Source organism: Mastacembelus armatus, chromosome 12, assembly GCF_900324485.2.
Source record: "Mastacembelus armatus chromosome 12, fMasArm1.2, whole genome shotgun sequence".
NCBI classification, from domain to species: domain Eukaryota; kingdom Metazoa; phylum Chordata; class Actinopteri; order Synbranchiformes; family Mastacembelidae; genus Mastacembelus; species Mastacembelus armatus.
The window spans coordinates 1,612,563-1,838,639 of NC_046644.1; the positions used below are offsets into that span (position 1 = coordinate 1,612,563).

Consider the following 226,077-nt stretch of genomic DNA (forward strand, 5'->3'; position numbering starts at 1 on the left):
ATTCACAGAGTGTTGGATAGAGGCAGTGTTTTTAAGTGGTTGTTAGTGTTTATTAAAAACTACATGTGAACTTCAGTATTTTGCTCAAGCTATTCTAATCATTCCCCAAACCTTCTGCGATAGGGGAAGGAAACGTATAGTTCAGGTCAAAAAAGCTGAGCTATTTGGGGTTCAAACACATGTGAACACTTTGTACATCAGGTCAATCAAAAACAAGGAGTATTGGATAGAGTGCTAACTTTACAGGACCACACATTACTTTAACTTACAAGAATCTGTCCATTTGCCATCACTACAACCAGTCCCATGAATGTTAAACGTTATGATCTAATGAAAATGGAAAACCATGCACAATGAAATAAGACATGAGATGAAATAAACTTAATTCATGCCGTAAATTCAGGTAGCCCTGTAGTTTATTAGTCAGTCAGTAGTGAGAGTAGTCAGTAGTCAGTCATCATCTTCCATCTCCTGTATCATTCAGTCCTGCAGCTCAGTGAGGTGAGTTGTCCACTGCAGCTGCTTCTCTGGTCCATCAGTATGTTGTGAAGGGGATGGTCAGTGTATTCCAGGATGGCCTCTACCTTTGTCTATGTACATCTCTCCACCACAACCTCCAGTGAGTCCAGCCTCAATCCAGTCACTGAACCAGCTTTTTGCACCAGATTATCCAGCCTCCTTACATCCTTGTGGTTTCTGCTGCCTCCCCAGCAGACTGCAGCATAAAACAGTATACTTGCTGCCATAGTTTGGTAAATCATGTGCAGCATCTTCCTGCAGACGTCTAAGGACCTAAGGAGGAAAAGTTGTCTCTGCTCTTTTTTATATGCAATTGCAACCAAAATTATTCAACCCCCACTGTATTTCAGTTTATTGTTAATTTTAATTTATTTGTATAGCGGCAAATCACAATACAAATCATCTCAAGGCACTTTTAAAAAAAAACCCAACAAATCTCTTACGAGCAAGCACTTGGCGACAGTGGAGAGGAAAAACTCCTTTAATGGCAGAACCGGGCTCAGTTTGGGCGACCATCTGCCTCGACCAGTTAGGGTGAGTGGATAGAGGAGAGAGAAAAGAACAGCAACAATAAACAACAAATAGACACTGCAGGTTGGTGGGGCCAGTAACTGCACATCAGCAATATACAGCTCCAGGACCGGGGACACCTGCAGAAGGTACAGAGAGAACAGAGAGAGAGGGAGAGAGCACAAACTAGGGGAGAGAGAGAGCACAAGGTTAGTGACATTCAATGGTGGAATATACATGTAAGGGGGTAGGAGAAGAGGAGAGGGGAAGGGAAGGGAGGGGAGGGTTAGGGTAGGGGAGCTCAGTGCACCGATGGTCCTCGGGCAGTCTAGGCCTATAGCAGCATAACTAAGGGATGGTTCAGGGTTGCCTGAAGCTAGCCCTAACTATACGCTTTGTCAAAAAGGAAGGTTTAAAGTCTAGCCTTAAAAGTATAGAGAGTGTCTGCCTCCTGAACTCAGACTGGGAGATGGTTCCACAGGAGAGAAGCTTGCTAGCTAAAGGCAATTGAACTGTTGCTGAGCTGTTTCCGGGTAAGTGAATCACTTCCTATTGCAAGCGTGTCGTGTTGTATAGTTCGTCTGCAGATTAGCAAAAGACTAGCTATTGTCTAACACACCTAAAAACCAACTAAATTCTCTAAGTAATTCATTAACTGCTACATTCTGGTACTAGTCAAGTACCTTTCTCTTTTGACCGGCATTTATTGCTATTTCCTGACTTAGCATTCGTTAGCCTACCAGTTAGCTTAGCTAGCTAGTAACATGGCTTCTCCCTCTCTCTCTCTTTCCTGCTCAGTATGCCACAAGTTTAGTTATTCCTCTGCCTCCTTTACCGATAATGATACCTGTAATAAGTGTAAGGTTCTGATAGCTTTGGAGGCGAGGATCACTGATTTGGAAGCGCGGCTCCGCACCTTCGAACAAAAGCCAGCTAGCCCAGCCCCGTTAGCTGGTGTGGAGCCACCGAGCTCAGGGTCTGTTAGCGGTCCAAGGGCAGCTCCGGAGCAGCCCGGAGAATTAGCCTGCCTAAGCAGAAGCCCACGGCTCATCACCTGCCTGTTCAAGTTTCTGATAGATTTTCCTCGCTCAGCGACACACCGGCTGAGAAACCGACTCTAATAATTGGCGATTCCATAGCCAGAAACATGAAGCTAGAGACACCAGGAACTATAGTCAAATGATAAATGATTTGATAACTGATCACCACATTGACTTACTCTGTCTTACTGAAACCTGGCTACAGCAGGATGAATATGTCAGTCTGAATGAATCAACCCCCCTCAGTCATAAAAATTATCATGTTCCTCGAAGCACAGGTCGAAGTCGAGGAGTAGCTGCAATCTTCCACTCAAACTTATTATTAAACTTTCATCCTCAGAACAGTTATAACTCATTTGAGAGCCTCACTCTTAGTCTCTCACATCCAAACTGGAAAACACAAAAACCAGTTCTACTTGTCACTGTGTACCGTCCACCTGTCCCTTACTCAGAGTTTTTAACTGAATTCCCTGACTTCCTGTCTGATCCAGTGCTTAGATCAGATAAAGTTATTATAGTGGGAGATTTTAACATTCATGTAGATGTTGAAAATAACGGCCTCAGCATTGCATTTAATTCTATATTAGATTCAATTGGTTTCATTCAAAATGTTAATAAACCCACCCACTGTTTCAATCACACCCTTGATCTTGTTCTGACCTATGGCATCGAAATTGAACATCTAATAGTTTTTCCCCCAAATCCTGTTTTGTCAGATCATTCTTTAATAACTTTTGAATTTAAAATGATGGATCATGCAGCGTTGGGAAGAAAATTCCACTACAGCAGATGTTTATCCGACAACGCTGTTAATAAATTTAAGAAAATGATTCCATCTTTATTTACGTCTATGCCAAGTATAAACATAGTGGAGAGCAGCTGCTTCAATCCCACTCCCTACCAAATTGATCATGTTGTTGACAGCGCTGTAACCTCACTGCGTGAAATGCTTGATTCTGTAGCCCCTCTGAAAAAGAAGTTAGTGAATCAGAGAAGACTAGCCCCATGGTATAATTTACATATTCGTACCTTAAAGCAGGCATCATGAAGGCTGGAAAGGAAGTGGCGTTCCACAAACTTAGAGGACATTTTTCTAGCCTGGAAAAACAGTCTACTAACATATAAAAAAGCTCTCCATAAAGCCAGAACTGTATGCTATTCATCACTAATAGAGGAAAATAAGAACAATCCCAGGTTTCTTTTCAGCACTGTAGCCAGGCTGACAAAAAGTCACAGCTCTGTTGAGCCCAGTGTTCCCTTAGCTCTCAGCAGTGATGACTTTATGAGTTTCTTTACAAATAAAATCACAACTATTAGAGCTAAAATTCAGCAGATGCTTCCTATACCTGCAATAAATGAATCTTCCACTACAGTAGCTCTTGACTCATCTGTAAGACCTCATTTATGTTTAGACTGCTTCTCTCCCATAGATCTCTTTGAATTTACATCAGTAGTTGCTTCATCAAAATCATCAACATGTCTCTTAGACCCCATCCCGACTAGACTGCTTAAAGATACCCTGCCATTAATGAACTCATCTTTATTAGACTTAGTAAATTTACAGTGGGTACGGAAAGTATTCAGACCCCTTTAAATTTTTCACTCTTTGTGTCATTGCAGCCATTTGCCAAAATCCAAAAAGTTCATTTTATTTCTCATTAATGTACACTCAGCACCCCATCTTGACAGAAAAAAACAGAAATGTAGAAATTTTTGCAAATTTATTAAAAAAGAAAAACTGAAATATCACATGGTCATAAGTATTCAGACCCTGTGCTCAGTATTGAGTAGAAGCACCCTTTTGAGCTAGTACAGCCATGAGTCTTCTTGGGAATGATGCAACAAGTTTTTCACACCTGGATTTGGGGATCCTCTGCCATTCTTCCTTGCAGATCCTCTCCAGTTCTGTCAGGCTGGATGGTGAACGTTGGTGGACAGCCATTTTCAGGTCTCTCCAGAGATGCTCAGTTGGGTTTAGGTCAGGGCTCTGGCTGGACCAGTCAAGAATGGTCACAGAGTTGTTCCAAAGCCACTCCTTTGTTATTTTAGCTGTGTGCTTAGGGTCATTGTCCTGTTGAAAGGTGAACCTTCGGCCCAGTCTGAGGTCCTGAGCACTCTGGAAGAGGTTTTCTTCCAGGATATCTCTGTACTTGGCCGCATTCATCTTTCCTTCAATTGCAACCAGTCGTCCTGTCCCTGCAGCTGAAAAACACCCCCACAACATGATGCTCCCACCACCATGTTTCACTGTAGGGATTGTATTGGGCAGGTGATGAGCAGTGCCTGGTTTTCTCCACACATACCGCTTAGAATTAACGCCAAAAAGTTCAATCTTGGTCTCATCAGACCAGAGAATCTTATTTCTCATAGTCTGGGAGTCCTTCATGTGTTTTTTGGCAAACTCTATGCAGGCTTTCATGTGTCTTGCACTGAGGAGAGGCTTCCGTCGGGCCCTTCTGCCATAAAGCCCCGACTGGTGGAGGGCTGCAGTGATAGTTGACTTTGTGGAACTTTCTCCCATCTCCTTACTGCATCGCTGGGGCTCAGCCACAGTGATCTTTGGGTTCTTCTTTACCTCTCTCACCAAGGCTCTTCCCCCACGATTGCTCAGTTTGGCTGGACGGCCAGGTCTAGGAAGAGTTCTGGTCATCCCAAACTTTTTCCATTTGAGGATTATGGAGGCCACTGCGCTCTTAGGAACCTTGAGTGCTGCAGAAATTCTTTTGTAACCTTGGCCAGATCTGTGCCTTGCCACAATTCTGTCTCTGAGCTCCTTGGGCAGTTCCTTCGACCTCATGATTCTCATTTGCTCTGACATGCACTGTGAGCTGTAAGGTCTTATATAGACAGGTGTGTGCCTTTCCTAATCAAGTCCAATCAGTTTAATTAAACACAGCTGGACTCCAATGAAGGAGCAGAACCATCTCAAGGAGGATCAGAACAATTGGACAGCATGTGAGTTAAATATGAGTGTCACTGCAAAGGGTCTGAATACTTATGACCATGTGATATTTCAGTTTTTCTTTTTTAATAAATTTGCAAAAATTTCTACATTTCTGTTTTTTTCTGTCAAGATGGGGTGCTGAGTGTACATTAATGAGAAATAAAATGAACTTTTTTGATTTTGGCAAATGGCTGCAATGACACAAAGAGTGAAAAATTTAAAGGGGTCTGAATACTTTCCGTACCCACTGTATCTCTAGTATCAGGCTATGTACCACAGGCCTTTAAGACTGCAGTAATTAAACCCTTACTCAAAAAGCCTAGTCTTGATCCAGAATTCTTGGCTAAATATAGACCAATATCCAACCTGCCATTTATTTCTAAAATCCTTGAAAAAGCTGTTGCTAAGCAGCTATCAGACCACTTACACAGGAATGAACTATTTGAAGATTTTCAATCAGGATTTAGAGCACATCATAGTACAGAAACAGCACTGTTAAAAGTCACCAACGATCTTCTCTTAGCCTCAGATAATGGACTTGTTTCTATACTTGTCCTCCTAGACCTTAGTCTAGGCAGATTTTTGACCTAAAAAACAGCAGATTTTTAGGTCTGTTTTGTTATACTCTTCTCCTCTTCCTGTCCATTCCTGATACATGCAACAATAGCAGTATCATCAGAATACTTCTGAATGTGGCAACACTCAGTATTGTCCATGACGTCTGCTGTGTAGTTTAGCAATCTAATGTAAAGTCCCTCACACAGAAGGAGAATAGATTTCAAATTGTACTCCAACTTTAGCACAGCTGTATCATGTGGACTTGGAGTCAGTGGATCTGGGATTGAGATTAGGAACAAAAACATGATCTGTTCATCATTCACAGGACCCCTTGACCTCTTTAGCCACAGGGGCTGTGTGTCAGGATCCATTTCTCTGGACTTCCTGTTATTTTATTTTGAAGGATCCTGACAGGAACTGGTTTTTGATTATTTCTGTTTCCTTTATGTTAATCTAATTTGGTTGATTGTTTTCACCTGTTTCTTGTTTTGTGCCTGGTCCTTTTATACCTTGGTTGCTCTTTGTTTAGTTGCCGGGTTGTCTGTTCTGTTACGCTTTTTCTAGAGTTCCTGTCAAGATATCTATTGACCCTATTTGATTCACTTGTTTTCTTTTGGAGTTTTGGATTCCGGGTTACTTAGGTACCCTCAGCTTTAAGTTAAGTATTCTGCCTTCTTTATTTTGTTCCCTGTCCTCTCCCCCATGTCTCCTGTTCTTGTGTCACTGTCTCGTGTCTTGTTCTGTGTTCTTTTGCCCTGTTGTCCTTGTCTACGATCCTGTTCTCTGTGTAGGCTGGTGCGTCTCCCTCTTTGTACGTGTGTGTGACCCAGTCTACCTCATGCCCTGACTCTCCTCGTTCATGTTTCCTTGTAGTCTGGTGCGTCTCCCCAGTGGTGTGTGACCCAGACTACCTCATGTTATAACTCCCTAGTTGTGTTTTGTTCTCTTGTGGTCTGGTGCGTCTCCCAAGGTGTGTGTGTGACGCAGACCTTCATGCCCTGACTCCTCGTTTTCTTGTTCAAGTGTCTGTGTGATCTGTTGCGTCTCCCCAGTGGTGTGTGACCCAGACTACCTCATGTTATAACTCCCTAGTTGTGTTTTGTTCTCTTGTGGTCTGGTGCGTCTCCCAAGGTGTGTGTGTGTGACCCAGACCTTCATGCCCTGACTCCTCGTTCTCATGTTTAAGTGTCTGTGTGGTCTGGTGCGTCTCCCAAGGTGTGTGTGTGACCCAGACCTTCATGCCCTGACTCCTTGTTTTCTTGTTCAAGTGTCTGTGTGATCTGGTGCGTCTCCCCGAGTGTGTGTGACCCAGATTCCTCCGACCTTGTCCTATGTTCATGTTTTCATGTAGACCCCCTTGCCTTGATTCCTGATATCCTGTTTATATTTCATGTCCGTGTGTTACCCTGCCTAGACCTGCCCCTTCTTAGTCTGTTTTGGTTCCTGTTTCTCCTACCCTGTAAATAAAGTCTTGAGTTCAACCTTTAACCTGTTAGCTGCCCCGCCCCGTTTTCGGCACACAGCTGAAAAACACATACCCAAATTAAACTAGCTGTTGTTCTTACATTTTAAGAGTTATATTGATGACCTTGGTGTCGTTTGAAGCAAAAGCTTTCCAGTTTACTATCGGCGCGCTGTAAAATGTGAAATATGACTCCCCTCCTCCTCTTGCTTCGAGTGCTGCTTGCCCAGTGTTGTCAAAGGCAACATTTACAGTAGCGGAGAGGGCTATTTAAAGCCCACTGATGCATCATCAAACATAACGTATCATATGCTGTTGGAAAGGCCTCATCATTGGCTACAAGATGCGTCAGTCATCATTGACGAACAATGCGACTGGCTGATTCTACTGTCAATCGAAGTTAGTCGATGCCCCTGACTGGGATTTGCTCTGAGGGTGCGAATTCTATTGGTTTTAGGGTTAGTTACGCTGTGAAACGTAACAAACAAGTTTGAGGCCTCGTGATTCACAGAAGCTTGCTAAGTCAAACTTTATTGAATAAACGGCGAAATCAACCGTAAAACGAACCGGATTACAGCTTTTCATGAGGAGGACGATGGTTTTATGGATTTACTATATAATATTATGTCTTTTGGACTAAATGGGTGCACTTTGTTCTATGGATTCTAACAAACAAAACGATATGCGACACTTGATATTTGTATGAAGTAACACGACAGAAAGGTAAGAACCAGCATACTATACTGTATTTGTACTGTTGTTAAATATTAAGAAACAGTAGTCGCTGTGATTATTCAATCTTAAATTGTTAGACTGTATTCAAATTTATCCAACGATCTTTGGTGATATATCTGGACATACAACTTTCGGATCGGGTCCGCTCCGGGGCCACCCTTCTTTACATGAAAACCAAATATTAAGTAATAAAATAAAAGTACATCTTCTAAACAACTAAGATACCTATGAAACAATCTGCCACTGCGAATTGTGCACATCGAAGTGAATGGGCAGGCTGATAAGCAGGGGTTATCCGATCATTTCAGAAACACTCTCTCCAGTCAGAGCCTCAGATGAAAAATTCCACTTCCAAGACCAGTCAGAGAAAATCAGCTGTTTTGATCCTGATATTTCCTGATTCTGAAAGCCAGGAAGAAAAGAAAATGTGTGTGGCTCCTAACACTTTTCCCAAAGATGTAGGGACAGACTTAGAGCCATTACACAGGAAAGGGATAAGTGTGTGTTTTTTTTTTAACTTGGATGATGTGCTTGCACCTGAATGTTTCAGGGAAGAAGCTGTGCATCAAAGTGTAGAGCCAGGGGCACCAGTGTCCACACATCTGTCAAGGGGGATGCACTTAACTTAGCTTCTTAGCATTGCCAGGGGGTTGAGGGCACTGGAGGAGCTCAGTGTGAAAACCAAACTTCTATTGTCCATGGAGTTAAAAGAGTAACAATTCTGTATGTCATATATGTACAGCCCTGTAGAAAAATAAGGGCTGACCTGCTACAAGACAGAGTAAAAAGTAAAAGATTAAGGGTGGAGCTGAGAAACTAAAAAGGGAAAACATGTTGGACCAGGATGCTGCCAAGTGCATTAAAATAACATGTTTTTATTGTAGATGCAGTTTTCAGAAATAAAACGACTTCTTTCATACACTGTCACCTCTGTACACTTTAATTTTATTTCTGTTCCTTTGTGTTTTTATTTATTTTTTTTTTTTTTGCAGCTACAGAGCGGTAAGCCCATTGAGCACAACCCAAGAAAGCATTTACCTGCCTGACACTGTACATATAATTTGATCAGAAACTCAGGTTGGAAAAATAAATCTTTTCTTTTGCGCTTCACAATGTCCTTTATCATACTTCACTCATCATTTCTACATTTTCTGTGCCTCTGCAAAAAACAAGTTGTCCAGACCCTTTACATGTGCTCTCAACTATCCTCTGGTCTCTAACATGAAAGAGGACATTAAAATGGATCATTAAAGTTGTAGTGGTGAAAGACGCTTTATTTTATAACACTAATTTATTTGCGCATTGTAACATACACAAACATGCAGTGCACCCTAGAGTTTTGACAGCTCCAGTGTGTGTGTCCTTTGATTGATGAGCCCTGTTCCAAATGTGTTTTCATTCCAATCAGTGGGAGTTTAAGTGCCTTATGCATGCTAATATGAAACAAAACATTAGCACGTGTCCCATTGCTGACTCCCTCTCCCTCTGATGTCATCACTCATCTCTCTGTGGCTCCACATGACTCCAGGACCCAGAGGGATAGAGATGGAGGGGGAAATGGAAGGCAGACCCCATTAGAGGCTGGTAAATTTACACACACACTGCTAGGACATTTCCTGAGTCCTAATGTGTCTCATAGCCTTTGGCTTGGATTTTGTTGCATGGCTGAAATTATTACCTACAAAACATGTGTTGGATTAATATGAGACACTTGTCACTGTTAGCATGGAGTCCAGTCTACAGTGTGCTCCATACACTTCACTGATGAACCAGAAAATTACACACTACACTGCAAATTACCAAATAAATGTTACACACTTTATTGTTCTCCTATCTCTCATTTGTCCTTATGTCAGGAATTTTGGTAAATTCTGCATGACAAAGACACTGACCCACAGCCAACTCTGGTTGGGAGGAGGGTCTGAAGGGCTCTACCCACTGAGACAGACCTGTACCAGGTTTTCTTCCTTTTCTTTTAAGAGAATTTCCAGAAAACTGGCTAAAGGAAACATGATTTAATTCATCCGAAATTATGACATAATTTAAAACAATACAACTCAACTCTCATGATGGAAACCTGACATTTCTGTTTGTGTATTAATGTGAAGATGGTGACAGTCTGGTGTTTTCATCTGCTGCTAGTTTTCCTTGCTCCAGTGAAGCTGTAGCCTCTATGAATGTTTAGGACCTTTCACAAAGTAGTCTCCATTTGTTGCATTTTATTTTTATTGCTATATTGACTTTTCCACCTCAAAAAAGCATAAACAATTTTTGTGATATTTGAATCTTTTTGAATTTCTGGCATTTACACTAATATTTTTGTGTGCAGATTGATATTGTGCATAAGACAGTGTGGAAATGCACTTATTTCACCTTGAATATGATAAGAATGATGGTATCACCAAAGCCCTATAATATTTAATTTTTAGTTTTTAATGTAGTTTCAACAGAGCTCACAAACTCAAACTATTATTGCTTTGAAGAGAGCTCAGGTCACCCTTGGGGGAGCTGAGACCCCCTGGCTCCAGAGTCCAAGGTTTGGTAGCAACATATCACTGGTACAATTCTTGAATCTGAGCTAGGTTTGGTGTGAAATTCTTCACAACTCTACTTTAAAATCTGTCTCTTGTCCTCCACAGAAAAACATCCAGGAAACATACAGCCATTAACTCCCCATAGCCCCGTGAGCCTCTGCTGAAAATCTGCCTGTGAAATCTGCCTCAGGACTGAAGCAGAGGGCTGGAGTGCTACTAATGGCTTGATGTCGCCCCTGACTGTGTTCATTTCAGATCAACCCAAGCTCATCCTCTCCCTACTGGGCAGCTAATGCAATTACACCCACAGATCTGCAGGGGGCTCCCTCTGTCTCCATATCCACCTCAGCCCACTGATGGGGAGGAAGGTGTGTGTGTGTGTGTGTGTGTGTGTGTGTGCGCGCGCGCGCGCTTGCGTGTGTGTGTGCGTGTGTGTGTGTGTGTGTGTGTGTGAAGGGAGAGGTAGAAGCTGGGACTGGTAGGTCTCATGCTACAATTTACGGTTAATCAATCATTATGCCGTCTTAATGACATCCTGCTGCTTCCCTAATGTCTTCTGGCAGAGGCCACCCGCCACTGGCACAGAACTCCTGCAGGCGCACATATGGTCGCTTGGAATGAGTGACAGGACCCCTTTCATGTGTGCTGCCCTGCACACCGGATACCATCAGCCACATCCAGCCGCCGCTGGCAAGCAAGAAATGAGAAAAGAAAGAAGGAAAAACGTGAGATAGAGTTCTCATGCATGATAGGCTTGGCCTTCTTCTATCCCAAAAGTAATCTGTCAAGTACAATGCAACCTGGATAAGTGAAGAATGTGTGGCTGGTAAGACTTACAATAGCAAGACTGCAAAACAATAAATCAAGTAACAAAGCAACAAAGAGGAGTACACTGAATTACATTTGGTGGAGTTCAGAAGGAAAGTAAATAAAAGTTGAGAATGACCCATTGTTTAAAATGATGCCATTGTTTAAAAAAAGACCCAGTCAGGCCTCAAACAGCACAACCAAGTGGAAACCACGATGAAAACCTGACATTTCTGCTTCATGTATTAATGTGAGGACGGTTGACAGCCTCCTCACAATTCTACAGCTGTATGTCATCCTTTCAGCAAAGCTTCAGTGGACACTTAGGTCACATAGTTTATTTACTCACTTTCCACTGCCGTCCATTTGTTTGACTGACTGGGGTTATTTGTTACATTTCAGATGCATATGCATCAAACACAATGCATTGTTAAAGATTATAGTGGAATGCCATAGACTGTATAGAATATAAGAAAATACCAGGCACTGGGTTCTTCCACTTCTATACTTTAAATTTAAATCTTGGTGCTAAAACTTCCAATACTTAATTTCATTTAGTTTTTGAATGCAGGACTTTTACTGTAGTATTTTTATTTTGCAGAATTGGTACTTTTACTTAAAGGTGCAATGTGTTACATATAAAAGATTTAGCAGCATCTAGTGGTGAGTTTTCAGAATGCAGGCTTCTTACCACCCCTCAGAACACATCCCACATTTCCAGGCTAGAGGGAGGGTTTGGTGGCTATCACTTTTTTTTTTTTTTTTTTTTTATGGGCAGTTTTTTTTTGCCTTTATTTGACAGGACAGTGGAGAGAGACATGAAACTAGGGCAGAGAGGAAGGGAAGACATGCAGGCATGCATGACAGCCGGCTTGGGAGTCGAATCGGTGTCTCCTGCATATATGGACGGGCACAGTACCGCTACGCCACCTGTGGCCCCCGTGGCTGTCACTGTTAAAACAAATCACGACCCCCCTGTCTAGAGCCAGTGTTTGGTTTGTTCATTCTGGGCTACTGTAGAAACATGTCGGTGCAACATGGCTGCCTCTGTGAAAGGAGACCTGCTCCCTGTGTTTATTTAAAGACTCATTCTAGGATTAATAAAATTCTGGTGATTAAACACTAATGAGAACATATGAACACTATATTCCATTTCCGCTAATAGATTGATCTAAATATTACACATTAATATTACCATAATAAATAAAAGAATAAAATAATACTAATAAAGTTGATCTCATCTCATCAAATCTCACATTGCACCTATAAGAATCTGAGTATACCTTCAAACACTGAGGGTCATGTTATGGAGCTGTATATTGCTGATGTGCAGTCACTGGCCCCACCAACCTGCAGTGTCTATTTGTTGTTTATTGTTGCTGTTCTTTTCTCTCTGCTCTATCCACTCACCCCAACCGGTTGAGGCAGATGGCCGCCCAAACTGAGCCCGGTTCTGCTGGAGGTTTTTTCTTCCGTTAAAGGGAGTTTTTCCTCTCCACTGTCGCCAAGTGCTTGCTTCTAAGGGAATTGTTGGGTTTTTAGTTTTAGTTTTTGTAAAGTGCCTTGAGATGATTTGTATTGTGATTTGGCACTATACAAATAAATTGAATTGAATTGAATTGAATTGAATTGTCAGGAGTAGAAGAGTCAGGGGACAGAGTAAGGAGAGATAATGGTAAAAAGGAAAAGAAGCCAGGAAAAGGAGTAACCACAGGAGCTGTCAGTCTCACATGGTGCTGCTTATAACAGTCTATCATGAACTCCATTACAATCCTGGCTAGAATTAGAGCCAAACATGACTGCGTTTTTTCTTACAGACGCAGCAGTCCCAACTCTCCACCTGCACAAATGCACCCAGACATGAAACAGCCATGCTAACGTAGTGGGTGAAACCTAAAATCACTCGATGCAATTGGAATTGAAATAGATCACAGGTTTTATGTCCATGTGTAAAGGACAGGTACTTTTCTTGGGGTGGGTGTTTGCTTACCATTCCTCTGAAGATTTACCACGTAGACTGCAGGAATGCAGAGAACCTCTCAGGATGTTCAGATTAAATTACTTCCATAGAGCAGCTCCTCACCAAATATAGCAGTGATGCTAAACCCCTGTGAATCTGAAATGACATTTATCCCAATCTGACATGGCATTCACCCCAAACAGACCCTGAAGCTGAATGTCATCACATCAGTCACAAAGAACACCACAGTGAGCCCTTTGGAGCCACTTCACAGCTTGCCCTACTGTGGACCAACCCTGGCACACCTCAGAGTGTTATTTTGCACCCTGGCCTCTCAGCCACACAGATATCAACTACTGTTTCTGTGGCAAAGAGTTGACACTCCATTGGCATGCAGACTGCTGCATTCAGCAGCCCATCTGGCCATTGGAGCACTGTCTAATGTTAGTTGTTGTTGTGTCATCATTGCAACACACACACACACACCCTTCTCTTCAACAGAAGTGACAGAGGAGGAGCTCTGGAACTAAAAGAGTAATCCATCATCTGACTACAGCTCCAGTTTGACACCACATGCCACTGTTACACTGAGAATGAAACCCCAATTAATAAAAGCCTTTGCAAAACATTTTCAAATTATTATATTATTTATTTAATTTTCCATTGCATACATAACATGAAGAATAAAAGTTCCATGTAGAACATTTAAAAGAACATTTTTCCACTGACATTTTCTGGAAAAGTGTGTTTGTGTTATTCTGCACAAATCCCATACAAAGATTGACAGTAAAAATGAATGTGGTGGATTCAGTGTATTGTGGCTGAAACCAGAACTTGGTCTATATGTTCATTGTTCTAAAAAAATTAAAAACAGCAGTTTGCCACACCACTGCACTGGCTCATGTTGCTTTATAATGATCTTATATTGCAACTTTTCTGTATATTTAACAATCCGTAACATTTTACTGATTTGAACTGATTTGCCTGTATGTATTAACATGAGCCATAATAGATGTCATTTTTTTCTACTAGCTCAAAATGGTTTAGCAGTGTTTTTAAGAGCAGATTCCCGATATTTGGTATCCCATGCAGCAGAAAGCACTTGTGGCCTCATTATCGAGCGTATGGGAGACAGTCCTGGAAAGTCAAATTAAAAAGCTCAGTGCAGCAGCTGTGCACTGCATTTTTACTGAGGTGAAAAAGTACATCTGCAAAACCAAGCAGATACTCTTCATTCATGAAGAGTTTACACTGTAAAATCAAAAGCATTAATAATCCATTTCACACTTAAAAACTTTAACAAGTAAAACATAGAAATCTGTATTGAAAATGACTCTTAGCTCCAAGTTCTTGCAGACAAAAAAGAAAAGATAAATGCAGATATAAAACCAACAGAAGGTTCTGGATGAAACCACAAATGAGGATTCTGCATAACAATGTTCAGGGGTAAACTTGAATCCTCTACATACAGTGCTTCTATGGAAACAAGCTGCAAAACCTAAAAGTGTTCAACTTATGCATTTTTCTGTTGCTGTAATGGCAAGTTTTAAATCACTGTTATATGATAGTGCCACCTACAGGAGGCAGATGGTTAAGCTTTTAGACACTTGGCTACAGTCTGTTGTCAGTATGGTTGTAATGGAGTAGCACTAAAAGGTTTGGTAGTAACTGCACTTACACTAAGAAAAGTAGAGCATGAACAGACATATAGGATCTCCATCTCAGTGATGTAAGGTTGGGAAAATAACTTTATTTTCAGTATGACACTTTGGTCATATGTTCATGTGACTGCTGTCCTTGCAGAATGCATCAATTAAACTTTCATGCTCCCTTAAAATAAATAACTTTACAACACTACAAGGCTTGTAAATGCAGACCTGTATTTTTCATACAAAAATAATTATAAAAACAAGTGACGAGAAACATAACATGCCAGACTCACTCACAAACTTGGCATCAAAATCAAACTACAACAGGGGCCTTGTTTAGTAAAGGTGAACAAACCTAGACATTTTCAGTTAAACATCTCTCTTCATTTCCTGAAAAAAAAAAAAAAAAGTGTCAAGTCAGAACACTTGGCTTGCAAAACACTTGGGTAACTGAACATTATAGTCCTCTCCATGGTCAACCCAACTGCCATAAACTGAGACAACAGTGATCATACAAAAAACTGTAAACATCTCCAGCTAATGTCCAGTAAACCTCAAACACAAACCAATGTGGGGCTTTGCTCCCTGTTTGGTTATTTGTTAGCTAACTAAAAGTCCAACTAGGAAAACTCATCCATAACCTTCTTCAACCACTAAAACACTCGATCAAACTCAGTCTGACTGGTGGTGGCCGGGTTTCGGTTCTGATTGGGCTGCTGCTGCGGCATGTGGCCTCTCCGCCTGGGTGGGGCAAGATACTCAAACATGGAGGTGTTGTGGGTGGAGAGCATGTTCTTCAGATCTGATGGCATGGGGTCGGACCAGAAGAAGTCATGGTTAAGTGCATCGTCACTGTCAATGCGCTGTGCTGGATCGAGGACCAGGAGCTTATCAATCAGGTCCAGAGCATACGGGTCTTTGACATAAGCTTTGAGACGATCTTTCACTTTTCTCTTTTGGCCTTTAGGCAACTCCATTTTCTGGTATAGCTCATATTTCTTATCCACGCCAGGCCACACCTGATGAAGAGAAAACTGTTCAAAATCCAGTTGATGGAAAGTACACTACCATGCAGTGCAACTGGATTCTAATGTGTACCTCTGCAGTGATGGATCCACACAGCTGGCTGATAAGTGTGAGCTGATGCTGCTCCGTGTTGCCCTGCATGATTGGACTTCTGGTCCACATCTCTGCCATGATGCAGCCAGCTCCCCACAGGTCAATGGGAGGGCCGTAGTCTCGCTCACCTAACAAATTAATAAATGGATAAATAGATAAGCAGGTTTTCTTATCGTTTTATGCAAGGTAAAGGTAACCTGGAGAGTTTGACATACAGATCAGTGAATTGCTCTGAGACAAGACAGAGCATATGCATATTTCTGCCTTTGTGCATACAGAGTTTTATGGTTGTCTCTTACCTAGCAGCAGCTCTGGAGGCCTGTACCACAGGGTGACCACACGGTTGGTATAGCGGTTCCCCTGGCTATTTTTAGCCAGGCTGAAGGCTCGAGCCAAACCAAAGTCAGCCAGCTTCAGAACACCATCTCTGGTGATGAGCACGTTGGCTGCCTTCATGTCTCTGTGCAGGATCTGATCCAACAGAAGTCCATGTCACAACCAAGACCAAGAGACAAGGTAACAGGGACGTGAATAAATAACAAGTAGTGTTTCTTGGGTTTAAGCTGGGTTTATTTATTTGGCCATACCAACATGACCTTCACTACATGATACAGTACCACTGTGATTGAAGCCTAGCTACTGGTACCAGGAACACCTCTGCCAGTTCCATTTGAGTTCTCCAAATTCCTATTTTTGAGCTCTTCAAATACAGCTACTTTACATATATCGTGTTTTAGATCCTAAAGCTCAGGGTCAAAAGAGGCAGTGAGTGGTCTTTTTTCACAATGCACAAAGCAACACACTCAACCTGGTTTGCGTAACTGGATGTTGAACCCTCCAAGACAAAAATCATGGTTTCACACTGTTTGAAACGTATCAAGAGGCAGTGCAGTGATGCCCTGTTTTTGTGTTTTTATTATTTATTATTATTTGTGTCTCACCTTGTTTCTGTGGATGTAGTAGAGCCCATTAAGCAGCATCTGCATGACCTTCTTGATCTCTGCCAAGGTGAACTTTACATTGGCATTACTCAGTAGCCCAGCCAGGTCGTGCTCACAAAAGTCAAACACCAGGTAGATGCTGCCTTTGTATCTGTTGAACTGAGTAGCTGTGAGGACAAAGAAAGATTAAAAAATATTAACTCATTTATAATGCATTTTCTAAAATCAATAAGGTGCTGCCAAAAATATTCACAGATGTAAGTACAACATGTGCTTCCTGTGCCTGTCGCTGCAGCAAGACACATTTTGGTGTTTATACATAATAGGGCAAATGAGTGACTAACACTAGACAAGCCTAGATGAAGACAGGAACTCATCGTCTATACAAAGCCCGCACTTAGCCTGGAGACTCGTGCCACAAACCTTTGGTTCTGCAGATTTCAATCAGATTGACCACATTCTCGTGTTTGAGCAGCTGCAGGATTTTGATCTCTCTCAGAGCTGTGATTGGGAACTGAAACAAACAGGCAGAAGAAACTTCTAAACTGTGCACAACCACTGCTGCACCAACAGAAACTCAACATTTTGTCATAGCTTCCATTTAGCCAGAGCATAACAAAGAGAAGCAGCACTATGAATAGCGGTTTGAATACATTAGCAGTGCTTTTTTAATCATCTAAATCCCATTCAGACAAACACAGTGATGCTGGTGAAACTCACATCAGGGGCCTAGGTGATGACGGTGAGAAAGGGACAGCAGACTCATGAATTGATACCAAGTGGGTTGAACATGCATTGAGCTAACCTGCAGCACACATGGTCTGCAGCCTGAAAGTGGCTTTTGTGGATGGACTATTCCATTTTGAAGTAAAAAATAAAATACAGAGGAAACTACGCTGAAGTGGACAGAGGAGCAGGCCCAGCGACAGCCAGCTATTACAGAGTGGACAAACTTTCAAACACACCAAACATGGCCTGTAAACTGTGATGGATGTATGCAGCCAACAATTTAGGTAAAAGTTTGACCTTCTGGTTTTCATTTCTCTTTCAAGCTTGACTAATAAAATATGGCAAATGATAGTTACACATCCTATATATAATAATAATAATAATAATAATAATACATTTTATTTCATGGCGCCTTTCACACACTCAAGGTCACCTTAAAGAGAGAAAAAGGAAGCATACAGCATGAAATACATAGAGTGCATTAAAACAACAATAAAATCAACAATGCATTAACAGAGGGCCAGAATGTAAAGGCAAAAGTGCGTAGCATCCAGGAAGTGGGTGATGTACAGCAAGAGCAAATTGAAACACAGAAACCCAGATGACAGAACAACAAATATGAAACAATATGAGACAATATGAAATAGGCGGAGGGTGGTAGAACATCACGGGCTGCTTAGAGAAGTTTAGGCAGATAGGTGGAAAACGCTATACGGAACAGATACGTTTTGAGTGATGATTTAAAAGTTGATAAGTCCGGAGACGACCGGATGTGATGAGGGAGAATGTTCCAAAGGCGGGGTGCAGTGTGGCTGAAGGATCTAGCGCCCATGGTGGCCAGGCGCACTGTAGGGGTGCAGAGGAGAGTGGAACTGGAGGAACGGAGAGTACGAAGCGAAGAATAGATGTGAAGTAGATCAGTGATGTATGGTGGGGCAATAGAGTGGAGGGCTTTGTAGGTGAGAAGGAGGATTTTATAGTTCATACGGAAGGACACAGGGAGCCAGTGAAGTTGTTTAAGGACAGGGGTAATATGATGTGAGAATGGAGTTCTGGTGATGATGCGGGCAGCAGAGTTCTGGACAAGTTGAAGTTTATGAAGTGATTTGAGAGGTAGACCAGTGAGGAGTGAGTTACAGTAATCCAAACGAGAGGTGACAAAGGCATTAATGAGTATGGCCGTGCTATCGATGGTGAGTGAAGAACGGATGCGGTTTATGTTACGGAGATGGGAGTAGGCCGACCAGGTAGTGGTATTGATATGCTGAGTGAAGGAGAGAGTACCGTCTAGGATGACACCCAGGCTTTTAACTTGGGGGGAGGGGAGGACAGTATTGTTGTCAGTTAAAATGGAGAAGGTGCTGGTTTTAGAAAGGGTGGATTTGGTGCCCACGAGGAGAATTTCAGTTTTGTCGGGGTTGAGTTTCAAAAAGTTATGGGTGAACCAGGATTTGATATTATGTAAGCAGGTAAGGAGGGAGGGAGGGGGGAGGGTAGAAGATGGAGCAGCAGAGAGGTAGAGCTGGGTGTCGTCTGCGTAACAGTGGAAATTGATGTTATGTTGCCTAAAGATATGTCCGAGAGGAAGGAGATAAATAATGAAGAGGAGGGGCCCCAGGACAGAGCCCTGGGGCACGCCACAACTGACAGTAGAGGGCTGGGAGTGGAAGTTCTGGAGATGGACGGACTGGGTGCGGTCAGAGAGGTAGGAGGTGAACCATGAGAGGACCGAGCCGGCTATGCCGATGGAAGCAAGGCGATGGAGGAGAATATTGTGCGAGATGGTGTCAAAAGCTGCAGTTAGGTCAAGGAGGATGAGGATGGAGACAAGGCCAGAGTCTGCGGCTACTAGGAGGTCGTTGGTGATTTTGACCAGGGCAGTTTCAGTGCTGTGAAGATGGCGGAAACCAGATTGAAAGTGTTCGTATAAGCTATTGGCGGCAAGGTGGGTATGGACCTGGTGGTGGACAACTTTTTCAAGAATTTTAGAGAGGAACGGGAGATTGGAGATAGGGCGGAAGTTGTTAAGGTTCGCAGGATCGAGGCCAGGTTTTTTTAGGATTGGTGTGATGATGGCTGTCTTGAGTGATGGGGGTACGATACCAGAACTGAGGGAAGTGTGAATAATGTGGGTAAGATGAGGAAGGAGAGAGGGGAGACAGAGCTTGACGAGGTTGGTTGGTAGGGGGTCAAGTTTGCAGGTTGAGGGTTTGGATTTGAGGATCAGTGAAGAGATAACCGTGGTGGGTGGAATGATAAAACTCGAAAGCGGGGAGGATACTGATAGACAGGGTAGGGTACAGTGGAGGCAGTTCGCAGTGTCACAGATATATGATCATCTTGTTAGTTTTTACCAATACTCCTTTGTTCCCTGACCTATGCAGTTAATGTGGTATGACCAGTGTAATGACTACTAATAGAAATGAAGGCCAAACTACAGAACACAACCCTATTTGTAGAAATCACAGTTGTCTGATCATATGCCTTTTCTGTCATAGCTCTATGAAATGAATGATTAGGTTCAGAGTGGTCTCTTACCCCTTCTTTCTCATTTTCCATCAAAACCTTCTTGAGTGCAACCTTTTTCCCAGTCTGTCTGTGTTTTGCTTTAAACACTTCCCTGTGAAAGGCAGAAGAGAAAACTACAACATAAAAGACATCTGAACAGAAAACACAAATCTGGTTTTAAGTATAAACTGCTTTTGTAAATCAGTTCTAGCTAAACCTATTTTTCAGTTTAACCACTGACAGAGCAGACCAGTGAAATGCCAGCACGGACAACTTAGCAGGGGGGAATACTTTGGTTGTCATTCAGATCCCACAAAATGAACAAAAGGATGTCACACAGCCTATATTCAAGTCTAAACCCTGATCATCTCATCTGCTTGTGCTGCACTTTCTAAAAGATGTGCTCCAAACAGGGATGGGAGTTGGTAGGATTTTCTCAAATCTGAATTCAGATCCAAATTTGCTTATATCAAGGAGAGGAGCATGGCAAGCTCCGGGGTGATGGATGTCCCAGTAAATATACTTAATGGAACATTTACTATGACTTAAAGAAAACAAAACAGCTAAAGTTATATGAATAAATGTTTTCAAATGTAAGGTTTTGAAAAATTCTATTTAATACCCCAGTGGGTCTTTGAGTGCTTGGTGCATACTGACAATGCCATGATATCCCCATCAAATATTATTAGCTTATTCTTTGTTGTATCAATCCACAGTACTAACTGTTCTGATCATGGTGTGCAGAGCAAAGTCCTGGAGACATGTCTTGTTTTCTGCGTTTCTTGTTTGTTTGTCTCTTGTGATTATTTGAGTAGTGAAATTAAACAGTTTAAATTTAAATCCAGTGTACACTCACTAATGCAGCTATATTTATATATTGGACTGGTTATGCAAAGCCACAAGAATGGTCCTTTAATTATAATTCTCCAGACCTAACCAAATAGCTGTTCTTATTAAACCTAACCACGTAGCTGTAATTAACCCTAACCAGATTATTTTCAATATATAGTGATCAAAACATTTTGAGTTTAGGTCGGCGGACAGACGAGAGAAAAAGTATAACGGCACAACACAGTCCCATTATGGCTTCAGGTTCCATCTCTGTAGAAGAGCTTGAGTCACAACACTAAAAAACGCAGGATTTTCGCATCAGAACACAGACAGACTGCAAGCACGGTGCTTGAAATAAAGACCAGTGCCATGTCCTCCACCCAGGACAAAAATTACCTGCCAGCTCTCAGGTGAATGCGGTAGAGAGCACCTAATGTTGTTTCAATAGGCCGGACCGGAGGCAACATTTACAAAGGACCCTGAACGTTGCAAAACAAATGGCGTCTTACTCTTGGTGACTGGCGATGTTAGCATAGCACAGCTAACAACGTCAAATAAGCAAATGCAATAAAATAAGCACCCACCCAAAGGTACCCTGTCCTATTTTGGCCATCTTCTCATACTTGGAGAACTCGTCACAGAAAGGAAATTCAACTCCGTCGTAGTATTTCGACATTATGGCGGCCTCCCGGTCGGGCCTGAGGAGAAAAGGCCGACACTAAGATGTTTCTGTCCAAACACGGGCTACACAAAGGACATCTCAAGCAATCACTGAGAACACAAATGTATGACAAGTGAAACTGTGAAAGTAATTATTCTCACTTTTCCGCCCCTGCGGCGTTGCTGGTCTTGTCTCGCTGCATGTCTGCTGCTTCAACTATGCTGATGCGTTCAGGCACGACTAGGGTTCCTAATTTCAACACTATAAAAAAAAAAAAAGGTAAATAAAACACCAGAAATAAACATATCACCATATACAACGCTACAACGCCCATACAATAAATCAAACATTATGTGGAGTTTTGACAGCTTCTATATTGTCCCTTTTTTTTAGAACATAAAATTTGGTCTTTTTCATAATTATACCCCGTGATTGTAATATTTCTTTTCTGTATTTGCTATGGTGCTGGGTGTATGTAATGCAATGGCAGATTTTCTTTTTTCATTTAACCAAGGATGACATCCAACGTTGAGGCGCAAACACGAAACTTTTTTAAACCAATATTCAAAAAGATAAAGAGCTGATGGTTAGGACAGATCCTGAAGGCAGCGGTGGAATGAAGTGGGAGCGCCAACTGGCGCTTCGGAGGAGTAACAACCACCTGCCGTAATCACGGATAGACCTTAAAAAGTTAAATTGATAATTATTTCCTAACGGCCTGACAGTTGTGTTTTTGTCTTACCTGTTCAATAGGCTGTGCATTTTGTAAAATCGTAGGAGCATTTATGATCAAATTCAAAATTCCTATTTGTAATATAGAAGATAATATTCATAAGGAACCAAAATACAAATTGAGCCCGAGTTATACAATCAGTCAGGGGTCTGTCGCGACGTCATTACGTCCGCGCACGGAACCTCCCAAATTTGGCGGCCGCTTCCTGTGACGTCTGTTGGTCCCATCATGGTGTGCATGTGGCGCGTGTTGCAGCGCGGCTCCATTTGTACCGCGTGGCTCCGAAAGCGGGACTGGTTGTGCGGGTTGGCGGGTCTTTCAGCCACACACTATAGCACCAAGACAGCCCCGCAGATCCCACGCATGGAGTACCAGGTGAGCTGCTGTACCGGCTCTTCTGCCTTTGCATTGACTAGCAAGTGAGCAGCGACACACGGTGTAAACAAATAGAGACAGGTGTGTAACGCAGGTACACGTGCAGAGTTAAGATCGATAGGAACATGGCTGACCGGAACACGAGACTCCACTGCCTCTAGCTGGCGCGTCCACAGTGGCCAAATCCGCCGGAACATTAGCTGCAAGTTGCGGACGGACTGCGATCCGAAGAGGGGCTGGAGCCGGATGTCCCAGCCCGCTGTCAGTCGCGTTGGCTCCGCGTCCAGGTGGCAACAGAAACACGTGGTGCTCTGATGCAATCTTTGACACTGGACGACGACGTTTTGTTACTCAGTGGAAAGTTTGCATTTACCGAAGTGACGCTGCTCTGACCCGAGAGTCCTTAATGCAGTCTGACAGCTCAGTGCCACCGCACTTTGTCACATAAACACGTCCATTGTTTTGACGTGTTTTAAGAGGAGGTGTAATTGATTAAGCAGATATGAAGAAGTTGTGAACAGTCGTTTCATGCAGTGGATGTGTTTGTTGGCAAGAATTGACCTTAAGTTTCTTCTATCCCCTGACAGCTTAAAGGAAACAGTCAGTTTAAAACTAACTACAGATGAAAGCATAACAAAAGTTTTGGATCCAAAAATGCAAGAAATCTGTTGTATTGGTGTCACAGTTTGGAAATTAAGTCTAATCTTTTCTATGCTTATTTGCCAATTTCGCAATATCCCTTAAACGACACACAACTGTCTGTGCAGATGTGTGATTGTTTTACATGGCACACAAGAGTGACATAACTAGGTGAAACAAGTGAGGGGCCTGCTGGGAGCTGGGACTGTGGTGTCCCCAAATGTTTGAAACTAAGGGGGTGAGGTTGTTTGATGAAAAACTGGATTCTACAACCATCTGGAGCAGGACAGTCCGCACTGTCACTGGGAGGGGTCAGAGCAGACATACCTGCCGTAAAAGGTGATGCAGCACTGTGACAGTTTAGAGCAGGAAGCCTGAAAGGAATGGTAAGACCCGTTTTTATCCATTATCTTAGGTTGTCCATCCACATGGTTTGTGTTTGAATAAACACAGATTTGAGTGAAGTCACCATGGCTTCTGTCTTAGTGTTAGATTCATTAAAATAATAACTAAAGTGGCAGTTATTTATTCAACATTACTGAAACAGACATTGTATGTAGGGCTCAGACAAAATGTTCAATAATGAATGTGTTTATGGTAGTGAAGGGTATGTTGCTCAGAGCGATAGTGCAAATCAGTGTTTTGCTTTTCGTAGCTTTTAAGTGTAACACAGATGAACAAGATACTTCCTGTTTTCATAAAAAACATTAAAATGCCTGCTATAAACTACCAGAGCAGCATGACCTGAGTATCATGCCTTGGTTTTAATATAAACATGCTGTGTAAAGTGTGTGTGTGTGTGTGTGTGTGTGTGTGTGTGTGTGTGTGTGTGTCTTTGTGTCTTTGTGTCTTTAACTGCTTATTCAGTTCTGGACACATTTCAAGGAGAATAAAATCAAGCAGGATGCTCTTGGACAGTCTTGTACATGTGAAATTTAGCTATAAATTTACAAAAGAAACATGTTTTCACTTTGTCATTGTGAATTTTGAGTGCAGATTGATGGGTGGAAATGGTGTCTTCACTATTTAAAATTAAGCTACAACACAAAGTATGCCATAAGGGAGGAGCTTGGACTACTTTTTGAAGCCCTTGTATCTGCCTGCTAATCCCACCATCCAGATGTTCTTGAGATCGCTGTGCAAAATAGATGGTCTGGCCACAGGGAGTGTTGTTTCAGTTCGCTTTGAAAGCACTGATGGGAATATATTTAAAGAATCACATTCCTATCTGAGACTGCATGGTACCATATCTATAAAATCCAACCACAAACTTGGGTGATGATGCCTTCTTTCTAAACTCCAAACCTAATGGGATAAATGCTGAACAGGCAATGAAGGTCATCCCTGCCTCAGATCAGCAGGTTCTGCATGTGTCTGTGTGAGAAACTCAATTAAACAGCTGCCGGTCAGATTCATTCTATGGCTGTTTTGCATGTTGTGCTGTTATAGCAATAAGTCTAAGCTTGTTACATCTAACTTGTCCAGGGTTCTGTGCTGTGCTGTTCAGCAGGAGATTATGGTGGTTCGTTTTTCGAGCGTAATGTGGTCTCAACACTATGTTGCAGGATGCCATCTGCACTCTGAACACCCTGCAGACCAATGCCAGCGCTCTGGAGCAGGTACGACGAGAGCGAGGCCACCCTCAGCTGCAGCTCCAGGCCATGAGAGGCTACTTGGAGCGAGCCGGTCTCACAGTGAGTCAGTTTTACCCGCACACAGAGTTCACAGGGCAAGTTTGTCACATAACTGTGATGTCCGCAAGTGGCCCACATCTGATCTGAAAACATCCAATTTAGTTTAGTGCACACATCTTGCAGAGAAAATAACAGATCTGGGAACTCCAGCAGGTAATGTGAATATAGCCTTTCATTGATTACTGACTTGACTTGCATCAAGCCAGTTCTGGTTCAATTGTCTGAAGTGATAGTTTTTGTTTGTTTGTTTTTTTTTTTTTCTTCAGTCTTATCTGGTCTGTGTTTGTGTGTGTTTCAAAGGTGGAGGAGTTGGATCATCTCAATATCATTCACGTGACAGGTACAAAGGGCAAGGTGAGCAGACAAGACCCATGGTAAACTGTAAGCTCACATTATGTAAGTTCTGACAAAAGGTCATGCAAACATGTTCTCAAACATGCATTCATTTACTGAGGGGGGGGGCGGCACACCAACTGTTGTAACAGCTGTAAAAGGGTGTGTATGTTTGTCTTTCAGGGGTCAACATGTGCATTCACTGAACAGATTTTGAGAAGTTACGGTTTCCGCACTGGATTTTACAGGTAAATGTTTGTTTATACTTTTACAGAAACAGTTGAGGTTAAACGTTAAAGAAAAGTGATTCTCTTGCCAAATCAGACTTAACTTTTTTTTTTTTTCTTTTTTCTTTTTTCTTTTTTTTTTACACACACACATCTAAAAGGGATAGTTGGAGAACCTGGAAAAAATAAAAAGAGGAAGGCTAACTTGGAAAGAAATCCCACCCTTTGGTTCAGCCTTCTGTCCAAATATACCATGGTGTAATTTTTCTATCAGTTGTCACCATCACTGAAAAGCCCAACCAGTATTATTTCCACATTTAGTTCCTGCAGCCTCCAACTTCTTTTTAGTTGTAGCTTTCTCAAGTGCAGTCTTCTGTTTCTGAACAAAAGCTGCTGTGGGACCTTCTCTGCCACAGCTCAGTTGTAGCTATGCAAGCAGAGCAAAGGTTTTGTTTGGGCCGAGTACAATGATTGGTCAGACTTATTTCAGCCCTACTGCTGCCATAGATGATGGGATGGTTTTTTTTTTTTTTTTATGCCAGGGGTCTCAAACTCCAGTCCTCGAGGAGTACTGTCCTGCTTGTTATCCCTGCCCATGCATTTTGTGATTGGCTGACAACACCTTATCCAGGTAATCAGCAGTGGGGATAGTTGGAAAACAAGCAGGACAGTGGCCGTCGAGGACTAGAGGTTGAGACTTCTGATTTATGCTGTCAGTGCATTTAACTTATTCATTGCCATCAGAATGAAAAGGCAAATTCAAGAAATGTAACAAAGGATTCATCTACCGTACCTTTAATGTGTAAATTAACATGTAATCATTGGCATTGGTTTAAATGCATTCATTTTCATTTTGCTATTACCTTGTAAGTTTTGTCAGATACATAGACAGGATTTTTCTGTTAATTCAGCCACAGCTAGAATCTGTGTCTGTGTGCATTGTCTACAGTGCTGCTGGTTTCTTGCAGCACAGAGTTGTCGGTTTAAGTCAGCATGAGCTTGATGTGTCGATTAGTGTGCTAAATTATCTCCATGCAAAGCTTCACACAAATTACCCAAATTCACTTTAATATTAAGAAATGTGATGCAAATGTACATTTTGTGCTTTAGAAATCATTTTTAAATGCATGTGTTTTCACCCACTGAATGGTTCCCTGTTTGTACTTTCTCTACTAGATCATAAGGTCAATTTATATGCAAGAATGCAACGTTTTAATGATGTGCCACTATGAACAGTACGTTGGATTGATGTGGCCTCAGTGGTTTTGATGTATGACATCCTTTGTAGCACACAGCTCTGTGTGTAAATTACAGGTTAAATGAGGCAAATGACAGGATTAACATTTTTATTTTCAACATTTAGATTTCCATCCATTATCTATACCCACTCATTCCTAACCAGGGTCATATGGATCTGCTGGAACCTATGACAGCTCTCTTTGGGTGAAAGGCAGGGGTACACCCTGGACAGGTCATCAGTCCATCACAGGGCCACATAGAGAAAAACAACCTCACACACTCACACTCACTCCTATGGGCAATTTAGAGTCACCAATCAACCTGACATACATGTTTTTGGACTGTGGAAGGAAACCAGAGTACCTGGAGAAAACCCACGCAAGCACAGGGAGAACATGCCAACTCCACACATAAAGGTCCCTGATGGGTTTCAAACCAGGAACCTTCTTGCTGTGAGGCAACAGTGCTAACCACTAATCCACAATGCTGCCCACATTTGGATTTATGCATGGTAAATTATCCCAAAAGCAGATGAAAAATGGCTATAGCCACTTGTTTTGATGTTTCTTTCTTGGTTGCAGTTCCCCACACTTGGTCCAAGTCAGGGAGAGGATTCGAATCAATGGGCAGCCAATTGGAAAAGAACTCTTTACTAAATACTTTTGGCAGGTTTATGGGCGGCTGGAAGAAACTAAGGTAGGTTATGAAATGAGCACATCCCCTCCTCAGTTTAAACATAACTGGTGTTGGACTGTTCTGTTCATTCACTTACTAAATGAAATGATTCAGTGGATTAAATTTTAATCCTTTAACGTTAAGATTAGACATGCCAGGCAGTAATTTCTGTGGCATGTTAATGTTATTGTGCCTCCTGTTTGTATTCCCAGTCTTGAGTAGAACCTCAGCTGTGTACTATCAGTGTCACTGTTTGTAACTGAGTCCAGGGCAGAATGAGACCCCTCATGTCAGGATGAGCATGACCCTCATGTGATACTGTCCTTTGGTCACATTACTCCCATTCTCTGTGCTCTTTGACTCCTTAAACTCTTGGATACATTGTTCGTTTTTAATGAAAATGTAGTGTTGCCAAGGAGAATTTTGATAAATTACTGTTTGACAGGACAAAATAGGGAAGTTCAGAGTGAAGTCAAGTCATTTTTTTTTTCCCCCTGCTCTTTGATCTCTTCAGGATGCCCACAGAGGAACGATGCCCGCATACTTTCGTTTCCTCACCATCCTGGCCTTCCATGTGTTTCTTCAGGAGAAGGTACACTAGCAGCTTCCATTCTTATTTTAGTTGAAAGGGCATTGGAGGGAAGATGTATACACCTGGCATGTAGTTGGATTGGAAGTAGGAGACAGGGGTATGACTGGGTCCATCCATATATGATCATACCAAAGGTTCTGCACTTTCATAGTGTGAAACCTGATAAATGTAAATGGTCTTACACTTGTACACTTTTATACACTCAAGCGTACTCAAAGCACTTTTACATTTTGTCTATTCACACACCCTGATGGAACAGCCACCTGGGACAACTTGGGGTTAAGTGTCTTTTGCACTGGGGTCACTTCGACATATGGACCAGAGAAGTGTAATAATTATTGTTCTGTCCCTGTCAAATAAATAAGTATACCACCTCAGCCACAGCCACCCCCAATGTGGACTATCGGATGTTTCTTGATCCAATCTGTTTCCTTATGTGCAAGACCATAACGGCTGCTAGATTGTCTATAATTGGAAAGGTTCACTCCCCTGGGGAGGACATGGATGTGCTCATGGCAGTCTGGCCTGTAGTTGAGATGTCATTATCTGAGTGTGTTGGACTGATCTGTGTCACCATCTTCAGGTCCAGGACTGAAGGTTTTCTGAGGCTACATTCATATTACAGGCTGTAATGCTCAGTTCCATATAATTTTTTTTCTTCACATTCATGTTTGTGACACTGCTGAGGTCCTAAACTGCTACACGTTGGACTGAAATTTGAGTCGCATTCATACAAGAACAGCATCGTGTGTGACAGTCCAACCTCCAAAGCTGCTCGGTTTCAGTATGTTCCTCCCAGTTTGGCTTGATCAGAAGCTTCTCCATAAATGTCCAACAAATTTGAAGCTGGTCTCTCCACTGACTCGTCACTGTTGTTGCTCTCCTCCATGTCTATTTTTATCAGTCAGTGAGGCCGACACTGAATGATGGTGACAGGCGATATGTGCAGCAGAGCGAGACATTTAAAAAAAAAAAAAAAAAAAAAAAAGCCCATGAATTCTGATCTGTCTGTGGTCACAGTCAGAGATAAGACACGAATCAGATCTAGGACTAAATATACAAGTGTTCCTAATCTGATCTGAGAACATCCAGTTTGGTTTGTTCACTGTGAAGAGATCAGATCATAGCCACTGATCTGGGAAACCTGAGCAGCAAATCTGAATGTAGCCTTCCTTTGATTACTGACTTGAGTCAAACCAGTTCTGTTCTTCCTTTAGGTGGATTTAGCTGTAATTGAAGTTGGAATAGGTGGAGCATACGACTGCACCAATATTATAAGGTAAGGCTCCTTCTTTAAAGCCCTTGTCTGACAGCAGAATCCCTTGGCTTAAAAGAAGAGATGTGAAGAATAACTGAACAGAATATAAGACCCTACCAATGTCATCTCCCCTGTCAACAGGAGGCCATGGGTGTGTGGTATCTCCTCTCTGGGTATAGACCACACTCAGATTCTTGGAGACACCATTGAAAAGATTGCCTGGCAGAAAGGAGGTATCTTCAAGGTGTGTTGGCCACTCATCGCAGTAATGTGGTATTGTGATTAGAAATAACATGACTTGATGTCTATATGTTATATAGACTCAAAGGCTACTGTAGCTTAACTCATTGGTGTTTTCAGCTTCATCAACAGATGTTTTACACCATTGTCACAGAAATGTAGTTTGGAGGTTTTTGAGTTGATTTTGGTTTATCTGAGGTTTTAAATAAAGCCAAACTGCCAAAATGGAACATCTCTAAGAAAACTGAAAAAAACACCTTCTGCTGAAGACTGATATGTGGTTGAAGGAGCAGAAAGAGTCAGTAACCACAACTGGTCTGTGTGCACAAATACTGGAAAAGCTGGAAGACGTTTTTTGTTTCTACTTAAAGGCATTAAAGTGCTGTAAAAATACAGTAGTCAGTGTTATTTTCTTCGTTTGTACTGCCCTGTCATCTCACTGGCTGTTAATCATATGTTTTAAGCCGAGGGTACCTGCCTTCACAGTCAGACAACCAGAAAATGCTATGGATGTGCTCAAGGATAGGGCCAAAGAGATGAGCGTAAGTTACCATTCAGACTAACAAGGAGTTTCCCCATCACTCTGTTGAAATGTGTGCTCCAGTTTTATGCAACATGGTCTGTTGTTGCAGTGTCCTCTGTGGGTGTGTCCAGACTTGGAGGACTACCAGGCAGACTGTGGTCCATTGCATCTGGGCCTGGCAGGGCAACATCAGCGTGCAAACGCCTCCCTGGCACTCCAGCTGAGTCATACTTGGCTACAGAGAAGATGCTTACCAGGTGGGTCAGGATGTCCAGATGTTTGAACTGTATGTCAGTCACATAAGGAAAATAACATTTAGAGTAAGTAACACTTCATACAGCACAGGCCTGAACTAAATGCTAATGATGGGAAGACTACAGCAACCAGCACTTAAATACACAAAGAGATAAAGACAGTATTTTCTCTTCCTTGTCTAAAAGTCTTAGTTTTGAAAGCAACTTGTCCTCTGTCGACAGATAAAAGCTTTCCTGCCAGTGTTGAGCATATAGGTGTACTCAAGCCCACTCCCATCATGGTGAAAGGTGAGTCCTGAAAGGCACTCGTCAGGAAAAAATGAATCTGACTCAGCCATTTCAACACATTGGCGTGTTCACACTACAGAATGTCACATGTTGTGGCTGAATGACTGAACGGTGACCTGTTGATGTTTGGCCTTCAGTAGACATGGTTGTTTCTACAACACTAGCAATTGTGAAAGTAAACAAGCAAAAATAGTTTGACTTGAAATATATGTAAATCCTCAGAAGGTAATGGGTATCGAAAAAAAACAACAAAAAAAAACTCAGTATGTAGAAATGCCATGTACTCTTTCTGTTTCCAAGTAGACAAAGACAGTAAAGTGCTTCAAATTTCAGTGAACCCTGCTGTATATTTGTGAAGCAGAACATACAGAAAAATGAGAGCATCATGCCGTTTGGTTTTAGGGCTGGCAGACACGGAGTGGCCTGGAAGGAACCAAACTCTGAAACACGGAGCAGTCACCTACTTCTTGGATGGAGCTCACACTATGCGCAGTATGCAGGCGTGTGTCCACTGGTTCAGAGAGACTGCAGCCCAGCATGAAAGGATGGCAAGGTGAACATCACTCCAACAACAGGACGCCCATCACATCATTAGTTTAGCACGCTGAGTACTGTTCACTAACAGGAGGAGAAGCACTTTCCACACAGTTATGCTTATAGTACTAAGTCTGGCTTGTTAGGGTCAGTTTATTAGGTACACCATCATAAAACGAATGCAGTATTAAAAGTATTATTAGAAGGTTTTATTTACCAGAGTAATCACTTATGCTACAGTCTAGCTTAACAGCTAGTCTTTGCTCTTCCTGAGTGATATGAAACCATGTGATGCTTGTGTTGTAGTGGGACTGTGGCCAGAGTTTTATTGTTCAATGCCACAGGGGAGAGAGATTCAGCAGCCATGCTGAAACTGCTTCTGGTGAGTGCAACAGAGAATGATGCCTCTTGACTATTACATTACTAGCTATGAACCCAAAATGCTGCCGTGGCTGTTACATTATGCTGTTTTTTTTTGTTTGTTTGTTTGTTTTTTTAAGATGACTTGTTTATTGATCCCAGTTTACAGTAAATAAAGAAAAACATTAGGCAAATATTGCTATGAGCGTATTATTAAGGGATCACTTAAGAGTCGTTCTTCAGTGTTGTTCTTACACTTTTCTGTAACTGTAAGCAGGAGTGAACTCCTTGTGAAGTTCATTTGCCTTCTTTTCCATATTATTTGTGTTCAGCCGTGCCATTTTGACTTTGCTGTGTTCTGCCCAAACATCACTGAAGCCATCGCTTCCTGTAATGCAGGTGAGATCTCCGAGCCTGATTGTTTTAGCTGTTAACACTGAAAACTGTCTGTGTTCCTAGTGGTATCAGTCTGAATTTGTAAGGACCTGGAGTATTTTAACAGTACTTACATAAGCCAGTGAGTCTAATGAGTCACCATCATTTCTCAGACCAGCAGAACTTTAACGTCTCAGTGGAGAACATGTTGACCCGCTGCTTGGACAACGAGAGGAGCTGGCGTCTTCACCATGGCCAGGGTGATAACAGTACTGAGCTGCTCATTGACAACGGCCTGTCCCTGGTCCCCAAAAAGAAAGCAGACACCCTGGTCTTCCCCTGCATCCTCAGTGCCCTGCAGTGGATTACCCAGGGCAGGGACCCGGTGCTGGCAGACTCATCCAAGAGTGTCTTAGAAGTTAAACCCAGCATCATGGCCAAAGCTGCTCTGCTCTGCAATGCAACTGAGATCCACATCCTCATCACTGGGAGCCTCCACCTGGTGGGGGGAGTACTCAAACACATTGACCCTGCTTCCTCCAAGTAAATGGGACTGTTTTGAAATGAGTGAAATCAGACAGTAAAAAAAAAAATAAATGGCTGCTTTGGTCATATAAATCCAGCTTGATGGAAGAAAGATCATTTCATGTCTTAACAGATGTGGTTCTGTGTGCTTTTTTTTTTTTTTTTTTTTTTTTTTTTTTTTTTTTTGTTCAGTGAAAGCGGGTGGCTGCATGCAGGTATTTTTGTTGTCTTGGTAGCTGTAGTCTACAGCAGCTGGTGCTAAGCGTCAGCTAGTTTGGACTAGGGCAATTCCAGGCCTCACAGTGGCCCCAGCCTCACCAAGAGCCTTACAGGCAACCACACACACACACACACATGTGAAGGGCCTGTCTTTAGTCTTAAAGCCAAATGTGTTTACATGAACTGCTAAGCCTTCATTCACGTACACTGCAATGTGAGTTGACCTGACTAAAATGGAACTGTGTGCAGGTTTCAGTGATCGCTGATGCCACCTGAATGAACAATTACCTTTCTACAAACCTGCAGTTGAAAAGCTGCCTAAAAGTGCTGCATTGACTACTTGGGGGGGGGGATGTTTTTGGTTTTTACGTATCTATTTGTAACATGTGACTATTACTACTATTATTATCTACATATTTGACAATGTTCTTCATGCACATGGCTTCCTCCGCTGTTATAGATGTGTAAATATTCTAATACTAGTGTAAGCATCAGAATTAATTTAGCTGACAATCAAATTCCTTGTAATCTACAATAGAATTCTAGTCCTATTTAAGTGGTCCTTAATCTGACACATGCAGTTACTGACTGCATGTGTTTCATGGTGAAAGATACTTGAAGTGTATAAAATGCACTTATGATGTGGGTCTTAATGTTATCATGCTGACTGAGGCTAATAGAATGGTGCCACATCCTCTCATCCTGCAACCTCATAAATTTCCACTTCAGTTTTAGTAGAAAGTCATTTACATTTTTTTATAATCTTCATCTGTATCCATCAGGCTATAAAATGCACTCTGACACTTGTTACTAATGTAGAAAAACTATTTTAAATACAAGTCAATTAAAGTATAGATGTTAATTCATGTATTGTCTTTTGTGTATCTTGACTTGTCGAGAAGTCCCTGTGCTAACCACAGGTAAGATGACTAACAGAATATTTACAATGCAGGCAAGGTCACTGATTTTTAGATTGGTATTTTTTGAGATTTAAAGAATAGATTAGATTAGATTAGATTCAACTTTGTCATTTAGCAGAGTACAGGTACAGAGCCAATGAAATGCAGTGGACATCCAACCAGAAGTGCAAAGAAGCATTAAGTACCAAGTGCAGGTAGAGTATGGTTGTGTAGACAATAGAGATGAATAATGTACAGTGTATAGATGAATAAATACAGGTTTTCCATATAACTAATATATGCATGTAATATATATGTACAATATATTGCCCAGGTATATGGGCAGGCTATGGAATATAAAAAAAATAAATATATTTATATACATATATATAATGTATAGTATGGGGTGTTAGCAGTGCAAGTCCTGGGTGAAACAGTGTAGGAGTAATGTAAACTGATAAACAGTGCAATACAGTGTAAACAGGTACCAGTGCGAATAGTAAAAACTACACAGGTAACTAGTAATAGCTTAAAGTGCAAATGCTAGACAGGAGGTGAAGTTTTGTTCAGCAGTACTACAGCCTCTGGAAAGAACCTGTACCTGAGCCTGCTGGTGCGGGAGCGCAGGCTCCTGTATCGCCTGCCAGATGGGAGTAGGCTGAAAAGACCATGATTTGGGTGGGTGGCGTCCTTGACAATGGATTTGGCTTTGTTTGTACAGCGTTTATATGTGTCGTGGATGGAGGGGAGTTGGGAGCCAATAATCCTTTGAGCAGATTTCACTACTCTTTGCAATGCCTTGCGATCAGCAGCATTGCAGTTGCCGTACCAAACAGAGATGCAGTTAGTGAGTATGCTCTCAGTGGTACAATGGTAGAAGTCTGTTAGAATCCTAGAGCATAGGTGAGCTTTCTTCAGGGTACGTAGGAAATGAAGGTGTTGATGCGCCTTCTTCATCAGACTGGAGGAGTTGAGGGACCAAGAAAGATTTTCAGTGATGTGTACTCCAAGGAACTTAAAGCTAGACTTAAAGCTAGACACACGTTCCACCTCAGCATCGCTGAGAAGCAGTAATAAACACCAGTCTGGGGCTTTTGACCCCAAGCAGCCCACCAAAGTCTACCTAGAATCACACCACCAATTCAGACCATGACATACAGTGGGTACGGAAAATATTCAGACCCCTTTAAATTTTTCACTCTTTGTGTCATTGCAGCCATTTGCCAAAAGTAAAAAAGTTCATCTTATGGCTCATTAATGTACACTCAGCACCCCATCTTGACAGAAAAAAACAGAAATGTAGAAATTTTTGCAAATTTATTAAAAAAGAAAAACTGAAATATCACATGGTCATAAGTATTCAGACCCTTTGCAGTGACACTCATATTTAACTCACATGCTGTCCATTTCTTCTGATCCTCCTTGAGATGGTTCTGCTCCTTCATTGGAGTCCAGCTGTGTTTAATTAAACTGATTGGACTTGATTAGGAAAGGCACTCACCTGTCTATATAAGACCTTACAGCTCACAGTGCATGTCAGAGCAAATGAGAATCATGGGGTCGAAGGAACCTGCCCCAGGAGCTCAGAGACAGAATTGTGGCAAGGCACAGATCTGGCCAAGGTTACAAAAGAATTTCTGAAGCACTCAAGGTTCCTAAGAGCACAGTGGCCTCCATAATCCTCAAATGGAAAAAGTTTGGGACGACCAGAACTCTATCTAGACCTGGCCGTCCAGCCAACCTGAGCAATCGTGGGAGAAGAGCCTTGGTGAGAGAGGTAAAGAAGAACCCAAAGATCACTGTGGCTGAGCTCCAGAGATGCAGTAGGGACATGGGAGAAAGTTCCACAAAGTCAACTATCACTGCAGCCCTCCACCAGTCGGGGCTTTATGGCAGAGTGGCCTGACGGAAGCCTCTCCTCAGTGCAAGACACATGAAAGCCGCATAGAGTTTGCCAAAAAACACATGAAGGACTCCCAGACTATGAGAAATAAGATTCTCTGGTCTGATGAGACCAAGATTGAACTTTTTGGCGTTAATTCTAAGCGGTATGTGTGGAGAAAACCAGGCACTGCTCATCACCTGCCCAATACAATCCCTACAGTGAAACATGGTGGTGGGAGCATCATGTTGTGGGGGTGTTTTTCAGCTGCAAGGGACAGGACGACTGGTTGCAATTGAAGGAAAGATGAATGCGGCCAAGTACAGAGATATCCTGGAAGAAAACCTCTTCCAGAGTACTCAGGACCTCAGACTGGGCCGAAGGTTCACCTTTCAACAGGACAATGACCCTAAGCACACAGCTAAAATAACAAAGGAGTGGCTTCGGAACAACTCTGTGACCGTTCTTGACTGGCCCAGCCAGAGCCCTGACCTAAACCCAATTGAGCATCTCTGGAGAGACCTGAAAATGTCTGTCCACCAACGTTCACCATCCAACCTGACAGAACTGGAGAGGATCTGCAAGGAAGAATGGCAGAGGATCCCCAAATCCAGGTGCGAAAAACTTGTTGCATCATTCCCAAGAAGACTCATGGCTGTACTAGCTCAAAAGGGTGCTTCTACTCAATACTGAGCACAGGGTCTGAATACTTATGACCATGTGATATTTCAGTTTTTCTTTTTTATTAAATTTGCAAAAATTTCTACATTTCTGGTTTTTTCTGTCAAGATGGGGTGCTGAGTGTACATTAATGAGAAATAAAATGAACTTTTTGGATTTTGGCAAATGGCTGCAATGACACAAAGAGTGAAAAATTTAAAGGGGTCTGAATACTTTCCATACCCACTGTATATCCCGTAACTGTCGCACAACCAGAAGAAGGAATCCACAGGAGACAAATGCAAGAGAGATCTTGGCCACATGCTCCGCCCCAGGGACTTGCTGTGCATTCACCAGGGTTCCAGGCTCCTCAAGCATATAAAACAGGTGAGGCAGGTCAGAGCATCGCACAACACAGAGACACACATACAGATCTACATCCATGCACTTATAAGCCCGTTGTTACATACCATGAATATGTACAACTCACACCACACTCCAAAACACCACCTAGATTAACTCTTAAAATACAAGGGATAAATGTAACATTCTTAGTAGATTCAGGGGCAGAGGTTTCTGTCATTCAATCTAAATTGCTCCCGAATGCACAGAAAACAAAATACCTTAGGACAACAGGACCATCAGGCATTCCTGGCTTTGAGGAGCTATCAGAGAGACAGTGTGTTTTGGAGATTACAGAGGTGACAATGTGTTCCTTTTGTCAGATGTATGTCCTGGGAATTTAATGGGCCGAGACCTCAGTTGTGCACTAAGTGTTGACATTCAATGTGAGCCCACAGACATAAACATTACATGTGTAACAACTGGTCTATGTCCCTTTTCCTTGTCACAAAATTACTATTATTACAATAGTACCACAGAGAAACACAGGTACCTGCAATTCTGCAATGTATTTCTCATGTTTTGGCTGAAAAAAAAAAAAAAAAAATCACATATGAAGAAACTTGGACTACAACTGACAAAAACACAATGGAAATATCCTCAGTATTAAAAGGGGCCCAACTGTGCAGAAACTGTAGTAAACCTCTCTAAGTCACAGTCAGCTTTGTTTACAGAAAGAGGCTTTATCCCTCACATTGCATTAACAAAGCAACCATATCAGTCCTGGGAAGATATACTGTAGGTTCTTGGGTTAAAAAAGCCCTAAAGGTTAAAGAGTGGCAACCTCAGTGTGATGGTAGATTATATTGCAAATCATTAAACACTACATTCTGCTCATTACAAATACAAGTAGCAGTCATGCGATCCATTCAGAGGTTACATTCACAACATAAAGAAAATGTACTCCTTACGCCTCTGACGGCTGGAGAGGAAGCACTTGAAGTACTTTCAACAGTGTCTAGCAAGTTGTGGGCTACAAGTAAATTTTATTTTGGGGAAATAAAGGTGCATCTCCTGTTGTTGTACAGCCAAAGTCTGATTTTAGGTCCTGAAGCTGTTGAAGGTATTGCTCCTGTCACTCAGTCACTAATAGATAAAGGTGCTATTGCGGCATGTTCTCAGGCCCCCCGCAATACCCCAATCTTGCCTGTAAAAAAACCAAATGGTAGTTGGAGGCCAGTTCAGGACCTCAGAGTCGTGAATGCAGCTGTTCACCAAGTGGCTCCTACAGTACCAAATGTAATAACACTAGTGTCTCAAATTACAGGGGGTGTCAGGTGTCAGGGTTAACGAAGCTCAGACCAATGATACACCCACTCTGGTACTCAGGTGAAACAAAAGACTTTATTAAACGTGAATCACTAAGGGAAACCAAGGTAACAAGAAACTAGAACAAAGCAGGAAAGCAGAAAACAGGAACACCAGGACACAGGAATCTAAACAAAGCACATGAACTACAGGGACAGGACATAAACATGAACACAGGGAAGGCAGGACATGAACTCAGGGGACAAGTCAGGAAGGTCTGGGTCACACACACTCAAGGAGACGCACCAGACTCACAGGGAAACATGAACATGTACACAGGGCATGAGGGTCTGGGTCACACACACTAGGGACTCACCAGACCACACAGGGATCATGAACAGGACTACAGGAGACATGAAACAAAACAGGACAGCGCTCTCATTACCGGACACAGACAGAACAGGAACAAAGCGGGACTACTTAAATTAAAATAAGGTATCCATGAACATAAATCCAAACGGGAAAAAGCAAGGCAGGCGTGGCAAACAAAAACCTCTCTAATCAGGCTTTGGCAGTTCAGGGCAGTTCAGGGCAGTTCAGGGCAGTTCAGGGCAGTTCAGGGCAGTTCAGGGCAGTTGTGGGCAGTCGTGGGCAGTCGTGGGCAGTTGTGAGTAGTTGTCGGCAGTTCGGCAGACAACCCGGCAAAGAATTGTGGCTAAACAAAGGTATATAAACCAAAGGAACAAAACAAGACACAGGTGAAAACAATAACTAATTGGGGCAAAGTAAAGAGAACGGAATAAAACAAAAACCAGTTCCTGTCATGATCCTTCAAAACAAGAATCAGAAATGCCGATCATGACAGGATGCTTGTTGGTATTCTGTTATTGACTTGACTAAATGCATATATTAGCAATCCTGTTCATCCTGACTCACAGTTCTGGTTTGCATTCACTTTCAATGTTAAATGCTACACATGGACTCGCATGCCACAAGGATTTTCTTCAAGTCCTACTCTATTCACAGTGGCTGAAAACCTCTCACATTGGGAGCCTCCATGTGGTAGCACACTAGTTCAGTATGTCGATGACTTATTAATATGTTCCCCAACAAAGCTAGCATGTCAAACAGACACAGTGTCTCTACTAAGTTTTCTGGCAGAAAACATCCACAAGGTTTCAAAAGACAAATTACTTGTCTCACAATCTGTGTGCTATCTTGGCCATATTCTACCTCCGGAGGGTTGCAAATTGGGTTCTGAACGATCCAAGCAATCCTGGATGTACCAAAACTGCAAAATAAAAAACAAATTATGTCATTTTTAGGATTAGCAGGCTATTGCCGTCCATGGATTCGTAACTATGCGGAGATCTCCCAACCCTTTAATGACATCACACATGGGGGAAAACATATGGCCATGACTGACGATTTGACTTGGACTTCAACTGCAGAGACTGCTTTCACTGACCTAAAACATGCTTTGTCAAGCACACCCTGTTTAGGACTTCCAGAACACACAAAAACCCATTTAATTTATTTGTATCTGAATGAAATGGATTCATGTCTGCTGTCCTTACCCAACAACATGGTGATAATCAACGACCCATAGGTTATTATTCAAAATATCTTTCTATAACAGAGAGAGGTATGGTGCCATGTCTGAGAGCAGTAGCAGCTACTACTGAAGCTATCTTAGCTACAACTGATATTGTTGCCTTGAGTCCTCTTACAGTACATGTCCCCCATGCAGTCCACTCTCTCATTCTGCAAGCAAAAACAGCTCATCTTACACCAGCTAGACAGATGCACTATCAAAATGTTTTATTAACAATGTCACATGTTACTCTCAAACGCTGCACTGGTCTTAACTCTTCAACCTTGCTCCCTACAGCTGAAGATGGAGCTTGTAGAGTAGAGTGTCTGTCTAGAGCTCGTAGAAGCTACAGCAAATCCACGTGATAATTTATTTGACACACCTTTGATAAATGCTGAAGCTGTATTTTTTGTAGATGGGTCTTCAATGAGGAACCCAACAAATGGGTCACCATGTGTTGCTTATGCAGTTTGTACTGAATACAATGTAATTGAAAGTGCTAGGTTGCCTTCTCACTTATCGGCTCAGGCAGCAGAGTTGTTTGCAATAACCCGAGCTTTCATTTTAGGTACCGGAAAAAACATCACAGTGTACACTGACTCTCGATATGCATTTAATGTTTGTCACAACCTCCATGCTTTGTGGAAAAACCGAAGTTTCCTCACCTCAACAGGCAAACCTATTGCCCACAGAATTCTTATCATTAATCTTCTTTATGCATTGTTGCTCCCTCCTTCAGTAGCAGTGTGCAAATGCCAGGCTCACACTGGTGCTACTGATCAAATTTCGCAGGGAAATGCAAATGCAGATGGGGCAGTTAGGCAGCGGCAAACTCACCTGTCTCCCCAATTCTACAAATGCCCCTGTCTATTTAGAAAAATGTTTTCTCCCTTGATGATGTCTTCTTATTACAAATGGGAGGTGATGTGGGTGAGCAAACTGCCTGGATAAAAAAAAGGGGCAAAAGACATCCGTCAGGTATCTGGGTAAATCCAAATGGGCGCCCAGTACACCCCAAATCCATATTTACCTTCCTGACAAAATTGACTCATGGCCCTGACCATGTTTCAAAAGGGGGATGCTGGATATTGTAAATAGATTTTGGTATGCACCAGAGGTTTCAGTATGTGCTGAAATTTTTTGTAAAAAATGTGTGATTTATGCTACTAACAATATAGGCAAAAATTCAGAAATGACTATGTCAGCACATCCAAAATCAGGAGGTCCATTCAAACATTTAATGATGGACTTTATTGAACTCACTCCATGTAATGGCTACAAATATTGCCTACTAATATTGGATATGTTTTCAAAATGGATTTTGTGTTTTCCATGCAAAAATGCTTCTGCTGTTTCAGTGGCACAGGCATTACTAAAAGAAATCATTCCACTAAGTAGCAAAAGTGGATTGGAAAATGAATCACATTTTGTAAATAACATGATACAAAGTCTATCAGAAAGTCTTCATGTCTTCAGTCTTTTTTAAACTAAAAACACATTGTGCATACCATCCAGCTAGTGGTGGTGCAGTTGAAAGAGCTAATTGGACACTGAAAACAAAACTTACAAAATTAATGGCAGAAACACAACTGTCATGGGTCAAAGTCTTACCTTTAGCGCTGATGTTTATGAGAGGCCACCCACATAAAACAACTGGACTCTCTCCTTATGAGATACTCACTGGACCACCCATGCGAATGACAAATACACCTTTTCCCCAGAATAAGTTAAGCTGCCCTTCCTGAGCCTGCGGCAAGACAACTCCATACCATCCAGCCTGGAGACTGGATACTGGTTAAGGACCTTAGGAGAAAGCACTGGCACCAGCCCGATTGGACAGGACCATACGAGCTGCTACTAACGACCCCAACGGCCGTCCAGATTGCAGGGAAGGATATGTGGATTCATGCATGCATCCCACTGTAAACCTTTCCCACATGATGCCACCGATGAGACGACAATGAGGAGCTGAGAAGATGCACAGACTTTGTGTGCCATTAGCAGTTTTTTTCATTGGAATAATCACCACTGCAGTCATCATTCAGACTGCATTAAGAACAGACAAAACCACAAAAGGAAGGATAAGCAAAGACATGTCACTCAGACAACATCATCATGAGCCCCCAGAAGATGATATCTTAGAGGCAAACAAAGAACTATTAATAAGATGCAAGACATCTTATCACAGAGACTGGAGCATGTGACTGCTATCAGAGGAACAGCATTAAAATGATTCCAATCCTATTTATCGGACAGATTCCAGTTTGTTCATGTCCATGATGAACCTTCCACATGCACAAAAGTTACTTATGGAGTTCCACAAGGCTCTGTGCTAGGACCGATGCTATTCACCCTGTATATGCTTCCTTTAGGTAATGTTATTAGGAAGCACTCTATTAATTACCACTGCTATGCAGATGACACTCAGTTGTATCTATTTATGAAATCTGTTAACACAAACCAGTTAACCAGACTTCAAGTGTGTCTAACTGACATAAAGGCCTGGATGACCAGTAACCTTCTACTTTTAAATTAAGAGAAAACAGAAGTTATTGTATTTGGGCCTAAAAACCTCAGAAATAACTTTTCTAAAATTATAGCTACCTTAGATGGCATAGACCTGGCCTCCAGCACTACTGTGAAAAATGTTGGAGTTATTTTTGACCAGGACATGCCCTTTAACTCACACATAAAACAAATCTTTAGAACTGCCTTCTTTCACCTGCACAACATTGCCAAAATTAGGAACATCCTGTCTCAAATGATGCAGAAAAATGATTTGCTCAAGGCAATATGTAAATACTGGATGTCCAGTATTCCATAAAAGCTCCATTTAATACAAATGCTCAGCGAGTCTGACAGGACTGCAAGAGAGATAACTCCATACTTAGCTTGTCTTCACTGGAGTACAAATATATTAAAACAATACCAATCATACAATCCCTTCATATATAAAGCCTATCCAGATTATCCCAATAGAGCAATCGCTCGCTGCAGCCCAGAGTCCCAGAATGGGAGGCAGAGCCTTTAGCTGTCAAGAACTAGCAAGAGAGATCATATTTCTCCTATATTAGCTTGTCTTCATTGGCTCACTGTAAAATACAGAATATAATTTAAAATACAATACAAATACATACAATCACATACAAATCCCTTCATGATCATAAAGACCTCATAGTACCATATTATCCCAATAGAGCACTTCGCTCTCAGAGTGCAGGTCTACTTGTGTTTCCCAGAGTTTCCAAAAGCAGAATGGGAGGCAGAGCCTTTAGCTGTCAAGCTCCTCTCCTGTGGAACCAGCTCCCAGTCTGGGTTCAGGAGGCAGACACTCTCTGTACTTTTAAGGCTAGACTTAAAACCTTCCTCTTTGACAAAGCTTACAGTTAGGGCTGGCTTCAGGTAACCCCGAACCATCCATTAGTTATACTGCTATAGGCCTAGACTGCCCGAGGACCATCGGTGAATTGAGCTCCCCTACCCTAACCCTCCCTTCCCTTCCCCTCTCTTCCTCACTAACCTTGTGCTCTCTCTCACCTAGTTTGTGCTCTCTCCCTCTCTCTCTGTTCTCTCTCTCTGTACCTTCTGTAAGAGTGTCATAATGTCTCAGTCACACTGATCTTTCCATCTCATCGTATGGTCAGATCTTATCACACAAACACTGACTTTGGATAACTTTCTTCAGCCAGGTAGTTTGTATGACACTTTCGTTCCGAGCAACGTACCGTTATTGTATACATGTTGTGCACACAGGACACTGAAGAAGTCACCACAAAGCTTATAAAATTATCACCTCATTCAATTCATTAGTCGATGAGTCACTCAATTCATTATGTGTTATACACTTTACTATTATTAAGCTACTATTGTTATACTATTGTATTATGCTGCTTTATTTTATAGTTATTGTCTGTATTCTGCAATTGATATCCCAGGTTCTATGACCTGTGAGTCTCTACAGATAAAACCACTTTGAAAGTAGTGTAAATTTAGTTGAAGTGAAGTGAAAGTGAAGTGAAGTGAAAGTGACTTGTGTAGCCAAGTATGGTGACCCATACTCGGAATTTAACCCATCCCAAAGTGCACACACACAGCAGTGAACACACACCGTGAACACACACCCGGAGCAGTGGGCAGCCATTGCTGTGACGCCCGGGGAGCAACTGGGGGTCCGGTGCCTTGCTCAAGGGTCATGGTATTGACGGTGGACAGAGCGCTGGCTATTCACTCTGCCTCACTGTCAATTCCTGCCGGTCCTGAGACTCAAACCCGCAATTTTCGGGTTACAAGTCCGACTCCCTATCCTATCCATTAGGCACGACTGCCACCTAGTTGAAATCACAGTTTAAATTGAGATTGTATCATCTAAAACTGATTAATGAAAGTTCATGGGACTTTTCTTCTGCTATTGTCATGAGGCGGCAGTACCAGCCGCCTGTTAGGAGGTGCGCTGTGTCCATCCCCGGTCTCGTTTCTCCTCCTCATGTGTTTTCATTCCCTCTCCTTCCGTGTCTGTCTGTCAATTGTCCAGAGGTGCAGCCGCCCCATAAGGCTCCCGGCTTCTCTCGGCCAGTTGCTAGATCGTTTAGTCTACTTACCTGGTAGTGTCTAGTCCCTAGCTCTTTTCAAACTTAAATCATCAGTGTAACGAACCAGTGTCTCTTCGCAGGTGGTGCATGTCTGGTCTTCTTCCGACCCGCTCCTTCTTCACCTGCGATCCCCGAGTCCGTATTGGTCCAGCGCTTCTTGGAGACAACCCGAGTCACTCCAAGGATTCTGCTCCGTCGATGGCCCGTTTCCCTTGAAGCATCCAGGACGGGTCCAGCAGTGAGGCTGGCCCCGGACTCCTCCCTGCACCTGTTGTTGATTGTTATTAACAATAAAAGACTAACTGACTCAGATCTGCGTTTGGGCCTTTCAGTCCCCAACACATAACAGCTATCAACGTTTGGTGATCATAACAACACAACAGTTCTAACACCATCGACCTTACCTGTAAATGGGACTGGCTCGTTGTCAGACACAAGGCTGCTCAGCATCTCCAGTAGGCTCTGCTTCTCTTCTATGGACAACACTGCTTCAAAATATAAAATACGTAAAATATTTCAAATTTGCCCCTAATCCTTTCAGAGCTATAGAGGCTTCTGATAAAGCTATGGGTTGTCTGTGTCTGTCCACAAATCACTGCCTGCTTTAAGCTTCCAGATGAGACATAAGGAGCAACTCAGTTCTCATTCCCACAGCATCATGTACTAATTAGCTAACCACTGCTAAATTACATTAAGACATAAGAGAAAATCTTTTTAACGTATTTATCAGCTGAAATTAAGGCATTGCATTAAATACTTATTAGCTTGTTTTCATACAGCAAGGAGAAAAAGTCCTGGTTTCTTTTCAAATGTGTCACCTGAGCTGACATTACTGGAACCATCTTGATAAATGTCAATACACCGCAAGAAACATTCAGAAATAAAATTCAGAAGTCTATGCTTTCAGTTCATCATTTTTAAAATGATTTGTTTTTTCTCAGAGCAAGCAACATACAGAGCAGTGTGGCAGCATGAGATTTCTCTCACACAATTCAGCTTGGAAATGGTGCCACAGTAATGGTTTATTATTTTTCTCACGTCTTTTAAGGTGTCGTGTTTTAGAAAAGGTAGTACTTCAAAAACTAAATTTTTTAAGTGGAATGTCTTCTCTCTTTATCAGTGTCCTGTTTTGTATACAAACATACTCGGTATGGGAACATGAAGTCCTATGTGGCTGATGTGGACATTTTTTACAGTGTGGAGCAAAAAGGCTTGGCTTGTGCTGAAGTGAAAGTAAAAGTAAAAAGAAAAACACCCTGAAAAGCGCTGACACACACAGGCTGACAAGGCTTTTGTTGAAGGTTTTTAATTTCAGAAGCAGCTCTTGGCTTCACCTTCATCTCTTCTGTTTTCACATTGAAGATGCTCCACAGTTTGAAGCCCTGGGAGCTGCAGACTGGAGGTTTTAGCTTTGAAAACAGCCGCAGGTAAGGAAACACTGCCTCTGCTGTCACTGAGGCTAAAGTGGTACTTAGGCCATAGCGAGGCAGATACAACTCTTTCCACCCTTAAACCCTTCTTTTAGATAATAATATAACCTCAAATTCAAAGATACTAAGGAGATCCTAGGAAGATCAACAGCTAGGTAATTCCTCTGTCAGGATACTTGAACATAGACACAACTTTAAGCTGTGGATACTGAAGAGTTCTTATTATGTGCAACCTTTAACAGCAGAGGAACATACTGTCCCATTTACTTAACTGCATTTTCCAGAGTAAATGATTTTCCACACAAAATCTACAATAATCAGGTAATACAAATGCATTCATGTTGACTGAAGGCCAGTAATAGTTTGAGTACCTATGTTTGACCGTATTATGTTGTTTCACTGTGTATACCTTCAACATTTCAGTATAGTTTGAGGATGTGATTGGTAGGATAGCTGGATAGCTGGAGGCAGGAGGGTTAGAGTGAACCAACACTGGCATCTTTCCAGGAATGCTGTGTTGGAGTCCAGTTTTTCAGAGCTCGGCTACAAAGCTCCCAGTGCCAGGAAGACAGGAACCACCATCGCTGGGATAGTTTACAAGGTGAGTCTTTTCATTGACACTGAAACTTACAGAAACACTCTTAACTGATGCTGTCCTTTTCTGTCAGGATGGAGTGATCCTGGGTGCAGACACAAGGGCTACAGATGACATGGTGGTGGCTGACAAAAACTGTATGAAGATTCATTACATTGCTCCGAGGATCTAGTAAGTTAAAGCAGAGTTTATTTATCAGTTCCACTGCAGGTCATGTCTGGTTGTACCCCCAATGTAGTATGACCTGCGTTATTTAGACTGAGGTGTTTGCAGATGGTGACTGCATTCATTGAAAGGTGGCATTATGATTCTAAAAGCTGTGGAGTAAATGTTTGCCTATTTTATCAGATTCACCATATAACGGAGACATTCCCCACGTTACCCTGTGTGATTCTCATGTCTACCTGCCATCTTTCATCCACAGACATTTTCCTCTCATTCCTCAGCTTCCCTTCTCAGTTTCCCCTTTATCTCCTCTATAGTGCCCCTGGCTTTTTTGTTTTGTTTTCGACTATTTTCACTCTCAAGCTACCATAATATTTGGTGTATATTGTTTGTCCTCACCCTGATGTTACTGTTTAGATGTTATGCTGCTAAAACAGAGCCATGTTTATGAAGCTCTTAAACTGGGTCCTGCATGTTCTGTAGCTGCTGTGGGGCTGGCGTGGCTGCAGACGCAGTCATTACCACACAAATTATGGCGTCCAATGTGGAACTGCACACGCTCAACACTGGGCGACCACCCCTTGTCACCATGGTAACCCGACAGCTTAAACAGATGCTGTTCAGGTGAGGGTAACAGAAATGTTCTATAAAAGAAGCAGAATTGCTAATGAGCAGGTGCTAAGCTTGCCTAATTTCAGTCTAATTTATCCTAATGATCTGTCACCACTGTTTTTATGTGTCTATTAATTTGGCTTAAACCAATATTCCATTACAGCACAAAGGCACTTCTTTATTGCCTGGATATTGCTGTGTTACACCAAATGTGGAACATGAAATAAATCTAATTCCAGTAATACAGTGCAATTATACACTCACTCAACATCTTGTAGCTAGTTAACACTGTGCTCTGGCATTGGCCACAAGTTCGTATTTATCCAATCGATCTCTCTGGTTTTTCAGGTACCAGGGTCATGTCGGTTCATCTCTAATCGTTGGAGGAGTGGATGTGATGGGAGCTCAGCTGTACAGTGTCTACCCACATGGCTCCTATGACAAACTGCCTTTCCTTACCATGGGTATACTTAAATGTGTGATGACCCTGTGTGTTGTGTAGGTTTTTATAAGTGGTTGACAGATGTCTGACCTCTGAGTTAAATCTGCTCAAGTTGCTAGTTTTTTTTTTGTTATTTTCACCATAAAACCTCAGCTACATGAGACTAGTTTTACTGGAGTCCAGTGATTAAAAAAACCAACCACACAGAATGATGATATAAAAAAAAAAGATTTCTGATGTTTAAATGTGATTTCAGGTTCTGGAGCTGCTGCTGCCGTCTCCGTATTTGAGGACAGATTCAGACCAAACATGGAGGTAAAGTGGTTTGCTTTCCTTTCATGCCAAGTTTAATACAATGACAAATGTAGGATGTGTTAACATAAAGAACTGAATTAATACTAGAAGTCCTGTCCACTGCAAATGAAATCATTACAGAGATATACAGGAAATGTCTGCTGTGTAAATATCTTCCATTCATCAGTGAAAACACCAACCCAAATCAGGCTGATGTCATTATTCTCAGATAACAGTTTTGCCCACCCAACCACAGTAAAACACACATGAGAAAAAAATGTCTTGCAAAAAAAGATAAAATATAGCTATAACACATTCATCAGAATTTTTGGTAGTGTATAATGAAAGTGAAAAGTGACTGCTATTGTCAAGTACGGTGACCCATACTCGAAATTCCCCTCTGCATTTAACCCACCTGAAGTGCACATACACAGCAGTGAATACACACACCCGGCGCTGCAGCCATTGCCCGGAGAGCAGTTTGGGGTTCAGTGCCTTGCTCAAGGGTCTCACCTCAGTCATGGTATTGAAGTGGAGTGGAGCACTGGCTATTCACTCCCCCACAAGACAATTCCTGCCGGTCCTGAGACTCGGACCTGCAACTTCCAGGTTACAAGTCCAACTGTCTATCCTTTAGGCCACGACCGTCCCCATAATATGGACATTATATGGACATTATATGGACATGTGCCTTTGCTGTTATGTATTCACCCTGAAAATGAATCTATACAAGAAGAATGACCCATTTGACCCTATCTCCTTTTTTAGCTGGAGGAGGCAAAGCAGCTTGTACGAGATGCCATTGCAGCAGGGATTTTCTGTGACCTGGGCTCAGGCAGCAATGTGGACTTGTGTGTTATCACCGAGGGTAGAGTGGATTACCTGCGAGGTTATGACAAGCCCACAGAGAAAGGCAAAAGGTGAGTCATTATAGATCAGAGGAGAACCAGTCATGTGTCTTGGAGTTCCTTTTCCCCCTAATATTCTGATGTACTAAAAATAATCATAAAAAATGACTAATAGTAACAATAATGAAAGTCTATTTGAATGTGGCTTAAGGTGCAGGTGAGGTAAATGAGGAAACAGGTAATAAGATGCATCCTGGGACATCTAACTGTTTGACATTAGAATAGTTGGGCAAGATATCATTGGAGTGTTTTATACCTTTACACTTTCCTGTTATATTATTTTTACTCTGATAGTGTATTTCACCCTAAAAAAGAGTCTCAGCTGAAGGCAATGAGTGTCATATGCGCATATAGCCAGCAGGATAAAAAGGCTCAGGGACCATTTATTTGTTGCTGTGGTTGAAATAAAATTCTGTGTTAAAATTCTAGTTACAGTGCTAGACCTCACACAATATAGTACACATTACCAAACACACCCCAGTGCACTCTAAGTAAGAAACTATTTATTACACTTTAATACACAGATGAATGTGACTTGTTATTTTTTCTCTGTGTTTCCTCAGAGAGGGACAGTATAGATATAAGCCTGGCACCACGGCCATCCTGACCAAAACTGTGACCCCGCTCTCCCTGGATGTGGTTGACCAATCTGTTCAGCTCATGGACAACGAATAAATTAGAATGATTGCACTGATAAAAGAAAGATGTGTGGTGAACAAAAGGGTTGCTTAATAACTGCAATAAAAGTTTTCATTTCTAAAATTATGAAAGGCTGCATGTGATTTTGTGACTACAGCTAAATGGCTAGAAGAGTGTTTACTGTGTGCATTTATCCTTTGCTTTTTCTTTAAGTGAAACTCATCTTCTCATGAACCAGGGCTCACACTTTTGCCCAGAATGTAGAGCAGCACTACAGGTAAATAAAGTGGATGAATAATAACATACTAAAGGACAACAGAGGGCACCAAAACACTTGACAGCAGTGATCTAGGCTTACTGAAGGACTGAACAGGCCGCATTTAGGTCCTGCGGTTCTATCACAAAATGATCAGAGACATTATGAAGGAGCAGTCATGGTAACTATTGCCTTTTCGTCTCATTAATGGCTGTAATATTAACTTCTTAGCACTATCATGAAAGTACGTCTGCCTGCTTTTTAAACAGACCAATCGCCGTCCTCTTGTTTACAGCCGACTTTATGGTGTATTTCATGCTGACATGAGCAGAGCACTGTAGAGCCACGCACCTTCACAGAACCCAGTTGTAGTTTGTCTCCGCCCATTTGGAAAGTGAAGTGTTTGTCACCGAGCGCTCCCAGTAACTTAGTCCCGCCCACTTGCTCCTTGCTGATTGGTCAAGCCGGTGAACTACGTGTTTGAATTTGTGCTGGATGCTGTTTAGTGTGTGGCGAGTTTTGTTCACTTTCTTCGGTTTCCAGTATCCAACGAAACATTGAAGTCAGGAAAGGTGCTGAATTCTACAGGTATGTCTATACTTAAAAAACCTAAACGTTACTAACTCCAACCGTGAAAGCGATGAAGGATGTGGGGTTTGTTATGTAGCTAGATACCGTTACCGTTTTCCCCTCGATGGTCCGCCTGTTAATCTTATATTGACATTAGCATTATATTGACATATTAACATTACAGTAACCTTATATTAACATTATATTGACCTTACATTAACATAATATGAACCTTATATTGACGTTACATTAACATTATATTCGGTCATGTCATCGACGTGTGAGCTAATACACAGTTAAAGTTCTCTCTCTAGCTTCATCCTTCTGTAGGTTAAATCGGTTCCCACCCTAAATTATGTTACGTTACACTACTTCATCATCAGCATCCAGTCTGAAACGAGTTGTCCAGCAATTAAACGCTACAGCCATTACTGTTTACAGTGTGACGTCACATTTGAATAATTTCTGATAATTAGATTTGATTAATATTTCCATGGCTAGCTACCTCTTAGCACCGTTTAACGTTCTTCCTCCAAAAGCCGAGACTGACTAGACTCAACATTCATAGCTTTAGCCAGCTAGAAAAAGGTGATTTTTTTTTTTTTTCTAGCAAATGTATTTTAAAATATATTAAATATGCACATTTTATTTTTATATGAAAATAAACATATTTTTAAAACTGTTAATGCCAATATGTCAATCTGCCATACTCGTTAAGAGATTACAGGCCTACTCCTCTCTCTCTCCTTCTCTCTCTATATATACATTCTTTTTTCAGGATTTTTGCATCACGTAAAAATACATTTTAACAGTTACATAGTTCCCTGTCTAGAGCAAGTGTTTGGTTTGTAAATTCTGTGCTAAAGTAATTGAATTCAGTTTTATTTGTATAGCACCAAATCACAATACAAATCATCTCAAGGCACTTTACAAAAAAGAAAAAACCCAACAAATCCCTTATGAGCAAGCAGTTGGACATTGGAGAGGAAAAACTCCCTTTAACGGAAGAAAAAACCTCCAGCAGAACCAGGCTCAGTTCGGGCGGCCACCTGCCTCGACCGGTTGGGGTGAGTGGATAGAGCAGAGAGGAAAGAACAGCAACAATAAACAACAAATAGACACTGCAGGTTGGTGGGGCCAGTAATCAGCGATATACAGCTCCAGCACCAGGGACACCTGCAGAAGGTACAGAGAGAGAGAGAGAGAGAGAGAAAAAAAGAGAGAGAAAAGTTAGTGACATTCAATGGTGGAATATATCCGTGTTTTCTGGACCATAAGTCACACTTTTTTTTTTTTACTTCTCTGGCTTGTCCTGCGACTTATACAGCAAAGAGACGTATGTGTTTTTCCAGTAATTTTGTCGAGTAGTTACTAGCGTATAATGGCACTCTTGACTCTATTCTACACACACAGACAAAATTCCATTAAAAAAAGAAAACTCCACAATGGTCACCAAAATAACTTGAAACTGACAAAAGTAATAATAAATAATAATAATAATAATAATTTTACTGAAAATAACTAATAAAAATCTGATATTTTTTTAAAATTGCGGTTCAACAAAAACATTTAAAAAAACAAACTAATGAAACTGTCTTGGACAAAAATGATGGTAACTCTAGAAACGATTGAAAAGAATTCGATCATAGGGACATGTTAATCTAAAGCGTGTCCTGTAATTAGCATCACAGGTGTTTTCAAACTTGTCATCAGTCAGTCTGCCTTTTTAAGGGCTAAAAAGTAGTCACTGTACTGTTTGGTATCATGGTGTGTACCACACTGAACATGGACCACAGAAAGTTAAGGAGAGAGTTGTTTCAGGAGATTAGCAAGACAATTATAGACAAGCATGTTAAAGGTAAAGGCTATAAGACCATCTCCAAGCAGCTTGATGTTCCTGTGACTACAGCTGCACGTTATTCAGAAGTTTAAGGTCCTGGGATTGTTCTTATTTTCCTCTATTAGTGATGAATAGTATGCAGTTCAGGCTTTACGGAGCTTTTCTTATAGGTTAATAGACTGTTTTTCCAGGCTAGAAAAAATTCCTCTAAATTTGTGGAACGCCACTTCCTTTCCAGCCTTCGTGATGCCTGCTTTAAGGTACGAATATGTAAACTGTACCATGGGGCTAATCTCCTCTGATTCACTGATTCAACTTCTTTTTCAGAGGGGCCACAGTATCAAGCGTTTCACGCAGTGAGGCTACAGCACTGTCAACAACATGATCAATTTGGTAGGGAGTAGGATTGAGGCAGCTGCCCTCCACTGTGTTGGCACATGGCATAGATGTAAATAAAGATGGAATCATTTCCTTAAATTTGTTAACAGCGTTGTCAGATAAACATCTACTGTAAAAAAAAAAAAAAAAAGTTATTGAAGAATGATCTGACAAAAGGGGATCTAGACTGACACATTCATCCTGCTGCAGCCAGGCCTCAGTAAGACAGAGCAAGTCAGTTTACTAACAGAGATTTAAATTCAAATTTTTATTTGTCTCATACACAGTATGATATGCAGTGAAATGCTTGCACAACTGCCCATAACCTCAGTTGTGGATAAAAAACTATTTACAGTGTGCTGTATGTACAGTATTGGTAAGAATGGGAATGATGGGTGCAATGTCCAGTGCTCCCCTGTTGTAGTGTGCGAATGTACCATGAGTCCAGTATTATGTGCTTGAGTGTGCAAAAGTGCAATGTGCAATGTCCAGTCTCATGTGCAAATGTGCAGGTGTTGTGGTGTGTGACTGGGGAGAGTGTTGTACGAGAGACTAGGTAGGTCTAAGTGGTGTTCTCGTTCAGAGACCGAATAGCCTGCGGGAAGAAGCTTCTCCCCAGTCTCTCTGTGTTGGTCTTCAGACAGCGAAAGCGCTTCCCTGACCGCAATAGAGAGAACATTCCATTGTTGGGATGGCTGAGGTCTTTCATGATCTTCTTGGCCTTGGTTCAGCACCGCTTGCTGTAGATTGAGTGCAGGTCAGGGAGGATGATGCGCTCAGCTGATCGCACCACCCTCTGTAGAGCTCGTCTGTCCTGCATGGTGCTGTTCCCGAACCAGGTTGTGATGTTTCCCGTCAGGATGCTCTCTATGGTGCAAGAGTAAAAGTTCCTGAGCACCTTGGAGGGCAATCTAAAGTCTCTCAGACGCCTGAGGTGGTAGAGACGCTGCCGGGCTTTCTTCACCACGGTGTTGGTGTGACAGGTCCCAAGACAGGTCCTGCACGATATTGACACTGAGGTACTTGAAAATGTCCAGTTTCTCTACTGGGCTCTTGTTGATGAGTGGAGTCCGGTAGTTTCTCTCCTGCTTTGTACTAAAATCCACTATCAGCTCCTTTGTCTTGCTGACGTTGAGGAGGAGGTTGTTCCTCTGGCACCAGTTTTCCAGACGTCTAACCTCGTCCAGGTAGGCCGTCTCATCATTGTCAGAGATCAGGCCCACCACAACAGTGTTGTCAGCAAACTTTATGATGAAACTTTAGACGAAAGAGACCTAATATTTAGTAATCCCATTTGACTGTTCTGTTTTTCTGTTCAGTAAGAGGAGTAGTCTTAATACTCTGTGAAAGGAGACCTACATTCTATGTAGATTTGAAAGGCTAATTTTAAGATTATGAAAATGCAATGGTTGGTTTTTTCTGGCGATTACACACATTACACATATTTATGAGTACTATATTCCATTTTGTAATAAATTCCATTTCTAATAAATACTGAATATTGAACGTTTAAATCATCTTTGGTGTCCATATATTTTATGAATTTTCAGCATATGAGAAGAATTAATTTAATAAAAAGTATCTCTCCTGTTTTTTGATTGGTAAAGCCTGTAATGTAATGTCCTCAGTCAGACTTTGGCTGCAGTATTTTTTCTTCTAGTGGTCCCGACCTGTGTTTTTGGAGGCAATGCGTCATGATTCATCTGGCAGCCGCCGGAAGGGCAAAACTCCTCAACGTCGCCATCCAACGCCTGCCCCACGGACCCCTGTTTCGACACCCAGATCGCCAAAGCGAAGCAGAGTTTCAGGTGAGACTGATTGTTGACATTTGTTCTCATGATAATGTTCGTCACAGCATTTGTCAAAGTTAATAAGTAAAAACAAAGACAGGTCATTTAACAAAACATGTTCATACTTTGCAAGCTCAAACCTCTTTATCCTCCCTGCAGTCACACACACACTAGCAGTCAAAAGTTTTAGAACACGCCAATTGGAAATGTAAACAGTTTCAGTCCAGTGAATAACCTAAAATCGTAAGAGGTAAGCAGTACTCTGCCAGAAGGGAAAAAAAATCAAAGTTTAGGTTCCCAAAAACTGAAAAATAATATACATTTCAGAGTTATGCAAAAAGTGGTTTGTTGTAATGGGTTAACAACTTATAGCTGTTCTGCAGCAATGGAAGTAAATTAAACCTTGAAAGTTGACACTAACAATTCCTACAGCTGTGCCCGACCTCTGTATAAAAGCGGAATGGAGGGTACTGACTGGACTGGCAGATCCTAAGCCATAACAGCACAGTCTCCAGACTTAAACCACATCAAGCTGGTTTGGGATGAACTGGACAGAGGTTCCATTCAATTTTATTTGTATAGTGCCAAATCACAATAGAAATCATCTCAAAGCACTTTATAAAAACAAAAAACCCAACAAATCCCTTATGAGCAAGCACTTGGCGACAGTGGAGAGGAAAAACTCCCTTTAACAGAAGAAAAAACCTCCAGCAGAACCAGGCTCAGTTAGGGCGGGCATCTGCCTCGACCGGTTGGGGTAAGTGGATAGAGCAGAGAGAAAAGAACAGCAACAATAAACAACAACTAGACACTGCCGGTTGGTGGGGCCAGTAATCAGCGATATACAGCTCCAGGACCGGGGACACCTGCAGAAGGTACAGAGAGAGAGGGAGAGAGCACAAACTAAGGGAGAGAGAGAGCACAAGGTTGGTGACATTCAATGGAGGCATATACATGCGAGGGGGGAGGAAAGGAAGAGAAGGGAAGGGAGGGTTAGGGTAAGGGTAGGGAAGCTCAGTGCACTGATGGTCCTCGGGCAGGCTAGGCCTATAGCAGCATAACTAAGGGATGGTTCAGGGTTGCCTGAACCACTTCGCTAACTAGACGCTTTGTCAAAGAGGAAGGTTTTAAGTCTCTAAGCCTTAAAAGTACAGAGAGTGTCTGCCTCCTGAACCCAGATTGGGAGCTGGTTCCACAGGAGAGGAGCTTGATAGCTAAAGGCTCTGCCTCCCATTCTGCTTTTGGAAACTCTGGGAACCACAAGTAGACCTGCGCTCTGAGAGCAAAGTGGTCTATTGGGATAATATGGTACTATGAGGTCTTTAAGGTATGAAGGAGCTTGATTATGAAGGGATTTGTATGTGAGAAGAAGGATTTTAAATTCTATTCTGTATTTTACAGGGAGCCAATGAAGAAAAGCTAATATAGGAGAAATATGATCTGTCTTGCTAGTTCCTGTCAGGAACAGGCAGGTTGAAAGCAAAGGAACCTATAAGTGCAACACATTTGTGAGAACCTTTGCAAGTGTTGGGAAGAACCTTCCAGTCTGTTTTTGACATCTTTTGTAGAGATAATGCCACAAGAGTCTTGGCCTGTTATATAGTTATGCTCATAAATTGAAATACCCCTGCAAGGACATTTTTTGCAAAATATAACTGAACATGCAGTTGCCTTTTAAAAATCATAATGACAACTGCAATTACTAAAGATACTATCTGACCACTTTCCCTACAAAAGGAAGTTTTGTGTGATCATTTAAAATGGCCAGTATTTCTCAAATTGTGCCATGGGTATTTACACTTATATATCTGCGAAAGGTGGCTACTTGACATGTCTTTTTGATTGTTGTTTTTTTTTGTAAAGTGCCTTGGGATGATTGTATTGTAATTTGGCGCTATGCAAATTGAATTGAATTGAATTGAGATAATTAGATAAAATTTTGTTAACACGATTCAATGAGTTCCTTTTTTTTTATGTCTAATTGATTATTTGTTCTATGCCTTCATTTCAGAGTAGGCCTACATTGAAACTGTGTAAATGTCAATTAAAATTGGAGAAATGGAGATGGTCTACTTTTGACCAGTAGTGTATCTATCACAGAATGGCAGTCACCTGTGTCTATCTATCACAGAATGGCAGTCACCTGTGTCTCCCAAGAAAAGACGATTTCGACCAGGGACCAAGGCCTTAATGGAGATCCGCAAGTACCAGAAGAGCACTGACCTTCTGCTGAGGAAGGGACCCTTCTCTCGCCTGGTGAGTCAGACAGCAGCATATGTTTGTTTCCAATGATTAATTTGACATTTTATGATTTGTGTGAGTGAAGGACTTGTTTGCTCAATAAGGTATATGCATTAATTTGTTGATTTGAATTTATTTGGATTATTCTTTGGTCCTGATAAGAAATGAATGAAGCTAGGTAGTCTTCTATTAACTTGTGTAGCAATCTGTCCAATTTTACATCTAATTTTAACCTATTATTTTTTGGTTAATTAAAATCTCAAATTGCAGTTAGTTATTTTTGAGATTGATATTTTGTGGTAGTTGTGTAAACTGTGTAAGGCTTATTAATACCTACACTTTTGAATAATGACATTTACATCTATACTTTAAAAAGCCATTATTCCACTGATCTGTTATTTCAAAACAAAATCTGAAGTGCACTTTAAGATCAGAAACTGAATCACAAATGAACACAGATTGGATTTAAGGTTTTAATAGCAACTATTTAACAGTGTTTACACAGTGCAAATGGAATTAATTTTGTAATCTCCATTCATACAGCTGCTACTTGTTGCTGTTCTTTTCTCTCACCTGCATGTTTTTTCTCTCACATGTTCTTGGTTGATTAAAAATTGTGGTTCTCAATTTTGTTGCAGGTTCGTGAGGTATGCCAGAGTTTTTCTACAGAGAATTTACGGTGGCAGGTCTACGCTCTCATGGCCCTGCAGGAGGTAAGCCTGGCTCTACCACCAAGCTGCCATGCTGTCATCCTTAGCAACACAAATGATTGGGTGGACAAATTTGGCATAATCAGAACGCCTCACACACAATTCAGAGATAAAATTATGACTAAGGTGCCCTGTGTTGAACATTATGTGTCCTTTGATGTCAGCTATCTGGTTTAATGACACTAATAAAAATCACTAGACATATATAACAAAACCATTTAACCATCATACAACCATGTTTGATTTTGAACCATGTATGAGTTTAAGTGCAGTAACATTCAAGCAATTGCACTTAAAACAATGTTATATTGTATGAAAATTGTAAATGAGCTACAAATAGACAAGTTATGAAAGCTGCACTTATTTTTTTTCTCCCTCACTGGGAGGCACTTGTGCTTTTATTCTCAGTGTTAATTTCGTTTATATTATTATATTATTTTTTGTTAGAATTTTCGTCAACGACAAGTTTTCATTGACGAAAACGAGACGTTAACTAAATAAAAATTAAGTGATGACGACGAAAACTAAATAAAAATATATTGACATTTTCATTGACTAATAAAAACGAGACGAAAATGTGAGTGAGGGACGTTTTTAGAAAAGATCCAATCAGAATTAATTTTAGACGCACACACACATTTGAAAAGTAACTGATCCACCTAGTGACGCGGGATGTGCGAGTACACGACATCATCATAGCCTACACTGGGTTTCTGTCTGACTTAAACTATAATGAAATGGAAACAGCTGGAGAAAACAAAGAGAAAACAAGTCAGTTTCACGTTTGATGCAATGGCATTACTGCTAAATACAGGTTTTCTTTTAAATATTTTGAAGTTGCACTTTTGCTTTAAATAATGAAGAATGGCATATGCAAATTATAAACGATGCATATCTCATTTTTGGTCTTTTATGGAAAGGCCATATTCCATATATATTTAATGAAACTTGTTTTTCATTTAATTTTAATTTAGAATATTTTGTATATTACAATAGTTTTACTAAATTACACTTAAATTAAACCCAATATATTGGGTATATATTAAATCTACAGTAGATTTAGTCGACTAAAATCTTATGCTATTTAGTCGACTAAAACAAAGCAGATGACTAAAATATGACTAAAACTAAAAATGCATTTTAGTCAAAAGACTATGACTAAAACTAAATTAAAATCTGCTGTCAAAATTAACACTGCTTGTATCGTAACATTTTCAGTCTAGATAAGATCCTGGGAAATAGTTTATTTTTTCAGACATTTTCATAAAAATGTCTACATTTAGACCTGCATATGACTGACTCCCAAAATGTTTGAGAGTCTGTTCGTCTATTTTTTCTAATAAAAATGATTTAAAATGAAGTGTCTCATTTCTTTCTCATCTTCCCAGGCAGCAGAGGCATTTCTCGTCATGTTATTCTCAGATGCCAACCTGTGTGCCATCCATGCTAAGCGGGTCACCTTATTTCCACGTGACATTCAGCTGGCCAGGAGGATCCGTGGGGTGGATAACATGTAAACAGCAACAAGAAGGACGTTTTGATATTCTTTTCACATGAATCTGTTCTCATACATTGATACTGCATTTAACTGTTCAAATGGCTCTAGACTTGTTTTAAATTTTCTGATGGTTTCATTTTCACAGAGTGAGTTTTTAATTTCTGTACCTAATTTGTCAATTCATCATTAAGTTAACAAGTTCGTATTTAGGTCCTTTTGAGTTTGCATTGTCGCATTTAATATGGACATTACCAAAGAAAGAAAGATTTTTTTTATTTTACATTGTATAATCATTTTACTTTACAGAATTGATTTTTTTTTTTTGCAATGCTGTGATCACTGCTCTGGGTTTTATTGATGTGTACATATTATTCCCCAATGAAGTGAACTTATTTTGTTAATAAACATTTACAGTGTTTTTTGTAATATATAGCTGTCTATATTGGTCTGGGTGCAAGAAAATATTTGATCCCATTATATCTCTTCAGATTGGCTCCAGCCCATCGTGACCCTGAACTGGACTAGAAAAGAGAATGGATGGATATCTCTTTTTCAGTGCAACACAAGTTAAATGGATGGATCCAGTTTGGTTGGAAGTATGATACTTCCTTGCATTCTCCCCACATGTGGACTGCTATGCCCATTAAAAGGTGAAACAGCACTATAGTTTCACTAACCTAAGATAAATGTTAGATAAATGTAATTTCAAGTCCATTTACTCTCTGGACTCCATTCACTGTAGGAGTGTGTGCTGTTTTGCTGTATTTCATCCAGCAGATCCTCTAGGATCTCTTCAGATGCTGTTCATTGACAGTAGTCCAACACACACAGAGAGAAGTGAAACTGGAGAGAAAATTATATTTCGTATTCCTGTTAAACAACATGTGCCTGTATTCATGTATGAAAAGGCACAGTCTAAAATTGCCCTAAGATTACAAAACAAAGCTTAGATTTTATACATTTTGAATTAGACCTTTAAGGTAAAAAAAAAAGGTTGGAATTTCCTGTATCATGGGATTTTATATGATGTAATATTTGCCAATAATTTGGCTGTTTATTAATTCTAATGGGATGTAAACACAATTTTCTAAGTTGCCCATAAACCTTTCACAGTTCTCTCAAGCTGCTTCGTTGCCATGGAAATTGTATGTTAACAATAAGCAATAATAAATCTGTGTGTTACATTATGAATAAGCTCCAAAATACAAAAGTGCATTACAAACTTTATACAGTAACTGTAACAGCTTAATCAAAAGTTGGTTTGGTACCACACACGTTCAATATTTAAAGAGGCATAAAACAAGGAGCTCCTGAAGCTCCACTTTCATTTCTCCTAATCATGTAATTAATGTCTTTATCCCACATGTGGATTCCTTTAAAGGCCTTAATCTTTCTGGTAAATAAATCAAATAAAGTCAGGGTCAGCACAGTGACTTGGTGTTTAGCACTGTTGCCACACAGCAAGAAGGTTCCTGGCTTGAAACCCATCAGGGACCTTGTGTGGAGTTTGCATGTTCTCCCTGTGCTTGTGGGGGTTTTCTCCAGGTACTCTGGTTTCCTCCCACAGTCCAAAAACATGTATGTCAGGTTGATTGGTGACTCTAAATTGCCCATAGGAGTGAGGGTGAGTGTGTGAGGTTGTTTGTCTCTATGTGGCCCTGTGATGGACTGGTGACCTGTCCAGGGTGTACCCATGCCATTCACCCAAAAAGAGCTGGGATAGGCTCCAGCAGATCCCTGTGACCCTGGTTAGGAATAAGTGGGTATAGATAATGGATGGGTGGATGGATCAAATAATGTCAGTTAGCTTATGATACATCTGTTTTTAAGGGATGAAATAAATTCTGAAGGCTATTAATTGTATTAAAGTATTTTCTGAAATTTCAGGACTAATCTTAAATGTTAAAAAATGTACTTTTTCCCACTTTTAGAGTATTCATGTCACAGCAACTGTTCAGTTAAAGTCACACAATAGGAATCAGGAAACAAGAGCTCAAACCAATGTCCGTCCTCTTACTGCACAAATGACATGCAAAACCTACATTTAATATGTGGCTCATGAGAGATTTATCAGAGATTTATCAAAAGCATAATATTAGTTATGGTTAATATATTCAGCCAAAGTCAGGTGTGTGAACTTTTTTTGACTAAACAGACAGATTGTCATTTATGGTACTTAACTGGATCAACGAGGATGAAAGATGTTTGCTTTTCACTCAACATAACTGTCCAGCTGAAATTTCTCAACCACTATCAAAAATGAAATTGATGGCGGTATGGAGCTCCTTCTTAACCAGGACCTGTGCGCATTCAAAAAATGTCACGCCCTTAATTGATAGACAGAAAAACGAACCAATGGTGTTTCATCTCAACTCGAACCTAATCTAAGAGCTGTGATTGGACAGTTGACTTCCTGGTGCTACAATATGTACGGCTGACACATAACACACAGAAAAAAACCCTCACATCAGCCAAACTGGGCCGTTTGGTGAACTCACGTGTATGTTGGTCCTCCCCATCCAGCGTATTGTCCGCACATCACCGCGCTCCCCGTCTCCACCGTGCCGAGTCATGTGACGTGACATAGCCGAGAAGAAGAGGAAGAGGAGGAGGAGGAAGAAGAGGAAGAGGAAGAGCCGATCATGAGTGAGAGCTGGACCTCTCACTGACTGTAAAAGTGTGTTTCTGCAGTATTCAGACACTGTACGAGCTCTAGATGGTCCCGTAAGCGGAGACGTGCGAGTGTAGCTGCTGTTCTTCAGTGTTTGTGCCCTCATGCTCCGACAGACAGAGACCGTCGAGATGTTTTTAGCCAATGTGGAAACAAAGCGAGTGGAGATCCCCTCTGATGTATTGGACGACCTCTGCAGGTAACTTACTGTTTGCTCATCCTCGATGCATTGATTTCACAAACACCAGCAGTACTGTTTATTGTTGTTGTTAGTTCAGCAGCAGTACTGTTTATTGTTGTTGTTGTTAGTTCAGCAGCAGTACTGTTTATTGTTGTTGTTAGTTCAGCAGCAGTACTGTTTATTGTTGTTGTTAGTTCAGCAGCAGTACTGTTTATTGTTGTTGTTAGTTCAGCAGCAGTACTGTTTATTGTTGTTGTTAGTTCAGCAGCAGTACTGTTTATTGTTGTTGTTAGTTCAGCAGCAGTACTGTTTATTGTTGTTGTTGTTAGTTCAGCTGTGGTACTGTTTATTGTTGTTAGTTCAGCAGCAGTACTGTTTATTGTTGTTGTTAGTTCAGCAGCAGTACTGTTTATTGTTGTTGTTAGTTCAGCAGCAGTACTGTTTATTGTTGTTGTTAGTTCAGCAGCAGTACTGTTTATTGTTGTTGTTAGTTCAGCAGCAGTACTGTTTATTGTTGTTAGTTCAGCAGCAGTACTGTTTATTGTTGTTGTTGTTAGTTCAGCAGCAGTACTGTTTATTGTTGTTGTTAGTTCAGCAGCAGTACTGTTTATTGTTGTTGTTGTTAGTTCAGCAGCAGTACTGTTTATTGTTGTTAGTTCAGCAGCGGTACTGTTTATTGTTGCTAGTTCAGCAGCGGTACTGTTTATTGTTGTTAGTTCAGCAGCAGTACTGTTTATTGTTGTTAGTTCAGCAGCGGTACTGTTTATTGTTGCTAGTTCAGCAGCGGTACTGTTTATTGTTGTTAGTTCTGCAGCAGTACTGTTTATTGTTGTTGTTGTTAGTTCAGCAGCAGTACTGTTTATTGTTGTTAGTTCAGCAGCGGTACTGTTTATTGTTGCTAGTTCAGCAGCGGTACTGTTTATTGTTGCTAGTTCAGCAGCAGTACTGTTTATTGTTGTTAGTTCAGCAGCAGTACTGTTTATTGTTGTTAGTTCAGCAGCAGTACTGTTTATTGTTGTTGTTGTTAGTTCAGCAGCAGTACTGTTTATTGTTGTTAGTTCAGCAGCGGTACTGTTTATTGTTGTTAGTTCAGCAGCGGTACTGTTTATTGTTGTTGTTAGTTCAGCAGCAGTACTGTTTATTGTTGTTGTTAGTTCAGCAGCAGTACTGTTTATTGTTGTTGGTAGTTCAGAAGCAGTACTGTTTGTTGTTGCTGTTAGTTCAGCAGCAGTACTGTTTATTGTTGTTGTTAGTTCAGCAGGTAAAACAGCAGTACTGTTTATTGTTGTTGTTAGTTCAGCAGCAGTACTGTTTATTGTTGTTGTTAGTTCAGCAGCAGTACTGTTTATTGTTGTTAGTTCAGCAGCAGTACTGTTTATTGTTGTTGTTGTTAGTTCAGCAGCAGTACTGTTTATTGTTGTTAGTTCAGCAGCGGTACTGTTTATTGTTGTTGTTAGTTCAGCAGCAGTACTGTTTATTGTTGTTAGTTCAGCAGCAGTACTGTTTATTGTTGTTGTTGTTAGTTCAGCAGCAGTACTGTTTATTGTTGTTAGTTCAGCAGCGGTACTGTTTATTGTTGTTGTTAGTTCAGCAGCGGTACTGTTTATTGTTGTTGTTAGTTCAGCAGCAGTACTGTTTATTGTTGTTGTTAGTTCAGCAGCGGTACTGTTTATTGTTGTTGTTAGTTCAGCAGCAGTACTGTTTATTGTTGTTGTTAGTTCAGAAGCAGTACTGTTTGTTGTTGCTGTTAGTTCAGCAGCAGTACTGTTTATTGTTGTTGTTAGTTCAGAAGCAGTACTGTTTATTGTTGCTGTTAGTTCAGCAGCAGTACTGTTTATTGTTGTTGTTAGTTCAGCAGCGGTACTGTTTATTGTTGTTGTTAGTTCAGCAGCAGTACTGTTTATTGTTGTTGTTAGTTCAGCAGCGGTACTGTTTATTGTTGTTGTTAGTTCAGCAGCAGTACTGTTTATTGTTGTTGTTAGTTCAGCAGCAGTACTGTTTATTGTTGTTGTTAGTTCAGAAGCAGTACTGTTTGTTGTTGCTGTTAGTTCAGCAGCAGTACTGTTTATTGTTGTTGTTAGTTCAGAAGCAGTACTGTTTATTGTTGTTGTTAGTTCAGCAGCGGTACTGTTTATTGTTGTTAGTTCAGCAGCAGTACTGTTTATTGTTGTTAGTTCAGCAGCGGTACTGTTTATTGTTGTTAGTTCAGCAGCGGTACTGTTTATTGTTGTTGTTAGTTCAGCAGCAGTACTGTTTATTGTTGTTAGTTCAGCAGAAGTACTGTTTATTGTTGTTGTTAGTTCAGCAGCAGTACTGTTTATTGTTGTTAGTTCAGCAGCAGTACTGTTTATTGTTGTTGTTAGTTCAGAAGCAGTACTGTTTGTTGTTGTTGTTAGTTCAGCAGCAGTACTGTTTATTGTTGTTGTTAGTTCAGAAGCAGTGCTGTTTATTGTTGTTGTTAGTTCAGAAGCAGTACTGTTTATTGTTGTTGTTAGTTCAGCAGCGGTACTGTTTATTGTTGTTGGTAGTTCAGCAGCGGTACTGATTGTTGTTGGTAGTTCAGCAGCGGTACTGTTTGTTGTTGGTAGTTCAGCAGCGGCACTGTTTGTTGTTGGTAGTTCAGCAGCGGTACTGATTGTTGTTGTTAGTTCAGCAGCGGTACTGATTGTTGTTGTTAGTTCAGCAGCGGTACTGATTGTTGTTGGTAGTTCAGCAGCAGAACTGATTGCTGTTGTTAGTTGAGCAGCGATATTGTTTATTGTTGTTAATAACTCAGCTGCTGTTGATCTGTGTCTGTGGCATCTGGGGCACAACTGCATGTAAATTCACAGACTCCTTTCATAATTCATTAATCAATCAATTTGCTGAGAGGAATTTTGTGTAAGTGATATTATATTCCTGACTCTAAAAAGCCATATTGGTGGATAAAGTAACTCTGATTACCCTTCCCACATAATTCATAATTGAGCAATTCAGAATCTGAAAATTAAACAGTTTGAAAAACCAAAATTTAGTTTGAAATGCTTTTACTTCCAGCTGAATGGAATAGAAATGCATCAGAGGATATTTCAAATGAATGTGACAACTTCTGAATGTCTCTGTAGTGGCAGGCAGTGCTAGGATGTCTTTTTAGGTTCAGTTCACAATGAAGGGTATCCTGTTGCATATCTGCTGATTGACACTGTATGCATGAAGAGGGCGCAGCATACATGTGGGGCCCACAGCTTATTTTCTCCTAAAGACCCTTCCTCAGCGTGGGAACTCATCCTTTATCTCCATTCTCCTGTGTTTCTCTAGCCGGTTCATCCTGCACATCCCCAGCGAGGAGAGGGACAATGCAATCCGGGTGTGTTTCCAGATCGAGCTAGCCCACTGGTTCTACCTGGACTTCTGTGTGCAGAACACTCCTGGAGCTCCTCACTGTGGAATAAGAGACTTTGCCAAAGCTGATATCTTTCAGTGTGAATGATACATATGATGTTATATGATCTACCACACACATTCAAAAGCATATTATGTTGTAATAATAGCCAGCCAAGCGATGTATTTAATGACAATCTACAACTTTTTTGGCCCCTATTCAGGCTGATACAGCCAGACATGGTGCTCGGGTTGATATAGATTAGATGTTCTTTTCCTTGACAACTGCAAACTCTTCCATCACTGTCCATTTCTATTGCCTCATGGAGAGGATGTGCAGAAAGTCCTCGAACAGTGGAAGGAGTACAAGATGGGTGTCCCTACTTATGGAGCAATCATTCTGGATGAATTGCTAGAAAATGTGAGTTGGTTGTTCACACTCATACACTGCAACAATATCGCAGACATATTTTTTATAGTTATTTAAATGATTTACAGTTTTTTGAAGGACTTGATTTACAGTTTTTTGAAGGACTTGGTGAATTCACTAAAAAGATGTCTTCATGCTTTTGATCAGCTTGTCTTGTTCCCTAATAACAGCTAATGGTTTGGTGGGTACAGTGTTATTGTAAGAACAATAAATCTGTGTGTTACATCTTGATGATGGCAAGATGTAACACACGGTGGTCTCTGATCATGGAAACATCTCAGCTAATTTACTTTTGTGTACATACAGTATATAAGCTGCAGTGTTGCATATGTATTGTCATTAAATACATAATTAAATATTACATATACGTTCATTCGTTGGGCTAGGTGAGGAATTTGGTCACTGTACAATAAATATTGGATCTGGAGGTTGAGTCATGGCAACTGGACTCCCAGGTGTTAGGACGAAACGTTTCACCACCCATCGAAGTGATAGTTTCTTTTGTGTCTTTTCTCTGTAGGTACTGCTTGTTCAGGGCTACCTTGCAAAGTCAGGCTGGGGCTTTCCAAAGGGGAAGGTTAATGAAGATGAAGCTCCCCATGACTGTGCAGTGCGTGAAGTAAGTCACATTATTTTGCTTTTGCTGAAAGGATTAAGAGCCATGTATAACTAATACTTTAATTCATAGGACCCTGATAACCGAGTGGCTCCATGTGCATGGGGCATGGTGACCTATGTGAGCTATGTGAACTATGCCTGCAGAACGAGTTTGTGTCCCCCCCCACATCTATCTCCCCTTGTTTTTAGTGGGCTTTTCCGCAACTGACTATACTGTGAAAAAATGTGAAAAATGTACTGTGTTTTCCAGGTGTTGGAGGAGACTGGGTTCGACATCAAGAATCGAATCTGCAAAGATATGTACATAGAGCAGAAAATCACTGATCAGCTGGTACGGCTCTACATCATACCGGGAGTGTCAAAGGACACAAAGTTCAACCCCAAAACAAGGAAGGAGATCAGGGTAGAAAGTCCTTTTTCATTTAGACGTCATTTCCAGCTTGTTGTAGCCAATACAAAGATTTCATGATTTTTTTCTACTCTTGTAGAACATTGAATGGTTTCCCATTGAGAAGCTGCCGAGTCACAGAAATGACATGACTCCGAAATCAAAACTTGGACTTGCCCCCAACAGGTTTTTCATGGCCATTCCATTCATCAGGTGTGTGTGTAGAAGGCTGCCATTGCTTAATTTCATCAATGAATAATCTACAAAAGAAATATTTCAATTTATGCTTTCTTTCTGAGTATGAGATGAGCAGAGTTGGTCTCATTTCTGTATTCAGTACAAAGTCAGGACATGGTTAGATCAGCTTAGCATAAAGAGCAGAATTGAGGATAAACAGCTAGTCTGGCTTTGTCTAAACTTCTAATGCTCACTAAATAACATTTTATGTCCTGTTTTATCTGTACTAACAGAAAAATAACTGGTGGTTGCCTCAGTGTTGTTCAGCTTTATATGATTTTGTTTGATTATACTATCTGACTGATATTGATGGCACACTTCCTGCTCCATCTGTGCAGACCACTACGAGAATGGATCAGCAGGCTGAAAGGCGAGTCAACAGACAGCGATGAGGACTTTGGAAGCAACAGTAACACTTCATGCAAATCTTTGGACAACACTCGGTAAAAAGTCTTTCATCAGTCCTCAGTAGTGGTACTAAAATGAAAAGAAGACTATGACCACACAACCAGAATCGAAAAATGTTAAAAATGAATACGTGGGTCAATTGTTGTATATGACCTTTATATTTTTATTTATCTATTTCTTGTCTGACGATAAACAAAGAGAGGAAGAAAATTAGTACACATCTGGTTAGGTCTATGTAGCTAAATGTTTGATCTCTAACACTCTGTAGATGCTTTTTCTTACAGAAGACAACAGCAGCTTAGATCAGCAGCTGTCTTCAACCCTAATTCCAAAAAAGTTGGGACGCTGTGTACAATCTACATAAAAACAGAATATAAATCTCTTTTATTCATAATAGAACATAGAAAACATTTCAAATGTTTAGACTGAGAAAATGTACCATTTTAAGAAAAAAAATATGGTAATTTTGAGATGAATGGCAGCAATACATCTTAAAAAAGTTGGGAGAGGCCCAGAGAAAACCAGTTGCTGTAGTTTTGGGAAAGGAATGTTGTTTCATTGATATAGGATTCTAACTTTTCAACAGATTTCCACTGTGCCATAGACCATTTTACAGAGACAGTGTTCTGACCCAGAGAAGACAGCAGTGTTTCAGGATCATGTTCATATATGGCTTCTTCTTTGCATGATAGAGCCTTAACTTCCACTGCAGTGATTTTTAGAAGTATTCCTGAGCACAGAGATTGCCCCATTTTCTCAGTTTAAATATTGAATATGTTTTCAATGTTCGATTGTGAATAAAATACGGGTTTATGAGATTTGCAAATTATTGCATTCTGTTTTTATGTAAATTTTACACAGCTTCCCAACTTTTATGGAATTGGGGTTGTATTATTATCGCAAAATCTCATCATGTTGTTTAAAGCAGCAGTGTCAGTAATCATATTGAGAATCAAAGAAATTGTGTATTTGCCTTTGAGCTACACTTAGTACTATACAAGAATACCTACTGTGTAGACAGGGCACGAGAGCTGCTGTCGCTGTTGGTACAAGAAAGTTTGTGTGGGAGTTGGAGCTTTTAAAGTATTTCAAGATTCTTTATTGTCATTGTACAAACATACATTGAAATTTACTTGCACCGTCCTCAATAATAAATAGAGAAATAGAAGAAGGAAAAGGTTAAAATACTATTAAAAGTAGATATATGTTAACAGTACACTCTTACAACACGGTTGACACGTAGAACACGTGGAGCACAGTAATTCGACTGACCTATAAAATATATCTATAAAATATTATTTTTGACTTAATTTGAAACTCCAAATCAATACCAGGATCCTGGCAAAAGTGGGGACTCAGCTTTCCAGTGATTTGATAGGTCATTGTCTGAGCTTCTAAAGTCAAGGTGCTCTGGAGCATGTTATCTTTGCTACAGCATTTAGGTTACCATGGTGATCTACACTGTTTTAACATATAAATCCATCTCTTAAAAGTGAGCTGGTTTGTTGATAATAGAAAACCTAGGATAAGCCCAACAATAGTATACAGTAGGTGTGAAGAGCTGAGTAAAGTGATTTTTCCTGAAGGCAGTAGTAACGGATGTGTGTCACAGTAATCTTTTCTCAGACGTTTTAGGTATTCCCTTCTGGGCCACCAACAGTTGAACATCTATTTTATTCTGTGCAAACTTTTCTTCCATCTCTTAGGTCAAAATCCCGCCGCCTCACAGGCACTGATGCCTTTCTCGGAGACAGTTGGACAAAACACAAGCAGCCGAAGGCTGTGGGCCCGCTGAGCCAGTATGAGGTTGGAACAAATACCATTACTCTGCTACATGTTACAGCAAAATCTTCCAGCTCCATGTTGCCAGCAGTTAATAGTTACATGTTTGGTTCAGTGAGAACAGGAGAGACTTAGGTCTGGAGTTCATACATGTTGGCTGTGTTGTGGTATATCTTGGATTGAGTTGATCCTTACTGTGATGTTCTGGTACCGCGGAAGAAAACCGCCCTGTGTTTGAAAATGGCCTTTGTTGTGGCCATTCCATGACTAGCACTCTCACAAAGCACCACACAGATTCAGATGAGGTCGGCCATTCCTCCCAGTTACCCCCCCCTTCAGTTTTCTCCAGTGGCATTGTCCATATGGATGTTGAAGTCCCTCCACCAGAACTGTGGCATCCCTAAACAGTACCCTTTATAGGACCCTACCGACAGTCTCCAAGAAGGTCAGCTGCTCTGAACTTTTGTTTAGTGCATAAGCTCAGATAACAGCCACAGCCTTTCTTTCAGCAACTTGCAATAATACTTGGATGTCATTCTCCAGGGAGAACTCCCAACACAGTGCTGCTTGGCTAGGGGCCTCATTAGCATCCCCACCCCTGCTGGTGACTCTCACCCTAAGCAGTTCTAGGAAAGTATTCAGTGTCTGTGTGGCTTTCATTGCACCCAACCCTGATGTTTATCTCTCCTGGCGCTGGGCTGGAAAAGTCTCAGCTTCATGTAATTTCTTTGTGCTGTGCTCAAACACACCCTATGGATCAAGACCTACCTGTCTACTTGTGGCCTGATTTGTCTGTTTCTTGCTTTTCCTGTGCAACATGTCTGGTTTGTCTCACCACATTTCCAATTGTATGATACAATGAAGAGATGCAAACTTAGGTATTGTGAAATTTGCTAAAGCTTTCCAGAGCTATTTACGCCTTACTACTTCCTGCTGGTAAATTTAGAAGTTTGAAAGTTGTGATTGTTGAAGATTATCATAACACTCAAGTCTCATTTCGAATTAAGTACAATTTCACTCTGCTTTACAAAAATGAGACAGAGAATCTATTTTGGCCATTCCATAGTGGTGTCTGCGAAATTACATAATACGCCCTGTGTGGTAAGTTGAGGTTGAAGAGTGGTCTTGTCATGGGGCCCTGAAGACTTATGATGACACGGCCTTACAACAACCCCTCTTGGGGCCTCATGACATGGCAAGAATCTAGATAACACGATCTATAGGAATGCTAATCCATTTGATGGCACAATCCAGTGTGTATATTTTTATCTGTAAGTGGCTTGAGACAGTACTACTACTGTTCTTTGTTCTGTAGAACTTAAACCTGAAGAGCAATGGAAAAAAATGTCAGGACTCGCCTTTTGTGAAGAAAGGAGTCAGTGATAACGGAACAAACAACCAGCAGGTGAAAAACATATTGGTAAGTGCAAAAGCATATTTGTTTTAGACTCAGAGAGGTAATGTGATTCTAGTGTTAAGTTGAATAGTTTCAACCTTAACGCCAGTGAAAAGAACATTGCTGAACTATATTCCAATGGAGCTTAGACCAGGTTTAAAGCAACTGTATGTGCAAGTAGAAGATGACTGCCTTTGGCATGGTGCTGTAGTGAATATTTGATACAAGCAGTGCACTCTACTATTTCTACAGAAAGAGGATAAAAGACTTCAGCCCAGAAGACTACAGGACAGTTTTGAGAAAGGTATGTTTTGCACAGTTGCCATGTCTATCTTTGAGACTAAGCTAAATTAAGTAAATAAAATGCTTTTACTGCCACACTGTGCCTGCTAATGCATGCTGTCATGCAGTTCACACTTGAACTATTGAGGAAACGATGTTGGCAGATTAACCAGTAGCAATGTATCTGCAATGTGTGCCTCAGAGACTTCTGAGTGCATAATCCATTTAATGGTGGGACAAAAAAGCTTATTTTGCTGTAGATTCAGAGAGCTTTCTAAGGTTAAAGGCTAAGTGAACATTCTCCACGAATGGGACATGTAAACAAGCTTTTCTTTTCACAGATGTGACTCCATGCAGCTCTGATGGTAACTTGACAACTCCCAGCAGAGACTATGAGCATGTGCTGTCCTCCAATGCTTTCCTCAATTTCAGATTTGATAGAGACGCCATCATGAAATGTTTCGACTACTGACATGGCTGATGAAGCACTGTCTCTCCTGCAACAACTTCAAACTACGGCCTCTAAGAAGTTTATGTTAGAGGCTAAGCAAAGATGTTGCTGATTATGGCCTTTTCCTTCTTGCCTTGCTTTTCATCAACACACGTTTGCAAGTAGGAGTTGCCTGTTAAAACAGGTGGGTAACCTAACAGCACTACCTGTAATCAGTCAGAGGTGTAAACAGAACTTCATCTTTGAAGGCTCAATTCATGATTTAGCCTGCAGAGGACAACACATAAACCATCAGGAGAGGACTGCTTACAGTTAAACCTAAGTCTTTTAAAGGCAAGAGATCAAAGGTTTTCAGAGCATAACTGATTTTAGGCACATCTGTAGCAACTGTGAAAAGTCTCAAATTCAGCTGTGATACAGAATCTTAGTGAATTTGGCCAGTGAATCAATGTTAGATTTATCATGGTATATATTGATTTTAAGTCATAATAATTAAGCAACGATCATTTCCTCCATTCAACCAGCAGAAGCCCAAAACAGTTTTGAATAGCCTACTAAAAAAAGGTTGGTATTGACAGGGTTATATTAACAGGGTAACAGACTTTATTACCAGAGTTACTCTAGATTTTATCCAGAAGTGTAATATGTAGTGAAGTATTGACTTAGGTACATAAGAACAAGTGGTCCTCATGTGTTTGTCTTCAAAAGCTGAATGCCATTAAATCATTTGTTCCTCTGTAGTATGCAGGTCTGTGGCTGCCAATTAAAATGAATTCAAGTTGATGTTTGAAAAACTACAAATTCACAGGAAAACTCTACTGGCATACAGTTTCAGTGTTCTTCACAGTACATCACTGCACATTAATAATATTAATAATGGACATAAATTTATATTTAGCATATATGATGTTATGTCATCTAACAGAAATCAAAGTTTCCATAATGGCAGAAATCAACAGGCCAAAATCAATCATTATGTGAATGATCTTTATAAGAAATGACCATGCAAAAGTTTTTTCATTTTCATCAGAAATTAGTCTGGTTTGCAATTTTGTTTTCAAATTGAGGATGTACGGTGTTGCCAGTATGAAAATGAGTTTCATGTTGAGTGTAGTTGACAATGTAGTGCTCAGTAGCAAATGAACTGGTGAGCAGTAGAGTTGTCATTTGCTTTTTGGCAGTTATTGAGCATTTCCTACCAAATATATAAAAACTGAATTTTAACGTTTTAAACTTTGTCAAATATCATGCACATACAAATGGAAAGCGGCGTTTCAGATTGAGTCATTATATTTTAATATTTTCATTCACAGACCTCTGTATGGACAGTTGTTATTTGCCTTAAAGTGACTCACACCCCAAGTAGGTTCAGTTTTAGCAGTCCGGTAATTCTTGAGTTTTCTGTCCTGCAGACTACCTGGTGTGCAGGTTTAAAGTTCCTCTCTACATCAGACCAAAAGTTCTGTTACCTTATTCATCACCCACTATTTGCTCTAGTGTTTTGGTTGGTATGAAATCTTGCAGACTCTGGAGCTATTGGCCATAACAGAGAACCACTAATGTACTGCTGTAAACAGATTTTTTCTCAACATTACAGATGACTCTGTTAAAAACAACATCATTAAAAGATTTCTCACATCTACAGCTGAAAACATAAATAAAAGCAGTTTTATTGAGTCAGTAAGTGTTTTGTAACTCTTTAAATTTCAAACTGCAGCCTAAAAATGTAGATTTTCTAAAGGGACTTGCATAAGCAAGATGACATAAGCCTGGATGTGAGATCTGTCTTTGTGGTGTTTGTCTCTTCGTTGTTAACTGTACAAATGGTGTTCTCATTGGGCTTTGGTTGTGTTTTGACTTTAACTGTGAATGTTAATAAAGTCTGTTTTTTCACTTTTGGTCACTAACTTGTTATACCTATGACATAAGTTACAACATTTGATATGTACTGTATATATTTTTTGGTTTGTTTTACAGAAAACTCATATTTTGGGGACTAATTATACATTGATTATATATTTAGTCAATCCATCAGACGTTACACTCAAGTCATGTTTCCAAGACCATGACATACTTGTGACCTGAGAAACAAATATAGTCCAGGCGATTCTTAATGTTTTTATTTTCACCTGGACATGCATCATGTTCCTATGGATGCCCAACTGCAGCTGGCTGTGCTTTTATTTTGAAGGCTGAATGCGTAGCCGGAAGTCGAATTTCCTGCTGGTGTTTCCCGTCAGTGTGCGTAGAAGGGTCCAGTCGGTGTTGTCCTGGGCTGAGAAGTTATTGCAGCTGAAATATTACAATCACGAACGTCTTTGCCTTGGTGGGCTCGGTCATGATCCCCTGATTGTGAAGGAGTCGGAGCGGATGTGGTTGGGTTGTGGCGGCACCATCATTGCCGCAGAACAAGGAGAAACACCGGGACCATTAGACTGGAGAGCGTCCCGCTGCCGTGACTGGTGTGATTGGGAGCCGTGTCGGAAGCCAGAGCTCTGCACTGATGAAGGCACAGTATCTGAGTCCATTACGTTCCGATGACAGTGACACTGAGCTAACTTGGCTAACACCAGCTCCAGGCTACGTTTCGATATCGGTGAAATGAAACGTTAGTAACCTTACTTTCGATACTAGCGATAATTGAGGTTTGTAACGAGCTGACACGATTTGTGACACGTTTATCGACCTGTCGATGTTTTGCATGTTAGCAGTTAACCCAAGCTGCTTTAACTTTCCCTCAGCTACTGAGGACAGCCCCAGTGAGCTGCCATTCACCGGCCACTGAAAAGGCGCCACCGTAAAAAACCATAAAACCATACTGATACCACTACTAATATTACAACTACTGATACTATTACTACTAATACTACATACTGTTGATACTACTACTACTACTGATACTAATTCTCATACTACTAATATTATTACTACTACTGATACTACTACCAAAACTCCTGTTAATACTACTACTACTAATACTACATGTACATTTTCTTTCTTATTGTGTGTTCAATTTTGTTCCCGCATCACCTGCAGACAGCAGGTACAGTGGCACCTGGTGGCCAGTCAAACTAATAAAACCAATGAAACTAATCAAACTCACATCTTGACCAAAGACAGACTTAGTCTCATGTGTCAGCAATAAAACGGTGTTGTTGTTATATCCACAATAAGACTGCTGTAGAAGGAGATAGATAGATACTTAAGTGCTGCATTACAGAGGAATGTTATTGTGTAATATGTGACGGTGGAGTGATCAATAGATAGGTTGTCCTAAGAACCTAGGTACAACCATTTCTGGTGGTCCTAGATATTGAAAAAAAAGGACAAGGATCAAATACTGACTTAACTCTTCTTTATTCCAATGACATGTAACTAAAAGCCCTTTTGGCTTCATCCAAAAAAGAACAGCTAAATATTAAAATGCTTGTTGTGTTTAAGGCCCACTGTCACTGTGGACTTGTGTGTTTGAACTTAATGGGTCCTAATGTGATGTGAATGGAGAGAAGTATTCAATAATTGTGCCGATACCTTGATAACATTATTACTTGGTACTACATGTAAATCTTCTCTCTTTCTAGCATGTCGTTATAGTTCTCTGTGAATTTCTCTTCTTTTTCCCAAAATGTTTCTTCAGAAGTGACCTCATGTGACTCAAGCTCCCATGCAAAGTGTCTTAACATTGAGTGGAGTGAACCAAGCTTTGGAGCTTCAGTGTCATTCTGCCTGTCTCTTAATGTTTCAAAATCCATAAGTTTCTTTTCCCTTTCTGTTTCACACTGCAGCCGTTTTTGCTGTCTGGCCCATTACACTTTGATCCGTGATATTTCACACTACCTGGTAAGATAAATAAATGTTATTACAGTAAATAGTAGTAATAGTAGTAATAGTAAATTCTAACTTTCAGTACTGTTTTAAATATTTACTTGATGTTAAGAATAGATTTTGTCCTTTGTTTTATAAATATTGAGGTTGGATTTTATTATAATGTTAGTGTTTGTTTTTTTTTAATTAAAATAAAAAAATACCAGAAACCTGTTATATTGTTAGTTGTCTCTAAGGTGTCAAAAGTGAACACGTTTACTGACACATTTTCTAGTTGCTGATTTTATATCTGTTCCTTATACTGACAGAAGAAGAACATATTAGAAATAGAAATAAAGGGTGAGATCAGTGTGCTGACTGTCCATCATAGCATCCATCCCCACATCCTCTCTCTGACAAACCTTGAACTGTTTCCTCTAATAACATATGGCACTTTCACTTGACACACAATAATGTTTTTTTGTGTGTGTGTGTTCCCACTGCTGTTTTTACATTCTGGACAGGAATTATAAAAAAATTCAGCAGATAAACTGTTTCCCATATTTGGTGATCTTTGCTAAGACAAAAATTGCTTGTTTTGCAGTGCATCATGTTGAATGTTGGTACAGTTTCACAAAAATCAGCCAAGTGCCAGAAGACACCAACCCGTGGTTCTGTCTCTAAAGGCCTCAAAGAGATTCACATTGATGAAGAAGTCAAGATAGCAGTGAACCTCTCTCTGGAGAGGTTTCGCTACAGTGACCAGAGAGGTACAGACTGTTAATATAAGAAAATGAGCCATAGTAAAATATTAGATTTTGTTAAATCACATTACAGCATTATGCCGGTGATTGGCTCTAATTGCTCCTGTGTGAGCAGAAATATCTGATAGTGGAGTGATAGTGATAGAATGTCGTAAGATTTGCACTTTCCTTTTCCTGACTGAACAGAGATGGAGTTTCCCTCTTCCTTGTCCAGTACTGAGAGAGCTTTCATTCATCGAATGGCACAGTCACTGGGTTACATTTCTAAGAGCAAAGGGTAAGTTCCTCTACCAGGCCAAATCCAGTATCCAAATGTTAGTCAGAGCATTTGTGCTGAACTCCTCACGCAGGTAGACGTATGTTGTTTCATGATTTGTTGAGACAAAGAAATATAACATGGTAATTCGAGTTGGAGGAATAGATGTATATGTCTGTAAGGAATATTAGACACCAAAACAAAGCACAGTGGTTTGTAAAAGTCAGATAGGATTGTACAACTTAGAAAAGTTATCACAGCAGCAACGGTTTCGGCTTTGGTCTCAAAGAGCCTGTAAACAGGAGAAATACAGCGTTCCTGTTAGAATGTAATCTACCAGGGCTATATGCTTGCATATAGGTGAGTTACACAGCATGTCCCTCTAGGACAGAGAGTTTCCAGTGTGAAACTCATGAATCCATCCATGTCAGTTTCAATGTGTCTTTTAATGGAAGATGTTAATCTCTTCTCTTTCAGGAAAGGACCAAATCGCTTCCTCACCATCAGGAAGAAGGATGGTTCAGACAAACCTCGGCCTACCATGGCCCTCACGCTCTCCCACAATTCCTTATATTTCATCCGCAGCCTCCTCCAGAGGTTTCCCGTCAGCAATAAGGATCGCACAGACATGCAGCCTAACAACAAAAGTAGCATGTCAGTGGCTCCAGAGCATGGTGAGAATCATAACTGTATTTAGATGTATTTAAGTAACCAGGTGTTGTGGTTTCTGGAAGCAGTGTCCTGTATCATTATGCAGTTAAAATCAGTGAACCATGCAGTGCCAGCCAAAAAATTGATAACTGACCTTTGTATACACAGATGTACAGTAGCCAGGTTACTGAAGTGCATGTAAATACACCAAGCGTCTGTGCAGTGAGTTGTTCTGATGTGTGACTGGTCATATCCTTTCCATATGAGAAAATATGACAAACTGATGTAATAGTGCTAACTTCCAGCAGATAACTGGCCCAGAGAGCCACATGAGTGGAACAGTATTAGTTTTACACAGGTTACATTTTTAGAAATGGTGGTTTGATTATGCTTACATATTTTCACTGGTCAAACTTAACACACACTTTTCATTTGTTCCACCCTTTGACTGTAACTTGATGGGGAAATGTAGCACTCCAAAGGATAGAAGTAATTGCCTTCTACACTCCTCCAATTCTGTTTTGTCTGTTGGGTTACTGGAAAAACATCAGTGCCTTTGAGTCAGCCAGCGTGTTGAACTGGGTCATGTAATCATCTTCAGCTCTTCTCTCAGACAACAGCTGTGATAGGAACAAGGCAAGTGGGCGCTTAAACAACGGCATCCCCATGGTGCCCCAAAGGAGGAGTCCATCAGAGCTGGACAGTTTCAGACGCTCCCTGCCCGTCCATGAACTCCAGAGGGAGATCATCCAGCTCATCAGAGAGAATAGGGTGGTGCTGGTGGTGGGAGAGACCGGCTCTGGAAAAACTACACAGGTAGGTCTGTCTGGCAGACAGTTCAACAAATGTCAGCTAATGGACAAATGAATCATGGTGCCCAGATGATGAAGCTTGAGTCCTCTGACGGTTACACTAGTGCCACCATCAGTGAAATATCTGAGCATTTGGATGAAGTTTGAATTGTAATATCTCAGGTCATCTTCTGACATTTCCTCTTGTACCATCATCATTTGTCCAATGCTCTTGTTTATGACCAAATATGTGCCAAACTTATGACATTCCTGTTAGCCATCAGTGCAGTTTGAGTTTACCAGTGATTAGCTAATGCTAGCATGCTAATATACTTTGCTTTTTGGGAGGTCATGTTAATAGCAGGACAGGAAATAGGGAGAGAAAGAGGGGGTATGACATGGTGAATCACCCCAGAGATGTTAACTGGTCATGTCCAGTAAAATTACTAGGTAAATTTGGAATTATTTTATCTTATGTTTAGACATATTGTTACACTCAAACAAAATAGTAAGATCCTGGAACTGTGACGTAAGTTATTTAATTTGCATTTATTTCTGAGTTCAGACATGTTTGGGAGTTAAATCCACTGAGATTAGATAACTATTGTGTGGTACAGACAGAGCCTTAGAGTAAAGTGTGTGAAAGTCATGCAGTGTCACTGTACTTTGCCTAGATCCCACAGTTCCTCCTGGATGAGTGCAGCAGGAACAGAGAACCCTGCAGGATCTTCTGCACTCAGCCCAGACGCCTGGCTGCCATTGCTGTAGCTGAGAGAGTGGCAGCAGAAAGAGGGGAGAGTGTGGGCCAGACTGTCGGCTACCACATCAGACTGGAGAGCAGGTACACAAGATCAGTCATTTGTGCAGGATAGTGTGCTTTTTATGTGGATAACCTACACCCACTGCAAATTGTTTGATTCAGATGGATCCACCCATTTTTGATCGTTTTCCAAGTTGGTAAAGTATTTGGATTCACTAAGCTGAAAAGAATCTCTTTGCAAAACTTTCATTTACCTTCTCTCTTTAGTATCTATTTTCCATCTTATCCATCTTTCTCTGAAACTGCAGACATCCACAAGACTGATGATAGAAAGAGCTAACAGATACTGGGACATCCAGATAGTAATGAGTTACAGTACTCTAGGCTTGAAGTAACAAAGTTTTTCAGCATAATTTTGAGACAGGATGTTCCTAATTTTGGGTTTTTCACAGTAGTGCTAGAGGCCAGGGCTATGCCATCTAAAGTAGCTATATTGTTAGAAAAGCTGTTTCTGAGGATTTTAGTCGCAAATTCAGTAACTTCTATATTCTCTGAATTTAAAAGTAGAAAGTTACTGGTCATCCAGGCCTTTATGTCAGTTAGACATAAAGCCTGAAGTCTGGCTAACTGGTTTGTGTTAACAGGTTTCATAGATAGATAAAGCTGAGTGTCATCTGAATAGCAGTGGTAATTAATAGAGTGCTTCCTAATAACACTGCCTAAAGCAGTGGTTCTCAAACTTTTCCTGCCATTCCCCACTTAAGGCCGAGCATAAAGTTTCAAGCCCCACTTCACCCCTAAAAATGACAATGAAACTTATTTCAAACTTAAAATTTCCAAATTTATTCAAAATAACTTCTAAATAAATAATACAGAGTTCAAAATAAATATAATTTAAGTGCAATTGTGTAATTACTTAGGTATGTTGCATTCTGTGCAAAAACAAAAGATTAAACATAATTGAAAAAACAACGAACAAGTCAAGGTGTCATTCGGTGAGAATGAGCTGCTCAGCAATCGTGTGTGGGTTTTGCACTGGGCTATTTTGTATGCAACTTTGAAGGAAGCCATTTGTGCTTTGCTGTTTACTGATGCGGATTTTACCATTCGATTTTTCTGCTGACGGTATTCTGCCAATTTCCTTTTAAAGAAGTCGAGTGGTTTATTGACGAGATTGGGGTGCGTTGTTTCTAAGTGTCTTTTTAATTTGTTGGGTCTCATGCTGTCTGCTGCCAGCGGTTTAAGACACACAACACACATGGGTCTCTCCTCTGCCCCCACCAGCCCCACTGTGAATCCAAGACCCAGGTAGGCTTCATCGTATTTTCTTTTTGGCTGGCTTTTTGCGTGATTTACCTGTCGTGTTTTTGTCTGCTGGCGTGGAGTCGCCTGCTCTTTTAGGTGTCCGTGTAACAAATTTATCCATTGTTATGCCCACTAATCATTGCGTCGCTGCGTGAAGGTTTGCTTATTGTTCCCGCTACAATTAAGTACCGATGTTAAACATTTATTTCCCACACCATGGGTCCTCTTTTTTTCCCTCTATTTGCGTTTTTTAATGACACGTTTCTTTGTATGTGGTTGTTTTATTTTGCGTGTATGGTGTTTGTCAGTAAAGAAAATTATATTATATTATTAATTAGGATATACAAAAAATTAGACTAATTTACTCCCGTTCGCTGCGCCCCACCGGGTCACGGCGTCGCGCCCCCACAGTTTGAGAATCACTGGCCTAAAGGAAGCATGTATAAGGTGAACAGAATTGGTCCTATCACAGAACCTTGTGGAACTCCATAACTAACTTTTGTGCATGTGGAAAGTTCATCATGGACATGAATAAACTGGAATCTGTCCTATAATTAGGATTGAAACCATTTTAATGCTGTTCCTCTGATATCAATCACATGCTCCAGTCTCTCTAATAAGATGCTGTGGTCAATAGTGTTAAATGCAGCACTAAGGTCTAGCAGACAAGTATAGAAACGGGTCCATTATCTGAGGCTAAGAGAAGATCATTGGTGACTTTTAACAGTGCTGTTTCTGTACTATGATGTACTCTAAATCCTGATTGAAAATCTTCTAATAGTTCATTTCTGTTGTTGTAGAAATTTCTTTTAGGTTAGCAGAGTTGCTAATTCTCAAAAACAAACACAAGTGTGATGAATCATCTCTGTTTTAATTCGTGCACACGGAGAGAAGACCTCTATAGCGTTCTCTGTTTCTCCACTACAATTTGAGGAATATATAGCTGAGGGTGGACTCAGCTTCAAAAGACCCCAAAGGTTTTCACAGCTGTTATCTAAGTTCAGGATTTAATGGCACTACACAAATGTTGGCAGTTATTTACAGGCATCTAAAACACTAAAACCCTCATACCATGCATTCTTTAGCCCAACACATTTGAGTTACCCTTTGACCACCTGTTAAAATTCTATTATGAAACCAACTATGAAGTAAGCAAATGGTAGGTTGGGTATTAGTCTATAATTAGCCAAGACTCCTGGATCAAGACTAGGTTTTTTGAGTAAGGGTATATATATGTGGTATATAGCCTGATACTACAGATACATTTAAAGTCCAATAAAGATGAGCCATGGTGCCTTTAAGTAGTCTAGTCAGGATGGGATCTAAGAGACATGTTGATGATTTAGATGAAGCAACTACTGATGTAAATTCAGAGAGATCTATGGGAGAGAAGCAGTCTAAACATAACAGGTCTTGCAGATGATTCAAGAGCTACTGTAGTAGAAGATTCATTTATTGCAGGTATAGGATGCATCTGATTAATTTTATCTCTAATAGTTGTGATTTTATTTGTAAAGAAACTCATAAAGTCATCACTGCTGAGAGCTACGGGAACACTGGGCTCAACAGAGCTGTGACTTTTTGTCAGCCTGGCTACAGTGCTGAAAAGAAACCTGGGATTGTTCTTATTTTCCTCTATTAGTGATGAATAGTATGCAGTTCTGACTGTTTTTCCAGGCTAGATAAAATTCCTCTGAATTTGTGGAACGCCACTTCCTTTCCAGCCTTTGTGATGTTGCTTTACGGTACAAATATATAAATTATATCATGGAGCTAATCTCCTCTGATTCACTAACTTCTTTTTCAGAGGGGCCGCAATATCAAGAGTATCACACAGTGAGGCTACTGCACTGTCAACAACATGATCAATTTGGTAGGGAGTAGGATTGAGGCAGCTTCCATTTTGAACAATAACACAAAAGACAGTCAGTGTTGGAACTGTCAATAGCCATTGATTTTACATGAAAAGGACTCCTGAGAGGTTTATGAGAGGTGTGGTTCTAATATCAAACCTAAGATAATTAGTAAGCTTCTTTTAGCTATTTGCACCAGCTTTCCAATCCAACATTTGTAAGCTTGTGGAAAACACTTAGATTGCTGATTATGGAAGTGTCTTTTTTAACTGTTGACTTTCACACCCCAGGGTCTCTCCCAAGACACTGCTGACCTTTTGTACCGTTGGAGTGTTTCTTAGAACATTAATGGCTGGAGATGCCAGCCTGACAACCGTCACACATCTCATTGTGGTGAGTATCAAGACTGCACATACACATGACACACAGACTCAGGAAACTGTAATCCTGCTTTATGAAATGCACCTTTTTGAAGATTTTCTTGAAAGATTAACTAACCAACAGACTAAGAGGCAATGTTTTAGTGCTGCTCTCTGGTTGGAATACACTTGTATATCACTGCAGCAAAACTGGAGGTTGGCAGCGGCAAGATATCCAGCAGTGGAGTTAACTGACTTTTCAAAACTCATGTCAGCTCCTAGATTGGCTTTTGTTTTAAACTCACTGAGCAAACCCAAGTAACCTGCTGTGTTTCAATAGGACGAGGTGCATGAGCGTGATGGGCTGACTGACTTTCTGCTAACTAAGATGCGGGATGTACTTCAGAAAATCCCCACACTGAAACTGATCCTGTCCAGTGCAGCTCTGGACATAGACCTGTTTCTTCAGTACTTTGGCTCCTGCCCTGTTGTACACCGTAAGTCCTACTGACTCATTAAATGAACAAATCCTCATACCAGCTGTCAATTGATTTAGCCTGTGTTTGTGAAATGGAAAGTTAATCATTTTATAATGAAATTATTTTCTAGTCAAAGGAAGGCAGTTTGAAGTGCAGGAGTTCTTTCTGGAGGACATTCTGAGGCTGATCGGCTTTAAAAAAAAGGACATGAAGAAATACAAGGAAGAAACACAGAGAAGTATGAAGCTTTTAGTCATTATTCCACTGAGTTGGACAGAATGAAGCAATGTCTTCATCCCTTGTGTCTGTCTGACATGTCAGAAGAGAAGAAGCAGAAACATTTGACAGAGTGGTGTAAGGCAGTGGAGAACAATTGTGTTGAGGAGAAGCAGGGGAGCACTGTGTCTGTCCCTGGCTTCCCCCAGGAGAGCAGCTCCTGGGACAGCACCTACAACAAGCTGGTAATCCAACACACACATAGAGAGTACACAGTATTTGCTATATCTCAGTTTATTTGACAACATGAATTCTCTTGTGTCACAGAATGAGAACGGCTCAGAACAGCTGGAACCGTGGCTGCAGAAGGAGATGGACTCCTGCATTTCTAACATATTCCTTGGTGAAGACCAAGATGCGTTCATTCAGCTCTTCAACCTCATCCTCTATGAAAGTGTCAGTGGTATGACACTCATGGCTAATCTTTTATTTACAAAAGAGACAAATGTACTAACAAATGTTTTTAAGCACTACGAGGAAGTGAATAGTTTCAGTCAGGGTTCCAATTTCATGTTAACTGTACAGACATAGCATGGTATTGATCTTCTCGTCTAACTCCCTGTAACAAATGTTGACATCTTTTTATAACTGTTACTTTAGTAATGACCCTGGAACATAAAAATCTGGCATAGAAAAGTAATGGACGTATAAAAAATATGAAGGCTCTAGTGGCTTTTGACACTTGTATTCTTGTACTTAGTGGACTATATGCACAGTGAGACGGGGGCCACGCCTCTGATGGTGGCAGCAGGCCGAGGCTTCCTCACACAGATGGAGCAGCTGCTCAACATGGGGGCTGACATCAACATGAAGGCATCTAATGGATGGTAGGACAGCCATCATATCACAGCTTCATTAGATGCTTTATATTACAGTGCATTCAGAAAGTATTTTAAAGCTTCTTCACTTTTTTCAATTTTGTTATGTTGCAGCCTGATACTACAGTTGTTTAAATTATTTTTTAGTTTTGTTTTACATAAGTATTCAGACCCTTTACTCAGTACTTAGTTGAAACACCTTTGGCAGCAATTACAGCCTTGAGTCTTTTGGGTATGACACAACAAGCTTTGCACACCTGGATTGGGGGATTTTCTGCCATTCTTCTTTGCAAATCATCTCAAGCTCAGTCAGGTTGGATGGGGACCGTTGGTGGACAGCCATTTACAGGTCTCTCCAGAGATGTTCAACAGGATTCAAGTCGGGGGTCTGGCTGGGCCACTCTAGGACATTCACATAGTTGCCCCTAAGCTACTCCTGCGTTGTCTTGGCTGTGTGCTTAGGGTTGTTGTCATGTTGGAAGGTGAACCTTTGGCCCAGTCTGAGGTCCTGAGAGCTGGGGAACAGGTTTACATTGAGCTGTACTTTGTTCCATTCAGCTTTCCCTCAACCCTGACCAGTCTCCCAGTTCCTGCTGCTAATCTCCCCCCCCCCCTATTCCATTCCATGGAGACCACTGTGCTCCTGGGAACCTTCAGTGCAGCAGAAATATTTTTGTAGCCTTCTCCAGCTCTGTGCCTATCAACAATCTTGTTTCTGAGCTCTGCAGCCAGTTCCTTTGACCTCATGGTTTGGTTTTTGCTCTGATATGTGTTGCATGGACTCCAGTCACGGTGTAGAAACATCTCAACAAAGTTCAAGAGAAATGGGAGGCGCCTGACCTAATTTTCATGTGCTGTTGCAAAGGGTCTGAATACTTATGTAAATGTGATATATCGGTTGTTCCTTTTTAATAAATATACAAACAATTAGATACAAAAAATTCAGTTTTCACTTTGTCATTATGTGGTACTGAGAAAAAAAATGAATTTAAACTGTAGTATCAGGCTGCAACATAACAAAATTGAAAAAAGTGAAGGGGGTCTGAATGCTTTCTGAATGCACTGTATATGTAGAAATAGAGGAAGCATGTGTATTTTTAAAGGGTGTGTCAAATTGAAGCCCAACCTTCAGTGAGTTTGGGTTTAATCCCCAGGCTTTTTCACAATATGACCAGTTATGTAGTTGTATGAACGGAAGGCATTACACTTTAGGCAATATATTTTCCACTTCTTACCCATACTGAGCCACTTACATGAGCCACTTTGTTATATATGCCTGGAAATGCATGTGAATGCTTTAAATGCATCGAGCCACCGTGTGTTCATCTCATTTCAGGACTGCTTTAGACTTTGCCAAATGCTTCCAACAGACAGATGCTGTGGATCTGCTCAAAACCATTATGTAAGTAGAACTGGCTGGTCTTCTGCCATGAAAATAATTGTGCCATTAAAACAATTTTATTGAGATGCAGCATTTTAAATTCTGTTTTAACTCTTTGTTATTGCTGAAATAAGTAATGTTCTGTCATTGTCCCCAGCTAACCAATATTTGTACAATCTGTAAATGAAGTATAAGTGAATTAAAGGTGTGCCCTGATGGAAGCATGATTATAAGAACTGAGTTTTACCTCTCTGTTTCTGTCCCTGTGCAGTCCTTTGAGAGAGGTGAGCAACCTGGATGAGTCCACCCTGGTGCAGAGTGGCAGTGCAGAAGTGAGAACTGAGGAGCAGGAGTTGCTCAAACTGTACCACCACAGCTTTGATGATGAGTGGGTAGATCTGGACCTCATCATGGATCTGCTGCACAACATCTTCTCCACCACCAGTGACGGTGAGCCTCAGCACTCAACTGGATTTTAATTATATAGCTATTCATTGAGCAGTGTAACCGCTTTTATCTCATTCTTTAGGGGCCATCCTTATTTTTCTCCCTGGGTACGATGAGATAGTTGCACTCAGGGACCGCATTCTGTATGATGATAAGAGATTCTCCACACGCTCTGAGAGGTAAAATGTAAACTGTATGTAGGAGGAATGAAGGACAGTTTAACATCATAAATATCTTTAATACTGTATGTTCTTACTTTGATCAGTTGATCAAGAGTAGGTTATGCTCATAAAGTAATTGAGACATTATTTAGTGGCCTTTTAAATATATAAATATTTCAGGCAATAGCTCATCATTCAGTCAGTGTGGAACAGTTCTGTGTGTCTGACAGAGGTGTGTTGTCTCTCAGGTACCAGGTGTTCACTCTACATTCAGACATGCAGACTCTGGACCAGAAGAAAGCCATGAAACCTTCTGCATCTGGTGTCAGGAAAATAGTGAGTGTCTGTTGAGTGAGATGAGTGAGCAGCTGCTGCATCAGTGAGTTTGAAAGACACAGAACTGGGAAGTCAAAGACCACAACAGTCTTGAGTCAGTCTCCTTCGTTTAAACTGAAGGAGACCAAGCAGCTGTCACTGACCTGCTCTTTTGAATCCATCTGAATGTGTCATTATTACTGTTTTATCACAAAGTCCAAAAACAAGGAGAGTCCAGGCACAGGTTTGGAAATTCATACACTCAGAAACGTAAAGAACACTAGCGAGAAAAGCTGGGCCACTAAGGCATATCGGATGATCTGGATAGAACGAGGTAGCTAGACAGATGAAAATACAGTACATGGACTCTAGAGTTGATGAAGGAATCGGAGACCGATATAGTGGCCAAGACCAGGCAATAAAGGAAGGGTAAACAGGTGTGCAGGTGAGCAGAATCATAATACCGGGGGCAGATGGGAAGGGAAGGAGTCTGGAGACATCTGAATCAGGGAATAAAGAGCCAATTTACAAAGGGCAGAGATGAGCACTGTGTCAGGCACTGTGACAGTAAAAGTAAAGTATGTCTCCTCTGAAAAATCAGTGATATCTTAAATTGCAATTCTGTTATTTGTCTGCTCTGAAATAAGTGATTACAGTATGGCAAAATCCAGAGCTTGAAATTTTGACATTAAATTATGTCATTACATTTTGCTAATGCTGAGATCTTCTGCTTTGTACCAATCATCTCTAGTGAGGTTGTCCTTTTGAACAGAATTTTACAGGAAATTTTAAAGACGAATGGCACACTTTGAAACTGGTATCTGACTGGTCAGTTTTTCTTTTCAGATTCTTTCTACTAACATTGCAGAAACGAGCATCACCATCAATGATGTGGTCTTCGTCATTGATTCTGGGAAAGTCAAAGAGGTACAGTGACCATTGAAGAGTTGCATTTATAATAGACGAGTAACAGGAAGTCTGACAATAGAGAGAATAAACTTATAAAAGTTCTTTCCATTTGTAGAAGTCCTTTGATACCCTCAGTCATGTATCCATGTTGAAGACTGTTTGGGTCTCGAAAGCCAGCGCTCTGCAAAGAAAGGGAAGGTAACATCAACAATGTCCATAACCCATTTTTAAAAATCTCCTCAACAGTTACATCAACTGATGATTGTCAATAAATGTGGAAGCTTAAGTTATTGTCAAATAGTAGTTTAAACGTCAAGAATCTTCTCAGAGCATGATGTGTCCACAGAGCTGGACGATGCAGACCAGGGATTTGCTACCACCTCTTCAGTCGACTCAGGTTCAGCAATATGCTTGATTTTCAGGTTCCACAACTGCTGCGGATGCCACTGCAGGTAGACACACACAATATTTTATTTTTACCATAATTTTACAGGTTCACACAGAAAAAAATCATGTCTATATTTTCAATCTACTGCTATTACCAATAGGTCCATAATTTTCCAACAGCATTTTAAACACTCTACTTTGTTTGCAGTCAGATTTGTTTTATATATATTTACAAATTCTTCTTTCCCATTTTCCCCACTGAGTGCACATCTACACTTCTCCCTAACTAAGCGCCAATGACACAATTATGATTTAAGTAGGTTTATGATTTACATAGGTATTTCTAAATACATGTAACATGATCAGGACATTATGCTAAAGCTTTATTTAAATTACTAGGCTCACTGATCTGATTAATTTTATGCAATAATTACCATAGAGAGAGAAGTCTTTAGTTATTAAATGTGATGACCAGAACAACCACAGCTCATTTGAATGTATGGTAGTTTCTAGACCCTGAAATTCTCTGCTTATTCCTAATCAGTGTCACGGGGATCTGCTGGAGCCTATCCCAGCTCTCTTTGGGTGAAAGGCAGGGGTACACCCTGGACAGGTCACCAGTCCATCACAGGGCCACATAGAGACAAACAACCACACACACTCACACTCACTTCAATGGGCAATTTAGAGTCACCAATCAACCTGACATACATGTTTTTAGACTGTGGGAGGAAACCAGAGTACCTGGAGAAAACCCACGCAAGCACAGAGAGAACATGCAAATTCCACACAGAAAAAGTCCCTGATGGGTTTCAAACCAGGAACCTTCTTGCTGTGAGGCAACAGCAGTAACCACCATTGTACCCCAAACAGGAGGAATGTTCGTTCAAATGAAGTAGTGCAAAGAGAGTAGGTGTTTTGGTGAAAAATATAGTATTACATGGACTTTTGTGTTGAGGACAGACATCTCACAAACCTCTTCGTTTCTGTAGCAATATAACTTGGCTGGTGATTTTATCAACAAGAACAAGCTGAATACTTGCATAAAATGTTCAGCAGAATCAGAATAATGCTCAAAACTACTCTCCATCAGCATCCAAAATGAACAGTAACTGGGATAAAGCATTGCATTTTTTTAGAGTTGCAGAAGAAAAGAAGAATCCTGATGGACACCAAGTGCTAATTACAGGTGCAGCACACCTACTAAAGCCCTGTAATAGTTATTATATGTCATGTTGTGTATTTAAGGAACTGTGTCTGCAAACCAAACTGCTGGCTCCCTCATCCTGCCCAGTCACTGAGTTTTTGTCCAAAGCTCCACAGCCTCCTGCTGCACATGCTGTCAGGAATGCTGTGCACATGCTTAAGGTAGCAAGTACTAACAAGTCCTATTATATACCCAACTTTATTCAGATTTATATACATCTGCATACAGTATTCCAACAATAGGTCATCTTTCTCTTCAGACAATAGATGCTATGGACCAGTATGAAGACCTGACTGATCTTGGCTACCATCTGGCTGATCTGCCTGTAGAGCCACACCTGGGCAAGATGGTGCTGTGTGCTGTAGTGCTCAAGTGCCTGGACCCAATTCTAACCATTGCCTGTACTCTGGCGTATCGTGACCCCTTCGTCCTTCCTGCTCAGGGCTCCCAAAAACAAGCTGCTCTACACTGCCGCAAACGTTTCACATCCAACACCTTCAGTGACCATATGGCCTTGCTTAGAGCCTTCCAGGTAGGTGAATATAGGAAGTCATTGATTTTAGGAGTGTGTAAAGAGAAATTACCAACTTGAAAAAATGTTTGCCATGTGTAACGGCAGGCATGGCAGAAGGCCCGCATCGACGGCTGGGAGAGAGCCTTCTGTGAGAAGAACTTCCTGTCACAGGCCACCATGGACATGATACTTGGCATGAGAACACAGCTGCTCGGACAGCTTCGTGCTATTGGTCAGATCCACTTTCATTTTCTTTTTTTACACTCCACCAAGTGTGCGGGATATGACTGGACATCACCAAATTACCTATTATCTCTCATTGTGTCATTATGAAATTAAATATTAAGCTACAGCAAAGCCCAACCGTTCCTTGCAATAATGATCAAAGGTCTGTATTATAAAACACTTAAATACAACTGTGGCAGTCTGTATTGGTTAGTCGGATTTGAAAGAGCTGGGTTGGGATTTGACGTTTTTAATTGTAATAGTTTGTGTTGAATGAATGAATAAATGAATGAAGACCAATAGTTAGAATAACCTGTTTGTCATCAAGGTTTTGTGCGAGCCCGTGGAGGCAGTGACATCCGTGATGTGAATCTGAATTCTGAGAACTGGGCCGTGGTGAAGGCAGCCCTGGTGGCTGGTATGTATCCAAACCTGGTCCATGTCAAGCGGGAGGCCTCCCTGCTCTCTAGTAACAGGGAGAAGAAGGTCCATTTTCATCCCACTTCTGTCCTGAGCCAGTTCCAGCTGAAGGAGGTAGGAAAACAAATCATGTCATGAATGTGTAACTCCGCCTTCACTCTGCCTTTCATCATTTTTGTTGGTCAAATAACTATTCTGTAGCCTGGATCTGTGTTTTGGCTCGATGTCTGGAAGGCTGCACTCACCCGCACAAAGGACACGTCTTCCATTGGAGTTGCTGGATCTTATAATTACATTTTGAATGTGTCCATCATGTTTTTGGCCCTATCCATCATTTAATAACCTGTGGTTGTAAACACGTGAGAGACATGAATGTCTCCAGGAGAATATCTCTGCTGTTATTTTTAAAATATTTTGTGTCAGCGTCACCATCATTTTGTCAGTGTCATCAGTAGTGTCATCAGTAGTGTCTTATCCCCTCTCAGACAATCAATATTTCTCTTCACTGTTATGCTATATTTCTAAAATAGAAATATGGCCAGACATAAATTTAAGGTGGATTAAAAAATGTGGGCTACTTCTAGTGTTACTACTATAAATAGGCTCTCTTCTTTTATCAGCCATTGTTTACTAATAACTAACGGGCACAGTGCAAATTAAAGAATTGTACTGTGTAATTTGTAGTGTGGTGTGACTGTGTTTTTTGGTATCTGTATAGAACAGTCCAGCCAAATCAGTCCAGGCCCTTCCCACAGACTGGTTGATCTATGATGAAATGAGCCGTGGCAACAGGATGGCCAGTGTCCGCTGCTGTTCCATGGTGACTCCCATCACTGTGGCCATATTCGGAGGTTGTGCCCAGCTGCCCTGCTCTGCCCTGCAGGAACCTGCTGTCCAGAAAGTGATGGGTAATTAAGTAGAAAATGAAGAAAAAAACAACTAAATTACATTTGTTTGTCAAAATCCATCCATCAATTATCTATACTGCTTATCGTGTGGAGGGTCTTGTAGAGGGGGCTGTGGCTGATGCTGCCTAAGATACTGTAGGTGAGAGGCCAGGGTTATCTGTGTGGCATTAGTACTGTATAAACACATGATCCACTGAATAGTGCCAACCATTTATTCATGATCTCAGCATATGGATGGGGATAGGTGAATGATTTTGTCTACAAAAGAACAAAATATCAACTTATTACAATTCAGTATTTCAATAAATAAGAACCTCAGTAAAGAATAAATCCACCTTCTCAATTGCACGACTTGTCTTCAGTACACTTCAGGTTATCAAAATATTTGGTACATTTGGCTAAATAAACATTAAAATAATATATTATGCAACACAAACAGTCATTGGTAGAGACATGTCAAATAAATGCAGTCAGAATCACAGGTAAGGAAACTCAATTTAATATAGTGAGTAAGGAAGGGTAGTTTAAAACACATTTAATTATAAAGACTTGAGATTTAACACATACCTCATGTTTTCCAAAGGTAACATGCTAGTTTATAAGTGTACAGAACCACTATGAAGTTTGTGTTACTTGAAATGAGGCAAGTTTTCACATGCATCCCTTCTACCACCTTCCTAATTGTACTGTCATCCCCAAAATATTGATCAAAGCACTGAGCAGCCACAACATTATAACGACCTGCGTAGTGTTGAATAGGTCCCTCTGCTGCCAAAACAGCTGTGAGCCCTCTATGTGACCAAGTACGTCCAAACTTTTCGATCTATGGAGGCCCATCACCCATCCTGTTTAATCCTGAGTCTTTTCTAGCACACTGGACTAAGGTTTCCCAGGGAAGCTGTGAACATAATAAATTAGGTGTTAACCACATCATTCCACCACTATTCAGATACTTTCGCATTCTGCCTTAGTCTTGCACTAACTACGTGTTACTTTCACCAACCTACAGGTTTGGTGTGCTAGAACCTCTCTGGGGAAGGAAACAAAACCTTCCCAATTTTTTTTTGTATTTATTATTTAATCCCATGCTCTTGAATTTACAAGTGGTTCACAAAGCACTGTCTCCTAATGATTGTTTTATGTCAGGGGTTTGATGCTTCTGCAGATTCAGTCTGTGTCTTTATGTTCTTCAGACAGACCACTGAATGATGACAGTGACAGTGAGACAGAGGACTTAGCAGAAGTGAGGATAGATGACTGGCTCATCTTCCAATTGGACAGAGAGGTGAGGAACATTGCTGTCTCCAAGGATTTTTCATTCAAATCCAATAAACTTTTTCAAGAAGTTCACAGGACTCCTTTACATGTTCCGCCACTTTTCTTAGCTGACACTATTGTTTTTTTGTTCCAGGTCATTTATCTTCTGGTAAATCTGCTCTGCTCTGGACTTTATATTTTGTGTTAAATCTTATCTTACATGCAGGTTAATCTGACTTTTTCTTGTTGTCAGGCTGAAGGACTGGTGTTTGAACTGAGGAAGAAGTGGCAGAACTTGTTTATCAAGAGGATTCGTTGTCCTTCAAAGCCCTGGTCTCAACAAGACGAGGCCATTATCCGGACACTGGTTTCTGTAAGTCAGAGTCTCTTTTCTTTCCTCATCTTCACAGAAAATAACCACAGCATCATAACAACGTAAACAACACCAGAATAAGATGTCAAAATTAGGGTGAGCAGCTGTAGGAACGTTGTCATCCATCTTCACAGACACAGATTAAAAAGGGGTCTAACTTTAAAATTCATTTATTCTCAGTGCTGGGTGTTGTAATATTGTTTGTGTGCCACACCTTGTCCATGTGCTTAACATTCATATATCGTTGATGCCACGTTGAAATATTGGCTTAGTTAATGTATAAAGCTGCATTCATGAGCATCCTGCTCAGTGGATAGATATAAAGTGTCTGACTGGTGTTTCCATCATGGACGCGAGGAGACAGTTTAATCAGTTTAATGACTGGAGGTTAATCTGTCGCACTTCAGGTGCTTTCAGCAGAGGAGCAAGAAGCAGGCTTGCAGCAGCCCACAGGAATTGGCCAGCGGCCGCGGCCCATGTCATCGGAGGAGGGGTCCCAGTCCTCTGTGAAGAACTCCAAGAACAGCCCCCAACTACCCAGCAACACCACCCATGACAAGTATCAAGTTGTGTCAAAAACTTGCAGTGTGATGTATTGTGGTGTAACAGATCCATGCTTCCTGACTGGCCTGCTTGGATGTGCAGTTAACACAGAGCCAAGCCTGATCAGGCTGGTGGTGTCACTGTCTTGTAAAAGATCTGCAACAGTTTGCTGCACAGAGCAAAGGACCAGAGCATTCTAAAGACGTAGAGGCTACTCTAGGTAGCCTCTGTGTTGTCTGTCAGGTGGTCAGTAATCCAGTAGACTCTGGAGCTGTCTGCCTGCAGCCTCTCAGCAACAAGAGTTGAATTTTAGTGGAAGGCTTGACAGTGCTGCCTGCTGCAGTGTGCTCACTTCTGCAGTTGAATGATGGCAGTATCTGCTCTAATTTGAGAATGACAGGGGAAAGTCTAGTGTTCAGAGAGGTGATCATGTGAGGTTTGAGGTGGACCTGTAACAGTGTCATGTTGCCTGATGGAAAGTAAACAAGGAGGATGTGTAGTTTGCATCAAACAGATTAAAATAGGAGCAGTTAACAAAAAACAAAAACATTGTGCTGCAATATGATGAAATACACTGATCAGCCATAACATTATGACCACTGACAGATAAAGTGAGTAACACTGATAAACTTGTTACTGTGGCACCAACCAGCATGTTGGGTATACTAAGCAGCAGGTGAACATTAAATCCTCAAAGTTAGTGTGTTGGAAACAGGAACAGCCAAGTGTAAGGATGTGAGTGGCTCTGAGAGGGGCCAAATGTGGTGGCTAGATGACTGGGTCAGAGCATCTCCCAAACTACACATCTTGTTGGGTGTTCCCAGTCTGCAGTGGTTAGTACCAACCAACCATTTATACTTTTAAAAAATCCCACCGTGTCTGAATCTTTGTTGCAATGCTTGAAATTATGTACAATGGTCTCTATGAAGAGGAACATCCAGTGGCTGTAGAGGTGATATCACAAATAGAGAGGGGAGGATGTTCAGTTTGTTTAAAAAATGTCTAACTTGTCCTCATGATCAATTTTCACTCCTTTTGATGTTTGTCACTGAATGGTGGACAAATGTGTGTTTCTCTTCCTGAAAGTAGAGCTATGGAAACAAACTGATTCACAGAATATGCACAGTGAGTTGCAGAGTGACATGCGCCAACCTACGGCTGCATCGACTCATGTGTACACAGTGTTAGGCAGGTGGTCATAATGTGATGGCTAATCGGTGTACAGTTAATATATTAAATGAGAAATAAGATCAACTTTATTTTTTCCTGAAGGGAAAAAAAGGAAAAAGTGGTGAAGGGAAAATAAATACCTTCTCTCTTGTATTTCATCTCTGCATTTACAAATACAGGCTCAGGTTGCAGTTTGGGAATTGAGTATAATTAGTCATGTTGTACTTTCTTGTTCCATTTCCTACTTTCACTGTCACATTTTACAAATTCCCGTCAGGTCTTGTAAGACGCCAGCAGCCTCAGGCATTCTTCAGATGAAAGCCTACAGCAAAAATGATTCCTTACTTCCCATTAGCCAGCTCTGTGATCCACACTCCTCCGGTAATGCTTCCTGCTCTGTGACCTCAGGCAGTCCCTCTGACAGCCCCTCTCCTTCATCCTCCGAAAAGGTATTCACTGCCTGCAAAGACCTACTGCTTTGCACTTGACATTCTGCTTGCATGTTTTAAAAAGGGCCCTGTGTAGTTCTCTGTCCATCTATCCATCCATCCACCCATCCATCCATTCATCCATCCATTATCTATACCCACTTATTCCTAACCAGGATCACAGGGATCTGCTGGAGCCTATCCCAGCTCTCTTTGGGTGAAAGGCAGGGGTACACCCTGGACAGGTCACCAGTCCATCACAGGGTCACATAGAGACAAACAACCACACACACTCACTCCTATGGGCAATTTAGAGTCACCAATCAACCTGACATACATGTTTTTGGACTGTGGAAGGAAACCAGAGTACCTGGAGAAAACCCACGCAAGCACAGGGAGAACATGCAAACTCCACACAGAAAGGTCCCTGATGGGTTTCAAATTTGAGTCCAGTTATGTTATGGAAACAGCCAGGTACACCTGTAACATTTCAGTAATAATTTGGTCAAATGTGACTGAATGTCTTATAAATATCTTTAACAGTGACTTTTTTCATTTTATCATTTATGTTAGAAACAGTTAATTGCATACACCTGTCCTTTTTGTGAGAAGCGTTACTGCAGTGCCATAGTAGTATTAAAATACTGCAACTGTGCTGATGCTCTACTGTTGCTGGGCATCTCAGGCTTTTTTAAATAGCTAAGCATCAGATAGTACTTAATGCAGCCCATGGAGCCTCCTCCTAAACTTCAACATATAGCCGCTTGTTGTAGGGTCAGTAAACAACCCGCACTGTGTTTGTGCCATATAAGTTAGCGCATTCATGGACCATTTCTGAGGTTATCATTAAGGGCTTTGTCAGCTGTTTGTGAAGAGCTCTCCAATGGCCACTTCTGATTTCATGAACAGAGGAGAACAGCAGTATGTGTCTGTGAGGCTGAGGTGATGGTTCTTTGGTGAATCCCTGTAGAGCATCTTATTTGGGCAGAAGGAGCAGGTCATCCTGGGAGTGTCTGCATTAATATATTTCATTTTAATAGTTACTGTTTTATCAACACATACTACAGCTAAAGAGATTGTCAGTGTCTATTAACTGTTGTTTTGCTTCACTTGTTTCCAGCAGGTTTCAAAACCAGTGCCCAACCAACTGGCCTTTTTGTCAGCACGGTACTTTATTATGAAGAGTAGCAACATCAGGAACATAGAAATTTCTCAGCAGAAAGGTATCTGGTCCACCACACTAAACAATGAGGCCAAACTCACTAAAGCCTTTCTGGAGAACAACCTCATCATCCTCATTTTCTCCGTTCAGGGCTCTGGACACTTCCAGGTAACACTTTTGAAAATGTATAATAGCTCACTTACTCTGTGATTATAATGTAATCCATGTTCCAGATTCTTCAAACCCCTTTGAATGCGAAAATAAATAAGGACCTTTAAAATGGATATATTTTGCCTTTTTGACAGGGCTATGCCCACATGGCATCGGCCATCAGCAAGGAGAGCTGTCAGGACTGGGGCTTCATGGGACTAGGGGGTGTTTTCGGTGTGGAGTGGATCCATAAGGAGAGTGTTCCTTTCCAGTGCACCCAACACATCCACAACCCCTGGAATGACAACAAGAAGGTCCAAATCAGCAGGGATGGTCAGGTGAGAGGATGCTCACACAGGGTGCTCCTCTCCTGTTTAGTACATCACAAGTACACTCACAATTCAGGCAATTTCAGCTTTGTTTGTTGAAGAACTAAGCTTTTACTTCCATAAAGTACATTTATACCTCCACAAAATACTGACCTTGGAGGAAAATATAAGTGAACCCTCTGGAGTTAATAGCTTATCAAACCTCCTTTGGCAACAATGACATCAAGCAAATGCTTTCAGGAGCTCTGGATCAGACCTGCACAATGTTCAGGAGTAATTTTGGATCATTCCTCTTTACAGAACTGCTTTAGCTCTGACATGTTGTAGGATGTCATTCCACAGCATCTCTGTGGATTTAAGGTCTGGCATCTGACTGGGCCAATCTAAAAGGTGCATTTGCTTTTTCTGAAGCCATTTTGTGGTGGATTTACTTTGATGCTTTGGGTCATTGTCCTGTTGCATCAGCATCATCATCTTTAGCTGTTACTTGTGGGTTCTTCTTTATCTCACTGAGGACTCTGTGTTGTGCATTTGTAGCCATCTTGGCTGGGCACACACTTCTAGGAAGAGTAGCTACTGTACCAAACTGTCTCCATTTATAGACAGTTTGTCTAACTGTTGACTGATGGATGTCTAAAGGCTGTAAGATGACTGTAAGATCCTTTTCCAGCCTTACGTAGGTCAACTACTTTTAATCGTACATCTTCGGATATCAGCTTTGTGTGAGGCATGGTTCACATCACCAGATGTTTCTTATGAAGAGCAAACTTAAAATGCTTGAGTGTCTTTTATGTCATACAGGTAGTATTCAAAGTAGTACTTTCAAGATAATCACTGTAATCACCTCTGTTTTTTTGTTTCATGTAGGAGTTAGAGCCTCATGCAGGCAGCCAGCTGCTGTTATTGTGGGAGAGAAACTCTGGGAGTCAGGTTCAATAAGAGGTATCAGCAGCAAATCACTCTGCTCCATCCTCACCAAATGATTCATGCATTGTAGATTTATAGAAATATGTATCTATCAGTCAGGGGTAGATATTTTTGGTTTTACATGTGTTTTCTGTTTAGCCAGCAAGGTCCAGAGACTGCATTACCAGTGAGGATAAGACAGCAGGTCAGTCAGGCTCATCCATCTGAAAAGAAAACTCTTCTGCTCTGCCCTTTCTCTGTTGTTGCTTCCTTTTGTTTTATCTTCTTAAGAAGTTCTCATTCACTTTGTTTTCTTTGTATTTCAAATGGTACTCATGTTCTTATCAAATAGTATGTTCGCCGTAACATTGAGTAACATGTTGATGTGATACATAGACACACACTGACAGTTCATTCAGATGGTTGTACAGTTAGTTGTTATCTTTATGTTTGAGTGTGTACTCTGTTTACAGCAAATAAATAGTCTTCCTCTCCACATCCACTAACAACTCAGAGACAGTGTGTAAATGTTATATGTGCTGAAGTGCTGCTGTGATGATGCTGCAGTGCACCAGGCTCTACCGGTCATCAGCAGACACTATTTATGGGACTTATTTGAATACAGTTTTTGTTTGATGACCAGAAAAAATGTAGAGGAGAAAAGGGAGTTTTGAACTATGGAGTTATGGCATTGCCAGGGCAGCATTAATGGAATGTTGAAAATAAACTGTGATTTCATCTTAAAAGTCTGATATCAGTGTGATGTCTTTAGTTTTCTTTAACAGTGTCATCTTACTGTCCAGTTGTCACAGTCCACATGAAAAAAGCCACTTTCAATTATTAGCATGCAGTAATATGCAACCACTTTATGGACTCTTCCCAGGGTTTTGCCTCTGACTGTCACAAAGACAAAGGGTTGAATAAAAACTATTGCAGTGCAATATTTTAACCACTGTTTACATTTGACAGCTGACAATGTATGCTGAAGTATCTATCGGCTATTTCAACAAGAATAAGGTCACACGCAGACAGTTTCTTCCTCTATGCTATCATTCATATATAGTCCACAGTAAAATAACTACATTTGGAAATATTGTAAAAACACTTATCTGAAGCTCTTCCTCTGTACAGTTTTTTTCCCTTTCAGGTTAAGTGTCACCACAGTGGATCAGTTGAACCACATGATTTGTTTGGCACAATTTTTACACCTGATGCCCTTCCTGACACAACCTATTCCTGTGGGGAAATTAGGAACCACCAATCAACCTGATATAGATGGAGAAGCACAGGGAGAACATGCCAACTCTACACAGAAAGGGCCCTGCTGGGTTTCCAACAAGGAACCTTCTTGCTGTGAGGCAACAGTGCTAACCACCAACCCACAGTGCAACCCTCTGTCTCCATACAGTCATATTTAAATATTTTATTATTGCTTGTTTTTCTCTTTTTGACTTTGAAGTGCATTGAGCTCCACCTTGAGCAGCTACAACAGTAAAGTGTTGCTGGCTTATAATAGGATTATTAGGATAAAATGCCTCCCCCTTCTCATGTACAATCCTTACACTGAAAGAAACAAAATGACATTTGTCATCTGTGTGATTTTTGTCTTTGTGACCATTTTGTCTCTTTCCATGTCAGTGATATTTTTTTTTTATACTCTGTTCAGTTCTTTTGTTTCTCTGTGGTGTCTTTATAGTTAATGCTAAATGATAATTTTGTGGCTGTTATGTGTGTCTGTGGTTGTTCTACCAGTCATCTCTGTAGAATGTCTTTAACTGAACACATTTAGATGATTGCTTTTACTTCAGTTGTGTTTGATGGAAAACTTTTACTTATCTGTTGACAGTGCTCTCTTGTACTTTGAGTACAAGTACTGCGAGTACCCGTTGCCATGGCCACGCTTCTCTGTACCGCTGTTATGTTTACCGCGCCAGGAATTAATTTCGCCCTCTGATTGGCTGCCTTTCTCTCACCAGACATCGTACATCTCGCCTCATTGGACCGCCGATACGGCTCTGGCGCGTGGTTGTTATTCCTAAAATCCGATTGGCTGGAATCCCGCAGGCCTCGTAGCGCCGCATGCTGTGTGTGCGCTGTGATTGGCCAGAGGTCAGGTGCTTAGTGCAGGCTGCACACTGCTCTGTCATCGTCGCACATAAATACACTTGTGCCGGCCTGGACGCTGACACCGGAGTAGGAGCAGCCCATATCGGTTCACGTTAGCCACAGGTGAGAGGCTTGATGTACGTAGTGCGCTGTTTCTCACCCTGACATACATAATCACCGTCTTTGACTCGTTTGCTGCCAATAGACATTTCAATAGGACACTGGTCAGCTCGCTGTCTGTGTTTCTATTCAACTGTGGTGCCCATATTGATTGAATCAGGGGTTTCGCACATGCGCAACACTGGGCACTAGGTTTATTAATATAAGAGGTCGGCTGCGTGTAACTGCGCCTACATGGAGTCTGGCGGTAAACTTAGCTCTGTGACTGGGATAGGAAGCGGGTCCGTCAGCTGTTTGGTCCGGGTTGCACTCTCACTGGCAGAAATTGTGTTGTTACTTCGTTTTATGACATTAATGTTTTTGACCCATCGTTTTTCTGAGTGTATGAAGTTTACCTGTCGTTATGCTTTTAGGCAGCGACATAGCCCCGTTAACATTACCGCCCATCGACAGTGACAGTCTCGTTGGTTAACGATGTTGGGTAGCGGCAATTAGTGACTTACGGTACAGGAAATCCCGTTGCCCTTTGACCCAGTTTCATGGTCCTCTGTCTCTGGAGTCCTCAAGCTGTATGTAAACTGTGGTGTGTAGTTTTGTTGTAGTTTACTGTGTAGTCTCTGTAGTTTTACTGTGGTGTGTAGTTTTGCTGTAGTTTACTGTGTAATCTCTGTAGTTTTACTGTGGTGTGTAGTTAAACTGCAGTTTACTGTGTGAACTAAGTAGTTTAGCTGTGTGCGTCGTTAATTAAACTATGTGTAGTTAATTATTAGCTGTGGGGGAACATGTCACAGCTAACAGCAACTAATAGTTAGCGTTAGCAGCTAGCTGTTAGTTGTTGGCTAGCTGCCTGTCGACCTGTCTAACAGTTAGCTAGCGTTAAGGTGCCCCTTTAATTAGCTAACGTTGGTGTGTTTGCTGATTTTTTTATTTTTTATTATTATTTTATTTTTTTTTCCTTCTAAATGAGGCGCTGGGACGTGTTTAGTCAGTCGGGTCACTCTCCTTCCAGCGGCGTTAGCTGCCAACGAGCTCATTGCTAGTTAGCATGCTAGTTCATCAGTGTTCTTGATAGTTGGCTCTGACGAAAAGCAGGATTTGTTGATCCGCTCGCTGGAAGAAAGTGTTGGCCTGCGCGGTGTTGTTTTGGTTGCTGTGAAATGGTCTTGCTTTAGCTGCCTGGGTGGACGCACCGACTGGCTGGTATTCTCTCAGCACTATAGTTTCTGTCTTTCCGTTTAGCAAGCTGCTGGCTGTGCCTCAGTGTTGTCTTCGTTTCCACCATACTGCCCAGTCTGATACTGGGGGTTGAGGGGCATTGCAGTCACTCAACAAATTACTGTGGACATTTCAAAGCTGTAGTAGTCAAACAACATCTTTGTCATGTGACTTGACCCATTCAGGATGCCTGGATCAGCCCCACTCAGCTGCTTGGGACCGTGGCCCAAAGATGTGGGCATCATTGCAATGGAACTATATTTCCCAGCCCAGTATGTGGACCAGGCTGAGTTGGAGCAGTTTGATGGCGTACCAGCAGGTAAATACACAGTTGGCCTGGGACAGGCACGCATGGGCTTCTGCTCCGATCGGGAGGACATCAACTCTCTGTGCCTGACGGTAGTCCAGAGGCTGATGGAAAGGAACGGCCTGTCTTATGACAGTGTGGGTCGGCTGGAGGTCGGCACTGAAACCATTATCGATAAGTCCAAGTCTGTTAAGACAGTAATTATGCAGCTGTTCGAGGACTCTGGCAATACAGATGTGGAGGGGATTGACACCACAAATGCCTGTTACGGTGGAACAGCTGCACTCTTCAATGCTGTCAACTGGGTTGAGTCCAGCTCATGGGATGGTGAGTCAACAAACTTGTTTTAATAAGTGTTAAGTCCTGCAGCAAAATATTATTTACATTATCAATTAATCTGCTGGTTATTTTCCTGATTAGTCTATTGTTTTATCTATGAAATGTTAAATACTCATACCTGTTATGATTTCTAACAGCAATAACTGTCTTCTTTTATCTAAACAACTGCCCAAACCCCAAAAATGCCATCATGTACAAGATAGAAATGCCTCAGATCAGAAATCAGCTAAATACTGTTGACAAATGAACATTGTCTTTTTAATTAGGAAGTTTTTATCAGACTTTTCAAGGTTTTTATATTGATTACTGCGAAAGCTTGACTGGTTAGATCATAACTTTTGACAGATGCATTTAATCAGTGCAACAAAGGATATGCTACACTTCTATAGTACACTGTGCTGTGTGAGGTTAATGCCCCTGTGCTGATGATTTTAGAGAAGATTTGTGTATATATATATATATTTTAACAACTAATTTTGCTGTTTCCCATCACTGGATGTTTCCTCTCTGCAGGGCGTTATGCTTTGGTTGTAGCAGGGGACATCGCTGTTTATGCCACAGGAAGTGCCCGGCCTACTGGGGGTGCTGGTGCAGTGGCCATGCTGGTGGGGCCTAATGCTCCTCTGGCCTTTGAACGAGGTCTGTTAACTCATAACTGTTTGTTTGTTGTGCTCTTTGTCAGCCAGCACTTTTCAATGACCCACATATAGGTCCCACAATAACGCTGTCATCCATGTTTGCTTAACTTTTGTACAGTGTCATTGAAATCTAATCAACTGTTCAGTGCTGCCATTAATGTTGCCACACATTTGAAAGCAACCTGTCAATCAGGCTCTTGTTTTGATTTATTTATTTATTTTTTTTAAATGGACAATTGGGTCATTACAGTTACACAAGCTTTTGTGTATATTAGCATTAAAGTGTACATCAGTATATGAATACTAGCACAGTTGTTGCATGAACGTTTATTACAGGAATATGTGTAAATTCAAACTGATTTTGTAAAGAAGTTTTGATATTCAACCAGCTTAGTGCGTGCGTGCGTGCGTGCGTGCGTGCGTGCGCTTAATGCTGTATGAGTGTGTTGCTGATACCTGCTGTGGCTGTGGTGCAGGTCTGCGAGGCACGCACATGCAGCATGCATACGACTTTTACAAGCCAGACCTGATGTCAGAGTACCCTGTGGTGGACGGCAAGCTTTCGATAGAGTGCTACCTGAGTGCCTTGGACCGCTGCTACTCTGTGTATCGCAACAAGATCCACACACAGTGGCAGAGAGGTGTGTTTAAATTGATCCTCCAGCATTTTACACTCTTCCATGTAGGTCTTTTATATGAATTCTGGAAGCCATGCATGTGGAGGGACTGGAAGGATAATACTAATTAGTTAAGAGGCTTCAGGATGGTGTCTGCTTACTATGCTAAGACGTTTACTTAAGTTCAGTGGCCATAAAATAGTTGAGTGGCCTAATGTCAGCATGTACATTATCTGAGAACACAGGGGTAATACAAACACATTATAAACCATTCATAAGCAGTACTTCATTTGTGGCTCTACTTTTTTGCCTGTCTCTCTCTGAGAGAAATAAAACACGTAAGCTCTTTCACATATTGGTGCACTGTTGAGTTTGAAATCAGCTCTGTTATTTTGGTGTTTTTGTAGGTAGTGCTGTGTATATATTGTGAGTTGTATCTAGACAAAGCAGTGAAAGGCTAATCATTTTTCTTGTTGACAGAGGGATTGGAGCAGCGCTTTAGTCTGGAGGACTTTGGTTATCTAGTCTTTCACTCCCCGTACTGCAAGTTGGTGCAGAAGTCATTGGCCCGATTGATGCTGAATGACTTTCTGAGCCACCCCAACCCCAACACAGAGACAGGACCCTTCACAGGCCTCGATGCCTTCAGGTACACTCTCAATAAAGTAGCTAGATAGCACATAGAGTTATGGTCCTTTGCATAATTAAGGCTCACGATTAAGGTTCTGCTTGAAATAGTTAACCCTCTGGGGTCTAAGGGTGTTTTGGGGCCCTGGACAAGTTTTGATATGCCCTGACATTTGTGCCTTTTTTGAGTTGCTTTTAAATATATTTTTGGCTGAAGTCTGATAACACTGTAATCAGCACAAACTGGGATACAATAATATGTGAGCAGCAAGTTTATGCATGATTGTGTTTTTTAGAAAACAGCGTTTACACATGATTATTGAAAAACTACAATTTTTAAGTCACTGAAATAATACCATAAAACACATACAGAACATTGGTTCACAAAACTTTTAAGAACGGCATCTTGTAGGTGTGTTTACTTCACAATGATGTGAAAGACCCACATAATGAGCTGTATAATGAGCCTTTCAGTCAGGAATGTGACAGAGAGAATTAGTGCAATACAATGCAGATGCAAACGTTCATCATCTGAGTCGTGTTTTTCCTCTGAGGACAAACTAAACTAGTTGTCTCTGTGTGGAATATAAGAAGCGCTTCACCTGTGTAATGTGCCATCATCCAAACGCACAGAAAAAGTCGGTAAATTCTATGATGAAGCTTGACGTTTTATGCCATTTCTCAGGGGCATGCACAGAACTACCTGGCTCACCTCAGGTTATTTCCATATGAACAGTGCGCTCAATGCGAGGCAGGATCACATTAGCTATAATGAGGTGAGACAGGAGAAATCGTACCGCTCCTTACGTTCATACGGATTAAATAAAAAGTGATGATTTGTTTTCGACTTGAATTGTTTCATTTAAAAGAAGACATTTCAAGCTTTCTAGCCATATGAGGCAAGTATTCGTTGAGATTCAGGTTGTTTTATTTACGTGTCTGTGAAGAGAGATGACCAAGACAGAGAGCGCACCCTGTCTGCTTTCTTTATTTTACTGAAGCACAGTGTTTTGTGTATTATGACTGTATAGAAATAAAACTAGACCCTTTACAGATTCGAATGATATATTGCTCTTATGTGTACGATCAAAACTGACAGTAATTTAACTTCGTTTCGGCGTTATCAGGAGGAGATGCCACAAAACGTGCCAGCGTTATCATCGACCCCTGAGGATTAATAAAGACTCTCATTAAAGGACCACATGTACATTTTGGAAAGTTGATATGATGATGTTGTCTTAAGATAATCACATGATTTGACTGGTTTATTGATTTGAAAGCTTCTTCTGAGGTTCATCTTCATTTAGAAGCCAATCAACATCCCCACAAACTATGGCCTTAACTGTGTAGTTGTAAATGGGCCATGCCATTTAACCTTTTGCTTATTGCTGAATTTCTCCATCTTTTACTTTCCACACCACCACCTTCCTTTTTGACTCTTACTTTGGAACCCAATCATTTCAAATATGCTGCACTGTATTTTGGTTTGTTCTGCATATGGAAAATATTTTAACGACTAAGCCTACAAAAGTTCTAACACTGTCTCATCCCCAGTCCCAGCACCCCACAATCACCCATCACATCACTGAGGATATTCGCTGTATTTCACTCAGAAATGTTTAACTGTTTCTTTTTTTTTTTTTTTTTAATCTTGACTGAGTTAGCCTAAAGCCACTGTGTAACGGAAGCATATTTATGAACAAATGTGGCCAACAATAATCAAAAATGATCTAAGTGTCTGCTCTATCATAACTTGCCACAATTCTCATGTTCACTGTGTGTGTCTGGGGGCAGAGATGTACGGCCAGAGGACACCTATTTTGACCGGGATGTGGAGAAAGCCTTCATGAAGGCCAGTGCAGATCTGTTTGAGAGGAAGACCAAGCCCTCCCTGCTGATATCCAACCAGAATGGAAACATGTATACTCCTTCTGTCTACGGCTGCCTGGGATCACTCATTGCACAGTATGACTGTGTATCTGTTTTCTCTGACATTCCTCTTTATTGTATTTAATTACTTGCTGCACTGAATGTCATTCCTTATATGCAGTGTGACTCAACTAAAGATTAATCAGAGCACAGGGTAATCAGGGTAATAAAAGCCACCGAACAGAGCTGACTAGAACAACATATTTTTTAAGTTTACTTTATTTGACCTAATGAGAGGGAGGACCCCAGGTCACACTACATACCTGCAAATATTTGCTTGTGGTCCTTAATAGACTTCTCCAAAGACTCCAGTTTCTCACAGTTACCCAATACCCTGTATTATATCAAGAAGTGAAAGTAACCTAAGTTTAATGATAATTTTTTGCTAATGAAATTGCATCTCAAATTATCAGCATAATCACTGCATGCTAATTGCTTTTGGGTGGCAGAATATGCCTTTTAGTCTGAGATGCTGACATGATTGATAAGAATATAATGAAACAATAGGGTCTTAGTGTTGCAGTATGCAAGGAGAATCATTGTCTTTGTGTTGCAGGCACACACCCTCACAGATAAGTGGACAGAGGATTGGGGTTTTCTCCTATGGTTCAGGCTTTGCTGCTACTCTGTATTCTCTCCGAGTCACACAGGACCACACGCCTGGTAAGTCAGTCACTCACTTTCGCTGCCTAATTCTTAAAATTATAAAAAGTTACAACAGAAGTTAGATATAAAGAGCACTGAAGTGTCTTCTTTAATAACCTTTCAGGATCTGGTCTGGACAAACTTGTGTCTAGCCTTAGTGACCTGAAGGTCAGACTAGACTCACGGAAGAAGGTGTCACCTGCCGTCTTCTCTGAAAACATGAAGCTAAGAGAGGAAACTCACCACTTAGGTACGACCCCACGGTCACTGCTCCTCATGTCTAATTCTGAAGCAGCTGCTGTTGACTGTCAAACACAAGCCTATCACACAAAACAGCAGCCGTTTCTTCTATCTGAGGTCTCATTTTTTTTTTCCCACATGCCTGTACATTTGCGTTACGGTTGATAGTAACAGAAAGGTAACTATTAGTCTGATTTACTTTACTGTTCCCTATCCAGACTGTTGGTTGTTTAATGCATTTAATGTTCTTCCAATTAATAATATTAAAAGTAATTATATTTCTAGTGATGTCTTTCTAATTAAACAGTTCAGTCCATTTAAAATACCATTACCCAGGTGGTACTTCCAGGCAATTTGATTTCAAGACCTTTCAAATTCAAAGCCTACCAGAAAGAGGAGGGGTTGTGGAGCTCCCAGTAACCTTTTATGTTAAACTGCTAACATTCTAACCCAAAAGAGCCCAGACCCAATAGAGAACACTGTGTACAAATGATGTCAGCATTCACTGAGTCCTGAATGTGATTGTGTTATCACTGTGCTAATGTGTTGTTTTTTTTTTTTTGTTTTTTTTTTGGTTTTGTTTTGTTGTTTTTTTTTTTGTTTTTGTTTTTTTTTTTAAATCTCTTCCTGCAGCCAGCTACATCCCTCGAGGCTCAGTGGATGATCTCTTTCCAGGAACGTGGTACCTGACAAGAGTGGATGACAAACACCGCAGGGAATATGCCCGCAGACCTATGGACCATGACCTGCCAGCAGAGCCAGAACTTGTTCGCTCCAGCACTGCTCTGGAGGTACAGGACTAATAAACCTGTTTAATAGAGCCGTTTCCTTATTTTGGCATTCAGTCTAATATAGTTCAGGATTACCTACACATTGTTAAAGCTAAATGCAGAGGATCCCCAGCAGGCAGAGGGAGCTGATCGTGATGTCGGTTCCATCTGACCTCAGGTGGCAGTTCAAGTTATAGTTCAATTTTTTTCAGCTGTACTCAATTTATCACAGCATCTCTAACATTGTCTGACTTGTAATTGACACTTCTTCTAAAAGAGCCACAAACCTGATGCCTTCATTAGCCACAGTGCAGCCAGTCAGATACTTGGCTCTATTATTCAGGCAGAAGCCATGACAGGTCAGAATATACAGCAGAATTAATGAAATAAAAATTTCAGTCAGTCTGCAGAACCTGTGGTCTTCTGGGACGTCATGTTAATTTGGACTGTGGGGACAGTAAGCAGACCTGTCACAGATCATCTGAGAGGGCTGCACAGCAGATCAGAAATTAACCATTCTGAACATTTTAAACCAGCAGCTCAGTCCTGATGTTTACACTCTTTCCCTCCTCAGCACATCCCCAGTCCAGCCAAGAAGATGCCTCGCATCCCTGCAGCCACCGCTGGCCCTGAGGCTGCTGTCAGCAACTGAGAGTGCTCAGCTTACCTCTGAGAGGTATCACGCTCCAGTAACCACACAACAACAGAGGCCACCCATTGTCTGTTCAAGTGAATTAGGTTGGAACAATGTGTCATTACGTGTTGAGTGGAGGTGTGGGGACAGCTGGAGATGGTTCTGTGTCCACATGCTACATTGTTGGACAGTAAGCTTCGTATTGGACTGTGGAGCCTTTTTCCATCACAATAATCATCAGTTTTAGCAATCCTTTATTTCAAAGTTGATGTTTTTAAATGTTTTCCTTTTGCATTTGTGCAAAACGGATAGTTATATATTTGGGAGAAGCTCAGGCAGAGTAAAGCAAGCAGACTTCCTCCTGGCAGCCAGTGACAGGAAGAGGAAATGGCTGTAATTAAGTTGGTTTTAGGCCTGCTGCTGATTAAAAGAAAGGGAAGTGGGCCTCAACAGTGTTTATATGTGAAGATAGTGCTGCTGCCACCACCAAGCTCAGACCCTCACTCTGTTCTTTGTGTTCAGTATCTCAGTCTTCTATGAAGAAATGGGACTCTGCAGGTTCACAGAGTGAGCCTTTGACCAACAGCTGGTAGCTCACATGATCTAATGTCATCCACAGCATAGAAGGCGCTCATCCACACACAAGATGTGTTTCTAGTAATAATCCCCAAACCGACGAGCAGTACATGTTCAGGTGTCTGTTTTCTTTTCCTCTTTTGTCCCATATTGCCATGAAATGTCTAAACCCACTGAGTTGCTGCTGCTGTTCTGTCAGGGTTTCTTTCAAAGTGTTTGATATCTTCAAACAGGCCAAACATTCTTGGGTTTCAGCTTGTCACTGACAAAACCAGATTTTTTTTTTAATACAATTTAAAAAAAACTTTGTATGTCAAAACAAGCTATCTGAAGACAAAACCATGAACTTGGATATTTTATACAATTGTTTTTATAGTAATTATCAGATGTAGTCCTGATCCTTTCCAGACCACTTTAAAAATCCACAGGTAATGTCTATGCCTTGTCATTGCCTCCACATCTGCAGTAACCTGTAGAATAATGGTTCCTAATCATGGAGAGAGGGAAAACCACTATATGAATTATATGAAAAACATTGCTGTGCAGCATTATGTTTGTTAGCACCTCCTTTTCTTATCCTTTGCCATCAGCAAAGAAATTTCAGTTTTTTTAAAATGTTTGGGCTTTACCCCCACATCTTAAAAGTCACCACCCTCCGGAAAAATAAAACTCCTTCACATTGGAGACATCCACATGTGCTCTGAGTCCAGGTTTATCCAACAGTCATTTCAGTCAGCCTCAAATCCATTTTAGTGCTGTTGTGTGGGGCTATTGACTTGTAGTATTGTACTACAGGTGTCATTTCTCATTTCTTTAAATGAGCTGCATTAAAACCAGTTTTTACTTTGGTTTTGCAGAGACCAAAGCAGTGCATGAGAGATGGTGGACAGGAGCAGGGAGCCTGGAGCTGCTCTGCCTGTCAGAGCTTCAGAGCAGCCACTGAAGCAGCAGCAGCAGCAGCAGTGTTCTGATGTTTACTGCAAAGAGTCAGTAAAATAGTAAGCATTGCACCATTAAGCTTGGTTGTCATTTCACCAAACTCTCACGTTCACATCCAAGATTCACAGCTGCTGTGAATGTGAACTGCACTGTGTTCCCGTGTTGCAGGCCTTTCTTGTACTTTTTGTTCAAATGGCTAAAGTGCAACATAAGAATTTTTACTAAAGCCTTAACACCAAAGGGCTTTGTTGCATCAAATTATAGCTCAGCAGATTAAAGTGAAACAGACACCACTGAACAGTGATGCCAGCAGTTTTTTGTTTTGTCTGTCTGGTTGTTTTTCCTGTTTAAGATGAACTTATTTGGTTGGATGGTAAAAAAGCAGATGCTGAAACAGATAGAGCGCAGGCAGAAAACACCAGTCACAAAGTTGGTGTGTTCCTGTTCTGTTGTTGGGCAGGCCAGCTCATAGACGTGCACACACACAACCAGAGGGGTTGGGACAGCTGATGTCAAGATGACTACATTCTTCAGAAGCCTTACAACGAACCAAGCTTTTCCTCTAATTATGTACAAATGTTCTTTTTAATTGTACAGTCTTCGTTCCTCTGGACTCAGGCCCTGCTCACACCAGCATCGCAAACACACTGGGTGAATGTAATATGTGTGTAGGGCCTGTCACAGATGTCACATGATCTTAACCTATGTTAATGCTAATGTACAGTACAAACTGTAAAATTATTTATGCTGTGCAGATATAAATGAATGGATGTATCAGCACTTGAATTTTATCCAGGCACTTATTGTAAACATGTACATTCAGGATAAATGGACATTCAACATGTGGTGTGGGTTTTTTTTTTCATGACAATGACGCAGGGGCACGAAAAAGTGAACCCTTTGGAGAGTTCATCATTTACACACATGGACAAAATTTTTGGTACCCTTCCATTAAAGAAGTAAAAGCCCACAATGGCCATTGAAATAACTTGAAACTGACAGAAGTAAATAAAAATTTACTGAAAGTGAACTAATGAAAATCAGACATTGCTTTTAAATTGTGGTTCAACAGAAGAATTTGATCATAGGGACATTTTAAACTAAAGCGTGTCCTGTAATTAGCATCACATATGTCTTCAAACTTGTCATCAGTCAGTCTGCCTTTTATAGGTATGGTGTGTACATCTGACAATTTGGCTGTATGTACACTGAACATGGACTACAGAAAGCTAAGGAGAGAGTTGTGTCAGGAGATTAGAAAGACAATTATAGACAAGTATGTTAAAGTTTAAGGCTATAAGACCATCTCCAAGCAGCTTAGTGTTCCTGTGATTACAGCTGCACATATTCAGAAGCCAACCTCCCTGGACGTGGCTGCAAAAGGAAAACTGAAGACAAATTGAAGAGATGGATAAAATGAAAGGTAACCTAAGAGTCCAGAAAGAGATTAGAGGTGAACTCCAAGGTCAAGGCACATCAGGGTCAGATTGCACTATCTGTCCGTTTAAGCCACTGTGGACTTAATGGAAGACGACCGAGGAGGACTCCACTGTTCAAAGCAAATCATAAAAAAGAGACTTTGCCAAAATGTGTGTTGACAAGCCACAAAGCTTCTGGGAGAGTGTCCAATGGACAGATGAGACAAAACTGGAGCTTTTTGCCAGTCACATCAGCTCTATGTTCACAGATGCAAAAGTGAACCATATAAAGAAAAGATTACTGTACCTACTGTGAAACATGGAGGAGGCTCGGTTATGTTCTGGGGCTGCTTTGCTGCATCTGGCACAGGGTGTCTTGAATCTGTGCAAGGTACAATGAAATCTCAAGACTATCAAGGTATTCTGGCCTTCCCATCATGTACCATTCTCCTCTCCTTTCCTCTCCTCTCCTCGTTAGGAATAAGTGGGTAGTGATAGATGGATGGCTGATTTAAATTAATTGAATTTAATTGTATTGAAATGAATTAAATGAATTGAACTGAATGAATTGAATTGAATTGCCTCTCCCTCTCAGGCCCAGGTGAGCACTTAAAATCTGTGAAGGTTCAGTGTTTAGTGTTTAGTTCAGATGGAGAATGAAGTCTCAAGTTTTGTCCGAAAGGTAATGTTTCTGGCTGGACTCCACCACATGGTGGCAGAATTTCTGCAGTTCAAAACATCCCTTTGACCTACTAGCATTCGACAGGAACACAAAACTGCTTCTTTCCAAGCAATTTGTTTGGCCAAAGTTAGGGGTGCTTTATCAATATCATGAGTGGTGGTTGTACTTAAGGCATACATAAGAAAGTGTTTATACATTGCGTTGTTTGTTGTTAGTGTTTTGCCTTTATTTGATGGCAGCGGCAGAGACAGACAGGAAATACAGGGAGAGAGTGTGTGGAGAGTTGTCAACATGTAGGAACCAAAACTTCCTGGCCATAGGCAAGGCTTCATTTTTCAACATCTTGGTGAAATAAAGCCTGATAGCAGCATGACATTTTCATCCTGCAGCACATTCACTGCTCAGCTACTAAAGCATGTTTTAAAAAGAGATTTGTTTCTGTGCACTAGCCGTCTGGCTTCAGTAAATATGAAAATGATGCAGGCTGATTTGGCTGTTGACAAACAGGCGCTAACTGCGTTGGGGCAGAACTCTGTCACAGAATAAACAAATTTAAGGTTATTTATTTATAAACATCATAGATAGATATTGCAATTGTCATAGAAGTGTCATAAACACAGATCAGGCTGTAAAAAGGCATTAGTGATCCTACACACAACAAATGGCCAAAGATGAAGATAAAGTTTTAAAGGTTCAACAGCATTGACTTTTAGACTTGAGGGTGTGGCTGTGCTAGCTCTACTGTAAATACTGTTCCTATAAACGTCAGCCAAGCAGGCTCTGTTGGGGCAGAGGGTTTTGGACCTACCCATACACCAAAGGCCTTCAGGAGCACAGTACCACACAAGCCTGGATGTTACTCTTCATAACATGAGCCCTGGCTAAAACAGCAGTCACATCTTCATCCTATGTGGTCATGTCTCCAGCAGCCTCAGCAGCTGCTGCTTATGGGCTATAACACAGTGGGTAACCTCATAACATCCATCATCTGCTGCTTATCCATGAACAACCAGAGCTGTGAAAGGCTGGGTCATATTCACCCACCCTCAAACTGCATGTGTTTGGACTGTGGGAGGAAACACAGGAAGAACAAGCAAACTCTACAGAGACAAACCCCGGGGTCGAACAGGACCCAGAACCCTCTTGCTTCATACAATATATCATCATACAACTCTGTAGAATTCAGGAATTAGCGTGAAGTAACAACAAAGGTATTGAGGGGAGTCACTGTGGCCCTCTCTGGGCCCTTAGGAACATGCCATCACTAACAACCATTCACTAACTGGAGGAAACATGCAGCCCAGTGTAGTGCAACAGATGGGTCTCTGTTTTTGAGGAGACTGAGAAACTAAAAGTAAAACACAACCCTTTGGTTCTCCCAGCAGAAGTCCTGTTGACCAGGCTGATGTGGCGAAGAGCTGGAACAGATGCTGAGAGTGAACTGAGAGCGTTATCTATTCATCCCATCATTTCCTGGACAAAGATGCTGCTGAGAGAACAGCTCCTGTGGGTTCTGGCTGAGTACAGCGTGGTTGTGAGGACCACACTCACTAAAGGTCCTGAGCCGCAGAGCCGCCTGGTGATAGACAGGGCGAACGGATATAGTTGGCTAACAAAGGCCAAGACCTGTTCATTCACATTACATTGTGTGAATGTAAGAGGCCTGTAATGGCGAGAATAGTCCTCTCACAGCTGCACAGCGGCGGGACACCGCCCCGCTGACGGCGACGCGCTGCCAGGGTGGAGTTTAAGCTGAAAGCGGACTGGGAGGGGAACCGAGAGAAGTCTGGCCTTTCCCCTGGCGAACAAACTGCCTTTGCATCGGGGACTACGTGACATATTTCTGGTTTTCAGAGGTCGAGGGGCCGCCGGCGAGAGTGGATCGACACGCTCAGGTGAGATGGGTCTTTGTAGTGGACTTTGAAAAGTTTCCGCCATTGTAGCGACAAGTCCTGACGTCAGCAGAGACTCGGTGTGGAACTCAGAAAACTTGGTGGAGTACAGAGACCGACAGAAAGACCGACTCACGGCACAGTGAGAAAAGTCTCCCGGTAGTCATCGCTCTACATCACTGTTCCGCCGACAGGCGTCCTCAAGTTTCCGCAGAAGTTAGTGCGTCTGGCATTTTGATAAAGTGACGGGTGTGTGTGTGTATGTAGCGTGTGTGTGCGCGCGCGCGCACTCGCGCCTTCTCCACTCGTCAACTGTTGTTGTTTGGCTCAGTTCCGTGTTTTGTGGTCCCCCCTCCCGAGCAGCAGCCTGAAGACTGTGGACACAGCGTTGGACCCGCAGTCTCTCTGCTCCGTCCAGTCTAACACAGCTGCCTGTGGGCGTGTTAGGCAGCTACCAGGCGAGCAGGAAAAATGTAGCCTGCGGGGGTAAATTCTTGCGCCGTGCCGTGCCGTGCCGCACCGTGCCGTAAGTGGAGGAATTTGCAGGGAGACCAGTTTACAGGCTATGAGTTATATTCGCACATTTCATAGCATTTTACTTGGCTTTTTCCCTCAGCCATGTATCTGGTACTTGACCCCCCTGTGAAGTTAATGCTTGACGAAGTTCGGTTCCTGAAACTCTGCACGTCTGAAAAACCAGTGACTGGACTGACACTCAGGTGTGATCTCACCTGTGTGCTCCTGTTGCAGTGCTGCAGAAAACATAAATTATCACTATTACCCTCTTTCTGCATATTCGTGCATACTGAGCCTGCCCTTGCCAAATACACCACCCGTGTTGTTCCCTCCACAAAGGCCTTGGTGTACATGTGTACATGTACAAGTCCCCAGAGCCTACATCAAGGGGCTGTGTGTTTGGGCGCTTACTAGTCATATCTGTTTCTTGCATAATTGTCAAAGCCATGGACATGTGTTGGAATTGTTACAGTGAGAGTAGTGCATTTATCTTTCACCTTCATGTGATTACTTCAGTCCAGCTGTTGAAACATCATGCAGATGTAACACTCTCAGCTTTGGGAATCAGCTATTTTTCATTTTCAGGTAGTTATGAACTGATTTGATTGGGAAAATCATTGTTTATGATGTTTATATATCGATCCATTTTTCTTTGTTGCTGTTCTGACATTAGTAGGCCACATGCCCAGCCCATCGCTGTTTCTACAGTTTAGGGTGATAATCATAGTAATAATAACAAATTACTGGTTTTAGTTATTCTTCACTTGCTGAGGCTTTCCTCTCTGTATTGGTGTTGGCAGTACCCCTGCAGGTGTGCATCTTCTCCAGGTCACATGGAGTAAGCTGCTTGATGATATAGTCAGGCTTTTTCTTTGATTTCCAATCCTAGTCTTTTAATATTAAGTATCTCCCAGTATAGAGTTCCAAATCCGATACTTGTATTTCCCAGATAATACATTTGCACAATGCACACTTCAAGTACATTAAAGTTGTTCAACTCAATCCAGTGTATAGGCTGGACAATTAAATATCTATATATTTCTATATATATATATATATCATTAATAAAAAACTGCCTCCATCTAAACTGTTCCCTGAGTTTTTTTTTTTTGCTTTTTGAAAACAAATGTAAACTAAAATATTTTTATATGGCTCTAATGACGACTCCACCGGGCGGCATGGTGGCTGAGTGGTTAGCACTGTTGCCTCACAGCAAGAAGGTCATGGGTTCGCATCCCGGCCTTTCTGTGTGGAGTTTGCATGTTCTCCCTGTGCTTGTGTGGGTTTACTCCGGGTACTCCGGTTTCCTCCCACAGTCCAAAAACATGCATGTTAGGTTCATTGGTGACTCTAAAAAAAATTGCCCGTGAGTGTGTGAGGTTGTCTGTTTTTGTGTGTCTATATGTGGCCCTGTGATGGACTGGTGACCTGTCCAGGGTGTACCCCTGCCTTCCACCCGAGAGAGAGCTGGGATAGGCTCCAGCAGATCCCCGTCACCCTGAGCCAGGAAAAGCGGGTATAGAAGATGGATGGATGGACAACTCCACTTAGTGCAGCATTGGTTTTATTTGAGTTTTTCCCATTTTCTGCCTTCACTGACTCTAAAAACACAAGTGAACCGCCTGTTTACTCTTCGGGTGCTAATGAAGGAGATGGGGCTTGTTTACATGACCTGCTGATTTTCTTTTTACCTCCAAGTGACTCAGATCAGATGTTGTCAAAATATAAACAAACCAAACCAGATGTTTAAAAGTCATACTCCCCTATGACCATCATTAAAAATAAAAATGGAGGAGAGGAATGACATCGATTGGGGTCAATGGAGAGACCAGGGCATTTCACACTTGTTGGACATTTATGGAGAAGTTTCTGATCGAGACAAAACTGGAGCAACACATCCGTTATTGAGGAAATGACATCATTTGATTGTTGCACAGATGATGATGTTATTCTTATGTGGCTGCAACTCGCATTTCAGTTAAATCTGTCCATGTGTGGCAGTTTAGGAGCTCAACAGTCCTCAACATTCATTTAACATGAATGTGAAGCATCAACACTAGATGATCTGGTTTGATTTAAGTTCTGGAATTGATGATTAAGTCCTGTCCTGTGAATGTAGCCTGCGTTTTGTTGGTTTTCCTTAGTGAGAGTCTTCTTGTCCAATGCAGAGCAATGTCTGAGTCAAACTTTACTAAGAGCACGGTGTCTCATCAGCATCAGTGACATTAGAGTCACTCACTGTCACCTGGAGCCAGTGTAGTTTTAGTATCCTGACGACCTGCCCACCTGTCACAAACACCCAGTCTGCTGGATAGGTGTCAGTGTGTTGTGTCATGGCCCACTCCCACACCAGTTAAGGAAACCTGTTTTTCATTCGACTGAGCTGTGGAGGTTGGACTGCAGTGTTTTCACTCAGCCATATTTGGTCAAGACAACATGTGCCGCCACTCCTCCCGCATCAGAAATCATTTGTTTAAGACATGAGCCAGTTCCCCAGCCTGTGTCAAATGCCTGGGAAGTTCAGTCAGACCAGTGAGGGCTCTCCACACAGCTTTAAAGTTTGGTTCAAGCAGTGAGGTTGTTTCTAGAAAATAAATGCCCTTATGAAAGGTCTGGTATTGATGTTTGCACTCATTCCTCTGCTCACCTCCAAGTTAAAGTGTGAGGTGAGACTTGTTGAAGTTGTGACAGTACCTCTCGACAGTATGTAGATCCTGGTGGTTCATTTTGAGCTGTCATAACTTGCCTTAAAGTGGTTCCAGAGACAGTTCCAGCAGTGACCCCTTTGCTGTCTTTTTTTAGAACACAGAGCACTTCAAAGTGGTGTTATCTCTTAAAGTCTGCGTTTTATGACTTCTGTGTGAGTAGTTTTTTTATTGCTTTAATAATATGCAGGATATAATTGTAGCTTGTTACACATTGCAGAATACTGAACACCAAACCAATTGCATTCCCATTTTTTAATTTGTCTGTGTAAATAAATGTAAATATAGGCAGGAAATGGCATAACCACCCTTGTTTTTAGTTGAGTTGAAAACAGTAGATGAGATATTATCGTCCCACTGCCAGAAAATCTTCACATTCCTTTATTCCACAGGGAACGCCAGTGTTTAATTCTTGTGCTGGCTGCGAGTGACACTGTGAAGCCTCTCTTCTTTTTTCTCTCCCCCTGTTTCTCTATCTGTGTTTCTGAAGCTGGAATTCCAGAGGAATGCACACTTGAATTCCTCTGCAGGGCTGGAGGCAGCCTAGCAGTTCTGCAGTCTGAGGCTCATGTTGCCCTGCTAAATATATCCCAGTACCTCAGTTAAAGGATGCACGAAGACCTGGGGCCACCATTCATGAAACTCACAGCTTAACCTGTGTACAGACAAAGACAGACGCATGCAGACATTCATATCATCAAAGTTGTGTGTACTGTTTTATAAATTGGACACATATGAACAAGCCCCATTTCTCCTCACACAGGGAGGTGACCCAAAACGGATGTAGACACACCCTGAAAAATCTGCGTGTCCTGGTTCCTGCTTCAGCGCTCATTAGACCTCATTAGCAAAAGAGTGCAGTTTTACTGATTGTGTTGTATCAAGACATTTTCCAACAACACCAGAGTGACTGCCTTTATGCATGGCTGTGGCTATTTATGGTGCCCATACTACTAAGTCATCCCACATCAGTCATCATTATTAAAGCTCAGAAAGATGATCAGTGATGAATTTATGAGCTCTTACTGAAATACTTCACAAAGTGCTTCACAACTCAGAAAAGAATCTAGATAATGTACATGGGAATAAAGGTTCATATGTGATGATAACTGATGAAATCACTTATAAATGATGCAGTGTTGACTGCAGAAATAATTGGCAAAGCACCCTAAACACAGTGTTTTAGTGATCACATCTCCCACTTTTTAATCTTCTCCACATCATCTCACCTGCAGGTGTCTGTAGAAAGTATTTCCTAAGCTACTGACATTATCCTAAGTAGCTTTGTATCAAAATAGAAAAGGTTTCCATTATCCAACCCTGCAAAATTGACATTTAGTGCTTCCTAACCCCACAGTTCATTGCCAAATGTTCCTGTCCACATTCATTCACTCACATTCTGTCTGCGTGTGCTCCATGATTGCAGTGATTTTGATCCAGGCAGATTATGTGGCCCATGAGCCACAATCTAGATGTTTTTTTAAGTCTGAGGTTAAGTCTCAGTAGCATACAGGAGGACAGACGGGACCAGGCGACTATACAGCCTCAGCTTGGCTAAGTGATCTTGCTTGTTTATGACCCTGCTGGTGTTGTGCCTGGGAGTGTACGTTGTGTTTCTGATTGCTGGATTGAATAGCAAGATGCAGGGCGACACACTGATTTATAGATTGAATATTATTCTTTAGTTTCCTATTGTTATGGTGGAGATTATCAACATGGTTTTATTATCCAGCCCTACTGTATAAAGCCTTTTTGCCAAGAAGTGCTGATGTTGAGGGGTTGAAAAGTAATAGGACAGATAAACATGACGTAAAAGTAAATCATCTCAGTTTACATTTTGTAGAGGAATCAGTGACAGCCTGAAGACCTACAAATGATCACAGAAAGTGAAAAGGTTGTGCCTCATAGTCCTTTTTTCTGACAGATATTTCCACTTATCTAAGTGGGGTGACCATGCTGTGCATGTTACTCTTGGTTCCACGTAACTACAGATTTGTGCCTCTTAACTTTCGGTGTAAATGCCTTCATCCCCTGAAGTTTGTTGAATAAGTATGAAGTTACCCAGTGAAGATTTTAGACAAAATCCAATGTTTATTTGATCTGATGATGGCAGTATACAGAGCAGATGATGTGTCTGTTCCAGTGTCACAGTATGATAAACACAGCTGCTTCTAATAATATGAACAGATGGCTCAGTTTGATTCAGGTGTGTCAGATAGTGAGTGCTGTCAGTACTTTCTTTTTGTCCCACCTTCATCAAATAGAGCTACAGCTGCATCTCATACATCTGTGAAAAAACACAGTAGGGTATTTATATTATTTTCAAATCTATGTATTTGTGACAGCTGCATGTATTAAACAGGCCATACAGTTATCAGAGCCACAGCATGAGTCTTTCTATTTTCTGGTGGGGTTTGTGACATCAGTGCACAAATTGCAAAGGAGCAAACAAAAGTCCTGTAAATGCTTTTGTACATCTTAGCCCACTTTCAAAAGATGGACATCTATATTAATGCAGGTTGATACAGGTGTGTTTCTGGGGGTGCAGGGTGTGTAGGGACTGTCAGGCAGCATTGATCTGCTGGTGTTGTCCTGCAGGTTGCAGGCGGCTGGGCTGTGGGGCAAACCCACAATCACACAGGATGTTTGAGAGCGACTGTGAACAGAGGCATTCAAGTTCTGCAGCGGTGTGAAGTTGTGGTGAACTGCACTTTAATACAGCTCACTTTACTTTCACTGCCAACAGACTTTTAGAGAAAAGAGAAGACAGGTGTAGTTTTTGTTGTTAGAAAAATTACAATGTTATTATAATATTAATCCCTGTAATATGGACTTCAGAGCTGCTTCTGGCTGGTGTAGTGGGAAGGAGCCAATTTGAATTAGAGTTTTTAGGAATACCATGCATACTGTTGTACTGTAGAAACACACTGAATTAGATGGTTAGGGATAATGTTCATTTCACAGACACATGGCAAATGCTGCACTAGGCCACATCATTAAATAGCTAACGATATAACGTCTTGCCGTACTTGACATAGTACTGTTAACATAATATTATTGCATTTCAGTAATAATAAAAAAAAATGGCAGTCCTAGTGATGGGAATGTGGTGCACTGACAAGTAACAAAAGCCAGGATACAACACTTCACATACTCTACTGTGTTTCTACTGGAGCCTGTGTGTTGTGACAATTCATATCAGCTCACTGGGGCCTTGATCAGTCATTGCAGTTATAATTTGTACAGCTGGAGATTACACACATTAAAGAACACCTGCCTTCATCTTCCACTGAAAAGCAAAAAAGCAGAAAAATCTATGTTTGATAAAATGAAAGTGCATCTGTACTCTTTATTTCTGTGAGTAAACAAAATAGATGATGTTTCTAAATATGGCAGTGTATGTAGGCAGAGGCTCCACAGAATCACATGTTGGACTTATCAGCCCGACAGAGTATTTGTGAAAATAAAATATGCTGTTCTGGCATAAAAAGATAAGTTATTGTAATATTGTGTGTGGTCAGGCCTGGATGACAGAAGCTGAGAGCTGCAGTATCTGGCAGCTGCAGATAGTCTGGATGTTTAGCTTCAGGATGACAGTTGACTGCTGTCACTTTATAGTCGGATAGTTGCGGTTTATTGTATGTCCATACACTATTCTCACAAGGTTCTTGCTGAGCTTTGGGAACTGGTGAGTAATCTAAAACCACTTCATTTGGAGGTTGAACTGAAAGTACAAAAATAAGACCCAAGCTGGAGCACAGCGCAGGTAAGTATGTTGCAGTGAGTGATTGTGAGTGTCTATAACCCAGCATGTGTAATATCAGGACAGGGAACATCTAAAAGCAATACCACCCCAAATGTGTCCACGTTGGAGCAGTCATATTGTGCTTGAATAGGAATATTCAGTTTTGGGGTACAGAGTAAAGAGAGTGTCCATGAAGTAGTGAAGTGTGACTTTCAGCTGTGTGGAAATGAGGACTGTCATTATCGGCCTCAGAAAACCAGCGCTGGTTAAACCCTCCATGGTGCATTAGTCGTAGTGACCTCACAATCTTGCTCTATACAGCAGTAGGCATCTAAAATCGCAGACTGGTCTGTGACAGGTCCCTGCTGTTCATGAGGTTCCCCTTGATGACACAGCAAATGCACTTATTATTGCCCCAGAGATCCTGTATGTAATCCAAAAGGGATTCCCGCTGCCTGGGAAGTGGATAGCACCTGAAGTGTCTTCAGCAGGAAGCAGCTACAGTATTCTAGGAAGCTGAGACTGTGCTATACTATAATAAAACTGGAAATTAAACATGAAGCCTAAAACAGCTGAAAGGTCTGGTACTCCACACCAGCTGGTTGAGTCCACTCAGATCAAGATGATCAAGATGATGATGTGTCATATTTTTCAGCTAATGTTGTCTGAAGGTAGCTGCAGCTAACTGACTGACAAGTGTAGTTGTTCTCCTCATTCAACAACCTGCTGCCTTTGCTTCCAAGTGGTGAGGATGCTGGTACTGCAGGTGTATTGTATTGAAGTGCGAATGTTACTCCTGCATAGTGCAGTTCCATCAAGTATACCTCCATTGTTTTTGCTGAGTCCAAAATACTCCCGGACCTTGGCAGTAGGTTAGTTGCTGCATCTAACACAGTTAGGGTGTTTGTTTGTTTCTAAACAACTTGGTTTGATAAATTGCAGTCAGTCTGCATTACATAATGAATGTGTTCTGTACTGTGAGCAGATTTCACTTTGATTGAAATATGAATCGGTTAGGAATAAGCAGGTATAATAGAGAATGGATGGATGGATGAAAAATGAATCACCTTTGATCCTTATTTATGCCAGAGGACAAAATTAATTTCTTCACTGTACATCCTTATTAACATTTTCATAACACATCTTTCATGTGGCTTTTTTGTAACTCAGCTTCCCTTTCTTTTTCTAGAGTTTTCCTGCCAAACTAACTGCGATTGGCTGCTGTAGACTTCAGTGCACTCTTCCTCATTTCTCACTAACTGCAGTAATTAATGTTCTGAAAGTCTTGGCATTTCCTCTTTCAGTCAGGGTGAAGTGGGAAATATATTCAGAGTCTCCAAACTTTGTGTTTTAAACAGGATTTTCTATCAGACTTCAGCTTGATAAACTGGAAGGGTGAAAGGTCGAAGTGGGCTTGGGTGCATTTAGCCCATTTAAGCCCATTTATCTTTCAGAATAATGTAGTAGAAAAGCAGTGAGGAAGGGGAACCTTGAGCCGTACACGCAGAGCTGACTGAGCTTTAGATGAGTCGCCTCTCTCCTTATGCTTTTCCATTGGCTGCAGGCAGTATCCACAGCTCCCAGCTGAATCATAGCTGGGAGGATACACATGGCTGAAATGTCCTTTTATGGCATTGAAGGGCTTTTTAAAACAGGAAATGACATCAGGACATATGAGTGGGATCTTACAAGAACCTTGTCATTCCAGAGTAGATGAAGATCCAAGTTTATCTGAAGATGGAGCCACTGACACTGGACCCCATCCCCTACCTCACACTAAAATAGCAGACTGAATGGAGATGTTATTTCATCTATGACACAGTGAAGAGAGCCTCACACTAAATAACTAAGAGAGAGGAGCTAGAAGTGCACTTGTGTATCAGCATGTTGTGAGCTATGCATGTCACAGCCAGAAGCCCTGAAGTCAGTCCAAACATGTTGCTGCAGACAAATCCAGACTAAGCCTGTAAAAGATTTGCCAGAACTGACTTCATATGTCCTGTCATGTTAGTGCTTTAACTTTTTGTAGGAACCGAACAAAGAAAACAACATCATCCTGTTTGTTGTTTTGTTACTTTTGCATAGAGCCAAGGTGCTGGCTGTTTCCCCATCACTGGCTGTAGCTTCATATTTACAGTACACACATGACAGTAGACTTGACCTTATTTAACTCCTGCCAAGAAAGTGTATGTCAAACAATGTCACATATTTCTTTGGGGTTAATGGAGAATCTTCCATTGCACTGGTTTTTGTCATTCTCCTGTAGTGTTTTTATACAAGGGCCAATTTTTCCAGCCTTATGTGAGAAGAGCCGACAAACTTCCCCTTTGGTAATCATGTTGGTATTGAGTGAATTAATTGGAAATTTGAAAGGGTCTGATTATTTGGTTGTGCTTTGCTGCAAAGGTTTAAATGCATATGTAGTGAAAAGTGTGTTTGATAAATAAAAGGCTGTAACCTGGTCTCTGTCTTTCCTTTTCTTCAGCCTTGGAGAAGAAACTCAGAGTTCATCATCTGACTGGGCAGGAGGGCCATCACTCAAACATTGTTTTACATCAGGTATTTACTGCACTTGCATTCTACCTAGTTTAAATACACTCTAGTGCACAAGCTTGATTTGAGCGGGAAACAGCAAGCCTAAGCAGAGGTTGAGCTCAGGTCAGTATTTAATGGGAAAGGACCACTGCTAATTTTCTGGTCAAGTCTATCTTCATCTGTTACTACATATGCAGCTACCTCTGGCTATCGTTAAGGAGGGAGCCAGAATAAGAAGGAACTGATAGTGATATGGCGTCAGCAGCAATGTGAGGCCAAGGCTGTCAGGGCGTCTGTGTTGTGATACTCAATCCTTTCGGGCTGTGATGCCAACACATGCCACACCGTTTACTCTCTCCATGCTGTCACTGTGCAGCTAACATGTCATCCCTCTCTCATAACACACTACCTCATTCATCAGGCCCTCCTGGATCCTGCTGTTTTGACTCGATGTACACAGATTCTTTTAGACCTAGTAATACAATTTTCAACTATTTTTGTCTTATTTTGCCAAAATTTAGAGTAAAAGAGTCATCTTCATCAAATGACAAATGAGAATGTGTCCTGTGAAAATGTTCTGATGAACATGAGCGTGAGTGAAGTGATGAGATCAGTTTTTGTATTAGAGAAGTCACAGAGATGTCATTAAAGTGCCTGAGCTCCCATAAAGGAACACAAATGCTAATAAATACAGCATTTCTGCAATAAAAGCTAGGAACTAAACTATATCAGATCTGCTGCCTGTCTGCTCAGTGAGGCTGAATTTAACATGACTGATCAGGAACCGTGCAGGCCGTCTCTATAATTTTCCTCTTGGGTTTTTATTTCAGAATGGTGTGGATGCAGGAAGCACCTTTCCATTAGCAATTTGTGATAGAGCCAGTGTAAAAAATATTTGGCAACAGAGCAGTGACAGCCTAGTCGAGTCTCTCTCTCAGTCCCTCCCTACCTGTACATGGTCTCACCAGGTTTATCACGTCTGATCTATGATCTGACCATGGAATAAGCTTACTTTGTAACTGCTGTACCACAGCCTTACAGCCCTATCAGTGATAAGTTATTTTCTTTATTATGTATGTATGCTCAATAAAGGAGACCACCCAATGTAAAAGTCTTCCCTTACAGCTAAAATGGAAATGTAGGGTGGAAAAACAGCATTGTAAGTCTCCATTTTAATTAAGTGGAGATATCAAGGAGCATATGATGCAAACACTCAAGCAAAGTATAAGTTCTGTAATAAAATTGCAGTGACAATCAGTTCTTTTGGTTGCTCTCCATCACTGTCACTGTCATCACACAAGCAGAGTGAAGATACAGTGTGTGTTCCTCTGTTTCCCCTGAGCTCATTTTGAGGAAAGAATTACACTGTGGCATGTTAGAGCCTGTTGTGCTCTGTGTGTGCACAGACATGTGGTTCAAAATGGAGACAAGTTGCTGGGGTCACTTATATTTTACTGTAATAGTAATGCTGCAACAGGGACTAAAGGCTAATAGGCAAATCCATTTACTGACCCACTGGTAGTGAGTCTGTTTTTTATACTAATCATTTTGCAGATTATATAATCATGTTCTTTAACTCAATTTCCTGTCTCAACTGGGTTTCTCACAGTCCTCCCTTTCTTGTGTGCATGTAAAAATAACTGCTGTTCCTCATTTTAACCTCTGTACTAAGACATTTCAGAAAAGAAGTAAAGGGTGAATTGTAAAAACTGCAGTGGTGTACATCCTTTCAGTGAACCTCATGTAACATGTAATAATAATAATCTGTATATTTCAGGGACATGGAAAGAAAAGTGCAACATGCACTTATTAGCTTCTTCAGAGCTTTCAACCATATTACACATTTCTTGCCCATGTTTGCTTAAAACCTAAAAGCATAATTCACTTTTGGGAAATGTTCCTAAATATAGATGAATAGACTGATACCATTCTGCTGTTTGTACAGTGAAAACAGCTATTTAGCTTAACTTTGCAGAAAACCTGAGAGGACAGACAGAAGGAATGGCTAGTTTGCCGATGTCTTGTTAAAATGCTTTACTGGGCATCATGCAGGTGTGAGTTGGGTGGAGGTGCAGCGCAGCAATCATGGTGGCCCTGTCACTAAAGATCGGTGTGGGAAACGTGGTGAAGACCATGCAGTTTGAGCCCTCCACTATGGTGTACGACGCCTGCCGCATCATCAGAGAGAGGGTACCTGAGGCACAGCTCGGCCAGCGTGAGTTCTCTCTGTAACACTCAAACACAAAAAACAAAACTCAAAGGAGGCGTCCATCTGCCAGGATGGCCAGACAGCTTTTAGATGTTTTCTATTCAGTACACAGAGTGAGATTTAGAGAGAGATTTGGACCTTGGGAGTGACAGATTTTGTCACACAGGATCATCATACAACATTCATCCACATTTCACTGTGTGATTGGCCAGGCATGCTGAAGTGAAAGAGGAACCAGAGTTTAAAGCGGCTGTTTTTTGTTTTTTTTTTTGTTCTTTTTTTTTTTTCATTCTTGCCACAACTATTTTGGTCACTTTTTATGTGAACAACTGAGTGTCTTTCATGACTGTCTGAAAAGGTACACCATTATTACTATGTTTCAAGCTATTCTTCAAGTAAGCCACTAAATCAAATGCACAGTGTAGAGCTGTGATATAGGATACAGTATGGTGATAGTTAGCATTAGAAATAAGCTGCAACACTACCTTCCTTGGTTGCTTGCTGTGCCAGGCCTTACAATAATAATGTGGGGCTCTTTTAATTGTACAGTAACTTCTTTTATTAAACCTTCACCCTGCAGAATGTATGTGTACCAGTGTTGAAGCCAGTCTTCATCCAACAGGCAGTGTGATGTGAAAGAAAAAGGACCTTCAGTGATGTAGAAACTTTGAAAAATGAAAAATATATGTATGTCTACTATTTAAGCTCTTTCATCAGCAGCTCTTTGTGTTATTTGCTCCCTCTTGTATATCAGTATCTCTGACTTTGTCTAATTCAACAGCCTGATTGTACTTGCCGGCAGATGATCCACTTCCACTGTTTAGCCCGAAGAGACAAGTGGTCAAGACAAGTGTGTACATGTGTGTTAGAACACATCCATCTGGTAACAGTGAGGTGCCAGTGAATCATTGATCTGGTTAACATGGACGGGGAGCAAATATTACGTCAGCAGAAGCACTTGAGCTTTTGCTTCTTTTACACTGCCTGGTCAAGACATTGTGCTGTTCTGGGATAATGCAGGGTAGTAAAACAGTAGCGTCTGTTTAACTGGATGAATATGACAGAAGGGTGTGATTTTTAGATTATGCTGTTTGTGGAACATCCCACCAGGATTGTGTTGTCTTAGCATGTTGCTCACACAAATTTGAATCCATGACCATAATCATTAAACAGCTGTCAGTTTGCTTTAGTCCAACTCATATGATAAATGTTTAAGCAAACGCACAGTCATTTCACCTATCACTGATTTGAAAGTAGCACCAGTATGCAACATCTGTGTTTTATGTTAAACACCACATCTCGACTGCTGGGATGCCAGCAGAACACTGGGTGACATTGTTTACTGTACATAAGCAAAGCTGGCAATATACCAGGACCTCTGTCTAAAAAGGACTAATAATAGCATCATAGTAACTGTATATCCACATGTGTATGTATCCAAGAAACACACTTCGTCACTATTTCGGTTTCCTTCTGCAGCCAATGACTATGGACTGTTTCTATCTGATGATGATCCAAAGAAAGGAATCTGGCTGGAGGCAGGAAAGGCCCTGGACTACTACATGTTGAGGAATGGGGTGAGTCATCCTGACACACAGTCAGACACCAATAAATGCTACGAATATTTAGCTTTTAGCACTAACAACCAGGATCAGGCTCTGCTGTGACAAAAAAGGCAAAGACTTTGATTAATGATACTGAGAACAATTGTCTGGATTCTTGAGTAAATAGATGGTAGTGCCCTTTGGCTATATACAATACATTTTTGGATGAGATCTGAAAAATGTGCTTTGAGAATGTCAGAATTAGTTCATGGGATTTAAGAGTATTTCTCGTGAAAGGATGTTTCAGGCATGTTAACATTTGCATGGCATGTTTACATCTAGTAACACAGGCTTATCTCCTCTATTCTTCAGGACACTTTAGAGTACAAGAAGAAACAGAGGCCTCTGAAGATACGCATGCTGGATGGTACAGTGAAGACTGTCATGGTGGATGACTCCAAGATTGTCAGTGACATGCTCATGACCATCTGTGCAAGAATAGGTGCGATTGAAATACTCTGCTCATTTGGCTGATTTCCTCCCTGATATCAAACTGCTTACCTGAACATCAGTACTTCATCACCAGAACAAGATACATTAATGTTTTAAGGTTTATGTTGTAGTGTGGTGTAAATTTAGCAACTTCAATGTGTCTCTGTCAGGCATCACAAACTACGATGAGTATTCGCTGGTGCGAGACATTGGTGAGGAGAAAAAGGAAGAAACTACAGGCACGCTGAAAAGAGACAAGACTCTGCTGAGAGATGACAAGAAGATGGAGAAGCTGAAGCAGAAGCTTCACACAGATGATGAGTGTATGTCAAACGCAAGCTTCCTTTTTTGCCTTTATTTCTGTAGTTGGTTGAAGAGAAATGCACAGGAAACATTGAGACAGAGGCGTGGTGGGGAGTCCTGTGACAAATGTCCACAGCCAAACCCAAACCACAGACATCCCGTGTGCAATCTGCAGCTCAGTGATAAGTGTCTTGGCATCCACTGGAAATATGTACTCCCCCTTTTGTTTTGGTTGAAACAGCTTTGATCCTCTCTCTCTCTCTCCCCTAGTTTGTGCTCTCTCCCTCTCTCTCTCTCTACCTTCTGCAGGTGTCCCTGGTCCTGGAGCTGTATATTGCTGATGTGCAGTTACTGGTCCCACCAACCTGCAGTGTCTATTTGTTGTTTATTGTTGCTGTTCTTTTCTCTCTGCTCTATCCACTCACCCCAACCGGTCGAGGCAGATGGCCGCCCAAACTGAGCCCGGTTCTGCTGGAGGTTTTTTCTTCCGTTAAAGGGAGTTTTTCCTCTCCACTGTCACCAAGTGCTTGCTCATAAGGGATTTGTTGGGTTTTTTGTAAAGTGCCTTGGATGATTGTATTGTGATTTTGGTGCTATAAAAATAAAACTGAATTGAATTAAAGATTAAATTAAAATTTAATCTAAATTGAATTAGATTAAAGGTGGTTTCACAAATGCAAAGAGCAAAGCTAAAAAAAAGCTGTATTGATTAGTGGCTGACACCATCATTGCTGTGTGTACTGCAAAATCTCATTCATCACATACAAATGGCAAAGCCTGTGGCACTGATGGGCCAGTTTTTCACATCTGTCACGCTCCAATGGTCATCAACACATTTTCCAATGTCTTCCCCATTCCTAAGTCAGTTTGTGTGGTTGGTGTTTTTCATCAGTGAACTGGTTGGACCACGGCAGGACGTTGAGGGAACAGGGTGTGGAGGAGACAGAGATGTTGCTGTTGAGGAGGAAGTTCTTCTACTCCGACCAGAATGTGGATTCCAGAGACCCTGTCCAGCTCAACCTGCTCTATGTGCAGGTACGCAAGCTACTAAAAGAGACCTAATTAATTGCATGTGTACAACAGTATATAGAGTACCAAACACATTAAAGTCCTGCTTCATTCACATCCCCAGATAGTAACAGTGTTAACAAAAGTACTTGGGATGTTAGGGAGTGTATGCATCCTGTCATACTGTACAAAAGCCTACACAGTTACATGTGCACGATGCTTGCTTTTTACTGATTAATTCCTACATAAGGCAGAATTTCAGTGAAACACGGGTGCTGGAACTGTGTCTGCTAAAAATGTTATTTCACAGCTCCTTTATAGTATTAACTCATTTCACTGAGCTTGCTACATCCTCCAGCCAATCAAAATGAACTACTCTGCTCAGGTTGTTTTTGATGTGAGCATCATAAATGTCAGATCGTATTCTAAGGGCTGACCTGTGCCTGTCTGTGTGTGTGGACAGGCCCGTGACGACATTCTGAACGGATCTCATCCTGTGTCCTTTGACAAAGCCTGTGAGTTTGCGGGTTATCAGTGCCAGATTCAGTTTGGAGACCACAATGAGTCTAAACACAAACCTGGATTCTTAGAGTGAGTGCTGCACTTCTGTTCATACTCTCTGCTTACTTTTCGTTCCATTATTTTTAGAAATTATTGGTTAAAGTTGGCTTCTTGCAGCATTTCTGACAATTGTATGAGTTTACTTGAACATTTATCTCCGCAGTTTAAAGGAGTTCCTTCCCAAAGAGTACATCAAGAACAAGGGGGAAAAAAGGATCTTCCAGGTAAGAACAGGACTCAGAACAGGACTCAGCCTGTTGGTGTTGATTCCACTGTTCTTTCTTATTGAGCTTCATAAATCTTGGCTAGATGAGCAAGCCAGCATACAACTCTTACAGTATTTCTTTAGCTTAACTGCATGAAGATACATGCTCTGATTATGGGTTTGAGGTTCAAAACACAACCTCATGTTGAGGAAAAACAGTCCTGTTGAAAACAGAACATATTGTTACAGAGGCTTCAGAAAGTCTTCATACACCTTCACTTTTTTCAAACTACATTGTGTTGTGGTGTCGGCTCTGAATACTTTTACAATACAAATAAGAATAATTTCTAAAAGCATTTCACTTTGCCTTTATTAGTTATTGAGTGTAGGTTTAAGCATAAAAATTACAATTTAATATATTTGGGCTAACTGTACATGCAAAAAGTGAAGAGGTCTCAAAATATTCTGAAGCCTGCATATATAACAACACAAAAAGTAGGTATCATTGCAAATGCCCATAAATCTTGTGACGCCACAAATCTAGAAGGCATGACTTGGATTCGAAATTCCTTACTTATTCTACTCCACTTATTGTTCTCCTTGTCTCTGTAGGCACACAAAAACTGTCAGAACATGACAGAGATTGAGGCCAAAGTGAGCTACGTGAAGTTGGCCAGGTCTCTGAAAACATACGGTGTGTCATTCTTTCTGGTCAAGGTGAGAAGACAAGTACAACTTCATTCAGCTGGGTGGATTTCAGAACAGTGGCATTTGTTTTTACACTCAGTCAGGACACATGAAGCTTCTGAGAAGTTTACCAAACTAGATGTGTTAGACCATCATGTTTGCATGTCTAAACAGATTCACCATTGCATCTCTGTGGTTGCAGAATATAGAGCAGGTAGTGGGCATTGGGACTATCACATCTGACACAGGATGATAATCTCAGTTCCGGTTTGGAGATAATCTGATTTGGAGTTTGTGTGCTGTAGACATGCAAAACATTAACTTTGCTAGTGTAACCGTTTCCTTAAACTTTGTGCAGGAAAAAATGAAGGGCAAGAACAAGCTGGTGCCTCGTCTGCTGGGCATCACTAAAGAGAGTGTGATGAGGGTGGATGAGAAGACCAAGGAGGTGATCCAGGAGTGGAACCTGACAAACATCAAACGCTGGGCTGCCTCACCCAAGAGCTTCACCCTGGTGAGTTCTTCATGGAACCACAGAACACATGGTTGACCCTGAGCTGCTGGAAGGTGAATTGTGTCAGACTTTACTTTCACCTATGGGAGCACAGCTTGCGTAGTGTCAGAAATGATGTGTTGGATGTGAGCACCTGCATGCTCCCTTGCAGCATGTCTGGACTCACCCTGTTGCTGTTTTCCTGTTGTTTTACTCCAGCATGCATAACTGTGTCAGGGCATGATATGCTGTAATTTAATGTGATCCTTGTCCAAACTTAAAATTAATTTTTCAACATGTGTGTTCATGCAGGTGTTGAGATCAAATACCCTTACATACAAAGCCCAGTGAATACAAGCCTAGTACAAGCTCTTAACACCTGCAGGCTGATCCAGTTGTGATCAGCCTGGTGTCATTATCAGGAACCAACGTGGCTTCATGTGACAGTTTAGAGTGAGGGATGTCTCATGTCTGTTTCTCTTTGTTGTGCTTTCAGGACTTTGGAGACTACCAAGATGGTTACTACTCTGTGCAGACCACTGAGGGAGAGCAGATAGCTCAGCTTATTGCTGGCTACATTGACATTATCCTCAAGAAGGTAACAGTCTTTATTAACATTATGCACCACAGTGATGCATTGTATTGGTTTAGTGGCAGCAATAACAACAAAATGAACAGTCATGCAGACAACAAGGTGACTGTCTCTGTTAATCCATAGAGAAGCACTATTGAACTGAGCAACATGTTCACTAGCTGGTGTAACTCATAAGCTGGGAAAATGACATTGTTTTGTGCTTATATTGTTAATTAGTTCAATGAATTAGCTCAGTTTTTCTCTCTTTTTAATCTCCAGCCCTAATAGACACTCATCATCATCAGACACTCATTACAGCTGTCATACCTGATCATTGAATCATAGTGACAGTATTAAAGGCTCTCATCAAACTTAAGGGATATCTGTTCTTTAAGCATGTAAACCAAAGGACATGAATGATGAATTTCTTCTAAATGCAATTTAATTGACTTCCAGGATGTTATACAGTAAATGAAGATCCCACAAGCTTTTTACTTTCTAACTGCTCATTTCTCAATTGTTCATTATATTGTATTGATGTCTTACTGCCGGAAACTATTGCGACTACTGCAGCTTATTTAGTCCTTTGTAATTTGTTTATTCAATTGTCACAATATATGTTTTTTTAACATTTGTGTATTGCCCACTGTCCCTAAAACATGTATTCTGCTGTAAGAGATAAGTCCTGCACAGTGTCTCAAATGTGTCATGTTTTTTTTTTTTTAAGCCTGCTTGCTGGCCAACTTCTTCTTAAATCAAGAATGTGTTAAAGTGACATTTTGTGTGGGCCAGTATGATCACCACTGTTGTCATCACTTCTTTTCCACAGAAAAAGAGCAAAGACCACTTTGGTCTGGAGGGAGATGAAGAGTCAACAATGCTGGAAGACTCTGTGTCACCTAAAAAGTAAGTGTGTGTGTTTTATACCATCCCGTGATTGTTGATCAGGCTCCTCCAGTGGTTGGCCTGAGCTCTCAGCAGTCAGCAGCAACAAGTGCTTAAAGCAGTGCTGACTACATCACTGCCCAGTTTTTTGAGGGAAACCCTGAGCTGTTCTTTTTCCTATTTGCACTGACACCAGGTCCACAGTGCTGCAGCAGCAGTTCAACAAGGTGGGCAAAGTGGAGACGGGCTCAGTCGCCCTGCCAGCCATCATGCGCTCAGGAGCTGGAGGGCCAGAGAGCTTCCAGATGGGCTCCATGCCTCAGGCCAAGCAGCACATCACCAGTGGACAGATGCACAGAGGACATATGCCTCCACTGGTAAAACAAAGACTGATATCACCAAAGGCTTTAACTGGAAGAATGGGGCTCAAAGTGAACTGGGATCTTTATTTGTTTCACTTGTGTCTGTTCTGTTCTTCTACTAACAAGTTTGCAAATACCTCATGAAATCCATGATGCACTCTGAAGTCGGCCAAGAACTAACTAAGAACTAAATGGATGTAATTTGGAGTATTGTTTTTCAAGATGGCTGGCTAGGATTTAACCACAAACAATAGTAGAGTTATCCCGTTTTTTAATAGCTAAAAACTACTTTTATCTATAAGCCAACAATGATTCACAGCAAATTCCAAGAGTAAAGTGGAAAAATAAGAAGATGGGGAAGTCAGAAAGTGAGGTGACTAATACACAGTTTGATTGGGTCTTTTATGGGAATTGTTGTCAATAAGAAAATTTTAGAATAAATCCAAACTTATTAACATTGAAAATATCCAAATTCAAAATAATTTTTTTACTATATAACAAAATTATTTAACAGATAGTTATGTAACTGACATTTTGTAAACAGTATTAACTGTAATACAGTCCAACATGTGAGTAACAGCACTTTTGTCTGTCCACAGACTTCAGCACAACAAGCCCTGACAGGAACCATCAACTCTAGTATGCAGGCTGTCCAGGCAGCCCAGGCCTCTCTGGAAGACTTTGATACGCTGCCCCCACTGGGAACAGATGCTGTGAGACTGAGCTCCTTCATTCTGAATCCAACCCAATTGGATTCAGTTTCAGATACAGTACAAAAACTGAGCAGTCTGTTTAGCATCTTTGTGAATAATTTTCTTTTGTTTAAGGCATCCCAAGCCTGGCGCAAAAACAAGATGGATGAGTCCAAACATGAGATCCATTCCCAGGTGGATGCCATCACAGCCGGCACTGCCTCCATGGTCAACCTCACTGCAGGTAGAAAGACTGGAACATGTATTCATATGTTCATATGTATTCATCCATTACTCTTTCTGCTGATGATAAATGTGAAGGTAGTCCTGGTCCTGATAGCGTCCATCCTCTCCCCTTGGCAGAAGAGTAATCATAATTACACAATTGTCTGCATTTAGATAATGGTTTGTCTAGACAACAGAAAATTAGTTGTCATGTCCAAAATAATCATTTAAAATGACATCGGTGTCATAAATTATTAACTGATGAGGATCAGACCTGTGGAAATGAAGTTAGGTTAATTATGTCAATCTCAGAAACCATGGCTCATTTTCAGTGATTCTTCATTATATTTAAAGATGCTGGTGAGATGAGATTTCTGATGTTTCATTTTTCGAGGTGAAAGCAGTCTGAATGTGTTATTTCAAGAGGCTCATTCACTGAGCATAGCATTTCTGATTGGGTCGATTCTGACTGGGTGGATGCTGATAGCTGCAGAAACCCCTGATGATGCAGACTGTTGCATGTATTTAATGAGGTTCTGTGCAGGAACAACCTTCTCACGTCAGGGTGGTGAATAGATAATGTCATATACATGTAATACATACGAGTTCTGGGTATTGACAGTAACTGCTGCTGCTACCACTTGGTCTTGAGTCATTAAAAAATGTTTTAGGGAAGTAATCTAGAGGAGGGTTCACGCCATAGATCAGTTAAAGGTGTGTTCAGTACAGTGCTAATTAGGAAGCTTTTTTGCAGGCTCTTAAGCAACACTACAGTGGATACGGAAAGTATTCAGACCCCTTTAAATTTTTCACTCTTTGTGTCATTGCAGCCACTTGCCAAAATCAAAAAAGTTCATTTTATTTCTCATTAAGGTACACTCAGCACCCCATCTTGACAGAAAAAAACAGAAATGTAGAAATTTTTGCAAATTTATTAAAAGAAAAACTGAAATATCACATGGTCATAAGTATTCAGACCCTTTGCAGTGACACTCATATTTAACTCACATGCTGTCCATTTCTTCTGATCCTCCTTGAGATGGTTCTGCTCCTTCATTGGAGTCCAGCTGTGTTTAAGTAAACTGATTGGACTTGATTAGGAAAGGCACACACCTGTCTATATAAGACCTTACAGCTCACAGTGCATGTCAGAGCAAATGAGAATCATGAGGTTGAAGGAACTGCCCAAGGAGCTTAGAGACAGAATTGTGGCAAGGCACAGATCTGGGCAAGGTTACAAAAGAATTTCTGCAGCACTCAAGGTTCCTAAGAGCACAGTAACACACATAATCCTCAAATGGAAAAAGTTTGGGACGACCAGAACTCTTCCTAGACCTGGCCGTCCAGCCAAACTGAGCAATCGTGGGAGAAGAGCCTTGGTTAGAGAGGTAAAGAAGAACCCAAAGATCACTGTGGCTGAGCTCCAGAGATGCTGTAGGGAGATGGAAGAAAGTTCCACAAAGTCAACTATCACTGCAGCCCTCCACCAGTCAGGGCTTTATGGCAGAGTGGCCCGACGGAAGCCTCTCCTCAGTGCAAGACACATGAAAGCCCGCATAGAGTTTTCCAAAAAAAACATGAAGGACTCCCAGACTATGAGAAATAAGATTCTCTGGTCTGATGAGACCAAGATTGAACTTTTTGGCGTTAATTCTAAGCGGCATGTGTGGAGAAAACCAGGCACTGCTCATCACCTGCCCAATACAATCCCTACAGTGAAACATGGTGATGGGAGCATCATGTTGTGGGGGTGTTTTTTCAGCTGCAGGGACAGGACGACTGGTTGCAACTGAAGGAAAGATGAATGCGGCCAAGTACAGAGATATCCTGGAAGAAAACCTCTTCCAGAGTGCTCAGGACCTCAGACTGGGCTGAAGGTTCACCTTTCAACAGGACAATGACCCTAAGCACACAGCTAAAATAACAAAGGAGTGGCTTCGGAACAACTCTGTGACCGTTCTTGACTGGCCCAGCCAGAGCCCTGACCTAAACCCAATTGAGCATCACTGGAGAGACCTGAAAATGGCTGTCCACCAACGTTCACCATCCAACCTGACAGAACTGGAGAGGATCTGCAAGGAAGAATGGCAGAGGATCCCCAAATCCAGGTGTGAAAAACTTGTTGCATCATTCCCAAGAAGACTCATGGCTGTACTAGCTCAAAAGGGTGCTTCTACTCAATACTGAGCACAGGGTCTGAATACTTATGACCATGTGATATTTCAGTTTTTCTTTTTTAATAAATTTGCAAAAATTTCTACATTTCTGTTTTTTTCTGTCAAGATGGGGTGCTGAGTGTACATTAATGAGAAATAAAATGAACTTTTTTGATTTTGGCAAATGGCTGCAATGACACAAAGAGTGAAAAATTTAAAGGGGTCTGAATACTTTCCGTACCCACTGTATGTCTGGACGTGTTTCTAATGCAACTCTGTCCTGTTATCTGTCTGCGTGTCCTCAGGTGACCCAGCAGAGACTGACTACACAGCGGTGGGCTGTGCTGTTACCACAATCTCATCTAACCTGACAGAAATGTCAAAAGGTGTCAAGCTGTTGGCAGCGCTCATGGAGGATGAAGGAGGAAATGGGCAGCAGCTGCTGGGTGCAGCTAAGAACCTGGCCTGTGCCGTCTCTGACATGCTCAAGACTGCTCAGCCTGCAAATACAGAGGTACACGGCTGAATTGCAGGAAGATGGAGGTTTGTTTTTTGATGTTTCTACTTTTTATTTGAATTTGTATCCATAATGTGTTTTGGTTGTAGCCTCGTCAGAACTTGCTGCAAGCTGCGGGAAATGTGGGCCAGGCCAGTGGAGAGCTGCTGTCTCAGATAGGAGAGAATGATACTGATCCACAGTTCCAGGTGTGTCTGTCTGAACTTTGCCTAATGCACTGTGCCTTTTAGTTTTACTGTATTTTTGGGTGGCACTTAATTTTCTCCCCTGTAGCACTATGAAGAAACACCTCCATTGGAAATACTGTATGTGTCATGTATAGCGAATAGAACGTTATATTGGCTATAATTGTCAGTTGTTGCCTTCACTGGGCCCAATAATAAGTGTTTGTATAAACAGTTGTTTTTATGACTTTAATGAAAAATTCAAGAGAATGTCTAGGTTTAACGTGAATAGTTCTCCTAGTCTTATTAAGAAAAGTGTTTTAATTCAATACAGTATGTCACCTTTCTAAAAACTTGATGCCCTGTGGCTGAATGTTTACATTGCATCACATAACCACATCCATAATTTCAACTTCAATTAATTTCACAATCAGAACCAGAAATACTTTATTAATCCTGTGTGGGAAATTGTTTAAAAGATATTGAACAGAAACTATGAACAGCTGGAGATCCCCTCCCCGACCATTTCATCATTATCTGTCAGATAAATGCAAAAATGCTCAAGTGTGATCATAAAAACCCATTAGATTCAGATTATTTGGTGAAGTCAAATTACCCTTTTAAAAAGCTGTGCCTAATGCCTAAGTGCCCATCATGAAACGAGTTCATGAAACAAGCATCTCAGTCTGTGCTTAACTCCAAAAGAATGAGAGAAAACAGAATGAAACTGAATAGAGGAAAACACATAAGGAATAGTGCCTTTGTATTATAAAATGGTATCCTGTGTCTTTCATCTCTGTAGTTTCTAAGCAAAGGATCTTTCAGGGGTGGCAGATGGAGAGTCCCCTCTTATTGTCAAATGATTCTTTCTAAAGATCCAATCAAATCAATCTGTTAGTCAACAAGGTGCAGTAGCAGCAAATGACCCAGTCCAACAAAATCATTATTGAATCTGCCAATCAGAAGGAGGAACCAGATGAGAAAATTTACACTGTAAATAGGCAATATGTGTCTGTATATGAAGTGTGCATCACTGTAGGTTTTCTTTGTTTTTCTTGAAGTCTAGTTTAGGGATCAGGTAAGAATAAATATGGACAGCACAAATTAACACAGACACCACTAAATGATTCCTTGGAGCATGTGCATAATATGACCATGCCACTAGTTTGTTGAACTACACCAAAAATTAGAAGATCTACCAAAGCAACAGAACTGCAGAACCTTTCTGGAAACAGCTTTGAAGAGATGAAGCCTAATCAAGCTTGGTTAAATCCACCCATCTGTAAAACCAACTGTACAACATTGATATCTCTAGATTTATTATTCGATTCAGAAATTAATTATTCACTGAACAATGTCTGAAGTGATCCATATAATTCTAAACATTCAAATTTTTACAACACATGATCATTAATAGCTACGTGTCGGTCACCCATGAGCGCTGAGAGAAGAGTGGTGTATAACGCTAATTGTTCTGTGGGGATTGTCGTTGGCAGGACATGCTGATGCAGCTTGCTAAAGCTGTGGCTAACGCTGCAGCAGCTCTAGTGCTCAAAGCCAAGAATGTAGCCCAGAAGACAGAGGACTCAGCCCAGCAGAACCGGGTCATAGCTGCAGCCACTCAGTGTGCTCTGTCCACATCTCAGCTGGTGGCCTGCACCAGGGTCAGTAGGTCACCATCTGAAAATTGTTAGGAAGATTCTACTGTTGTAGGCAAATGCATCTTCTTATTCTTCTGTTCTCCCACTTTCACTCTAATATTACTCATTAGGTGGTGGCACCCACTATCAGTTCCCCAGTGTGCCAGGAGCAGCTGATAGAGGCAGGCAAGCTGGTGGCCAAGTCGGTTGAAGGCTGTGTAGAGGCGTCACAGGGGGCCACCAATGATGAGGGCCTCCTGAAACAAGTGGGCGTAGCCGCCACAGGTGTCACTCACGCCCTCAATGAGTTGCTCCAACACATCAAACAGTATGCTAGCGGAGGCCACCCTATTGGGCGCCACGGAGAAGCCACTGACCGCATTCTGGATGTCACAGAGAACATCTTCAGCTCAATGGGAGATGCTGGTAGGTGAAGAGACCACAGTGCTCACAACAGAGTGGTTTTGTCATCCCTGCAACACTCATCTGAAGTCACGTAAAAGATATAGAAAGTGAGTCATCAGATAAAATGTGTCGTATTCCAGAGGAAGAATCACCAATATGTTATTAACACAGGATAGCAGACATGGCGAGGCTGACAAATGGCAATTCAGTGAACTGTTTAAAAAAACCTGCTGTTTAAGCATGGCTATAAATGTAAATCAATTCACTTTAAAGGGGATGCTTCAAGAAACCAGAGTATTTTTTAATGTGAACATATACACTTGATCATGTGAATATTACAGCCTGATTATAGCACATTTTCTTCCTTTGCTTCTCAGGTGAGATGGTTCGCCAGGCTCGTATCCTCGCCCAGGCCACATCGGATCTGGTAAATGCCATCAAGATGGATGCAGAGGGAGAGTCAGACCTGGAGAACTCACGCAAACTGCTGTCAGCTGCCAAGCTGCTGGCTGATGCCACTGCCAAGATGGTTGAGGCTGCTAAGGTCTGCTTTTATATTCCAATATGACTACGCCTAACACAATGAACAAACATGTTCTTTTCAGTTAGACTGTTTATCTGGTGTGAAATGATTGGTGTACGTTTGAACCCAGGGTGCAGCAGCAAACCCAGACAGTGAGGAGCAGCAGCAGAAGTTGCGAGAGGCAGCTGAAGGTCTGCGCATGGCCACCAATGCTGCCGCCCAGAATGCTATCAAGAAGCGGCTGGTCAACAAGCTGGAGGTAACCACTGTGTCCACATAAGTGTAGGATTAACCAGTGGAATCAGGTGGAATGAACAAAAAACAAAGTGCTATTAAAGTGTGTGATTTGACAGTGATGGATGAAACTCTTCTACTAATATGTTCAGTCTGTTCTGTATTTTTCTTTTCTCAGCAACTCTTGTCTGCAGAGCCAAACAAACAGAAATTTGATCATACACACCTTCACTAAAAGTTTCAGTGACAACATTTTTAGAGTTTTGAATCTGACTAGTGACAAAGTAGCTTAAAAATTATATGTGATCATGCTGCATGCAACTATTGATACTATGGAAATTCTGCTGAACAGAAGATATTCAGGGACATTTGATAACAGACTTCTGTTTTCATGGTTTAAAGGGTTATTTAAAGAAGTTAGTTCTGATATAGCTGCTAATACAGTGGATGAATCAGTTATATGAATGTAAGTGATAACTATTGCTGGACATACACAGTCAAGTGTTTGAAGCTGCCATGTCTGTGTCCGGTCAGAATGCAGCCAAACAAGCAGCAGCAGCAGCCACTCAGACCATAGCTGCTGCCCAGCATGCCGCCTCATCCAACAAGAACCAGGCCGCACAGCAGCAGCTTGTCCAGAGCTGCAAGGTAAACACTCTTACTACCTGTCGGCTCAGTTACAGACTCAGCTCTGTGTTATCCTTTCTGATTTTAAATACAGCTGACATGACAGGTCGTTCCATTTTAAAGGTTTAAAATCATCACGGTTAATTTGTTTGTGTGTGTGTGTGTGTGTGTGTGTGTGTGTGTGTGTGTGTGTGTGACACTAGGTGGTGGCAGAGCAGATTCCTCAGCTGGTTCAGGGAGTCAGAGGCAGCCAGTCTCAGCCTGACAGCCCCAGCGCTCAGCTGGCTCTCATCAGTGCCAGCCAGAACTTCCTGCAGGTGACTGTCGTACCACCAGCTTCATTCAGTCAGTGAACAGGGGCCACAAATCTGCATGCTTCCAGTCAAGTATTGCTTTCTACAGTGCTACAGCAGTATAAGAAGAGAAAATGAAATACATGTATCAAGACAACACAGCCATGGTAGTACAGATAAATAGAGCCACAAACAGATTTGTGTGTTTTAGGCTTTATTGCTTTGTGGCTGTGCAGGTTGTGTAAGGCGGCATTACCAAACAGCAGTTGACTCAATATCTACTGTTAAGGATTACTCAACTTTCTCAAGTCTCTGCGAGTTTGAATAATGATGTTGTTAAATCACCTTCAATCCATATGTGGGTGGAGGTGAAAAGACACATTCCAAAATCTAAAAAGCAAAGTTTTGGCCAAATTTCCATTTACTCTGTGGGTATCTGTTCCAGAGGAACACTTCACCTCCAAGTCCTAAATTTTTTTAAGCCCTGTACATTCACTGTGTCCACCCAGCACTTTCGTATTGTAGAGTTGATTCTGTTGTCATCTCTTCCTCGTCTCTACCAGCCGGGTGCCAAGATGGTGACAGCCTCCAAGGCCACTGTTCCCACCATCAGTGACCAGGCCTCAGCAATGCAGCTTAGCCAGTGTGCTAAGAACCTGGCCAATGCCCTGGCTGAGTTGCGCACCGCCTCACAGAAGGTAATACACATCTGCAAGCTCATTTAAAGTTGAATAGGGAGCTTTTAATAAGTACACTTCTTTGTCTGATTTAATCTAGATTTTAAATTCTATTCTAGGAATAATCAATCAATAAAGAACAAATCTGTGAATATCTGTTGAATGTATTTTACACAGTAATTAAAAGCACTTGAATGTAGGGACTTTGTCAAGGAAAACTAGAGAGTTGGCTGATATGATGGAGAGAAGAAAGGTGGATATCTTGTGTGTTCAGGAGACCAGGTGTAAAGGTAACAAGGCCTATAGATGGGGAGCAGGGTTCAAGTTGTTTTATCATGGTGTGGATGGAAAGAGGAATGGAGTAGGAGTTATCCTGAAGGAGGATTTTGCTAGGAATGTTCTGGAGGTTAAGTGAGTGTCAGATAGGGTGATGAGTCTGAAGCTGGAAGTTGAAGCTGTGATGTTGAATGTTGTCAGTGGTTATACCCCACAGGTAGGATGTGAGTTAGAAGAGAAGGAGAAACTCTGGAGGGAGACGGATGAGGTGATTCAGGGTATCTCTAGTGGTGAGAGAGTGGTGATTGGGGCAGACTTCAACGGACATGTTGGTTAGGGAAACAGAGGTGACGAGGAATGATGGGTAAGTTTGGTATGCAGGACAGAAATGCAGAAGGACAGATGGTGGTAGTCATCGCAAAAAGGATGGAAATGGCTGTAGTGAACACATTTTTCCAGAAAAGGGAGAAGCATAGGGTGACATATAAGAGTGGAGGCAGGAGCACACAAGTTGATCTTGTGCAGACGTTTCAACCTGAAAGAGATCAGTGACTGCAAAGTAGTGGCTGGGGAGAGTGTAGCCAGACAGCATAGGATGGTGGTGAGAAAGATGAAGATAAAGAGGACAAGCGCGGAGCGGAGGACCAATTGGTGGAAGTTGAAAAAGGAAGAGTGTTGTGTGGCTTTCAGGGAGGAGCGGAAACAGGCTCTGGGAGGTCAGGAGGTTCTTCTAGATGACTGGACAGCTACAGCTGGGAAGGATGTGCACCAGGTTAGGGTGATTAATAGACACTGAAAAAAGCACAAATGTCAGGACATGTCAAAATTTGTCCAGGGCCCCAAAACCCCCTCAGAACCCAGAGGGTTGTTGACAGGTGACACAAGTGTGATGGAAAGATGGAAGGAATACTTTGAAGAGTTGATGAATGACAAAAATGTCAGAGAGCACAGAGTCGTAGAGGTGACTGTTGTGGAGCAGGAAGTAGCAAAGATCAGTAAGGATGAAGTGAGGAAGGCTTTGAAGAGGATGAAGTGTAGAAAGGCAGTTGGTCCTGACGACATACCTGTGGAGGTATGGATGCTCAGAAGTGAGCATTTGTGAGCAGCAGTATGGTTTCATACCAAGAAAGAGAACCACAGATGCAATATTTGCTTTGAGAATGCTGATGGAGAAGTACAGAGAAGGCCAGAAGGAGCTGCATTGTGTCCTTGTAGATTTGGAAAAAGCGTATGACAGGGTGCCGAGAGAGGAGCTGTGGTTTTGTATGAGGAAGTCTGGAGTGGCAGAGAAGTATGTTTGAGTGGTGCAGGACATGTATGAGAGCTGTAAGACAGTGGTGAGGTGTGCTGTAGGTGTGACAGAGGAGTTCAAGGTGGAGGTGGGACTGCACCAAGGATCGGCTTTGAGCCCCTTCTTGTTTGCTGTGGTGATGGACAGGCTGACAGATGAGGTTAGACAGGAATCTCCGTGGACCATGACGTTTGCAGATGACATTGTCATCTGTAGTGAGAGCAGGGAGCAGGTGGAGGAAAATCTAGAGAGGTGGAATTTTGCTCTGGAAAGGAGAGGGGTGAAAGTTACCCACAGTAAAACAGAGTACATGTGTGTAAATGAGAGGGACTCAAGTAGAACGGTGAGATTACAGGGAGTAGAGGTGAAGAAGGTGGAGGATTTTAAGTACCTAGGGTCAACAGTCCAGAGCAACGGAGAGTGTGGAAAAGAAGTGAAGAGATGTGTGCAAGCAGGTTGGAACAGGTGGAGGAAAGTGTCAGGTGTGATGTGTGACAAAAGAGTGTCAGCAAGAATGAAAGGAAAGGTGGACAAGACAGTGGTGAGACCAGCAATGTTGTCTGGTTTAGAGACAGTGGCACTGAGAAAAAGACAGGAGGCAGAGCTGGAGGTAGCAGAGCTGAAGATGTTGAGGTTCTCTCTGGGAGTGACGAGGATGGATAGGATCAGGAATGAGTACATCAGAGCGACAGCTCATGTTAGATGTTTTGGAGAAAAAGCCAGGGAAGCCAGATTGAGATGGTTTGGACATGTTCAGAGGAGGGACAGTGAATACATTGGTAAAAGGATGCTGAGGTTAGAGCTGCCAGGAAGGAGGCCTAGAGAAAGACCAAAGAGGAGGTTCTTGGATGTGGTGAAGGAGGACATGAGGATAGTTGGTGTGGGTGAGGAGGATACAGAGGATAGAGTTGAATGGAGGCAGATGATTCGCTGTGGCGACCCCTGAAGGGAGCAGCCACAAGGAAAAGAAGATGTGGTTTTATACATAAAAAGTGATTTGACAAACATTTGCCATATAATAATAATAATAATAATAATAATCTGTATTGCTACCATAAAATATTACATTGATTTCAACCATCTTGCTCTTCAGGGTCAGGGTGATTTACAGCAGCTTTACAACTTACCCTGACAGAAAAGCAGTGAACTTTGGAAAGTTGTGTCGACACAGACAAAGGTCTTAAATTTTAAACTATGTCTTTGTGTGCGTGTGTGCAGGCTCAGGAAGCGTGTGGTCCATTGGAAATAGACAACGCTCTGTCAATGGTGAGAGACCTGGAGAAGGACATCCAGGAGGCCAAGGCTTCAGCAGAGGAGGGCAAACTGAAACCACTACCAGGAGAGACAGTGAGAGACACACACACACACACAGATACATAAACAGGTTGTGCCATGCCATGAGCTGGATGTCAGCAGCTTCATTCGCTGAACCGTGTGAATAACCTGTATCTCCCTTCTGTGTTGTTCAGCTTGAGAAATGCTCCCAGGATCTGGGCACCAGCACCAAGGCTGTGAGCTCAGCCATGGCCCAGCTGTTGAGTGAGGCCACCCAGGGCAATGAGAACTACACAGGTGTGTGTAACACTTGTACAACATGACAACAGAACATGAAATGTCACTCATTGCACAAAAATGCCTCAAATATTATGTTATATTATATCAATATATAAAAGCAGCCCGAAAACTACAGGAACCATGATGTCACTGGAGATCTGTAATTCTGTATATATTAAAATGCAGTGTTCAGGCTTTTGTTAATGGACTGCACCACTACAACTGTGAAACATGTTGAGATTGGCCCTGACAGCGACCCTTAAGGTCGACTCAGGGGATGTCTATTTCAATTTATTTATTTTATGTTTAAGTTATTTACAGTGCTTCATCAATTTGGATCTTTATAGGAGTTAAGTTGTCCTTCCCAAATGTAATGTCTGAACACACACACTGAAGTTAGTCTCCTCTCTGCTGTTGGATCCAGGCATGGCAGCTAGAGATGTAGCTCAGGCTCTGAAGTCCTTGGCCTCAGCTGCCAGAGGAGTCGCTGCCACCACAGACGAGCTGCCAGCACGCAACGCCATGCTGGATCGTGCTGGTGATGTCATGGATAAGTCAGCCAACCTAATCGAAGAGACCAAGAGGGCTATCGCCAAGCCAGGAGACGCAGAGAGTCAGCAGAGGCTGGCCCAGGTCACACTCAGACACAGTTTACCGTAGGCTGTAGATGACAGCATTAGTTATGGCAGATAAAGGTGAAGTTGATAAAGTGTGAAATGAGACTGTTAGTGGTAAGACAGAAAATCAGCTTGCATAGACATACAAGTTGTTGGGTAATTTGACGCTGAACATTTTCTGTGTGTGCATGTATGCAGGTAGCTAAGGCAGTGTCTCAGGCCCTGAACAGATGTGTGAACTGCCTTCCTGGCCAGAGGGACGTGGACAATGCCATCCGCACTGTGGGCGAAGCCAGCAAGACTCTCCTAGCTGATTCTGTTAGTACTCTAATCAAATACATTACATTACTACTAATGTCCCAGTAAAAGCTATTTTTTCATTGATTTATTGGTTTCGTAGTGAATGCTCTCTGCATTAAAGGGCTATTTCAGACAGCAGGTCTAGTGTAAACTGGGTGAGTTAATCCTTAAAGGTTTCAGTTCCAGAAATAGGGAGGACTTAAAATTGCTGTCCACTATTATGTATTCATCTTTATTTTCTGATCCCCTTTTTGCATGTCTTCCCTTTTTAATTTTTTTTTTTTTTTTTTTTTACAACCAACTCTTTCATGAATGACACAGGTGAACAAGTCTCTTTCAAAACACTGCATTGTCATTTCTCTGAAGTGTTTGCTGGATTGTGGTGCAGTAGCAGCTACCTTTGTTTCCATTTCGTCTTTGTTTTTCCCCTGCTACACTGAACTCCCCCTTCTATGTTACTCGCTCTCATTGTTCTCCTCATTCTGATACAGTTCCCATCGAGTGGAAGGAGCTTCCAAGATGTTCAGGCTCAGCTCAACAAGGTGGCTGCTGGTCTGAATCAGTCAGCCAATGAGGTAGTCCAGGCATCCAGAGGAACCACCCAGGACCTTGCCAGGGCCACCAGCAAGTTTGGACAGGACTTCAGCAGCTTCGTAGAGGCTGGAGTTGACATGGCTGGAACATCCCAGGTCAGGATGATGAGGGAAAGCTCACACATTAGTGAGCTATAATCATTTTAGTTCAGAAAGTGTCTTCTAAAAGCATTTGCATGTAAAGTTCTATTCTTCTCCAGTCTAAAGAGGACCAGACACAGGTGGTGTCCAACCTGAAGACAATCTCCATGTCATCAAGCAAGCTGCTGTTGGCAGCCAAAGCCTTGTCCACTGACCCCAGCTCCCCTAACCTCAAGAACCAGCTGGCAGCTGCAGCTCGGTGAGAACCATTTCTCTCTGTCTCTGTGTTCACCAGTCTTCTGTTTTATTCTTGTCTGTCTTTTACATGTCTGAGCCTTTGTGTCCACAGGGCTGTTACAGACAGTATCAACCAGCTTATTACCATGTGCACTCAGCAGGCTCCTGGTCAGAAGGAGTGTGACAATGCTCTCAGAGAGCTGGAGGTAAAAGTTGTGCAACCACCCATTCATTATTCATTAGCTAAGATGTGCGACACAATGTGACTTTAAGTTGTGTATGTTTGTACAGTCGGTGAGAGGGATGCTGGAGAACCCGACTGAAGCTCTCAATGAGCTGTCGTACTTTGATTGCATCGACAGTGTCATGGAGAACTCTAAGGTAGAACACAGACCACTGCTGCTTTTTTTTGGCCATTTAGACAGAGTCAAATTAGCGTTAGCCTCTGAAATGTGTGTTGTGCTCAGTCATTACCAGCTTTAATACTCATCAAGCTGGTAAGATTGTGCACTTCTTTTTCAGTTGTTGTTTTACTTCTGACTTTTGCTCATCCCAGGTTGCTTTGTGAATTACTCTTCATCATAGAAAGACTCAGTGACGACATTCTCCAAACTAAACCATGCCTCTTGTGTGAATCTCTTCTTTTTGCCCACAGGTCCTTGGAGAGTCCATGGCTGGCATTTCTCACAATGCCAAGAACTCCAATTTGCCAGAGTTTGGTGACTCAGTCAGTGCTGGCTCCAAAGCCCTGTGTGGTCTGACTGAAGCAGCTACACAGGTATAATCACTCCTGAAAGTTACATTAATACGACTGGAGTCTGATGCTACTAAGACTTGCAAGCTTAGACACAATAGAGTAGACTAGCAACATGTGTGATTTGATTGTGTTTGTAATAAGTTCACTTGTAATACTTGATATCCCTAGGCTGCCTACCTGGTGGGAGTATCAGACCCCAACAGCTCAGCAGGCCAGAAGGGATTGGTGGACCCTGCTCAGTTTGCCCGGGCTAATCAGTCTATCCAGATGGCCTGTCAGAACCTGGTGGACCCAGCCTGCACACAGTCTCAGGTAGACACTGACCACTCTGTAGCAGTGAACTAATTTTATCCTCACTCTTCTTGGTTAGCGAGCTTTAATATAGTTCAATATATCGGTGATTAAACCCACTTTACTGCTTCTCTGCCCAGGTGCTCTCTGCAGCCACCATCGTGGCCAAACACACCTCTGCACTCTGTAACGCCTGCCGCCTGGCATCCTCCAAAACTCCCAATCCTGTTGCCAAGAGGCAGTTTGTCCAGTCAGCCAAAGAAGTGGCCAATACCACTGCTAACCTGGTGAAGTCCATAAAGGTTTGTAGTACAGGCTCTTTCAAATTCATCATCAGCTAGATGAAAATCAAATACAGTAATGTGTGCAGTGAAAGCAAATACCTGGTTTACCCTTATTATGCATGGTTAACCTGAGATATGCTTCAAACACAACTAGTTCATACAGTTGGTATATGACTATGTCTAAAAGCAAAAGAGTTTTAATGTCATATGAAGAACAGTTGGAACACAGTATGCAGCTCCCAGAATTTAATTTTGTGATGGTGTGGAGTTGGTGGTGGTTTACCTTTGTAGTAATTGAACCTTCCTCGAACAAAAGCTTGTGATATTTTTCCTGAGCTGTAGTTTCTGGTGGATGATCATTTTCTGGCACACCATAAGTGTAATGATTGCAGTATATTTTTTTTTGATTATTTTAAATGATGACTGAATAATAGTTAGGCACATTTCTGAAACCTACTCCTGAAATTTCATTTTGGGATTTTCTTGGGGACTCCCTGATACTCCCTGTATTTTGTGCACTAAGCGTAATCATGGCATATCCCCTGTACAGGCTTTGGATGGCGCTTTTAACCAGGAGAACAGAGAGAAGTGTAAGGCTGCCACTGGTCCTCTGATAGAAGCTGTGGACAACCTGACTGCCTTTGCCTCCAACCCAGAATTTGCCAGCATTCCTGCTCAGATCAGCCCTGAGGTACAGTTTGTCCTCACCTCTGGAACATGGATTATGACACTGATATGTTAGAGAAGGGCTAGTAAGTTATTAACATGATCTGATAGGTCAGTTCTTGGATGAAATAAATAAATAGCAAATAGTGTGGAAGCAGTTTGAGTATGTTACGACTTCAGTTCATTTGTGAGTTTTATCCTCATTTCCCCTCTCTTTCTTCAGGGCCATGCAGCCATGGAACCCATTCTGGCAGCAGCAAAAACAATGCTGGAGAGCTCCACTGGCCTGATTCAGACTGCCCGCTCCCTCGCAGTCAACCCCAAAGACCCACCCAAGTGGTCAGTGCTGGCCGGACATTCCAGGACTGTGTCCGACTCCATTAAGAAACTCATCACCAACATGAGGTAAGCTCTACTCCTGCTGCAACTACTGGCTCAGCTCTCCCACCTACTCTTCAGTTTTCTGTGCATGCATGATGACAAACCTCCTATCAATCATCACATCACAAGACTGATACACAGTTTAATAGCTTATTGAAAAATACATGCATAAACAGCACTCAGCAATTTCAGAAGTGCTGTTTTTGTTATACCATAATTTCTGGAGAAACGCAATAACTCTTATTTCAAGAACCTCTTCTTACAGTAAAATAATGATTTTTATAAAGCCTGGTAGCAGGCTTACCATATAAATGAAGAACATGAGAGAATTATTTTGGTTTTTCAGATTTATAAGACAAACATTAATACGGTGACTTAATTTGGATAGAATTACAAATCTCTATTACAATATATCAACAGAACAACAACAGCATACATTTCATACTAATTCTAACAGTAAGATTTGTTTCTATGCATAAAGTATACTCAGTTTACCTCATGGGTTATTTATTAATCACTTATCGCAGCCTTTAATGCCTGTATGAATCCTCTGCCTCGTGTGTGCAGAGAAAAAGCTCCTGGCCAGAGAGAATGCGATAACGCTATTGAGGTGTTGAACGGCTGCATCCGGGAGGTTGATCAGGCCTCTCTGGCTGCCATAAGTCAGCAACTAACACCCCGAGATGACATCTCCATGGAGGTAAACACATACACACCCACACACAACTGTTGCACAGCCACAGGCACAAATGTTTCAGTAAATGAGAGGCATGTGTCAAGACCACATGTCGGCCACAATTACATTACTGCAGAGTTGAGGGCTTCTTTGCCAGTTTGTAAAGTCTGCTGCAAGAAACATATAGCTAGCTTTATTTCCTGTCCTCTTCAGGACCCTGGCCAGTTGCATTAGCTGAAGGAAATGTGAGATGCATTTGAAAGTTCTGACAAGCTGGACAGTGGATTTATGAGCTTTATCTTTTATGACAAAATATCCCAAACTCAAGGTTAACTTGCTATAGCTTTGTCAGGTGCTTGTAGCCATGTCCCCCATAGCATCTGTCAGCAAATGGAATTTCCTAAAGATCTAAAGAGATCTAATGGCTAGATCTAAAGTCAAAAATCAACCATCCATACTCAAATGTTATTTTTTTTTATGATTATTTTGTATGTGTCTGTGTGTGTGTTGCAGACACTCCATGGGCAGATGGCTGCCTCAGTCCATGAGATCAGTAACTTGATTGATCCTGTAGCTGTGGCTGCTCGTTCCGAGGCCTCTCAGCTGGGTCACAAGGTAAAACACAGGTCAAACCTCTACTAAGCCAACACAGTGTAATATGAATCTTGACCAGCTGGAGGTCTGGTTAAAGACTGAGTATAGAGTGACATGGATTAAACCTGTTCAGGCCTGATGCAATCTTTTAATTTCAGACTTTGTTTTATCATCATTAAGTATAATTTGTTCCCCACAGGTATCTCAGATGGTTAGCTACTTTGAGCCCCTGATCATGGCAGCCATTGGCACAGCATCCAAGATCCTCAGCAGCCAACAGCAGATGGCTGTCTTAGACCAGACCAAAACCCTGACAGAGTCAGCCCTGCAGATGCTCTACACCGCCAAGGAGGCTGGAGGAAACCCCAAGGTACTGAAGCTGTCACCTATTATGTGGAGGCCCCTGGAGAAGGTGGTAAAGAAACCTGGCCAATGACATAGCCCATTATATTCTGCTGGGTCCTAGAGATAGTAAGAAAGCACAGGACCAATAAACATCCAAGCCAGTTAGGGAGAGAAAAGTCAACTTGAAAATAAACTTCTAAATCACTGAAACATAGACCCATGGAGTCATAAACCGCACTAATAGTATGCTTAAATCAATGATAAATAATTGCACTAATCATTTATGGGCATTTATTTGTGACTTTTAACTCAAAGCAACAAAGAGACCAAACTGTCTTTGTGTGAAGTTAAGCTAAAGCAAACTGTTGTTTGAGAAAATAATGCTGGTCTTATCTGAAACTTGGCTTCTTTACAGTAGCTCACGTGACTGTTGTTGAACTCAGCCTGACTGGTCCCAGCTAGTCCTTGTTTTGGGTTGCAAACTATGCACTGCTCAGCTCAACTATGCTCAGCTGTTTTCAGTTCACTAAGTTAATAGGGTCTAGCAGAACCTAGCCATATAGCTACATTGATGAGGGTCTTTTCTCGGTTGTTTCAATGTACTGAGTTGTTTAGCAGTGTTGCTGATTATTTCAATATTACCTGTTCAAATGTGTTTCTCTAGGCAGCACATATGCAGGAGGCCCTGGAGGAGTCAGTGCAGATGATGAAAGAAGCAGTAGATGACCTGGGTGCCACTCTGGCTGAGGCAGCCAGTGCAGCAGGTGCTGTGGGTGGGATGGTGGACTCCATCAGTCATGCCATCAATAAAATGGAGGACTCACCAGGACTTGAGCCTGAAGGCACCTTTGTGGACTACCAGACTACCATGGTTAAGACAGCCAAGGCCATTGCTGTTACTGTGCAGGAGATGGTAAGACATTTTCACAATCATCCAGGAGGCCCCACCCCTGTCATATCCATTAGGCCCTAAAACTGCTTATTTATGTATTTTCTTATCTCTCTTCAGGTGACCAAGTCTAACACCAACCCAGATGACCTCGGAGGACTGGCCAACCAGCTGACCAATGAGTTTGGAGATTTGGCAAATGAGGCCAAATATGCAGCCATGACTGCAGAAAGTGATGAAGTACATAAAGCCAGCATCTGGTCTTTTCTTCTAAGAGACACTTTACAGACCATGACTGTCTTACACCAATCCTCACCTATATCTAAAACCAGCATGTTTGTTTTCAGATTGGATCCAATATTAAGAAGCAGGTCGGTGAACTGGGTTTCACCTGCACAGGTCTAGTGACAAAAGCTGGAGCTCTTCAGTGCAGCCCTAACGACTCGTTCACCAAGAAAGAGCTGATTGAAAGTGCCCGCAAAGTCTCAGAGAAGGTCAGACCACAACCAATCAATTCTCTTCTTTTTGGAATTATTTTTTCTGCCACCTATACTGTGGGGGTAACAGGAAGCAAGGGATGGAGCAAAGGTCCATTGCATCCATTGCAGTGAACATTATTGTACATGGTTGGTGTGTTAACCTTCTAAGACAAGGCTGCATCTCCAGACACATTACACTTACTCTATCAATGTCCTCTTATAATGAAGCAACCCTAGATATTCTAAATGGACGCACATTTACAGCTTCTGTCAGAAGATATCACATGTTTTATTTCTTCTGAAACCTGTATAACCACCCATTCAGTGTTTTATGTCCTTGCGTTCCTCATGGTGGATTATGGCTTTACTTCACTTCTGATTTATTGGAAACCTTTTGTCTTTACTAGATATGCACAGCAAGTCAAACTGCCACGCCTAATAGACAGGTGTTCTTTTGCAGGTTTCTCATGTGTTAGCGTCCCTGCAGGCAGGTAACCGTGGCACCCAGGCCTGCATCACAGCATCCAGCGCGGTGTCTGGAATCATTGCAGACCTAGACACCACCATCATGTTTGCCACTGCTGGTACTCTGAACAGAGAGAATGCAGAGACCTTCGCTGACCACAGGTACTAACCACTGCAGAGACACTTGTTAGGCAGCCACAGTGATACAATAAATAAGAACACCTTATTCAGATTCCACTGACTACTGTGCTAATAGTTAAAGAGCTAGCTATGGAACAGAGCCCTTCTTATTGTGGGATAATTACAATAGTTTTTAAAAAAGTTATCTAATAGAGTTTTTTTTTTTCAATTAGCATTTTTTCCCTATAAGCCTTAATCATTCATGGTCTAAACTTTACGGTTCAACAGAAGTCCATGAGCCGATTACAGTTTACTTGTGTCTGTAATAACAGCAGTGGAGGACAGAGCAGTACAGTTTTTAGCCAACAGAGAAAAGAAAATAACTTTAGAAGAGTGAGCTTTGTGGATTACATTGAACCAAAGTTTTTTTTTTCATACAGGCTGTGATAAATTTGTTTAAGTTGCCAAGGTTTCAACTTCTAACATCAACTGCTATAGTGCAGGCAATAAGTTTGAGAATGTGGAAAGAAGCCTCATGCCGGACATGTAATGGCTGGCATGAATAACTCAGCAAGCAGGACCTTATGGCGTTCTGCATATGCCTTGTCATGTCATGTCTGAAGGCTTTTTCTGCTGGATGAGACACAGTGTTAAGAGTTGAACTCTATGAACTCTATGAAATCTACTTATTCAGTGAGGTCAATGGTGCAGTAAGAGAAATTGTCAATATGTATAGAATTTTTATTGAATATACTGGACATATATTGGGCACATTGTTCAGTATCTTATATTTGTGTTATCAACAATCATGAACCACCTGTCTTTTCCTTACACCTTTGAAATAAGGAAAAAGCAAAACGCTCACAGAAAAACATGGAAGACACCTCAGAATGGCAACAGAGGAGAGATCCCTCTTTCAGGATGGGCAGACATGCCGTCATATGTCATATGTGCAGCACACATTTAGAGTACTGACAATCGATTTAAAAACAAATCTGTGCTCTCTCCTTATGTACATAAGACTGCAGAAAACAAGGACGAAAGTGACATTCTTTCCTTTGCTCTCTTTCTCTGCAGGTTTACATTATTTGACTTGTAATCAAAGCGTGTCTCATCAGGAGAAAAATTAAATGGGAGCATTTTTAATGGTGACATCAGCAACTTACATAAATGATAACACTGCATTTTGTTGTAAAAAAGGCAGTGACACATGCAAATTACCATTGTGGGATTTCTGGTAGGTGGTCCCAGTAATGTGTTGTAACATATCCCTGCACTGGCATACCACAGCAAGTCTGAGCACCAGAAAGCCATGCTGCATCTATGTTCTTTTTGATTTTTCTCATTTTACTTGACACTGACTATTAGAGGTGGTTGTGAAACTGTAAGGTAAATATTTTATAAAGAAAAGAGGTCAGAACACAAACGTTGGAACTTGTTTTGGCTTCCAGGTATAAATCCAGATTGTGCTTTCTTACATCTTTCACTGATATTTACTGTTAAATGCTGCAAAATACACTTGGATGTGGAGACGGAAAATGGCATCAGCAGTGCTACAGCAGTGGCAGTTTCATTTCTTTAAGTGTGTGCACTATCCCTGCAATCCTGAAGCTCCTCAGTGATGATGACTGGTGACTCACTTATCTTCCTATGTGCAGAGAATGCATCTTGAAGACAGCCAAGGCTCTGGTGGAGGACACCAAGCTACTGGTCTCCGGTGCTGGAGCCAGTCAGGAGAAACTGGCCCAGGCTGCCCAGTCCTCAGTGTCCACTATCACCAAACTGGCTGATGTGGTAAAACTGGGAGCTGCCAGCCTGGGTTCTGAAGACCCAGAGACCCAGGTACAGTGCTGCTGTTGCTACTTCATGTGTCCAAGCATAATCACTTGCTATGTGAAGTCATCAAATTAAACACTACAGCGCTGCGCTCTGCACTCTACAGGTGGTCCTTATCAATGCAGTGAAAGATGTGGCCAAAGCTCTGGGTAACCTTATCAGTGCCACCAAAGCAGCTGCAGGCAAACCTCATGACGACCCCAGCATGCTGCAGCTCAAGAACTCTGCTAAGGTGAGATACAAAGCCTGAGGCACTTGACTTATTTACTTGGACTTTTATTGACCTCTGAAGGTCCACAGAGCGTCCCGCTCCTCTACAGCAACACTGCTTCACTTAAGGCAGATGTGGTATACATGAGAAATCATATAAATGTCAGATGGGAAGCTGCTTAATTCAGGCCCTGTGTGGTGTGTGGGGACTGTAGAATTACTCATCATGTCAACATGCAAAGACATGCAGACAGAACATTCAGCCGCTGAGTACTCTCTCTGTACTATGTCAACTGAGAACACAGAAGGTTGAATGCATTTGTTACTGCTAATACTTTACTGCATGGGGAAAATAGAATTACAATAATTTTTTGACATTTACAGATGTAAGATGCATCAGTGGGATGTTTTTTCTTGCCTTTTGTTTAACCTGTACCTCCTGATCTAACCTGCTCGTGTAGATGATGGTGACCAATGTAACATCCCTCCTGAAGACGGTGAAGGCCGTGGAGGATGAAGCCACAAAGGGGACGAGAGCTTTGGAGGCTACTATTGAACATATTAAACAGGAGCTGGCTGTAAGTTATTACTGTCTTGAAATGGAAATGTCATGTTGTTAACATTTTGAATACATTTTTTATTACTCCAACCAGCAGGACATGTCTGCTGAAACTAGAGCTCTTCCAGAGAGAAGGATTACTTAAGAAGTGTAGCATAAAATGTAGCATAAAATTCACTGTTAGATGAGAAAACAAATATTTCTTGCCTGCTTTATCACACAGGTGTTCAGCAGTTCTGACCCTCCACCAAAGACAACCACACCAGAGGAGTTCATACGCATGACAAAAGGAATCACTATGGCAACAGCGAAGGCGGTGGCTGCTGGGAACTCTTGTCGTCAAGAAGACATCATTGCCACAGCTAACCTCAGCAGAAGGGCCATCGCTGACATGCTGCACTCCTGCAAGGTACACACACAGACATGTGTAACTCTGTGATGCTGAATGCATGTTTTTGCCTACAGTGCATTTGGTCTGGGTGCTGATTTCCGTCTCTTTGCTCTCTCAGCAAGCTGCTTACCACCCAGAGGTCAACAAAGAGGTCCAGATGAGAGCTCTGCGCTTCGGCAAAGAATGTGCTTCTGGTTATCTGGGACTACTGGAGCATGTGCTTGTGGTAAGACACATGAATACATATTAATGTCCTGAAGTAGTTGAACTGTTGGAATTCTGCAGCCATAACACATCTGTGACTAACGCTGTGGACATGGCCATGGTGGGTTTGATTCTCTATGAGGTTAGCTGGAATTAACAAAGAGAAATAACATACAGTGGGGCAAAAAAGTATTTAGTCAGCCACCAATTGTGCAAGTTCTCCCACTTAAAAAGATGAGAGAGGCCTGTAATTTTCATCATAGGTATACCTCAACTATGAGAGACAAATTGAGAAAAAAAAAAAAATCCAGAAAGTCACAGTCTGATTTTTAAAGAATTTATTTGCAAATTATGGTGGAAAATAAGTATTTGGTCAGATTTCTGGTTCTCAAAGACCTGTAACTTCTTCTGTAAGAGGCTCCTCTGTCCTCCAGTTATTACCTGTATTAATGGCACCTGTTTGAACTCGTTATCAGTATAAAAGACACCTGTCCACAACCTCAAACAGTCACACTCCAAACTCCGCTATGGCCAAAACCAGAGAGCTGTCAAAGGACACCAGAAACAAAATTGTAGACCTGCACCAGGCTGGGAAGACTGAATTTGCAATAGGTAAGCAGCTTGGTGTGAAGAAATCAACTGTGGGAGCAATTATTAGAAAATGGAAGACATACAAGACCACTGATAATCTCCCTCGATCTGGGGCTCCACACAAGATCTCACCCCGTGGGGTCAAAATGATCACAAGAACGGTGAGCAAAAATCCCAGAACCACATGTGGGGATCTAGTAAATGACCTGCAGAGAGCTGGGATCAAAGTAACAAAGGCTACCATCAGTAACACACTACGCCGCCAGGGACTCAAATCCTGCAGTGCCAGACGTGTCCCCTGCTTATGCCAGTACATGTCCAGGCCCGTCTGAAGTTTGCTAGAGAGCATTTGGATGATCCAGAAGAGGATTGGGAGAATGTCATATGGTCAGATGAAACCAAAATAGAACTTTTTGGTAAAAACTCTACTTGTCGTGTTTGGAGGAGAAAGAACACCATACCTACTGTGAAGCATGGGGGTGGAAACATCATGCTTTGGGGCTGTTTCTGCAAAGGGACGAGGACGACTGATCCATGTAAAGGAAAGAATGAATGGGACCATGTATCGTCAGATTTTGAGTGAAAACCTTTCAGCATGACAATGATCCCAAACACACCGCCCAGGTAAGGAGTGGCTTCGTAAGAAGCATTTCAAGGTCCTGGAGTGGCCTAGCCAGTCTCCAGATCTCAACCCCATAGAAAATCTTTGGAGGGAGTTGAAAGTCCGTGTTGCCCAGCGACAGCCCCAAATCGTCACTGCTCTAGAGGAGATCTGCATGGAGGAATGGGCCAAAATACCAGCAACAGTGTGTGAAAACCTTGTGAAGACTTACAGAAAACGTTTGATCTCTGTCATTGCCAACAAAGGGTATATAACAAAGTATTGAGATGAACTTTTATTATTGACAAAATACTTATTTTCCACCATAATTTGCAAATAAATTCTTTAAAAATCAAACAATGTGATTTTCTGGATTTTTTTTTTTTTTTTCTCATTTTGTCTCTCATAGTTGAGGTATACCTATGATGAAAATTACAGGCCTCTCTCAACTTTTTAAGTGGGAGAACTTGCACAATTGGTGGCTGACTAAATACTTTTTTGCCCCACTGTAGATGGGAAGATTGATGTAATTGTTCTCTTATACAAATCAGGATTGAGGGCAACCACAGAACATCCATAACATACTCATTAGTTGATGACATCAGCCAAAATGACAACATAGTCACTAACAAACACATCTGTGCAGAGTCAGCTGAAGTGTACGGATGTCCCTACTTGTTCAAAGACTGTGTGCTGGCCTTGCAAGCATCTGCCTGTCCACCAGAAGCATTGTGGATGGGTCTTGGATATAAAAAACATAGAATAACTTTTTTTTTAAATGTTTAGGTAAATAAATGTTGAGTCACCCACAGACTCTTTAATTTACCTTGAAAAGTATAATCATTTATTTTCAGCAGTGTCTGAAAGTAGTTATGTTGAGCTGATCTTTTGGTGACAAAGCAGAAAACACACAATACACAGTGAAACCTTCACAAATGGCAGCTTAAGTCACATTCTGTTGCTGCGTTCACATTTTCCCACCCTGTACCTCAGACAGATACAATATATTACATGGCAGCAGAAGCCAACGTGCAGTGTTTCCTCGTGCCACCTGTGAATGGCACTGCTCTTCAAACAGTGTGTGAATGTCATTAAGCTTCCACTTGCAACCTTTCTGCTTCCATACAAGGGGTTTGTAGAAAGACATGTATTGTACAATCCAGCCAGAGTTTTTCACTCTGAGTTTTCCCCAAAAAACTACATGCCGCTAAAAACAATTTGATTATTCCATAGCTTCCCGGTACTTGCTAAAGCCGTTTCAAATATCATTTTCAAAGCTTTTCTTTTCTTTACAATAAAAGACCTTTGGTCCCAGAGATCATTGCAGTGATAGGGTCATAGCATGGTGGCTGCATTCATGTATATACCTGATTTCAGTAGTCATGTGTTTGATGTCCTTTCTTTCCTTTTCCCAATGCTCTGTCAATGTGCCTTTAATCTTGTGGCTCACTGGTTTGGGTGCAAGCCGGTAAGTACAACGCATGACTGATCTGCACAAGTGTGGCACTGCATTAGTTGAATGCTTACCTTGTACCACAACAATCCTACAGGATACCATCAGTAGCATTTTAGCAGATGACCAAGCAGCTGTGCTTATGGACAGGAAAAGGGTGTCTTTTTTTATAAGGCTTCAGTCATCTGCAGAGGTTGTCAGAGTAGACACTGAAGGAAAACACAGTGTTAGTTTACATTATAAAAAAAAAAGACTAATCTGAAACTAATAACTAAAGTTGACATTTGACAAAACAGTTGATACAGTTCCATATACATCAACTCTTTCAGTTGCTACGAACTGCAAATGGAAAAATATCCCATTACATTGACTGAATGGAAACATAGGGAGGACTTTATTATTAAATTTAGTGATGAATTTTCAGAATTGCATGCTCAGCATGTACAGTTAAAATCACATTAACCTCTAAGAATAATATCCCTTATATATAAACTTTTTCATTTTAATATTGAATTATATTTTATATAAAAAAAAATCTTGATTCAATTCTTTGAAATCAAGCACCAAGATCTATAATGTAGCTGTGATCTGTAATGTGATGTTGTCTTGCCTCCTGATGGCTGGAAGAGAACCAGTCTCTCTGTTCCTTGATCTCTGTAGGAAAACCAGTATGCCCACTGATATCCTGATCATGTTGCTTCGTCAAATGGTTTGATTTTGATGTATTGCCCTTAACGAAAGCAGATGATGGCCTTTTACCTCTAAACTCTGTGACAGATGAATCAGCCTTTCTAGAATAGATGCATGAAGTTTTATTTGTACTAGAAAAAGCCCTCCATCTAATATTTGTTGAATAGTGGAGCTCAGGTAATGGTCCCCCCAACACATATGTTGTGTTAATGTGTGTGTTGGTCTGCTGGTGTGCAGTATGTGAATGTGTTTGTGGTTGTCCACGGCACTAGTTTGGCCCGCTGCATGCGTTCCTGTGCAGTTATGTCCTCATCTCTATCTTCTCATGACAACACATCAGTATAAACTTGAGCTGCGCATGGACTGAACCCTGTTAATGCCCTGCACCTGTCACAAACTGCTCCAACCTGAATACTGCATATCCACCTAGGACAGTCTGAGGACACCAACTGAGGAAAGCCTAACACATTTAAGCACCAAAAAATCAAGCTAGACTGCCATTATTTCACATTCACTTCAGAGATGGGCCTAGAATTTGTTGGCATAGTAGTAATGCATATTGGCTGCCTCATTATTTCCATGTATCTGCTGACAGTTACATCATAGTGTAAGTATGAAGCTGTGGCCTCACTGATGCCCCCACAATCATTTCATCCTGTGCAATAAATTTTGGTGTGTTAGGCAATACTACTAGCCTATAGATGTAAATCCACCCACACCTTTCTAGCTGTCTATGTTAACAAACAGGAATAGCACATTAGAACAACTAAACGCCTAATGTTATGGGCACATTTTCTTAAATCATAGTGACAGCAATTAAAAAACTCTTTGCAGTGCTCTGGTTTCATTTTGAAGTATGGGAGGGGCCACAGATGTACACACCTCTGTGTAGGTTTAGTTTTTAGACTGAAACTCTGTGTATACACAGCTTTGGCTTTATAAACCTTAATCGTTGTAGAACAGGGCTAAACAATTTCAGTGAAAAGTATGACAAAAGAAATAAGTTTTCACTTAACACTGGTGTCATTAATTTATCACATATACCTTCAGTGCCACCTCAGTCATCAGCAATTAAAGGCCTGTGCCAGGTAGAAACATCTTTTGGGCTAAGAAATCACTTGTAAAACATCCTCTTCATATCCTGGATTACTGGATTGGCTACATTGACACTGTGATTTGACTAATTTGAGTGTTTGTGAATGAGTGAAAATGTTCATCCTTGCTATTATTTGAATCGTGTGTATATAGACAAATAAAAACTCCATCCCAATAAAAGTCGCTGCAGCGCTTCAACATCATACTGGTAACTGATCCAGCTGTGTCCCCCGTCAGAATTCAATTAAATTTATTTGTATAGCACCAAATCACAATACAATCCTCTCAAAGCACTTTACATAGAAACCCAACAAATCCCTTATGAGCAGCACTTGGCAACAGTGGAGAGGAAAAACTCCCTTTAACGGAAGAAAAAAACCTCCAGCAGAACCAGGCTCAGTTTGGGCGGCCATCTGCCTCGACTGGTTGGGGTGAGTGGATAGAGCAGAGAAAAAAAGAACAGCAACAATAAACAACAAATAGACACTGCAGGTTGGTGGGGTCAGTAACATATACAGCTCCAGGACCAGGGACACCTGCAGAAGGTACAGAGAGAGAGAGAGAGAGCACAAAGTTAGTGCAAGCAGTCATTGTATTTTATGATGATACAGAAGACAGGGCATCACATTTCCCTTCAAACAGATTTATTTGTTTTCTCTTGCCCCACCTCTTTTTTTACTTTTCTCCTCACTTCTTAAGTGTGTGGGGCTAAGGTTCAAGGAAAACATGCATATCAGGAAAATCTGGATGTGCCAGAAACAGATGTATGCTCAGGAACTCCATGCAGATAGGCAAAGCAAATTTCAAGGTCAAGAAAATTTCTGAAGTGCAGCTTGTGTGTTGTTCCACCAAAATAGGGCCCTCAGTGTAGTTTTCTCCTCAGCATCCAGCTGCATGTACGAAGAGCAGAAGGATGTTAGATGTTGCTTCAGTGCTTCAACCATGTGGACCTTTGATCTAGGCTCACACTGCCTCCACCTTTTCCTGTAATTCTGGTGCAAAGAGAAACATGCATATGATATTTTGTGCTGTCCCCTTAAGCCTCGAAATGAAAAGATATGGAAATATGTAGAGTATTGTTAGCTGAACATTAGCTTGACTAGTTCAAGTAGAAAAGTGTCAAAAGGGTTGAATTAAAGTTTTTTTTTCTTACCCACAGATCATCCAGAAGCCTTCTCATGATCTGAAGCAACAGTTGGCCAGCTACTCCAAGCGGGTGGCAGGCTCTGTCACTGAGCTCATCCAGGCTGCCGAGGCCATGAAAGGTATCCTTAACCTCTGACCTTTTCAACAACAGAATGATAGCAAAGCAAAACTACATTCCTCAGTGAGTCAGTGTCCTTGCTGATCTGATGCAATTGTATTTAATTGCATTTTAAAAACAACATCGATGTGTAATATGCAACTTTGATTACTGATTGCTTTCCCCCTGTCAAAAAAGTTAGACAGCAAAGCGCAGTCATATGTCCCTAAGACATGTCTTAAGTAGCCCATCATTAATCTTATTTTGAGCCCTTCATGCAAATGTTCCCTGACAGTAATTTGAAGTAGGATTAGTAAATACTCCTTAGTTCTACAGTTTCACACAGCTCTGTTCTGGGATCCCCTCTCAAGAGTCAAGTACGAATTACACTGAACTCAGTGTCCATGAAGGCTTCCATCTGTCATATGAGAGGAAGTTCACCCTCAGCGATTTATATTACAGATTAATGTCCTCTGCTCCAGTTTAGGAGGCATTAGTTGCAACTGAATCCTGCTGCCTGCATGTCTGTAGGTTCATGACTTTAGTCCACAGATGACTGTTGACTGAGGTTGAACAGGATTTTATCTAATATAAATCTTACTCCAATTCGCCTGTTGAATATGAATCCTTTCCAAACACCCTATCCTCTCTGAGGCCCTGCTTTCTACTTGTGAAATGAAATCTTACATGTAAATATGTAAAATATGTCAAAGACTGTTTTATCACCTTCTGTTGGCAGAGCTGGCAGCAACACCTTAACTTTAAATCACAGTCAGACTAATAGACAATCTGTAGCTCCAACTTGAAAATGAGATGATACATTCAAATATCTGCTTTCCAGCTTTATGCAGATTATTTCTTAGTTTAATACACATGAAATATTGATCTGATATGATTCAAATTTTAATCAGTAGACTCCAACTACTAAAATAGCAAGAGAAGTAGTTTTACTGTCACTTTGAACTACAAAATATAGGTAGGTGTTGGAGTGTGGGGCTTTTGTCTCCAGCAAAAAAGCTATGCATAAGTATACAAAGCAGACAACAGCCAACTCTTTGGCTTTTTGGCAAGTAAACTACAGGTGCATTAGAAGTCAATATACAATGCATTACTTGCACAACATTGAGACACAAGACTCTCCTCTCAATTAAAAAGAGTTTGATGAGATAATTTAACATGATCCGTTGCCTCAGGGCTCAGTGATCTTGGTATTTTATTAAAATCGAATGGGCTCTGGGTGGTGGTGTAGTGGTTAGTGCTGTTGCTTCACTGAAAGAGGGTTCTGGGTTCAAATCCTGTTTAAATCTGCAATTAAGCCTTTCTGTGTGCTGTTTTGATGTTCTCTCTGTGTGCTCTCTCACTCAGCTAATAGAAGTCCGAATAGGACACATATAGGCTACATATTTCCATATTTTTTCATTTCACTTCAGAATAGAAGTGTAAAATGTTTGGTGTTTCAATGCACAGATTGAACCAGCTTTGTTTGTGTGTGTTGTAGGCACAGAGTGGGTGGACCCTGAGGATCCCACCGTCATCGCTGAGAACGAGCTGCTGGGTGCAGCGGCAGCTATTGAAGCAGCTGCCAAGAAACTGGAGCAGCTGAGGCCCAGGTCCAAACCTAAGGTTAGAGGACTTTTACAGGGCAGCAGCATTCACACTGAGCCTGTTAACCTCAGCACAGGGTCATATACAGCCTGCGTGCTGCATGCCTTCTAGGCTGTCAGCTCCTCACACTATGAATGATGGCTGTGCCATGCACCTTCCACTACTAGAATTTTAATGTTCCTCCATTTCACACTTATTTCCCATGCTATAGACCAACCCTGTTTTTAAGGGTGGAACCTTTTTTGTCCTGATCCAAATCCCATAGATCATCACAGCCTGAGAATGCAGTGTGTTTATTGATGGTTGGTTTACCTCTCTTGTAAACAGGAGGCAGATGAGAGCTTGAACTTTGAGGAGCAGATTCTGGAGGCAGCCAAGTCCATTGCAGCTGCCACGAGTGCTCTGGTCAAAGCTGCTTCAGCAGCACAGAGGGAGCTGGTGGCTCAAGGGAAGGTATGTCTGAAGCCAGCTTAAGGTTGTCTCTTTCTTTGCTACACAGACATATAGTTTTAGATACCAAACCTAAAAGTAACAACATGAAGAAAAGTTTAAATGTTTATTTTTTAGTTTCTTGAGATGTGGCATCATGCATAAAGATGCACTTTCCAAATTCCATTATTTCCATCCAAACGGGAAAGTCTTTGACCCATGTAGAGGCCAACAGCTGGACATCTGCAATAGTTTGGTGTTCATGTAAGACACCACTTCACAGCAGACTTTTTTGTGACCTTCAAGAAAACAAGGTGCAAAACGGTACCACTATCATCTTCTCATAATAGTACACAAAATATAGTGTTTTTGCTAAGGCTAGTTGCAACACTGTAGATAAGCCATTAACCCGTTTGACTTCCACTTCACCTAGTCAAGGTTCTGGGAGTCAGTTTATCTTAACTTCATTTGCCCAACCACATCCCCCAAGATCAGCCTGTTCCCCATTTTATTTTCTTGGCATTTTACATTTTGGATTTTCATGAATGTTTGGCTACACAGACTTGTGATGATAATACATCAGTGTATAATACATAATACAACATCCTGTCTTTTCAGGTGGGCGCAATCCCAGCCAATGCTGTGGATGATGGACAATGGTCTCAAGGGCTGATTTCAGCTGTAAGTCTCTTCCCTCACATTTGTATTTATTAATATATTTATTATTTATTATTATTATCTTACACCCAATGCTTTTGACTCTTCAGGCTCGAATGGTTGCTGCAGCAACTAATAACCTGTGTGAGGCAGCCAACTCAGCGGTACAGGGGCATGCCAGTGAGGAGAAGCTCATCTCTTCAGCTAAGCAGGTGGCAGCCTCCACTGCTCAACTACTGGTGGCATGTAAGGTCAAAGCTGACCAGGACTCCCAGACCATGAAGAGGCTCCAGGTTAGCACTGCATATTATTGTCACCCAAGCTGTTTCACACACATGCTGCCATGTACAGTACATCGAAAGTATGAGGAATTAAATTAATTTTTCACAAGTGATTAAAGTAAAACGGCTAAACTGCGTGTGCCGGATCCCATCCAGTCTCGGAAGCTAAACAGCACTGGGCCCAGTTAGTACTTGGATAGGAGACTGCCTTGGAAGACCAGGGGCTGCTAGACTCAGTCACTGAGGTTGTACAAGCTAGTGTGGTCTTAGTGTCGATCTCAAGCCCAAGAAGGAGGTAAGAGAGGGTTGCATCAGGAAGGGCAATCATGCAGATCAATTGATCTGCTGTGGCAACCCCTAACCGGAGCAACAGAAAGAAAAAGTGTACAAGTGATAAAAGTCTGTTGCAGCTTTGGATAAGTTGCTGTCTGATTATCTTATCATTTAAACATAAGTTCTGTATTTTTTATATTGTTAACAAATTCCATGTGCTGATATAGATTCAGCCTCTTGTGCTAACAAGGCCAGAATGTGTATCAAAGTCAAGCCAAGTCAGATTTTATTTTTGGAGCGTAATGCCACAAATGACACATTGGCCTCATAGGACTTTATAATTTGTACAGCAACACCCCTTGACCCTCGAAAAAAATGAACCAGGAAAGAAGGAAAGTAACCTTAGAAAGATTAGCAGAGGAGGGATCCTTTTCCAACGTGTTACAGAGTGGAGGGTCAGCCATGGACCTGAGATACACAAGCTGTTTTCCAACATGAAGACATGGCAGGACAGAAAATCCACAAACACTTCTGAGACAAAATTTAAGCACACCATTCACACATCTGGGAGAAATACAGTAAAACATGGGCAGCATGAACAGTGTAGAGAGAGAAAGACCGAACAGAGGCTGGGATGCATGGAGGGCTAGGATCTTGGTAAATTTTTTCCTTTTCTATTACTCCAAGGTAGATTCATCTGCTAGTTCCTAGCATCCTAACAGTGGCCAGATGTTTTAGGAAATTACAATGACGCTGTTAATTTAAAATACAGACATGTTGAGCTGTTTCTGAAGATGAATGTCCTCAGTAGGATGCAGAGGGCTGAGAGCAGAGAACCACAGCCTTACTCTAGGCTCTACTCTTTGGAGAAGCAAGACAGTACTGAGAGATGGACTAACACTAATTGTTGTAATCTACACACAAACTTTGTTGACAGTCAGAGAAGTACATAATAAAAGCAACATAAGCAGACTCTTCCCTCCTCCCCTAAAATATGACTTCCTTGCAGTAAAGATGAGAGAACCTGAGTGCATTATTTAGGATGGCTGCAGAGTTTGTTTGAACTGGAGCCGTTTCCTGCTGACTAAATAAGACAGCCTTAAGTCAAGAGTTAGCTTCCTGCTTCATCAGGCTGAGACCTGACATGTGCACGTGTGAAATGTATAATCCCAATGATTCAGACCTACTGTGCCTGCTGAGGGAACAATAAGAGTCTTGTCTGCAGTAGCTAAGGTTGTTGAACACTATTTATAGACTGCAGTGTTTAGGTTTACAGATGAGCTGCATGATCTGTACAGCTGCTAGATCAGGATTAGAGTGCTCCCTATTTAGCACAGGTGAGAGATCCTTTTGCATTCTGCTGCATTTCAGTATTTTAAAGGGGTACTCCAGAGATTTAGTATTTAATTTCCATTAAGGTGGGGGACAGATAATAAAAATCAAGCAATAGAGACTGAGATTTTCTGGCTTTTAGTGTGTAATATTACTCAATGTTCAAAAACACCACATTCTGCATTTCCCATAATGCAATCACCAAAATCTTTTTGTTATGACTCCCCACAACGAGTAAACTGAACATCATGTAAAATTGGTGGCATGTCCCTTTAAAAAGATCTTAGTGTTTTTTACAAATCCATTGAGAGCACTGACTCATTATTGGGGAAAAAAAGTAGTAAAAAGGGGCTGTTGTGACCTTTATGCATAACTGATGTAGTCAGTCCCTAGGAATAACAGAAACTACAAGTATCTCCTGTCACCCCATCCACCCAAAATATACACTCTTTGAGGCTGTGTGTCTGCTTAGCTGTGAAGCACATCAGCCTGCCCGGGCCATCTCATATTCTCTGATCCAATCAGCAATGGCTTATCTCCTCCTCTTCTGGGCCTGCAGCTGCCACCACAGTAATTCCCATACATTCATGTCTACAGGAGCTCTGGAAACAATCCACTTGTCCACCCATGGCACCAAGAACTGGAAACCTTAGCCCTGGTCTATGATTACACCAGCCCATTTGCTCTCTTCACTCTTTGCCATGATGCTTTTTAAGGCTGTAATTATTCAGTGCAGAGTAATGTACAGTCTCAGAATGTGTGAATATCTGAGGAAAGGACTGTTCCTGATGGCAGCAGGTGGCTCAGGGACAGAACTGTCTTGTACACTGAGTGAGCAGTTTGTTTTTTACTACCTGCAGTAATCCAGTAAAACATAGAAGCCTTTGCATCTACTTCCCATGGACTTCAAGATGGTCTTCAAACGACTAGCCTTGTACCCACAGTAGATAAAAGGAAATGAAAGGAACAGGTCAACAGGGGAAATATGGATTTGTATTAGTAGTAATATTGGATTTAGATTAGATGCAACTATGAATAATACTGGTGTGAGGCCATTTTGTCCTCGGTCGGTTGACGTGTAGTTTTTTCACCATGTGTCACTGCTGGTTAATGATGATTCATCTGTGTCCAAAGTCAAATAGGAAATGGTGAGGGCGGCCCTGTCAGGGATGTTGACTGAACCCTGTGATAATTTTTAAGGCTGGAGCTGTTGTACTTCATAATGTGGCATTTTTCTTTAGCCTGCAGTAAAAAAAGAGCACAGAATATGAAAGGATCAGTTCATCTGAATGGTTAAAAAAATCTCTCTATAGCTTTTGTATCATTTATCTATCTGTTTCAAATATTTCAAATATTTATATCCTGATGCAGGGAAGTCAGATGACCACATACAAGATGACAACAACGTAGACATGGGTGAGCCCTTACAGTTCAATGCTAGGGTGGGCCTGGCTGTGCCAATGACATGGAAGCAGCAGCAAAAACCCAAAAAGAAAGGGCCTAGCATGGTAAAAGTCCCGATTGGAAGCTTTTCAGAAGCAAAACTGGAAGATTCCTACATGACTGTCCATCAACAGTCAATCAACTTGCAATCAACAGTAGTTGAGGTTATATGTGTCACAGATGTAAACAGTTGTGTTGATATAAGCTGATGAAGAAATTCATGACTAAAAAAGCATGGCTGAAATGAGTCTAGTGTAGACATTTGTGAGGGACATTAAATCCCTTGATTTGGGTGAGTTTTACTATGTGAACAATCCCATTCAGGTTAAAAATGGGTATTACATGATTTGATCAGACCCCAGTGATGCCTCCTGGGACAAACACTGTGACAGTCCCAGTTCACTGTTTGTGTTCAGCTCATCATATTACATCATATGTCGGAGCCAGACTAACAGTAACATTCCAGCCCAAGATAAATCAGCAACAGAGGAATCATGAACATCCGTGACTGTCCTCTGCCAGCTCAGTGTCTGATTTCAGGCCACAGAGCCACTTAAGGACAAAACTCCTCTTTGCTAGAGCTTAAGCTGCCCAATGAGAGCAGTGTTCGACGTGAAGTATGGGTCAGCAGGCTGCTCCTTGTTGCCTTTTACAGTTGTTCTCAGGCACTGAGCAGGAAAAAAAACCTGTGAGCAGTCAAGGAAACTCTCATTTCCTTTCCAGGAGATGCTGTTCACAAGAAGCATAGATGATGTGTTTGCTGCTAAGCATTGCCTCCCTCTCGATCATTGTTCCTTCTTTTTTTTTTTTTTTTTAGTTTGACTAAAAACAAGCACAAAAACAAAATTTAGCTTTCCCTTATTTCTGCTTTTTCTGGAGCTTTTCACTCTAGTGCACTTTAAGCTAATTGTTATTGTTAATTTCCAATGTGGAGAATGAACTTTCAGATTTTGAAGTGGAATCCTTGCTGGCTGTGTGTTTCTGCAGGCTGCTGGAAATGCTGTGAAGAGAGCATCTGATAACCTGGTGAAAGCAGCGCAGAAAGCTGCATTTGATGCTCAGGATGACCAGGCCGTGGTGGTGAAGAGTAAAATGGTGGGAGGTATTGCTCAGGTGAGTTCAAGACTCCAAGCACAATTTCAAGCACAATGACAGCACAAATGTAGCTTGGATATACTGTACATACCTACGCACTCAAAAAATAAGTCTTGGAGTATAAAATATAGTATATGTGATTATTCAAACCATTCCATTGTTCCAAAGCATAAAACATCAAATGCAGAAAGAAGCAGTAGCTCTAATGCTGGGTCAGGTCACTGCTGAAGAGTAGTTTGCCACCAGGCTAATGTTAGCAGCTTAGGTCAGAGTAGATAAATACACAGTTGCTGCTCATGTTGTTTCGCAGGCTTGGGAGTCCAAAGCTCCAGGGCTCTCCTTAGATACGATGGCTAAACTATCACAATAAGGGCAAGGGGTTCAGTGAACACTCACTAGTTTTATTTTGCCATTGTGGTTGTGTTTCAGATCATCGCTGCTCAGGAGGAGATGTTGCGGAAAGAGAGGGAGCTGGATGAGGCCAGGAAGAAGCTGGCCATGATCAGACAGCAGCAGTACAAGTTCCTTCCTTCAGAGCTGCGGGAGGATGGCCAGGAACAGTGAGAGTGTGTGCACCAGCACACATATCAATAATGCAACAGTGATCCATGGAATGCTCAGGACCTTTACCCAGCCACATGTAGAGAGAGGAGGCCTATGCTTCAGTAGAAATCAAAATTAGGCAGATTGACTCCATTTCCACAGAGATGTATCAGGATGGTTTTTATTAATATTTTTCTATATTTAATTTTGAAAGTCCTATAATGCCAATGATTCTGAATAAGGATAATACTGAATTAGATATGCCTTAAGTCCTAAACAATGTGTCTGTGCTATTTGATTATATTTGATCATATACTTTCCATCCTTGTTTGTCTGGATTGCATGTCTTTGTTGTGTACATGCTGTGTGACTTCTGCCAGTACTGCCAGTAAATTCTGCTGGCCTGTTGAAACTTTTCTGTTAGATCTTAGAGATAGGAAGGCACAATTTAGGCTTCTATACAAAATATAACTAATGTATGCAAATTTTCTATGCAGATGCTTCTTGTATGAGTGAACATATTTAGGGCCACAGAGCCTTAATGTGGAAATGATCTGTGATGAGGACAATGAACTAAAATATTTTTTAAATTTAAATTTAAAAAATGTATTTTGCGATGGAACAAATCAGAGAGAAAAAGCATAATTTTTTTTAAAGATCAAGCTATGAAATGTATTCAAATGGTGTTTTCCGACAAATGGCTAGATGAATAAAAGTATTTTGTGCTAGTATTTGGATATAAGGAGCTACAGTATTAAGGCCTGGATTAGATAAGAGGACCTGTTCGTGTAAAAATTCTGAAGCCATATATTTAACTTCAACACATTTGACATTGTATTGACTGTATTTGGGTTCTCACTGTTTATTGTGTCACTCCATTATCCTGTTATGTTTACCAATATCAGTGTCTGACACAGTACTTCAGGCTTTGTAGAGAATTCCGGTCATAGTACAAGCCTATGTTGCTAATGTGTGTGAGGTGTACACCATGATCTGGCTACCATATGGTGGAGATTAGTTCATTATTACATACACTGAGTTCAGTTTTTTTTTCCATGGAGCATAATGTTAACTCACTCTTTATTACCAGTATATCAGTGCTTATAAAGTGCCTACATAATGCATAAGTGTAATTATGTGATATTTGTTTTATAGAGTTCAATAACATGATTTTAACCACGCTTAGACCACAAATGTCTTTTTTCCATGTGATTTTCAGGACACACAGGTAGAACAGTATGCAGAATCTAAAAATCACAAAGCCTTTCTTCTTTTGTTCACATTTTGGTATAAATGTAACGCAGGACCACCTCATGGGCACTGTAACAGAGATTTATATTCATTAAAAACAGTTTTCAGTGAAGCTATCAGTGAAACGTTGATTTCTTAAGGTTATTCACACTTGTCTACAAATGTAGTTTACATCCAACTACCTTTTTATGCAAGTGTCAACCCCAGCAATGTCATTTGATATAATTAGAAATCACATTGTATTTACTATTTCTTTCCTACAATCCTAGTAATTTCAGACTTAGTAAAACATGGCTGGATTAAGTTCTTCTGGGGAAATGTGTGCAGCTAGTGCTCTGCTGGAAAACAAGTGTGTATGCTCTTTTCATAGTCATGACATTCCCTCCCTGATACTGCTTAAGATTTAGCGGCTTTAAAGGATGAATTGGAAAATCCATATGTACACAGACTGTGATATTGGGAGTCGTTGTCTTGCCGACGTCCCAGGTGGAGCGTCCACACACCTGCAGCTGTGATGAATCTAATGAAATCCAACAAAGCTCATTGATTCTCGCATAGTCGACGCACACGTCACGCACACAGAGCGGACAGCTCGCGCTGCCTAAATATGGACAACGTCCCCTCGTGCAGATGCACCTTGCAAAAAAGAAAAAAGTCTGCGCTCGTGCATCTACTATTCCCTCCTCGAGCTCTCGCCGAGCCGCTCAGACCGCTGCTTCTGTCTCAGTCCGGATACCGGAGCACTTCTCCCACTGCCGAGGACAACACACCGCTGAGGAAACATGGAGGCCATCAAGAAGAAGATGCAAATGCTGAAGCTGGATAAGGAGAACGCGATAGACCGGGCAGAGCAGGCTGAGGTGGACAAGAAAGGAGCCGAGGACAAATGCAAACAGGTACACTCCACCTCATCACCCTCACCTGTCGTCTGCACCCAAAGGCTCTACATGTGCCTTATATTGGTTTATTAGCACTTTTTGAAACAAACTTTGAAAGTAAGATTCAAAGGGCGGTATAAAATAAAAAGTGAATTCCAGAAGAAAAAAAGCAAGAAAAGAACATCTTGTGCAAAGCCATTGAAAAGAAAGGAAACAAAGATTGAATTAGTGTGGTTTTTGGAACCTGTCAGAAAAGTCAATTACTAGCAGTCTTACAGCTTTGGACCTCATGATAGATGGCATTCAGTCAAGGCTCTTACAGCTACAGTCCACCTGGTCTAGTGTGACCAGGACCTTTTGGTGACTGAAGTTAGAGCTACAGTGGTCTCCAACCCAGGTCCTCAAGAGCTACTGTCCTGCATGTTTTCCAGATATCTCCAACCTACCCACTGCTTATTACCTAGATCAGGTGTGTTCAGCCAATCAGAAACTGGAAGGGCAGGGATAGTTGAAAAATCTGCTGGACAGTAGCTCTCGAAGACCAGGGTTGGAGACAGCTGAGCTACAGTATGTGACTTCTTCCTGTGCTTCAAATCATATCTAAATGGTAGCGGTGCTGTCAAAGGATTGTGTGGCCCACACTCAGGCCAGCAGCAGTGCACGCATATCCCCTTCTAAAGGTTTTCCGTGAGCCTCACCCTTTCAGAAGAAGCTAGAGTTAGGGGTGGGACCTTACAGCCGTCAGTCAATATGTGAACAACAGCTTCTACTCCTGTCACACCAAGGCTTTAGCAGCTGGAAGACGACGCTATGGTTGACTCGGAGTCTAGTGGGCTCCCGATTCCTGCATTAGCCGAGACAGTGAACGTGACTGGAGTTTAGGTGAAGGGCTAGATGGAGTAGGACACAGGGTGGGAGGAGCATATTGGTTTGCTTTATAGTCTCATTTAAGAGCTAGCTTGATTAGCACAATTCATATATTGCAGCTTTGTACTGACATCACCAAGTCACTTTACTTGCACTACTATGTTTTAGCATTTACCATTAGCTTGTAGCTGTCCTTGTGCCCAGTCTATCACGGGGCTAACACATAGAGACAGTCAAAGACTCACTTTCACACCTGCAGGCAATTTAGTCACCGATTAATCTAATCTAGCTACACCTTGCCAAATATATCTGGAGCTTCCAACTGTGAGCTGAGAAGTTAGCCATGGCTTATTGCAGCTATAGCGGTATTCCTTTATGGATGCAGTCTGTCCTTCGCAGCTCCAGTGTAAATGGCAAGATTGTGCAACAATCTATGAATAGATAGCAACTGTCGACATAGCATTTGTTCCCAGAGGATCCCAGTTTGAAACTGTTACAATGCCTGCACAATCACTTCTGTCTGCCTGTGAGCATTCTATACCAGCATGTCTATTTCTGTGTTCCCGCTAAATACCCCATCCTGCATTAAACTGTTGCTCCTTTCAGAAAGACAGTCAAGCCTGTCGCCACAAAGTTGACTGTAGGATCAGAACTGTCCCAAGCTATTTGTGACTAAGAGACCTTACATGGCTACAGGCTGTACAGGACTGTCCCAAGTGATATAGAAAGGACATTGGTCCTGGTGACATTGTAGTTGGGCCACATCACTATCATTTACAATTGGCTTTTTATAGTCCCTGAAGCTGTTGTTGCAAATGGCAGCTTGCTAATACAATATTTGGTCATGAGTCATAGGATAATCTTGTTGTGAAAGAGAATTCTCAGCAGTCTACTCATTAGATTAAATTAGGTCATTGATGAGTTGTTACATTGTCATGAAGGAAGGTGAGTAGATTTAATGATAATATGCATATTAGCTCATTATAGAGTGCCTGGTATCCCTGGGCAGCATAAACCTGTTCATGAAATTTCATTAAAATATGCTGGTTAGACAAACACAATGTGTTTAAACTAGCACAACATTTTGAAGTTTTATATCTTTATTGAACACACCCATTAGACAGCACAGGACTGAAGTGAATAAGTGGCCTTTGGAAATGAACCTCCTTTGGCCTTTGGAAATGAACCTCCTTTGGCAGCAGTCACCTCAAACAAGTGGATAAGACCTGCACAATGTTGAGTAGGAACTTTGACCATTCTTCTGCTTCATCTTAGACAAATTCCTGGGAAATTTGGTGTGAATGTTTCTCAGAGGTGATTTCACAGCATTTCTGTAGTTTACAGTATGTGCTCTAACAGGGCCACTCCACAAGATGTATTTTCTCTGGTTGAAGTCTGTGGTAGATTTTCTTTGATGTATAGGGTGCTGCATCACCCAGCTTCTACCTCAGCATTAGCTCGGGGTTGACATCCTACACTGTGTAAATATCAACATGAACAACAGCAAAATTAACAGCAATCTGGCTAGTTGAGTTCCAGCTGAGCAACAAATAATGTGCATACATGTCATTTGAAATAGATTTATTTATAGAACACATACCACTTTATATTCATGTTTTACCAACACAACAATGCCAAAAAAAAATCATTGAATATGATGCACAAAACCTCACTTGGCAAAGTATTTGAGTCTCTCCCACAACAGCTGCTTGTAGCACCTAAACTTGTTTAAAGGCCAGGATCTGCTTAAAACAGGTTTGCTGCTTTGTTGTGGGGATTTTCCACTAGCACTACTTGACTCTTTTTTTTTTTTTTTTTTTTTTTTGGTTTTCCATTAGGGGATAGTACCTAGTAGCAGGTACTTTTTTTCACTACCTCCTTGGCCGGGGTTCCAAGCGAGCCAATGGGTATTTGTTGAATGAGCGCACACAAAGTTGGGGCAAAAAGGGAGCCACAAGATACTATGTATTCAAATAGTAACACCTCTGCACCCTTTGACTAGTTCACATTACTTGCTGAAATGGCACAAATCTGTTTTTTTTCTCCCCTCCAACTGAATCAGATCTGTGAGCCACATGCAAATGTGGTTCTAGATCTGATTGATACTCAATATTGGTGTCAGAATGACCATATCAGAAATCATGTTTTTTTTTTTTTTTTTTTTTAATATATCACTTCTTCACACATATTGCCTGTCATCATCATTCAGTGTCGTCACCTCAAAGACTGGTAAAAATAGACATGGAGCAGAGTAACAGCAGTGATGGGGGTCAGTGGGGAGAACAAGACATTTCAGATTCACTGGGCATGTATGGGGAAATGTCTGATCCAGCTGAATTGGAAGGAACCAAGGAGTCTGAGGAAATTGAGCAATTTGATTGTTGTATAAATAATATTGTTGTACTCAAGGGGATCATGACTGTGAACTGTCAACACAGTATCAGATTTGACAAAATGTTGAAATTGAGCATTAGTTAATTACAGTGATTTTTTTTTTTTTTTTTTCCACCTCAATGTGTGTTTTAAGATGATGGTGAGTACTATTTTATGACAGTTGTATAAAGCCTTTAGCATCTCCAAAAAAAACTGCATGCACTCCAAATGTTTAACAGCACAGTGGTTGTTTGTGCCACATGGGCTCCATTTAACTTCAGCACACATATCAACACTTCCCATATACTAGTCTTTTGTATCCTCATTCATGGCTCCTTAGAGATCCCTCCTCACATTTGGCAATGAAGATTTGTCGTCTATAATTGTATTTTGTAGAAAAGGAGGTTTGTTGAAATATCTTGCCCTATTCCTTAATCCCTTATCACTGCATATGTCAAAGGTAAGATTTGCAACTTTCTGATATGTTCTGTTTCCATGTATGTGTGTTGTATGTTGGTGTATCTGTCCTCTAGCTGGAGGAGGAGCTGCTGGGTCTACAGAAGAAGCTCAAAGGAGTGGAGGATGAGCTGGACAAATACTCCGAGTCACTGAAGGATGCCCAGGAGAAGCTGGAGCAGGCAGAGAAAAAGGCAGCAGATGTGAGTGAAGAGAGCTATGTCAGGGATTACACTGCTGCACAGATGCATACCTCACACAGTAACACAGGTGTTAATGTTGTTCACTGCATGTGTCATCACTTTGACAGTTTTCATATATCACTGCTCAAACTGTTTACTTCAATTACTGCAAAGTACGTTGAGACCATCAGCCATGCTTAGTTCCTCCTGAGTTTTAGGGGTGGCTGAAGGGTTGGTGGTTTGGTACCCAACTTCTCTAGTTCACCTGTCCTTGGGCAAGCCAAACCTCAAGTTGCCCCTGGTGGCTATTCCATTTGTGTGTGAGTGATTGTGTGTGAGAATGGGGAAATAGTGTAAAAGCACTTTAAGTACCATTGAATGTACAAAAGTGCTACACAAGTGTAAGACCATTTACCATTTAAATATGCACACTCCAGTTTATTGCCAGTCTAATTTTGCACTCCCACATCTCATATATGTCCTGTAGTCATGACCACTTTAATGTTGACCCTGAGGAGTACAATTTAAAACTGGCTGTGCTAAATCTCTAAAGTGTCATCATTAGTTCCATTTGAAGACTGCAGCTAAGCAGCTGACAGCAGCAGCAGAGGTGCTATTAAATCTGTCATGTCCAGTATCAGATTCTACCAACATATCATAAAACTTGTCAGCACCTTCAGTCAAATGCCATCTATTCTAACCGATCTGGAGACCTTGGAGCAAAAGATTGATTTCATTAATCCTAGCTTGGCACTAGCTTGTACTCTCCTTCTGCAAATGCATGGACATTCATGTCAGTGACGCCACCAAAGGGTGGCTGGGAGGAGCAAGGCCACCATCCTAATATTACTGGCCAACTCACTCATACCTGCCCAAGCTGACTGGGTATACCCTTACAATCTGACATGCAATTAAGACCTTATAGGACACTCTTACAAGTGCACACAATTCCCTTGTTGTCTGACAGACCCTGCCCTATGGTTAATTTTTTTTTTTTTATGGGTTCATATAGTATAGGTTGTATAACAAAACACGGAATAAAGATGGTCACCCCCTTTTGGTTGGTTACCTGATGCCTAATTATAAATCCCACCCCAATATGTTAATGGATAGAACATCATCCAAATTAAATTTTCAATTACAAATCACATAACGAACTGCATCTCATTAGGTAAACCAAAAGAGGGGATTTTTATATTCAAAGAATTGTAACTTAATGTAACTATTTCCACTTAATTTGTCAAACTGTCGAAGCCTCATATTAGTTTCAGATTATGTCCCCATCACAGCCCCTAGAAATTTTGCCATTCTGCCAGTGTCTCTTTTCATGGTGCTATCTGCAAGTGATCAGATTAAATGGTTCAAATCCTCTCCCATCACATCCTCTCCTTACATCCAGCTTAATCTTTAAGCACACTGACTATTCAGTCTCTGTGCAGCTTGTAATTACAAGAAATCATTTTGATATAACAATAAATGTAACTTTGTATTGAGCATTTAGAAAGCAATAATCTTACTGAGAACTATTATGAGCCTAGGTCAAAAGTCATCCAAGCTAGAAAACCAACAGGGAACTTGAACCCTAAACCCTAAATTGGTCTTCCCAGACTGTGAATGACCCAAACAAGCTCCTCTACTTCAAATCCATGAAGCCACATTAAACCTTACATCTCTCACCTAATATCTCCAAGTAACCATGTGATTGATGCAGTTGTAGCTAAACACCCTGTAGGGAAGTGCTTGTCTGTGTATACTCTCCAAGAGCCTCAGAACTCTGCACAGCTACCTGACTGTTTTTATGCCATTCCTGACTAGTATTACCACTGTAAGTGTTCAACTAACTAACTATCCTGACTTGGTCAGTATACTGTTATTGTTGTTATTCATTACCTCTGGACTTGCACTGAGAATGTGTATTGAAAACTTGGTTCAGTAATTCTGGATAGTCAGTAATATTTATGCATTATTATGAGTTGCCACATTTATGACCAATTATAGTGAAAAATGTCACAGTGATGCAGGGAAGAGTGAGAACTTGGTTTATTTGTCTTGGAAGGAGTGAGAACTTCCTGTGTGCAGTGTTACTGTGATGTTGCCAAAGATGGAAAAGAATGGGGAGCCATGCAAGTTGTTTATGCTTCTGCTGCTTACTGGAGTCTGCCTTCTAGGTGGTGTTCACTCCAATATAAATATTACTCCCTCAGGACATTTGCACTGTACATGTAGCAGGCAATATGATGGAAAAACTATTTATTGGGCAAGTCAGATGCCATTTACAATCATCAGTGTCTGGGCAATTATCCTTCCTTTGTTTTTTGTTTGTTTTTCACTTAATAGCTGCATTATGTAGTAGTTTGTGTAATTAATATTGAATGCTTATAATCTGACAAAATTAAATACATTCATGACAATTTACGTTTTGCAGACCGCAACAAACATAACTGAAGACTTTAAGTGATATTTAATTTTGCAAAATTGTCTGCGTCAAATGAATGATCAAAAGCTTTAAAGCCATGAAGCATTTCATACGAACAGAGTTCATAGACCACCCTGGCTTTCAGCATGAGTGAAATTAAGCTTTTTTTCAAACTGAATTGATAAAATAAACGATAAGATTACCAGTTTCTGTTTGAATTATAACTAATGGAAAAAACTGTACAGACTGGCAGATGCACATTGTTTAGGGTGCTGTACATTAATACTTAATGTACTGTTTAATAATATGTGGTGCAATTTAGTAATATTAATGTATTTGTTATATTCACATTTGTAAAACGTCATGTTGTATATAAACATAAAAACTGCACATGTGCTGCCGCCACCCTTGAAAGAAGTCTTCAGATCTTTTACTTAAGTAAATGTATAAAGTAAAAATACTCACAACTTACAAGTAAAAGTCCTGCTTTCAAATTGTTGCTTAAAGTAAAAGTTCTGTCTTCACTATTGTTTAGGTTAAGGAGGTAAATTATGTAACCTACTTTAGGGAGTCAGTAATTGTTCATTTAAGAGGACAAATTATTTGTGAGTATAACTTAAGTAATCAGAAGTAACAAATGACTAATAATTACTAGAGTTTATGTGCAAAACTAACTTAAGGTTTTATACATACACCTGATGTTGGTCTCATTTCAAAGTAAGAGGCGTGTAGATACTGGCATTACTTTGAAATTGCAACCGGAAGAATCATGCGTTGAATCCAACCTCTGACACCGTTGCCACGGCAACACAGTGACACCTGGAAGAAGCCAGAGGAGTCTTTTCAGCATGGCGGCTCTGACGTCCATTGACGCGGTGAGGAGGAAAATCCAGACCCTGCAGCAGGCGGTGTACGAGGCGGAGGACCGGGCCGATCTGCTGCAGGGGGAGGCTGACACGGAGAGGCAGGCCAGAGAGAGGGTACCCACTCCAAACACCGCCATGCAGGAGTGACATCCATTCTCAGCTGCTCGCTAAAATAGGCTAAATACCAGAAGCTAAAGCGGCAGTAACGCTAGCATTACTACAACTTGAAGTACACGTTACCAGTAACTTTACGGCAGTAACGATTGTTTTACTACAACTTAAAGTACACGTTGCCCGCGGCTAAAGCGGCAGTAACGCTAGTATTACTACAACAATATATTCAAAAAATATATATATCGCAGTACTGCATAGCCAAGCATCAATATACAGAGTGAGAGCCAGATAATACTTCACCGGCTGACCATTTGAGGTTTTAAAAGCGTTTTTGAAAGTCAAATTTTAGTTTAGCTACTATCATGAGAGCAAACTGGACTTTCAATGCTATTCCCAACGTAGATTTTATTGTAGGACGTTTATTGGTGTTGTAGGTTGTTACTAAAATATCTTCATGTGAAATCCAAGTGTACTCTTGGCTTTATTAAAGCCCTGTTGTGAGTCAAGTCAAGTAATGGCTCAGTTATGGTCAATGACATATGCTTTTCTGCAGGTCTCCTGTGAACTTTATTTTGGAACTGTAACAACTGCAAACACCACATACATAATGAAATCATTGCTAGACTAGCATTACATGGATTTAGGAAAAGTATGTGTTTTCCTCTTACGTAGCTTTGAGGTGTGACTCTATTAATTAAACAACAATCTCCATTTCACACCGGCTTTATCATCTAATAGGCGCCCTGCAGTCACAGTTTATCAACAGGGCTCTCCTATTAATATATTGTTGTATTCAAATACACTGTTGATGCTTCTCTTTTTCTGCCACAAAGATAGTTATTCTTACAGATATAGTAGGCCTTAAAGCTTTTTATCTCTGTGTGTGTGTGTGTGTGTGTGTGTGTGTGTGTGTGTGTGTGTGTGTGTGTGTCTTATCTCTCCCTACAGGCTGAGGCAGAAGTAGCGTCTCTAAACAGGCGTATCCAGCTGGTGGAGGAGGAGTTGGACCGAGCTCAGGAGAGACTTGCTACAGCTCTGCAGAAGCTCGAAGAGGCTGAGAAGGCTGCAGATGAAAGTGAAAGGTGAATTATGTTCATCCACCTAAAATCTTAACAGGCTGTTTCCTACAGCTAACACTAAGCTTAAAAAGCTTTTCTCTTTCCATTAATCCCTCTCTGTGTCAGTCATCATGTCAGTGAAGGTTGCAGTTGTTTGACATCTATGGTATGTTGCTATATTTTCAGTTCTTTAATGAAACAAATTGTATAATGAAAGCATCTGTTAGATGTTATGAGGCAGTGAGGAAAACAAAATAAAGCCTTTGATTAACTCAATATACTGGCACAAATTGGGATGCTGTGTTTCAGGGGGTATCTAGCCTGGCCAGCCAGTGTAACTCTTTTCCTATTCTATACAAAGAATTACACATTCTTTTGCTAAGAAAGGAGTGGGTCCGGCTAGCCAGGCTAAAGGGTCCACACAGATCATTTTTGCCCCAAGGTCCCCTTACAGGTTAATTCGGCACTAGTTTGCATTATATGAAAAGTCATTTCTGGACCAGTTATTGTTTTCCTTTGACCTTTATTTAATTAGGATACTAAGATGGTCACTATAGTCCCTGCTGTTAATATAAATGTCAAGAAAATTCTTACCTTAGAGTTTTTCTAAAGTTAAAGCCAGTGATTCGCACTTTTGCAGATTGCAAAAAGAATGATAAAAACTGAAGTAGTAGATTCAGAAATATCTGGACTTTTAGTACAGGACAAGCTCAAAATCCACTGGAGGTAATGTTTGTTAGCATTAACAAATCATGATGCGCTGAAGAACACTATAATGAATCTAATCACAATACTTTGTGACTGATTGCTCATTACTGTCTGTTCCTCTTGTCATTCAGAGGTATGAAGGTCATAGAGAACAGAGCAATGAAAGACGAGGAGAAGATGGAGCTCCAGGAGATGCAGCTGAAGGAGGCCAAACACATTGCTGAGGAGTCTGACCGCAAATATGAAGAGGTGGGGAAATCACATTTTTTCATGGTCTTTGAGTTCCAGGTTCCACACCACAATGCTAGACATGTATTATAACCTATTTTAGAGTATATTTGTCTACAAAGTAAGGGATACTAAAACAATTGGAGGTAAGAGTGTGCTTATTATTGCAGACCAGACACACAATATTATAAATGTATTTTCAAGCAATAAAAACATATCCTAAAAAGTGTAGATTAGATTTCATTTAGTAAAATGTTTAGCATGGAATTGCAACTGAGTATTAGTGTCAGTGAGGATAAATGCTAAAGGTTGCTGTAATCAGATCCTCTTTTAGAGTCATTAGTTTGGAAGGCTCAGTTCAGCATGTGCTGAATGTCTGCAGGTTGCGCGTAAACTGGTGATCCTTGAGGGTGATCTAGAGCGCTCAGAAGAGCGTGCTGAGGTGGCTGAGGCGTAAGTAGACATCTACACCAGGAAAAACTCATATCGCCACTGTACATTATTTATGTTAATATGTCAATATGTGATCTTGCACATTAATTTGCCCTTGATAAATTTCTTAGTTTACAATAATTTGATTTGTCGCCTGTTTATATTAATACCAGTGGGAATTGTGTTGCAGAGTCTCCTAAATAATAATTATCTTAACAACTGCAACTTATGATCACTGTTGACTAATCTACAGATGCGGTTTCAATACTCTGATTAATCGTTTGGGCTATAAAATGCCAGATTCCAGAGTCAACTATCTCTTTTTATCTGACAAACAGTCCAAAACCCAAGACATTCACTAAAGTGTTGTAAAACAGAGAAAACAAGTCTTTGTATCTGAGACACTGGAACCTATGTTTGTCATTTTTGATCTGTTATCGACCGAAACAGATAATCAAAAATTAAAGTTGTTGATGGATTTTTTTTCTGTTGACTAATTGATGATTCAAGTGTTCTTGTGCTCTCTAGCATCATGTATGAATCACAAGCTGCAGGACATAACAAATGTACTAATCACATAGACCTAGATGTTTGTTTTGTGTTCTCTCCTGTGTGTTGTCTGTAATGCATGCCTGAATACCCCACCACCGCCTGTATGGGATTGATTGTTTTATGGCTGCCCTACCCACTGTGCCCCCTCACTTCCGACCTCATGGACTAACATCTTGCAGGCGAGTGAGCGAGCTGGAGGAGGAGCTGAGACTAATGGATCAGAATTTGAAGTCCATGATGTGCGGAGAGGAAGAGGTACTTACTGTACAAACTCCACTAAGGTCTCATTGTGAACTGCTGCCTTATGCTCCTCTAACATGCAGCCTCTCAATGCCTCACCCTGTTTTGTTTCAAATCTGCACTTACTGTGACAGCAAGCATGCTCTATTTAAACAATAAGTCTGGTTATTGTTTTTCATGTCAAGTCCCATGAAAAGAAGCAAACCCACAATGAATATGTTCAAGGGAAAAGATTTGGTTCTCAGTATCAGGGAATACCATGAAGTTAACAAGCAAACAAAACGGCAAATTTGAAGAAATGGAAAATATGAAGTGTACATTGCAATGTAGATTAAATGTTTTTAACCCCAAATCCATGAATAGGAAATGGCAGTAATAACTGAAGGGGACAAAAAATATCTGTGTTTCAGAAAAAAAGATTCCAAATTTTGGGCCCACAAACCTGTCAAAATTCCATTGACATTTGTGTTTCATGTGTTTAAATAAGGGCTATAATGTTTTTTTTAGATACTATTTAATAACAATTAGTAATGCTGTTTTTGTAGTAGTATTATTTCTTTGCTGCATGTAATGAACACCATTTCAATTAGTCTTACAAAACTGCAGCACTGGTAAAGTGGTGCTGATTTGACTTACAGTCAAGAAATGAAATCCCAAGAACATGTTGAAAAAATGGAGACACCGAGTAACAAAAGCTCCTTGTATTGAGGTGACTAGGGTTGGGCAATCAGCTTCTTTTCTTACCCTTGAATATCTCTGTAATTACAAACATGTAAAACTCTTTGAAAATTCATTTAAGTCAACTGTCAATAATTAAAACATTTAACATAAAACAAGTGAATATCATGCTTCAGAGACACAAGCAAAAAGGAGACCTGGTCCTCAGCACAAGGTTAATATTATCTACAAGTACTAACGATTAGTGAGTCACACTGTGACATGTCACTACTCTGAACACACACATACAGTACACTGTCCATAAGTGCTCAATATAGCACTAGATATAAGTTGGAACTTTATAAAAAATGGAATTGAAAATACTGAAATATCTTTGAAGGATTTTGAAAGCTTCATTAGGAACCAGTACACCTGTGGCTGAGAAGCATACAATAGGAAGTTGATAAACAGACTCATATGTTGTTGGTTTGCATGTGGGATTTGGTGACAATGAGAAACATATGAAATAACAGCAGACTTATATTACAGTTTACTTTAGCACGCTGGCATTTTGCTAAAACCCTTGTTTGCAGTCTGACTTAAATGCAAATATAAATGAAATCCATCTTCTGAGTATTCAGAAAAATCTTGGAGGGGTCCTTCAGATAGTGTCAGCGTTTCATCTTTTCTGCTTTCGTACCTTTCAAATCACTGCTTTCTCTTCTCTTGCTTTTCCTCTTTCTTGCGTTACTCAGTAAATCAGGTGACCTTGAGGAAGAATTGAAAAATGTCACCAACAACTTGAAGTCACTGGAAGCCCAGGCTGAAAAGGTACAGTAGGAGCTAAGGGGCATTAAGCCTCAGGACTGGCCAGTCAGATGGCATCTTTGCTGTCAATTCTGGTGTATGAAATGTAGTCTGAAAAAAAACAAAATTCTTAGCAGCCCCATATTAGTTTGTAAGGCATGAACCAAGATCAAAAGTTTTACTAATCAGAATGTCAGTTCCAGCTGCAATCTTCAGTCAGATAAGGACGTACATTAGAATCAGGAATTCAGCATTTGGTATGATGTGATTAGATTTTTTTTTTGAAGTTTTGTTGAACAACTTTCAAAGATGTTTGGACATTGTTTTGGAAACATTTGACTTGAATGTACACAAATGTAATAAAAATACGCAAGAGGCACAAACTTTTATTAACATGGTGACATGATGACGATATTAAAATCCCCGTACAGCTATCTTAAGCTTTTTCTGTTACAGTGAATGTTTCACAACCAGTTATGCATCATTATACTACTCTCCTTCCTTTAAAACAATTCAAGTTGTGACAAAGACGTGTGGTTGTGTGGGTTGTAAAAGTATTTAATTGTGCTTTAATACTTTTTGTGTTTGAATTTCAGTATTCCCAAAAGGAGGATAAGTATGAAGAAGAGATCAGAGTTCTCACTGAAAAACTGAAAGAGGTAGGATTTGTTCACTTTTCTGCTGAGGCATTAACTGTTTCTATTGCTTGCAGAGACAGTCTTAAGATGTGTCGGGCTATTTACTGAAACATGCCATTCTGTGCTTTGTGTTTTAGGCTGAGACCCGTGCAGAGTTTGCAGAGAGGTCTGTGGCCAAGCTAGAGAAGACCATTGATGATTTGGAAGGTATTCACCTATCACCAGTCATACCTGCCCTGCTTAACTGAATACATGAACTAACTGCTTCTCTAATTCCGTTTCTGCTGTTGGAACTGAACTGATGAGTGGCTGTGTTGTGTACTGAGGTTTTGACTGATGAAGCTGTTTATGATTGGAAGGGTCAAATCACCCCTAACTGGTTGAGTTTATTTTACTTGCCTGTTTATGCACTGAATTGCTCTAAGTGTAGAAGCATAGTGTTGTCATCTGCTTAACTTCCTCGGTGACAGAATGATAATACTGAGACTCTCTAGTTTTCAGCTTTGGGGTCCTGTGGCCTTGATGAGCACAGTTATGAGAGGATCTGTAAAGGCTGAGGGCTAGGTTGTACTAGAAAAGAAATGCTTTACATATAAATACTGGAGATATGACAGGAAATTAGTAAAATATCAAGAAATGTTCAAGAAGGTAAAAAGGCATAAAAAGTGAAATTCTGGTTGCCTGACTACACTAATAATTTTATTAATGAAATCATTGAAAAGCCTGCTTGATTTACACTAGGTGTTTGGTGTGTTGTAAATGGAAGTGATGAGCAGTTCTCATTGATAACTCTGCATGATTTGGTCACTTTGTGTATATTTGAACAGATCAGGGATTACATCATTGCACTGAATGGTCTGCAAGTTAAAATTTGTGTGCTCTGGCTGTTGTTTGTACTTGGTGAGCTCTTTGAAATACCATTTTAATCTCCTTTTCACCATACTTTTCTTTCCTTTCTGTGTGTCTGTCTACTCTGTTCCTTCTCTCTGTCTCTTCCTCTCGTTTTTCCAGATGAAGTGTATGCTCAGAAGCTGAAGGGCAAAGCTCTCAGTGAGGAGCTAGACCTGGCCCTCAACGACATGACTACACTGTAGATGCTCTCTGACTTCCTCTCTACTCCTCCTTCCTGTCTGAACTCTTCTTTGCCTGCTTGCTGTTGTTTTTTTCATTCCACAGTGGTATTCTGGGCTGGAAGATACTAGCAACAAATTGTCTGAATCCACCCACACCCCCATACACTGTATCTGTGTTGCACAACACTCCTCTTTTTGCAGAAGGTAAATGTTACTGCTCATCCTGTCACTGCTGTGTTCTGATTCACCGACTTTGTTCTCTTCTTATTGAAATAAACCTATTCCCCTCTCTGTTCTCTCCCTTTCCCTGTGTAATAAATGGATTAAAGCTCTGTTGACTTTTTGTCTCCTTACAGTCTTGCCATGTTTCTCTTGCCCTTACTTCCTGTACTTAACATTTCTATCTTTTCACATTGTTTGGTGAAGTTTTTTTTTTTTTTTTTTTCCATTGAAAAGCTCATGGTGTGTTTGCTTAGAGTGAAAAGCAGTGGCCTGATGAGGTGTGGACTAAATCAAAATTTGTGGTGAATAATTTATTTAAAAGCAGAGATCTTAATGAGCTAGTACTTTACCACTTATGGTTATGGAAGCACAGAAGCGGATTTGTTCACTGTGCCTTCTAGGCAATGTATACAATGAGTCCCACGATATTTTCTGTCATTCTTTTTCCTGAGAACTGAACACTACTTCTTAGTAGGATAAAAACAGATGTTGATTTACATAAAACAATCAATCATCTATTTATTTGATGGAATTAAGTCACTACTGCAGGTGGTGCATGACTGTTTTAACACTGTAAAAAGCTTATTTTTATTCTCTAACATTTTTGTATGTAAAACCTACCTGCAACCGTTGCACAACAGTGATTATAATGAAATCTCACAAAGACTCAAGTATTCATGAACAGGTGGCATTTGTCAGGCTGAAATGAGAGTCAGAGAGCTTTAGGAGAAGAATATGAAATTGTTCCTGCATAAGGTCCAGAAGCACTTGACAGCTAATGTACTGTATATTTCACTGTTGTTACAGTTTCTCTCTTCATTGTTTTAAGACTGCAAATGCAGTGATGCAGTTACCAAAACCTATGACATTCATTGAACTCTCAATGATTTCTGGTGTTTTTACACTTTTACATAGGTGTCTTTACTTTTTGCTGTTTGCAAAGCATTTAACACAAGCGCTCTGCTCACACCGTCTTATATGATGGTCCCGATGAAGGCAATCAATATAAGTTCAGAACTGTTGGCTGTTATTACAATGATGCATTAAAGGAGACACCAGATTGGAGGGACAACATTGGACTGTATGAGGTACCATTAGACTTCAGGCAGTTGCTTAAGTCTCCAAGCCAATATAACTCTTTGTGGAAAGTCAGATTCACACAAATGCTATTCACAGGTGACAGACAATGACAATACAGATATGCCATAGTGAACTGATGACCTACAGTTTTATCATTAGTAATGGTAGTGACATGGCTTCAGGAATGGCAGTGTCCATCTGTCTGTTTCTGTTGATCCACCACTTCAGTCCATCTACTAGATGGATTGTGAATACATTTGGTCCAGACACTCATATTCCTCTCAGGATGAGTTGTGATATCTTAGATAAGCAGCTGACTTTTCATCTGGCGCCCCCTTAAGGTCAAAGCTGTGATTTGTCCAGTCCTTTGGTATATGACCAAATACCTGCAAAATGATGTGCAATTATTACTTATTGTGTGACTTCACTGTGTGTTAAAGCATCCTGAGATAGACACACGTTAATATATTTTTAATATATAACACATATTTATTAATATCTTGAGAGCCTGGAACTGGATTTGTATGCCATACCCCAACAAGAGAAAAGGCATACTTCTTCCTCTTTTAAACTGAATATCTAAGTGTTTGGACTGTAAGAAGTAAAAAATAAGTAATTTAAAGTGCTCTTCATCACCTCTGGGGACTGATAGTCTCCTGTCTTTTTAGCAAACTGTTTTATAGTAAAACTGCACTGCATAGACTGTGCACAAATAATTACATGGATTTTCTGTCTATTCACTTCCAGACAGGAAATGTATTTGGAAGCTCACCTGTGACTGTTTGCTTTTCCAGAGAAACTGGCCCAGGCCAAAGAAGAGAACCTGGACATGCACCAGGTTTTGGACCAAACTCTACTGGAGCTCAACAATCTATAGAGGTCTGAGTTGTGAGTGCAGGATAGCCTGAAAGATAAAGCAATCCAAAAAATGTTTGACCTCCCACCCAGTGCTCCCAGCATACACCCTTACAGATCTTAATCTAAATCTAAATCAAGTATGTAAATATTTGGAGTCCCTGACCTTAGATAAGCAACATAGTGTCCATTCAAAGCTGAAACCTATTTTGTGTGCAACCCTTTGCATATACTGTACCATTAATCAGACATATTTTTTTTTTCTGATGGAAAAGTCTTGTTTGACCAAACATGGGGATTTTCTAATTCAATTCAATTCAATTTTATTTGTATAGCGCGAAATCACAATACAAATCATCTCAAGGCACTTTACAAAAACAAAAAACCCAACAAATCCCTTATGAGCAAGCACTTGGCGACAATGCAGAGGAAAACCTTCCTTTAACGGAAGAAAAAACCTCCAGCAGAACCAGGCTCAGTTTGGGCGGCAACCTGCCTCGACCGGTTGGGATGAGTAGATAGAGGAGAGAAAAGAACAGCAACAATAAACAACAGATAGACACTGCAGGTTGGTGGGGCCAGTAACTGCACATCAGCAACACACAGCTCCAGGACCAGGGACACCTGCAGAAGGTACAGAGAGAGAACAGAGAGAGGGAGAGAGCATAAGGTTAGTGACATTCAATGAAAGTGACTTTACATGGCCAAGTATGGTGACCCATACTTGGAATTTGTGCTCTGCATTTAACCCACCCAAATGCACACACACACACACCGTGCAAACACACAGTGGGCAGCCAATGCTGCGGCGCTCACGGAGCAATTGGGGGATCTGGTGCCTTGCTCAAGGGTCTCACCTCAGTCGTGGTATTGAGGGTGGACAGGGCACTGGCTATTCACTCTGTGCCACTGCCAACTCCTGCTGGACCTGAGACTCAAACCTACAATTTTCAGATTATAAGTCCGACTCCCTAGCCATTAGGCCACGACTGCCCCACGGCCACGATTGGTGGTGGAATATACAATGAATTTCTTGCTCTTAAGCTCTTAAGAGCTTGAAACTAATACAAGTTCTTAGTGCACATAAAAAACCTTTTGTATTTTCATGTGTATACCCTTGGTTGATAACGTGATATAGGAGTATCCAAGACATGTCTAGGATAATAAACAATTTTAGACATTAACCTATGATAATGTGTCACCAAATTGGACCATGTTGATAAATCCCAAGGAGGCAGTTCTTAGTTTCCTTTTTCCCGCTGAGTTATTTTGGTGCTTATTCCTACCCAGATCCTAACCATAGTAGGGACAGATCAAAAAACACTTATTTTGAAAGGCAAGGGCAAATTGTATTTTTTCTTTATATGTGGGACTTGTTAAACTTGAAACACTTTATTGTATGTTGTAGTATATATGTTACACTAAAATCTATCTCTTTTCTCTTGACTACATTATTTTTTGTCCAGTGTGTTTAAGTCTAAAAAGTATAAACCTCAATATTTTGAATTCAAAAAGTAATTACATTACTAAAAGAATTAAACACGAGTCGAACAGAGTAGTAGAAATGAAAAAGTGGAACTTATTTTCCATGTTAAAAGATGAACTAAATAAAATGCTGGGAGTTGTAATACTGACATCTAATTTTAAATAAAGGATTTTCACTATTGTAACAAAAAAGTGCCCTGTAATAATAAATCTCATTATTCCAAGTTGTCTTTTATTTTTTATGGTGAGTTGTTTTAATCTCATACTCCTCTACTCTGGAATATATGGCATGACAAACAGGTCTGAACACAGCTGTGCAAATGATTGATTCACAATTCTGATACTGCTTTTAAGACAAGTGTTTGCATTGGTTATTTCAAAGTAATTACATACAGACACAAGAAATGAGTGAGAAGACAACTCAGTTTTTATGTACTAACTTTAATGTAACTTGGAGCTGTGTGTCAAAATGCAGTTTACAAATGAACTTGGCTTCAATTTTTTTTTTTTATTGTGCAAGTGTGAAAAGGTTCTCACATAAAAACTGTTGCTGTGCTGCTACAAATTCCATTAAGCTCTTTCCTCAAGGTACATGAAGTGCAATACGTGCTGAGAAGTGCATGCAAATGAGTAAATATTTTTCTAAATATCTTAATTAGATAAGCAAAATAATACTTCCATTGGTCATCAAGTCCATTGAACTGTTCTAACGTCTGAAAAATGTAATTAACTGATTTGAATTTGAGATAGACAAACTGATCTAGTGACATTGTTAATAATAAAAAGTTTATTTTATCCATCCTTGATGTCCATGGGGGACTGCAACCAAATCCAGTAAACACAATTTCAGTTTTTGCTCTAAAAACTGATTTTAATTTCCAAGGACTAACAAAATGTAATTGATGTTTATACTAAAGAATATAAACTGACGTTTTTATGGTGTTCCTTAAACTTTAGGCTAACACTTCACAGGTCCTGCAGGTCAAGATGATTTCTTGTATTTAATAAATGTCCTGAAATGCCATCTCATTTCCAAGGTTCCAGGGCATACACTCACAACATGAACAAAATAGTATACACATAATATATTATATCTATCTATTAAACCTGTTAACACAAACCAGTTAACCAGACTTCAAGCCTGTCTAACTGACATAAAGGCTTGGATGACCAGTAACTTTTTACTTTTAAACTCGGAGAAAACAGAAGTCATTATATTTGGGCCTAAAAATCTCAGAAATAACTTTTCTAAAATTATAGCTACTCTAGATGGCATAGCCCTGGCCTCCAGCACTACTGTAAAAAACCTTGGAGTTATTTTTGACCAGGACATGTCCTTTAACTCACACATAAAACAAATCTCTAGAACTGCATTCTTTCACCTGCGCAACATTTCCAAAATTAGGAACATCCTGTCTCAAAATGATGCAGAAAAACTAGTCCATGCATTTGTTTCCTCAAGGCTAGATTACTGTAACTCATTACTATCTGGATGTCCTAATATCTTAATGAAAAGCCTCCAATTAATCCAGAATGCCGCAGCCAGAGTCCTGACAGGAACTAGCAAGAGAGATCATATTTCTCCTATATTAGCTTCTCTTCATTGGCTCCCTGTAAAATATAGAATAGAATTTAAAATCCTTCTTCTCACATACAAATCCCTTCATGATCAAGCTCCTTCATACCTTAAAGACCTCATAGTACCATATTATCCCAATAGACCACTTCGCTCTCAGAGTGCAGGCCTACTTGTGGTTCCCAGAGTTCTCAAAAGCAGAATGGGAGGCAGAGCCTTTAGCTATCAAGCTCCTCTCCTGTGGAACCAGCTCTCAGACTGGGTTCAGGAGGCAGACACTCTCTGTACTTTTAAGGCTAGACTTAAAACCTTCCTCTTTGACAAAGCATATAGTTAGGGCTGGCTTCAGGCAACCCTGAACCATCCCTTAGTTAGTTATGCTGCTATAGGCCTAGACTGCCCGAGGACAATCGGTGCACTGAGCTCCCCTACCCTAACCCCCCCCCCCTCCCCCCTCTCCCACCTCATGTATATTCCACCATTGAATGTTACTAACCTTGTGCTCTCTCTCTCCCCTAGTTTGTGCTCTCTCCCTCCCTCTCTCTCTGTCTCTCTCTGTACCTTCTGCAGGTGTCCCTGGTCCTGGAGCTGTATATTGCTGATGTGCAGTTACTGGCCCCACCAACCTGCAGTGTCTATTTGTTGTTTATTGTTGCTGTTCTTTTCTCTCTGCTCTATCCACTCACCCCAACCGGTCGAGGCAGATGGCCGCCCAAACTGAGCCCGGTTCTGCTGGAGGTTTTTTTCTTCCGTTAAAGGGAGTTTTTTCCTCTCCACTGTCGCCAAGTGCTTGCTCATAAGGGAATTGTTGGGTTTTTAGTTTTAGTTTTTGTAAAGTGCCTTGAGATGATTTGTATTGTGATTTGGCGCTATACAAATAAAATTGAATTGAATTGAATTGAATTGAATAATACAACAGGAATAAAACAAAAATATGAAACAACTCACTAACAAAAACCAAAGGAAACTTCACAGTTTTGACATCAGGACAGGAATTGAAACAGGAATTTGGAGTTGTAATAAAACTGAGGATCAGTAAGGCAGGAGACATTTGTGAAGATATTACATGTAAAGAATGTTTCTAATGTGATTGGTACAGTGCATTGCTGGTCAGCCTATTAAAAACTATCAGTGGACATTATTAGTGTAATTAGCCCTAGGACAACCACTTGCACTATACTGACTTACTGCAACAAAATACATTATATAAAAACATCACTATTATACTAAACATTACTACGATACATTATTATGTTAATGTTATCTGTGGATAAAGAATTACACTTAGCATTAAATTCCTGGATTTTATCCTCCCAGTCTTCAGCTCCCAACCCAGGGCCACAGAGACAAACAACCTCACACACTCACCCTCACTCCTATGGGCAATTTAGAGTCACCAATCAACCTGACACACATGTTTTTGAACTGTGGGAGGAAACCAGAGTACCTTGAGAGAAGCCACGCAAGTACAGGGAGAACATGCACACTCCACACAGAAAGGCCTCTAATGGGTTTCAAACCAGGAACCTTCTTGCTGTGAGGCAACAGTGCTAACCACTAAGTCACCGTGCTGCCCTAATAAATTAAATATTCACAAAAAACAAAACTAAAATTGCAGTAAACCAATGAAGAACCAACAAACAAGTCTGTGAAGATTTTCAGTCGACCAGGTGAAGTTATCTAGTCTGAGGGAAACCAGCTCTCCTTAGACTGATGAAACGTTTCGACCTAAAAAAAACTAGAAGTCCAGTTTCCATGACTCAACCTCTAGATAACCAACAAACAAGGAACAAGCATCTATAAATTGCTCCAACAAATGCCTTGATCATATTTGTTTAGCAGCTCGGTGCTCTTTAAGAGCTCGGACATGCTTTTGAAAGGGGGTGGAGACATACTGGAAAACAACAAGGGAGGACGCACAAAACCGGGACAGTGACATCAAGCTCTCCGATTCGTCGAACGGTTTTGACAAACAGTTTCTTTGACCAATCATCAGACAACATGTCGCCGCTGCGCGTTTACGCTGATCCATAAACGTGCAATAGCAGGACACACGCTGAACAGCAGGGTCCTCGGTCAATCCGTATGCTGTGAGATCGTGGAGGTTTGGCGCAGCTTGCGCTACATATTGCGACACGGCTTTTCTGTGACGGGAAGTGGGTCGTATTACTGCAGAACCACTGGCACGGACCTGAGCCCAAGGGTAACTACATTGGACTTAGCTCGTTTTGACGAGTGACAGGTTCTTGCCGCTAAGAAGGATGTTATTGATCTAGAAAAGACTATAGAGGTGGCGAACCTGACACAATTTAGGTGAGTAACTACCTCCTGCTTTTGACTGCGGAAACAACATGGCGGTGGCCGTGCGAGCTTCAACTTTGTACTTGTGTGTAACTAAAACTTTCACGGCCAAACGTTAGTTCCTCGGTGTTTCTACACCATGCGTTAGCCTCTGTGGGGCCGTAAGCACCACAGCGAGTTGTTCTCTAGCGTTAAGTCTCCACTATGATTTCTAACAGTTAGCTGCTAAGCTAACCTGGACGACGCGCCATGATAACGTGTTAATGGGGGTTGTAAAGTTTGTGTGGCAGTACCCGGTCCTTTCTGACTTTGTGTTTCTGTGTTTCTAGCGAGTCGTCATCATGGTGTCTGCGAGACTGCTCCAGCTGCTGGTGTTAGCTCGCCTGCTGTCTGCTCTCCCTGCCAGAGGCGGTCAGTTACCACGTCACTGTTTATTGCTATGTCTAATGTGCAGTCTTGGGTAGTGCTGGCTTTACGTGCACCAGCTGACCACAAACGTCATGTCATTCACACTTTAACCTGGATTAACTGCCTGGGTATTACATGTCAAACTGCAGTAGCCAACACTTACAATGCCTTTATAACGTACAAGTTGGAGGAGACTCACTTCAGCTCACTTCACTTTAATTTTGTTTACTTCAGGTCAAGTTTCAATTTCAATTTTGGTTCATTTTATTTTTTTGTGTAGCGCCAAATCCGAATCCAATCATCCCCAGGCACTTTGGAGGTAACGTTACAGCATGCAGCCCCGGGTTAGGCAGAGGTAACTGGTTGGGCTCGTCCTTGGATAAGGCTTCCAAAAAGTAGCCTCTTTCGGACTTCTTTGAGAGTCTCCTTAAGCAGAGGATTTTTTCCACAGTAATTCCTATAAGCACAGTTCCCTATTTTCCCAATTGTCATTAACAATTTGTCACAAAACAGGCCTACTGCTGGTACTGACATTAAAAAAAAACATCCAATTATCTTATATGCTACAAACACATAGCACAACGAAAGTAGGTAATTTTGGCTGATTACCTGGTATGGCAAAAAGGTAGCACTATTTTATTTTCTAAAAGCTGGAGCAGAAAAAAACAGTACAGTCACAGCCCCTCAAGTGCAGAAGCAGATGTTCCTTTTGTTCTGTGCTGGTTGCTTAGACTGTGGGAGGAATTGTGGCATATTTGCTGGTTCAGCAGTCACAGTAATATATTTGAAATGGTGCTATTGATGCAAGCAGACCTCTGATATGACTAGTACTTTAGTAGATTCTCAACATGTTTTTCTTGTTTTGTTGGTCTTCAGAAAATGACAGCCATTTGGTGATAGCGCCACAGTCTCCACTGCTTGAGATTGGGACTAACTTCACGGCTACATGCTTGATCATCAACACAGATAAAATTACAGCAGATGACCTATACTGGAAGCTACATGACACTACTGTACCCAAAGAACAGTACATTAAGGTCAACAGCTCAGCTCTTAATGTCACTGTTCTCATCACCAATGAAAGAGCCGAATGGTTATTTTGCTCCTGCAACAAAGAAAAAAACCACTATGTTTTCCTGAATAGCGGCAAATTTATTCATGGGATTTTCCTTCGAAAAGGCTGTAAGTTTTTGTTGTGTTAAACAGAGTGTTGAACTGAAAGTTGCTTCCTGCAGTATCAAAAGTGAAGTTTAAAAAAATGTCTGTGTTTCTTACAATGTCAGATCGTCCAGAGAAGCCTGAGAATCTGTCCTGCTTGTCAGTTCAAGAGAAATTCTACATCTCTCCAGTTCTCAGCTGTAAGTGGGATTCAGTGGGACGTCAGACGCCAGATATTCCTACAACATACACACTGTTTGTTAGAGTGATCCCGTGAGTATACCCCTAGACTTTTCTGTTCAACTCACACCAACATGCTAACTAGATAACACACTAAGATTTCCCTGGTATACACTATATTTACACCACAGAAAATTAACATAAGTCATTTCACTATTTAAGTTGCACTATAAGCCACATGAGTAAAAAAAAGTGTGACTTACAGTTCCGAAAAATACGGTATTTTTTTGTTGTTTGTTTGTTTGTTTTTTTTTTTACTTTATCATAATAGCATTATCTAGTGTAGACTAGATAATGCCTAGATAGACTCACTCTTGGAGAAATGCATTACGATAGTTTTATAGTACCAAACCTAATGAAGCAGTGGTTTCAGTGGCTGGCGTGCACAGTTGTAGAAAAAAAAACATAAGTGAGCGTAAATGAAATCTGACCGATGTGTGTTGTCAAAAAGCTGGAGTCAGTGCAGGCTGACAATTCCTGGAGTTGTTTCAAATTAAGCCCATGGGTTAGGGGGAGGATTGGGACGTTGGACTTTGGGAATATATAATGATACAATTAAGTATCAGGAAACATTGAGTTCCTCTGAATGGTTTTAAAATCTTCTGTCAACAGCAGTGAAAACTTCAGTATGTCAACTGATGAAAACCACACTGAAGTACGTTTGAACGTTTTCCCCAATCATATGACAATGGAAGTCTGGGTGGAGGCACGCAACAAACTGGGAACAGCAGAGTCAGAGCATCTTAAAGTAGATGCTGGCTGGTTTGGTAAGTTGATTGCTGTGTTTCTGTATGAAGTTGTCATATCTTCATGTTCTAATTTAGTCTGGTCTGAAATGTATTTACTTTACACACAATGCTGGCCCTGTTGAAATTTGCCATAAGTAATGAATGGTAATCTTCGCCTCACGTGTCTTGTTGCAGTGAAAACAAACCCTCCATCAGATGTCAGAGTCATCTCAGAACCAAGCTTTCCTGCGGCACTTCTCATAAACTGGACTCAACCTATTGAAAAGTATTATTTGAGATTAACATATCAAATCAGATACTGCCCAGAAGGATCTCAGAGTTGGACTTATGTAAATATGTTTGTTTCTTCTTTTACTACTCTCACTAATTTCTCATATTGTGCATTTTCACAATAACAGAACAGCACCTAAACACATAGATCATATTTTTGGCCATAAATGCTATTATAGTATACTGTATATGTCTGTAAAATACATTACCTTCCCAACACTTCCACCAGAATAAACAGAAATTGTATTGTATTAGTCATAAGCTGCTTAATTAATGAAATTCAACCAGACGTATAAAAAATTTGGTCAGAGATTCTTATTCCTATCAAGATGAATTGTCATATCTTTTGTTATCCATTGACTTGACCTCCAGCACCATCTTCAGGTCAAATATTTTCCTAATTTGTGACCAAATACCAGCAAAATAATGACATATGTGGAGGCAGACATTCTAGGCTGTGTGCACTCTGGCTGTATGCCTTTTCCCCTTTTAGCTAGTTCCATATAATTTGTCTTCTTTCTTTATGTAGATTTATGATTGTTTGCTTACTGATTATTAGTTGGCAAAATCAATAACAGAAATATGCATATTGTCTTTTAGGTACCTCCTGAGGACATTGCTAAGGACATAGAGTCTTTCAGACTTCAGGACCTTCAACCAGACACGGTATATGTCATTCAGGTGCGCTGCAAAAATGCAGTTGAGGGCCATGGTCACTGGAGCAACTGGAGTGCCAATACTACAAAGAGAACACCGGAATTCCGTGAGTATTATTGCTGTCACACTAGTTTCACTAGTAAAAAGATTTCACCACTAAATACAATATGGTTTTCAAAGACCATTGAAAGCCTCTGTAGTACAATTGTGTGTGCGTGTGTATGTATGTATGGGCGTGTATGTATGTGTGTGTATATATATAGTCTTATGCAAAAGTTTAGGCACCCCTTGAGAAATAACAGATTTTGATGATTTTTTTAATTGAAAAGATGTTAACACAGTCTCTCTTGGAAATGCACAATATTTTCAGCAAACACTGATGCATAGTTACTTCTTATGCCATAAATTTAACAAAAATAAAAACATTATTATGGCACTGTGCAAAAATGGCGCACACACGCGCACACACGCCACTTCGGTGCGGGGAGACCAAATGGTCGGGGGTTCGAATCCCGACCAGGGCATCACCAGTGTGGGCCCTTAGGCAAGGTCCTTAACGCCACTAGCCTACGTCATTACAAATGAGCGATAGAAATACTGGAGTCATACCGGCTCGGACGTCGCCCGGGTCAACCTGATGAGAAATGGGCTACTGGAACAAGACACTCGTGGACGAGGGCTGATAACAGAGAACTGTTGGAGTGCTACTACATGAGTAACCCCACCGATAGGGGCTACATGAAGAGGATGTGGGACCTATGGAAACTTCGAAACCCACCATCTACACTAGGGCCAAAGCATCTAGTAGCTCAGTGTTCCAACATCCGCAAACGGCAACTGCTATCACAACTAGAGATTGAAGAAATACAACACAAATGCTACGGCAAGGGGGAGCCAGGACGCCAGGTCAGGGGGGAAACAACACCACCCCCACCCGAGATTGGGTATCAAGCCCCAATGACAAGCCCCGACACGCTCAACACAAGAGCAGCTGACCTGAGAGTGAAGATCGTAGGCAAGATGGACACCTGGAACCTCCGCAGCTGGTTACCAAGACTAAGTGAAGTACTCTCTGAAAGTCTACTAGAAGATGTGAATGCAGCATTAGGAACAATCCCCACTGTGACCATCACCAAGACCAACAAGCTGATATACACCACAGCAATAATGATCCTTGAGATGCTTGGCCACAAAATACATTCCACCACCAAGGAGCAGTACCCTGCATGGAGAAGGAGGTTAGAGGCAAAAATAAAGGCAACACAGTGAGAAGTTAGCCAACTATCAGAACTGCAGAGAAGGGGGATGAAGTTGGGTAAGAAATACAGCAGGCTGTCCATACCAGAGGCCCTGGAGACTGCCGAACAACCACTCACAGCCCTGGCGACACGCCTGAAGAGGTACACCAGAGAAATAGAAGCACGGAGAATAAACAGGATGTTCTCCACCGAACCATCCAAAGTGTACTCTCAGTGGGAGGGCAGTAACACGAGAACAGACCCACCAAGGCTGGAGACTGAACAATACTGGAAAAACATATGGGAGAGGGAGGCATCACATAACACCAATGCCCAGTGGCTGGCAGACCTGAGAGCAGACCACAGCAACCTCCCTGAACAGGAACCAGTAACCATCACAACCGCAGATATCCTAGAAAGGGTCTCAAACATGAAGAACTGGACAGCACCGGGGTCTGACATGATCCACACCTACTGGCTAAAGAAGCTAACTGCCCTCCATGAGCGCCTGGCAGCCGGCTGTTAATGGATGGGACTCACCCAGAGTGGCTAACTGAAGGCAGGACAGTCCTGAACCTGAAGGACCCCCAAAAGGGAGCAGTCCCATCCAACTGCAGCACTGGACAGAACAGAGCCCTGGGGCCCCTCCTCTTCATTATTTATCTCCTTCCTCTCGAACATATCTTTAGGCAACATAACATCAATTTCCACTGTTATGCAGACGACACCCAGCTCTACCTCTCTGCTGCTCCATCTTCTACCCTCCCCCCTCCCTCCCTCCTTACCTGCTTACATAATATCAAATCCTGGTTCACCCATACCTTTTTGAAACTCAACCCCGACAAAACTGAAATTCTCCTCGTGGGCACCAAATCCACCCTTTCTAAAACCAGCACCTTCTCCATTTTAATTGACAACAATACTGTCCTCCCCTCCCCCCAAGTTAAAAGCCTGGGTGTCATCCTAGACGGTACTCTCTCCTTCAGTCAGCATATCAATACCACTACCTGGTCGGCCTACTCCCATCTCCGTAACATAAACCGCATCCGTTCTTCACTCACCATCGATAGCACGGCCATACTCGTTAATGCCTTTGTCACCTCTCGTTTGGATTACTGTAACTCACTCCTCACTGGTCTACCTCTCAAATCACTTCATAAACTTCAACTTGTCCAGAACTCTGCTGCCCGAATCATCACCAGAACTCCATTCTCACATCATATTACCCCTGTCCTTAAACAACTTCACTGGCTCCCTGTGTCCTTCCGTATGAACTATAAAATCCTCCTTCTCACCTACAAAGCCCTCCACTCTATTGCCCCACCATACATCACTGATCTACTTCACATCTATTCTCCGCCTCGTACTCTCCGTTCCTCCAGTTCCACTCTCCTCTGCACCCCTACAGTGCGCCTGGCCACCATGGGCGCTAGATCCTTCAGCCACACTGCGCCCCGCCTTTGGAACATTCTCCCTCATCGCATCCGGTCGTCTCCGGACTTATCAACTTTTAAATCATCACTCAAAACGTATCTGTTCCGTATAGCGTTTTCCACCTAACTGTCTTAACTTCTCAAAGCAGCCCGTGATGTTCTACCACCCTCCGCCTATTTCATATTGTCTCATATTGTTTCATATTTGTTGTTCTGTCATCTGGGTTTCTGTGTTTCAATTTGCTCTTGCTGTACATCGCCCACTTCCTGGATGCTCCGCACTTTTGCCTTTACTTTCTGGCCCTCTGTTAATGCATTGTTGATTTTATTGTTGTTTTAATGCACTCTATGTATTTCATGCTGTATGCTTCCTTTTTCTCTCTGTAAGGTGACCTTGAGAGTTTGAAAGGCGCCATGAAATAAAATGTATTATTATTATTATTATTAACTACTGTCCGATAACTTGCCTCTGCACAACATGGAAGCTCCTGTCGGGCATCATAGCGGCTAAGATGAGTAGGCACATGGCTCGATACATGAGCGGGGCCCAGAAAGGAATGGCTAAGGACACCAGTGGAGCATAACATCAACTACTGGTGGATAAAGCAGTCACTCGAGACTGTAAGACCAGGCAGACCAATTTGTGCACTGCCCGGATTGACTACAAGAAAGCCTACGACTCAATGCCTCACACATGGATCCTGGAATGCCTGGAGCTGTACAACATCAATAGAGCCCTAAGAACCTTCATAAGGAACTCAATGGGACTGTGGAAAACAACACTAGTAGCCAACCTCAAGCCGATAGCACAAGTCTCCATCAAGTGCGTCATCTACCAAGGAGATGCTCTGTCCCCGCTGCTGTTCTGCATAGGCCTGAACCCCCTCAGCCAGATCATCACTAAGACGGGCTTCGGATACCGATTACGAAATGGGGCAACCACCAGCCACCTCCTGTACATGGATGACATCAAGCTGTATGCCAGGACTGAGCGAGACATCGACTCACTGATCCACACCACCAGGATATACAGCAACGACATTGGAATGTCATTCGGACTGGACAAGTGTGGTCGAATGATAACAAAGAGAGGGAAGGTTGTCAGGACTGAAGGAGTTGAACTCCCAGAAGGCAGCATAGCGGATGTTGAGGGAAGCTACAAGTACCTTGGAATCCCACAGGCAAATGGGAACCAAGAAGAAGCCGCAAGGAAAGCAGCCACAGCCAAATACCTACAGAGAGTAAGGCAAGTCCAAAGAAGTCAGCTAAATGGGAAGAACAAGGTCCAAGCCATCAACACCTACGCCCTGCCGGTCATCAGATACCCCGTTGGCATAATAAGCTGGCCAAAAGAGGACATAGAAGCCACTGATGTCAAGACAAGGAAGCTCTTCACAATGCATGGAGGACTTCACTCCAAATCCAGCATCCTGAGACTGTACAAGAAGAGGAAGGAAGGAAGCCGTGGACTGGTGAGCGTCAGAGCCACCATCCAAGATGAAACAGCCAAGATCCATGAGTACATCAGGAAGATGGCCCCAAGCGATGGAATACTTAGTGAATATCTCAGGCAACAGAAGCCCGATGCAGAGGAAGAAGAGCAAGAACCATCATGGCAGGACAAACCCCTGCACAGCATGTACAAGAAGTGGCTGATATCGAAAAGTCCTACCGGTGGCTGGAAAAAGCTGGAATGAAAGACAGCACAGAGGCACTAATCGTAGCAGCACAAGAACAGGCCCTGAGCACAAGATCGATAGAGGCCGGGGTCTACCACACCAGGCAGGACCCCAGGTGCAGGCTGTGCAAAGATGCCCCTGAGACAATCCAGCACATAACAGCAGGTTGTAAGATGCTAGCAGGCAGAGCATACATGGAACGCCATAAAAAGAAAAAGGAGTGGGGAGGGCCCCGGTGCACAACTGTACAAGAAGACAAATATCTGAGAGTGTGTAGTTTAAGACAAAGACGCCTCACAGATCCTCAACTGGCAGTTGCACTAAATAGCACCCATCAAACAGCAGTGTCAGCATCAACAGTGAAGAGATTTCAGAATGCTGGACTTCACAGCAGAATTGTCAAGAAAAAGCCATATCTCAGAGTGGCCAATTTTTAAAAAAAAAAAAAAACTGAGATGGGCAAAAAAGTACAGACATTGAAGACTGGAAGAAGGTGTTGTGGACAGATAAGTTCAAGTTTGAGGTCTTTGGATCAAACAGAAGAAGATTTGTGAGACATAGAACAAATGAAAAGATGCTAGAACAGTGCTTAATATCTTCAGTCAAGCATGGTGGAGACAGTGTGATGGTCTGGGGGTGTTTTGGAGGAGGTAAAATAGGAGATTTGTACAGAGTGGAAGGGACCTTAAGGAAGGAAAGCTATCACAAGATTTTACGTCATGCGATACCCTGTGGCCAGCACTTGGTTGGGGCCAATTTTATCCTACAACAGGATAATGACTCAAAACACACCTCCAAAATGTGTCAGCGATATTTGAAGAATAAGCAGTCAGCCGGAATTCTGACTGCCCAGCACAGTCTCCGGATCTCAACCCTATTGAGCTGTTGTGGGGGCAGCTTGACCGTATGGTACGGAGGAAGATTCCATCAAGCCAATCCATCTTGTGTTAGATTCTCCAGGAAGCACAGGGTGAAATCTCATCAGATTATCTTGAAAAATTGACAGCTAGAATGCCTAAGGTCTGCCAGGCTATAATTGCTGCAAAACATGTTTTTTTTTTTTTTTTGTTTTTTTTTTGCTTTGTTTTGTTTTGTTTGTTTTTTTTTTGATGAAGGCAAAGTCTGAAGAACACATTCATCATTTCCATCAAAGTTATTATTTCTAACTGTGACAATGTCAGCAAGTCCTTTTGTTTCGCTATATTTTCTATTCAGACTAATTTTGTGGAAAATAATAAAATTTATGTGATCCCAAACTTTTGAGCAGGTGTGTGTGCGCATATACACACGCGCACACACAGTGTACTCAGACCCCCTTCACTTTTTTCATTTTTGTTACTTTGCAATCTGATACTACAATTCATTTAAATGCCTGTAAATTCATTCATTTTTTCATTAATCTCAAAATCTGCTTTATTGTCTATTCTGCCACCTGCACAGACAGAGAAGCAAAATTTTGTTACTCTCAGACCCTTGATAAACTCTAAACACTAAATAGTGCAATGTAAATATTACAAATAAGGGCATGCAAAATAACTGTAATGCCACATAATGACAAATTGGAAACAGACTTTTAGGAATGTTTTTAAATTCTTTTTTTTTTTTTTTAAACTGAAATATCACATTTTCATAAGTATTCAGACCCTTTTCAACAACACTTTGATCTTTGCTGAGATGTTTCTACACCGTGACTGGATTAGCAGCAGGAACTGGGAGACTGGTCAGGGTTGAGGGAAAGCTGAATGGAACAAAGTACAGCTCAATGTAAACCTGTTCCCCAGCTCTCAGGACCTCAGACTGGGCCAAAGGTTCACCTTCCAACATGACAACAACCCTAAGCACACAGCCATGACAGCACTGGAGTGGCTTAGGAATAACCCTGTGAATGTCCTAGAGTGGCCCAGCCAGAGCCCTGACTTGAACCCTGTTGAACATCTCTGGAGAGACCTGTAAATGGCTGTCCACCAACGGTCCCCATCCAACCTGACTATTCTTGAGATGATTTGCAAAGAAGAATGGCAGAAAATCCCCCAATCCAGGTGTGCAAAGCTTGTTGTGTCGTACCCAAAAGACTCAAGGCTGTAATTGCTGCCAAAAGTGCTTAAATTAAGTGTTGAGTAAAGGGTCTGAATACTTATGGACTGGTAAACAGATTAGTGCACAGAGGCACTAATCATGGCAGCACAGGAACAAGCCCTAAGTACAAGAGTAGCCTCAATAGAGGCTGGGGTCCACCACACCAGGCAGGACACCAGATGCAGGCTGTGCAAAGATGCCCCTGAGACACCTCCAGCACATAACAGCAAATATCAAACGCCACAACCAAGTGGCTGGTATAGTGTACAGGAACATCTGTGCCAAATATGGGCTGGAAGTGACAAGGTCAAAGTGGGAAATGCCCCTCAGTTACTGTGCTGTATATCCACCATACAGATGTAGTGGTGGAAGGACTTGCTGAGAATATGAGAATCTGTCTGCTGAGCAATGTTGAGTTGTACATTTGGATGATTAGGATTTTCCTTTTGTTCTTCTGCTAAGATAAAACATTTCTCTTCCTTTGTGTTTTCTTTGGATTAGGACCGAAAAGTAAACCAGATCTATGGAGAGTCATTGCTGAGGGTGACAGCATTAATGAACGACGGGTGCAAATTATTTGTAAGGTAAATTCCCACATGCTATTCATTTTAACATGGAAAACACCTCATATTACTAATATTACGGTTGGGACTGTAAAATGTTATTCTGCTTTGCAAAAGTGTGTAGAATAAAAGGTCTAACAGCTTGTTCAGTAAAGGTCACATTACAGCCTATGAAGTCACAAATGTAGAAAGCAGTTGATTTGTACTTAGTGCTTCACAGATGTTTGGATACCCAGTACACAATGGCATAAAATAGCACTAGTAATGTTGAAATATAAACCAAATTGTTTTTTTGTTTTTTTGTTTTTTTTGGAGATAATGACAACCCAGTTTTTTTAGGAAGCACTTCTCTGCACACAATTGTGTGGTATTCTGTGCAAAACTGGGGAATGTGATGGTTCCTGATTTCATTTCATACCGAATGAAAACATACTGTGTATGATTTTTGCTCCACCAGGATCCTGTGCTTGCCAATGGAAGGATACTAAAATTTGACATAAAGATTCAGGATGTTAAACATAAAGTCAAAAATGTGAGTTGGGAGTGGGAGAGTATCCTAGTCAACAGGACAGAGGCAAACAGCAGCTCTAACCAGAGGAAGATCACTCCACTTAAAGAGATTCTCCTGGCTAACACAAAATCTGTTAAAGTTCATGTCACCGCCAGCAACTCTGTTGGGAAATCTGCTGAGGCATCACTAGTCATCTCTGAAAAAGCACGTGGTAGGTATCCATGGTATTATGTAAGAGACTATTTGGCATACTCATCATTATGTCATGCGCAATACAATATGAGTACTCAGAGTACTGTGTTTGGGCTGATTCACAAAGGAAATTATTTAAAGCTGTAAAAAATGCTCTTGTGTGTATCTCTGACATTGAGATGACTTTGTCTAATTGCAGCAGGTGTAATTAGTGATGCCAGCAAGTTGCAAACAGAAGGTACTGCTTCCTGTTTTTGTGAGCGGTTAAACCATCACGTTTGACTTGCCTAGACTGAATCTGAATTGAAACTTGGCGTCCTCTGTGTTGAGAGAGTTTAAAATTGAGGCCTAGGACCACAAACTATACACACTTCACGTAAACACTGAGAAAGAATGCTACAATATAGTAGGGCTGGGCGATAAACTGATTTTATCGATTAACTTGAATGTGGAGTTTACATCGACTTGTTTGAATGAAAATCGGTTTTCTCTTTAACATCCGCTGGCGTTCTCCTCTGGGCTCAGCCCCTCCTCACGCCTGTTTGCCATATTAGAGATACACAAACAAAAATGTAAATCGGGTTTTTTATGAAAAAATCTTTTTTTTTTTGGTTTAAAAAAAAAAAAGTTTCTTGTAACGTGTTACTTTGTTATGGCTATAATAATACCAAACGTTTAGTGGTAATGTGTTATATTACTGTTACAATATATGTAATATATTTCTGTAATGACATGCATTACATTACATTAATGCATTACTCCTAACACTGCATATGAAGTTTTAAATTAAGACTGAGGATAAGAAATGACCTGTTGAAGAAAAGATGATAATGTGTGATCATCAATGAAAAGCAAGTTTATTTTTGTGTATGCGTGTTACAGTACCTCCCCCAGTGGAAGAGCTGAAGGTGTGGCCCAAAGAGGGCCAGCTGTGGCTGAAATGGAACCCCCCAACCAGTATGAATGTGACAGAGTATGTTGTGGAGTGGGTCACTGGTGATCAGATAGACTGGCAGAAGGAAAACAGAAATACCCTAAAGACTGCTATTAAAGGTAATTACTTTCTTCTGAAGAGTTACAAAACAAATCTGAACAAAAGTTCATGATATCAAAATGACTGCTTGCATTTGTTTTAATTGCTGAGTCCATTGTCTCTGTGCCCCTTTGCACTTTTTCATTTGACCAATTGTGCTGATTCAATTAATTTACATGGTTTAATCTTTTCGTTCTACTGCCAATGTTGAGGTTGGACTTGCCTGTATCAGTCAAAAGGATGAGGATTAAGATGAGTAAATTGGCTGCATAATTTATGTAATTTGAACCATCGTTGGGAGCAGATTGTGGTCATCTTGGATGTGCATAGTCACAGTAGATAACCAGTAACAGGTTGACATAGATTCCAGCCTTAATGGTCATAGAAACTTGTCAGACAGTTCCCTGAACATGGTCCATTCATAGAGATCACCAAATGAGTTCACAATCAAGAGAACTTTTACAGTAGGTACATAAAACTGCAGCTGTAGCAGCACACTCTACTGCCTCATGATAGATAAACTAAGATTCATAGTAAGAACTTTATTTATCCCCTAAGGTAAAATACATTCATATTCCTATACCATAGCAGCATGGATAGATGTAAAGGATTAATTTTTTTTATTTTTAAAGTTCATTGGAAAACTACAAACCTACCACAGCCACCTTTCAAGGCATATGGGGTGTATCATACTCAAAAGCTAGGTTTAGGTAGAATATCACTGTGCATTACATAGTTTATAGAGTGTTTATATAGATTTTAGTTGAAGCTAACATTTAACTCCTGATCTCAATGTCATTCTAGGTAACCTCGAGACGTTTGTTTGCTACACGATATCTGTATATCCAATATATTATGGAAGAATTGGGAAGCCAACAACTGAAAAAGCCTATCTGGAGCAAGGAGGTAAGACATGTTTATCAGTGACGCACTGTGCATGTAGTAGAAGTAGTAAACCACTGTGTTTTATAAGTATTGTAGATTAAAGCGAATTGGATGTACCTGACCACAGTTTGGAGTACTACAGCAAACGGTCCAAATACTTATGTAAATTAGAGATTCAGTTTTGTTTAATACATTTTCAATGTGTTGAATCACTTGACTTTGTCTTAATGGGAGTGGATTATCAGGCAAAATGCCAGCTTTATCTTTCCACTTTGCCTCTTAAATTCTCTGATGCAACTCAATTGATAAAATGAAAATGCTGCTCATGCACTTGGTGCCCAGTTCTGCTATGATAAAGATCAGGTGTACTCATAAATAAAATTGATAAAAAGTGTACCTCAAATTTGTTTTTGTATACTGTTAGTTGTTAATGAACACAATGTTATACATTGACGATGAAGGGTTTTTCTATGTGTACAATCATTTTATAGCAAGGGCTACTTACCAGTTACAAGTTAATCAAGTAATACTGGTCATATCTGTTGAGATTCACCAGATAAAAATGAATGACAATGATGGCCTTATCATTTATGCCAAAAGTTGCAAAAACAATTTTCATTATTTTATTACACTATTATTATGACTAATGGGCCACATCTTTATGAAGTAAATTTGAATGGCTAATTGACAAATTATGACGAAGTAGCTGAATTTCCCTTCTTTGATGAAAAATGCTTGTCTTATCTTATCTTAAATTATTCATATTCTTCCAAGCAGTTCCACTGGAGAGGTTACTGCAGTTCATCAGTATAAAGTCAGCATATGTTTGAGTCCAGGTCAGGCATGGTTGTGTGATCAGCATGCATGATGATGTTGCTGTGGTTGCAGCTCCAATCGAAGGACCTATTGTCAGACTGAGGGGCAAACCAGGACGTAACGAGGCTGAATTAGTGTGGACGGAGATTCCTCAGCAGAGCCAGCGAGGCTTTATCACGAACTACACAATATCTTATACCAGTGGCACTAAACTACATAGTATGTACCTACCCATTGGTATTCTAAATAGGACTGAGAGTTTTCATTTACAGATTTCTATTTAGTCTTACTCTGCAACAGTAGTTTTCCTGACTGTATCCCAACTGCCAGGCTTACTTGCTGATTTCTGTTTGGATTATTTGCAGACATAACCGTGCCAGTTAACACCACCTCATACACTCTGAGGTCACTGTCAGGCAACACAAAATATGACATTTGGATCAATGCTTCAACCATCCAAGGCTCAACCAAAGGCTTTAACCACTCATTCACTACTCTGAAATATGGTGAGTCTAACCTTTTGTACATGATCATTTGTTCTGTCTGTTTTAGAATATTCTACAGGTTATGAAACAAACACAGCACCACCGTGTTCAGTTAGGACCAATATCTAATCTACTTATATTGCTCATTGGAACTTAGGACATGGTCTGTTGATGGAATTCACCAAAGCGTTTCAGAATAAATTGTGTTTCAAGATAAAAAACTAATTTTTACAAGATCGTAGTCTGAAACCTTTCTTTACAACACCACCAGAGCTTGTTTAGCTGCATATTTTTTCATTTGCATTTGTGATGGTTGTGTACATGTGAATGTTTTATTTACACACATAATGGAAAGTTTATGGAGTTTCATGCAGGTTGTTTTCTCAAAATTTTCTGCTTCCCTCAGCACCAGGAGAGATCGAGTTAATTGTGGTAGGAGTGAGCCTTGGCTTTCTGTTCGTTGTTGTCATGACCATGCTGCTGTGTATCTACAAAAAGGATGTGTAAGTTACAGATAACACCTGACCATGAAACTCACTGCAAATGTTTTTAGAGAGAGACTGTCTGAAAGTGCACAGCACAATCCCATAGTACCATTGACTCTTTCTCATCCCTTTTATGATGGCAAGCTTTTCAACTCTCTAATTCATGAAAGTTGTTAACCTCAGACATATAAACTTGCTCGTGGTTAAGCATAGCCACAAGACAATCCACAGCTGTAACTAATCACCATTGTCCACAGTAAGAAACTGTATACCCACCTGCTCGATTCATTACTAAAAAAGTACCACAGTCCACAGTTTTAAATGCTTGTCTTCAGAGTTTCTAAGATGAGTTCTCTCTTACAGGATCACAAAGAACTTTTGGCCTCAGATTCCCAACCCTGGAGAAAGCACCATTGGAAGTTGGTCTCCTGATTATTCTTTAAAAGTAAGGACTGCACTGGTACATGAGGGCGACAACATATACAATTATACTATATATAATACTAATAATATATAATAATATTGACCTGCTGTTACAGTATGACCCATAGGTTTGTTCACATAAATCCAGCTTTTTATTACAGCAGCTGACCCATTAACCTGGGGACTAACCTCTGCAACCGCACTTATAGCCAGTCAGCAGGTCAGCTGTAGGAGTTCAAAGACCTCTAAATATTTGTTTGATCATAAGCATAAAAACAAGCAAATGGCAGAATTTGTCTTACAACGTGCTGGGAGCCAAACAAGGATTCTTGACCTAACATTAGCAGCTCTGTAAGGACCTCAGCAGCTAGACCTGGACCCCTCAGGCACACCATACTTAACATGTTTGATTTGGAGACATACAGATGAGTGAGAGGTTAAAGGAAAAACCTGAATGATTGACCCCTACAGTGAGTGGAGGGACAGCATGGTTTGGGTCCACTTGTCACCTTAGAGGGAAGAGTCGCAACAGACAAAGTACAGAGTTATTGTGAGTGATCACCCTATAGCATAGATGGTTTGAAAGGTGAGAGAAAACCATTTTAAAGCTGTGCCAGAGAAATCCACCCCATTACCTGTCTGCCTGAACATTAGTGCTAATATTTATTTTATGTTAGGTTTGACAGATTAAATGTCTGTTAAACTGGGATGTAGTTTGTGATATCTGTAGCTGAGATGGCTGGTAGAGGGACAACCAACACCACCATTACTAAAGAGTTCCACCTTTTTCTGTCTTGTTACCAATAGTATCAGCACATACCACTGTTAGAGAGGCCTTAGATATGGCCTGAAAAAAGACATTTCATAACAAATATTTCATCCTAAACCTTTTAAGACATGAGATGAGGTTTTTCCCAAGGTGCAAAATGTGGTAGACATACAGAGAACAGTAAGGCAGTCTGAGGCTTCACTAGGGAAGATTAGTAGGCACTTGACCAACACCTCCTCAGCTGCACTCTCCATATAGCTACAAAAAAGGAGAATCCACTTACAGAACATCCTTGGTATTTTCAGAGAAACATGACTGTTGACATCACTATAAATTCTGCTATTATAGTCTATCTTTATCTACAGAAGCCTTGTTTGTGTGCTTTAAGCATTATGGCATTATGGAGTGCACTTTGTCATAGGTGAATAGAAATAATTTTAGCCAGAAGATAAGTGTTAAATGATTGAATTTCAGCATTAAAACAGACAATGATTTTCACGTATATCTGTGGATAAGAAACCACTATGAGTGTCCAGTTTTTTCTGCTAATCTGATTGTAATTTGAGTTTTCTCTTCATCTTGTTGTCCTCTACAGACGGACACCCCAAAAGAGAACTGTCTGTCTGGCATCAGTGTGCTTGATGTGGACGTGTGTGATGGAAAATGTGTGTTTGAGGAGGACAAGGCCAGTCTTCCTCTGAAGAAGGACAAGTACTTGTCTGAGGAGCACAGCAGTGGCATTGGTGGCTCCTCCTGCATGTCTTCCCCACGCCAGAGTGTGTCTGACAGCGATGAGGGCGGTGATATGGCTGACACCACAGCCAGCACCATCCAGTACTCTTCTGTGGTGGCTTCTAATGGTTACAAGGGTCAGACCCCGAGCTCCCAACCCCAACAGGGCATTTTTTCCCGTTCGGAGTCCACACAACCCCTGTTGGACTCTGAAGAAAACCCAGACATGATAGTGCATGAGGGCAGCGGGCATTTTCAGCGTTTCTCACGACGACCCTGCTTCACCCGCACTGCAGAGGGTGAAGATGACAGCAATCCTGCTGACATCAGCCAGCTGGAGATGCACCAGCAGGAGATGCTGGAGCATCTGGACTTCTGTCCCCTGGAAGAGAACCCTGAGCAGACAACACCTACAGATGAGCATTCAGCGGACTGGTTGCCATCAGCACCAGTTTCCAGCTACATGCCCCAGCTTGGTGGCTACAGGTCACAGTAAGGACACAGACAGACCTGACTTGGGTTGCTTGTGTTAATGCTTCTGTGCCTTTGTTAATGTCCAATGTACATTTCAAGCCTCTGAAGCAGGGAAGAAGACTGTACCAGTATGACATATGTGAAAAAATATGATACCATCTACCCATATTATTGCTTATCTTACATCTTCCCATCACTATCCTGTTATTTTGTGCACAGGATTATGTTGATTGTCTCTGCAAATACTAGTGAAACTGTGTTTCAAAAAACATTTCTGCAGCTGGGAGCTGAGTTTCTGTTTCCTTAAATTCTGTGGCCTTTTGCAAAAGTGTGAGTTCAGCTAAATGTCAACCTGTTCCAAGAGCCAGGAAGATGCAGATGCACACATATCCCCCCGCCCCTCCAGTGGGCTGTCGATCAATGTACTCTGTTACTTATGCTTTGCAGACAATAAAATAGACAAAAGACACTTGCTTGTTCATTTCCCACTACTTGATTAGATCAACTATTAAATAAATCACTACATTTTTGTTCCTGAGCCGGATCGCTATGGTAACTGGTCTTCCTACTGAAGGGCAGAGTATCAGCGGGGTACTCAAAATACACGACGCGCATTGAGATGTGCCGAATTTCTTTAATGCAAAGGTTTGAATTAAATATGCCTGGTTGATTAAATAAGGGAAATTAATTGGAAGGTACTAATCAAAAAGAAAACTTCCATTGGTGTAAATATCTGATTGCATACTTACTTTTTGGAACTTGTTTAGGAAAAAATACTCTGAAGAAATTGGGTTGAGGTTGCTGGCTGCAGAAAAAGCTGTGTTGCTGCTGATCAACAGGTGAAGCTAGTTTCAATTGCTGGAGACAGTGGTGAGCAAGAAACTACAAAGTACATAATTTTGTATCTACGTGAATGGATGAATGAGTAAAAAAGAGGCTTAAAGTAGTAAAACCACAATTCTAAATGTGAAGAATTAAACTTCATTTATAGTTGCAGTTAAAATGGCCAACTGGATAAATGAAGAATAAATGAATGCTCTGGACAAGTGGTATGTTGGTACCAGTGTACTGTACAATATACTGTATGTATGCATGTGTGAAATATGTGTATGTGATATGTCCATGTGTGACTAATATTTGTGTGTATATATATATATATTTGTATTTCATGTATGCATGTGTGACCATACTATATGCAAGTCTGTAATATATGTATGTCTGTGAGTCTGTAATATTTACGTGTGACAGTCTGTATGTAATACATGCATGTGTAATATATGCGTGTGATTGTAATATCAGCATGTGTGACAGTCTAATATCTGCATGTGTGTCTTTGTGTGTGATAGTCTTTAATATGTATGTGACTGTGTAATATATGCATGTGTGACAGTCTGTATGTAATACATGCATGTGTAATATATGCATGACTGTAATATATGCATGGGTGACATTGTAATATATGTATGTGTGTGACAGTCGGTGTGTGTAATATATATATCTGTGTGTAGTATATGCATGTGTGCCAGGAGTGATTGGAGCACTTGCATGGTTCTCTTGTCCAATTAAGACTGTGGACCCAAAACATCCAGCGGCTTGGACAGTCAATCTTTCTGAATCAAGACAAATTTGTCTACAGCTGATGAAAAATGTGTGTATGAAGAGTGAAAAGTGGCTGTGAGGGCAGAACATTTTGAGCTTCTCACTCTCTAGCTGATACCACCACTGCAACATGAACATGGACATGAACTTCCGTCCATTCATTTCTGTGGATAAAAAGTGTCAACAAAACCTGGAATATTTTTGGAAAATATGAAAAATATCTCAGATAAAAGCTGGATGACCATCTCTTTTTGACGCTTGACGGTGTAGGAAGAGACAGGTGCCAAAAACAGAGGAATAATAATAAACTGTGAAGAACGTATCTTGGGATCTTGCTTGTTGCAATCCCAGCAGTAAGACTGCCATTCCCATTTGAAAAGAGGAAAAAAGGGTAAAATAGACACATTCATATAAGCACAAGTGATTTATCCAGTGTTGACTGTGGGTACTACAGTTGAAGATGCTCCCTCTTAACGCAGAGCAGGTAAGTTCTTCTGATCTTTCACTCTTCACACACAATACTGAGTGCACTGTTACCTTCAGCTGTTTTGCTGTGCTACTATAAGAACCCCTGATGAAACTCCCTGACAGACCTATTGTGTTTTTCATCAACCAGCAGCTTAATCCTGCACAGTACACAGCAGCTGGAAAATCAACCGATGCCAGTTTCAGCCAGACCGTAATATGATGTGATCCTAGTCAGCAGCAAAATGTCTTAATTACTTGCTTAAAGTAGTTAGAGTTGATGTTTTGAAGTGCACCCTATGATGTTTCTGAGAGGTCATGATGAATTTTCAGCTGAGTCTGCAGTTCTTTTCAGCTCTACAGAGCTTTATGGACACATGGAATGTCCAGATTTCCTTTACATGGACAAACACACATTGTGCTGGGCCCAGACTCAGCACTCAGCAGAAGCGGTAGGTGAGAAGCAGCTCATGTTATGATGCAGCAAGTCTTACTGTTTACAACATTAGTCTCATGTCTTATTACATGGTAAGATCAAGTCATTATCTCTGTTCTGACTTAGTGGACCACGATCATCGTTTTGACCCACATCACCATGGTAAATGTGCTGTTCCCCCTTAAATCCTACTGGCTCCTGTTCAGCAGTGGACTTGAGGCGAGAGCAGCACAGCCTGTATAGTCACTGTGTAAATCGTGTCTCTTTAACTGAGGTATTCTCAGGACGGGGAGGGGGTGGATGGGTTCATCGGGTTCATGTAGTATTGGACGCCTCCTCCTATTTCAGGTTGACTGCTTGCCTGGCTCCCACGGTAAAGGGGGTATCTGGAAGGCAAATAGGTGATGGGCAATGACACTGAAGTTTGCGGTGGAAATGATTCAGTAGTGGAGCTTGACCTTTATTCGGGACACAGAAACTCGATCAGCTGATGACTCCAAAGTAGCTGCCATTTTCAGGTCATTCGAGGCGTCTGGCTAACTTGTTTTTAGCTCCAGCCAGTTGGATGAAAAAGCTGCTGTCTGCGCCGTCAGCCGCCGCTGGGATGGGGGAATAGCTTTGTCCTGTGCGCTCCCGTGGACGAATAGAAATCATGATGGCTGATGGATGTTGCAGAGGCATGGAAAGAGGCAGGGGTAAGATTGCATCAGATTCTTTGCCGAGATCCACGTATCCTCAGCAGTATGCCCAGAGCGGATCGCAGCAGCAGGGCAGTGACATCCAGGAGTTGGCCTCAAAACGCGTCGACATCCAGAAGAAGCGCTTCTACCTGGATGTCAAGCAGAGCGTCCGCGGACGCTTCCTCAAAATAGCCGAGGTGTGGATCGGCAGAGGCCGGCATGATAACATCAGAAAGAGCAAGCTGACGCTGTCCATGTCGATGGCCCCCGCGCTCCGCTACTGCCTGGGAGACTTTATAGATTACTACGCCCGCATCGGACTGCGGGGGGGCCTCGCGCCTCCGCAGCTCGAGGAGCACGGCAACGACGGCCAGGGCCGCGCGCACGACTCCCGCAGGAGAGCGCAGGAGCAGCACGCGGCGCCGTCTCCCACCGGCTCCGGGGCGTCCGACGACCATGCCCACCGCGTGCTCAAGAGCGAATTCATCGAGAGAGACAACAGAAAGTACTTCCTGGACCTGAAGGAGAACCAGCGGGGCCGCTTCCTGCGCATCCGACAGACTGTCAGCAAAGGACACGGCACCATGGGCTACTACGGCCAAGGCATCGAGCAGACCATCGTGCTGCCCGCGCAGGGACTCATCGAGTTCAGAGACGCGCTGTCGCAGCTCATCGAAGACTACGGCGACGAGGAGAGCGACGACCGCGGCCGAGCCGGATCCAGGAATCACGATGACAGCCCCGAGCTTCCAGAGGCTGCGTCTTTCCGAGTGGACAACAAGAGGTTTTACTTTGATGTAGGTTCCAACCGGTACGGCATCTTCTTAAAAATCAGCGAGGTGCGGCAGCCGTACAGAAACACCATCACGGTTCCGCTAAAAGCCTGGGCTCGGTTTGGAGAAAATTTCATCAGGTACGAGGAGGAGATGAGGCGGATTTTCTCGTGTCACAAAGAGAAGAGGACAGACGCTCGGCAGGACAGCGAGGAGCAGGAGGACTGACCTTGGCAGAGGCTGTCTGTGCTTCTGCATGTAGTCTGGGATTGTGTTCAAGGAGCAGACCCTCTCCATCATGTACTGTACGTGTCCCTCCAATGATACACTGGATGCTGTGGCCCGACACATTCAGTCCGTCCGTTCATAGCGCAGTGCTTTACCCCTGCTTCTCCATGCACTTATCCACTTAGCCAGGGCCACACCAAGAAAACTTGGAGCCCCTGAGCAGAAGTTTCTAATCATCCCCCGCACCCCTTTCGACATGTCAGCGTGCAGTGTAGATTACAGCCTTCATTCTGACGGCATAGACGGGATTAGGAATAAGCAGCTAGAAAACCACTTGAATAATTTGCCCTCAGAGCATATTGGTTGACGGTTTTACAACAAAATTGACAACCGCCACTAATCCCTGAAGGTAAAAGATGAACTGATGAGTTAACGTGCTATATGTTCAGCATAGTTTAGTTTTTATGAAGTTGTACAAAAAGAAAACTATAAATGATGCTCATATATATTTAAGTAGGTAAAAGAAGACCATGCTTGTGGGGGGGGGGGCACAAGAGGAACCTAATGTAAGTGCAACACACCCTGGCTGCAGCCTCTGATGGCTGAAGCACACCCCAAGATGAGTGCAGACAGAAACAGCAGAGCTCCATGGGATAAGGTGGCTGCTTTGTGAAATGAAAAGGCCACGTGTGCAGGCCTACAGAGAAAATAATGGGTGACCTGCATCATATACTACTGTTGAAGGTTACCATGGTCAACTATGGCTGTTGGCTACACTGAAAACTAAAGAACACTTGTAGTTGCTAGGTTGGGCTTTCATGTCGACAGTAACACTGTGGCAGAAATGAGTGGAAGCTTACTGACTCATTTCAGGGCTACATTTTCCTGCAGTGCGATTCTGGTAGCCAGTCCAAACACAGCTGCTTTGCTGCTTACCTGGTCAAGATGAGGTAGGACATGAAAGTGGCAGAAACATAGAGTCCAGCCTCAGAGCAGTTGACAGACCTTCAGACTGGACTCACCATGTGCAGTTCATCTTGCATTATCTGTTGCAGTACAGTTCTGCCACAGCACTATTGTCAGTGTGAAAGCACAGTAAACTGGTTAACCAGGTTCACAAATGGGAATCACAAATCAAACATTACAGTCCGGTGCAGTCCATTGCTTTCCCTTATTATTCTATTCAACATAGGCACTTAGTCTACAAACACAGGAGGGGGGTTGAGCTTTGTGGCATTTGCTGCAGTAGTAGCTCGCTGTATAAATATGTCTTGCCATGCAAAAACCCAGTCAGAACAGAGAACAGACACACAGAGCTTATTATTCTTCAAGATAAGTGTGTTGCTGTGGATTTATGATATATGGTACTTAAAGGCTAACAGCTCAGATTTAGAGCTGCTACTTGATGAAGGAAAGTTATTGTACATGTGTTCTGCTGAGGATATGAGCGATGATTGGTCAGCAGCAGCATCAGTGCTCCTTTCAGTGTCTGCATTGCTACAGACTCCAAGGTGTTTGGCAGGGTTCATAGTGCTGCACAGAATCATGAAAGAGAATGAAACGGAGCAAAGTGCCCCAGGTTACCAGTGTATCCAGCCAGACTGTTCAATAGGAGTGTATCAGTTCTGTCTGATGAATTTCAGGCAGGTGGTTGAAACATGCAGCCACAACACAGACAAGGTGTTAGGCTGAGTAACAGCACTATACTGGCTCTGGACTGAAACTTGGAGGGAGGCAGCTGTTTCCCCATCTACACATCATTACCACTTTTTTAAAATGGTCATTTCCTCCTGCCATTTATCTCGCCACCCTTTGGTGTTGCCCAGGTTGAGAACCACCAATGTAGACAGTCCCACTATAGTGATGCCTTTAATACTCTTGTTGATACTTGAAATGTTGAGAATCATATTTTATATTAGTTTACTATATGCCCCTTAGACCTTTACACATTTTAATTGAGAACTCAAGAGTTCTGGCCTACATTAGACTACAGCTGAAAAATGATTTCTTTTCATTTTGAGAAGTTTTTAATAATACATGGTGCTATGGAAATGTGTTGACACATTTTCTTTTTGACGTATAAAGTTGCTGATACCCTGTTTAGGAATGCTCAGATCTATAGGTGTCTGTGATTTCAACATGACAAACAGAGATGAAGGCAGAAACGGGTACACTGGGTAGATAAATGAGCTGCAACATAGAAAGGGCTCAAGATCCTTTAAATCATATTTGTACCACTGTGTTTGTTTCCGCAGAGCTGTGTATTTTACCTTTCCCTACTATCTGCTGATAAGGATGTGATGAGGTTCTCTTCAAGTGTCTCTGTGTTACTTGTGTGTTGTTTTTGGCCGAGTTGCTAAAAAAATCATGAAGTGAAGCTTCTCCATTAGAGTTTGAATGGCAGTTTGCTGTAGATTGAGCTTTGTTTGTACAATATGTGATCTACCTGAAAGATGATCAGGGGCCTCGTTTGTAACTGCCTTCTACATGCTCAAAGCAGGGCTTGTACTTCCCATGGATTTATACATAGAAACCTGACATGAGAACATTTGCATCTGTATCTAAAACAGGATATCAACTTTAAACTGGCCATTTTCCTTTTCATTTTCAAAGACACAGACCAACTCAAATTTTAAGTCATTACTAAACTATTGTTGACCCATTCTCTAACCCTCAGAGCTCTGAAGAGAGGAATGGATTATGTGATGCTCACAGTGATGCCAAGAATTATACCAGATGTCAGTTGGTTTTGGTACGTCTGGCTCCCGTTTCTCCAATACCTAATCTGAAAGTGCTGATCTCTTCACTACACTCAGCTGTTACCATCCATGCATTTTCTATACCCGCTTATTCCTTAACCAGGGTCACGGGGATCTGCTGGAGCCTATCCCAGCTCTCTTACAGGCGGAAGGCAGGGGTAGACCCTGGACAGGTCACCAGTCCATCACAGGGCCACATAGAGACAAACAAAGACAACCAACCACTCACACTCACTCCTATGGGTAATTTAGAGTCACCAATCAACCTAACATGCATGTTTTTGGACTGTGGGAGGAAACCGGAGTACCTGGAGTAAACCCACCCACCTTCTTGCTGTGAGGCAACAGTGCTATCCACTCAGCCAGCATGCTGCCCTCAGCTCTTACCATCTCATTAAACTGATGTTGGCAGTTTACCGTCAGATGCACTGGTAGGAGGAGCTAGGGCTGTACTCCATCTCCTAATACTGTTGTCACGATACAAAATTATGTATGTCCAATAGCTGGTTAAATGTTTTGATACCAATACTGAAGCCATGCCATGGGAAAAAACAAAACCATCAGGGAAAGTAATGAAATGATAGAATTAACCACTCTCTACTGCATAGTGTTGCCCTGAGAAAAAGAGAAACCTTCCAGTCCACTTCTTCCCCAATTTTTTTTTTCATTTTTTTGCTCTTGCAAATGCATTAATATAATAATATAATATAATAATATAATTAAAATAATAATAATATAGTCTATAGCCAATACTGTAGCTGTTATTAGTAATGTGAAGAAATAACCTTCATAAATTATAGGGATCTCTATAGAAAAAGCACAGCCAATGTAATCACCTAAGAAAATCAATTAATTAGAATCGAAACAATCGATTAGTCGTTCGACTGTTTTAACATCACTTTCAAACAAAAATGCCAACCAACATTTCTGGCTCCAGCTTGGTAGTGTCGCTTAGTTCCTGCTTTCTTAGTATCATGCTAAATTGTTTGTTTTTGCCTTTGGTCCTGACAGCACAACACACTGCAAATTAAGAAAACAACTTCACCAATTTGATAACACAGGCGCAGCATTTAGAAAAAATGCTGAAAAAAGAGAAAACACAACCAAACACAGAAATGCACTGCAAGAAGAAAATGTGTAACCAAATAGATCAATCCATTGCACAACGCCTTTCACACCGAATAAATATTGAAGTGCATCTAATTCATTCATCTTCATAAGTAATCACTTAATTAGTTAATTTCCAGTCTAAACCTAGTGTCTGACAATGATGATACTTTTGACTTGCTATGAAAATGTAATGCAAAGTTTGTAAAACAGGCCATTTCTTAATATTTTTATACCCTAATAGCACAACGTTGCTCTGAGGCGACAAAAGAATAGGGTGCAGGAGTCAGTGGTCAAATATGATCAGAGGTCCCTCTGAATGAGAAAGGAGGGACAAAAATTAAAAATATGTGCAGTAAGGGGTTAAATTACATAGTTGGCCTTAATCTCATTGGCAAAATCTGATGGTGAAAAAAGTTCACCTGTCACAAAATATCTGTCACATTTGCTAATCTCGAACTTGTCACTTTTTCAATTATTTCTAGAAGGCAACACATTTGTCGACAAGGTGCTTTGTCAAGTTGGACGTGTTGGCTCCTTTGGTTTGTGTAGGTTTGAAAGATCTTTTACCAACAGGCTTTGCAGAGTCCTTTTAGTTGGCTGACTGTTGGCTACATAAGCGAAATAATGTCGTATTTTACTTTGTGTGTTTTTTCTGCCTACAAGCTGTATGTCAGGAAGTTGCAGCCATGTGTCTTTTTTTTTATCATGATAGCTGCCTGTGGTGGACCTTCGTTGTCATAAGATAAGATAAGATAATAGAAACTTTATTTATGCCCAAAGGTAAATTCCTGTAGTCTTGTAGTTAATTAGTCAGTCAGTAGTGAGAGTAGTCAGTAGTCAGTCATCATCCGTCATTGTCTAAGGTGTTGTAGAGCCTGATGGCAGTGGGGATGAAGGTTCTCCTGTACTGATCAGTCCTGCAGCTCAGTGAGGTGAGTCGTCCACTACAGCTGCTTCTCTGGTCCATCAGGATGTTGTGAAGGGGATTGTCAGTGTATTCCAGGATGGTCTCTACCTTTGTCTGTGTACATCTCTCCACCACAGCCTCCAGTGAGTCCAGCCTCATTCCAGTCACTGAACCAGCTTTTTGCACCAGTTTATCCAGCCTCCTTACATCCTTCTGCTTTATGCTGCCTCTCCAGCAGATTACAGCATAAAACAGCACACTGGCTGCCATAGTTTGGTAAAACATGTGCTGCATCTTTCTGCAGACGTCTAAGGACCTAAGCCGCCTTAGTAATAAAGATGAAGCTTAGCAGGTTTAGCCACAAAAACTGCCTGGTTACAATAAGGTAAAAATACTTAGTTAGGTCTAGACAGGGATCATGGATCGGGTTAAAATAACTAAAATAATAGAAAAGCAGTTTGTATAGGATTGCTGCTTAATTAGTTTGAAAAGAGAACAGCTGTCTCCTCTTTAAAAACCCCAATATAGACTTTGTTGCTCCTGACATAATTACTCTGATCATAGAGGTTGACTGAATGGACCATATACCAGGAGAATGCACCTTCTGGCCTACTGGTAGATGCAGTTTGTCCCTCAGCATTATTCTGGCCAAGATCACAACTGATAACAGCCATTTAATGAGCCATTGGTAACAGCTGTCCTGTGCCTCCACCAGCTGGTTCATACTCTGGCAGTGTGCAGCAAAGTGTTAAAGGTATCCACCTCTAATTTTATAAATCTCAGTTTTACAATACGTCTTTTCTGTCTGTTGTGAACATGTAAACCTTCAGTGTGAATCCTATGCACTATTTTATAAATGAGGCCCCTGGTCTGTAGTGAAAAAGAGCCCGATTCAGACTACAAAAAAGTATATGAGCTATATTCTAAGATCACTATTTCCGAATCGTAAGTGTATATATATATATATATATATAGTCCCTAAAGTGCAACAGCAGATGCTGGCTGGATTTATGGAGGTTGTTTGGGACGTTTTGTTTTAAACCATCAAGTCAGATTTCTGAGCAGATACTGATGCACCTGAACTGCACTTTGACCATCTTGCAGACATGCTGCTGTGGAGGGCTGTGTGAGCTAAGACTTTAAATCATAGTGCTGTGGTGCTCACACTTAAAACAGGATTGTGTAAAAGATTTAGGCACTAAAAATTAGATGTGAATGCTTTGAATGTTTTTTTTTTTTATTTATCAGGGAACTTCATACAAAGTGCAGTTAATCAAATCAGTATTTGGCATGACCACATCTATGGTTATTCTCTCCCCATTCTAAGTCAGTGCACCAAGTCTGTTAAACCGCAGTAACCATAGAAACAATATTGATGCATTATGACTTTACCAGTTCAGCACTGTGGCACAAGCACCATAGCGCTGGCTCGAACCGATTACAAATCAGCTATAGAAGCGAAGAAACTGGAATGCAGCTTTTATCATGCTTTTCAGTCATGATTCACTGAAACTGCATTCTTTCTGCAGCATGCATCATGTTGCATGTATTATTTGATAGTATTACTGGACAATACTGAGCTAGAGCAGGTTTTAATTGATTTGTTCATATTATATCCAAAATTAAAACTATAATCATGAAAAATTAAAAAAATGTTCATACATCCTTTGACAAACTTTAGTTCTCTTACTACCAAGTCTTAACAATTCAGTTTCAAACCATATGTGTGTGAGTCGGGCTCTTAGCCTCTGAGTAGATTTGTAGTGTACTCACTGCTGTCAGCCACTCCCTTCAGTGGGGTTGAGATGTAATGAAATGAACGGTCTTGGTGTAGGAGGGAGAAATGCTGGACAACAAACAATCAGTGTTAAAAGATCTTAACTGGTGGCAGCCAGTTATTCTGATGCCTTGAGGTGCAGGAAAAGCACAGGACTGGTTGGGTTTGCTTGTGTTGTCTGGTGTAGGACAAGAACTTTAATGGTTCACTGAATTGGTATATTGTCATGTAAATGGCATAAAAGGTTATACAGTAAAAAACATTGTAAGAAGGATTATTCAAAGCACAAATTATTTTCAAAATGATATGGGGTTAGAATATATGCCCAATTCTTTCCATTGATTCAGCATTGATGGCCAGTGAATTCGGCTCAGCGGCAAACTGAAGCTTACCTCAGTCAAGGTATTAAAGACAGATGTATTTATTCTAATGAAAACAGAAGATAAGTTATTTAAAAGGTATAAGGGTCTTCTGTCTTCTGAATTCCAAATATTACTCCAAAAAGCACTTTAAATAAAAGCTGCACTTTTGTTTTGCTGCTTTGTAATCAGTTGAAGTAGAGGGACCATTAACATCCATGCCTTTGGTGTAAAGTGACAATCATGGATCCCTGCTTATAGACTCGGATGAGCTGCGCTTAAACACAACACTCTGCATGTTCTGTGCCAGGCTTTGGTCGTTTTCCATTCAGGTGACAGCCTGGAGTATGTTAATACAAACACTATGTTGTACCGACTTTCTTAGGTCTTTTGTGAAATGGGCGCACAATTTGAATGCAGATTTATTCTTGTGGACATAATGTAAAGATTACTGTGCTATGAACACAAACAGGCTGTCACTTTAGATCTGAAATTAAAATACCAGTTAAAAATAATGCACATCCAGGTGTAATTAGTTTTCAACAGGCTGTGCCTTGTATGCCAACAGGGGACATTCACAAATGTCTGATCCATCTAGGCTTGGCTTTTGTTGTTTCTAACACTGAATGGTGAGCATTACTGATAATTATGGCACTACACCATCTAAGAAGTGCAAGGAATCTTTTTGAATTTTATACCATAAATGGCACTGCAACGCACCAACATAGTTTAACATAAGATTTCTAGGTCACATCTGAGTAAACTTAAAGTTTTCATTATTTTGTTTTTTTTTATTTCCAGAACTGACGGCTTGAGTACAAACCGGACATGGTACCTTGCATCACAATTTAAATGTCATTCCACAGCATTTCATGAGAGTAAAGAGAAAGAATTTAGAGCAGAAAAAAAAACAACCTCACTTATGATGGAGGTGCTTTGTCCATATTTATATTAATGTTAGTTAGTTGAAGTCAGTCTTTTATTTAATATGAAGTTTGTATTTAATACATTCATTTACAGTATGTTTATGTTTGTTATGCTGTGCTGTTTGTTCCAGTAAAGAGGCATAGTGGTGCATTGCTTTTTTATCTTATTATCAACAAATCCAGTAACCTCTAGATTATTACTTAGTTATTGTAAAGCATACTATACTTCTGTTGTTTTGCTTGTGTGGACCGAGAAGCACAGCATGGTGTGTATGTCCACTACAGTTACCCCCATTTCACTGCAAACACAGCACAGTCAGAATCTTCTGGCCTATGTTCAGATAGAAAATCAAGCAGGGAAAACTGCTAAAATATTAAAGAGCTTTTTGCAATTAGCTGCATAGACAGAATGTGAAAGAGTTTGGGCAAAAGATTTTACAGTCTGCTAAAAGCTAAGTCTCTGTGTTAGATTGACTTAACAAGCCCATGCTTTGTTAAATGAACAGTTTTTACAGAGCGATCTCATCTGTCACAGTTAACTTCCTGCTTCAACTCTGACCTTCAGTCTTTACTTTCTTATTTGTGTGCACGCTGTTTTTCTGTGCAGTGAGGGATTGTTAGTGACATTTCATGTGTGCTCCTTTTCAGTTTTACATCACCATAAAGTATTTTAGGTGAATGTAGGTGACCTACACATCCTTCTTACACCTACATAAAATACATTCTCAATTTCATGTATAAGAAGTGCCAAATGACATAATTCTTTACAGGAAATTTCCTAGACTAATCACTCAGAAGTCATGGAACTGTAAAATACAGCTTTACTGGCTATTTATACAGACATAATCTATCTGAAAACCAGTAATGTACAGAGAGTGTGATGAAGGCCATGAGATACAGATGGAAGCTGTGGGAAAAAATAGTAATGTGATTAGGCTTACTTAAAATTTTATTTTTTTATTTCAAGTGTCAGGAAAGAAGTAGTGCTGTTTCCATCTGTACACTCTGTCATTTCTAAATACCAATAATGTTGCCAAGGCGTGGCTGAATACACCGACAGTGCTTCTGTCAGTCATCACAGGAGTATGGAGGCACAACAAGAAGCAAAGTGTATTCAGCCATAGTTTGACCACAGCTGCTCTTCCTTGTCCCTCAGGAAAGTACAAACAGTAGCTAAGTGTGTGATACTAAAAAGACAGGTTTTGGGTTGTTACTTCGAAGCGATAAAAATAATTCATACAGACTGCTGGTACTGTTTTTTAAGTTGTGTGAAAAAAATGTGATTTTCAGTGCACAGCCAATAGGAAGCTATAGGAGGAGGGCTACAGGATGTTGGACTTTGATAAACAACTTGAACTATTAGCAAAGATCTAATGTTTCCAACCCTGACGCCTTAAAGCACTTTTACAATTTGACTGTATCTCTGTTCATTTGGATTCATGTGCTTTGTTTTAGCAGAAATGGAAAAAAGAAGTTTCCTGGTCAAAGCCAACTGAACACTAGTTTGTGCAGGGCTCTTGCTTCATATTTGGATGAAACCCGTCATTTCACAACAGTGAGCATTCAACGTAAAGAGGTGGGACTCACCTTGACAACGTGTCTGTGTATGTCTGTGCTTGTGCAGGTAGAGTGATGTGAATGTATGTATACTGAAGAAGACATTCTGGTTTGCTGTTCTATTTTGCCTTCTGTTCATCATCAGAGTTTTGGAATGGGAAATGTAGAGACGTAGATGTTTGGTAATTATTCAAAAAAGAACTGAAGTGAATCATAAAATGTGAAAAGGTGTATATTTCGATAAATGTAATGTAATACATTGGTGTGTCCTATAGTCCTGTAAAGTGAGACTTAAAAAACAAGAACGTTTTGTACTCTAGCACTTTCTTTAATGTGTACTGTATTAGTTCATCTTGGACATGTAACGTACTGTATGAATATTCATTACTTGCCTTGTAACGTTTGAAACGATGCTACGTTTAGAAATGGTAACCAAGAAAACCAAGCTTTTGGAGTGTATGCATGCCAATGGTTGGGTCCTAATATAATATTAAAACTATGTGAAAAAATGGTGCTATGTTACATTATATAAAGGTGCTTCTATGGACCCCAACTGAATGCATGCCAAGAGGAACTATCAAAAGTAGAAAAAAGAGAATAAAAATTTGATGTCCTACTACTGTTCTCAAATAGTGCTGCTTCCCAAAGATGTTGGAAATTTGGATATTCCAACTTTCTATTTGTTAAAACGCAACTGGCCTTCAAGTTAGTATTGCAAGTGTGATACAGGCACCTGACAGCATGTCAGCGCTGTCTGCAAACCTGAGCACACAGTGTTACTCTCACCCTGTTGTTTTTCCTCCAAACACACATTTACTGTTAGTTTTCTGGGAAGTAGCAGTTTAACTCACATAAAGAAAGCTCAAGTGTCGTCCGTGTTCTTCCCTGTTTTTACTGAGACACGTCACTGGAACACATGGAGGTTGTATTTCTGTCCTGTCAGCAGGCACTTTCCAACTGAGGGCTAGAAAGGAAGGGCGTAGTATTAGCAGACAGCCCAACTGATCACAAAGCGGTAAGTCTAACTGTAAATGTCATTCAAGCTGCCCCCCTCAGCACTCATGCAAACAGAACCAGGACCAGACTGTTTGTAGACCTGAGCAAGAGGGGTCAAAACTTAAATTGGCCATTCTCATAAAGGTGATATAAACTAACAGTATCTCAGTTGGCCATGAAGAGAATTTGATTTTTAAGAAAAATGTCTATTTACAGTTACACTGCCTTTGTGTCAAAGGTCTAAAAGATCTATAGACAATCTAATGAAATCATTTGTGCTCTTATTTCTTCAAATGTTTATGAGTTTAATGATTTCACATGTAGCAGAGTTATAGGACAGCAAACAATATATAACCTTTGGAGGGTCAAAGTTGTTTGAGTTTGGAAAACTTGTGCAGACTTGCTGAAAAAGAATCTGAATCATAAAAATCTGTATGTTTATTGGTTGTACTGATCATCTTCTATTTATGTTTTTCATTAAATGTTTCGCAGTGTTATCAGTGCTGTGTTTTCCATTTTAAGACTTCAGCCAGTACCTATTATCAGCCTGTGACTGTACTGTATGCATGTGAGTGCTGCTACCACTGGAGTTTTGCTTAAAGAAGATCCTGAACTCATAACAATTTCAGGGCCAAACAAATCTATGAGTTATGTCTGTGGAGATTCTCAGTCGTCCAGGTGAAGTTGTCTAGAGGTTGAGTCATGGCAACTGGACTTCTAGTTTTTAGGTCGAAACATTTCACCATCCATCAGTTTGAGCGAAAGCTGGTATGGAACCTCCAATTTATCTTTCAGGTTAGTTTCACTTCACACCTGGTCTGAATAGGTTCATTAGGTGAACAAAAGAAGTGAGCTTGGGTGAGGGTCGTTACAATCTAATGGTAGACTCATGTGACCCCTCTGATTCACCAAGAGTGTGTCCTCCCTGGAAGGCATTTGATGTGCTCCTTAATATTCCTGGGAACAGATGAAAGGGCAGCCTGGCAGATTGAAGACAAGTTAAATCTGAGCCCTCCACCCCTGTTAAGTGAGGGTTTTTCCACTTGGACATAGATAGCTTCCCTGACTCCTCCCTCAATCCACCTATCTTCTCTGTCCAAAATATGTACATCACTGTCTTCAAAAGAGTGTCCTGTTTCCTTTAAATGGAGGTGCACAGCTGACTGTGGTCGCGAGGAGCTGCTCCTCCTGTGGTGGGCCATCCTCCTGTTGAGTGGTTGTTTGGTTTCTCCAATGTAGAGTTCTGAGCATTCTTCCTTACACTGGACAGCATACACTACTTTGCTCCTCTTTTGTTTTGGTGTCCGGTCTTTAGGGTGAACCAGTCTCTGTCTCAGTGTGTTGGTGGGTTTGAAGTGAACTGGTATCTGATCCATCCATCTTCTATACCCACTTTTTTCCTGAAAGCCAGGGTCACGGGGATCTGCTGGAGCCTATCCCAGCTCTCTCTTGGGTGGAAGGCAGGGGTACACCCAGTCCATCATAGGGCCACATATAGACACACAACCTCACACACTCACTCCTACTGGCAATTTTAGAGTCACCAATCAACCTGACATGCATGTTTTTGGACTGTGGGAGGAAACCCACGCAAGCACAGGGAGAACATGCAAACTCCACACAGAAAGGCCGGGATGCGAACCCACGACCTTCTTGCTGTGAGGCAACAGTGCTAACCACTCAGCCACCATGCTGCCCTCTGGTATCTGATGTTTCACAAAAATCCATTTAAGCCTCTCTGAAACACCTGCTACATAGGGAATGACCAGGTTTTTCCTCTGTGGATCATTAGGCTCAGCTGTCTCTTGCTTTTCTGCCTGATGTAGATGTTGCCTTGTTGAAAGTTCACTTAGGGTAGCCACAGGTTTTGAGGTCTGTCTTTAAATATGTGACCTCCTTTCTCTTGGCCTCCATGGAGGTAGGGATGTTGTTTGTTCTGTAGCATAAAGTCCTGATGACTCCTAGTTTGTATTGAAGTGGGTGATGGGAGTCAAATCGCAGGTATTGGTCTGTATGTGGGGGTTTCCTATAGACTCTATTTCTATGAGGTGTGTTAATATTGTTCTTCATGTCTCAAGTCATCTTGAGAGATGACATCAGAGATGTCTTCACCTCAAATGTTTATTTATGGTCTTTAAAATTCCAAGCTTTCACCACAAAGGAAAGCATCTTGTAACATTTTAGTGATATGGCTGTCAACTATGTTCCATGTGCAGATCCATGTCAACAACGGATGTATCCTACTAACAAGTATTGCATGTGTCAAAACCTGGAGCGCCTTCCTGGCTCCATAGAGCTCCATGTTGTCCAGAAACTCATCAGTAAGCCATGCTGTTGCACTGGGTGACCTGATCCTTTAATACCATGAAAATGATTCCCACAAACACCATCCTGCTGCCACAAATACTCATTAGATGGATTCATCCGCTGCTGAAAGTAGTCCCCAGCAAATAACACTTCTTCCTCCTGTCTGAATAATGCCAGTCACCAGCTTTTTCAGGAAATTACTGAGCCAGTCAAGAACCAGTCACTGCATGTATTACACTGCAGATTCCAATTTTAAATACTGTGAGCACATTAAATGTGATGCATTGTTATAAAAGTTGCTGTTGCTAAGCAGCAATCAGACCACTTACACAGCAATGAACTATTTGAAGATTTTCAATCAGGATTTAGAACATATCATAGTACAGAAACAGTACTGTTAAAAATCACCAATGATCTTCTCTTAGCCTCAGATAATGGACCCGTTTCTATACTTGTCCTCCTAGACCTTAGTGCTGCATTTGACACTATTAACCACAGCATCTTATTACAGAGATTGGAGCATGTGACTAGTATCAGTAGAACAGCATTAAAATGGGTCCAATCCTATTTATTGGACAGATTCCAATTTGTTCATGGTCATGATGAACCTTCCACATGCACAAAAGTTAGTTATGGTGTTCCACAAGGCTCTGTGCTAGGACCGATTCTGTTCACCTTATATATGCTTCCTTTAGGCAATGTTATTAGGAAGCACTCTATTTATTACCACTGCTATGCAGATGACACTCAGCTGTATCTGTCTATGAAACCTGATAACACAAACCAGTTAGCCAGACTTCAAGCATGTCTAACTGATATAAAGGCCTGGATGACCAGTAACTTTCTACTTTTAAATTCATAGAAAACAGAAGTTATTGTATTTGCGACTACAAACCTCAGAAACAGCTTTTCTAACAATATAGCTACTTTAGATGGCATAGCCCTGGCCTCTAGCACTACTGTGAAAATCGTTGGAGTTATTTTTACCAAGATATGTCCTTTAATTCACACATAAAACAAATCTCTAGAACTGCCTAGTTTCACTTATGCAATACTGGCAAAATTAGGAACATCCTGTCTCAAAAATTTGTTACCTCAAGGCTAGATTACTGTAACGCATTACTATATGGATGTCCCTGTAACTCCATAAAAAGCCTCCAGTTAATCCAGAATGCTGCAGTCAGAGTCCTGACAGGAACTACCAAGAGAGATCATATTTCTCCTATGTTAGCTTCTCTTCATTGGCTCCCTGTTAAATACAGAATAGAATTTAAAATCCTTCTTCTCACATATAAATCCCTTCATGATCAAGTGCCTTCATACCTTAAAGACCTCATAGTACCATATCATTCCAATAGAGCACTTCGCTCTCAGAGTGCAGGTCTACTTGTGGTTCCCAGAGTTTCCAAAAGTAGAATGGGTTGCAGAGCCTTTAGCTATCAAGCTCCTCTCCTGTGGAACCAGCTCCCAGTCTGGGTTCAGGAGGCAGGCACTCTGTACTTTTAGAGCTAGGCTTAAAACCTTCCTCTTTGACACGGTGTATAGTTAGGGCTGGCTTCAGGTAACCCTGAACCATCCCTTAGTTATGCTGCTCTAGGCCTAGACTGCCCGAGGACCATCAGTGCACTGAGCTCCCCTACCCTAACCCTCCCCTCCCTTCCCTCCCCTCCTCCCTCCTCACATGTATATTCCACCATTGAATGTCACTAACTTCATGCTCTCTCTCTTCCCTAGTTTGTGCTCTGTGAAGTACATAAAATTAACCCTCTGGTGACAGGGTGCAACATTTTAATGGTGCTCCCACATTAAACCATCATCAGTAATAATAATCCAGAAAGATAAATTAGAATGTACTCATTAGGGGCACATTTCTTTTACTTTCTCTGCATGTACTTATTTTTACTTGGGACTTTAAATGCATGTTAAAGTCTTTAAATGCATGTCTTTGATTCTTGCAGAGCCATTTTAGTGTGGTAATTTGTACTTTTGCTTAATGCCTATGGCATCTGACAGGCCTGATAGTGATTGTATGAGTGTAGCTTTATCCCATTCATCCAGCGATGACTGAAAACTGGTAAATTGGTGGGTTGCTATCTAAAGGCTAGAGGCTTAATTCTGTGACAATAACTACATATGCGCCTGAAATGACACACAAATTCCACTCCAGGAGGGGGCGGTAGTGCAGCTGAATAGACTTAGCAAAACCCCAGAAGAAGAAGAGGAAACACAAACTGAAGAAGAAGGATTATTGATAGGATGTCAGTTTATACAGTCGATCAGACATCTTAATGAAAATATTACTGTATAATATTAATACACAGAATTCAGATGATGCAGTTAACTGGTACCAGCACATATTGGGTTAAAGGGAGATTGTAAAAAGAGACCATGAAATCTAATGCTACAGGTAAGACAGTTAACTAGTTCAGGAGTGGTATTAAGCAGAGGGCAAAGGAGAAATGGCAGAAACAGTGGTAGGAAGAAAAGAAAGGGCAGTGCTTCTCTAAGACTGAAAGGAAAGTAGGAGAGATGAGAAGTACAGGAGGAGGCAGAAGTCTTGAGATTTGGACACACGGGTCTTAATGATACACTTCAAAACAGGGAAACAGAACCTTGGACCAAGTGAGAGAATATAAATGGTTAGTTTTTACCGGTAGGTGGTGGTAATGCTCCGATAGTTTTTTGCCAAACGTCAATAAACTTCAGCAGCAGATGCAGAAGAAGAAGAAGGACGAGACAGGTATAAGTTTGGGTGTGGGGCTGAT

The 226,077-nt window shown here is 41.2% G+C and overlaps 11 protein-coding genes across 29 annotated transcripts; 10 read left to right on the forward strand and 1 right to left on the reverse strand.

Moving 5' to 3' along the window:
• Positions 1-14,219: 14,219 nt before the first annotated feature.
• Positions 14,220-22,889, reverse strand: cdk9 (cyclin-dependent kinase 9 (CDC2-related kinase)). Of its 2 annotated transcripts, none has more exons than XM_026297261.2 (9): positions 22,750-22,889; positions 21,669-21,768; positions 21,431-21,544; positions 20,046-20,127; positions 17,202-17,292; positions 16,779-16,945; positions 16,137-16,308; positions 15,817-15,965; positions 14,220-15,737 (listed from the first exon to the last, which is right to left on the reverse strand). In XM_026297261.2, the coding sequence occupies exons 2-9, from the start codon at positions 21,707-21,709 to the stop codon at positions 15,372-15,374; spliced, it is 1,182 nt and encodes a 393-aa protein (XP_026153046.1). In that variant the 5' UTR covers positions 21,710-21,768; positions 22,750-22,889; the 3' UTR covers positions 14,220-15,371. The 2 variants fall into 2 exon arrangements, with proteins under 2 accessions (XP_026153046.1, XP_026153047.1); XM_026297262.2 differs by lacking the exon at positions 22,750-22,889 and adding an exon at positions 22,250-22,267.
• Positions 22,124-32,505, forward strand: fpgs (folylpolyglutamate synthase). The gene is made up of 16 exons (XM_026297260.2): positions 22,124-22,157; positions 22,344-22,615; positions 24,820-24,948; positions 25,249-25,302; positions 25,465-25,529; positions 27,329-27,443; positions 27,937-28,014; positions 29,232-29,293; positions 29,414-29,516; positions 29,977-30,054; positions 30,145-30,292; positions 30,512-30,577; positions 30,980-31,130; positions 31,418-31,493; positions 31,804-31,870; positions 32,020-32,505. Exons 1-16 carry the CDS (start codon positions 22,124-22,126, stop codon positions 32,391-32,393), a joined length of 1,872 nt encoding a protein of 623 aa, XP_026153045.2. The 3' UTR covers positions 32,394-32,505.
• A 12,582-nt stretch (positions 32,506-45,087) lies between these two features.
• Positions 45,088-49,075, forward strand: psmb10 (proteasome 20S subunit beta 10). Its single transcript, XM_026298292.2, has 8 exons — positions 45,088-45,291; positions 45,802-45,895; positions 45,963-46,060; positions 46,538-46,678; positions 47,015-47,130; positions 47,365-47,423; positions 48,171-48,322; positions 48,874-49,075. Exons 1-8 carry the CDS (start codon positions 45,227-45,229, stop codon positions 48,983-48,985), a joined length of 837 nt encoding a protein of 278 aa, XP_026154077.1. The 5' UTR covers positions 45,088-45,226; the 3' UTR covers positions 48,986-49,075.
• Positions 49,076-49,401: 326 nt separating this feature from the next.
• cenpa (histone H3-like centromeric protein A) lies at positions 49,402-58,571 on the forward strand. 2 transcript variants are annotated; one of them, XM_026297113.2, is made up of 5 exons: positions 49,402-49,793; positions 53,626-53,801; positions 55,915-56,039; positions 56,663-56,737; positions 58,123-58,571. In XM_026297113.2, the coding sequence occupies exons 2-5, from the start codon at positions 53,681-53,683 to the stop codon at positions 58,249-58,251; spliced, it is 450 nt and encodes a 149-aa protein (XP_026152898.1). In that variant the 5' UTR covers positions 49,402-49,793; positions 53,626-53,680; the 3' UTR covers positions 58,252-58,571. The 2 variants fall into 2 exon arrangements, with proteins under 2 accessions (XP_026152898.1, XP_026152897.1); XM_026297112.2 differs by having other exon boundaries at positions 49,406-49,793; positions 53,622-53,801; positions 58,123-58,570.
• A 2,080-nt stretch (positions 58,572-60,651) lies between these two features.
• Positions 60,652-72,335, forward strand: dcp2 (decapping mRNA 2). Of its 3 annotated transcripts, XM_026297110.2 has the most exons (12): positions 60,653-60,909; positions 61,020-61,102; positions 64,382-64,533; positions 64,738-64,865; positions 65,395-65,493; positions 65,743-65,895; positions 65,981-66,093; positions 66,456-66,560; positions 68,232-68,331; positions 69,623-69,727; positions 69,956-70,007; positions 70,327-72,335. In XM_026297110.2, exons 2-12 carry the CDS (start codon positions 61,035-61,037, stop codon positions 70,455-70,457), a joined length of 1,206 nt encoding a protein of 401 aa, XP_026152895.1. In that variant the 5' UTR covers positions 60,653-60,909; positions 61,020-61,034; the 3' UTR covers positions 70,458-72,335. The 3 variants fall into 3 exon arrangements, 2 of the variants coding, with proteins under 2 accessions (XP_026152895.1, XP_026152894.1); XR_004463183.1 differs by lacking the exon at positions 70,327-72,335 and adding an exon at positions 68,602-68,752 and having other exon boundaries at positions 60,652-61,102; positions 68,851-69,727; positions 69,956-69,999; XM_026297109.2 differs by having other exon boundaries at positions 60,654-61,102.
• A 335-nt stretch (positions 72,336-72,670) lies between these two features.
• ythdc2 (YTH domain containing 2) lies at positions 72,671-96,490 on the forward strand. 7 transcript variants are annotated; one of them, XM_026297141.1, is made up of 33 exons: positions 72,671-73,044; positions 74,222-74,276; positions 74,845-75,010; positions 75,191-75,281; positions 75,738-75,934; positions 76,513-76,727; positions 77,377-77,543; positions 80,911-81,013; positions 81,320-81,476; positions 81,589-81,696; positions 81,780-81,919; positions 82,002-82,137; positions 82,435-82,561; positions 83,889-83,954; positions 84,205-84,383; positions 84,463-84,559; positions 84,790-84,877; positions 85,703-85,783; positions 85,881-85,963; positions 86,112-86,217; positions 87,401-87,520; positions 87,619-87,891; positions 87,979-88,105; positions 88,427-88,632; positions 89,237-89,426; positions 90,620-90,711; positions 90,937-91,056; positions 91,464-91,615; positions 93,047-93,218; positions 94,318-94,527; positions 94,665-94,847; positions 95,706-95,780; positions 95,904-96,490. In XM_026297141.1, exons 3-32 carry the CDS (start codon positions 74,851-74,853, stop codon positions 95,775-95,777), a joined length of 4,218 nt encoding a protein of 1,405 aa, XP_026152926.1. In that variant the 5' UTR covers positions 72,671-73,044; positions 74,222-74,276; positions 74,845-74,850; the 3' UTR covers positions 95,778-95,780; positions 95,904-96,490. The 7 variants fall into 7 exon arrangements, with proteins under 7 accessions (XP_026152926.1, XP_026152928.1, XP_026152929.1 ...); XM_026297143.1 differs by having other exon boundaries at positions 95,908-96,490; XM_026297144.1 differs by having other exon boundaries at positions 94,321-94,527.
• A 1,272-nt stretch (positions 96,491-97,762) lies between these two features.
• hmgcs1 (3-hydroxy-3-methylglutaryl-CoA synthase 1 (soluble)) lies at positions 97,763-108,291 on the forward strand. 5 transcript variants are annotated; one of them, XM_026298015.1, is made up of 11 exons: positions 98,238-98,553; positions 99,371-99,819; positions 100,345-100,470; positions 100,946-101,110; positions 101,567-101,735; positions 103,508-103,678; positions 104,199-104,305; positions 104,412-104,537; positions 105,161-105,318; positions 105,872-105,973; positions 107,365-108,291. In XM_026298015.1, the coding sequence occupies exons 1-10, from the start codon at positions 98,510-98,512 to the stop codon at positions 105,947-105,949; spliced, it is 1,593 nt and encodes a 530-aa protein (XP_026153800.1). In that variant the 5' UTR covers positions 98,238-98,509; the 3' UTR covers positions 105,950-105,973; positions 107,365-108,291. The 5 variants fall into 5 exon arrangements, with proteins under 5 accessions (XP_026153801.1, XP_026153802.1, XP_026153800.1 ...); XM_026298016.1 differs by lacking the exon at positions 98,238-98,553 and adding an exon at positions 97,763-97,987 and having other exon boundaries at positions 105,872-108,291; XM_026298017.1 differs by lacking the exon at positions 98,238-98,553 and adding an exon at positions 97,764-97,973 and having other exon boundaries at positions 105,872-108,291.
• Positions 108,292-111,284: 2,993 nt separating this feature from the next.
• Positions 111,285-167,210, forward strand: tln1 (talin 1). The gene is made up of 57 exons (XM_026296861.2): positions 111,285-111,441; positions 120,890-120,963; positions 122,992-123,154; positions 124,628-124,725; positions 125,065-125,194; positions 125,355-125,507; positions 126,380-126,522; positions 126,959-127,086; positions 127,220-127,280; positions 127,874-127,978; positions 128,307-128,462; positions 128,938-129,039; positions 129,845-129,921; positions 130,097-130,277; positions 130,862-130,975; positions 131,090-131,198; positions 133,641-133,849; positions 133,942-134,040; positions 135,513-135,680; positions 135,788-136,082; positions 136,439-136,605; positions 136,715-136,843; positions 137,353-137,466; positions 137,649-137,762; positions 138,302-138,436; positions 141,201-141,329; positions 141,452-141,554; positions 141,961-142,169; positions 142,352-142,471; positions 142,945-143,142; positions 143,247-143,386; positions 143,477-143,570; positions 143,656-143,745; positions 144,020-144,142; positions 144,290-144,433; positions 144,553-144,714; positions 145,247-145,387; positions 145,586-145,767; positions 146,311-146,443; positions 146,933-147,034; positions 147,213-147,383; positions 148,023-148,271; positions 148,368-148,487; positions 148,595-148,741; positions 149,187-149,353; positions 150,970-151,153; positions 151,254-151,379; positions 151,819-151,935; positions 152,140-152,325; positions 152,426-152,533; positions 158,101-158,206; positions 159,683-159,807; positions 160,117-160,242; positions 160,837-160,899; positions 160,986-161,168; positions 165,192-165,317; positions 165,729-167,210. Exons 3-57 carry the CDS (start codon positions 123,025-123,027, stop codon positions 165,861-165,863), a joined length of 7,626 nt encoding a protein of 2,541 aa, XP_026152646.1. The 5' UTR covers positions 111,285-111,441; positions 120,890-120,963; positions 122,992-123,024; the 3' UTR covers positions 165,864-167,210.
• Positions 167,211-167,731: 521 nt separating this feature from the next.
• tpm2 (tropomyosin 2 (beta)) lies at positions 167,732-183,832 on the forward strand. Of its 3 annotated transcripts, none has more exons than XM_026296865.2 (9): positions 167,732-167,989; positions 171,745-171,870; positions 176,194-176,327; positions 177,143-177,260; positions 177,622-177,692; positions 178,403-178,478; positions 180,524-180,586; positions 180,703-180,772; positions 183,735-183,832. In XM_026296865.2, exons 1-9 carry the CDS (start codon positions 167,876-167,878, stop codon positions 183,815-183,817), a joined length of 855 nt encoding a protein of 284 aa, XP_026152650.1. In that variant the 5' UTR covers positions 167,732-167,875; the 3' UTR covers positions 183,818-183,832. The 3 variants fall into 3 exon arrangements, with proteins under 3 accessions (XP_026152650.1, XP_026152649.1, XP_026152647.1); XM_026296864.2 differs by lacking the exon at positions 178,403-178,478 and adding an exon at positions 179,876-179,951 and having other exon boundaries at positions 167,733-167,989; XM_026296862.1 differs by lacking the exons at positions 178,403-178,478; positions 183,735-183,832 and adding exons at positions 179,876-179,951; positions 181,577-181,970 and having other exon boundaries at positions 167,733-167,989.
• Positions 183,833-188,978: 5,146 nt separating this feature from the next.
• On the forward strand, positions 188,979-206,902 carry il6st (interleukin 6 cytokine family signal transduce). Of its 3 annotated transcripts, none has more exons than XM_026297786.2 (16): positions 188,979-189,169; positions 189,487-189,568; positions 190,442-190,747; positions 190,849-190,996; positions 191,579-191,730; positions 191,887-192,041; positions 192,583-192,745; positions 199,567-199,649; positions 200,086-200,350; positions 201,214-201,384; positions 202,169-202,270; positions 203,138-203,284; positions 203,431-203,571; positions 203,957-204,053; positions 204,399-204,480; positions 205,823-206,902. In XM_026297786.2, the coding sequence occupies exons 2-16, from the start codon at positions 189,499-189,501 to the stop codon at positions 206,453-206,455; spliced, it is 2,715 nt and encodes a 904-aa protein (XP_026153571.1). In that variant the 5' UTR covers positions 188,979-189,169; positions 189,487-189,498; the 3' UTR covers positions 206,456-206,902. The 3 variants fall into 3 exon arrangements, with proteins under 3 accessions (XP_026153571.1, XP_026153570.1, XP_026153572.1); XM_026297785.2 differs by having other exon boundaries at positions 188,980-189,169; positions 191,576-191,730; XM_026297787.2 differs by lacking the exon at positions 190,442-190,747 and having other exon boundaries at positions 188,980-189,169; positions 191,576-191,730.
• A 2,197-nt stretch (positions 206,903-209,099) lies between these two features.
• Positions 209,100-221,502, forward strand: purg (purine-rich element binding protein G). The gene is made up of 2 exons (XM_033325465.1): positions 209,100-210,691; positions 219,911-221,502. The coding sequence occupies exon 1, from the start codon at positions 209,586-209,588 to the stop codon at positions 210,612-210,614; it is 1,029 nt and encodes a 342-aa protein (XP_033181356.1). The 5' UTR covers positions 209,100-209,585; the 3' UTR covers positions 210,615-210,691; positions 219,911-221,502.
• Positions 221,503-226,077: the final 4,575 nt, after the last annotated feature.

Excerpts from the sequence above, each read along its gene's own strand:
- cdk9 (XM_026297261.2), bottom strand. The coding sequence starts at position 21,709 with ATGCAGCGAGACAAGACCAGCAACGCCGCAGGGGCGGAAAA. Across the intron at positions 20,128-21,430 it reads ATAGGACAGGGTACCTTTGG|GGAAGTGTTTAAAGCAAAAC; the intron begins GTGGGTGCTTAT and ends TGCCTTTCACAG. Across the intron at positions 17,293-20,045 it reads TGGAAAATGAGAAAGAAGGG|TTCCCAATCACAGCTCTGAG; the intron begins GTAAGAGACCAC and ends TGTTTGTTTCAG.
- fpgs (XM_026297260.2), top strand. The coding sequence starts at position 22,124 with ATGAAGTGGGAGCGCCAACTGGCGCTTCGGAGGA. Across the intron at positions 30,293-30,511 it reads ACAGAGAAGATGCTTACCAG|ATAAAAGCTTTCCTGCCAGT; the intron begins GTGGGTCAGGAT and ends CTCTGTCGACAG. Across the intron at positions 31,871-32,019 it reads CATCGCTTCCTGTAATGCAG|ACCAGCAGAACTTTAACGTC; the intron begins GTGAGATCTCCG and ends ATCATTTCTCAG.
- psmb10 (XM_026298292.2), top strand. The coding sequence starts at position 45,227 with ATGCTCCACAGTTTGAAGCCCTGGGAGCTGCAGACTGGAGGTTTTAGC. Across the intron at positions 46,061-46,537 it reads TACATTGCTCCGAGGATCTA|CTGCTGTGGGGCTGGCGTGG; the intron begins GTAAGTTAAAGC and ends CATGTTCTGTAG. Across the intron at positions 48,323-48,873 it reads CCCACAGAGAAAGGCAAAAG|AGAGGGACAGTATAGATATA; the intron begins GTGAGTCATTAT and ends GTGTTTCCTCAG.
- cenpa (XM_026297113.2), top strand. The coding sequence starts at position 53,681 with ATGCGTCATGATTCATCTGGCAGCCGCCGGAAGGGCAAAACTCCTCAA. Across the intron at positions 53,802-55,914 it reads AAAGCGAAGCAGAGTTTCAG|AATGGCAGTCACCTGTGTCT; the intron begins GTGAGACTGATT and ends TATCTATCACAG. Across the intron at positions 56,738-58,122 it reads CTCTCATGGCCCTGCAGGAG|GCAGCAGAGGCATTTCTCGT; the intron begins GTAAGCCTGGCT and ends TCATCTTCCCAG.
- dcp2 (XM_026297109.2), top strand. The coding sequence starts at position 61,008 with ATGCTCCGACAGACAGAGACCGTCGAGATGTTTTTAGCCAATGTGGAA. Across the intron at positions 66,561-68,231 it reads AAATCTTTGGACAACACTCG|GTCAAAATCCCGCCGCCTCA; the intron begins GTAAAAAGTCTT and ends TCCATCTCTTAG. Across the intron at positions 70,008-70,326 it reads ACAGGACAGTTTTGAGAAAG|ATGTGACTCCATGCAGCTCT; the intron begins GTATGTTTTGCA and ends TTCTTTTCACAG.
- ythdc2 (XM_026297141.1), top strand. The coding sequence starts at position 74,851 with ATGTTGAATGTTGGTACAGTTTCACAAAAATCAGCCAAGTGCCAGAAG. Across the intron at positions 82,138-82,434 it reads CCTCTATGAAAGTGTCAGTG|TGGACTATATGCACAGTGAG; the intron begins GTATGACACTCA and ends TCTTGTACTTAG. Across the intron at positions 91,616-93,046 it reads AGCAACACCACCCATGACAA|GTCTTGTAAGACGCCAGCAG; the intron begins GTATCAAGTTGT and ends AATTCCCGTCAG.
- hmgcs1 (XM_026298015.1), top strand. The coding sequence starts at position 98,510 with ATGGTCCTCTGTCTCTGGAGTCCTCAAGCTGTATGTAAACTGTG. Across the intron at positions 101,736-103,507 it reads ACAGGCCTCGATGCCTTCAG|AGATGTACGGCCAGAGGACA; the intron begins GTACACTCTCAA and ends GTCTGGGGGCAG. Across the intron at positions 104,306-104,411 it reads CACACAGGACCACACGCCTG|GATCTGGTCTGGACAAACTT; the intron begins GTAAGTCAGTCA and ends ATAACCTTTCAG.
- tln1 (XM_026296861.2), top strand. The coding sequence starts at position 123,025 with ATGGTGGCCCTGTCACTAAAGATCGGTGTGGGAAACGTGGTGAAGACC. Across the intron at positions 127,281-127,873 it reads GGGAAAAAAGGATCTTCCAG|GCACACAAAAACTGTCAGAA; the intron begins GTAAGAACAGGA and ends TTGTCTCTGTAG. Across the intron at positions 135,681-135,787 it reads AGCTGGTGGCCTGCACCAGG|GTGGTGGCACCCACTATCAG; the intron begins GTCAGTAGGTCA and ends ATTACTCATTAG.
- tpm2 (XM_026296865.2), top strand. The coding sequence starts at position 167,876 with ATGGAGGCCATCAAGAAGAAGATGCAAATGCTGAAGCTGGATAAGGAG. Across the intron at positions 177,261-177,621 it reads CTGACCGCAAATATGAAGAG|GTTGCGCGTAAACTGGTGAT; the intron begins GTGGGGAAATCA and ends GAATGTCTGCAG. Across the intron at positions 178,479-180,523 it reads TGATGTGCGGAGAGGAAGAG|TATTCCCAAAAGGAGGATAA; the intron begins GTACTTACTGTA and ends TTTGAATTTCAG.
- il6st (XM_026297785.2), top strand. The coding sequence starts at position 189,499 with ATGGTGTCTGCGAGACTGCTCCAGCTGCTGGTGTTAGCTCGCCTGCTG. Across the intron at positions 190,748-190,848 it reads GATTTTCCTTCGAAAAGGCT|ATCGTCCAGAGAAGCCTGAG; the intron begins GTAAGTTTTTGT and ends TTACAATGTCAG. Across the intron at positions 191,731-191,886 it reads AGTAGATGCTGGCTGGTTTG|TGAAAACAAACCCTCCATCA; the intron begins GTAAGTTGATTG and ends GTCTTGTTGCAG.
- purg (XM_033325465.1), top strand. The coding sequence starts at position 209,586 with ATGATGGCTGATGGATGTTGCAGAGGCATGGAAAGAGGCAGGGGTAAG.